General features: G+C 44.1%; 2 protein-coding genes and 1 pseudogene across 7 annotated transcripts; 1 reads left to right on the top strand and 2 right to left on the bottom strand.

Annotated features, from left to right (window-relative positions):
• The first annotated feature begins 22,535 nt into the window (after positions 1–22,535).
• Plbd1 (phospholipase B domain containing 1) lies at positions 22,536–65,575 on the top strand. Its single transcript, XM_005072888.4, has 11 exons — positions 22,536–23,189; positions 29,574–29,793; positions 39,531–39,614; positions 41,411–41,549; positions 46,117–46,257; positions 46,916–47,060; positions 57,408–57,608; positions 57,705–57,845; positions 62,118–62,303; positions 63,561–63,667; positions 65,295–65,575. Exons 1-11 carry the CDS (start codon positions 23,075–23,077, stop codon positions 65,475–65,477), a joined length of 1,662 nt encoding a protein of 553 aa, XP_005072945.1. The 5' UTR covers positions 22,536–23,074; the 3' UTR covers positions 65,478–65,575.
• Positions 65,576–70,014: 4,439 nt separating this feature from the next.
• LOC101824959 (activating transcription factor 7 interacting protein) lies at positions 70,015–147,679 on the bottom strand. 6 transcript variants are annotated; one of them, XM_013115515.3, is made up of 15 exons: positions 147,544–147,679; positions 106,723–108,293; positions 104,077–104,160; positions 102,386–102,531; positions 100,473–100,610; positions 95,681–95,746; positions 94,275–94,348; positions 93,275–93,363; positions 89,600–90,235; positions 84,810–84,874; positions 80,139–80,217; positions 77,973–78,131; positions 76,037–76,219; positions 73,616–73,728; positions 70,015–71,112 (listed from the first exon to the last, which is right to left on the bottom strand). In XM_013115515.3, the coding sequence occupies exons 2-15, from the start codon at positions 108,284–108,286 to the stop codon at positions 70,693–70,695; spliced, it is 3,816 nt and encodes a 1,271-aa protein (XP_012970969.1). In that variant the 5' UTR covers positions 108,287–108,293; positions 147,544–147,679; the 3' UTR covers positions 70,015–70,692. The 6 variants fall into 6 exon arrangements, with proteins under 6 accessions (XP_012970969.1, XP_012970970.1, XP_021084516.1 ...); XM_013115516.3 differs by having other exon boundaries at positions 147,510–147,652; XM_021228857.2 differs by lacking the exon at positions 147,544–147,679 and adding an exon at positions 134,069–134,423 and having other exon boundaries at positions 77,973–78,128.
• Positions 147,680–186,218: 38,539 nt separating this feature from the next.
• Positions 186,219–186,714, bottom strand: LOC110341394 (annotated as a pseudogene).
• Positions 186,715–247,476: the final 60,762 nt, after the last annotated feature.

Genomic DNA, 247,476 nt, shown 5'->3' with positions numbered 1-247,476 from the left:
ATTAGTGGTTGATGGGCATGTTTGTCAGGTAGGGGCTTAACGACAGAGCAAGGATGATTCCAAAACTCTTAAGTAAATTTAGCAATGGTGCATCCACCTCTTACATCTCTGAGGCCAAATTCCTAACGGGGGTAACTGAGAGGAGGAAGGATTTATTCTGACTCATGGCTCAAGAGCTGTAATCTATTACGGTGGAAAAGGCATGGTGATAGAGGATGTCCCTCTATATGCTGAGAATATGTGTTGCCTTTATTGGTTGATGAATAAAGCTGATTTGACCAATTGTCAGGCAGAAGAGAGCCAGGTAGGAAATCCAAATAAAGATACGGAGAGAAAGGAGACAAAGTCGGGGAGACACCAGTCAACTGCCCAAGGAACAACGTGTCTGCAGACCAGTAAAAGCCAGGACATATGGGGCAATACATAGATTAATAAAAAGTGGGTTAATTTAATTGTGAGAGCTAGTCAGTAATATGCCTGAACCATTGGCCAAACAATTATAATATTAAGTCTCGGGGTGTTTATTTGGGAGCTGGGGGGGGGAATAACCCTCCATTTATAACATGGGACAAGGCTCTGGCTCATGGTTCAAGGGCTGTAATCCACTATGGTGGAAAAGTCATGGCACAAAGCTCTTCCCATGATGGCATTAAGGCATGGCAGCTGCTTCTTACATGGTGCCAATCAGAAAGTAGAACTCGTCAGAACCAGAAGTGAAGAGTCCTGACTAATATACCATTCTGGATGTTTTGTATGAGCTTGTATTCTTTTCCTATGCTTATATATGAGCTTGTATTCCTCTCCTATGCTCATGCATGTAGCTATCCTATCTGGGTGAAGAAGCTGCATAAATAATGAGTTCGTGTCAATGGACCACATAGATCTCAGGGGTTCAGAGTGACCCCACCGTGGCACCTTCTGCCCTCGCTCTTTGTCAGCTCTACAGTCTCACGCCATCTTCTTTCCCTAGAGGACGTAACGTGGTCTTGGCTGCCTCAGCATCTACTATTTATATCTGTTCCAAACTACATTCTAGTCCTATGCCTCTCAGCACAAGGCCTGCTGTTGATTTCAGATGTGATCGCTCAATGAACCACAATGAGGATTTTGAAACCTCTGAGTTTGTACAGGCCGTCATTTCAAAGATTCAGAAGAGGACTATGAATGTGTGCTGCTCTGTCAGTCTGTGAAAACCAACGTTACATTTTAAGTTTTAATTACTATGTCTTAGAGAACCATGAATAAAAAAATGTCTCTGATCTTCAAAGCCCTTGCCCAAGAGAGAGTTCCTGAAATTCTGGAGGTTGTTGTTTATGGGAGAAAACAAGACACATGTTTTCACTCCCTAAACAAGTTTGTTTGACCCATCTGCACCAGATGTGCATGATCACATGTGGGCAGGAGGTACATCAGGACGTATGCTTGCCCCTGATTGGACCGGGTAGGAAATATTTAAGTCGCTGCAAAACTTGATTCAGGGCTATTTTTCTGGGGAACTAGAAATGGACTTGGCCAGAGCCCATCTACTTGGCCAGTATTTAATTAAAGCTTGTTTCAAATTTGGCCTTAAATTATGGTAGTGGTCTTATTCTCAACAGGTGGGATTAACAAGTTCCCATCAAGCAGCTACTTGCTCTTTTTCCTCTGGCATTGGGCATTTCCTATTGGGCATGCCAGTCTGTAGCATGATCTGTTTTCATCTACACGAACTCATTGTGAGTGAATGCACTCACCTTACTGCAGTTCACTCCTGTTTCCCAACGAAGCAGTACCCAGGAGGTTAACACCTGCCAATCAACTTCCTGCACATGCAAAGTTGAATTAAGATCCCAGACTGTGGGGACACCACCTAGGTGATTTTCTCACTGGCAGCACCCGATCTGGGCTCCCAGGTACTAGGTTCCTTAGAATGTGTTGTGTCACTCTGCCTACAGCAACTCCTGCTATACTCACTCCTGGTAACAAAAGCTGTGTCTCATTGTTATATCATTTTTTAATACCTTGTTCCCTACTCACCGTTCGCACGGGCCAGTAGGTGTCCAGTAACTTTGTAGGGCCATAACTTTGTTTTACTAAATAAAGCATAGGTGCCTTTGACTTGAATTGTGTGGACAGAGAAACTTCAATCTCTCTACTGGTAGCATCTTCTCTGAGAACCATCTCCTTTGACCTCACTCCGGAAGACTTCTTGTATGCCTCTCCTTGTTCTAAGCGTGTGCTTAGAACACCCTTCTTTGAACTTCCAGAACACCCTTTGCTTGTCAATTACTGAAATTACTAAACTGCCCTTGAGTGGCGTGCTAACGCCCTGCCTGTCCTGAGGCTGTGAGATCACTGAGAGGACAACTTCTAGAGCATTCTTCTCTGTGTCCTCAATGCCAAAGGAATGACAGAGTTAAAGCACTCGTCCAACTTGTAGGCCAACGCAATTGAATTACCGAGTGTTTATCTGCATTTAGTATATTTTCATATTTAGTTGAGCAAGCCTGTCGATCTAGTCACATAATTATATTACAAAAACAACAATGAGAAACTTTAAATATATGCTGGGATGCAGGACCTTTGTATCCATTAGCTTTTTGTTTGTTTGAGACTAGGTCTCACTATGGCTGGCTGGCCTTGGGCCTCCACGCCTGTATCCTTTAGCGTTTGAGACTACAAAGCAATGCTATAGCAGTAAGACAGGCAGCTATTACTCTTTCAGAATCTCAGACAAAGGGAAGAAAAACAGACCCATATCAAAGCCACATTCTTCAAGTTATACCAGTTTACCAAACAACAGTTAAAGGCATCTCATCAGCTGTGACACCCGGCCCTCTGGTCGTCTGCTACATCCTCAAGTTTCCTTTTTTAGCTTCCCCCTCCTCTCAGTATCCAGGCATTTGTGTATGTTTGTCTCTATTTGGTACCATAAACCCAGAGATCTGTGACTTGAGAAATTAGGCTATGAAGAAAAGGAAATAAACATGCCCATTGCTAGGAGGAGAGAGGTGTGTGGTAAGGACTGAACCCAAGGCCTTGCACGTACTAAGCAAGCATTCTACCCATGAGCTACATCCTCAGCCCTGCTCTGCCTTTAGTGCTACGTTGGAGCAGGATGGCCTGCTTTGCAAATGGGAAGGGTCAAGAGGGAGGCCAAAGATAGACAAGAGAGACTGGACACTTAGAGCCTAAGGTTCGGTCGTGAGTGGAAAGGGGGAGGAAGCTAGAAAGACCAGAAAACAAGTGAGGGAACGGGACCCAGATAGATGGGGGGGGGGGGGGGGGAAGAACGCATCACCGCAACAGAAAGACGGCAAGTGGAAATCTAGACAGTTGTCTTTGGTTCTTAAGGGGAAGTGTGGGGGTTCCCACACTACAGCTTCCGCTTTCTGTTTGCGGTAGGAGGTGGGCTGCCTACTCAGAACAAAAATCAGTGCTAAGGGAAGTTTGAAAAATGGAAACAGTTTGAAGTACTCAGAGGAAGTGAGAAGGTAGGCTAAGAAAGGAAATCTATCAGGATGGCTAAGATTTTTCTCCATCAGCGTTCTGCTAGTGGTGGCAGCAGAGCAGCTAGCTGGAGTCATCTGCTGTTTTGTTGACTGATGTCTTAGTGGTTTTTGTTGCTGTGATAAAAATACCATAACCACCAACAACTTAGAGACAACAGGGTTTATTTTATCTTATGCTTCCAGGTATCAGTCGAAAAGGGAGGGGAAGTCAGTAGGAACTCTAGGCAGAAACCCGGAGTTTCTGAAGCAGATGCCATGGAAGATGCTGTTGACTGGCTTGCTCCTCATGATTTGCTCAGCCTGCTTTCTTATAGAACCCAGGACCACCTGCCCAGGGGGGGCAACCTCCAAGCACTGTGGCTGGGCCCACCCACATCAATCAAAATACTGCACTACAGACTTGGTCACAGACAATCCCGATGGAAGCACGTTCTCAAATGAGGGTCCCCACTGAAATAACTAGCTCATGTCGAGGACAACCGGGCTAAGTTAACAGTTGTAAGGCTTCCACAGGTCTGTTGTGACACTCAGAAGTCTTGACCAAGTCCCACGAACTCGATAATGTCAATTCTTCTTCAAAACAAGTTATTATTTTGGTGCTAATAAATAAGTTTACAAAACATGAATGTAAAATAGAACCATAGCAAAACTTATCCAGATTCATATCACAAATAAGTGGCCTGATGACTTGACGTTTATGTTTTTACTTTAATGGAAACACAGCAGTAACGCGTGTGATGTTATTTATTTGCGCATTACATACAGATCTAGAATTACTTTACTCATTGCCCTATCTATCTCCAGTGATCAGCACAACACCTGACACATGTCCAGCATCGTCATATTGATGGATGCTATGCCATGATTTGCTTATTTAACAGAAAACACGTTCTTGGGAATTGTGCTCTGAGGTAGTAAGATTCATCGGCACAAAGATATTAGACTCGGTCTGGGTGTATTTATAGGTGGCTTTACTCCTAGCCTTCAAGAGGGTCTACAAAAGAAGTTCCAGACCAGCCAATGCTATACAATGTGACCTTGTTTTCAAATAAATAAATAAATATGTTAGGCCTTTTAAAGTAATTTATAAAATTAACATGACATCAATTGAAACACCTACCAAACTCTTCTAGAGGTAGACTAGGGTTTATTAAGGTGTAAATATGCAAGAGGAGACAGGAAAACACTAAGACAAATAAGCCAAGGAGGACAAATATTAACATATAGTATAAAGCCTTTGTCATTAAAACAACTTGGTGGACACACAGCTGGATAGAGCAGAAAAGAAATAGCATCCAAGCATAGAAGTTAATGCATTTTAAAGATGGCACCTTGAGTCACCAGGGCAACAACGCACTTTTGCAATGAGTATCCTAGGGCAACTGCTCAGCCATTTGCTTAAGAGTACATTTCAAAAGTGCATGTTGCTGTTCACTACACACCGACAAATCCCAGCGCTTGGGAGACCGAAGCAGAAGGATCTTGAATTTGAGGCCAGCCTGAGCTACATAACAAGACCACATCTCAAAAGAATAAATGAATGCATGAAATCTCCAAACGCATTGGGGATATAAAAGTAAAGAAAGAAGCTATGCAAATATTGAAATAAAAGCTCCGGCGCGGGCTTGTTCAACAGTCACATGAGGAAGAACTTTAAAATCACCAACATCTAGAGAAAATACAATTAAAGGGTTATAAATGTGTGCAAAATTCTTCCTGGCAAAGACAATTATAAAAAGCAAAGCTAAAAGGCAACTGCAAGCTTTGTATATATGAATATGTATATGTGTATGTGTGTGTTGCATCTGTATGTGTGCATGTCTGTGTATGTACATGTGTGTATGCATGTGTACATCTGTGCTTTCATGTGTTTGTTTATGTGTGTGCATCTGAGCATTCATGTGTATGCATCTGTGTGTGTGTGTGTGTGTGTGTGTGTGTGTGTGTGTGTGTGTGTGCTGGAAAATGAACCCAAAGCCTTGCTATGGCAGGATATTTGCCACACTGTGCTCCAACCACAGCCCAGTCACTGTGAACATTTAGATGTGTCACCAATGAGACCTAACATCCCTTACTCAGAAAGAGCTCTGCATTTTCAGGAGCTAATGAGCAAACAACCAGTAGAAAACTATTCAGAGAGCTGTGAACGGTTGATAGGAAGCATATATAAAATGGCTCTTAAACACATGAAAGAGTGTTCAAGTTCACTGCTAGGGAAGCAGCTGAAGCAATACTGAGATGCCCAGCTTCGCTTCTGAGATTGACATACAAGCTGAGGAAGCAGGCACTATGACACTGGTGCAGGGCACAGGGCCCAGCACAGCGCTGTGGAACGGTGGGTATATAGAGAAGCTGGCATAACTGAACTACACATTTACATTTTGAGCCTGCAGTATCACTTCTAGAGACTTACCTTGAAAATACCGTTTGATGAATATACCTGTCAATGAATAAAGAATAAAACAGAAAGTTTGAAACTGGGGCTGGAGAGATGACTCAGAGGTTAAAAGAGCACTGGCTGCTTTTCCAGAGGGCCTGAGTTCAAATCCCAGCAACCATATGATGGCTCACAACCATCCATAATGAGATCTGTGCCCTTTTCTGACCTGCAGGGATACATGCAGACCGAACAATGTATATATAATAAGTAAAAAAGATTCACCCAAGGAAATCCACACTAAAAGCTGTTGAAAGTCAAAGGCAGGAATCTCAAAGCATCAGAGGAAGATCAGAGTGTCTAACCAGAGCTGGAGGAGAGTCCTAGAGTGTTAAGTGGACTTATTCACAGAAGCCTTGCAGACTAGAGGAGAAGGAATAAAAGAGAAACTTCCGGGGCTGGAGGCATGGCTCAGCAATTATTGTGGTTTGAATGGGGAATGTCCCCGACAGACTCATGTATTTGAACATGTGGTCCACAGGCAGTGGTGCTGTTGGGGAAGTTGTGAGACCTCCAGGAAGTAGAGCCTCGCGGGAGGAAATACATCACTGGGGTGGGCTTTGAGGGTTTATAGTCCCACCCAATGTCCTATCCCCCACCCTACCCCAGGCCCTTCTTCCTGTATGTCATATGAAATGTGAGCATCTGTCTTTCTGATTCTTCCTGTTGCCATGTCTTCCCACTGGGATGGACTCTCTCACTCTGGAGGGTTAGAGGCTGTGATGGCAGAACCAAGGCAATGGGCAGTGGGCAGTGGGCTGTGGGCAGTGGGCAGTGGGCAGCGGGCTGTGGGCAGTGGGCAGCGGGCTGTGGACAGTGGGCAGCGGGCAGAGGGCTGTGGGCAGTGGGCAGTTGGCAGCGGGCTGTGGACAGCAGGCAGTGGACAGTGGGCAGCGGGCAGCAGGCTGTGGGCAGCGGGCAGCAGACAGAGGGCTGTGGGCAGTGGGCAGCGGGCAGTGGGCTGTGGACAGTGGGCAGTGGGCAGCGGGCTGTGGACAGTGGGCAGCGGGCAGCAGGCTGTGGACAGTGGGCAGCGGGCAGTGGGCAGTGGGCAGCGGGCAGTGGGCTGTGGACAGTGGGCAGTGGGCAGCGGGCTGTGGACAGTGGGCAGCGGGCAGTGGGCAGTGGGCAGCGGGCAGTGGGCTGTGGACAGTGGGCAGTGGGCAGCGGGCTGTGGACAGTGGGCAGCGGGCTGTGGACAGTGGGCAGTGGGCAGCGGGCTGTGAACAGCAGGCAGTGGACAGTGGGCAGAGGGCAGCGGGCAGAGTGCTGTGGGCAGAGGGCAGCAGGCAGCAGGCTGTGGACAGTGGGCAGCAGGCAGTGGACAGCGGGCTGTGGACAGTGGGCAGTGGACAGTGGACAGTGGGCAGCGGGCAGCAGACAGAGGGCTGTGGGCAGTGGGCAGCAGGTAGCGGACAGAGGGCTGTGGGCAGAGGGCAGCGGGCAGCAGGCTGTGGGCAGAGGGCAGCGGGTAGCGGACAGAGGGCTGTGGGCAGAGGGCAGCGGACAGAGGGCTATGGGCAGTGGGCAGCGGGTAGCGGACAGAGGGCTGTGGGCAGAGGGCAGCGGGCAGCAGGCTGTGGACAGTGGGCAGCAGGCAGCGGCAGTGGGCTGTGGGCAGGCAGTGGGCAGTGGACAGAGGGCTGTGGGCAGCGGGCAGGTGGCTAGAAGCACAGCTGGAAGCTCATCTTGAACCCCAAGCACAAAGAGAGTGTGGTTGAAATGGCCTTGGTGTCTTTTTACAACAATAGAAAAGTAAACAAGACGGACAGCAGGCCAACCTGGGTTACAGAAAGAGTTCCAGGCCCACCAGGGCTACATAGCAACACCCTGTATCAAAACAAAACAAACAAACAAAAAGCTTGACAGCATAAACCATTAGGAAAATGCAAACTAAAACAACAATGAAATGTAATTAAACAAGTATTAGTAATGGCTAAAAGTTGACATAGATCATAACAAGTGTTGGCGAATACCTAAAGGCAGTAGTGACCTTACCTGCTGGTGGAAGGGTAAATTGTGCAACCTCTTCACAGAATGAGTTGGCAGAGTCTTTAAGGGTTTCCGTATTCATCCTATAACTCATCCACTTCACTCTAGAGCAGTCTCCTAACTAATAGCCAATGTCCGTACAAAGACTTAGATGTGCATGTTCAGAGAGAACCCTTAATTATAACAGCCAAACATTGGAAACTATTCAAATGTTCATAAATAGGGCAAATGGCTTGCCAGTTATGGTGGCCCATGCCAGCAATCCCAGAGTTGGAGAGGCAGACTCGGGAAGATTGCTGCAAGTTTGAGGCCAGCAGCAACAACAAAAATGCAAATGAGTAACAAATTCCGGCACAGGGGCACGACAGTGAGACGTCGCTCGGCAATGTGCAGACATACCGCAATTGGGCTCTGCGAATGCAATCGGGTGAAAACATAAAAAGAACACACAGTGCAAGATTCTACTTACAGAAAAGTCTAGGAGCAACAAATGACACCAACAGGAAGCAGATTCGTGACTCAGGACGGAAGAGTGGGATGGAAGGATGGACAAGAGAAACCGAGTAACTCAGAAGCACAGGGCAAGCGAGGTGTGGTGATACACACTTGCAAGACCAGCACTGGAGAGGTCGAGGCAGGAGGATCACAAGTTGGAGACACGCCTCAGCTGAATACTGAGAATTGGCCCCCCAGCCCAATAAAAACAATAAAAAATCCTCATGTGTAATAGAGTCTTTATCTTGATACAACAATATTCATGACAAAACACACCAAGTTATACTTGAATGTTATACTTACATTTCTTGTAGCCCAATGACTACTCCGCAATGCAGCTTTAAACAAAACAAATCCATTCAGCAAAACTCAGGATCAAGCTTACTGGACAGCAACCTGGTGACTTCAACAAACAGTACAGCAAATTTAAAAAAAGGAAACAGAATGATAGACTAAAATGACTTAAGACACATGTTAACGAATACGAACTCTACTTGGATCCTAATCCAAAGAAATGAAGTTAAAAACTGACTAGGTAGTCAATATTAACTGCCTGCTTTTACATGTAACAATGGTATTGGATATATGTGTGCATACGCATACACATGTACAGTAAATAGATTATGTTGCAGAGATTAAATCAAACCTAGGGCTTTGTACGTGGTAGAGAAGGGCTCTGTCCCTGAGCTGACCCTTGGTCTTTTCCAACCATATTTTTAGAAAAACATAACTACTGTAAAGGGAAGAGGACATAAGGCATGTTAATAGATTAAAAAACGGCCAGGTTATTGAACTGATGTGTACAGCACAAGGCCTTTGTGCCAGTGTGGCTTAAGCCCCGCGATTTCCATGATAAACCTGGGTTTTCATAACCCGGGCCTGATGGGGGCGCAGTGGTAACCCCAGCCCGGGAAGTGGAGTAGGAAGCTGAGGTGTGTGTTCACCACCAGCCTTGCTAGGACGAAGGACAGAAGCCGACAGCAACCTAGGGAAGGAGGGGTTTGTTTGGGCTCGTGGTTCCAGCAGCAGAAAGGGTAGAGAAGGAAGCAGGACTGAGCCCAGGCCCTCATGCCCGCTAGCTAACCCTGACTGGCCATCTCCCCCAGAAAGGGCACAGCTTTTGTTTCTTAGGGCCTCCAGGGAGAGTGCAGAGCCACTTGAGGGCTGTATTTGCGTTTGTAGTTGGGCTCAGTGACCATGACTGATAGGGGAAGGACGTGCTTCGCAAGCAGGATGTGTTTAGCTCAGTCTGGGGCTTCCTGGGTATTCGGAAGCCTTTTGCAGGCTGGAGAGACCACTGACAAGGTGACTTGGACATTATGAGTCAAGGGGGGCCGAGAATCCAGAACTGGACCCTGACAAGGGAAGTGGCCGCCACGGAGGAACTTAGCAAACTGCCCACAAAGAGGAACCTTGAGAGTTTAGCTGTGACTTCAAGGCCAGGCCAAGCAGTGATGAAACATCACTCGGGCATCCTTCAAACAGGGGAGGCTGAGGCAGGAGGATTGCCAAGAGTGCGACACCAAGTCTGGGCTTCACAGTGAGTTCGTAAATAGCTTAGGCTACAGAGTGAGGCCCTGTCTCAGAAAACCAATACGGCTAAGCTGCACACAACAGAAAGACATGTGAGCTAGAGGCTGTCCTTGATAGTTACACAGAGAGAACAACCGTATGGAACTGTAAAGTTACTTAGTAGTTAGTGGCAAAATGAAATTTTGAAATGGTATGATTTTACCCCAAAGTCATGTGCCTTTACCACGTTTCCCTTGGGAAATAAAAAGGGGTGTCCGGTAGCTGGAGAGACAGGTCAGTGGTCAAATCTTATACTGCCCTTACAGGAAACCCAAGTTCATTCTGTTCATGGCAGGAGGCTCAAACCTCCTGTCCTTCCTCCTCCAGGGAAATCTGGTGCCTCCGGCTTCCCCCAGCACCTGAACTGACACGTACATAACCACACAGAGACACACGGGCATACACATAATTTAAAATAATAAAAGAATTCAATCCAAAAGAAAAATAAGAGATGCTCCAATCTTGGCACACTGCGAGACATTATTGTCCCCAAAGTTTACACCTAAGAACGAGGAAGTCAAGTTACGAAAGAAAATCTCTACCCTACCCCCACCCCTCGGCACACCACTGCCCCTCACTGCACCCCACCCCACCCCAAAATCTACTGTGTTGCGTAAATTTACCATTTGGTATTAGGCTGCATTCGGAGCTGAACGCCACACCTCTTGTGGTGGGCTGAGGATGGACACACCTGACAGTGTCACCAAGGGGTTTGTGTAGCACACAGACAGCGTCCAAAGGCAATCTCCACCTTCATGCTCCTAAGCACATCAGAATTTCCACTCCTGAAACTTGGTCCGTGGTGGAGGCTAGAGAACAAACTTGTTAGCGTCACTCCAAAAGGCAAGGGCAGGTTAAGATTTGACCACTCTTCGTGAGAGGGCAGAGAACTTAAAGCCCTTCCCTCTTCAGAGCCATTGTGAGCCCATCATCCAGAATATTGATGACCCATTTCAGCTGCGATCTGGTTACATACAGCACAGGGACCCCACTATGTTGGGGTGCTCTAGGGAAAGACAGAATTCATTTGGGTTTTACCCCAAAAGCCAAGCATGGTTTCTCTCCTGTAATCCAGGCACTTTGGGGGCTGAATCAGAAAACTCTTGAGTTAAAGGCAAACCGAGACGACGGAACAAAACTCTTAATTAAAAACCAAAACAAACAAAAACTGACAACTTGGTTTCAAGGGATGTAAAGAAGGACCGCTCTGCACCAGGCATGAACTAGATATGAACTAGATATTGGCCCACTCATGCAGGGAGGGAGTCAACCAGGCCTAAAGCAACCGAGGAAAGCTGTGTGTGCCTCTATTTCCTCGCTCTCTGAAGATCCTGGGACTGAGGATTACTATGTGTCTGTCTGTCTAGCAGGGGAGTCGTGTGTGTGTGTGTGTGTGTGTGTGTGTGTGTGAGAGAGAGAGAGAGAGAGAGAGAGAGAGAGAGAGAGAGAGAGAAAGAGAGAGACAGACAGACAGACAGACAGACAGACAGACAGAGAGAGAGAGATTTCTGAGCAAAGGTGTGCACATATCACGGCATGCGTGTGGAAGTCAGAGTACGATTTTAGGAGCTGACTCTCTCCTCCCAGCTTTATGTGGGCTCCACGGAGCAAACTCGAGTTGCTGGGCTTGCATAGCAAGCACTGCATCGGAAAGCCATCCTAGGACAAATAAGATTTATTTTAGTGGTGGTGGTGGTAGCTTTGTTTTGTTTTGTCTTTCTCTTTTTGTTACACACATTTGCACATACACTCATGCATGTAACTTTAAATCTCAGTTCTGCATGTGAGAGATAGCTTATCTTTCTCACCTTGGCTCGTAATCATTTCCAGTTCCATCCATTTTCCTGCGAAGGCCATGGTTTCCTTTTGGGCTCAAACTGTTTAGGACCCATAGCTTTCAAATGCAGTCTTAGAGGCTGACTCCCCAACTTCTGCCTTCATTATGGATTTCACTGTGGGTAAAATGATCCACTTCACCTGCTAGAAACCAGCCGAGACTCCATTCATCCAGGCCTGTCCCCAGAGTCCTCATCTTGTAGTTGTATTTCTAAGGTGAAATAAGATTCATGCTCCTATTATATGCACTAGTTTTTTTTTCAAACCAGGTGCACTTGATGAAGCTTTTCAAAACTGGCCAATCACCATGACCTCAATGACCATGGCCCAGGCTGCCTTCCAACCTATAGAAACCACCCTGCTTCCGTCTCCAGAGTGCAGGGGCTACAGGTGTGAGCCACCACATCGGGCTTTTCTTTCTTTTTTTTTTTTTTTTTTTTTTTTTTTTTGGTTTTACGAGACAGGGTTTCTCTGTATTGTTGTGGAGGCTGTCAGTCCAGCCCGGCCTCGAACTCACAGAGATCTGCCTGCCTCTGCCTCCCAAGTGCTGGGATTAAAGGCGTGTGCTACCACTGCCCGGCCCACATCGGGCTTTTCTTTATCTATTGCTGTTTGGATTTGAGACAGGGTCTTGCGGCATAGTCTAGGCTGACCTTGAAATGGTGATCACCTGCTTCAGCCTCCTTTGTGCTGGGATTACAGATGTGTGCCACCAGAACCTGCTTCTGTTGTTTTCAGGTGTTTTCTTGATTACTTACAGGACCTACTGTATTAAGTGAATAGGTGTTGTGCAAAGCAATATATACACAATGTGTGTGTGTGTGTGTGTGTGTGTGTGTGTGTGTGTGTGTACACCCAGGCACAGTGGTGTAACGATTATAATCCCAGCTTGGAAGGGAGGCAGAAGCTGTCAAGTCTCATGAGTTCTAGGTCAGCCAGGGATACACAATGAGAACTTGTCTCCATAAACTAAAGTGTGTACATGTCTAATACGGCCCCACTTTGGTTTCTCCAGTACCTACAGTTGAGTGACTCCTCAGATGCACAGCCCATGGACAGTGAGGGCCAACTGCGTAGCACCCCTTAGTCATTTGCTTTTCATAGCAGATTTTAAAAATGCACAATTCATTATTCAATAGGAGTTGTCAGGATGCGCAAAAGCATTGCTCAATTCATTTGGCAATGGAAATGGCCATTATGGTTTTTATGTAATCCTGCTTCTGTTATGTAATTCGTGTTGACTAATGATCCATCCAAGTTATTTGGTAGTGAGTGACACACAGAAAAACACTCACTAAAAGTGCCTTATAACATTGTCACCCCAAAACAGACATTGATGGGAGCCATGCAGTACAGTGCACAGCTTGTGGGACATACCCATGTCATTTGGCGAAAAGAATAGCTCAGCCTTGCTATAAATGCTGAGGGCAAGCAGCTGTGCTTGAGTGGCAGAAGCCACCTGAGAAATTCTACTTTGTCCCTGGATATGGGTTCAGAGCTTACTGAACCAGATGAATTTCCACGTAGAATGACAAAAGCTTTAAAGGAATTTTAGAAAGAGAAGAACGGAGAGAAGCACAGATTTTTGGTAGCAGCATTTTCTCAGGTGGGCTCTGTTTTGCTAGCGACTAGCAGAGACTCACGGCTGGCTTAAGTTAGGCTTCCTGACTCAACATAAAAAAACAGAACAAACAAACAAAAAAACCCAAAGCCAACAAGGTTCTTTTAAGAGGCTTTACTAACGATTTAAAAGTTGTACGTACAGCTGGAAGTGGCAGTGACCACATCTCCAAGCCGGCAGCTGGAGTCACGCTTATGCCCGCCATCTTGGAAAAACGGCAGTTTAAAACAGCCGCGGTTTTACAGATAAGACACGTGGCCAGAAAAACGTAAAGATTTACAGTAAAGTCTGCATGTTCACAGTATTTCTTTTCTTTTCTTCGGTTTTGGTTTTGGCTGTTTCAGAGAGGGTTTATCTGTGTAACAGCCCCAGCTGACCTGGAACTCACTTTGCAGACCAAACTGGCCTTGAACTCACAGAGATCCTCCTGCCTCTGCCTCCCCAGTGCTGGGAATAAAGGTGTGTACCACCACCACCTGGTTTTTACAGTATCTATTTTCTTTGAGTGGGTAATTCCAATTAAAAAAATATATGTTACTCTCTCTGTCTCTCCTTTCTCTCTCTCTCTCTCTCTCTCTCTGCGTTTGTGTGTGTGGGGGGGGGTGCGCGCACGTGCGTCCTCAGAGGCCAGACAAAAGGAGTCAGATTCCCTGAAACTGAAGGGTTTTTTTGTTGTTGTTGTTGTTTTTTGTTTTTAGAGACAGGGTTTCTCTGTATTGTTTTGGTGGCTGTCCTGGAACTCGCTCTGTAGATGTGTAGACTAGGCTGGCCTTGAACTCACAGAGATCCACCTGCCTCTGCCTCCTGGGATTAAAGGCGTGCGCCACCAACGCCCAGCGAAACTGAAGTTTTATACACAGCACTGAGCCACCCACCATGGATTCTGGGAACCAAACTCCTCTGCAAGAGCGTAGGCACTGTCAACAGCTGAGTCAGCCCTCGAGACCCCAAGCCTGCCGTTTTCTTTGTAGCTGCTACTCCACTGCCTGTAGCCATTGCCTCTAGGGAGAGACGACAGGAGAAGTGTGCAGGCTCCCAAGGGGGCCTCAGGCTTAGGTGGAGCAATGCCACGGAAAGGAAGGTTTTAGAAAAACTACCTAGGAAGCCAGTGAACAAAGGTTCATTAAAAGCTGAGCCTGTAAACAATGTGGGAAGTTGGTGAACAGTCAGCCGTAGAGCACTTGCTAGGGTATGCGAGGCTCTGGGAGAAGAGATTCCTGCGCATTGTTCTCTGTCCTCCATATATTCACACACCGCATAATAAAGTTTGATTCCCAGAATGACGGAAAATAAGGCCAGGCTGGAAAAAAAGTGGTGGTGGTGGGGGAGCTATGGGCATTTGACACAGAAATATTTTGCATCTGCAGTCAAAGCTAAATTCCACTAGGAAAGGGTCGTGTCTTGATACTTGTTTTGACTTGTCACTTGTGTTTCTGGTAAGCACCAAATATGTAGCAAAGAGAGGAAGCTGACGATAGCTTTAGGATGTAGCCATCCTACTTAGGAAAGAGACACAGGAAGACGCCTCAGGGAACATGAAGAAATAAGCCCCCCCGACTGTGTGTGTGGGGGTGAGTGTGAGTGTTGTGATGGTGTGTATGAGTGTGTGTGAGTGTGAGACAGTGTGTGATGATGTGTGAGTGTGTATTGAGACAGTGTGTGACTGTGTGTGTGAAAGAGTATGTGTGTGTGTGAAAGAGTGTGTGTGAGTGTGAGAGACAGTGGGTGACTGTGTCAGTGTGAGAGTGTGTGAGTGTGTGAGAGAGTTGTGTGTGTGCGTGCGTGAGTGTGTGTGTGGTTTAAAGCTACCTGCTTTAGACAATGCAGACATACTCTTGGCCCTAGAAGTGCTGAATGGTAAGATTTTCAGCCTCTTGGAGGTGAGGATGGGAGGAGGATTCAGAACAGCAGGGTGGGATAGCGCTGACTTTGTCTTTGACTAAAATAAATGGGCAAATCATTTGACCAACTGATAAATAAATAATCCACACACACCGTCGCCCAGCTGGTAGCCACGTTCACAAAGGCCTCCCTCTTAGCCTCTACCGTTGCGGTCAACACATTCTTGATTCTCATCTCATTGAGTTCATAGAGTAGTGGAATCCCTTCCTCTCTGTGCCCAATTTGCAAGATACCTGCAGGCTGGGCTACAATGCGAGGTAGCATACATCCAGGGTTAGCAAAGATAGCACAGACCCTAGTGTAAGTGACTGAGACTAGCACCACATCTGGATTAACCCAAACCCTGGACTTCATTCATACTTCATTTCTACAGTAAGTTGACTCCAAACCACGCTATGGTAGGTTTATCTGCTGACCCAACGTACACAGAGAGCCTAAAAGAACAGGAAAGGTAAGAAGCTCAGTGGCAGATATGAATGCATGTAAGAGTAGTTAGACATTACTCTCAACAGAGCTCTGCAAACTTTCAGTCTCAAAATATCTTGCGTTGGTGAGAGGCTCAACAAGTAGAGGCTGGACAAGTCTGATGACCTCAGGTCAATCTGTAGAACCCAGAGAGTGGTGACAGAGGTGACCCCATAAAATTACCCTCTGACCTCCAGAAAGGGACCATGGCATGTGTATTTGTTATCTCTCTCCTCTCTCTTTCTTCTTTCTCTCTCTCTCTCTTCTGTTTCTCCACCCCTCTCTCACACACACACACACACACACACACAAATTAATCCAATAAATATTCTTCCGCAAGCATCATTCTAAGAATTAATTGCTCAAGGAAGGAGAAAACAAATGCACTGGGAAGGCAGGACACACTTTGTGGCTTTTGGAGGCCCTATGTGTACAGAGACAACTGTCTTCAAAGCCACTAAATTGTAAGACTTTGAACAAGGAAAGTATTTTTGAAATATTCAAAATCGTGATTGAGGAAGTGGGACAACAGACAGAGATAAAGGGGGCAGGGAATACTGGAGAACGGCAAATTAGAGTGCTAATGCATGTAACCTGGGATCAGCTGCTAGGCCCAGAGACACCGACACATCCGAAGAGCTGCCGAGAGAAATGCAACTGTCAAGACAATGGGTGCAGCCCCATGCCAGGGTGGGGTCGCCCTCTCAAGGGTGTTGCAGGGTGTGGAGATATTTAGTAAGCAAATGCAGGACCGGTTTTGAATTCCCAGGAGACGATACTACAGCTTCCCACACAGTTGCCCATGAACTCGCAGGCCTTGTAAAGCAGCCAAGAGCCCCACGTGATGCTGGGGCTGTAGCATCGTGGCGAGCAAGGCAGACACAGTGGGAGATGAACCCACACAAGACAGAATTGATGCACACTAGGGGAGAACGTCTTTAAGTCCCTTCTGCCAGTACCGCAAGGCTCAGAGGAGTCGGAGGAAGAGCCTAAGGTCTCAGTAGGATCCAGGTTGGGTGTCAAGGTCTCCATGGATACGCCAGAGCTGTGTGTTGTTTCTGGGATGACCGGTGATGTCAGGTCAAAGCTGCACCTCACAGCCTTGTTAGCATAATCACTGTGACAGCAGGCCTAGCTCTTGTCAATCAATGAAGGTAAGCAGAAGTGATCACGGAGCAGGCACAATTTCCCACTGCCTTTTGCCTTTTCTGTGGTTGGAAAGAAATACCCCAGGGCCTTTGGACCATGCTCCTCCCCACCATCCCTCAATCACAGTTAATTTACAGAGAGTAATAGCAGCATCCTTTGGATGCTAAGGGAGGTGAGTGACTAGTATTGAACTGACAAACTGTTGGACAAAGGGGCTGGAGAGATGGCTCTGTGGCTGGGAGCACATGCTGTGTTGGGCCTAAGAAAGGATGGGAGGCCCGGAGTAAGCTCCTGAGCCTGTCTTGGGTTTAGGGCTCGGATGTGAGGCCCAGTGTAAGCTCCTGAGCCTGACTTGAGTTTGGTGACCTGCCTCTGACATGTAACCTCCACATGGGGGGTGACTCAGGCAGACCTGATGTAAGGTTGCCACCTGCCTAGCTGCCTGCCTGTTTGGTGGAATAAATACCATTGGCCCTTACTCCTCACATCACCTTACCCTATCCTAAGATTCCCATCCCCTACCTCAACCCTATATAAGTTCCTGCCTGTTGGAATAAACTGAGATCCTGCTTCGACAGACTCCCGACCCAGTGTGTTTTTCCCCTGGTAACTAATGGGGGGAGGGTCTGAGTTGTCGACACTCACCATCCCGCTCAGACCCTAGGAAGAGACACGCTGGACCGGCCCTTATCCATTCTACCTGCCGGGAAGACCCTACAATGCTGCTCTTCCTGAGGACCTAAGGTCTGTTCCCAGCATCCACATCAGGAAGTTTCCAGGGAATCTGATGCCTTCTGACCTCTATGGGTACCCAAATACAAACACATTGATAAAAAGTAAATTTTAAAACTGTTAGGTTTTTATTTGGGTCTGTTAGCCTTGGATATATAATACTGAGACTCCAAGGTCACTTATAAACAGTGACAAAAAATGTGTGGGAGTGTCTGCCTGCCTTAGGAGGATGCTATATCAAAAGGTGAAAGGATAACAGGCTCCTGAGTGCTACATGGAGGAAAGTTACTTACACACGAAGAACTCCCACACTGGAGTAGTACAGTAATAAACTTTTGTTGCATTAACTCTATGGAGTTTGTTACCACAGACGACATTACCCTAAATGGTGCCCAGAGTACGTGGGAATCTTTTCCTGAGGCCACAGGTAGTGACAGCAGATAACATATAATCCCTGACAGTAATGGGCCAAACCACATCAAGAGAAGGACTCTTTAAACACATACCCATCAAATACTCAGTCAAGGCATAGCTCCCCTCCCTCCCGAACTAAGACTGATGTCAAGGAAAAGGAGAAGGTAGACGAGGCAGAGGACGCAAAGGGCTTGCCTTGTTCTAGTTCCTTTTCTGTGTCTGTGATAAAATACCCTGGCCAAGAGCAACTTAGAGAGGAGAGGGTTTATGTAGCTTAACACTTCTAGGTCACAGTTCATCACTAGGAGAAGTCAAGGCAGGGTCTCAAAGCAAGAATCTGGAAGCAAGAACCGTGGAGGAACACTGCTTGATGGTTCACTTAAGTTCCTCCTTAGATGGCTTCCTTACATAGCCTGCAACCACATTTCCAGGGAATCATACTACTCACAGTGGCCTGAGCCTTTCTATATCAATTAACCATCAAGACAATCCCTTATAGACAGACGAGGTAAAGACAGTTGCTCAACGAAGACTCTTTTGGCAACTCTATGTCAAGTTGACAGTTAATCTAACTAGGACAGAACCAAATGGGATTATGTAATCATACATTAAAAGCAGAGGGTAAATTGGATAGGGCTAGTATTGGGATTTTTTTTTTTGAACTAGGTCCCACTATCCCAGGCTGGCCTTGAATTCATCAGCCTCCTACTCCAACCACTTGAATGCAGAAACTATTTCCCCTTCCCACTCTCCTTTGCTGGAGTGATGGTCTAGCAGACTGGGGTTGTCTGACCACTGGGTCAGGAGCCCGAGTCCCTGTGGTACTACTGAGTCGGCTACCACATGCCCATTGGCCATTCCTTAGGGCACAGGTGTTCCCATGAAAATCCGATCCTATCTTGAGCTCTTATGGGGCAGAAAGGACAGGTAAGCACACCACGCCTAATAACTTGAGTTCAATTCCCAGATCCTACATGGTGGAAGGAAAAAAAAAAAAAACTCCTGAGGGTTACCCTCTGATGTCCACAAGTGTAGCATATACATACCCCTCACAATGAACTAAATAAATACAATTTTTAAAAATTTAAAGACAAATCTAACTTCTAGCTCTAGACTTGAAAAACAAAAACAAAACCTTGAAAAATGGGCTCAGAATGAAGCTCCAGGAGTGTCTTTATTTTGTTTGTTCTTAGATTTTGAAAGAAAAGCACCAGGGCAGGACAGGCAAGCGAGGTAAATCTCAGTGGCTGCTAGGGGGAGGTAGAAGAGGTTGACTTTTTTGAAGTCCAACAAGGCCAGTGTGTGCAGCAGTCAAGGAAATGCATGAGGATTGGAGGAGGTAGAAGAGGTTGACTTTTTTGAAGTCCAACAAGGCCAGTGTGTGCAGCAGTCGAGGAAATGCATGAGGATTGGAGGAGGTAGAAGAGGTTGACTTTTTTGAAGTCCAACAAGGCCAGTGTGTGCAGCAGTCAAGGAAATGCATGAGGATTGGAGGACTCTAGACAAACAGTGACAAGACCTGAGTGTCAGGGAAAGCATGGGCCAGTGTCCACAAGGAAATAAGAAAAGGGGGGAAAAAGGTTTTATTCTGTCTTACTGAAATCCAGCAGGGGGTGTGGTGTAAGCTCTGCAGGATGGCAGGTGAGGGGTTTTGGGAAAGGACAGGTCAGGATAATTATTCCTCCCATAGCTTCAGTCCTGTGTCTAGGTTAATCAGTTTTCCAGAGGGTCACGCTCCAGGCGGGGTGGTTGACAGGCCCAGCTGCTCACAGCTAGATTCGATATTCTAATCTTTGGAGCAAAGATGAATGTCATGTCTCCACCCAGGGCCAGAGGGAGAGCTCAGATTCCATTCTTTAGGAGCAGAGGAGGCAACCGTCCCTCTGAGGGCCTCCACCGAAACCACCACTGTTTCTAAATCCTAAGAAGGGGTAGTTATGACGTTTTCCTTTCTGGTGTTACAGGGAATGGGAGACAGGGGAGGGGGGTGTCCATCGGATAGATGGGGACTTTCTTCTGCTCTGGCTCCTCTCCTGAAGCTACTTTGTGGTGGTGCTGGGGACTGAACCCAGGTCATCACTCAAACATATCCTGTTGGGCCTAAGAAAGGCTCGGGTGCGAGGCCCAGTGTAAGCTCCTGAGCCTGGCTAGAGTTTGGTGACCTGCCTCTGACCTGTAACCTCCACATGGGGGTGACTCAGCTAGACCTGATGTAAGGTTGCCACCTGCCTAGCTACCTGCCTGCTTGGTGGAATACTATTGGTTGCCCTATCCTATGATTCCCTCCTCAGCCCTATATAAGTTCCTGCCTGCTGGAATAAATTGAGATCCTGCTTCGATAGACTCCCGACTCAGTGTGTATTCCACCCCCAAGCCCCCAACCAATCCCCTCCCGCTCCCACCAGGAGGACTCGGCAACATCCTAGTCCCCTTTTCAGGGGAAACCTTTAAATGACCAAGGAGAGTTTTCAAATTCCATTTCAGTGAAACTAACAACAGTCTCCAAGGGACTGGGATTTTTCTTAGAATCTCATGCTGGAACAAGGAAAAGATTGAAGCCTGGTGCCTGTCATAAGGGTGCAGGGGGACAGAGTAGTACCCCGAGATTCCGAGTTTGTGACAGCCTACAGGAGAGGGTGGGACTAAACAGTGATGGGTCAATGACGGGTGGGACCACACTGCAGCCAGGACTGCTTGGCCTCGAGTTCCCTTTCCCTGTTTTTAAACCTAAAGCTCACGACAGGGCCCTGACAGCACACTTGGGCTGACCAGATCTCTTTGTTCGTCTTCCCAATGTGGCCAGACTGGATGAATTTCCCTCATTCTCCACTCTCCTTTGTGTCTTTCAATAGTGTGGTGGAGATGGGCTGCAATTTGCTCGCCCACCGCTTTGATAAAATACGTGGGGAGGAAAGACTGTATCTCAGAATTTAGTCCATCATTTAGGGAAGTCAGGGCGGGAACCCAGAGGCAGGAACTGAAACACAGACCATGAAGGAGCGCTGCTCACTGGCTTGCTTCCAGGCTGGAATTCCGTCACCATTCTTATGTGGCCCAGGTCCACCCTCTTAGCGATGGCAGTGACCACAGAACTGGGCCCTCTGCATCAATTGGCAGACACCCCCACACACATCCAAACATGCCTATAGTCCAACTTGATGGAGGCTGCTTCCGAGATGTGTCAGATTGGCAACTAAGATTACCCATCACAGGGTGTGTGGCTGAGGTTAGCCTGTTGGGGCTGTTGGATCCCTGGGTTTGGCCCTGTTAATTCCAGTTGCAATTTTGAACCAATATCCTTGAGTTTTTAACCTAAAGTTTGCTATCACCATCTATGTTTAAAATCTCCACAATTTAAATGTGTCAAAATGTACCACAACTTACATCAACAGAGCTCAGCCAGGGGTAGTATTTCAGCTAGAGGAACACTGGCCAACATCTGAAGGTATTTTCAAGGATCATATTCAAGGCTTTGGACAGAACACACACACACACACACACACACACACACACACACACACACACACACACACACCAAACTGGGCCAGAATTTCAATAGCATTGAAGTTGGGAAAATCTAATCCAATTAATTTGCATATATGAATAATCACTTCCTCGACTAAAATGGGGTTCTGTAAGGACAGGGCTGTCATACAGGGTTCTATTCTGGAACACTGAAGTCAATAAATATGTGGCTAGCAAATCATCAGGTGGGTGAACCCAGTTCCCATTAGGTGCCTTCGGGGAGAGTCATCTCCTCTGAACAGTTGGCTCCTTGGATCAGGAGGGTCAGTAAGGTCACAGAGGCTGGGATATGGAGACACCTGGAATACTTGGATCAACACAACTTCACTAGCTATGCACCTCAGGACCCAAATGCTCAGTTTGCCTTCGGTTTTATTTCCTCACAGTCCCTGCAATGCCCTCAGCTCCCTGCATTAAACATTACCAAATGAAACTGTGGTGTGTACTCCATACTTCACCTGTGTCATTTCTAACCATTACTAACATACTTATTCCTCTAGCAAAGGTATTCTTTCATCAGTATTATTTCTTCAATGTTTATTTATTTACCTGGTGGATTTTTGTTGTTGTTGTTTGCCGTGGTTTTTGTTTGTTTTGTTTTGAGGAAACAAAGTTTCATTCTGTAGCCCAGGTTGACCTCAGACTTTCAGTAATCCTCCTACCTCGGCTTCTGGAACGCTGGAATTACAAACCCGACTACAGGGGCTTGCTTTAACTGTCTTAACTGGATCCAGTAGCAAAAACTGCGCTCAGTCAGCATGAAGCCTGTCGCCTACTTCACAATGTCACCTAGGGCACCCTGAACCAACTCACAATGTTACTGTGAGCCCTGCCCAGAAATGGGGTCTCAATAGGGAGTCAGGGGTAGACGTGCTTCAAGCCCAGTGTGAATCAGCAAGGCCCGGAGGTATCGAGCTCCGGAGGTTAGACAGGCTGGCACAAGAGGCCCTGGTTCCTGACGGATGAGGGACCCAAGAAGACAGAAGGCTACAGAATCCGATCTGTGTGTGGACAGAGGCATGCGACTCAAAGCTGCCTGGGGTACCTCATCTGCTACCACAGGGGCCAAGGCCACCTTGAACTGATTTCATTAGCCCTGAGCCCCAACCGGCAGGAGGTGGCCAGAGAAAGCAGCGCAGCCCCTGAACTTCCCAAAAGCGCTGCTGAGAACTTTCCGGCCCGGCCCACAGGTGACTAGAGGGTCAGACCAGACGGAAAGGATCCGCCTATCCCAGCCTGGGGCTCAGAAGGGCGAAGGTTGGTTCCCAAGGCCACGCGAAGCGCCCAAGCAGGCAAGACTAATGCCGAAAGAAAGTTAAGATCGCCCGGGCCTCTGAGACGCAGAGCCCCACTGCCATCCCCGAGTGCGACTCTTGCAACAGCTGTCACCGCCGGCGCCAGCGGGACCTACTCCAGCCCGGCAGAGGTCACGGCGGAGGAGCGATGTCCCACCGCAGTCCTGGCAGGAGCCTCGGGCCGCCAGCGCCGCCGCTGCTGCTGCTGCTCTCGCTGCTGCAGCTTCCTTGGGCAGCCGCCGCCGTGCTATCTAGCCAAGCAGGTGAGCAGAACGAGCTGCCGCGGATTTAGGGGCGCCGCCCCGGGCTCCCAGCGCGCGCCCGCGGCTGGCCAGAGTCCCAGGAGGTTTGCGCCCAGGGGCTTCTTGGGTCGCATTTCTTGGTGGGGAGTCTGACGGGCTGCTCTCCAGCCCTGCCATAGATCAATCAGAGGTGGAATTTAAAGAGGGAACTAGAGGTCTGGTAACTTTTAAAGTTTTGGCCTGAATTCTTGGCACAGCCAGAGCAGATCCAAAGGAATCCGGTCAAAAAACGTCCTTTGGATAAGTATGTTTACCCAGATCTTACAGAGGTGGGATTTGAGGCGGGCCCATATTCTGCTTCTAAAGGCAGACAAGCGACTTTGGCTTAAGAGAATTGATCCCAAACTGGCAATATCAGTTGGATATGGGACAGGAACAGAACAGAAGGGAGCTAGCTCTTTCCTCCAAACGACCTCATAATTAAAAAAAAAAAAAAAAGGATAAAAATCTCCATTCCACAGCCCAACGAGCCGGGACTGGGAGGAAATCGGGAATTTGCATAAAGATAAGACAGCTGGGTTGCCAGAGGGCACTGGTGTAACCCTTCCAGTCAGTAAAGCAGGTCTCAACAGGCCTCCTCGTTCCAATCTTACCCTTGCGTCTGCAAGAAGACCAAAATGGATTGTGGGTTATGCAGACTTGGAAGACTCCAAAAGTCAAATTCGGAGAGGATTGATTTGATTTCATGATCTTCTCCACACTGACCTTGCCCAAGAATCGGGTGGGACTTGGGCAGGGTCTCCCCTTCCTAAAGTCGTTCTGATTCTTGTTACCTTCCGTCAACAAGGACCTGCACCCAGGGAGTTTGGAGGCATTTGCTTTCAAACTTGCACAAGTAAGCAGGGTGGGGGAGGGGGGGTGAGTGGGGGAGGGAGGGTGTGTGCGTGTGATCGGAGGCACCGGTTCAGAACGCCCGGTGTTTGTCCTGGTTTAGCTGTACATTCTTTGGTCTCCCCAACCACCGCCACACATTTTAGTCCTGAGCAGTTGCTGGTTCGTAACTGTGGCCAGAGGTCAGCTAAGGATACCTGCCCGGACTATTTGAAACTCGAGTGATTTCCTTTGTTCCTCTTTACCAATCTGTTAACATTAATGTTGATTCTGAACTGGAGCTTCCACAACCCTTCAGGAGACTGCCTAACATTTGAATCTCCCCGCGCTTCCTCAAGTACCTAGTTCAGTACTGTGAGCTTGGTTGGCCTAAGTTGTCCTGTGTATTCACCTCAGACAGGACATCCCCTGAGCCTTCTTACCGGCCAACCTTTTATTTTTGAATTTGGGTTTCTTTTTATTCTAGAAATTAGTGAATTATTTTACAGCCACCTCTTCATAGTTTTCGAGCTACAGCAGACAGGTGACAGTGAGACCCGTCCTTGAAGACTGAAAAGCCCATATGTATTTTTAGAACATCCTTGTGTGGTTGTACTGTATGTTCAATACTGGGAATTGAACCCAGGTCCCCGTGAATGTTAAAACATGCCCTCCACCATCAAACCACCCCACCCCAACTTTTGCCATTTGAGACTAATCCTCCTAGTGGAATGAATGAAAAAAGTCAGGTGGTCACTAGAGAGAGACGAGCCAACCTCTCTGAGACTCAGAGTGTAGCACATTCCTTCATAAAACTAGTTCTTCATCTGGCCTCCTGCCAAATGTGATCAGATCTATGGGAGCCAATTCGTCCTGATACACACACCCAAGTCTGTTCCCAGACTCATCGTTAATTATTCATCAGAAACATAACTGTCGCCGGGCGTTGGTGGCGCACGCCTTTAGTCCCAGCACTCGGGAGGCAGAGGCAGGCGGATCTCTGTGAGTTCGAGACCATGCCTGGTCTACCGAGCGAGTTCCAGGACAGCCTCCAAAACAATACAGAGAAACCCTGTCTCAAAAAAACAAAACAAAAGGAAATATAACTGTCGAGCTGACTGGGTGCTCCTGCAGCCTGCTTCAGGCATATTTCTCCTGCCACCAAGACACACAAGCAGATGTTATTGGGTTCTACGTCTGGGGGCCTAACTCATCTGGAATCAGCCAGTGGGAGCACCTGTCTGGGTAGTGCTTGTCTGATATGGGTCATCTGACCTAATGGTGGGATCTGCCTGGCCACCCATGGGAGCCTCACCAATGTGCTCTCACTATCCTGCGTGTCATTTTAGTCTCCCTAAGGTGTCATGGCTGACTTCTGGTTGAGTCCAGTTTCAATGGATGCTCTAACTCTGAATTCACTACAGTGGGAGTCATGGTTGCTCCATGGGTTTCTTTTTTAGCATGGAAATTCTTCATTACCTTTTATTCTTTTAAAGACAGGGTATCACTGTGTAGCCCTGGCTAGCCTAGAACTCATTGCGTAGACCAGGCTGACCCAGAACTCAGATCTCCCCTCCTCTGCCTCCTGAATAGCTGAATTAAAGTTGTGAGCCACCACACAAGTATGGACTTCTTGTCCTTGCACTGCTCAAATTGCTCCTGTGGGCTGCTGCGTTTTTAGCTATAAAGGGTGACTAGTGAGTTATTGCTAGAGTTATGTTGCTTCTTTGTACTAGGGCAAAAGAGGAACTTAATATTGTTATAACATAGATAGAGGTAGTGAAATTATGGGGAAATGTTTGTGTAAAACAAAACCTGGAACTCTGTGTCCGCACTGTTCTAGAAGACATGTGTCAGTCTTAATGGGGGAAGTTGCGGAAGACTTTTGATTGAGCTTCGAAGACAGAATAAACAAATCCCTGAGAGAGACTGTCCTGCTCTGACAGGCCGCCATCAGCCTGGCAGGCGCTGCGTGGGCCCAGCATGAGGGCTGAGCAGCTGCTTCAGTGTTAGTCTCTGCAAACTCAAGTGACCAGCATCCTAACTCATAATCTGAAATCATGAGTCAATACCCTCCTCTAAGCCAGAGATGTGGGCTTTGATTTCTGCACAGAGGCAAACTGAACACTGCACAACTCACACACCAGTTACTTCCTTGGTAACCCTAATGAAGACTCCAAGCAAGTCTAGAATCCAGAGAGCTCTTTCCTGGGCCCTTGTAGGAGGAGCAGGTATGAAGGATCACTACACAGAGAGCTCTTTCCTGGGCCCTTGTAGGAGGAGCAGGTATGAAGGATCACTACACAGAGAGCTCTTTCCTGGGTCCTTGTAGCAGGAGCAGGATGAGAATCACCACACATAAGCAAGGGGCACACAATAGAGTAAGGAAGTGTGAGACTCTTCAGTGGACATGGCCTCGACCCAACCCCAACAGAGTAAACCTCAAGTTATGGTTTTATTCTCTCACATAGCCCACCTGCTGGGTCCCTTTTCTTGCTCCCTTCTCGCTCTAAAAGACTGATCCAGAAGGCCAACACTGTCACCTAGGGTTAAAAGCCATTCTGTCTTTCACAAAATGAGATGCTAAAAATACGGGGGTCAGCCAGACTTGGTAGTTCACACCTCTGATGTCGGCACTCAGGGAGCTGAGGCAGGAGGACTGTCATGAGATAAAAGCCAGCCTGGGCTGCACGGTGAGTTCCAGATCAACCTGGGCTACAGAGTAAGATCCAACCTTAAAAAATAAGGGGAGAGAATTCATTTTACAAAGTTAAAGGGCTAGGGTTTGTTTTGTTTGTTTGTTTGTTTCAATTGAAAATAAGCTCATGGAGAATAGCAAAAGAAATGTAATGAGGGCATTTGATGTTTGTTTCATGAAGAATCTGGAAATCTGGAAGTCCCCCAGGTTTATTAAGAGAAGAAAAATTCTCTCCGTAAGGTAACTATGGTATTGCCTGACACATGATGCGCAACAGCCACGTTTTCAGTTTTGAGTGAGTTTATTAAACAGTAAAGGGGGTATAACACAACATCACCACGTCAGGTGCTCAAGCCACACTACAGAAACCACCTGGGACAGCCTCATGAAGGCGGCCAGCTAGAGTTCCCAGAAAAGAGTCCCAGGCAGAGAGTGCCCTCAGCTGAGGCTTCCAGACAAAAGAAGGAATAACTGACAGAGATGGCATCATCAGATTCATTGCTAGCTCGGGGAGGTCGAGGTATCACCTGGGGTTTAAACTGGGCTTTCTCTCTGTGGATGACCAAACTTCCAGCCCCCCCACCCCCCACCCCACCCCCCCACCCCCGTCTCACTGCAGGCACCATTATATCTTGGGATAAATAACAATGGCCTTGGTTGGATTTAATTTCTAAGCTGTTCTGAGGAACACTCTGTTTCTTATTCCTGCTGTTCTCTGCTCCCTTCCCTGCCTGGCCCCTGTCACAGATGGTGTAGGGAACCTATCGCCAGACCCTGGAGGACTTTTTGGTTCTGGAAAGAGGTCAAGGCAACCCCGATCCTAGGCTCAGCTCCCCAGTGAGTTCAGAGAACACCCAACAATTTGACAACATGACGTACATGCAGTAGCATTTCAGGTAGCTCAGATGTGGATCGAGTATGTTGATTTTGAGGGTGTGCGGTTAAACGTGTTTGAATCTAGTCTTTCATTCCCGTATTCTAAAGGGAACGCCAACACACCTAGCACTTGCCTCTTGGGCTAGACAGACGTGAGCCAAGTGGCTGAGCCATCCCTCAGGCCTCTGAGTTATGTTTGCAAACATAATTACAAGAGTGATGTTAGGCTAACCTCTATGAATGCTTGAATAAACTTGCTTTTCACTAGAAGACTGAGCACAGAGCTGAGATCTGTACGGCTTGGGAGGAGGAGGAGGCAGAAGAGTCAGGAGTTCAAGGTCTTCCCGAGCTTCCTGAGACCGTGTCTCAAAATACATAAGTAGGGCTGGTGAAATGGCTCAGTAGTTGAGGGCACTAGTTCCTGCAAAGGACTCGAGTTTGATTCCCAGCACCCCACATGGAGGTTCGTTGCCGTCCTTAATGCAGTTGCAGGGGATCCAACACCCTCTTCTGATCTCCAAGCTGCCAGGCACTCATAGGCACCAGACGTGCGAGTGGTGCTCGGTCATACATGTGAGCAACATAGGATAAACCTGAAAAAAAAATCACACAAGTGAGAGTCCTCAAAGAAATGTCATGTTGTGGGGGACAGCAGCCCTTCACAGAGGTGTGGGGACAGCAGCCCTTCACAGAGGCGGGCGGCTGTGATCTTCACTTCCAAAGAACTCCTGAAAATGAGGTTAGGGTTAGAAACACAGTATTTTCCCCCACCAATTCACTTTCTCCAACATCTGCCCCTGTGGAGAAGTGTTCTTCACCAGTAGAAATGTATGATGAGTTAACATGCTAAGGGAGTTGGGGAAAATTAGTACAGGCACTAGAAACAAGAAGGAATTGATAGAAACCATGGAATGAGTGACATCTATTAGGGGTGGATCAAAAACCTCAGGTTTGGGGTTAATTCCGAATGCATGGTCTGTGGGTAGCCAGCTGTTTGGGGTGAGTCCTGAGGATGGGACGTTGGAGTCTTTGTGTGGAGGTGTGCTGGTGTCAGAGCAGCTGGCTTTTGTGGTCAGGGGAGTAGGTAGCTCCAGCAAGAGTGAACTGAGTCATTGAATGCTCCCCTTGCCTGGGCTAGCCTCAGTGTGCAGCAAAGGGTTTTGGAGAAAGATTCATGTACTTGTGCTTAGAGAATCGAGCTGGAAGGGAAGAGACCTGTGGACTCGCTGGCCCTCTTTCTTTTGTGGTTCCCGTTTTGTGAACCCTTCTCTCCCAGCTTCTTTTTTTTCTTCTGTGGTAAAGTCAGCCCTGCTTCCTCATTTCCTCTGTGTGTGTGTGTGTGTGTGTGTGTGTGTGTGTGTGTGTGTGAGAGAGAGAGAGAGAGAGAGAGAGAGAGAGAGAGAGAGAGAGAGAGAGAGAGAGAGAGAGGGAGAGAGGTGTCATGGTAGGGGTCAACTATGGCTTCTGGAGTCAGAAAGAAACTTGGAGAGCAGACTTCTTATATTCGGAAAGGGATTTTTAAGTAAGCTGTGTAGAGTTGCTAGATTGTAGCTGCTCAGCTTAATGGTCTATTATTTGTTGTCAGAACTGAGTAAGAGATGTGTGTGTGTGTGTGTGTGTGTGTGTGTGTGTGTGTGTGTGTGTGTGTGTAGAGCCTGCGGTCAGTCTCGGGTCTTCCTTGGGATGCTGTCTACCTTATTTATTTATTTATTCATTTATTTATTTTCAAAGACAGGTTTCTTACTGGCCCCAGACTAGACTAGCCAGTGAGCTCCAGAGAACCAGTACTGGGATTACCACACCTGGCTTTTACTAGGGTATTAGAGATCAAATTTGGGTCCTTATGCTTGCTCAGCATAGTACTTCACTGACATGGCCCCAGCCTGTAGGACAGAAATCTTTAAAGACAAACACTGGAAGCCATAGTTGAGTGCATCCCTCATGGCTCCCTTTTCCTCCAGGAGTCTACTATGCAACCGCATACTGGATACCTGAATCGAAGACAGTGGAAGTCAAGAATGGTCTGGACAGGAGTGGGGATGCCTACGGCTTCTACAATGACTCCATTCAAAACATAGGCTGGAACATCCTGGAGATCAGAGCTGGATATGGCTCTCAGTACCTGAGCAATGAGATTACCATGTTTATGGCTGGCTACCTGGAGGGCTACCTCACGGCTCTGTAAGTATCCCATCCCTTTGCTTTGTCCAGAAGTGGCTCCCAGACCCTGGAGTGATGCGTTAGGAGTGGGAGGTGGCTGGGGTGCACGTGATAGGTTGTCAGCACCCTCCAGCAGACACAATCACATCCGCCCAGAAGACTCAAAGCACCCAGGTTGGGCATCCGCCCATTCTCATAACACTTCTTTCTTGAAACCCTTCCACTTTTGGCTTTCAAAACAGGGTTTCTCTGTGTGTAGTCCTGGCTGTCACTTTGTAGACCAGGCTGGCCTCGAACTCACAGAGATCCACCTGCCTCTGCCTCCTGAGGTGCTGGGATTAAAGGCGTGCGCCACCACCTTTGCGTGTTGTATGTGGTGAATATACTTGTCAGTATGAGTGTGCGCACGTGTATACAGGTGTGCCTGAATTGAGCATAAGCCAGAGGTTGGGACGTGATGGAATCTTCCTCGACCGCTCTCCACTTTAAAGTTTTGGGCGCAGGAGCTTCTCACTGAACCTGAAACCCTGCGCCTCAGCATGACTGGACGGCCGACGGGCTCCAGAGTGCCTCCTGTTGCCACCCCTCCAGCACTGGGGTGCACATGCTGTCAGTCACCCCAGCTTGTCACGTGTGCTCTCAGGGCCCTCCTGCTTGTGTGACGGGCACTTTACCAACAGCCGTCTTTCAGACACCTGCTCTTCATTTCCTATGAAACCATTTTGAAGCATTAAGCCGTCCTTTCTATCCAATTTTCCATTGAGTAGAAAGCAGGTAAGATGTGGAGTGACTTCCTGAGAGGACCAAGCACTGAGGGTTTATTAAAAGTAAAACGTAAGGGGCCAGTGAAGTGATTCAGTGGTAGAGGCAATTGCCGCCAAGCCTGACTGCCTGAGTTCAAGCCCAGGGACCCACACGATCAAAGGGCAACGCTGTCTCTCACCTCCTTACATACACCGTGGCACACTCACTCCCGTACCCACGCCGCAAATGAATGAAGACATGCTGGGGACTGTTTAAATCAATAAAATGGAAGCGCATGCGTTTTCCTCTAGTTTGAAACAATACTTCCCAGTGGACAGAGAGGGCTAAATTGAAATTTTCATGAAGTGTACTGTAACTATTGCTCGTAAGTCTATTTTTAACCAACCCTGGTGTCCTTGCCTAGTCTTGTATAAATAACAAGGACATAGTTGATAGTTTAATCACCACACTTAAGGTTTTATGGAATTTGTAGCAGGGTCTCGTGTATACCAGGCTTGTCTTGAACTCATTATAAAGTCAAAGATGGCCTTAAACTTCTGATCTTCCTGCCTCCACCTCCTAAGTGCTGAGATTAGAAGCATCGGCCACCAAGCCCAGCTTCCTGCCGTGCCGGGATCCTAACCAGGGCTTCCAGAATGCTGCTAACATCGTGCTACCAACAGTGGTCCCAGTCCCGTCTGATTGCTTGAAACAAGGTCTCATTCCAACTCACTACATAGCCATGACTGCCCTGGTGTGCTGGCTGGGTCTGTGTCTGCTTGACACAGACTAGAGTCACCAGAGAGGAAGGAGCCTCGCTGAGGAAACGTCTCCATGAGATCCAGCTATAAGGCATCTTCTCAACTGTTGATCAGGGCTGGAGGGCCCAGCCCATGGTGGTCCTGGGTTCTGTAAGAAAGCAGGCAGAGCAAGCCATCAGTGGTGAGCCAGTGAGCAGCGCCCCTCCATGGCCTCTGCATCAGCTCCTGCCTCCAGGATCCTGCCCTGCTTGAGTCCCTGTCCTGACTTCCTTCAGTGATAAACCACGATGTAGAAACGTAAGCTGAATAAGCCCTTTCCTTTCCAACTTTCCTTTTGGTCTTGATGTTTTGTCAAAGCAAAAGAAACCCCTATTAAGACACCTAGGATTCATTAAGCCACCCAGGGCGGCCTCAAAGTTGCAGTGATCCTCCTGCCTCAACTTCCAAGTGCTGGAGAATTGCTTTACAGAAAATTGCTTTACCATTAAATGGAGCAAAGTTGCGTCTCATTCTGTCACATCGCATTGGCTATAAAACCCTTTCCAGCTTGGCGTGCTGCTTGTATTCCCTGTGACCTAGTCAATACAGTTCGACCTAACCTTACGGGGGCTAGTGACCCTCGTTGTGATGTGAACTATGGACCTCACTCTGGTTCTGAGCCCCTGAGGCAGTACCAGTTATAGACAGCTCCTCTATTATTAGATGTAAGTGCACCGTGTGTGTGTGGTACTTTCTATTATTGGATGTAAGTGCACCGTGTGCGTGCGGTACTTAGCGGAGGCTAGACGAGGGCATCAAGGGCCCCTATAACTAGAATTACCGTGTGCATGCTGGGAACTGAACAGGTCCTCTGTGCTCTTAACCCCTGAGCCAGCTCCCCAACCCCTTGAAAATACTCTTAGAATGTGTTTAAAGCTTGAAAGTACTCTTAGAATGCGTTTAAAGCTATATCATATGTGTAAATCCAACTTCTTAGCGCTCCTAGAACTCTTTCTGCGCCTCCTTCTCCAGAGTTGTGACTGTGTTATTTAACTGAGTTGCAAGTTTGGAGAAAGAATTCAGACTAGAAATATTTGAACATAGACAGATAAGATTAAGTTGTCAATGACCCTGAGGGAAAACGAGTTTTGAGGGAGCAGCTGGGGTCTGTGGGACATGTCAAGGATAAAGGCATGTTCCTTGGGTATTTCCACCGAACCCCACTGAGGAGAGGGCACATGGGGTGTGGCAGGCTTCTGATTGGATGGTGTGATGTCATTCTCATGTTGCAACATCTCACAGAAGGCACTGGGGATGGATTAGGGGATGAGTTTTAATGCTTTTCTTTGTTTTCATGTGTGTGTGTATATGTATGTGTGTGTATGTATGTGTGTATATGTCTGTGTGCGTGTATATGTATGTGTGTGTGTGCGCGCGTGTGGAACTACAGGGCAGTCTGTGATACTCTGTTCTCTCCTTCTACTCTGTGGGTTCCGGAGATCAGACTTGGGCTGTCAGGCTCACGGGCAACTGTCTCTACTTGCTGAGCCATCTGACCAGTCCTGCCTTCAATCAAGACATAAAGCATTTATCTTTGAATATCCTCATTTATTTGACTTCCGCACCAAAATATCTAAAAGCATGTCTATAGAAAACATTATTTCTTTGTCTCTTTGGGGTTTTTGAGACAGCATCTCACTACTTGCCTCTGGCTGTCCTGGAACTCACTCTGTAGATCAGGTTGGCCTTGAACTCAGAGATCTGCCTGCCTCTGTCTCCCAAGTGAGTGCTGAGTTTAAAGGCATGAACCACTGGGCCCGGCTGCTTAGTCTTAATTTTTAAAAAGCAGCTATGATTCAATAACTATGATTTGTTTTGTTTTTAATTGGTTGGCTTTGTTTTGCTTTTGAAGTAAAATCTCATGGTTTGTCTATGTGGGTTTTGTTTTTGTTTTCTTTTTTATTAAGAAATGGTCTCACTATGTAACCCTGGCTGTTGTGGAACATTCTGTGTAACCCAGGTTAGCCTCAGACTCAAAGAGATTCGCTTGCCTCTGCCTCCCAAGTGGGACGATCTTGGCTTCGCTGCTGCAACAAACAACCTGTGAGCGTTCTGCAAGCATAGTATGCAGAGTCCCGGGGAGCAGACATGCAGGAACCGCTCACAGGCTCTGTCCTCCTGTTTACTGAAAGGCAGAGTCAGGCGGGAATCTCAGCGTGAGGGTGTGTTTAGATCATCTTTGGCCTCAGTACTGGCTGCTTTTGAGTTGGCCCAGGGCTGGGGAACCGGTGACATTTGTGTCCCTTGTCCTCTTCTGATGTGGCCCCAGAGATGAGGCTTCTGACCCAGTCCGCTGTACCAGAGCCAGAGCTGGCTGTCAAGGAATCACCTGCCCCGTGGAGTAGACAGGCTGGGCTCACAGGGCCATGCGCTCCAGCCGGAAGGCACAAAGCTCTTGGTGCTAGCAGGACTCCTAGGATTACACCTTCTAGGCTGAGGATGCCACAGTGTGATGTGTGAACTAATGGATTCCCGGGAACTCGGTGCTGCCTCCCTCATGGCCGCTAACCGAAAAATTGCTGGCCATCCAGGGCCAGCATTACAATTTGAATGTAAAATGCCCCCTCCCACCAGGTTCCTGCATTCAAACATTTGACCACCAGCTGGTGGCCCTGTTAGGGGGAACTTGTGGAAACTTTTGGACATGGGGGTCTAGCTGGCAGATACAGTGTGTAGGAGTTAAACCTAAGGGCTTTAGGCCAGCTCCATCCAGTTCCAGATGGCCATCTCTGCTTCCTCCTCACCAAAATCTGGAGTCCCAGCCACAGGCTCTTAATGACACAAAGCCACCCCACCTACGCCATGCTGGAATGCAGCCTCTCAAACCATGAGTAAAAATAAATCCTCCCTCCTTTGAGGTACGGCCTTGGGGCACCCCATCCCAGCAACAAGAAAGGTAACCCGCAGCCTGTTACACAGACTGCCTTCTACTCCTCTTCCCCTTGTCTTTGGAGATGGATTGACCCACAACTCACCATGTTGCTAAGGGCGACCTTAAATACCTGCTCCTCCTGCCTCTACTTCCCAAATCCTGGGATTATAGTCCTATGCCATCATGCCTCAGCTAAAGGCTGTCTTTCCTGTTTGTTTGTTTGTTTGTTTGTGATGAGTGTGCACCATATGCTTGTGTGTGCCCCAGAGGCCAGAAGATGGCATCGGATCCCCCAGAATTGGAGCATTAGGTGGTTGTAAGTCACCTAATGTAGGTGCTGGGAAGCAAACGTAAGCCCTTTGCAGGAGCAGGAAACTCTCTTCCCCACGGAACCGTCTCTCCGTCCTCCAGTGATGTCTTCTTGATGGTTTCTGATGACTGTGTCCCCACTGACTTGCTGCTCCATCTGCCCCTCCCCTTCTGTAGGAGCTTGAATGGAGGGTCCCTGTGTTAACCGCATCTATGCACCCAGATGCCTGGCTTGGCACCTCTGCCCCAGCTGCTAAGCACATGCTCATTAGGTTTAATTGAACCCTATTGCTGCAGCTGATGAATCAGAAAGACAGCAAGTGTTTTCATACAGCACAGCAGGGTAGCCCCAGTCACACTGGGTTTCCTTCCTTCGTTTTTGACCCTGATTGGGCAACTCCCTAAGAGTTGTAATTCAGTCTCTGATGTCTCCCTGACCACGTAAAAATTAAGTAGTCTTGGATGAGTCATTGAGAAAATGAGGCATTGAAACATTTCTGGGACGAAAGGGGGATGAGGATGTGGACCCTAGGATGCTCTCTCTAGTTGCTTAAATAAAATGGCTAAAAAAATGGGGTGTCCAAGACTGAAGCCTCTATGGCAACTGCCCCTCTGGAAGGAGTGGATTCGATGCCACACACATGTTTTGTTGCTCAGGAGGGAGGGGCAGAGATGGGCACTAGCATTCTTTGGTGGAGAATATTTAACTTGTTGATACAACCGTTGCTAAGGCTGGTAAAGTGTGCCAGCACCACGGTCGCAATAGAATAAGCAAACAGTTCATCTCTTGCGTTTGGGCTACTGCCAAGAATGTCTTGCACACACCTTTAATCCTAGCACTCGGGAGGCAAAGGCAGATGGTTCTCTATGAGTTCAAGGCCAGCCTGGTCTACAAAGTGAGTTTCAGGACAGCTAAAACTTTTACACAGAGAACCCTATCTCAACCCCCTCCCCCCCAAAAAAATGCCTCAAGAATTTCTTCCACATGCCTGGCTCTGCTGCATGAGATAGAACCACGGAGAAGTCAGAGCTCTTGCTTTTAGTCGTTAGCAAATGTCTATGCCCTTGGGGGCTGGCTTAGCCTGTAAAGTGCTTGCCTTTGCAAATGTGGGGACCTAAACTCCATCCTATAACCCGAGTAACAGAATAGCATGATGACTCAGGGAGGCAGAGACAGGGACATCGCTGGGCTCACTACCAACCAGTTCAGCCTGCTTGTTGAGTTCCAAGCCAAAGGGAAACCCTGTCTCAAAAGCAAGGTGGAAAGTGCCTGAGGAGCAAATTCTATGATTATCCTCTCACCTCATCTGAATACATACATGCATGCATGTGCCTACACACACACACACACACACACACACACACACACACACACACACACACCTGAACACCCACACACACACACTAATATGCTCAAAAAGTAAAGATAAATTTAAAATATCTACAAAATAAACAGTAGCAGCTGTCTGTCTATATTTCCGTCTGTCTCCTTATGTAGGTATCCTTAGCAGCCATCATCTCCAAGTCAAGCTTGAGGCGCCTCTGCTTCAGGTTTTGCTGTGTTGGAAATCCTGACATTTGGGGTTTGACTGCTTTTCACTGAGCACTGAAAATGCTTTAAGAGCCAACAAGTCTCCACACATGCTCCCTGGAGCAAAACCCACAGAACTTTCCTCAGTTGAGGCTGTGCTGTTGACAATGACACACCACATACTGGGTGAACTAGGCAGTGATGGGAACCGTGGTGAAATTCCCTAGCAGAGTACAGGGAGGATGGGGACCGTGGTAAAATTCCCTAGCAGGGTGCAGGAAGGATGGGGACCGTGGTAAAATATCCAATATTTTGTTTCCTTACTTAAGTGATCACTGTATATCAAAAGTCCACAGTTTATTTTTTCTAAAAAAATTAAATTTGTATATAAAGTCTACTTTCTATAGTTTTAAAATATTGTTTAATCTAGTGAGTGTATGTGGTGTGTGTGAGTATATGTGGTGTGTGAGTGAGTGTGAATGTGTGTGAGTATGTGGTATGTGTGTGTGAGTGTGTGTATGTGGTGTGTCTGTGTGTATGTGGTGTGTCTGTGAGTGTGTGAGTGTATGTGGTATGTGTGTGTGAGTGTGTGTTTATGTGGTATGTCTGTGTGTGAGTGTGTGTATATGTGGTGTGTCTGTGAGTGTGTGAGTGTGTATATGTGGTGTGTCTGTGAGTGTGTGTGTGTGTGCACTTGCACATGTACCTAGTGTGTGGTAGGGAGGGGATGCTCGCCATGACAATCTGTGGGAGTCAGAGGTTGACTCTCAGGAGTTGGTTCTCTCCTTCTGCCTTTATGTGAGCTTTGGGTATCAAACTCGGGCCATCAGCCTTGCAGGGCAATCACTGTTACAGGCTGAGTCATCTTGCCAGACTTCTATACAAAAAAACCCCACAGCCTTGTGATTTCATTGTTTTAGTAACAAAACCGGCTTAGACAGTTGGCCCTGTCTCTTAGCACCTCCCAGTTCAAAATGCTTGCATCCCTTTCTACCCAGCATTCTCGTACATCTGCAGGTGAGGCCACATACTCAAGCCTTAGCATGACCATCTTTCTAGGCTTAGCCTTTTTTCCAGAAAATAGGTTTCACCTGCCCATGGCGGCCACTTGGCTTCCTATCCTAACGCCACTCTCCCCAGGCAGAAGAGCGTACAGTGTCACTTAGAGGGCTTTGTGACTCGGGAACATTCACCAAGCTCACAGGAGTGCCTTCAGCCCAAAAGCTTATGCACTTTGGATTATATTTGCATGCTTAAATTTGTTTTTATATTTATCTTATGTGTGTGAGTGTTTTGCCTGCATGGATGTGTGTGTGCCGTGTGTGTAGCGCCCATGGAGGCCAGAAGGGGGCATCAGATCCTCTACATCAGGAGTTAATGATGGTTGTGAGCCACCTTGTGGGTGCTAAAAACCAAACAGCAAGCACTCTTAACCACTGAGCCATCTCCGCAGCCCAGTAAAAATTACGTAAGTGCGTAAGTAGTTATATGTGGAGTAAATAAGCAATAGAGTATAACACTGAAGCACAAAGACTTTGGATTTAGTATTCAAAATTCAAAGTTACACTCCATCATCCTGGGTAAGATTCTTTTTTTTTCTTTAAGATTTATTTGTTTGTTTGTTTATTACGTATATAGCATTCTGCCTTCATGTATGCCTGCATGCCAGAAGAGGGTACCAGATCCTATTACAGATGACTGTGAACCACCATGTGGTTGCTGGGAACTGAACTCAGGACCTCTGGGAGAGCAGTCAGTGCTCTTAACCTCTGAGCCATCTCTCCAGTCCCCAATTCCATCCCACCCCCTTACTTCCTCCCCCCTTCCTCCCCCCCAGAGCAGTCAGTGCTCTTAACCTCTGAGCCATCTCTCCAGCCCCCCACTCCACCCCATGGGGGTCGGGGGGCTAGATTCTACAAGCAAAATCCTGACTTCTCTGTGGTCTGAATCTCATTCCTCCAACTGAAGGTGTTAGCAGAGTCACTTCTAACTCACATGAGGTGCGATTTCCACAATCCATACATACTTCTCCCCTCCTCTGACCAGTGATCCCAAGAATGGGTCTATGTCGCTGAGGCATCTTGTGAGGAGGGTTAGCCATTCCCCAGCAGACACCACAATAGAACAAGCTCTTTTATTCCCCCCCCCTTTTTTTAATCGTCTGATATATGATAAGACTGCATTCTCTCCATGGCCTCCCGCTGTGTAATCAATCACTGCTACCTAGATTTCAATAGCCATCCCCTATGTCTGCCAGGTCTAAGGTCTCTCAGTGTCTCCTGGCTTCACCCAAGGCCACACGGAACACTTGGTTGTCTCCTGAAACTCACTGAGATGTGTAGGGACATCTTGGACTAAGAGCCCCTAAATCTGTTGCCCTAAGAAACAAATCCAAAGCATCAACAGCCCTGCTTAGGGGTCTCAGCTAGCTTTCCATCTGTGACAAGACCTTGGGGTGAGCAACTGTAAGGAGAAAGGCTATTTGGACTCCAGGCATCAGAGGGTTCAAGCCCTGGTCATCTGGGCCCATGGGAGCAATGTGTCGTGTGGGAACCTTACAGGAGGGAGCTCTGTTAGGGACTTTCCCTAAACTCTAACTCTAAAGGAGGCAAGGTTTATTGGGGGCTCATGGTTTGGGGGATACAGCCCGTCATGGCAGAATAGGAAAAGCCATAGGAGTAGCTTGTGGCTGTATCAGTGGGAGCCTGTGCAGCTGGTTACATGACGTCCAGGTTCAGAAAGCACAGGACTCCAGGAGAAGGGATGACCCTCTCGCCCCACCCCCACAGCTCCACCTCTGACTTCTAGGCTACGTGTCCAAAAGATTCCACAGTGTCCCAAAACAGCGCTGCCCGCTCAGGATAAGCTGTTCCAGTAGAAGCCACTGTGGGCACTGTCATCCTCTTCTGCATCTGCATCCCACATTACTTTAAAATTGTGTTATTATTTTATCATTATGTAGGTGTGTGGTGTGTGTGTGTGTGTGTGTGTGTGTGTGTGTGTGTACACTGGATTCCTTGCATCTGGAGTTATAGGTATTTAAAGTTTCCTCATATGAGTGCTGGGAATTGAACTCACGTCCTCTATGTGACTAATATGCTCTCTTGACCACTGAGCCGTCTCTCCAGTGCCGCCACCTTCTTTTTTAAGGCAATCTCGTTGCTGATGCCAGAACTCATCATTTCCCATAAGCTGGTCGGCCCAAGCTCCCAGCATCCACCTCTCTTCCTCATCCCATCACAGTGGTTGCAGTCACACGCCACCACACCCTGCCTTTATGTTGTATGCTGGGAACCAAACTCGGGGCCTCTGGGAGAACAGTGAGTGCTCTTAACTACTGAACCATCTCTCTAGCTCCTGGAGAGACTTCTTAATTTCAAGGTGTGCATTTAAAGAATGATGGTGGAGGTTTGTGAGTGGTGAGCATTCTAGTTAGCCAGAGTTATTGCAATCGTGAAACCCAGTAGACCCGGAATGTAATGCATTCTGCCTGTCGTTACAGACACATGTATGACCACTTCTTGAACCTGTACCCACAGCTGATCAAGGACCCTTCCATCATGGAAAAAGTGCAGGACTTCATGAAGTATGTATAAAAGCTTTCTGTTCTCATTGCCAGAACCCCTCACCTTGCCAAGCTCCTACTCTGTCTCTCCAGCAGAGCCTCCCCTATTGCTCTACTCTGTCTCTCCAGCGGAGCCTCTCCTATTGCTCCTACTCTGTCTCTCCAGCAGAGCCTCTCCTATTGCTCTACTCTGTCTCTCCAGCGGAGCCTCTCCTATTGCTCCTACTCTGTCTCTCCAGCGGAGCCTCTCCTATTGGAGCAGGAGTAAGACCTGTTGCAGTCATCCGGGCTCCTTCAGAGGTCAGGTTGAATGTCCCATTATCAATAGGTGAGATAACTGGAAGCCGTGGGCAGTGACGGAGCCCCCACGTGGGTGCCCCTCTCTTTCTTTCTAGGCCCCCCTTCTCCTCCTTCAGGTGTTTCTGTGCCGTGCACCTGGCAGTTAGTTCTGAGTGGGTGTTAGGGAACACTTAATCCCATGCTGGAAGGTGGGGAAATCTACAGGGTCTTAGCCCAGACTGACCTCAAATCCATGATCCCCTTGCCTCAGTCTCTGGGGTTCAGAGATTATCCATATGCCCAGTTCTAAAGTCAGGCTTCTAGTGCTTTCTGGGGGTATTTCCATTTTAATTAAATTTTCTGAAGAGTAAATTTTAAATCTGACTAAATCGATGGTCTGGCAGGAGAGTCATCTGGGGTCCCGAGGGTTCTTGTGTGGTCTGCTGGATCACACATTAAACATGCCCCTCGAGAAAGCCAAGCGCTTGGACCACACATCAGGCAAGACTATGATGCTGGACCTCCTGCGGTGTGCATTGGATTATCTTTAGAGACACCCCCAAACAGTAGCTTTCTGTGTGAAAAATTATGTCAGATCATTAAATCAGCCCATAGAAAGAACTAAATTAAGACATAAAAATGATAGAACTACTAAAAATAAACCATTTGAGCTGGGCAGTGCTGGCACACTTTAATCCCGGCACTTAGGAGGCAGAGACAGGAGGATCTCTGTGAGTTCGAGGCCAGCCTGGTCTTCAGAGAGAGTTCGAGGACAGCCTCCAGAGCTACACAGAGAAACCCTGTCTTGAAAAAAACAAAAACAGCAACAATAATACTAGTTTTTGGTTTTGTTTTGTTTTGTTTTAATCTAAGGCCTGGCAGGTGGCTCCACAGTTAAGAACACTTGCTGCTGCTGTAGATACCCCGGGTCTGTTCCCAGAACCCACGTGGTAGCTCTGCATCCAGGAGATCCCACGCCCTCTTCTGGCCTTTGTGGGCACTGCATGCGCATGGCCCACAGATATACGGGCAGGCAAGACACTCACAGGCAGTAAATTAGAAAACAATAATCCTTTTCTCTGAGAATGATGGAACAGAAATGCTAAGGCAGATATCAATAACAACCTGAGATGGAGAGATTTGTGAGAGACACAGAACCATGGTTAGACGGTCTTGTCCTCAGAGCGTGGTCCCCCTTTGAGCAATTTCAGCTCTTCTACATACGAAAGTCAAGTCTTTACCGCTGGAGCAGTGTGCTTTAAGGACTGCACAGTGACAGTCTGCGCTTGGCTTTCACAGGTTAGGATCACATGCCTAGTTCCCTAGATAAGACCCCAAGAAAGCTCCGAAAGAGCCAACGTCCTGGGGTAAAAGTAGAAACAGTTTGATGTCTGCTGAATCACTTGAGCGGTGACTTAATAAAACTCAGAGTTTAATTACACCACCGTGTGCGGGTGCGTGGCCTCTAGACCCTGCTTTGATTTGGCTTTGAGTGAGTCAGCATTGAGATCTGTGGTCAAATCTAATTTCTCCCCCAGGAAACAAGACCAGTGGACACGGAAAAACATCAGACAACAGAAAGACAGCCCGTTCTGGAGACACACCGGCTATGTTATGGCCCAGTTGGACGGTCTTTATATAGGAGCACTGAAAAGGGCTTCATTAGAAAATACGAAGGTAGGACTTCTCAAAGGTATCTCAGAGTTTGTATGGCCTGAGTGGTGAAAAAGAATTTTTTAATCCAAGGCTAGGGACATAGCTTTTCGGACAGTTCTATCCCTAACGCCATAAACAAAACAAAATAAAAATGTCTGAATCTATTTTTCCTTCTTACAGAAATCCATTTGAATAAATCCAACTGACAAAACAAACAAGCCAAATGTCAAGAGTACATAGCCAACCTGGGCTACTTAATTACTTCCAAGCCAGCCTGGGCTACATAGTGAGACTCTATCTCAACCAAGCAAAAACAAAACAAAAACATTCCAAGTTATTCCGAGATCAAAGTGGGACCAGGATATACATTCCTCACAGACAAGCACTGTTATAGCCATCATACTGTGACGTCTAATTGACCAACACAGAGTTTTGGTTGGCAACATAGTTTGTTTCTATTTTTTCCAGCCTTTTCTATACACAGCTCATGGTGAGGCTTAAGAGCTAGTTACAAAAGTACAGGCTTTTTAGCTAACTTGATGGGGGTTTTAGACTTCCTTCCTAGTAAGACAAAAATGTCTTAGTATATAAATTCTGATTTCCACGCCCAGCGATAATCACATAAACACACAAATGTGCAAAAGTGTGGGTTGTCACTCTGGAAAGAAATTAAGAAACCTTGAGGTACCTAAGGTACCAGCTGACATAGTCCCAAAAGTTATGGATATTTTGTTACCATGGGGTAGTGTGTGTGTGTGTGTGTGTGTGTGTGTGTGTGTGTGTGTGTGTGTGTGTGTGTGTGTGCATGTGCATATGTGCATGCACGCGCATGTATACATAGGGCAAAATATTTGAAAAAACTTAACCAAAATGTTGTTCATAATTCTTAACCATAGGGGATCACGCTTGCTCACAAATTAGAAATACAACGTAAAATTGGGCATGGTGGCACACGTCTGAAACTCAAGCCCTTGAGGTGTGTAGCTGGAAGGATCAGGAGTTCAAAGCCCTGTGCTGCTTAGTTTTAATGGCCAAAACGACTAAGAATCACCAGGGAAGACTCTTGAGGGGTAGTCTAGACCAGGTTGGCCTCTGGGCTTGCCTGGCTTGATGGCAACTGAGACGGGAAACCCATCCTGAATGTGGGCGGCCCCATCCTGAATGTGGGCGATCCCATCCTGAATGTGGGCGGCCCCATCCTGAATGTGGGCGGCCCCATCCTGAATGTGGGCGATCCCATCCTGAATGTGGGCGGCCCCATCCTGAGTGTGGGCGGCCCCATCCTGAGTGTGGGCGGCCCCATCCTGAATGTGGGCGGCCCTATCCTGAATGTGGGCGGCCCCATCCTGAATGTGGGCGATCCCATCCTGAATGTGGGCGGCCCCATCTGATGGACTGTGCCCCGGGCTGTACAGAGCAGAGAGTGACGGCTGAGTCGGAAGTACACTAGCCAGGACGCATTTGTTCTCTCTGCTCTTGGCTGTGGTTGTGTCTTGACCTCCCTGAAATGACCATGCACTTGTAAGCCAAGTAAACCCCTTCCTCCCCTGAGCTGCTTCCTATCCAGATAGTTTATCACACCAGCAGAAATGAAACTAGAACAGCCATTTTCTCAGCTGCATAGGGCATTTGAGGCCAGCCTGGGCTACATGAGATACTGTATGTGCTGGCTAGTTTTATGTGAACTTGACCCAGGCTAGAGTCATCTGAGATGAGGGAGCCTTAACTGGAAAAAAAAAAAATATGCCTCCATAGGATCTGGCTGTAGTCAAGCCTGCGGGGCATTTTTTTAAATTAGTGATGGATAGGGAAGGGTTCAGACCACTAAGGATGGGGCCATCTCTGGGTGTGTTCCTGGGTTCCATAAGAAAGCAGGCTGAGCAAGCCATGAGGAGCAAACCAGTGAGAAGCACCCTCCATGGCCTCTGCATCCGCTCCAGCCTCCAGGTTCCTGCCCTATGTGAGTGTCTTACCCTGACTTCCTTCAGTGATGGACTATGGATGTGGAAATGTAAGCCTCACGAACCCTTCCTCCCCAAGGTCATGGTGTTTCGTCGCAGCAATAGTAACCCTAACTCTAAAAGAGAGAGAGAGGAAGGAATAAGAATGGCAGGAGGGGGAAGGAAGGAAACCAGAAACCATCCTGAGAAATAGTTCCTCAGCAGTCTGGTGTTGACGGATGGATGGACAGACGGACACACACACACACACACACACACACACCTTCCAAACACAAAAATAAAAAATACAATTTAAACATTTTTAAAGAATAAAGCCCTAGGGGTCTACAGAGGTGACTCAGCAGCTAAGAGCACTGGCCGCTCTTGCACAGGACATGGGTTCAGTTACATGCACACAGTTGGGGTCACAACACGTCTAACTCCAGTTCTAGAGGATCATGTGCCCTCTTCTGGCCTCCTTGGGTACTGCATGCATATAGTGCACAGACACGCAGACAAAACATCTATGCACATAGAGTAAAAATAAATCTTTTCTAAAAGGAAAAGAATAGACTAAAACTAAAATTGCCTCTAAGGGAAGGAAGGAAAGGGTGAGAGAAGGAGCAGAGGCAGCATTTCCTTGAGTGGAACTTGCTTTGTAGGCTTGCCTTCAAAACCACGCTGGTCCTAATTACAAAGCACGATTAAACAGCAAAGAAGAGCAACCTCTCCTTTTTAAAAAGAGGGGAAGCGATGCAAATCTATCTAACCTTTAATTTTTTTGTTTTGCTTTTTTGTGATCATAGTGTAATTGAGTCATTTCCCCTTTCTTTTCCTCTCTCTAAGCCCCCTCACACATTCATTCCTCCTTGCTCTCTTTCAAACTGGTGACCTCTTTCTTTATTAACTGTTGCTACATGCGTCCGTGTGTGTGTGTGTGTGTGTGTGTGTGTGTGTGTGTGTGAGCGCGCACGCGCGAGGGCGCGTATGCATAGATATCCCTGCATACATAAGCGCTGCCTGCTCAGTCCGTTTATGCCACTTGTCTGTCTGTCTGTCTAAGGGCTGGCCATGGGGATTGGGATAAACAACTGTTGGGCTCTCCCCCGGGGAAGACTGTGTCGCCCACTCCCAAATTATCTAGTTGCCTGCAGTTCTTTAGTATGGCTGAGGCCCCGTGGTCTTTCCCATTTCCATCAGCTCTTGGCGTCCTTGTTCAACTGATGTTTGGGAAGTCACATTGGTGAGACCATGAGTGCAAGCCTCTGACATTCCTAGGAGACACAATGTCACAGAAAACTCCCTGATTTTCTGGCTTTTACAGTCTCTACATCCCTTCTCCAGAAGCCTTAGGTACAGGGGTGTGTTGTAGATGTATCCTTTGGGATTGGGCTCCACAGCTCTGTGTTTTGATTGGTTGTGGTTGCTGTAATAGCTCCATCTGTTACAAAGAGAAGTTTCCTTGATGATGGGAAACTCTTATCTGTGGTTGTAAGGACAAATACCTAAACTTTTAGCAAAAAGAAACTAACATAAGAATTTAATTGTGGGTGGTGGTTCATTCCTACAGTCTGAGCACTTGGGGTGCCGCGGCAGAGTTTCTGAGAGTTCTTTGCCAGCCTGGCTACATAGTAGAATGATGTCTGTTTTTCCAGAGAAACTGAGTTTTGTGCCCGGCACCAACTGCCTGTAACAGTCGCTTCAGGAGATCCAATGGCTCCGGCCTCCTTGGGCACCTGCATTCACATGTACATGTCCTCACTCAGACACATGATTAAAAATAATAATGTTTCAGACATGAGACACAAGGAAAACAAAGCTTATGTGGTGGTTTAAATGCCAGCCCCTCCCACCATAGGCTCATCTATTTGAATGCTCAGTCGCCAATGGCTGAAACTGTTTGGGAAGGATCAGGGGGTGTGGCTTTGTTGGAGGAGGCGTGTCACTGAGGGTGGAGGGCCATGCTCTCTGTGCTTCCCAGTTATGGATCAGATGTAAGCTCTCAGGTACTGCTCCAGTACCACGCCTTCTTGCCTGATGCCATGCTTCTTATCGTGATAATTATGGACTCTAACCCTCTGGAACCAGGAGACCCAATAAACTCTTTTATAAGTTACCCCGGTCATGGTGTCTCGTTGCAGCCGTAGAAAAGTAACCGAGACAGCTTATGAATGTTTTACACACACACACACACAGACCAACCTGTGGGTTATGGAAATGAGTCAGTGCTTGCTGTGTAATCATGAGGACCTGAGTTCGGACCCTCTCAGCAAAATAGCGCCCCCACCCCAGATAGAATACTGCTGAGATCTCAGAGAGCACCGGCCCCTCCATGAAATAGTCCCCCGCCCCAGAGAGAATACTGCTGTACCCAAGGGACTCCTGCCGAGGGACACCAACAGAAGCTCTGTTTGCTGTCTTCGCGAAGGACTTTCGCTTCCAGAATCTGCCCTGACATGACATGCTAACTTCACTTCTCGGTTGTAAAGCCTGAAAACTTGCTTGTGAATGGCTACTGCCACAAAGTGCACCTGCCGCACTGTACGGCCTCCACATAATAAATAATATAGCAGAGCCTGGACAACAGGCGAAGCCAAAGATGACGTGTCACAAATCAATGCTCACTGCTGTCGTGTGTCCTTTCACAGCCCATGACGATGTCCCAAATTCAGTTCCTGAACGCCGTTGGCGACCTGCTGGACCTCATCCCCTCTCTATCTCCCTCAAAAAATAGCAGCATGAAAGCGTTTAAGAGATGGGACATGGGCCACTGTTCTGCTCTTATTAAGGTGAGACCGGTAGCTCCTGTCTTCCTGCTCCCCACACGGACTCTATTAGTTTCCACTAGCTATGCACCATAACCAGTTTCACTAATCACATACCCAACACGCATTTTCCCTATAAGTCTGTAACCCATGCACAGCAAGCCTCTCCTCACCCCTGGCTGGAAGTTGGGTGGAGGGAATGAGACATGATACTAAGTATTTCTTCTACAATTCTGCCTATGCTGCATACGTGTACCATTCCGACCTTCCAGATGTTTCTCTTTCGTGCGTTAGAAGGACAGCCAGCACACATTGGATGTTAATGCTGGGCTCCTTTGGCCACATTCTCCAATAACAAAGAAGTGAAGGGGACCACTCGGCAGGGAAAAGGCTCTTGCTGCCAAGCCCCGACGGCCTGAGTTCAAATCTTGAGTGGCAGGGTGGAAGGAGAGGACTGACTCTCACAGAGTGTCCTCTGACCTCCACGTGTGCACCGTGGCACACGCACACCCGCAGGAATACCTGCACGTGCCCACACCGGTGAATAAGTATGTTTTTAAGAAGACCGCACCATAAATATAAGTTGGCGCAATCCCTGAGGGCCACCCACGTGTATTGCGCACACGGTTACCATAAGCCGCGCTGCTAACTGTCGCGCTGCTAATTGTGGTTGTGACTGCAGGTCCTTCCTGGGTTTGAGAACATCTATTTTGCCCACTCGAGCTGGTACACATATGCAGCCATGCTGAGGATCTATAAGCACTGGGATTTCAACATCAAGGACAGAGACACCAGCTGCAGCCGCCTCTCCTTCAGCAGCTACCCAGGTAAGTAAATTCAGTGCGAGGTCTGAGGACCTTTCCGAAGCAAAACTCTGGTGGTCTGGAAGGAGGGACAGAGTGTCCACTGCTGGGGCACACCAGAGCTTCAGAGTGTTGTCTGAAGAATTAAATAGAATGATGTAAGTGGGTTTGCAGAGCTCCCAAGTGCTTTGCAAATGTGAGTAGATGCATCTGTCCGGATTTATCTGGAATGCCAATAGGACACTCAAATGTCTGTTTCCTGGGCTGTGTGGTGCCAGCAGAGGAACTCGGCAAGTCCCGCCCTCGGTATCTCCACTCGGTCACAGTAGTGTGTATGGTGCTCCACCAGGCATGTGACCCCTAGTACATAGTTACAGATGACTGAGTGTCTAGCCCTTGTACAGCAGTCAGGAGAGGTGGGAACTACAGGAATTATGGTATCACGGGATGACATAGGTCTGTCTTAGTTACTTTTTCTGTTGGCAGTCAATCTGGCCTACATAGAGAGTTCCAGGCCACTTAGGACTACATTGGAAACCCTTTATCAAGAAGAGAGAGACAGGGAGGGGAGAGGGAGAGAGCGAGAGAGAGAGAGAGAGAGAGGAAGAGAGAGAGGAGAGACAGACAGAGACAGAGAGACAGAGACAGAGACAGAGAGAGGGAAGAGAAGAAAAGAAAGAGACAAAAATGAAGGAAGAGAGAAAGGAAAGAGGAAGAGAGAGAAGGAAGAAAAGAGAAAGAGTGAAGGAAGGAAAGAGGGAATAAAGGACAGATACACAGCTAATGAGACAGCTAGTTGGCAAAGCAGCCTGCTGCCAAACCTAAGGACCTGAGTTCGATTCCCAGGACCCTCACGGAGGAAAGAGAGAACTAACTTCTGCAAATTATCCTGTGACCTCCACACATCACATGTTATATGCGCCCACATAACGATAAGTAATTTAAAATGCAATTTGAATGGCTTTAAAAGAATACATAAGTCAATACAGATAACATAGAGACCCTTATAAGTCAACTGAAACTCCAAAGGCAACGGAAATCTTTGGGAGGCAAGGCCTTGCTGTGTGGCCAGTCTGGCCTCCATCCCCTGCCCCAACTCCCTAGCCGGGAGCCATTATCCCTTGTGGCCCCACACCCAGTATGGTGGGCATTTTCATCCTTTCATCCCGCAGGTATTTTTCCAGGAGCCCACAGAACAAGGTAACCCATGGCTCCTCTAACAGACAACTCTGCTTTCAATAGGGGCTGGAAGACTCAATGGGGACCGCTGGTTGATGAAGGGGGCGGCCATGTTGGATTCATACAGTAGATGTAGCATCTAGCTTTGCCATGGAGCTGGCGCCGTGGGGAGTGGTTTTCTCCTCCTCTATGGAGAAGTGCCATGGCAGCTGGGTGGAAGAGAAGTAGGGTGTCAGGTTGGGACTGAAGGACTGTGACCTCGAAGCTCTTATAACCTGAGTGAGGGTGTTAAGAATCCCTCGGTCAATAGTTCCGTGCTGTGTGTCACACTTTTGAAATCTACTAACAGTATATATTACATGTTCTGACCCTATACACACACGAAAAGGTGGCTGTGAGCGCTGGGGGAGGAGGCGCTGTTTGGCCTCTATACATGTGTATTCTATATAGATTGCTTAGTGGTTAGGGCACTTGTTGCTCTTGCTTGAGGACCCGGGTTCAAGTCCTAGAACCTGCATCGAGTGGCTTGAAACTGTCACTTCAGTTCTGGAAACATAGCGCCCTCTGACCTCTGCAGCGCCTGTACACAGTGCTGCATATAAACTCATGAAGGCACACACACAGAAATAAAGATCAATGTTTTAAAAAACATGTTAAGCCTTGAATATATACAGGTTTTACTTGTCAACTATGCCATAGTAAAACCGGAAGGTGGAAATTAATTAGGACATAAGCAAATGAAATAGTTCAGATATTTATATTAAAATGAGACAAAAGCAATATAACACTTTAAAAATTCCTGAGTCAGAACGCACATCAAGTCATGAAGCAAATCCTTCACCATGTGTGGAAATAACAATGACTGGATGGTCTAGGCCCCTCCTTCTGCAGCTTCAGCCATGTTGGACATTAAATACGTTCATTTCACGATGCTCTGTGCTCCTGACCCGGGGCTGAAGTGACTGTGGAGATGATTGTCATGGAGCTAGGTATGGTAACTATGCTGAGGCAGGAGGATTGCTGGGAGTTTAAGGCCAGCCTGGCTGTACAGTGAAACTCAAGATGGGGAGGGAGGTGAGAGAGGGGAAGGAAAGGGAAGAGAGGGGAAGGGAAGGGAAGGAGAAAAGACCACTGTGAGAAATAAGAGAGTCTGTCGGGTTGTAGCATGTAGTTCTCTCCTGTAATCCTGGTATGTGGGAAAATGAGGCAGAAGTGTGTGTGTGTGTGTGTGTGTGTGTGTGTGTGTGTGTGTGTGTGTGTGTGTAGGGAAGTTAGAGAAAAGGTCCCTGGCAAAGAGATAGGTTGTAAGGGCCCACATGATTTCTTCTCTACACACAGATGCCTGTGCTAGCCCAGCCAGTCGTGGCCAACAGGAGATTTAGACATTTTTTAGAAAGGTTGTTCCTACACTAGACACCAATCAAGAAAATGATATGATGTCTGGCGTGATCTACCTGGTTAGTCACAGGGTGATGGAGGGAGACTTAGATGATTTTAAGGGGGGCATTTCAAAGCCGAGTAGGTATGTGTAAGGGTGGGGTGGGTCTTCAGCCCCCAGAGCTAAGGTTAGTGTTTAGGTCAGCAGAACTCGACCGGCACACCTTGCTATACCTTCAACTTTATCAGGACATCTAATGGTAGCCACTACAGGCCATCATAACAAATTAATGAAATGACTAGTAATTACTGGAATTATTTCTTCAAGGGTTAATACTTAAAAAGATTCCATCTGAAGCTGGGTGTAGTGGTGTTTACCTAGTCTTAGCACTCGGGAGTTGGAAGCAACAGGCTTAGGGGTTCAAGGCAGCCTGGGCTACACGGGACCTTGTCACAGAATAAAACGTCAAAACGAGATCAACCAGGTTGATATACATACTGGATTCATAACAACTGACCTTCTTGACTTGAGCATATCTAGTCATTGAAATATATGGGTGATGTTTTGTAGTATTACAGAATTAATCAGTTTTCCATCACTATAATGAAATAGCTGGGAAGGCTTAGTGACACACAATTTCAACTCCAACACTCAAGAAGCCGAGATAGGCAGATCTCTGTGAGTCTCAGGCCAGCTGGGAGAGCATAGAGAGATTCTCCCCCCCTTCTCTCTCTCTCTTTTTTAAAGATTTATTTATTTATTACATGTACACCAGATTGAGTTGTAGATGGTTGTCAGCCACCATGTGGTTGCTGGGAATTGAACCCAAGACCTCTGGAAGAGCAGCCAGTGCTCTGAGCCAATTGTTTGTGTGTGTATTAGTAAGTCATAGCTACATGACCAAGAGTCCTGACACAGTGCCAGCACTGGCAAGCTTAACACAGCACTAATCACTTAGCATCTCGGGGCTTCCCTGGACCAGCAGCTCAGATAGGTACAGTGAGGAACCTGTGTCTGGGCTTCAGCTACAAGGCAAAAGAGTGAGGAGGCCCTGGGGGGCTGGAAGTGCCGGTGGCCTAACCTAAGCTGGGGGATTCCCGAGGGCACTCACGGAACCAGTGGGATGGCTGGCACTCCTTCCTCTCCACTCCACGCTCTCCTCAGCAGTGACCAAGTGTCTCCATGACAGGGTGCTGGGTTTCCACTAAATCAAGAGACACAGGAGAACAAGCTAGTCTGCCTATTGTGACTTAGTTGAGAAGTCACACACGACCACTTCTGCCACATTCTATTTATTAAAAGTGAGGGACTAGGGCCAGCTTACACTAAAAGGCAGAAAAGTAAGACCTGTCTTTTGAAACGAAAAAAGGTGTCAAAGTATTTGTGGACAATTCAAGGCCACTACTGTGCCCTGCATTCAGGTGGCTGCAGAGAGAGGATTGAGTTTGAGGCCAGCCTGGGGTAGCCCTGGCTGGCCTGACACTTGCTATGTAGACCAGGCTGGCCTCACTCACGGAGAGAGGGCTGGGGTTAAAGCACCTGCCTCAGACGGTATGTCTCGCTGTCACTTACTTCCCTGAGACCAATCGGGAGTATTGACTGGGGGCTAGGACTGCATACGCCTCTAATTCCAGCACCCAAGAGGCTGAGGCAGGCCAGTGTCTGCGATTTGAGGCCTGCCTGGTCTACAAAGAAAGTTACAGGACAGCTAGAGCTACATAGTAACACTTTGCCTATAGAGAAAGCGGAGAAGGGGGTGGGGGAGGAAACAGGAAATAAGAAAGAGGAAACAAAAGGTTTGGATGGGGCCTGTCACACTGTGAGAACTAGACCACACTCAAAGCTGAATTAATCACTATACAGCTTGTTTGTGCTCATCTGGAGTAAAAAGGAAAACAAAAAAAAAAGTTTTCTTTTTCAAATTCCCTACTGTGTGCCTGTGACTGGCATGTTGATAAACATTTGTCTCATACAGATTATCTTTTCATTTCTACCAAAACCCAAAACACTGACCAAGGGTATTTTATTCGATTCTTCAAAGACAGAAACAGGTTGAGAGAAGTTAAATAGGCCATACACAGAGATCAAAGTCACACAGCAACTTGGTTGAGTCCTGGGTTAAAACACAGTATGTCTGCCTGAAAACACCCATGCCTCTTTTTCTGAAATTGCTCAACTCACATCAAACAGAGATGACTACCAGGAAAGGAACCAGGAACTCAGCCTGCAGGCTTGAGGAGCATTTGCTTGGGGACAAAAGCTGGAACCCATTCAGAGTGTCTCTAATTGAATCCAGTAATGGTAATCCCCACGAGACCAAGGCTTCAAGCTTAATTACCTATAATGGAGGCTTTCTGGAACATTCTGAGTATGTGTCACAAATTGTGCATGTGCTCTTACATGGCATTGTGTCTGGTGAATCCTATCTCCAGCGAGAAACACACGTATACAAACCTCTTAAATGTCCTTCCTGCAGGTAGATCAGGGGAAGGGCCGGTCCAGCCAGCCTCTTCCCGGGAGCTGAGCGGGATGGTGAGTGTTGACTCAGACCCTCCTCCCATTAGTTATGGGGGGTGGGGGGCACACACACTGAGTCGGGAGTCTGTAGAAGCAGGATCTCAATTTATTCCAACAGGCAGGAAGGGATGGGAATCTTGGGATAGGGTAAGGTGAAGTGAGGCGTTAAGGGCCAATAGTATTCCACCAAGCAGGCAGGTAGCTAGGCAGGGGGCAGTCTTGCATCAGATCTGACTGAGTCACCCCCACGTGGCGGTTACAGGTTAGAGACAGATCGACAAACTCTAGCCAGGCTCAGGAGGTCATACTGGGCCTCACATCTGAGCCCAAAACTCAAGTGAGGCTCAGGAGCTGACACTGGGCCTGGCATCCAAGCCTTTCTTAGGCCCAACAATTGCCCCTAAAAATTTTGGGGGGAATGTGCTGAAAGGCCACACACAGTTCACCCAAGGGAATGCGTCTTCTCTGGGCACCACAGTGACTGAGGTCAGAGGACGACACGGTGGGAGGGGTCAGTTCTCCCTGTCGCCTTTACAGGGTCACTAAGCTTGCCTAGCATTTTCACCCACTGAGCCTTCTGGTTGGCCCCAAAAAGGTTTCTTTCTTATTCCCAGGCAAGGGTGTTTAGAATAGCTCCTGGGTGATGCTAACATGCCCGGACTAAAGCCTGTCCTTTGACGCCAGCTGCCTGTGTGGTCCCAAAGCATAAAGCTTTGCAATAGACACAGGAAAATGAAAGCCAAGGCTCCAAGCCCTGGGAGATTTTAGTCAGTCTTCAAGGTCCATAATGTGGTTACTTTCCTAGCTTATAAAGTTGTCTGTTTAATAAATGCATGCTGTGGACATTTTAAGGCACCATAATTACTTTCACTAATTTCATGTTACCTCTTTGATCTCGAAGACTCTGTCGTAAAAGTAAAATCTATACAAACGGCTCACAAGCTCACACAGGCCAAGTCCCTGCCCTCTGTTCTGAAAGGCTTGAAGCTAGAAGGAAGGCTCAAAGCAGGACACTCACTGGCTGCGGATGATGGCAGGCAGACTTTGTAGTGCTTACTTCCGGTTTCCTTAGCCTCCCTTTGTGTGTGCTTTACCCGCTTTGGCGCCATGCCAGGACAGGGTGGCTTCTGTGGTCACGCCTGTCTCCGTCAGCCTCCCCGCCTGGCTCAGAGAGCATCCTCCCTCCAGGCCTCCCAGGACCCCCCTGTGTTTTCCATCCTCTTCCTGATGAACTGGCCACTCAGCGGCTCCCCCAGCTCCATCCTGTCTAAACCGCCCCTGTGAGTGGCTCTTGTTTCTAATGTAGTCATATCGTTGTGCGGGCTCATAATCATATTGCTTTCTCTTGCATGACTACGTATCTGTGCCCATCGGGTACGTGTGGCTAGAAAAGAACTGTGTTCCAAGTCCGTCTGCAGTGACTCCTGACTTGCTGCTTACTAGCTTCAAGTAGTTTATCTACTGTGTGTGTTGTGTGTGTATTGTGTATGTGTTGTGTGTGTATTGTGTATGTGTTGTGTGTGTGTTGTGAGTGCGTGTGTGTATGTGTGTGCGTGTGTGTATTGTATGTGTGAGTGTGTATGTGTGTATGTGTGTGTGCATGTGTGTGTGTTGTGAGTGCGTGTGTGTATGTGTGTTGTGTGTGTATGTGTGTGTGCGTATGTGTATTGTATGTGTGAGTGTGTATGTGTGTATGTGTGTGTGTATGTGTGGTGTGTGTGTGTGTGCGTGTATAGAGGACAACTTTCAGGAATGGGTTCTCTTCTTCCACCATGCGGGTGCCAGGTTAGAACTCAGATCATCAAGACTTGGTGGCGAGTGCCTTTACCTGCTGAATCTCTTAAAGTCTGCTTTATTTCCTGGAGAAACTCCCTTTTATTTCTCAATCTCAGCAAGAAAGTTACCATGAGATGTTATCTGAGAGTCGACATTTATAAACTACGTCCCTAACTGCTGTCAATGTGCCCTCCAGGGCTGAAAGTGAGGCATGGCAGAACAGAAATGACACAGACAATGCTTCCCTTTAGGCCATGCATTGGGACTTTGTACCCTCTTTGAGTCTTACTTGATGTCTTTAAGCTGTGCAATACGGACTCACCCTCCCGCAAGTAGTTTTTGCAAACCAATCTGCCGTTTTGCTTTTGCTGCTCCAGAACTCTGGGTAGCCTGCATTTTTCTATCTTCTGGTTCCTTTAACAGAGATCCGTACTCTATGACGCCAGTACAGTAAGCCCTCAAGCACTCAGTCACACGAGAATGTCTGCTCTTGTGTCCAGAGAGGCAGCCACAACAGGGAAGAATTAGGTCTGTGTCAGAGTTCTGGTTCAACCACAGGAGTCTCCTCCCACAGGCTTGCTCACAGAGGCCACACAGGGTTGTGCAGTCTGAGCCAACTGTACAAAGGGAACCAGTAAATGAATGAGAAGTCTCTGAAAACTGACCCACCCTCTGTCCTATGTCCAGCCCGGGTCTTCCCAGGAATTGCATTCGAGGGTGCCATCAAGCCTGTATAGACTGGAGCACATAGCTCACTCTTGCTTCCGAGTCTTCCTGTGTGAGCTGATCCACCCTGTGGAAAAGCTCGTTAAGTCAGTTAGACATTCTCTTACTGTTTCCCACTCTTCCTCCCATACTCAGGAAATTAAACTTAGGTCGTGAGAGCCCGATGACGTCACGCACTCTCTGGCTGTCAAAGGAGAAAGGGAAATTGTCAGGTTTGGAGGGCTGTGCATGCAACTGAAATGCCGTTTTGTTCCAGGTTTGGGGTAGATAAGAGTTTCATGTGGCCCAGGTTGGCCTTGAACTTGTTGTGTAGCTGAGGATGACCTTGAACATCTACCTGATCCACTTTTCTCTACCTCTAAAGCACTGTGCTGTAGACATGACCACCACACCTGGTCATGCTTCCAAGACTTTGTCTTGGTGTAACCCATGTATTGTACCTCCCACCTTACCTAGCCCATTCCAGGCTCTTGGTAGTTGCACAATGACACATTCTGATGGCGTGGTTTTAGGTGTTCCAAGTATGTTCTTTTTGTACATAAGAAGAAAGGCATTTATTTGAATGTTTTAGGAGGGAGAACATGAAAATGGAAACTCTTGTTTCTTTAGATATTAATGTATATGAAAAGGCTATTTTTTGGTATGAAAGGTAAGTTAGTGTAAAGAAAAATATTAAGTAACATATACGTTGAAGAGTTTGAGTTAGCCAATCACAATGTGTACATTTATTTAAGTATCAGATGTACCCTATAGATGTATACACTTTTACCTCTTAGTTAACAAGACAAGGGAGCCCCCAGAAAAGGTTGAGCACTTGCTGCTCTTGCCTGGATTTGGTTCCCAGCACCTACATGGCAGCTCACAACTATCTGTAACTCCAGGTTCTGAGGTTCTGATACCCTCTTCTGGCCTCCTCGGGTACTGCACATATGTGGTATACACTCAGGCAGACTATTCATACACATTATATGTGTGTGTGTATACGCGTGTATATGTATGTGTGTATATACATTTGCTTTTCAAGACATGGTTCTCTGTGTAGTCTTGGCTGTCCTTGAACTCTGTAGACCAGGCTGCCCTTGAACTCAGACATCAGCCTGCCTATGCCTTCCAAGTGCTAGGATTAAAAAAGGCGTGCACCACCACTGCCTTGCTAAATTTAAAATATCCCAAAGCTCTAATACTAAGAGCCAGCAAGATGGCTCAGTGAGTAAAAGTGCTTGCTTTGAAATCCTAACAGTCTAAACTCCATCCTTGGAACCCATATAAAGGCAGAAAGAGAACTGTTGACTAGTGTTTCCGCTGCTACCATAAACACCATGGGCAAAAGCCTACAGGATGTCACCGAAGGAAGTCAGGGCAGGAGCTGGGGCAGAGGACACTGAGGGTGCTGCTTGCTGCCTTGTTTGGTTTGCTTTCGTATGCACACCAGAACCATGAGTCTGGAGACAGCACACCCATAGTTACCTGGGCCCTCTTGTCAATCATTGTCAAGAATATGCCCCCACGGACTTGCCTGTAGGCCACCTGATGGAGGCATTTTCTCAGATAGGATTCTTTCTTCCCAGATATGTCCAAGTTTGTGCCAAGTTGACCAAACCAAACGAACAAAACCAGGACAAGAACCAACTGCACAGAGTTGTTCTCTGATCCTCGTTTGTGTGTCCTCACACAAGTGTCCACACACACTACACATACAGACAACAGTGACAAATTGAGTACAAGTAAATAGTAAAAACAAAATATTAAGTGAGTAACTGTTACGGTAACAGAAAGCGTAGATAATACTCAGATATGCCAAAAAGAATGGGGACGTTGTAAACGGTAGACACCCGTGTTGTCTGTTCTGTCATCGCAGAAGACTTTAGGCGGGGTGATTTCCAAGCAGAAATTTGTTGCCTGGGAAGTCAAGGTGAGGGCAGCAGGGCTGCTGTCTTCTGAAATCCCTTTCCTGCACAGAGTTGTTCTCTGATCCTCATTTGTGTGTCATTTTCGTAGCTGGCACCGCTTGTGAGCCCTGACATGGCGGCGGGCGGGAACGCTCCCTCTGACATCTTTCCTCAGAGCCCTAGCCTCACCTGGAGAAATGGTCCAGAGCCTCGCCTGACTCTGGGCTCTCAGACATTCCTTTAACACTCCCAATCGTTGACCTCTGCCCGTGGGGACGTGCTCTGCCCTCCCCAGGCTCCTGCTGCGTCCCAGCTGCCCGGCCACGTTCACCCCAGCACAGACCTCAACACAACCCCACATTGTCTCCAGCATTTAAAAAACTCAGTGAACCAGGGTGTCAAAGTCCCCTTTCAAGGCCATGTTCAGGTTTATTCATGTAGATGCATCCATGTTTAAAAGTCTCAAGCAAAATTTATAAAGCACAGATTAGGGAAAAAAAAAGGATGTCTATATTCTTAACTGCCTAGCAATATACCCTACTGATACCTTCCCTAATTCACAAATTCCTCAAAGTCCTGCCAAATAGGGATCTAGTTCTGTCTGCTGTTTACACACATAACCTATTAAACACACACCACCTATCCCCTAGCATCCATATGCACGTGTGTGCGCACACACACACACACACCTCACATTGTTAAACTTTTCTAAAGAGAATCTAAGAGGGTGTATGGTCTACAAGCACCTGTGTAAAACAGCCCAGGTGTGCCAAAGCTGGGAGAGGTTGGTACAGAGAAAAGAAAACCACAGCAGCTACTTTGCCAGACCCACTGTGTATAGGAAGTGCTAATGCTGTCGTGGACCGTGTGTACATGTGTTGACCTGTGTGCTTTTCATTCCTCTAGGGTTCTTGGAGTCTCTGGATGACTTTTACATCCTTAGCAGTGGCCTGGTCCTGCTACAGACCACCAACAGTGTGTATAATAAAACCCTGCTGAAGTTAGTGGTCCCCGAGACTCTCCTGGCCTGGCAAAGAGTCCGTGTTGCCAACATGATGGCCGAGGGTGGTAGGGACTGGGCAGAGATCTTTGCAAAGCACAACTCAGGTAAGTAGTGCTGTCCAACATCCTCAGGGGTGCGCCTGTGCTAACTCGTCAGCTGAGATCATTAACCATGTCGCCCTGTGTCTCCCAACATCTCAGGCACCTACAACAACCAGTACATGGTCCTGGACTTGAAGAAGGTGAACCTCAAAAAGAGCCTTGACGAAGGCACTCTGTATATCGTGGAGCAAATCCCCACATACGTGGAGTATTCAGAACAAACCAATGTTCTAAGAAAAGGTACCGTCTTCCCAGGCGTCAGGACTGTGGCCTGTCTGTGTGTCCTGGCTTCATTTCTGCTGTTGTGCTCTCCAGAGAGAAAGCAACTTAAGGGTGGAAAGGTTTATTTTACCCACGATTCCATGTGACAGTCCATCACGGTGGAAGAGGCAGGGCAGGAACCTGAAGTAACTAATCTTCGCGTCCGTAGTCGAGAGCAGAGGGAAAAAAAACACACCTGTCCACATGCTCCCCGCTCAGCTAGCTTCCTCTGCTCTCCTATAGTCCGGGCTCCAAACCCACCCACTTTCAGGCTGTCTTCCCCGATCAGTTAAGACAATTGTCCTCCAGACAAGCACACAGGCCAAGGTGATTCTAGGTTGTGTGAAACTGAAAGTACAAACTAACCATGGCAGTGAGGATGATGAGGGATGTGCTGTGTGGGGTGAGTGACAGTGTGCTGTGTGAGCATGGGGGGATGGTCTGTGTGAGCATGGGGGGATGGGCTGTGTGAGCATGGGTGATGGGTCTGTCAGTGACAGTTATCCTGGTAGAGAATTATCATGTTCAACACAACATGTGAGAGGATGCCTCATGCTCTCCGTGCAGAGACTGGGACTCCCGGCAAGCACATGACCTCTGACCTCTAACAGCTCTAATACTACCTTCTGTCTCGAGCTCTGGAGGTTAAGTTTTAAGCTCCGCTCAGCACATATTTGTGGGCTGTTACTCTAACTCAGGCGGGAAAAGCAAAGACGCCAATTTGCTCCTCTCCACGAACTCTGGAGCGTCGTATAGCAAAGGAAGCAAGTCCAGAATGGTGAGGGCTGAAGTGGGCTCTGATTTGCCGAGCCTAGTAGAAGCTAGCTGAGGAGGGCGCCGTTAGTGTGAGGGTTAGAGGTGGTGGCTTGGCCACCAAGGGAACAGCCCAGCCAGGTGAAACCCAGGGACTGAACTTGGGCTTCCCCAAATTCTCAGGCAAATAACACATCGTCTCCAACTCTCGTCCCTTCGCATCAAGGCAGTCATGATGTAGACCAGTCACTCATTATTTTAAAAATCCAAAAGTTATTGTTTTGATACTGTAGGTTATCTGGTAGAAAAATATGATCCAAAGTCAACTAATGTAGTAGGAAAAAAAGCTCTCCCCAAATCTGCAAAACTGGAATTGAGCCTCTCCTGTCTTTATCCCCTCATAAAGACAGTGCTTATTACAACAGTCATTTTTTGTCTCTGTGACAAATCATACGGCAATAACTTAAAAGAGGCAAGATTTATTGTGAGCCACTTTCCTGTGTAACAGGTCCCAAAATCAAAATTTTAACACTTGCCACTTTCCTGCATTGACTCTTTTAAAAAGTTTTTCCATTAGTATATATTGATTGTGTATAACGATATGTTTATTATGTCATTCCTGCACAGGTGCATGTTTTATCATCCTCCCCCCTCACCTCCGCCCCGCCCCTCCCCCAACCATAAATCCCTTTCCTTTTCCTAACCAGTCCCTTCTGCTTTCATGACTTATTTTTTTCTGAGCATGGGAGAGACCTGTCTGGTTTAATTAGGGTGATTGACAATAGCTTGGGTAACTTACCATTGGCTTACGCTGCAGAGGAAAGTGTCTGTAGGTCCCCTGAGACCAGTGGCTACACCACAGGGGAAAAAACGTCTCCAGGTCCCCTTAGACCGGTGGTTCTCAACCTTCCCAATGCAGTTCTTTAACACTGTGGTGACCCCCAACCATAAAATTATTTTGTTGCTACTTCATAGCTGTAATTTTACTACTGTTAGGAATTGTAACGTAAGAATCTGATATGCCCTCAAAAGGGTCACGACCGACACACAGGTTGAGAACCACGGTTCTAGACACTTTTCTGTGCCTTTTCTTCGTGTTCTGTTGTTTGATCTTCACGGGGAAAATTCCAGATAAGCATCATGTTACACAGTCCACTGAAAGGATCAAAGGAAGGCTCAGGAAGAAATAGGAGATGCTCTCTCGAATACGATACTGTGGATCCATTCTTTACACTAAAGTACCAAAGCCCCCTAGCCTTTGAAAGCAGCTCCGGGATGGAGGCAGCAGTATCTTTGTGAGCCAAGGTAGGCTTGGTACCTTGCTTCCAAGAGGGGATGGTACTGCTTAAACACCACCTGGGTGACCTGGGAATAAATAAGCACCCGTGGTAAATGCTTTTGTGAATTGCCAAAAGACAAGGAGACAGTGGGTTTTGAGGGAGCTCTTCCTACAGTATTAATTATCAACGAGTTTAATACCGAGACTGGCACTGTGCTAAGACCTGCAGCTGCCTGAACATATTCAGTGTCTACAGCGACCTTTAAAAAGAAAGGGTTCCTTGTACACGGCTGGGTTTCTTCGTGTCATTGTGATAAACACCATGATGATCAGAAGTGACTTATACAAGAGTTTATTTTGGCTGATGGCCCCAGCGGGGGGAGTCCCCAATGGCTGGGGAGGCACGGCAGCAGGCTGCAGGGGCCAGAAATGGAGAGACCATATCCTCAGTCACAGGCAGGAAGTAGACAAAGCAAACAGGAAGTGGGGCCAGAATGTAACCCTCGAAGCCCACCCCCACTGATGTACTTCCTCCAGCAAGGCTGCTTCTCTTAAAGAGGTCCCATAGCCTCCCCAGACGCCACCAACATGAAACCCAGTGCTCAAATGTACGAACGAGCCTATGGGGGACATGGCTCATTGAAAACACCACAGATGCCGACAGTGTTGCTGCCATTAAAAAAAAAAAAAAAAAAAAAAAGATGAAGACGTTAGCCCAGAGAGGAGAACAGTTTGTCCAGTGTCACACGCCTAACCCTGCTGGAGCGAGACTCGGCGTGCAGACAGTGTTGCTTCTGCGTCTGTGTGACCTAGTGTGCCCTAGCAAGGAGGCTGCTGTCACCCGATAGCTTGTGTTGTCCGTGTCTCCATTCTTTCTGGTGGGGTCTGTGCCCCAGCAGGGTCGAGCATTTGCTTTGCCTCTCTCTCTAGCTTCTTCCTGGATCGGATTCCCACCCCATAGTAAAAAAAGACGAAGACACAGGAGGGCCAAGGCAACACAAAGGCTCCCCTTCCTATTCCTGAAGTAGAGAAACCCCTAAGGTTTAAGATTGGAACAGATTCCCTGTACGGAGGGAGTGACGGGCTTCCTAAGGCGTTTTCCCTCCAGTCCATCTGACCTCACTGGCCCACCGTACCCCTCCCTTGCCCCCTCCTTCCGCCCCTTCCTTTGTCCACGTGGTCTCAGTTCTACTTTTGAGTCATATAAATGAAGCGCACAGCAGGGAAGGTGACATTTGTCTTTCTGAGGCAGGCTCATTTCCTCTCCTGTGACCATCCCCAGATGCACCCTCTTTCTTAGTCTTCGTGGTGGAAGTCACATTGTCCCCACCTGCTCATTCGTTGATGGACAGTGGGCTAGTTCTATTGGTTAGCTACTATAAACAGCATGGCAGTACACATGGATTCACAGGACTTGAGGTCTGTGTGCCTTCCCAGGAGCTGGACTAGAGCATATGCCAGATGGTTTTGTTGTTTGTTTGTTTGTTTGTTTTTTAGGAAATCTCCATATTGCTTTCCATAGTGGCTGGAGATGCTCTTATTTTAACTGGTGGTCCTGTAGGAAATAGCCTAGGCCAGTGTAATCTAAGATGTTCCTAAAATTGTGTCATGTGTCTACTGCTTAGTGACTTGAGGTGCAGAAATGTTTTCAGTGCTGGAAGCTAACAGCCTGCTGGAGCATGAAAGACCACCACACCCACTCACCATAGGCACCCCTTCCCTTCCGTTCTATTCTAACAAAAGGAAGAAATGGGATGAAGTGCCTAAGACCTACTTATTCATCCTTGGACTTAGCTAGAACTTGCGTTTTCTGATGTCAGCCCACCAGTGTGGTGGGTATCTGCTGTCCTCTGCAGGGCGCCTCACTCACCAGATGAACTCCAGGTCGATCCCTAGTCTCATCCTTCACTTTTTTGGCCTAGAGAGAATAATGGTATTCTCTGGGTCCTGGATTGCACTCACAACTTGGGGTAAAAAATCAGACTAATTAGGCTCTTCTTCCCTTACAATACTCTAGAGGCATACCAGCCCTGGGAGTGGAGGGACCATTGTGGTTGGCAGGTTCCCGTTATGACTTCACTTCTTATGCTATTTCATTTTGTAATTACACATGCAACAATTCTCAAATATACTATCATTCAATGATGTTCTTGTCTTGTTCCCCTTCACTTCCTGTCTCCCTCTGCTCAACCCCACCTTTCTCCTCCATTCCAAATCAGGATACTGGCCTTCCTACAATATCCCTTTCCATGAAAAAATCTACAACCTGAGTGGCTACCCGATGCTGGTCAAGAAGCTGGGTTTCGACTACTCTTATGATTTAGCTCCACGAGCCAAAATCTTCAGGCGCGACCAAGGGAACGTGAATGACATGACTTCCATGAAATATATCATGCGATACAATAGTACGTAGCATATTTCTCAAGCGTCATTCTTCAAAACTCCTTTTCTTCCCAATGGAGTAAGAATCTATATATGTTTATTGTCTTGTACTCAAAGGCATTAGAAGTCTGAATTCAGTATTCGGGATACTATTAATATTGTATACATATTGCTCAACAAATAGAACATTTGCCTCCCTTATAAAATCCCAGAGAACTTTTTTGAAAGGCTGGAGGGGTGGAACCACAGATAAAGGCTCTTGCTGCCAAATCTACTGATCCGAGTTGATCCCCTAGACCCACACAATGGAAGGAGAAAACTGACTTCCACAGTTGGTCTTCTGATCACCACATGCACACCATGGCATGCTTATGGACACACACACACACACACACACACACACACACACACACACACACACACACACACACTCACACTGGATTCTTGAGCTGTCTTCACCTCCCGAATGTTGGAATTGTGGATGTATACGAGTACACTCGGTTCTACAGGTTTTTTACCCATCCCCTCTCCAGAAACCTTACATATAGAATATAGAAGAAACAATCCATGCAGATAGAGCCTTTTCACCAGCACAACTCCCAAGGACAAAAGCAGCTAAAATCCTCATAATGCTTTCTTTTGATAAAGACTCTCCAAGGAAAACGGTGATGCTCATGCATCCTGTCTCTCTCTCCTTTTTACTCTTTGGGGTATGATCCTTGAGGCAGGCTGGGCCTGGGACAGCATATCTGCAGTTACCCACTCCCTAGTCAAGCCTAGAGCAACTTCTGTATTGGGAAGTAGGCTGGGCTGGTGTCTTAGGGTCTCCACTGCCGTGGAGAAACGCCATGACCACAGTAACTCACACAAAGAAAAACATTTAGTTGAGGTGGTGGCTTACAGTTCAGAGGTTCATTATCATGGTAGGGAACACAGCAGCGTGCAGGCAGAAGTGGGGCTGGCTACATCGTGACCAGAAGGCAGCAGGAGGTCAGCTGACTGTCACACTGAGTGAAGCTTGAGCAAAAGAGGCCTCAACGCCCGCCCCAACTCTATCTAACACACGTCCTCCAACAGGGCCACACCTGTTTCAACAAGCCCACACTTTCTAATAGTGCCACTCCCTTTGGGGGCCATTCTCTTTCAATCTGCCACAGCTGGGGAGGCCTGAGGGGTATATTCTTCAATGATCCAGGCATATAGATCCAAAATCCTACTTTGAGTAAGTGTATCTCAGAAGAGCCAACACGTGTTCTTTCCCCCATCATGGTGTCTCCTAGATTACAAGGTGGATCCCTACAGTATGGGTGATCCCTGCAATGCCATCTGCTGTCGTGAGGACCTGAATGAAGCCAGCCCAAGCCCTGGAGGTTGCTATGACACAAAGGTAATTAACACACTCTTGCTTTTCAATTTCCTTCTAATGAGCAGTTAGGCTAGAGACAGGGATTTTTGTGGCATACAGCTCCGTGTCTCCAACCACATTTTAAATTCAGGAAGCAGACTGTTCCTGTAAATAACAGAATTTACCTCATATAGAGAAGAATAAATCTTCAACATCCCCACACCATCTAGAAGAACTCTTGGTTATTTATAAATGCAGCCACGGAGGGCTCAGTGGTTTAGAGTATTTATTACTCTTTCAGGGGACTGAGGTTCCATCCTCAGAACTGACATGCTAGAGAAGAACCACCTGTAACTCCAGTTCTGGGGTATCTAGTGCCCTCTTCTGGCTTCCACCGGCACTGCAAGCATGTGATGCACATACACACATGAAGACAAAATATTCATAAGCATAAATCTCTTAAAAATCAATTTTAAAATGTATATAATCATAGTGGCAGTGACATTTTATCAGAGTGCTGCGGCTGTGTATTAGGCATGAACTTAAGGAACATGTTTTAGACTAGTTGGCCAAGGCACTTTAGGTGCTTAGTGGGTTTCAAGTGAGCCAATAACAAATGCCAGCTAACAGCATGTTGATGGGCTGCCACCGTAGGACCTAAACCATCAGAGACCAATGAAGGCTACAAACTTTGTGTGCCCTGTTACTTGAGAGCAGGTTACTCCGATCTTCCTGTATACGAGCTAGCCCCTTAGGTGGTGAGCTCATCCTACGCGTATAGCTTGAAGATGGCGCCTTTCATCTCTTTGGCTAGTAAAAGAAACTATAGGGACTCCCACTTACACTCACCTTCTCTCAGTCATCCTGCTGGTGGGAGATGCTCCCAAGTCTGAATGCTAGCTCCCCCATCCAGCCAGCTGTGCGAAGGGAGCACTCCCACTCAAAGGATGCTCCATGCTATACAACCCAAGTTATAAAGTGGCACCAAGAAGCCCCAACATGTGTTGCTTCTTTTCCATGGTATTTGTACACATTCAAGAGAAAAGTGTGTGGGAAGTGTTTCATTTGTCTCAAACAACATGCAGCTCACCTCTGCTGCTGTGTGTGGAGGAACCAAGCCAAGCTTCCCTCTGCCAGATGATGCTGCCAGAATAAATTTAAAACATAACCTTCTTCCAGATACACAGTGGGCCTTTCCCCTCTAAGGCTGGATCTGCTTCTACCCCCCAGTCAGGTGTTCGGAAGAGCCCTTTGAGTGTGTGGCTCACCCTTTAGAACCTTTGTTACTGCCCTGATCACCAGCCTCCACTGAGGATTTGTTGACTCTACCTAGGCCTTTAATACTCCCAGTAATTCTTACTTTGATCTAGGAAGAACAATCATGAGTTCACTTTCTGAGGAGGAAAATCAAGTCATGGGAACACTAAAGGGATTTAAAAGTAATTTGTGGAGCTACAGTTCTGAACTAGTCACCACACTGCAGATCTTGTGTGTTTCTCTCCTAGTCAGTTGCCTTTTGCATGCCAAATGCATACAGAAGCCCACGTCATGCAAAGGATGCAGCTTCCAGGAAACTGGTCTTTTAAGGGAGGCTCGCGGTGTGCCCTTGAGAAGGGGGATGAACCAAACTTCAGATTGTCTTTTAAAATGCCGTCCTGTCTTTTTCTAGGTGGCAGACATCTTCCTTGCATCTCAGTATACAGCCCATGCCATTAGTGGCCCCACGGTACAAGATGGCCTCCCAGCTTTTAATTGGAATCGGTTCAACAAAACTCTCCATTTGGGGATGCCAGAAGTCTATAACTTTGGTTTTGTTACCATGACACCAACTTTGGCACAAGACAAAAAGTGAAGGATGGAGGAGGAAAATGAAAGCTGCAAATAAGACTCCAAAGGCACTATTTTAGCTATATTTTCCCATCTGTACTCAATAAAAAATATTAAATCCCCCTTCATTTTCCACAGATTTTTAACAGCAAACATTTCCTGCAGGGTGGAGAGCTGCAGAATAAATATCATGCATGAAATGAATACACAAAAGGATAGTACAAACCCTATCAGAATCCATTAGCCTCCTTTAGTGCCAGAAGACGCCAATCACAGCCCATGGTATAACTAAGTTCTAGCCCACTGAGCTTGAAGTAAGATGAGGGCTATTTCCAGACCCATTAAACACCTGCACTTCCTATGGTCTCTCTCCTTCCCCTGCTGGCCAATGCTGATAGTTGGGGGAGCCCAAATAGGCAGCAGTTTGTGATCCTTTCTGGTCATCAATGGGCATCAGGCTGGATATGCAGTTAGTTGGAAACACCCTAATACCCAGGCAGAGCAGATCTGCACAGCAACTTCTCTTTCAAAGCTAGGGAACAGCATGTGGGTTGAGTACCAGGGAATTGCCAAATAGGTTAAATAAGGCACACTGAACAGTGAACAAGGGTGATTCTGAGCATAGTGGGGGTTTTTAAAGAGACACACGCACAGGCTGAGAACTCTCAGAATGAATCAGAGTACCCAGAATGTTAAAAACCCAGTCATTTATTTCAAAGTATAAATTTCAGGCTTGCTGGACAAATCCCCACTACAATTAACACTTACACAGACAGCACTCTACTGTACATTTAGGAAAGAAAAAACTTTCAAAACCTAATAAAAAATAGGGCAACCTTGCTACAGCCCAGTTAGTATTAGACCTTAAGAAGGTCTTACATCATCTTACTATTTACACTTCCAATTGCAATCAACAAAAATCAGGATGCAAGCTTTCCTACAAGGGTTTATTTTTACATTTGTGTTTGAAATGGTTGATAACCCAGAAGGTGTCTGATTGCTTAGTTCCCTTATTTACAAAAGGAAAGAAAATCATTTGAATATTTAAATGATAGGTACTCAGCTGTCTACATATAAAACACAAAAAACAAAAGCTCAGACATGATAAGACCATTTGAAGAGAACAGTGTGTCTTCAGCTCCTCCCTTTCAGCTGCCTCAAGGGGATGAGTTTTAAGAATTAGGGAAGTCTCCTGCACTGACAGAGCCCTCATGGTAACTGTTCTGTGGTGATATATTATTTATGATTTATTAAAGCTTGCCTGAGGATTCAGAAAGCAAAGTCAGCCACAGGCCATAGAAGCTAGGCACACACCTTTAATCCCAGCAGCCAGAAGCTAGGAGGTGGTGGTACATACCTTTAATCCTAGGTCTCAGGATTAAGAGACAGATGGAGGCAGGGCGGTGGTGGCGCACGCCTTTAATCCCAGCACTCGGGAGGCAGAGGCAGGCGGATCTCTGTGAGTTCGAGGCCAGGCTGGACCGACAGCCTCCAAAACAATATAGAGAAACCCTGTCTCGTAAAAAAACAAAATAAAATAAAATAAATAAAAAATAAAAATAAAGATAGGTGGATCTCTTAGTTCAAGGCCACCCAGAGCTACACAAGACTGAATCAGTCTAAAAGAGAATTACAGCTCACACCTTTAATCCCAACTCTAAGGAAGTTTATAAGACAGAAGCAAGGTCTCAGAGAGGCATTCATTCTCCAGCCACGCTGAGGAGAGGCAGCAGTTTGAGACTTGGTGAAGGGGTTCCTGGCACGGATCAGTTCTTTCAGCCTAAGCTAGAGATGAGATCTAGTGGCCGGCTGCTTTGCTTTTCTGATCTTCAGCTTGAACTCCAATATCAGACTCTGAGACATTTATTTATTCATGTTACACTGTTCTAATCTTTGTGTGCATGCCCCTCAAGTATTTCTTTAAAGCCATTAGCCTGGAAAATAATTAAGGGAGGCAGAGATCACATGACTACTGTTATTATCTATGCCCAATGATGTAATTCCATGACAAACAGGTGACCCAGCCTCAGGGAAGCAGGGAGAAGAAATATCACACTGAGGACACTGAAATGGCCTAAGGTGGAGTCAGGGAGAACACCTGGGAGGTGTCTGTGGTACCTGTGGTGTGAGACCACAGCACCTGCCTGACAGACAATGCCACACACAGCATCTTACATCACATACACTACTGTGAAACAGTGACATTAAGGACATTCAAAGCAATGTCAAAAGCAACAAGAACACCCATCCAATGTGTAAAGAAAGCTCCACAGAGATGCACCTCAGATTGCCAAGGTTCGTGTTTTTAAAGGAATCCCTGATCTGGCAGATGGGTGGAGGTTTGGGGAGGGCACCTCTCTGTGAGGTAAATGGTAACCCAACAAGTATTCCCAAGGAAGAAAGCTCGTTTCTTCCAGAGTCAAACTGTATCACACAGTACAAAGTATTCTGCAGAGTTTAAAAATCAAGCCCAGAGAGACAGAGAACAGTCACCTTGTCAGGTTAACTGTCACAACAGATGCCATTAGCAAGAACATGAATGAAAGAGGCGTGTTCACACTGAAAATGGTAAAAAGTACTCTGACAAAGTGCGGAGCAGAGGGTGACAAACACTGTTGTCACCATTCATTCCCATATAAACACCTGACACTTCACGCTGAAACGTGTCACGTTTCCAGGGTCCCCAGAAAGGCGATACTCACCAGTGCTGGCAGGCTGAAACTGCAGCAAACTTCAGTTCCCAAAGACAACCGAGAGCATGTGTAATACTGTGAGAGATGCGGGGTTCAAAGAGCTATGGAATGTGAACCGCCACTAAGCATCCTGGCGGCTGGAGTCTGCAGCCACTTCTACAGGTCCTCCACTGTCCCCCAGAGACAACCCAACAAAAAGCCCAGCTGCAGAAAAAGCCTAGTGAGTCCCAGGAAACCCAACATGGCTGCTGCCCAAAGCCTCATGGCAGGTTATCTGAGTAGACTGTATCCACAAATGTATTTACCCTCAACAATTAGTCTCTCTTCATACCTTCTTTCCAATCTGGAATAAACAGTTCTCAGTAATTACTTTCTGCAGTAAATCTACATCTAGAGCCATTATTTGAATTTTTTTGTCTTCCTTTGACAAAAACACCCCTAGTAGAAATCAAAATCATGAAATATAGTAATTCTTCTGGGCTTTCTTCTGCTGATTATATAACACTATGAAAACTTAAAAAAGAACTAGAAAATAGAAAATGATTAGTGAATATAAATCAAAATATTCATCCAGAGAAACTTCCATTGGTTACTGGGCAGTCAGTAAAAGCGATTTTGAACATTTTTTTTCTATTATATAAATAGGAATGATGCTGAACAGAGTACCAAACCTGTCTCTCACAAAAAGTGAACATACCAACACGCCAGCACAGAGAGGTGCTCACACACAGAAGATAATTTCTTCCGTTCCAAATTCTCATTACCATAACATGGGCAACCCTTAGCATGATCATGAATCTATGGAGTATTTGCTATACAACTGCTTGCCAAATTTCACTTGTGGAAAATGGATTCTCATGTGGTCTCCTTTTTCTCAGAGAGGAAGGTTAGGAGCATTTACAATTTGGCAATTGTAGGCTTCCTTCGTCAACCAAAATTCACACTGAAGATGACGGAGCAACACTAGTGAGGCCTCACCAAAGACCATCTCTTCACAACTCAACAATCCCTGATGACGGAGCAACACTAGTGAGGCATCACCAAAGACCATCTCTTCACAACTCAACAATACCTGCCATTGGCTATCACAGGAACACATAAACAAAGCAAATGGAGCTCCCTGCTTTTAATGCCAGGAAAAGTGAATGACTCATGTATTTTGAGAAGGCAGAAATATGAAAATGAAGGTGACTTCAAGAACTCCACAATGCCTCGCTAACTCACCCCTAAGAGCGTACCCTCACCCTCCTCTTCGGTTCCAAAGCACCTGGCTGACTGCCCCGAAGCTGACAGTCCTTAAGGTGCAGGGGTGAGCCTGCTGGGGTAACTTTGCACTGAAGTGATGGGATCTAGGAGTTATGTGAAATGACCCAAAGGATATGCTTCTAAGTTTTATCCAAAGTTGATGAAATCAGGTGCCACTCGGCACTACCAAAACCAAGTGTAGACTACATACAGCATGAAGTGCCTCATAGAAGGAGGAGAATCTGAGCCGTCGCCCCCCCCCCCTGCTCTTTTATGAACAGGAACATTTACTGCCTTAGAAAGAACATTCTCCCACAAGGGATAAGATGAGCCAGAACTTACTTCAGGTTCTCTAACAATGCAACATGGACGTTAAAAGAAGTTTCATGAAAAATGTTCTTAAACAATATGGCTTATTTTAGGGAGAATTAGATAATGGACAAAAATAGAATTATGTCCTTAAAAGAAAACAGCGAAACTTTTAGAGTTAAATATAGTGATGTTACAGAAGATGAAGAAAGCACACAACACACCCTTACACATCTTGGTTTTAAATGCATAAAGGGTTTGGTACCCTTGGTGGCAATGAGGAACAAATGAAATGTAAAGAAAAATAAACAACAATGGGCATATTGTCTGTGTATTTCTGTAGCTTGTAAGGCACAACACAAAAGTAGAAGCCAGATTAGGAACTTGGATGCAGGTACATTTTTCACCTAGTCAGCAACTCAGAAGAAATCAAAGAAAATATGGAGAGAACATGTCCTCTGTTCAAATTCATCTATTTTAAGATAAATACTTTTCTTTTTTATTTCTTTGGGTTTTGTTTAGACTCTTTAATCTTCTAGATCCCCCTAAAGGCAGAACCACAACAGCAACATACCTCAGATTCTTTCATCTACTTACTTCCTACTGGAAGAGAGGTAAATCTGCGTGACAATGGGAGATTGCACTGTGACAACACACAACTAGAAATTTAAAAATTAAAACAACAAAGAAAGAAAGAAAGAAGAAAGAAAGGAAAAGAAAGAAGACACACAAACATCCATACATATTCTCCAGCCTCAAAACTAAAGCAAGGATCAATTTACATTTCAAAACCCTGAAACTTGACTTGTTCAGGGGAAGACTTGCTTTATGGGCTGAATTTATTATACTTCAGTTATAAACAAACGTAGTGTGTACACTCATCTGTCCAAGAGATCTTGCACAAGGTGGATTTTACATTGAATTTCATGCACAAGATTAAAAACAAGCCCAAAATGTGGAACTTTGAAAAGAGTAAGCTAAAGGCTCCAAGGTCTAACTGTTCTGGGAGGAAGAGATCACGTCCGTGGACTGAGGGTCACAGAAAGGCCCAAAACGGCCGTAAATGTCCTTGGCGCGTACCGCAAAGTAGTACTTGCTGCCAGACACAAACTGAGTGAGAGTGCAAGCCATTGGTAAAGGGAGAGCTTTGACTTCGCCAATCTTTTTCCATTGAGAGGGCACAGTGGCACTGGGTTCCTCGTGGTAAGCATAGAGATGGTAGCTGTCAACAGTGGCACAGCTTCGATCCACTTCCAGGACACTCCAGGACAGCACGATGCCATTCTGACTCTGAACTCGCGCTAACTTCAAGTGTGGTTTCTGAGGCAGGGAAGTGCTGGCCGCTTCTGGGGGCAGACGCGGTGGCTGCGGGGCTTCAGGTAAAGGTGCAGGATGCATAGGACGTGGGGGCTCCTGGCAAAAGAAAAGATACATGGATTTTTAGCCATTACAGAATCATTTCAGAAGACACCTTAGTGATCACAGAGAGCTATCATTTTACATTAAGAACTCTGAAAAACACCAATACCACAACCAATTCTACTCAGTAAAACACAACTAATCATGCCCCCAAACAATGGCGCTAAACTTATTCAACTATATTTCCTAGACTGAAAATACTACATTCTTCTTGGAAACCAAAAATCCCTTCCTAATGGAGTATCATTGAAGAGATGTTGACATAAGTGGAAAACATCTATATCTAACGAATAATTTACAATTTAATCTTCCCTACTATAGATTCTCATTTTAGGAAAGCATTTAGAAAGCATTTATGTGTAACATACAAACTGGCACATAAAACCACACTCACTTTAAACCTACACTCTTTTATTCAAAGATAGCACCACACGTATAAATAATGCTGAACATGAATTATGTTCTTGGCCAGTCAGGATGGATACATGATACAATGAAAGACAGGAGGACTTACAGACGCAGAAATGGCCAAATGCTCCCCAACCCCCAGCCTGATAACCAGGAAAGCATGAGCAGAGGAAGCAGGGAGGCTGGCAACAAGAGTGAGTGCTAACATTTCCTCTGGCATAGGGTACATTCAAAAACGAGGCAGCAAACAGATCGGGTGAGCACAAATGCAACACACTGCTTTCTAACTCTGGACTGGATCCAAATGCCACTCCTCACCAAACTTCATGGAACAGAACATTTGTCTGTATTCCGGGTAGGGACATAGCTCAGTGCAAACCCTGATGGAGGAGGCTCTACGTTGATCTCCAGCACCCAAACAGAACAAAGCAAAGCAGTACTTCAGTTTGAATAAACTAGTGGATAATATGCTACTAAAATCCAATGCTTTATTATAGGCAACTTTTAAAAGTATAAGACAAACTATTCTAAAAGCTGCATTAAAAAAAAGTGCCTAGTCACAGGGTAAATGTGATTCCCCTTAGGGATCACCACTGAGCTGGAATCCAAACTCTGCTAATTACCATGAAAGAGGGCATGTGAAGGACAGAGGAGCTGTGGGGTTAGGACTACAGGCTGAAGCCAGAAAGAGCCTGAATCATATATTGATGGTTTCAGGGATGCAGACGTTTGCTGAAATGCATTGTTCCTAGCAGTACAGAAATTATACATAACATTTGTGGAGAGACATACAAACCTCCAGTTAACAGACAAAATCAAGTGGAGAGAAGCCCCAAGTTTAAGGGAGTAACACTGAAAACTGGGATGAGGCCTGATGGAACAGCTGCTATAGGTGTTCTCCTCTACTTATCTCTTCCTGAGTGACTAATCATCTCAGTTCATTAAACCACACAGCGACCAAGAGCTAAGAGAGGCTGGCTGAAGCCACAGGCTTGGAACTTAATGGGTTTGCTTAGAGCTTCTGTGGCCTGCTGTATTCCTTCTAGTTCTTTAACTGCGTATGTTTGTTGAATCTACTCAAGTCCCCCAACTAGTTAAACTAGTCAAGTTTTGTTTTGTCGGTGCAGTTGGGGTTTCTGTTGAAGTTTTGGGAAGAACTACAGCACTAGGTATTAAGATAAGCAAGTGTGGCTGCACAGGTCAGTGGACCCTCTGCAACACCAACTCCTGGAGACTAAGGCAAGAGGACCATGAGTCTGAGGCAGTTTGAGCTACATGAAGACCTGCCTCAAAGGAAGGAAACAAACGCAGCAAGTGCTGAAGGAATACGCTTATATGTATGCAGTTACCCTGAAAAGCTTTGTAGTTGCATTAGAATAAAATAAGAAGTCAACGTCTCTAGCAAAACAATTTAAGCTACTTAGAGTTATAGATTTACAAAGCAAAAAGTTTCAAAAGCTCTGGTGGATTATGAAGTGGGAAAACTATCCTGGTTGCTATATCATAATTCCCTGCACGAAGACAAACCTTTTGTAGCTGCAACAGTAATGGCAAAACAGCCAGAACTGAAGAAGGGAAGCTCCAAGGCACATGAGGTCTGGCTGAGTTTACCTGTACCATGGATATGGACACTGAGGAAGCACTAAACACCTCCATGACATACTATACTTGCATGTTTGTTACTTGATGTGTGTGTGTGTGTGTGTGTGTGTGTGTGTGTGTGTATTTAAATGAGAGTATCTCTACTAATCCCCATAGGGTTATGAGGCTAGAGGAAACAAAGTTCTTAGAGTAGCAAGGACACAGATGCTCAATCAATGATACTATTTTTCCACAAAAACTAAGAAAAATCACATTGTTCAGCTCTAGGTTCTAGGGCTGGGAATGTGGTTCATTCACACACACACAGACGCAGATGCAGGCAGATCTGAGTGAGGCCAGCCTGGTCCACAGGGTGAGTTTTAGGAGCCAGGGCTACAGAGAGACCTATCTCAAAAAAGAAAAGAAAATCAGACAAAAGCAAAGGAGCTAGCAGTAACAAAGAGAAAGGGTGACTCGAGCGGCATGGAAGCCAAGCACCGACACTTACAGTGTGCACTTGCGGTGGCCGGTGGTGCACCGTGAGCTGAGGCCCTGCGGATCCCAGGGTCAGTCCGTTGTTTACAACATACGTGGTTGTCTGAGGCACTCGAACTGTAACACCTGCAAAAGAAAATGAAACATAATATAAGGGAAATATCAAAATCCTACTGTAAATTTGTTTGCGCATTATAAACACTGCCTTTGATCCCAGCACTCGGGAGGCAGAGGCAGGTGGATCTCTGTGAGTTTGAGACCAACCAGCCTGGTCTACAAGAGCTAGTTCCAGGACAGCCTCCAAAGCCACAGAGAAACCCTGTCTCGAAAAACAAAAAATAAATAATAAACTAACAAATACTGCTTGCTAGTAAAACAGTTTTTTACTAATTCAAGAGGACAAATGTTTCCAACTGAAAAGTCTCCAGTCAGCCAAACTGTGACTTAACCATGACTTAACACACACGCGTCTTTACGAGGATACCAGAAATAAAAACCCTACAACACAGCTGTGCACACCAAGTGTGCGCAACAGACAGACTGGAGCCAAAGACAGACAGACAGACAGACAGACAGACAGACAGCCGCTGTCATCAAAGTCCCCCTTGGGGGGAGAGAGAGAGAGAGAGAGAGAGAGAGAGAGAGAGAGAGAGAGAGAGAGAGAGAGAGAGAGAGAGAGAGAGACGAGGCTCAGCAGGAAGAACAAACTGCTCTTGCAAAGGACCTGAGTTTGGGCCCCTGCACCCATGTCAGTTAACTCCCAATCTCCTGTGACTCCAGCTCCAGGAGATCCCATGTCCTTTTCCAGCCTGTGAAGACTGACAGGCACACAGGCAGACACACATGAACAAACGAATAAAATCTTCTTTAAAAACTCCCCAGTCCTACGTTAGTAAGGTTCTCCACCTTCTCTTTATATACTGCTAATCAGCAGAAGACACACTTCACCCCAAGGAAAACTACTGTGACATTACCCAAGGTCAACACAAGTAGAGACGCAATTATGTTTCCGCCAGACATTCTTGATCTAAGCTAGTCTTGCCAGGTGCCCTGGCTGTTCCAGAACTCATTCATGCCCCAGTCAACTACCTAGAGAAAATCCTTGAGAGAGCTAAAGCCAGACTATGATCCCAAGGCTCCATTTAGTTTAATTTTTTTTCTAGAAGCAAAGACTTAATGGAATCATAGTTTTTGGAGACAGATAATTTGTGCTTATTCTATAAAGAGTAAGAACTGATCAAAGAAAGGGAGACGGTAGATGGGAAGACAGGGAGGTAATACAGACAGACAGGAGAGTGCTGCCTCCTAATGCGGTCCTGTGTGACTCACTTCATTACTTTCCTTTACACTTTATTTATGCATTTTTATGGGTCTATTTATTTGGGCTTTTTGAGATAGGGTCTCATGTAGCCCAGGCTGGCCTTGAAATCACTATGTAGTCCAGGATAACTTTGAGCTTCTGATCCACATGCCTCCACTTTCCAAGTGTGTGCACCTAATGTCCAGCTCTAAACCTTAACTTGATTTCCTACTACTAAGACATATACTCTATGCTACTAATATACAGTATTTTAATAAATAGAGACTGGTTATAATTATAGTTCAAATAAACTAAGCATCCTTTAAATTTTTCCTTCCTTGAATTTCTTTAGCTGCTTTCCATGCCTTTAAGACTACTGGCATAGACCACCTTTGCCGTGACGTTCCTTCTCTGGGTTAAGCCACAACTTACCATTCCAACTCCAATTTGACAATTATTAAGTGTAGAGATTAATGTACATGCCTTTCAACCTCAGTATGCAGGAGGGAGGCAGAGGTAGGCAGACCTCTCTGAGTTTGAGGCCATTGTGGTCAACTCAGCAAACTTTCACCCAGCCAGGGATATATACAGTGAGAGCCTGTCTCAAAACATTAATAAATATCTAAAGGGTGCTATAATATAGACCATTAACAAAGTTAAATTGAAGACAATATAAAGACTACAAATCCTACAGTGTGTACATTCAATTTTTCTCCTTTAGTCATAAGAAAGGCTGGATGTAGTGATGTACACCTTTAATCCTAGCCCTTAGGAGGTAGAGGCAGGCGGATGGATCTCTGTGAGCTCAAGGCCAGCCAGAGACCCTGTCTCTAAATAAATAAATTAGGGAAGAAAAAAAATGATAAAATATCTTCAGAATGCATTTTAATGGATTAAACTATATGCTTTTGATCAATTGCAAAATGTACACATTGTGGAATGGTGAAGTTGAACTACTCACATTCTTACAATTTTTTTCTATGAAATCACTTAAAATCTCCAGTATCAGCAATCTCCAACACACTACATTGTTACTAATGAAGTGTGGTGTTTGCCATATCCCTTAATTGATAGCCTAATGTCAGGACAGAGCAGCACGCAAAGCCATCCGGAAGAAAAGAGTCTCTCTCTTACTGTTTTGAGGGTTGACCTGGCGGACAGCAGGAGCCTGCATAACAGTCCCTCGTAGTGGAGCCTGAGCTGGTGGTGCTGGGACAGTTGTATAAACCACTTGGTGGTTTGCAGGAGCTCTTGGTACAGGGAGTCTTGTGGTCACCTGAGTTACTGGACGATGTGTTACATTCACGGTGGTTGGAGCTACGGGAGGCAACAAGAGATACAAGAATGGAGTTTTAGTTCTATGTAAAGAATGGAGTTTTAGTTCTATGTAAAGAAGACAGCATAAAGCAGCAATTACCATCACACGAAATCTAACCATGGAGGAAAGGCTGTCAGAATCTCCTGCACATCACATACCTCAAGCCCTTCCTCCAGTCCCTCGGGTCACATGAACTTCCCCACACCAGGTGTGTCTGTCTGTCTAGCTGAGCTAACTATAAGACAAGGGACAGAGGCGGAACAGGCCATTTCGTACCAATAAGGAACAAGTTCGGTGAAACCTATCATGCAGCACCTAGCCACACTCATCGACTCAACAGACACAAGAGAAACAGCCAGCAAAGCTCAAAGAACAGACCCACCCAATACCCAGTACTACATAAAGGGGGAAGGGATTTCCCAGCATCTGGTGACAACTGCCAGTGTATCTGCTTACCTAGCAACACTTCCTTCTAAACTATGAATTAGGTAACTGTCACCCTAACTTTGGGTCGAGGTAAAGAGCCACAGAACCGCTAAGGGTTGGATAAAATACTGGCTATATTTAGGTAGAAAAATGGCATTTAAATATAAAGACCAACAGCAAACATCCATACTGGAAATAGTCAAATAAGCACATGTTTTTGCTAGAAATGCTGGCAGGGTAGGCAGCAGCTTGAGCTGCAGGACATGAGATCTCATCAAGATTCTGGAAGGCAAAAGCTCCGCAGTCACCACACTCACTAGCATTCACTTACCACATCAAGAACAAGTGTAACAATCTCACGTTCAAATCACATTTAGCTAGATCTTCCTGCAGACAAATCTCTGAGGTATAACCTAACTTCCAAGAAGCCATACTGTCTTGGTTGACTTCTAAACAGCTTAGGCGAAATAGGCTACATATTCTTGAAATGTAGTAGCAGGTAAAATATTAGCATGAACTTCTTGGTAGGATGGTAGGTTGGTTAAAACTAGCTTGAGCCTCAGATCCTGCCTCAGTGGTAGACTATAGATGGAGTTTCTGTTCCGCCTGGTCCTACAGCCGCTTTGCCTTAAATAAACATACAAAGACTTATATTATATTATAAACTGTTTGACGGCTCAGGCATCTTACTGGCTAGCTCTCTCTTAATTGTTAACCCATTCCTATTAATTTAAGTATTTCCACGTGGCCTTATCTTTCCAGAGAATACCCAGCGCACCTTATCTTTCCCATAGCTACTTGGCGTCTGCTTCTCTCTGCATTCTCTCCCAAGAATTCTCTTCTCTTCTTGTAGCCCTGCCTACACTTCTTGCCTGGCTACCAGCCAATGAGTGTTTTAGTCATCAACCAATAAGAGAAGCATATATACAGAAGGACATCCCCATCAGGAGACTGTGTACCTAGCAAGCTTAAGGCCTTAGGTGAAGCCCCCAAATATATACACACTCATGCACGTGCATGCACACGCTATGTACACCAGTCACAGCAATTTCTTGGTTATATTCAGAACAAAATCATTACAAGTAGGCTATCCAGGGAGGCAAATGGTTTATTTCTGCTCTTCTGGGCAGCTAATGACAATGACATAGATAAGGTGTCAGAATTAGTCTCTACCTATGTTGCTCAGTGAGCAAAGCCAGGCCACATCACACACTCAAAACCACAAACATCCTCTTGAAAGTGTAAGAATGATTCTTCACACAATTCCACAACCACACTGTTCTATGCACAAACTAACATTCCGCTCGGTGACTCAGCAAAGCTTACCTGAGGGCAGTAAGTGGATAGTTGTCTGAGAGGGCCCACTTGTCGGCACCCCAGATGGCGGAGCAGGCGGTGCCGGCTGAATGGGCTGTAAAGGCCGAGACATGGGCTGGGAAGGGCTCATAGCTGGCGCAGAAGGGTGACTTGGCTTTTTGGGATCTGCTAATTAAACATAAGACACATGGTTGGTGACAGGCGACACAAAGGAACACAGGCCTGACCTGGACTGGGAAACGTTACTTGCACTGTACACCAAGTCCCTCGAGAGACAACTTCTTTTTCTCATTATGTAGGTTTTTGCTGACTTGAAAACCTGATTAACTACTCCAACTGACACTTTTACAGGAATAGAGTTTTATTTTTTCAATGCAAGAACCTTCTGGATTCAATATATCATACTGACTAGGATAACTTGCAAAAATACATGTGTCTGTATTTGTAAACCTGTATCACAGACATTCTTCTAGACACATACTGTAAACTGATGGTTGTCCCTGACCATAAACGTCAATTACTTGGAGTTGCTTAGATTTGTATTAAGTGCTTGCTCATCGTCACTATTTCTTAAAGTATAAAGGCTGAAAGTATCAAAAGGGTCTCTGATGGCCTACAAAATAAATGTCTACCTCTCAGACAAAGCTAACATTACAAAACACTTGGATGGTATGCTATGAAGAGCATCAGCTGACCGTGCTCTACAAAAGATGACCCTCCTGCATTCCATCCATCCTCTGGTACTTCTCATTAAAATGCAATCAAGAGCTTGGTTCACTCAGCTTGTCTCAACAGAACAATGTACTTCTGAATGGGAGAATTCACATGGCCCAGAGGTGAGGGAATGAAAGCAGCCCTAAGGGGCTAACAGGCTAGCGGGCAGGGTGCCAGGACTCATGGCCAGCTCTGCCCTCCCAGCATCCTAAGGGGCTAACAGGCTAGCAGGCAGGGTGCCTGGACGCATGGCCAGCTCTGCCCTCCCAGCATCCTAAGGAGCTAACAGGCTAGCAGGCAGGGTGCCGGGACGCATGGCCAGCTCTGCCCTCCCAGCATCCTAAGGGGCTAACACGCTAGCAGGCAGGGTGCCTGGACGCATGGCCAGCTCTGCCCTCCCAGCATCCTACTGTACTTATTTCTGCTCTTTACAAACTTCTGAGAGCCACGCCAATCTATGAAAGCAAACCGAACACAACTCCAAGTGAAATGGCAATTTCAAAGTCTTAAATCACCATCAGACAAGTGCACATCACACCCGCATGAGTCAGCCTTGATGAAGGACAGGGTAACTGTCTCAACTGAACCTCAGCTGTACACAGTTCTATAGTGATTAAAGTTAACTATATCTACTTAATTTTATTTCTCCCAAATCAACTGTTTTATATCCCAAAATATAACTTTGTTAAACCTTCGCTAAGTTTATTGACTTCAAGATAAAACAATTAGCATTTGATCCTTCCAAATGCATACATTATCATCATGGTTTTATATATGTCTGTGAACAAAGACACTGATAGCCAAAGAAGTCAGATAAACACTATACTTTGAATCACGACTGGATATTTACATTATAAATCACAGTAAAGACTACATTGGTGAACATTGATGATTATGATGATGGACCTCTGAATTTTAACTCAGGACTTTCCTAATTAGAATTAACCAAGGAACATTTATTCATGAGTCCGCAGAATATGGCTTAGTAGCTATCCAATTTAGTTTCTGAATACTGCAACTAAGAGAATTACTATTAAATTTTGATTTTTATTTACATAACACTAAAGGAAATCAATTCTAAAGATCAAAATTAAATGCACATACACTTAAAAGTCTCTACACTAGAAGAGGAAGGAGAGGGGAGGGCCAGGGCGAGGGCAAGCAAGCAAAGAGGGAGACTCGATCCCTGGGTGTCCTGCTGAGTCTGCTGCTTCCTAAGGTCCTTCAGCTCAGATGAGGGCAAGGGTTCCATAGCGAACAATGGGGTTAGCAGGCATAAGGGAAGCATCCTAACTGCTGCTTTCCTCTATAGCTTGCATCTTCATTCAGGGTTTGACTGCAGTTTCTTAACTATAATTCTACAAGGGTGAGACACATCAATTTTACCTTCCCAAAATATCACCAGATATTAAGAGAGAAGCGTCACTATAGCATTTCCTTGAAGAATTACTATTTAAGTACCTTGTGTAGTTCCACTCTCTTCATCATCCATCGTGAGGTCAATGACACCACTGGAATCATTGCCAGAAGCTTTCCCACTCTAAAAAACAAAACTTGGTTGATTCTCTAATGGAACTGGTAAATACCAAGTAACTGGTGGTAACGGTTAGGGTAAAAGGGGTAATGGCCTACTTCAAGCCAGGCCCCTAGGTGCCTTTATCTCAACAGTTTGACAAGTAAACAGCACAGCACATCTGTGAGTTCAAACTCACAGAGCTGGCAGATGCCTCAGTGGGTAAAGGCACTTGCTGCCAAGCCTGACCAGAGTTTGAGCTCTGGGATTCACATGGTGACAGAAAAGAACTCATTTCCTCCTACAAGTTGTCCTCTGACCTCCACTTGCACATTTTGGTACATGAAGACTCATACATATACAATTACCAACATATAACAAATAAAACATAAACACTAATTATTGCAATGCATCATTATTTTCCAATACCTTCTAACAAAAATTCTAACGGTTTTAAAACTAAAGCTGTCTGTTACACAGAGCTGCTGTAAGTGCTACACCATTAAATACAAACAATATCCATTTCCCAACAATGAAAGCACCAGCCAGCCTTACCCCAGGTGATCAGCTATGGATGGATCAAAACTAAGGACTACATTCACAGAGAGGCTGCAAAGAGAACTGGAAAGTGCTCCCCCAAAAACACATGGTTATATCATTAGGGGATATCCAATTTGACCAAACTCAGCACAGTGTCCAAAATCATTATAAGACAATTAGGGTTAAAAGCAAAACCACAGCAACAGTAACAGAAGAGGGTAGACCAGCTCTGGCTGCAGAGCCAGCATTTGCAGTCAGATAGACTTGCTGCAGCTTAGGTTCCAACTTGTGAGCTGTACGAATTAATCTCTAAATATAGATGTGTAACTAATTACAAAGGCTAATCCAAATTATGTACAAAATACGTAACATCACATGTGAAATATGGTATCATTTAGCAAATGATAATCATAATTTGGCATGGCATCTTGAGATGGACTCTAAACAACAAAGGTGTTCATGTGTAAAACTCAAGTGGGAACTAAAGCAGTGGAATCTGGGCCGCCCTCTGGTCTGGCTCTCCAGGCAGAGGTCCTTGCTGCAGCGCCTGACCACCTGAGTCTGATCTCCAGGCCGCACCAGATGGATGGAGGAGAGACTGACATCCACAGCCACCTCTGCCCACAGGAGCACGGTGACACATACGCACAATAGATAAATGGAGTAGGAACAATTAGAAGAAAAGAATTCCCTGACTTTAGAATCCCAACAGTTATTCTCAATCTTGTAAAAACTCTTTCTACAAAAATTTCATAGACGTTTATATAATTACAAACACCATAAACTGGTTTAATTCAAAGTTAAGTTTCTAGTCCTCAAGGAATTAGAAGTCATTTACTTGCTAGCATCATGTATTATTAACAAGGTTCAGTTTTCAAAATCTACCAAATTTTGAAGCCATGGACCAGACATTACAAGACATGGAGAGGAAAAAAAAACCAAAAACCAAAAACACACAGTACAGTGGATACATCTAAATAAATAATCAACAAAATCAGACTCCAGTCCAATACTATCCACTGGAGATTAAGAGTACAAAGTAACTATGAAAATTATGATACTAAAAACTGAATAAGTAAGAAAAACTAAGAGGGTCGGGCGGCGGTGGTGCACACCGTTAATCCCAGCACTCGGGAGGCAGAGGCAGGCGGATCTCTGTTAGTTTGAGACCAATCTGGTCTACAAGAGCTAGCTCCAGGACAGCCTCCAAAGCCCCAGAGAAACCCTGCCTCGGAAAACAAACAAAAAAACTAAAAGGAAAAAGAATAGGGCTGAAAATGATTCTCAGAGAAGAGAGTAGCTGGGCGTGCCAGAGACAGGATGGCTGAGTGGGTGAGAGAGCAGTGTATTACTCTTGCAGAAGACCGGAGTTCATTACCAGACACGGGCAGCTAGCTCACGACTGCCTGGAACTTCCCCGTCAGAGACTCTGATGCCCTCTACGTACCTCACACAGACATGCGCATGCACACAGAGCTAAATGAATTTTTAATTAGTTGGAACTCCTGATGTCCTGATGTAGTGGCACACACTCTCGGTACAAAGCAGGCCAAGGCAGGAGGGTCTCTGTGAGCTTGAAGCTAGCCTGAGCTATACAGTGAGTTCCAGGACATCCAGAGGTATATAGCGAGACCTGTCTCGAAAACAAAACAACCTTCTCTAGTAAAGTAAATAAAAACAGCTTAAATCTCTTTCTCTCTCTTTTTTTTTTTTTTTAATTAGCTGAAGTAGGTGGGTTGGGGGAGGTCAGGAAGAGAAAGGGATAAAGAGCAGGTTAAAAAAAACTAAGGAGGCTGGGCATTGGTGGTGCACCCCTTTAATTCCAGCATTTGAGAGGGAGGCAGAGGCAGAGACAGGCAGAGGGGCAGAGGCAGGATCTCTATGAGTTTGAGGACAGCCTGGTCTACAGAGTGAGTTCTAGGACAGTCTCCAAAGCTTCAGAGAAACCCTGTCTTAAAAAACCAAACCAAAACAAAACCAAAAAACCAAAACCAAAATCTAAGGATAATGAAAAAGCCTTATGGAAAATCACCACTTTTAAAATAATTAAAACATATAAAGAAAAGGGAATCTGAATGGAAGTACCCTGCAAAGGTGGGCAATGTCCCTCCCAGGAGACATGGGATGCTATTAAATAAAATTTTCTGTCATGCATGGTTAATGGTCATGGAGGCCCCCAGAACAACACAGCCTATTACTGTTGCTCTTCTCTGTCTACCATAAATAACTACATGGTAAGAGCACACTGCTGAAGATAGCACACTCTTTGGTTGCAGGACATGAAGAAATCAATCTGGAACTGACTGGAAACTTCCTCACTGTCATCTTTCATAGTGCTGGCAGGCCACCGGGAGAGGAAAGATATCACTGGTCTAACCAGTACCGGTCCCGGCATGCCACAATACTGATCTTCCAGGCAATTTGACATCCCCACTGATACAATAGTAGTAATGTAATGGGCCAAATAGTGACATTTTGCTACGGAGATAATCAAATCTGAGGCTGCCCCACAGAAGGCAATGTGTGACTGGTATTGTAAACCTGGTCAAACTATAGTGTGTGGGGGAGGGTGCGGGGTGGAGCAAACGGACACGCTACTATTATTATCATTTGCTAAACTATCAAACCGTCTTCTAAATATTTCTGTTTTAGCCATGATTTTTACTGCTCTTGATTTTGGTCAGAGAACCTTCTCTTTGCCAGACAGCTGTTAATACAAAACTAGTTAAAGGCCTCATGAGAGAGACTGCCTCCCACCACCCTAGGCCAGGAGCTGGGAATGATGATGAGAAGAGACGGGAGGAGTGCTGGGAACACTGCCTTCTGCACAGACACGGCAGTTTGGTAATGACCACACAGGCTGTGACAGCCTACAGCAAGAGACCCTAAGGTCCCGCCAGTCAAGTCAAGCAAGGGTAAAGAAGGGTTCATGAGGCCCTGCCCTAGCTAAGGCATTAGGAGCAGTTGGTGGCCACTGGAAGAGGGTGCAGCCACTGCAGGTTAACCCCACCCCCATGCACACATGGGCAGCAGTAACTGGGACTGTGGGTTATCTGGGAGGGGCATGAAATTGAGAAGAGATGTGTTGGGGGGGACCTAGGAGGAGTGGATGTGATCAGAAAACATTGTATACATGTATAGAATTCTCAAAGAATATCAACTATGTTAAAAGTCATCTGGCTGGGCTCAAAGGCAGTTTATAAGATGCAGATGAACTCCGTGAAATTGATGAGCCATCAAGAGAATTTTTCCAGCCCAAGGAAGAGAGAATAAAACAAAAGAAGTGTCAGTTCAACAAAAATCTGACTGAGGGCCAGTGCAATGCTTGAGTTGCACCCCCAGCACCTAGCTAGACTAAACTGACTCCCATTAGCTGTCCTCTACTCTCCCAGTGGACCTTGCCATACCCCCAAACAAATAACCTTTTAAGTGAGGGGAAGGAAAGCTGAGTATGTGAAGAAATAATGACACCCAAAAAAATCTGAAGAAAAGCATTTACAAATTGAAAAGTTGCAATGAACCTCAAGCAGAACACTAGGAAATGCATCCCCCCCCCCCCATGGAGGGCCTCACCTTTCCTGGGAAAAGGAGGGAGTATTGGGAGAGTTGGTGGGAGGGTGTGGGAGGAGGGGAGGGGAGGGAAAGGGAGAGGGATCTGGGATTGACATGTGAAGCAACCTTGTTTCTACTTTAAATTTAAAAAGTAAAAAAAGAAATTTACTCCCATGTAAAGCACAATGACACCACTGAAATCAACAGAGAAAAGAAAATGTTGAATACAAACAGGGAAATTACTTGCTGTAGAGTCCTTGCTGCACTGAACAGTTCATTCAAATGCTGATGACTTATTAAAGTCCACTAAACTAAAACAAAAGTACAACAAAGGCCTCCCGAAGGAAAAGGAACAGAAAACTTACATTCATGAGTTTGAAACTAGCCTGGGCTACATAAGATCCTGTCTCCAAAAAAAACAAACAACAACAATAAAACCAAAAACCTACAACCTGCAATTAAAGATATAAGAAATCATAATTTCTGTTGATCATAACAGAACTCTGAGGTAAAGGGGACAATCTTACCTGTGATGTGCTATCTGCCACTTTCTTATTAACAGAAGAATCTACTGTTTTGTTTGTCTGGGTTTCTGAGAATTAAAAAAAGGGGGGAAATTTAACACATGTATAATAATTTCCATATTCTTCTCCAACTATTTTTCTATCAGCATGTCCCAGATGGTTTCTCTCACAGATCAGAAGCTTCATATACTTTTAAATTATAACACTCATTCTCCAGCAACTTAACCTATCCTAAAGAATACCTGGGAACTGTAATTTAACATTTGTACAATGTGAATGTTCCAAGATGAGAACACACTTAAGTGAAGCATCATTCTTTCACAAGATGTGAAAATCGCTGGGGGAAGATCTTGGATCAAAAGTGTTCATGATAAATTCATTGCAGGTTACAGAAGCCATGAGGAACACATATGCACAGATTACTTTGTGCGGGTGCACACACTTGTTCACAGCTATGTCTGGGGGCCTGTGGTTGACGCCAGCTGTCTCCCTTACAGCCCACCACCTTATTTTTCTAGGCAGTCTTTCAGTGAACCTGGAGTTCACTGATTCTTAGACAAGGAACTCAAGGAATCCGCCCGTATCTGCGTCGCTCCGCTGGCTTCTGTGTAAATCCCCAGCTCTGAACTGGGGTCCTGGAGCTTGAGCAGCAGACAGCTTACTGAGTCACACCCACCCAGATTACTTCCTGTGTTCATTTGCATTTAGCTGGCATCAAGTTTCCAGGGGAAAATTGTTATATACATGAAAACAGAAAAGCAAGCATGTCCCTGCCCAGTTTCTATAGGCAGAAGAGAAACTTTAAGAGCTTATAAAATAGCTTTTCCATCCATTGAAGGGATTCACTTTCATTCTTTGATAATAATTAGTTGCATTATCAAGAGTGTTCTTATGTCAAAACATCCCATCTTCTTTCCAGAGATAAACAATTTTTTGGTCAAAGTATGGTATTCCTGTTCTTTTCAAACCCTCAGAACATATACAGATTGGACCACTTATGCCTGAAAACTGATAAAGCTGTGTATATTGCATATATAATTCTACATTTAAGGAATCAATTAAGAGAAACACCCACATGTTGGAGAAGTAACGTATTAATATAAATGCACTTTTTAAAAATTGTTAAAACTGGCAGGGTGTAGTGGTGCACATCGTTAATCCCAGCACTTGGGAAGCAGAAGCAGGCAGAGCTCTATGAGACAGAGGCCTAGCTGATCTACATAGCAAGTTCCAGGCCTGCCGGGTAGAACTATGTAAGACCCTGTCTCAAAAACAATAAATACATATATACAAAAATGTTTTCTATGTAAATTTCCTGTAAGACTTTTACCATAAAACTAATTCTAGGTTACTTGTCTTACATGCTAAAGAATTAATATACACAGGCAATATTACCAAAACATCAGACTTTTTGTTTCTTTTTTTAAAAGATTTTATTTATTTATTATGAACACAATGTTCTGCCTGCATGTACACCTGTAGGCCAGAAGAGGGCACCAGATCTCATTATAGATGGTTTGGAGCCACCATGTGGTTGCTGGGAATTGAACTCAGGACCTCTGAAAGAGCAGTCAGTGCTCTTAACTTCTGAGCCATCTCTCCAGCCCTTTTGTTTCTTTACATACACACTAAATGTATGTGTGTGTGTGTGTGTGTGTGTGTGTGTGTGTACATAATGCTGTTTTGTTAATCAGAACGATTCTATTCTTAGCATAACAAGTCAATTATTCACAAAACAGTAACAATATTCCTTTCTCTAGATTTTCAATATGCCCTACCCTTTTAACTACAGGCTAAAAGTATCCAAAACTTTTTGTTGTTGTTGTTATTTTCTTTTAAGACACGGTTTCTCTGTGTAGCCTTGGCTGTTTGTCCTGGAACTCGCTCTGTAGATCAGCCTGTCCGTGAATTCACAGAGATTCACTTGCCTCTGCCTCCCGAGTGCTGGGATTAAAGGCGTGCACCACCAACGCCTGGCTGTGAAATGAAATTTTAGCTTAAAAACCTTTCTATCATCTTGGACACAGTTATTTTATCACCTGCTTGGTGGATTACATTATTTAATACCAGCTGGTCATTTTTAAGAAGCATTTCATTTTTATGTGTAGTGTGTGTGTGTGTGTCTGTCTGTCTTGAATGTGTACCACAAATATGCAGATGCCTCTGAAGGTCATAAGAGGGTGTCAATCAATCCTCTGGAGCTAGAATTATAGGCAGTTGTTAAGTTTTGCAATGTGGGTGCTGGGAACTGAACCCAGATCCTCTGCAAGAGCAGCAAATGCTCTTAATTGCTGAGCCATCTCTCTACTGCAGTCTTAGCATTTACAGGTACGACGTGGCAGTATCCGATGGTAGGTCTGGATAATTATATGAGTAGAAATGGGAGGCAGAGAGTTTGCAGAAACTCCAAAGAAATTATGGGTGAAGAAGTAACTGCTTAGTATTATTTAAACTCTAGTTTCCTCATATTTTGGAATGAGAGATGTTCAGTAAATTCTATACAACAACATAACTCCTTTACAAATCAACCTCTTAAAAGCTATCTTACTGTGCTGGGGAGGTGGCTCAGAGGTTAAGAGCACTGGCTGTTCTTCCAGAGGTCCTGAGTTCAATTCCCAGCTACCACATGGTGGCTCACAACCATCTGTAATGAGATCTGGTGCCTCTTCTGGATTGTAGGCATACATGCAGACAGAACACTGTATACATAATAAATAAATCTTAAATGTGGAAAAAAAAGCTATCTTACTAAATGAGACTAACACTGAAAGCTTTAGAAGTCCAAACCAGGAGCACAGAGTGCCCCTGCAGAGAACCCAGAGTTCAGGCTCCAACACCCTACCAAGTAGCTCATAATGAATTAACTCCAGCTCTAAGCAAACTGACACCCTCTGTCCTCACATGTGCGTGCATGTGTGCGCGCACACACACACACACACATTTAAAAAGCAAGTCCAAACCATGTTTATAAAAAATGATTTTTTTTTGCATGGAATGTTTTATTTCAAGTATGCCTGAGCACCATGTGCAAGTGTTGGTACCCAAAGAGTCCTGAGGAAGGCACAGGATCCCTGGGACTGGAGTTAAATGATTTTGAGCTGCTTTCTGGGTGTTAGGAATCGACTTGGGGCCTCTGGAGGAGCAAGGAGTCGTAACTGCTGAGCCATCTCTGCAGCCCTTGCTGTTTGGTCTTACAGTAACAAATTATCAAGAGATCATCATCAAATGAGGCCACTTCTTCTCTTCTGCACTTTAATGCTTCCAATTCTCATCTAATGGACTGCTCCTGCCTCAGCATTTGTCATCTAATGGACTGCTCCTGCCTCAGCATTTGGTCGACCTAAATTCATTGCTATCTCTATCAAACCATTTTCCACTCAGCGGTCAATATTCATGGATGCCACACTCCCCCATACACTAAAGAATTGTGTAATGTTACCATTCCCTCGTAAGGTGTCTAGCCCATACCTTTCAAGGACTCTCATCCCCCTCTACATCTTCTTAAAGAGCCTACTTTAACATTTATTACATTTATAACTACCTATTTAATGGCAAGGCTTCATATTTAATCTATAGAGTTAGTGAGAAAAGGACTGCCTTACATGTTTCTATGTGCCTGCAGGACGTTAGAAAATTACAAGCACCAATTATTTCTTGAAGGAATAAAGTACCATTTAACCCTAAAGGATATCTACTTCATTATAAACAAGAACTATTTACTTAAAATCCATTAAGGATATGATGACCTGTAACAAAGATATACAAATGTAATCTAATTATATAGCACATATTTTATTAAGTAAATACATGTTTATAAATATAAGACATTGCAACTTTTAGTTATATGATCTACTAATTAATATGTAATAATGTTATAAGCATATATAATCTAACTTCATTTTTCATATTCAGCAAAAATTTGCCACTTGATTCCAGCTTAAACTATGGGTGGTCTAAAAGGACAAATGACTACTATAATTTATGGCATCCCTGAAATTAGGCATGGCCAAAGAATTTCTTTCTTCTTTTTTTTTTTTTTTTTTTTTTTTGAGACAGGGTTTCTCTGTGTAGCCCTGGCTATCCAGGAGCTCTCTGTAGACCAGGCTGGCCTCAACCTACAGATCTACCTGCCTCTGCCTCCCAAGTCCTGGGATTAAAGGTATGCGCCACCACTTCCTGGTGATATATGGTTTTTAACTCTCTCTTGCATTAAACTTCTGAAGTTAGATACTTAAAATATATTTACTCAATTTTCCTGGCCCACCAAATCTATCATAAAAAGAAATAAAAAATAACACAACGCTTGTTACAAAGCCTGTATAAAAACCGACCAAAATGAGATAATTACTAAAAAATGAAATAGCAATGCTAACTTCCCAATCTTTTAGACAGGGAAGGGCAGAGGGGAGAAGACGGCAAGTGTCTGGGCACTGAGAGAGTGAGGCAAGAGGAGTCGCTTCTGGTTTTTAAGACTACTGGCTAAAGTCATCTATGAAATAAAGAAAAAAACATTAAAGTTCCAACACATAAACTTTTTTTTAAAGTAGAGTTCAGCATCCTGAACTGACCATTACATGGATCAAATTGTGACAGATCCCATGAGGCTATACAAATATTACTCCTCATAAGAAAGCCCAGTGAAATAAACCTCTCTTATACTCCACTTTAGTGGTGTCATTTATCACTAGATATTCAGGAAATTACTATAAATAATCAAGCAAATTCTGTTTACCCCATTTTTCCAATGATGCTAGAAAGAGCTTTTGTTTCTGTTACTAAGCAAACCAACTTACCAGTTCTTGGGGTGGCAGAGCTATTTTGTTCTGCAGAAGATGAAGTGCTAAAAGCGGATATTGGGATTTTCATCTGTATGGGGCCACGATTGTTTGATGAGCTATACAGTCCTGATGGGCCTACTGGGGGTAAAGAAGTCCTTGTGGCCTGCACAATAGAATGTGCGGTCGGGACGGCCTGAACAGCGAGTGTTGTCCCCAAGGGCGCAGCAGTGGCAGAAGAGTTCCTCTGAATACTAGGACTGGGCACTGACGGAATGTTTGGTTTAGTGGGGTTTGGCAAGGGTGGCAAGGATACTGGATTTTTGGTAAGCCCACTCACTGTCGGTGGGCTTTGCACAGATATGAATTCAACGCTGCCAGACGGTTGATTCGTCACGATAGTTCCTGGATGGCTTTGTAGGAGCTGAGGCTGAGAGGTCACGGCAACGGGAACATGCAGAATCACTGGCAAGGGCTGCAGGGAGATTGTAGGCTGAGGGTTTCCACTAGGCACCTGAGTACTGGCAACTACTGTGGCTGTGCTGGGAGCGGGAAGAAGAGAGGCTGCCGGCAGAGAACCTGAGCTCGCTGAAGGCTGCAGTTTAGGCTGACTGCTGACGATTGCTGGAGGAGTCACAAGGCTGGCTGAAGACACTGCAGAGAAAACACAAGTCTCAGTCTCGATCGCTGCCGTAATTAGTCAGCAAAAATAAGTCACAGATATATAGTTTACATAGCAAAACCATCGCAAAATAATGTTCAGGGTTAAGTTCAAAAACACTGAAATGTTTAGAGGTGATTTTGCATGTACACTTGGTTTCTTTATAAAAATGCCACATGATTTAATGTTAATACTCAAGATTGCTATCTTAGTATCAAAACAGCTCTTGAAAATTACAACACTCACTTCAGAGGAACTAACTGGAAAAGCAACTAAAAAAAAACTGAAAACTCAGTAAAAATATGCAGGTATTTTTTAAACCTCATTCTAAACAGTGTAAATGGCTTAAACACCAACACTACCCAGCTCAGGTAGGAAATAGGGAAAGCGGTGGCCATTAGTGAGTGACGCTGAGGCTGTCTCACTGAGTTCCTAGGGAAAGAACTCATCGTGGGAGAAGGAGCCTTTAGAGGAGACGCTGTACACACTGCTGACACAGAGGAAACTAAGCAAACATGGAAATAAATTGAGAAATGGAACAAGCCAAAGAGGGAAAAGAGTAAGTGCAGACTCCAGAGAGTTACAGTAGCTTTTGACTCAACTAACTACTTAGGTTTAGTCTCACTGGAATAGGGTTAAACTATAACTTAATTGACTACTCAGATATCTAGTTTTTCCAAAATCATAGACACACCAGAGCAGTAATTCTCAGTGAGTGCAGAGAGCTACCTCTAGTTTCCTGGGAACCTTGCAAGGACTTTACAATGTCAAAGCTATTTTCATAATAGTAATGAGACATTTGACTTTTGCACTTTGTGGGCAAAAGGTAAAATGGCTGCTGGCTTAGTTCAGCAGGTCCGTATTTCTGGAAATTATATCCTAAGACAGAGAATAGAGAACTTTACACACACCACGTCTTTTCCTATGTACATGTAAACCTTAACAACATGGGAATGTTTTGAGAAATGTGTCACTAAATAATTCCAATACTATATGATCACAAGACTGTATAAATCTAGCTGGGATACATCAATCATTCAATGGGTCAAGAGACAGTAAGTAGGAAATATATGCAGCTACTACAAGCATAAAATGGCATCATCAGTTTACAGTACACTACTGGTAATACTAATAGAGTAAATAGTTGTGTTCAGTATCCCACACAACTCTATTTACTACAGTCTGTATAGCTCACAGAGCTATAGCTCTGCTCACATGAACATGGCGCACTAAGGAGTAACATGCTGAGTGACTATCTACAATAGTGAAATGGCTACGGCCTCAGCAGCTGACAAGAATTCCTTTATGATCTCACCGGATAACTGTTTTAAATGCATTCGCAACTCACTGAAACGTCATGACCATAATTAGAAATTGTACACTAATTTGGAAATTAGGCATAGTAAAGAATAATAAAGCAATTATCACAATAAAAGATATGAATTATTAGTGGAATGTTCCATGTGATATCCATAGACCATGGTGACAAACAATGGAAAATGAAGTTGTGGTCAGGAGAAAAATTACAAAATCCAAGGTAGTACAGAGACACCAAATACTCCTGTCACACTAACCTCTTCCCTAATGAATGCTTATTACAGTATTTTAAAAGTAAATTCCACTTTAAAAATGTCCATAAAGAAGTAATAAAAACTACAATTTTTATTATGTCCCATCCTCAAGTAAAATCATAGGCTGGCCTTGAACTTACCATCTGCCTGCCATAGCCTGATAAGTTCTGTAATTACAGGTCTGTACTTACAATGCCTAGCAGGACCTACTCCCCTGAAAGAGTGACTTACAAAAACAACGAGAAAAGCATACGATTTCTGACTCTAGTCTGCACTAGCTTCACAGAGCTACCACCAAAGGGGAGTCCCCAGCTATCCACCCTGTTTCCATCTGTCCGTCTATCCACCCTGTTTCCATCTGTCCAGCTATCCACCCTGTTTCCATCTGTCCAGCTATCCACCCTGTTTCCATCTGTCCAGCTATCCACCCTGTTTCCATCTGTCCATCTGAGGCTGCACTCCTTTCGTGTTAGATGTCAGCAGACTGGAAGACATTGAAAGCAGCCACTACAGACGTGAGAATCCAGCCAGCTTTAGCTGTTTAACATCTTACCCAAGATTTAAAGAAATATGTAAAAGGCAACACATCCCAGTTTTCACTGACATTTACACATGTCCACATATGCTCATGTGTGTACATGAACATGGAGGCCAGGGGACAGCTCAAGTGCCATTTCTCTTTCAGTATTTTTATTCAGTCATGGGCACCTGCACACACAGTCTTGTTCATCTTGGTGGCAGTCACTGTCCGTCTCCCTTTTTTTCCTTTGTTGGGACAGGGTCTTACCGGCCTGCAGCTCCCCACGTAGGCTGGCCGGCCAGAGCCTGGTCCCCTCCTCTACCACTGGGACAGCCATGTGTGGCAGCTGCCTTTGTTTATTTATTTAGTGTGGCTTCTAGAAATAAAACTCAGATCTCTGCCCTTTGACTGATAATTTTTTAAAACTATAGTTATTTTCTATTTTTAAAAAGTTTCTTTGTGTGCACACAGATTATCATTAATTTATTTCTGTGTGGTTTTTGGTTTACTCAAGACAAGGGCTCACTATGTAGCCCTGGCTGTCTTAGAACTCACTATGTAGACCAGGCTGGCCTCAAACTCAGAGATTCGCCTGCCTCTGGGCTTATTATTAATTTTAGGTAAACAAAAGTCCTTAATTTTTATTTTAATTCAATTGATAGTACCAATTAGTTTGTAACTCAAAAATTCTCTCCAGTTCTTACTAATGTCATGAGACTTAAAGGGCCAGAGATGAGAAAGTCTGAGAAGTACTACACTAGGAACCTCAATGTCTATCTTTTCATGTGTACCTGTCTACAGTCTGAAACTGTTTTAAAGGCATTCATGTTTACACCAAAGCATCCTGTTTTCTAACCCATTTCCAACCACAAAAGAATATAAGAGAACCAAAGATAGTAGGTCCCAAGAAAATATATTTTTGGTATTAAAAAACAAGTTACCTGCATTCCCAGGAGTTTGAAAGGATGATGGTGGACCCTCGCTAACATTTCTTTTGGACTCCAGCATCTGTCGGACTGTGCCTGCATTTCTAGGAAACAGATACATGTGCAGTCAATGGCTATGCCATCCTAGGGGAACCCACTAAAGCACAGGAAAAACAGTGGCCACTGATGGGAAAGGGTAAGATCTGGGATTTGCACCCAGTCCCTGAGGCCACAGTTGGTACACAGACTGCCATGTCAGAGAACACTGCACTAGAGTCCCTATCCGTATTCGACTGTTGTCAGTTACCTAAAGACTGAATACAAGGGAAGGCACGCTCTTTTTTTGTTGTTGTTTGTTTTGTTTTTGTTTTTTTTTTTTTTTTGAGACAGGGTTTCTCCATGGCTTTGGAGGCTGTCCTGGAACTAGCTCTTGTAGACCATGTTGGTCTCGAACTCACAGAGATCCGCCTGCCTCTGCCTCCTGAGTGCTGGGATTAAAGGAGTGAGCCACCACCACCCAGCTGGGAAGGTACATTCTTATCACTGACCAAAGCAGTTTTCAATTGTTAAAAACTATTAATGACGCCACGCGGTGGTGGTGCACGCCTTTAATCCCAGCACTCAGGAGGCAGAGGCAGGCGGATCGCTGTGAGTTCGAGGCCGGGCTGGACCAACAGCCTCCAAAACAATACAGAGAAACCCTGTCTCGTAAAAACCAAAAAAAAAAAAAAAAAAAAAAAACCCAAAAACTATTAATGACAAGTTCTTAAAGAAATATATAGGGTTTAGGGGAGGGGTGGCCTCTAGATTTAGTCCTCAACACTGCAAAAGCAAAAATAAGGTCCTAACAAAAGAAAACACTCTAATAATTAACAAAAACAATACATAAAATATATAAAGGGGAAGGAGAAAAGCAACTATGACATGACTCATTCACGACTGCACAGGCATTTACAATTACACACCAAGACTAACCTTGCTAAGTTAAGCAGGATGTACGGACCATAGTTCTTACCTGTAGGTCACATTGTTATTGCTGCTGACATCACTGGCAGGCTTTCCTGGTGATATAGGTGGGTTTGGAGGGCTCTGAAAGAGGGGGAAATACCAAAGTCAAATACAAATTTCAATATACAGGAACTGTTTTTAAAAAAGACATTCAAGTACTTGCTCAGTACATGATCCCTCACTTAACTAATACAATAGGAAAACACTGCAGAGTCAGACATCACTACTTTTGTCTTTCCCTGTTTTCTTGTGGAAGTTTTTCTTCATAAATCTCAAATTTCCCAAACTGTCAAGAAGACAGCCTTGTCTAAAGATAAAGAGTAAGTTCCAGAATAGTCAAGCTTAGGCAGTGAAAGAAACAATCAAAAACAGAAAGGTGGTGAAGATGTTACTGAATGAGAGGGACATGGTCCAGTCCTAGCATGCAACAGAATCTGGCAGCTTTGACCACGTGGTTCTTCTGGCTTTAGAGTTGAGGACATAAGAGGTGTGGAATCTCCCTCTGCAGCTAAGGAAAGCCACTGGTCCATGTGGCCCTCCATGGAGGCCCACAGAAGACATTGCATGAAGCTGTGAAGGTGAAGGCTGGATTGCCTTGGAGACCCCAACATGTTGGAGATGTCAGAATCATGGGACACCTGTCAAGGATTGCTCACAGGGAGTAGAACCAGCCCAAGAGGAAAAGTGTGCTGCAGTCAACAAAGCTCAAAGGAGCTTGAGATCTGAAAAGTACTTTGACATCAGAAGGAGATGCAGAGTTTGGAGTTTGTCCAGCTGATTTTCAGGCTTGCTTTGGTCCAGTACTTTATACTCCCTTTCCTCCCTTTTGGAATGGTAACATATATCCTGTGCCATTGCTAAGTAATGTGACTTGGTTTTTTATTTTAATTTTACAGGGATTACACTTAAGAGACTGCGTTGAGTTTTAGAAGAGACTTTGAACTTTGGACATTTAAACTGTACTGGGGCTGTTATTAGATTGAATGTATTGCATTATGAAAAGGCTACAAGCCTATGGGGACCAAGGAATGGAATGTGGTCATTTGAATAAGAATGTTCCCCACTGGCTCAAAGATTTGAATGCTTGGGCACCTGGAAGTGGCATTATTAAGAGAAATGACCTTGTTGGAAGGAGTGTATTGTTGAGGGTGGGCTCTGAGGTGTTAAAATGCTCAAATCAGGGCCAGTGTCACCCTCTCTTCCTGCTGCCTGCTCATCAAAATGTAGAACTCTCCAGCACCATGTCTGCCAATATGCTGCCATGTTTCCCACATGACAATAACAGACCAAGCCTTTGAAACTGTAGGCCAGCCCCAATTGGTTTTTCCATTGCAAGAGTTGCCATGGTCATGGAATATCTTCACAGCAATAGAACACTAAAGCAACAAACACAGCTAGAAGAGCAATCCTTACTTCTTGTCTTTTCTTAAGATCATCTTTGGCTGCTCCAAAACGTTTGGTTAATCTGGCTATTTTGGCCTAGAAAACAAACAAAAGTCAAGTTGTGTAACTCCTCATAAGTCTGCTATACACAAGAGAAATCTAGATAACAGGCTCTTTAGAACAAAGTAAGACAAGCTGATTGCAAAATACATACTTGGAAAACACAGAAAATCATAGGAAACCCACATGGCTCCTGAAATAATCGCCAGGTGTAAATACTAATAGACCAGCTTGCCCTAACCCACAACTACATGTGTTTACTTTCAACAGAATATTTTTTGAATAAATATGGTTTCATTTGCAGTTATTTTACAAAATGGTTGTAATCACACTTATTTTTCTTACTGAAAACATACAGGCATACATGTAAGTCCTAAGAGATCCCCTGACAAAACTACTTGGATATCTAAGTACTGTACTGACTCATTTGTACGTGAACTTTTCTACTTAGGTGGTGGTTCTCAATGTTCCCAACACTGCAACCCTTTAATACAGTTCTTCATGGATCTGGTGCCCTCTTATAGCATGCAGGCATACATGCAGGCAGAACACTATATAAATAATAAATAAATCTTTAAGAAAAAATACAGTTCCTCATGCTGTGGTGACCCCCCCACTATAAAATTATTTCACTGTTACTTCATAACTGTAATTTATGCTAATGTTATGAACTGTAATTTAAATGCATGATATGCAGCATATTATATGTGACACCCCCCAACAGGGTCACGGCCCACAGGTTGAGAACTGCTGTACTAGATAGAGGCTGATATATATCCACTGAATAAGGTGAATGTTTCCCAGTGCCCTGCTACTGTCATATAAGTTGTAATTGATGGCTTGATAGCTTCATTCTTTTAGAATATTTCTTTAGGGTTAGTCATTCACAGAAGTGGAATTCTGTGTGAGGAAACGTTTTTCAGAAACACTTTACTGACTACAACAGAATTATCCTTTCAAAAGCTAGAGGAGCTCAGAAAGCAAACAACCCTTTCAGGTCTAACCTGCTTGTAATTCACAGAGAAAGAGTTCAATGACAATGACACTGCCTTCTAAAGCAAGTGAACTGCCATCTGACAAGCTTGGGAGAAAACACACCAGAACAGGTCTGTCTTTTCCCTATTCCCTTTTCTATTTCTAATTAACTATGTCTTATTTAAAGTCCTGAGTTTATCATATGTGCCCTGGGCTTCTGCTCTTCTACCCAAGTATGAGAACAGATGTTTCTCTGTTGTTATTTCACTATATTTAAGGATTTTGTTGTGCAAGATTGCCCCAACCCGCAGGACATTCAGCTTGGGCACTGGAGGACACCTAGGAGAAAGACAGATGGGGGGCAGGAGATATGAGAAAATGATGGCAAGACAAGTGTCTGATCAAGGCGACAGCTTTATTTAACCCCAAAGAGATTTATACAGGGGGAGGGAGGAGGGGAAGGAATGGGGGTGTGCTGCAGCTGCAATGAGCCTCGTGGAGCAAAGGTCAGTGGGAGGGGTAGGTCATCCTGTGTCCTCTGGTAACCTAACTGCAGACTCTAACTTTATCTTTCACATTCCACCTTCTATTGTTCAAGCCTATACCCTAGTGACTAGGCAGATAAGCCACAGGTCTGTTTCCTAGGAACTTGCTTCCTATCTTGAGAAGTGGTATTTCAGCAATGTGACCTAGAGTCACGTCTTCTCAATGAAGAAGGCGTGATAATACTATGGCTGAATTGTGTCTATGGCGAAGGCCCAGACACAAGATTACTCAGCACTTGGATTCCCCAGACCCACTTAACAGAATTTACCTCTGCAAGCTGTCCTGATTCCATATGTGCACCATGTATACATGCACACAGGCATACACATATAGATAACATACACACACAACTAAATAAATAAATAAAAGCCATAAAAGTTTAAACATCGAGTTCTTTTTTAAAGAGCAATTGTTACTGTGGTATACTCTCTTCTCAGAAGAGACAGAACCCTCAAGAGAAAGCAGTCAGCTAAAACATGAAACCAGAGGTATCAATCAACAGATACATTAAAATGTAGAAACACAGAGATATGAAGAGTCCTCCAAAAGTTAATGACCCTTTAATAACTGAATCTAAGGATAATAAAATGATTGAAATGCCAAAGAATTCAAAAATCTAATTTTAAAAAGAAAAATCACCTCAATGAAAAACAAAATTAAGTTAAATGAAGCAAAGCAAATTTGGTGTTTAGATAACAAAATCAAATTTAACAAACAGAATAATACAAAGTTCATGGAAATATTAGAAATAAAAAGGTCAATAAAAATTCTAAAACTCAGGGGGATGCATCACTCAAAGACATCAATCAAAAGAAAGAATATCAGGGATTGAAAACGAGGTAAGGAAATCTTAAATTCATTTAACAATAAAGGAAAATAGTAAGAATAATAACTATAACCACAACTTACAGGAACTCAAGAGACCAAACTTAATCCCCAGGGTAAGAAGGAACTGAGATGCAAACTAAAAGCACAGAAAATCTATTCAATCACATTATAGTAGAAAATTACCCTGATTTAGAAAAAGACATGAGACTGTATGAACAAACAGGATTAGGAAGTAATAAAACAAATTCAAGTATAGGAGGTATTTAGAAAACTAATCAGGTATGACCAGAAAGAAACTCGTGTCACATTATAGTTAAAATAAATTATCAAGAGTACTCAACAGCCGGGCGTTGGTGACGCACGCCTTTAATCCCAGCACTCGGGAGGCAGAGGCAGGCAGATCTCTGTGAGTTCGAGGCCAGCCTGGTCTACAGAGTAAGTTCCAGGACAGCCTCCAAAACAATACAGAGAAACCCTGTCTCGAAAAACCAAAAAAAAAAAAAAAAAAAGAGTACTCAACAAAGAATGCAGATAGCTACAAAAGTAAAGAGCCATCTTTCAAAGGCAGATTCATTATAATTTTATTACAGTATAAAACCTAAAATCCAAACAAGCATGGGATGACATATTTCAGGTAAATTACTATTAAACAGGTTACAATATGCAGAAAAGTTATCCTCTAAATTCTAATGGAGCAGATGCATTCTAAGATGAACAAACACTAAATCAAACCATAACTACTTAAATAAAAATTTTAAAAATTAAGAAAATCTTACAAACACAAAGAAGAAAGTCACAGTCACAAAAGCTTAGAAAAAATGAGTTCCATGAGACTGTATGACAAACAGGATTAGGAATTAATAAAACAAATTCAATATAGTGGCTTAGCAAACGTCTAAGATGAGTAAGAGAGAAAGGAAAAAAAAGTACTCAAATCAACTGAAGAGCTGGGACCATGGAAAAAGACAGAATTCCAGGGATGAGAATATAATTCTTAGCAATAAATGTAAATCATTTTTACTCTCCAGTTCAAAGATGCAAACAGGCTGATTAGATTAAAACAGGAAAAAAAATCCAACTGATTACTGCCTGCAAGAAACACATCACACTGACAAAGATATAGAATTAATGTAAAAGGATGGAAAATGATATTCCAAGCAAATGATACCCGAAATCAAGCTGGAGTAGCTACATATGTTATCTGATGAAGTAGAATTTAAGCCAAAGTTAGGATAAAGAAGTTAATTATAATACTAACAAAAAAGACCAATCATTATACATCCTTTTCATTCTCCTTGAAGAATTATTAGGGAATATTCTACACAGCTTGTTTGAGGAAATGATTGAATAAAGAAGAATTTGAGCAGGGGATGGGTAGTGAGAGCTGAGTTGGTAAAGTGTTTGCCTAGCACGAACAAGGCCCTGGGTTCAACTCCTAACACCACAAAAACAGATGTGGTGGTGTATGCTTATACAGAAGTCCTAGAGCATCCTCAACTATATATAGAAGAAAGTATTCTCTTTAATATGGATTAGTAAACTAAAATCTTTTTAAAAAGCTATGTGTATAAATGTTTCTGCCAGCACATATGTACATATACCATGTATATGTCTTGTGCCCAAGAAGGCCAGTAAAAGGTATTAGATTCCCACTGGAGTTGCAGACAGTTGTGAGTCAATATGTGGTGCTAAGAACTGAACCCAAGTCCTCTGCAAGAGCAGCCAGTGCTCTTAACCACTGAGTCATCTCTCCAGCACTATAAACTAACATCATTATAATATCCACAGAGGAAGTAGACAGATACAAAAATAATCCTTCACAAATATTATTTTGTATCTATAGTATGCTGAATACCAACCTTTCTTCAGTGACAAGTATCAATCTTTTAAGTATCAATTGAGATAATTTCTGAGCCTCTCATGTGAGTTAAATTATGCCAAAACTCATATCATAAAGTCTACAACCACAGTACCTAAAGGGTCACTGCAAAAAATAATCAATCAATATGAAGTCTATTGAACTGGTGTGGTTCCCTACTAATCTAATTTATATAACTGGTACCTTCAAATACAGAGAAATTTGAATATAAAAGACACATAGAGAAAATGCCATATGAAGGCAAAGCCACGAATGGAAATGAGGCCTCTTCAGAGCTGTCAGCAACTATCTAAGAGAAGAGATATGGTGTGCATTCTTCCTCAATACTGCAGTTCAGAGAAATCACCTGCCGGCACCCTTATCTTGGGTTTCCAGTCTTCAACTGTGAAGTAATACATTTCAGTTGGCACAGCATCCAGCTATGGATTGCTCTGTTACAGCAGCCCAAGCAAGAATAAGACACCTTCACTTATATAGAATCAGAAAATAAATTACGAAAATGAAACAGTATAAAGCTAATGTCAGTGTACAAACCTGTAGTTCAGTAAGAACTGCTTTATGTCTTTTGTTGCATTCTATCTTTTCCACTCGCGTTTTCAATTCTGCCAAAGTCTTATCAAACACAGCACACTGTAGAGCACACAGCTTTTCTTCTAGTAACCACTGTATGACCTAGGGGGAAAAATTTCTTTGTTACAATGTTACAAAAGGGCAATTCAGCAAACAAAACCAGTAAACATTAAGAACTAACAACAATAATATAAACTTAATTAATGAATCAAACAAGATTAACTAATTAAAGAATAAAATCCCAAATTCAATGCTATCTACTGCCATTCACCACTATCTCAAACCAGAAGTCCACGCAAAGGATTACATTTCCAGAGTGAAATTCTGAAAACAATACAAAGCGTATTTTTCTCCTCATTCTCCTTATTATGCTGAGCACACTTTAACACAATTTGTTAAAAAGAACAGCTTCAACATTTTTTAAATGCATTAAAGACTGGTAATTTTGTGAGATGCAGTAAAAATGTCACTGGAGTATCAGAATTAATAAAAATATTTCTAAATGTTTATTCAAAATTCAACTATTGCTTCATCTGAACCACAACAAACAGGACACTTGCCTATCTATGTACTATCCCTGAGAATTCTGTTCTAGAGATGGAAACCCCCACCCACAGATGTTCATAACTCCCATAATTCTAACAGCAATATGTGCATTATTACCTCAACATGCACTCGAAAAAGGAACTAGGCAGGAACAGCATTTTCATTGCTTTATTATTTTAAAAAATTTTCTTTTTAAAGAAAGCACAGATATTTGTACTATTTGTTCTTATATCTTAGTGGAAGAACTTCGGTTTATTAACTCATGACTAAATACTAAGACCCTGAGAAACGAAACCAGACTAGGTGACTCACACCTGTAATCACATGCCCTGGAAGTGGAATTGAGGCAGGAGGACACAGGCAAGATTAAAGCCAGCCTGGGCTCCAGCCTAAGCTATCATGAACTGCTGACTCAGTGGGGAGGAACAGACGCCCATTTCACGTCTCTGTGAAAGGAACGCGTGTTGATGTGGCTATGTGTGGTGTGCACGCATGTGCAGGTGTGTGTGCCCATGGACTCCAGAGGCTAACACCAGGTGTTTTCCACGATCACTCTGCACCTTGTTTTGAGACAGGGTCTCATGGGGCTGAGATGGAGTTCACCAACTACCTAGACTGGCTGGCACTGAAGCCCGGAAGGCTGTTGCCTCAGCTTCCCAGAGTACACCACCACGCGTGGCTTTTCATGAGTGTGGTGGATGAGAACTCTGGTTCTCATGCTTGCATACAGTTTACCCTCGGAGAAGTCTGCCCTGTCTCAGATTTTGAAAATGCATGTAACTAGTTATTTTCAATATTTGTATGCTAGCATAACAGACATAGAGGGAAATTTCAGAAAATCTTTACTCTAAACATTCCATTTTTCTAGTGTGTCCAAAGCCTTGTCTCTATCATGCTTTATATTAACATTAGAAGGGTTTTAGAATGTACCAACTTATATTAAGACTATTACAGAGACTAAAGTCTACTACAAAGATTTAAAATAAATAGAGCTTGTTTCTTCTGCATTGTAAGGTAATGTTCAATACAGGAAAAAAGAGAAAAACTAAAAAACTATTCAGTTTTACTATAACAAATAGAGAAATATCGTATTTCCCTTTTATTTTAATAGCCATTACCATCTTTTAAAATAAAAAAACTGTAGCCAAATAGAGTCATTTTAAAATGAAGTTAACAAAATAATAACAGATTTCATAGCTTGTCATTGTCTTCAAGTGCTGACTAGATAAGTTCTAACTGGATATATAAACACAGAATAAATGGAACATGCTAGAAATCTTGACACACACAGACAGTGACACTCTGGTACATTGAAATTCAATGTGCAGCACCTTCTGAAGCTTCCGGTTAATGTCTCCTTTGGCTGTAATCTTTACTTGAAACTCTGCCTCGTATTCTTCCTCTATGTAGCGCCGACGCTTGGACTGCACACTGTCCATGTCTTCTGATTTAGAACGTTTCCGTCTGGAAAACTCATCTGAGAATAACAACAAAGTCCCCCATCGATCAGTCCACTGTCTGAGCTACAGGACTCACCAGCACAGTGTCAGTCGTCAGGCACTGCACGGTGTAAGCTCCCAGCAGGCACGCGAAGCCCAGCTTTAAAGCTGAGATCATGTTGACCATGCCCAGAGAACCCTTCCTAACTGCTCAGCAACGCACGCCGAAATCATGGAGCATTCTTTCCTTGAAATGCTCACATCAGAGAGAGAAGGCTCACAGATGACAGGAGCCCTCCCTCCCTCCCATGTTCTTCTCTCTGCTCAATTTCACAGCACATATGAATGCTTTAATAACATATAATGGCCACCCTATGTCACAGACTTCTATTATTTTTGCATATTCTGAATTATTTAATTCTTTTTTCTCTGTAAAAACAGGTGCATGGCAGTCATACTGACTGAGTTATTCCCTAGTCATTCAGCCCTGAGCAGTGACTCTAACAGATACCCTAAACATGTCCTAAGAGCTCAGATACACACAAATAGTAAAATGAATGTCACAAAAGTACAAATGGCACAGAATAGACATTCAAACATTTCACCTAAAAAATCATTTCAAATGTTAACATTCATGAAATCATTGAAAAAAAATTAACTGGTTTTTCAGCATTTCAAAAATTAAAACACTGCCAGGTGTCGGTGGCACACACATTTAATCCCAGGATTCAGGAGGCAGAGGCAGGAGGATCTCTGTGAGTTCCAGGCTGCCTGATCTACAAAGCAAGTTCTAGGACAGCCAAGACTAAACAGTGAAACCCTGTCTCTTTGAAAAAAAATTAAAACACTAATATTCCACACCTTTTATAGCCAAACCTACTGCCTTTGATCTGTAAAATAATGTTCAAGATGAGGGGTAGAGAGGCACTCAAAAGTTATGTTCAGTTTTCTCATAGTAGTGGAAAAAGAAATATATCCACATCTATCTATGCATTTATTCAGTGCAATTCTACATTACAGCCTTTGAATACAGACACAATAAACCAAAGTGAAGCCCGGGCTGACTAACCTTTTCTCAGTCTACGGCATCAGCTCCAGCATTCCTTCCTTCACTATGAATCTGTCACCTCTCACAAGAGCAACGTAAATCCTCCTGCCCTGAACTTAAGAAACAGCTTAATACACTTACGTGGTGCCTTCAAGTGTAAGTCTAATCCTCCCTGTGAAACCATTACTATAAACACTCTGAAATACACGAAATAATGCATCCAAAGGTCCTTGAACTGGTCATCAACAAGATTAGTGAACTGTGGTAAAAGTTAAAACAGGTGTGGGTAGCCAGGCGTTGGTGGCGCACGGCCTTTAATGCCAGCACTCGAGAGGCAGAGGCAGGCGGATCTCTGTGAGTTTGAGACCACCTGGTCTACAAGAACTAGTTCCAGAACAGCCTCCAAAGCCCCAGAGAAACCCTGTCTCAAAAAACAAAAAAACAAAAAAGGTGTGTCTATCTGTGGAGCAGAAAAGGCAGCCGATCGCAGGTGCCTACGGCCAACACCACGAGGCAGGAGCTGGGACGTGCGTACTTCTCACAGGTGGCCGCTCCTCGTCTGGCACGCGCTCCTCTTCCTCTTCCTCAGCTTTGCTGCCCTTTCCAGTCCTTTCTACCTCTGTTAGGACAAATGTGGAGAAGGGAACTCTGTTTACTTGTAGAGTTAGTAACAGCTCGTTACTCACATTTTTGGTCACCATTCAGCTACCAAACAAACATTTTGTAAAATAAAGGAGAATACTAGAGCACAAACTGAGGAGTTAAAGAGCAAGTTCACATTCAAACTATTCCTAATAAGCTCAACATGAAAAATAATACACAGATTTTAAAGCCAACAATTTTACTTAATTTTCTATCACCAGTAACAACTATCATATAGGATTCAGATTTCTTTACTTTCAACTGTTAAAACTAAGCCAGAGCTGGCAAGGTGGCTCAGAGGGTAAAAACACATGCTAGCAAGCCTGACAACCAATTCTCAGGTCTTTCATGGTTAAAGGAGAGAACTGACTCTCAAGTTACCCTCTGACAGACACCCACTCACACACCAACTTACAATAAATAAATGCAATAACTAATGCAGTAGTAAAGGATGACATACTTGTAAATTCTACACAACTCAATTATCTCCATGCTAAATGACCACTCTTCAGATCTGCCTTCTAGACACGTGGCACTTCTGACATGCATTGAGTTTTAGTATAGATCACAAGGACTGGGGTGTATGCCATTGTGTCATACAAAGAGCTCTGCTAGGAAAAAATGTCAACAGATTGTTACTAGGAAGTAGGGCCTATATTCTTCAACTTTCTGTTCAAACATTCTACGGATTGAGCAAACTGCCCTTTGGGAAGATTTAAGTAGTTTGAGGTTAGCCTGGGCTACATGAGACCCTATCTCAAACTATTAACAAAGCAAATAGAAAAAATACTACTTTTATTAAAAATTGAAGAACTAATGTGGTCCTAGTACATCTGGAGACAAACTGTTGCATATTGCTAAATGACAGATGACACTTTCCCAATGATTAGAGTCACACTCTAAGGAGACTAGGCTAGTATAATTCTTCTGAAGTTGAGACACAGCTTACCTTACTGTCTTATCTGTCTACCTCCTGTCTGACTTGAGTGTGCATCTCATCATATACAATCTTTCAATTGCTATCCCATATCCTCCCTCACTGTCAGAACTACATTTCCAGTCACACTTACAAAGCTAGCACATTGTTTCTTCTCCTATTAAGGCTTCAGCTTACTTGAATTTGGATTTCCACCTTGCTAGACTCCAACCTGGCTATTCTCAAATATCATGTGAACAGTGTTCCCAACCTTCCTAATGCTATGGCCCTTTAATACACAGCTCCTCATATTGTGGTAACCCCCAATCATGACATTTTTTTCATTGTAACTTCACAACTGTAATTTTGCTATTGTTATGAATCATAATGTAAATATTTGTGTTTTCTGATGATCTTAGGTGAACCCCATGAAAGGGTCATTAACCCCCAAAAGGGTCGAAACCTAGAGGTTGAGAACCAATGATGTGGAAGATGGAATTTGTATCTTTGTATTGCTGTCAAGCTTTGAAAATGTCTGGAGAAGTTAAATTTTCTGCAGACTACATTATCCTGGTGTATTTTGTAAGACTGAAAAATCTATGTTTATTGGCCTTTTGTATTGCTTACATATGAATTACCTGTTACATCCTGGGTTTTTTTCCCCCTTAATGGGTATATTATTTCAAGTAGCCTGAAAGACTTTGTTTTGCTTTAATTATCCTTATGGATTCAATCCAAAGCAAGACTGGTTGGCAGACTATGGCCCATCTGAGCTTTGTACCATGTAGCTAGGATAGAGGCCAGCCCGTTTGCTTACATGTTGCATACAATATTGTTTTTTCTGCACAGGGCAACAGTAAGTGTCCGTGTCAGACTGTACATTCTCTGGTCATTAAAGGTAGTATCTGTCAGGAAGATAGTAAATGCTTTATTTGCGCCCTTTCTCAAAAGTTTTGAAGTTCCCAGAACTGTAAGATCTGGTCACCTATCTTTAGTGATCTTACTGTCTGTGTTGACAGACTGGAGCCACATTCACAGAAGCTAGAACTGTGGAAACTTAGCAACTTAAAAAGAAGGCTGTACTTGAGAAGCCCAGAGGTGTCAGATCAGGCTCGCCACACATAGGGGTAGGTACTTTGTACAGCAGAGCTAGGAAGCTTTGTGTTTGGATGGATGGGCTTAGAAATCCCTGACACTGCCTGAAATGATACAGTTTATATACAATGTTTTTGTACAAGGGCCGTGGATGATTATTTTGTGTTGAAAGAAGTTTCCTTGGGGCTAGAGGGGTGATGGATGGCTTAGCGCTGAATATTCATTTGCTACTCTTGCAGAAGACCAAGGCTGGGTTTTCAGCACCCACATGGTAGGTCACAACTACCAACTCTGGAGATTCAGCACTTGTTTCTGGCTCTGTAACTGCCTACACGCATGTTCGCCTGCACGCATGTTCGCCTGCACGCACATACCTTGAACTCCTTGGTTCTCCCTCTTCTCCCCTAATGCCATCACACCTAGCTGCATTTCTATAATACGTCATTCAAGGATCACTAATATCAACATTAAGTGAGCAGGTTCTATTAAACAGTTCCCTAAAGCAAATAAAATCCTTAATCAGCTAACCTGGAGAGCTTGTCTTATCTTGTGCTACAACTTCGGACTCATCTTTTCCACATGAAATATCCTCTTCATCAGAGAGGACCAAAAAGGCTTCTTTTGGCAAATTCTCACTACTTTCTTGTTTTGATGGTGAGCCAAAAGAAGCTTCCATTTTCTCCTCCAAATCTTGACTTGTCTCAACTGGAAGGAGGGAAGTCTTTGAAAAGCAAGTGAGTTCCTCCTCTTCTGTGGGTGCCAGTTTTTCCAGAATAGGAATGATCTCATCTGTTTCCATGGAATCTGCGTTATCTAAAACAGTGTCCTTCTTGTCTTCAGTGGCATTGTTGCTGACAGCTTCTACAAGTTCTGCAGGACTTTCGTGCTCATCCTTTTCATTTTGGTCAACTTCCATACTGCTGGAGATGGCCTCTTCTCCAAGAGCAAGCTCAGCAGCGGGCTCTTCCTCTACCTTCTTCGTATTTTCTGGAGGAAGATCAGAACAAATAATTGCACTATGTGTGTCTAGACTTTCTTCCTTCTCAACAACATTACTGCTAGTTTTCTCTTCCTCATCAAATGAGTCTTTACTTTGAATTTGGTCTAAGTTTTCGTCTTCATTTTTTTCTGAACAATCATCATTGTTATTGCTACTCTGCTCTGTCTTGTCAGTTTCAGGACTTGGTTCACAAACTGGCACAGAACTTGGTTTAAAAGTATCAGTGGCTGATTCCTCAGTTAGCTCACCAGGAGCCAGCTCACCAGAAGCCAGTCTGCTGCTACAGGCAGGACCACCAGAAGACTCATCACTAGAAGGCAGGGTATCAGAAGGCAAATTACCAGAGGGGACACAATCATCAGAAGAGGGTTCCCCAGAAGCCAGTTCACAAGATGCCACCGCACCAGCAACTGATTCATCTGAAACTGTTTGACTTGAAACTACTTCGTCTGACAATGGTTCATCAGACAACGGTTCGCTTGAAACTGCTTCATCAGACATTGGTTCACCAGACAGTGGCTCACCAGAAGCAAGATCACCAGAGGCAGGTTCTTCAGAAGCAGTATCTGCAGAGGTGGGATCACTATGCGTAGGATCATGGGAGGAGGGAGCACTAGAGGGGGACGCCTCACAAGGAGAGTCACCAGTGGCTGGTACTCCAACAGCCACCTCTCCTGCGGTCAGATCACCAGAGGCTGGGGTGCCAGGGGCTTGCTCAGTGGCTGGTTTAGAAGCAAGCTCAGAAGTTACACTAGGAGACAAAGACTCACTGTTTGAGTCCTCTTCCTGCTTGTTTTTTACATTAGCACTGGGGACACAAGGTGTTTCTTTCAACTCTGTTTTACTTTCTTCAGACTCCAAACAAATCCCCTCAACGCCATTCACTTCTCTCTCTGGAAGACAGTCTCTGTTTTCCAAAGGTGACGTGGGCTCCAGATCTCCATTTTCGTGGCTCCCATTCACGAGCTTCGCGTCGGCTCTCAGCAGCTCCTCTTTCACTTTGTACACGGCCTCCAGCTGCTGCCGGTCGCTCACTCTCATTGTTTTCCGGGCCTTGAAGACTTTTTTTTGAGGTTCTTCTATACTATCCATCTTGAATCTTTAAATAAAAAGAAAAGAATTTTAACAATTGAGTTAATTACAAATTAACTGAAAATTCCAGTGAACAGTTTAGATCATAAAATCTCAACCCTTGCCATGTCTTAGTTTTCATATTTACTAGATTAAATAACAAAATTGAGAGACGACACAGTGCATATCAGAACACCAGTGCTAGGAAAATGAAGAGGAAAAGGAGCTAGTTTTTTCCATACAAGAGCTAAAATTTCAGAGAAGCAGCCGAGCGATGGTAGCATACACCTTTAATCCCAGCACTTGGGAGGCAGAGGTAGGCAGCTCTCTGTGAATTCAAGGCCAGCCTGGTCTACAGAGCGAGTTCCCCAACAGTCAGGACTACAGAGAAACCCTGTTAGTTAATTGTTTCTGTTTTGCATCTGTTTTGTAGTTTTGCTGGTTTCTTCTCTAATGTCATCTCTTTGACTTTTTGGATGAATTTAATTTGCATCTGATGAGCTATTTTTTTCAGCTGCTGTGATAAAACGGTCTTTGACACAATCAACTAGGGGAAAAAGGGTTTGTTCTGAAACACAGTTCAACAGTATAGTCCATCACGAGGGGATCGAGGCAGCAGGCGGTGGATGTGGTTAGTCACATTGCACCCACAGTCAGAAAACCATAAATTCTGGTGGACGCCTCACTTTTTCCTTTATGAGACCAGGACCCAGCCCAGGGAAGGGAAGGACTCATAGTGAGTGGGTCTTATTACCTCATTAACCTAATCACCTTAGCCCACCCACCCACGTATCCAAGACACCATACCTCAAGTCAGTCTAGCTCTCAAGTGACAATAGAGACTAACCACTGTACCATCTTTTTCCTTACAGTTCAAGTTTAATCTTGAATTTTCACTTTTCATAATGTATGCGCAGAAAACCATCAATTATTACTAGTATCTTTAACTGAATCTCATATTTTTAATAGATTTATTTTTATGTGTGTATATAATCTGACTATCTACGTGCACCCCATGCATTCAAATAACCCAGAAACAGGTGCAGGATCCCCTAGAACTGGGGTTATAGACAATACTAAGCCACCAGGTGAGTAGTGGGAACCAAACCCGGGGCCTTTGCAAGAGCAGCAACTACTCTTAACTGCTAAGCTGCAGTTCCAGTCCCTGGTTCTCACATTTTGATATGTCATAGTATCACTTTTTTCGGCTAAAACGTTTTCTAATTTGCGTAGTTTGTTCTTGTTTTCTCTACAAATGACTGAGCAGTATATTTCTTTAACAGGCAACACTAATCACCACAAGAAGACCATTATAAAATCCATATCCAAGCATGCATAGAATAAAACCACCTTAGGAGAAGAGCTATGCTGTCACAAGTCAAAGAATTAGAAGAAGCTAGGAGACATGTCTGGACAATTGTCTCCTCAGGACCTTCCAAGGAGACATGCCTTGACAACTCCCAGCCTGCAAAATTCAGACGATATATCTTGTGTGCACGTGCATGTGCGTGATTTACCACATAAACATATGGTGAGAGTAAATGAGGAATCACTTCAGTAGACATAGACTATCCATTAGACAATATTCAACATTACCTTATAAAAAATAAGACATTTTTAAAAAAGGGAATTTGCTCATATAAAGGTTTTCAAGATGTAGATGCTACATTTATTGGTGAAATGAGGAGAGAGAGAGAGAGAGAGAGAGAGAGAGAGAGAGAGAGAGAGAGAGAGAGAGAGAGAGAGAGAGAGAGAGAGAGAGAGAGAGAGAGAGAGGGAGAGAGGGAGAGAGGGAGAGAGGGAGAGAGAAAGAGATTCCATATCAGCATTTTTATGGAAACACAAGCATCTCTGCTTGGCATGTGAGGTCCTGGATATGGCCCTTGTCAACTGCAGCAAAGACAGAAGGGAGAGGGAAGAGGGAGGGAAAAGCGAGACCAACCACAATGGAATGAACAGCATGGACATGTACCCCTGCACACACGTGCATACACAGGTACACACATACACACACTTAATCAGATATTTGCTACCCAGTGTCACCCAATCAAGAATGAGGCTCTACTTCTTTAAACTCCACAAAACCACCTAAAGTACACTATACCAAACCCAATTTTAACCTGTTACTATTAGAACTTATCTACAAGAATAAGTCAACCAAAGTTGTTAGTAACAAATGTCTTTCAATAATAAATTTGACCTATTTGTCAGAGACCAATACAGCTCTAAAGGATATAGCACTTTGTCAAAGAATGTCTAGATTGTGTTGCGTTCTACATTCATTTTCTGAATTTAACTTAATAATTTAAACATTTCTTAGTTTTATTTAAGTTAAAGAACTCCTCAGAAAATTATCTTTCAACTCTATAGAAATCTTCAAACAAAATCACCACTGGCACTATTTTAAGAGTCTAGAATTTAAACAAAGATTTTTCTTCCTCATCCACTTCAAAGTCATGTTACATATATATTTTTCTGCATAGAACTTATAAAATTTTTTACCTACTTTTTTGTGCGTTAAGTGCCCAAGGCTTTCTTATGCACGCTAATCAGTGTTGTACCAATGAACTCTATCTATCCCAGACAATACAAGCCTGGTACTCACCTTGCTGACTATAAACATATTAAATGGAGTTTGGTTACTCATTAAATATGTTCAAATACTGAAGCACCATTCCTTTAGACCTTGAATTATCCATTTTCAGATATTCTATGCATAACCAAGTTAGCATTATTTACATTAAAGTTACACATCTTAAGAAGCGTCATGGTTTTTCATAAGGCAAGTAAGAAATGGACGCTGCTGAGAGTTGTGAGTGTGAGGCCCACTCCTCCCAGGGAGAAAACTGAATGTGAGGCAGGTGTGGCCCAGCCCTCCAGTCTCTTTTAAAGTGCCTTAAAAGGAAGTGTATTTACCATACAGGCTTTGCTGACAATTAATAATTTGGCTAATTAATAACATTAATTAATTAATTGTGCCAGGCAAATTGGGGTACTTTGGTAGTCCTAGCACATGGGAGGCTGAGGCAGGAGGATCACCACAAGTCTGAGGCCAGCATGAGCTACACAATCAGCTCCTCCCCAACCTTGGCTACAGACTGAGGTTCTATCACCAATGCAAAACAAAAGGCCCTTAGAATGTACCAAGTGCTCAACATCATTATCCTTGCTAGCCTAATTATTCTGGGTATTTTTAGGCATAACTTTTAGAGTCTGAGACAAATTAAATAGCATTGGTGGGGAGGATTAGAAAATTCAGTGCAAATAATAATATTAAAATGTCACCACCAAAAAAGCCACTAACTGCAGCAACACTAACCTTCCTTACCCACCAGGGAGCATGCTAAGCCATTTATGGAATTTTCATAGTTCTAAGTATAACAAAAGACAGGCAAAGCTATAAGTAGCATGAACAACCAGTTCAAACCAGTCCAGCCGTATCCGTGTAAGCCAATCAGCAATGTGTTTTGAGAGATCTACTTTGCATAAGCAAAGCTCAGTAGAAACAATACAACACCCAGAGAAAGGTGTTCAGTGCTAACAAGGCTCCGTGCTATCTATCTATTGGAGCAGGAGGCCTTTGTGAAGCCCACTGTGAGCACTGACATCTGGACAGTCTGTAAAATAAACGCTCCTCTCAGGGGCAGGCACACTAGCCACACAACATCCACACAACTGCAACTCATTTACAGAAAAACTTACTATTTTACTGTGGACAGTGTCTGCCGTATCTAAAAACAACTGCATGATGTGATGGATTAGTTTCTTTAATGAAAAAGAGTTTAAAAATAAGAATATTTTAAGTCCTTGCTTTACATATTCAGATCCAAGAACTGCTATCAACATGTTTCTATAGGAATCTGCATGTAAATAGCCAGAGAAATATGTGTCTATGGCTTGTAATTTCTTCTCAGTTTTTGATAATTTTTCAAGGAGAGAACAATGAGCCTCTTCTTTAAGTGAGAACATTTTTTTCTGTGTTCCACTCCCCTCCACCCACTCTTTCACTGTCTTCCTAATAAGAGATCACAGCCATGAAACAAAGGGAAGCTGTTTTATCTTAGTGTATAATCTTCCTGCTCAAAAACTCAAGAATGTAAATGGCTGTTCAGGAGCTACATACAAATTCAGCCAATCAGCAGCCAGCATTCTGATTTCTGCCCAGCAACAGGAGACAGACAATAAGGTCAGAGAAACATAGCTAACAAAACCCGATCTGAAATACTGCAATGTGATTCTTTGTCTGAAATAATAATCTAAAACACAGATTTTGTCTTAAATCCATGATATGTATTAAATATACAACACACATAAATAAGTGAATAAGATTTACATCTTTTATGCCACTTTTTCTTGTCCTAGTCAATGATCATAAATGATTCTAAAATATAACTTCCTATCTTAGGAATCAGTTAAACAGGAACAACACATAAAAATGTCTTGTCTACACAATGAGTTAGGACCTATAAAACTCAAATATATTTTCTTTTAGAAGATTAATAGTTTTGTATTTATAAAACACTTATATATAAAAGCCATCAAAATATTAAATCCAAATAATTAGGATGATTTCTCATACCACTACACATTTCCAAATCCAAAACTCAACAGTATTCTGGACTATGGGCAGGATAACAAAGTGGTGTGTTATCTACTGCACAGAACTGACTCAGCATAATTCACATAACCAAATCAAAATGTCTAATTCTTGGTGCTTTAACTGGTAGAAATATAATTAGACAATCAACACAATTAACTGCCTTTCACAGTAGTTACAAAAAGACCACATAAGCTCAGCTTTTGAAGCAATAAAATGTATGGATTATAAAGTAATTCTACAGGGTTTTTATTATATATTAAAAACAGAAAATCTGTGATCATCTGTTCCCTTCAAATTCACTATCTGTCAGCTAATCATCATTTCCCCTTTCCTTACGGGTGAGCCTTGCAATTTTTCAAACATACCCAAGAGGGAGCTTGCTGCAGTCATAATTTTAGTTTATATAATCTCCCCATATGAGAAATAAATCAACAGCTGCTTCAGTGCTTCAGTCCTGTGAGGGAACTGAAATTCACTCTCTGATTGGCTCAAAGCCTTAGCCACCTAAAGCCAATCAGAGAAAAGTATCCCAAACCTTACCCAGCAACAGGGAAGCAGATGTGAGCAAATGTTCTACCAAGAATTACAGACACTGTGGAAATCAAGGGAAACAATACCATTGAAGCTTATTGCAACTATAGCCTCAAATGCTTTATTTGAGTAACAGGTATCTATTTGTAGTACTGCTTGGTTTTTTAGTGTTTTTCCTCTATTTTATTTAAACTGGGATCTAGACAGTATGTATGTCTTCTAAAATCAGTCATAAATTGATTCAAAACACATACAGAATCTCCATGCTAATTCAAACTAACATTATCCAATAAAGGATACATAAAAATAAAATCCACACAAAAAAGAAAACTTAGACCATGAAGCAAAATCACATAAGTGCAACTCGTCTGTGACAAACAACTCAGTCATGCCCAAGCTGTTAAGAACATTATTAATACTTTCCCAAATCACGGGGAAATCACGGGGGTTTTAGAATTTATTCTCGTTTTTTATTTATGTGTATGTGTGTTTGCTACAAGTGAGCAGATGCTGGCAGAGGCCAGAAGAGGGCATCAGACACCTGCCCTTGAGCTTGAGTTTACATGCTCCTGGAAAGAACTGAGCCATCTCACCAGCCCCTGAAAACGTTTCCTTCAATTTTTTTCCTTAGATGGCTTAACAAAATCAACTCAACAGGCCTGACTACTAAAGGCTGACTCCTAGACATCATTTTACTCATGACCTATGATTTCTAACCTATTTGCCAGTAAAAGACTGTTTGTCTTGTCACTCGTCCCTAACTCCTTCGAAGGGCAGCCCATTTATACCCCGGATGTAAAGGCTCAGCCTGTAATCACAGCACTAGACAGAGGAGGGGACAATGCTGAGAGACTGTCTCCAAAAAAACAAAAAAACAAAAAAAAAAAAACAAATCAAGTCGGCCAATGTAGTGATACACACCTTTAATCCCAGCACTCAGGAGACAGAGCCAAGTGAGAGTCCCTGTGAATTCCACGACAGTTTGGGCTATGGAAAGCTCCAAGAACCAGGGCTACAAAACAGGGGACATCAAAATAACTCAACCTCTGGCCCCCTGGGACCCCGAGTGGAAGGTGAAAATGATTCCCACAAATTGTCCTCTGACCTCCATTCATGTGGCATGAACTCACAATCGCACACCAAATAAATAAATAAAATGAACTAGACAAAACTTCATTTCTCAGTTAAGCGCATTAAATTTTGCACTGCTTGAAAACTTGCAGTATTTATTGATGAAAACAGGACCATAAAGAAAATCAGTATTATACAATACTAATAACCCTTCTCCCTGAACATCTTTTTAATCTTAAAAACAAGTTGATGTCTTGTCGCTTTGTTTAAAATCCATTATCTTTCTGTAACTTTAGCCTAATTCTTTTTATTGGATCAACAAAACATTTAAACAAAAGGGGCTGGAAAAATGGCTCAGAGGCTAAGAACATCGGTTGGTCTTCCAAAGGACACAGGTTCAATTCCCAGCACCTACCACCATGCTGATTCACAATTTTCTGTAACTCCAAGGGAACCAACGCCCTCTGGGCACCAGGAACACATGGGGTGCAAAATACACATATACATATAATAAATAAATGTTCAAAAACTAAGAAGAAACTGGGTGTTCATACTTTTTTTAGGAAGCTTATATTAAGAATTTGCTGTGAGTTTTGCTTTTGTAAAAGAGCGCCAGCACTGCTCTCCACATACTCAAATAAGCCTGCCCCTCTTTTTCCTTATCCTAAGTAGGATAAGATCCTATAAGATATTTACCCCAGAAGACAACAGCGTTTTGCATGAAACACTAGCTAAGAACAAAGCAAGCAGCACTGAGGACTAAGGTCTAACAGTCTTTTACTCATGGAAAATGCAATTAAACTGTCTTTTACCAGGACAACCAGGAAGTCTGAAATGAAACAAATGTTCTCTGAGCCTAATCAAAACCTTACATGTAACTAAACCTGGCAAATTTCATGAGATGCATTTACTTAGCTTCCTATGGCTTTATCACATCTTACCTGTATTCATAAGCATCTTGCTACCATTTACTATCCTACCACTATTTTAAAGGCATTATTTTAAAAATAAACATTGTTCAATTCTAGTACTTACATTTATCTTGTTTAATGAAGCACTTTATTATATATCATATCTCTAGTATAAGATTTGGAGTATAAGGCATATTTTATTAATCCAAAACTTTGATATCAGAAAACATCTTAAAAACGTCAATGCTATAATGTGCTTCCGAAGCCATTCACAAAATAATGGAAAACAAAATGTAATTAATGAACACATATCATTATATGTATTTGGAATATATAATAAATACCAACTAAAGAAAAATACACACATAAAACTGACACCTACAATAATTATTAAATAAAAAATTTGTTCTCTTAGAAAGCAAAGGTAGCTGTGAGTTCGAGGCCAGTCTGGTCTATAGAGCGAGTTCCAGGACAGCCTCGAAAACAATACAGAGAAACCCTGTCTCGAAAAGCAAAAAAATAAAAAAATAAGGTGTGTATGTCCACAATAATCAACACCATCAGATTTTCTAATCTAAGAACTGTCTTTTCTACTGCAAGAAACAAACAAAAAATTTTAAAAGTATGACATGTGATCATCAGTGCTGAATGAAAATAAAAAATGGAAAAAAGGTAGTAATCTAGAACATTCTAGCAGCTAAGCTAGCATGCTCACATATTTGCACCTAAGTAATAAAATGCACCACTTACACAATGTCTGAGCATCAAAGGAAGCCACCTTCAGACTCACACCTGACAGGAAGCATTTTCGAGCCTTGAGCCTTAAGGAAGCTTGCATGGGCAGTGTGATTTCCTATTTCAAAAACAAACTCCCCTTCAAGAGAAATCTGCACTTACTACTACATGATGATGGAATTCTCTTTGAAATAATAAGCATATCCCAAAGGAGCCCCTTGCAGCCATCTTATCAGTTCTTTGACAGAAACAGAAACTGAAATACAATTTGCATAGTCACTGTGGTTGGCTAATGAAAGCAGGGCCATGTAACCAATCAGGAAGTTAGAACTTGGGCAAGCATAAGAGGAGAAAATTTAAATCCACCTGGCAACAGCCTAAAAATAGAAACAATATACAAGTATGACTCCTAGAACAGATGTGAACCTAGGAGCAAAAATCGCTAGCTGAAATGCCTTGCTTTCTTGAAGAGAGTCTTGCATTTTAACTCCTAACATTAATATGACACCTTTTCTTATTAGATACCAGTTACAGGAAAATGAATGCTACATTAAATAAGTGGATCACTGCCAAGTAACATTCCACTGTCTGTATTATTTTATTTATGTACATGAGTGCTTTCGTGTGCATGGGTGTACACTCACATTTTCCAGGAGAACAATGAGGCATTTGATTCACGGTTCCAATAAATTCTAAGCTTTCAAAAAAAATCTAAATATCTGAATAACACTGCATTTTTCTAGCATTTTTTGTGAAATTATTTGAGAATGTGATTTGTTGATTTTTAAAAGCCTGTCTGGTGTGTACTAAAAATACAAACAACTGAATAAAAGCAGACCTCTAAATAAGATAAGGATTTGCCTTTTTCATTTTTTTTAAACATTAACTTCTAATGATAGTGTACCTTACACACACTAGGCATCAATATTTTCTCAATAAAGTTAATTACTAGCAATGAGGGAAAATTTTATCTTACTGTTCATGGCAAACAGAATATATCTGAACACAAATAATCTGTACAAAAATCTCTATTTCTAATTCTTCAATTGGTTTCTAGTAGAATAGAGATGTTGTTTAAAAGTTCTCCCTTGTCCAGAAGTGAGACACATTTCTTCACTCTGCTTTTGCAACCTAATGGGTCTTAGCTGTGTGCCTTTTTCTCTGAGTACATTTATTCCAGAGACAACTCTCATTCCTAAAGGTGACAGTCTGCAGCCAAGTGTCACACTATGGAAGAAGCATCTAGAGGCCAGGGATCTGTCTCAGAATAAGGAGGGCTCACCAAGCATACATGGGGCAGGAGCACAAGAAGATAATGAGGAAAATTACAGAACCGCAAGAAAGAAAAGGCCAAATAAGGCCAAACAAAAAGCAACGAGGACACTCGAGTTACGTTTTAAGTTAGAGCTGCTGAAATAGATGGCAGGCTAACTTGTCACATACTGGTAAAACAAGCACTTGTCTTATGTGGTTTTCTTTTTTGTTTGCTTCTGATTTTGTTCTTGTGGTGGTGGGGATCAAACACGACCATTTTAAATAGTAAGAGCTCCAGTAAGCACATAATGAAGTTTAAACCCACCTTCTTATTAATAACACAATGGCTAAATTTTAAAATGGAGTTTCATTTAGCATATAATTACTCTTATTTTAAACAGTTTGCATAAACTATAAAGCTATTTTAACGTTATAATCTTATTTGCTAGATATCTTAATAAAACGATTAAAATAAAATCATGACCATTGTATCGACACTATTCTATCACAAAAGCAAGCAGTGTAAGTACAACTAATTAGAGGGTTTTTCTTCACTGATGCTAATTTTAATAAGGCACTACTGATACAGAAATTTCCTTGATAAATCTAGATCATTAATATGACTTTATATAATCCTAAATATTTTTATTTCCTTTGTGTTTAGAGGTAAGCTTGTTTTCCACCTTTTTTACTTATATTTGGTTAGTTTTACTTTGAGAAAACCAAAAAAGCATGACATCTCAAGCATTATTCAAAACAGTCAAACAATATCAACCCACATTTGTGAGGAACTAGCTGCATAATCAAGGTACCTAAAACAACACCCTAGAAAGGCTCCTGCAGCGCCAAGGGCAGCTGGGGTCATCAGCACTCTGCCTCCCTCCCCTGGAAGGCCTGGAGGATCTGAACTGTCAGCTGTGAAGCACGTGCTCCCTCAGCTAGCCTCTGTGAGCAGAGGGCTAAGGCACCCGGAGCCCACACCCTGACAACCCAGATTCTCAAAGAAAGGCAAATGCCTTCGGGCCAATGACTGCCTCCTCCTCCCCAGCACAGCGCACCACGGGTCACCTTCCTTGAAGACCTATTAGAATGGTTTACCACAACTCTTCCAGTCCTGTCTGTCACCCGGGTCTTTACTCTGCTAGAGTGATCTCAAGCACTCCCCTTCTACAGAGCACCATCTCTAGCGAGCAGAAAAAATTACCTTCACAGTCTAAAATCCCAGCAAAAAATGTAAGAATACAATCTTCCTGCTGGCAAACATTCCTTAAAAGCTGAGCATTACAGGTTGAGCACTAGAGAATGATCTTGAATTCATGGGTCATTCTGAGTCCTGCCTCCATCTCCCAGGACAGGGACTACAAGTACATACCACTATAGCTAGCTCCACTAGGTATATTATTAAACACTTTTTGTTTTGTTTTTGTTTTTTGAGACAGGGTTTCTCTGTGTAGCAGTCCTGGTTGCCATGGAAGTCACTCCGTAGACCAGGCTGGCCTCAAACTCACAGATCAGTCTGCCGAGTGCTGGGATTAAAGGCATGTGCCACCACGGCCTGGCTGCTGAACACTTTTTAAAAGATGTATTTTAAAGAAATAATGTAATTAAGCATATAAAATACAACAGGAAGTGTTGTACACGAAATACAGTAGTACAGAATACCCTGAGTCTTTTTCTACATGCACGCATGACTACCAAATGTAGGAGAAGAGAAGTACTCTAGCTTTCATGTCTTTATTACAGTCTTTAACCCTGACCATCAAATAAGACTCTAGCGGCTGGAGAGATGGTTCAATAGTTAAGAGCTCTTGCTACTGTTCAGACGACTCAGGTTCATTTCCCAGCACCCACTCAGAGCAGTATCTGTATCTCCGGCTTCCGATGCTTCAAGTGCTCCAAATGGTCTATGCTAGCTAGCTCTTGACACCGAATACTCACATACCCACAGGCACACACCCACATGGACAGACAACCACAAAACAGATGGTTTTAATCTCTTAGGAGACCAGCTTTAAGGGACTGGAGAGATGGACTGGTGATTCTTGCCAGGACCTGACTTTGGTTCCCAGCACCTACATCTCTCAGCTCACAAGTGATGCTAACTCCAGCTCCATAGGACCTAAATCCTATTCCAGGTTCCAAAAACACCCACAAGCATACACAAACACACACTGAGTGCATGCACACACACAAATACAATCCTTTTAAAAAATGACTTTAAATGTTTAACTATAGACATGAACTTACAAAACCTTTATTGTCTTCTTAAAAAGCTTAATTTTTATAAGCCAGATATCTAAAGACTACATTTTTAAAAATTCTTTAAACCCGAAAATTCAAAAAGAATATGACTTTCTTTCCAATCCCATTTTAAATTGCACTTCTGCTCATAACCCTATTTATAATTCAGTCATAGACAAAGACTTCACAAGTAGTTGCTAAGCAACAGCAGCATGCTCGGTTTGGGCCTATTGGAAATCTGGCTGTCTGCCACATGAAAGGATTTAACTGAGCCTAGAGCCTCCAGAATTTAAAAAAGCATTCAAGGAGGAGGAGGAGAAAGAGGAACAGAAAGAGACAGAAAGGGAAGAGGAAGAGGTGGAGAAATGAGGAGGAGGAGGAGGAGGAGGAGGAGGAGGAGGAGGAGGAGGAGGAGGAGGAGGAGGAATAGAGAAAGGAACAAAAGAATCTCCCAACGATATACAGTAAAATCTACAACAAGCCAAGCACCTAGCACCATATCCGGGTATTTCTGAAAACTTACAATTACAAGCTCCTCTTCTAGCAAACAAAGCAACTGCAACAGCTCGGTAGCCTCAGTGAGCACACTCGCGAGAACAATGTATGGGACTACGATTACATCAGATCTTTAAGGACTGGAGAAAACCAACTACATTGTCCTCACATTTCTTTATCTCTGTATGTCTGGCTAACAATTAAAGGATAATGCTTCCACACTATTTTTCTCTTTTAACACTGAAACAATTTAATCTTAGGAAATGTAGTACCAACCAAAAACAATTACAAACCACAGTTGCCATTTCTTAATAAAACTGAGAAGGCATTGAGTATTTCAACATTCATTCATTTATACAAATTAACACTGATAACAAATAAAACTTAGCAACATCAAGATCACTCCTTTAGCAAACAAGGATCATTTCAACCAGGAATCTTCATACTTGAGGCAGCAGGAACAGTATAATGATATATTCACTACTATAGAAACCCTAATTCATCAGTAAGAACTCAAATGCCTGAAGACACACTAAGGAAAACATCAAGGAAAAGTACATTTATATACATATAAAATATTTATAAGTTTTTTAAAAACATGTGAAAGACATGACTCAATGTGGAGAAATACATCAATCTTCCTTTTAAAAAAACTATCAAAAGAAATTCTAGTTAAAGCTTCACCTACATAATTTTTGTATCATGAAAGAAATTTTAAGATTAATTTGCAAAACAATAAAGTGCTTTATAAAAATTGGGGAGATTTTAATTAGAAATAAGTCTTCCCACCAAATACAAAAGCTTATGACTAATAATTATTGCTTTAAAATAAAAGTGCAAAAGAATAATTGTCCAAAACATAAACAAGGTCACGGCTTCTTAAATAAATGATTAAAAACAACCAAATTAGATATGAATACAATACCAAACAGGTTATATATAAAACAATGGACAATCCAATGGTATAGAATGGAAATTAAACAAAAAATTCTGAGGACAACTTGGAAAGGGGAATAGCTACAAGTGACTCAGAAAAATAAACATAAACAGAAAATTCAAATGAGAAAATATTTCAATTTTACTACTGAAAACTACTTCTGATTAGTATTAATATACAGAAGTTGTATCACACAGTGTTAGAAGAATTAATCAGTACCATTTATGAGGGCAAATAGGCATTAACCCTGACACTTATCTCAGATGCTCTGGCCTCTCTATCTTAGGATATGCCTAACTGTTAAAGAAAACGTGTAACAGAATACACAGCTACACTGTAAAAGCAAAATGGGGTGGGGAATGGGGCTGGGAACCACTAAGAAAACAGTTTTCAAAAATCATGGAGCATCTTAACTAACATTAGACATTTTTTTTAAATGTAGTTAATATTCTTAAGGGCATGGTGAAACCTCTGAGAAGTTCTGTGTCAAAAACTGCACCGCAGAGAGGGCCCAAGAGATGGCTCAGCAATTAAGAGCACTGGCTGCTCTTCTGGAGGACTAAAGTTCAATTCCCAGCACCCATAACTGTCTGTAACCCTAGATTCAGGTGATCTGAAATTCTTACACCAATGTACTTAAAATAAGATTAAATTAATTTTTAAAATGCACCACAAAAGTCAGTAATCCATCATATGACCCCTGGACCAGACTTGCCTGTGAATATGGGCACTGTCCCTTTCTGGCTGGGCCCATTGCCTGTTTATGCATGTTCATTCCTGTGTCTGGGTCCTCCTGTGTGATGCTAGTACTATAATAAAGTCTCTGCAAAATATCTGACATCACAAGCTGTCAGTATTTTCCCACTGTTATAACATTACACTGTCAAACACACACACAAAATTCTGAATACATATAGGGTCATCCAAATATTATCTCCTAAAAATCTAGAAGGATAAATGCCAACCCTGTTAGCGTTCACTTGAGAAGAGACAGAAGAATACAAATACACACTTTCACATACACCAGACGGGTCTCTGAGTCTTCAGAGGAAAACACATTGACTCATCTGTGCTTGACCGCTAATCCTATTCCACTACTGTCTTCCATGCTGGTACTAAGTAAGGCAGGAGGGGGTGTAAATGACTGTAGTTGGGGTAGTACTACATATGCTGGGACAAATTAACAGGGTATGTCGTGTGCAGTAGGCACCACTTCCCAGCTCTTATGAACAGAGGAGAAAAGGGGCTGAGGAGATGGCCCACTTCCCTACAAGCATGCAGACCAACAGCTGGAATCCTCAGAACTTACATAAAAAGCCAGGTAAAAAGCCAGGCATAGAAGCAAGCATCTATAATCCTAGTGCTGGGGCGGTACAGAGAGGAGGGTCCCCAGAGCCCACTGGCCAGTCAGCCTGGGAAACTGGTGAGATTCAGGCTAAATGAGAGACTCTATCTCAAAAAACACAGTGGAGCATGATCAAGGAAGACATCCAACATCGACCTCCAGACTACACAATAGACAAAACATTAGTGAATGAATGAATAACAGTACACTGAAGAATGCAGATGAAGGGGCCAGAGAGATGAATCAGCTGTTAAGAGTACTGGCTGCTCTTCCAGAGGATGAGGGCTCAATTCCAGTCACCCATATGGTGGTAACAACTTTGTAACTCCAACTCCAAGGGACCCCAACACCCCCTTATTGGCCTCTATGGGCATTGCACACACATGGAGCACAGACAAACAGGCAGGCACACACACCATACACATTAAAGAATTACAGAAGAGTACAGATGAATTTAGGCTGGAAGGCTGGCTCAGCAGTTGAGAGTACATACTACACTTTCAGAGGACCTGAGTTTGGTCTGCAGTTCACAACTGCATGTCACAGCAGCTCTGTGAGGATTTGATGCCCTTGGGCTCCACAGGCACCTGCTCTCAGGTGCACACAACCCAGCTAGACACATAACTAAAACTAGTAAAAGTAAATATGTTTAAGAAGAAAGTTAATCTTAAATCTTAGAAAGTAAAAATGAAAGTCAAGTGAGTACAAGTGAAATGATCTGGTTAATCACCACCCAGAATTGATGTTCTGCAAAGGACAGACAGATACTAGTAAATATCATTTTCACTCTAGAGCATTGGGAAAGTGTCCAGGAAAAAGTCAGGAGAAAAATAAAATAAGAAAACCTTTCAGAGCTAAATAAAGGACTTCTAAATACTGAAACATTGATACTAAGCATAACGTAAGATTTCATAAGCCCAGCAAGGAAAGGCAAGGGTTTGAAAGGGCAATGAAACTGACACTGGACTTGCCATCAGCAATAGTAAACCTTAGAGAAAACACCCCATCAAAGTTCAAGGGGAAAGGTTTTTTGTTTGTTTGTTTGTTTTTCCCAGTAATAGCCTAAACTAGCAATTAACAAGGATAGAGAAATAATGATACTATTTCTAAGCCAAGACTGAAAACAATCGGATCCTAGGTAAACATCAAGATATATTACAAGCATAAAATGGCAAAGATCTAAGAACAAAATCAGACAAGAAAACAGCTCATAGGCAAGATGAAACAGCTGCAGATTCCTCTTTAAAATAAATATTCAAAACTAAAATTAAATTTCAAAGTTCACACGGATGGGGTAAAAACTATGCAGAAGAGATGAAGAAATTAGAAAACATCACACACAGAGAGCTGAGTTATTAAAAACATTTCTAAATCATCATATAGGAATTCCACCTAAGAGACATGTCTTATAATAAAGCAATATAGAAGATATGAATAAAAAATCACATGCTAGTCAAATGCTGACCCAAAATTAGAGGAACATATAAGTAAATGCTATGTATAACATACTTTAGACGATTCCAAGTGAAACTCAAGCAATGCAGCTGAGAGACCCACTCTAAGGAGGGTAGGGGCCAGCCACCCCACTTGCCCATATCAGACACGCTAAATAATGCACTTCAGAGGGGGGCCAACCACAACAGGACCCGCTCAGGAGAAAACAATACATCCACAAGAAGAGACACACACTTCTTCCTAAACTCTATAGCTGCAATAAAAATAGTGAGTCTTTCTATTAGCAACTAGAGTGCTAGGGAAATACATAGATGCATATACTAATATGGCCAAAATGTAAAATTCTTATAAAAATACCCAACAAATATAAATAGTGGCTTCACATGTGGTAATACAATTTTTATAAAATCAATAACAAAAAACCCACATATAATAATATTAAAGGAAGATCATCTCTCTAAATTAAAAAGAAAAAACCTCAGGTTAAGGAGGCAATTTGTTAAAAAAAAAAAAAAGTAACAGCAAAGCACCAACAGAATACATCCTAAGTAATTCTACTAAACTAGTCCTATAAAACCTAATATTCTTGGGCACTCAGAAGGCAGAGGCAGGCAGATCTCTGAGTTCAAGATCAGCCTGCTCTACAGAGCGAGTTCCAGGACAGTCAAGGCTATGTAGAGAGACTTGGTCTCTAAGTGAATAAACAAGCAAATGAATGAATGAATGCATGTATCAGTGGACTTAATAAAGACTCTATGTCACTAGTTGACAAGATGAGTCTCTTTATAAAAAAAAAGAGTCTTAATTGCACTAATTCAAAAAAGTTAGCACATTTACTTGTACTGAAAAAAAACTAATAAAGACAGAAAGGTATACTGCCAATTCAATACAGCAGAAGCAGAAACCATGAAAGAAACTGAAACACAGCAAGATTCAGGGAAAGCACAAAAATAATAAAAATGTGAAAGAGACAAATATTAAGAAAACCTACTTGTCTCAAATATCCAAGTAAAGTATAGATCTTCAGTGGAGCACCAGAAAAGACTGAATGGCTGTAATTTATTTAATTTATTATAAACTCTGGGCTGGTTAAGACTGAGGTTTCAGTGGCCAAAGGCTTTTCCAGTCTCATGACCTGAGTTTAATCCCTAAACCCCACCTAAGTGAAAGGAAAACACTGACTCTCAAAAATCCACCTTGTACCTCCACACAAACAACTAAATAAACGTAAAAGAAAAAAAGGCTGAAACGTTGGTAGTGCACACCTTTAAGCCCGGCACTTGAGTGACAAGCCAGGCTGGTCTACAGAAATACCCTGTCTCAAAAAAAAAAAACAAAAACAAAAACAAGAAAACCACCTAAATAAATAATAAACAAGCTTAGAATCTTCAGCACAAAATGGCTATCTAAAACGAGGTTAGATCACAGAACAGAGCTAGAAAGTCACAGAAAAGGAGGTACGTTTTGAGGGTACATCAGAGACCATCTTTTATACCTATAAAATAAAACTCAGGATGCCCTCCTGCAGAATAATCTGATACAACATGTATGAGGAAAAGCCGTGGAAATACCAGGTACTTTAAGGCTTCAGGAATACAGATATGGGAAGCAACATGGCAAGGCAACCCTGTGTCTAGGAGCATTCGCCTGTGGCATGCCTGCTGCTCCTAAGGCCTGGAGTGGAACTGCTTCCTAACCCTGCTGGCCCTTAGGATGCTGATGCAGAAGCAAGTCCCGTGCAGAAAGCAATGCTCCAACTATGCCAGCGTGGCTCAGTTTGACTCCAAGATCCGTACTTCTACAGTGCGCTAAATCATCTCATCATCTAAGAAGAAATCTTGCTTTGGTTTTGTTTGGCTTTTTTAATTCAGGGTCTCACTCTATAGCCCAAGCTGGCTTAGAACTCATTTTGTAGTGCAGGCTGGCTTGAAACTGAATTTAGTAACTGTCTTCTTTTCCTACATAGAAATACCAGTCCACTGGCTACCTTCTCAGTCCAACATTCTCCTAAAATATAATGGCTCAAAATACATGGAAACATCTCCTAAATGTCTCAGATGTCTTTGTCCTCCACACCAAAACAATTATGACCTTCCATTTAACCTGAAAAAAAAATCACTAAAAATTGCTTTCTACCACCACTGTATTCACAGGGACTGAGTTATTATAACATGTACAAAAACTTTACAAAGGCTTACCATTAGAACAATATGAATGGGCAACACTGTTGAAAGGCAACCCTTGTGAAACACACCTATCCTCTATCAGAGCTAGCTCTTTAAACACGTAACCATGTAGTAATAGCGACCAGTTACCTCTCAGAAGCTAGAGAACTGGAAACCCCACCTAATAACACTCTACCGCTGCCAGGAAGCCAAGTGCTTATCTTCTAGGGAGGAAGACAAGGAAGACAATGGCCTCTGTAGCACTGCTTCCCTCCCTTCCCCTAGCTTACATCACTACTTTGTACTTTATCCTACATATACCTATTCGCCAAACATAATGACATGAATTTAAAATATCACATTTCTGGCCATGACATTAATAAACACATATATGCATTTCTTCACAAACATATGCCTATCTTTACAGTAATTATAAAAAGCCCCTATTATACATAGTTATTTTTATTTCAGTGGGATGTAGTATTTCAGGTATACAAGAGTGTAACAACACCTGTGTACCACTAGCCAACTTACAAAATGAAGTGTTAGATGTATTGGATTCTTAATTAACACATGTTAAAACTGTGATAAATTGAAGTATTTGGAAATAAAATGATTACAAAACTGGAGTGAAAAACTTGATCCTGTTATCTGTATATAACACCTACTGTCTAACACATCAGTAAGTCAAATGTGACCGCACAGCAGTCTGATCTGCAATGCTGAGTTCTGTTAGTTAAACAGACACTAAAACTTCCCAGTGATTAAGGTAGAGAATGCTCTTTCTCCTCATACACCAGTTGGTGTTGGTTTAACTGAGAACATGGTACCTGGCTATAATGAAAAAAGATCTAAAACCGATGCATACGTAGTATGAATGTATTACATACATGAGTCATATCCACATGAAGTTCACTTCACTTATTAGTTCATCTCAATTTAAATGTGAAGGAAGTTTTAAGGATGAAAATTACATCTTTTTAAAAGAACAAATCCAAACATGTCTCTCAAAAACCTCTTGAATATTAACATCAATAACCTACCAATCCTGATATTACTAGAGCTGAAAACAATAAAAATCTGCCTAAAGGCAAAGAGACAGATACAGTACCTGGGGTAGGGAGGTGGCTCAGAAAATGGACCTGAGTCCCTTACCTGAGGGCAGCTTGATACTGTAAAGACTTCCCTTCTTCTAAGCCAGTGTAGACTTCAAAATCTAATGAGACTTCCAGGTTAGCTTTAAGGCTAAATGTATTTGATTCCAACTCATGAAAAACAAACAACAGGACTACAATACAGTAGTTGGCTACATGTTATATTCCTTTCCATGTTCCACATCTGTTGTGCAGTTTGTGCAGCAAACATCCCATTAACCATAAAGCCAAAACCTGTCATCCAACCTATCAGTGACGCTCACAGAACACAAGAGTTTATCTGCTTCCAGTGACAATGCCTAGCATCCAAATTCTTTGTGCAGATTTTCCATGCTGTCAACTGTGGGTCTGCAGCAACTGCAGACACTTAAGTAGCTCCCACCTATCCCCGATGGTGTCAGTGGGCACAGTCTCTAAGACCAGAACTTAGTTTAAAAAGCTAATACCTGATCTTGTACCCATGCACACTGTCAACTTTGGAGGTGTCATTGCTGTAACACTAATGCTTCAACTCTGTTCTATCAATCAGCCTAAAGGCTGAATTCTCACACATTCCAAAGAGTAAGTCCATGACACATATTATTTGCTGCCACTGCACAGCCAGACTGCAGTTCCAGCTAGCTGGCGCCAGTAAGAGCAATTTACATAAAGCAGCCCTTTCTTCAAGAGCAAACTAAAGGAGAGTCCTGGTGAGAAAACCAGCCCCATTCCTTCTCCAAAAGTCACTGACTGGTTCTAGAAGACAGCTAGCTAGCTGTTCACAAAAATAATTCACTTCCAAGAAATAAAACAAAAGCATCTTCTAACTTTTGTGTAACTGAAATTCAACTCCTGCCACATGAAACAATTTAAATCCCCAAAGATTTATTTAAATCCTTAGCTTAATTGTTTCACAGACTAAAAAGTAAAATTTAGTATTTGCTAATTTAACAATCATTAAAACCATAAATTATAACTCATTAAATACAAGCTATTTTTACTCTAATATATGAGTAAATATAAATTTTCTTAAGCAAACTTGATCTTAGAAACACTGACAATTCACCAAACACAATGCACATACTCAGGTACCATTATTATGACAATCAACTAATTCAACATATTTACTAACACCAATTAACATTACCAAACCACTGTTCTTCCTATCAAAATGTGGACACATTAAGTTACAAATGCCAACACCACATTCCTGTCAAAATTATATCATAAGACCGGTTGATGGAGGCAGGCGGATCTCTGTGAGTTTGAGCTGGAGGCCAGCCTGATCTACAAACCAAGTCCAAGGACAGCCAGGTCTGTTACACAGAGAAACCCTGTCTCCAAAAACCAAACAATTAAGTCACTAATCATTTCAATTAGCAAAGTCCTCATGGGCAAGCATCAAGTCACAACCTACAGATGTGGATGCCTTGCTTAAATTGTTTTTAGCTACTTTATGATTTACTGATACAAACTCCACTTTTTATCCCCACTTACTTTAAAAATACAGACTACCTAAACTATAGTCAAATCCACAAACTAGTGCCACGTTTAAAATAATAAATACAAAGGATTCTCTCAAAATGTTATTTTTTAGATTTTATTATTTTAGATTGTATGTATGTATGTACGTACATATGTATGCATGCATATAGGCTATGTCCACATAAATGCTAGACACACACACACAACAACAACAAAACAAACAAAAACCCACAGCAGGCTGAGGTGTCACATATCTGGAACTGAAGCTGAAGACTGCTGAGAGCCACTTGAGGATGACACTGGGAACTGAACTCCTGTCCTCTTTAAGAGCTGTAAGCACTCAACCACTGAGCCATCTTCTGAGCCCATGTACTGCACTTTTAATCTCACTTTTAACTTAGTTAAGTTATCCTTTATATAATAATGAGACTAAGTAAAAAGAAGTTGTTATTGTATAAACAGTAAATGGCGGCCTCCTGACATGCAGGTATGCTATCTGGGAGAGAGAATCACTGAAAGGAAATGATAAATTCTGAGATAACTGCACTGCCCTCTCAAGATCTGTCCACCTCAGCAGATGAATGACAGCAGAACAAGGCGACATCAGAATTAACCACACACTCAATACTGGGTGAGAGTGGGGAGGTCCAGGTCTGAATGCCAAGAACTTGTTAAGTATCACATTCATCATAAAGCCTCAAGAACTGAAAGGGGCTGGGCATTGGTGGCGCACGCCTTTAATCCCAGCACTCAGGAGGAAGAGGCAGGCAGATCTCTGAGTTTAAAGCCAGCCTGGTCTACAGACGGAGTTCCGGGACAGACTCCAAAGCAATACAGAGAAACCCTGTCTCAGAAAACCAAAAATCTCCTCTGTGAATCCAAAACTATTCACTTAAGCTCAAGCAGATTTTTCAGACAAGGGCAGAAAGCAGCCACATTCTTTGCCAAAATATCATAAGAATAGTCTCTAGGCCACTTACAAATATTCTTCCCCTCTGACACTTCTGGAGCCAGCCATCATATTCTAGACTGCTCTCAGCGCCAGTCTTCCGTGTTCCTACTAGTAAGGTCCATAAAGCACCATTTAAAGCATTCAACCACTTTCCTAACCTAAAGGCCCAAAGTCTTCCATATTCCTCAAAGAAGGAGCATGGTCAGGCCTGTTACAGCAATACTCCCCTCCTGGTACTAGCTTCTGTCTTACTCACTGTTCTATTGCTATGAAGACACAATGACCAAAGCAACTCTTATACAAGAAGGCATTTAATTGGGGGCTTGGTTAGGCCACAATGGTAACTTACTAGTTTATGCACCATCAAACAATTTTCAAGCTGACATGGTGCTGTCAACAATGTAGAGAGGAATTTTCAAAGCTAAGATATTGGCTTCCAATATTAACTATCAGAAATTATTTTCAAGTAAGGAAACTTCCTATTAGAAAACTCACTAAGTTGTTAAAACTGTGTTCACTTTGGTAGAAACCATGGATAACAAAATGTTGCTTCACTTAACTGTAGCAAGGTGTACATCTGGAAAGCAGTTTAATGTTTTCTTATTCTACACCACCATCAAGACTGGTTGAAGTCAATGATGTCTGTAACAGTGATACCATTAACAGAAGAAACTCTCAAGGTCCCTTTACATATTTCTAATTGAGTACTTTAATCTTCTCACTTTAAATCTTAGACTGATGTCACTAAATCTTTTAGGCCCCACAGTACTCTAACATTGGGGAAAAAAAATACAACAGAGATAGGAAAGATGGCTCAGCAGTTAAGAGCACTGACTACTACTCATTCAGAGGACCCAGGTTCAATTCCTAGCAACTACATGGCAGCTTACAACTGTCTGTAACCCAGATCCAGGGGAAACATTGTCCTCTTCTGGCATCTGTGGGCACTGCACACATATGGTGTATAGACATGCATGCAACCAAAACCCCATAAACATAAAAATAAACCTCCAGAAAAATTTTAATTAGAAAAAATGCTATCAAAGTTACCATATCTTCTAAAGAATACACTTCCTTTACATCTGTTAGGTCTCCCTAGGTTAGGTAGAGTAGACTAGATTTTATTTATGTTTATTTTCTTTGGGTTAGAAACTGTATTTTAGGTATCTAAGGCTGTCAACGCTTCCATTAATTGAGTTCACAAGGGTTTATAAGGGAACTGCCCTGGAGAAGAAACTAGTGAAGAGGATGTCACGCCTAAGGGACCTATCTACTCAGAGTATACTACTGGAAAGACACAGGTACTCCATCGCCCCATCCAACATTAAGAGGCAAGATGTGAATCGTTAGTAAAAATTGATGTTAGATGTTAAGTAGAAAAATGGGCAGTAGTTAGAGGATAAAATAAATCCAACAGCTGTTTGTGGCCACTAAAAGAGAACTGCTCCTAAGGTCCTCATTTATACCTGAAGCACAAGTAACACTTGGCCCTGAATTCAAGTCATCTCTTACATGTTTTTCTTACAATATATTTGGACAACTCACCCAGACCACAACTGAAGCATTTATCCTACACTTGCGATTCTGTAATAACAACATTCAATTCAGGTTTTACTTAATTCTTCATCCTTTCCCAAGATACTCTGATCTAGTCACACATGGCTAAGTATATGACATTTGAGAATAAACTGAAGAAATGAAACAATCCAGTTAGTATCAGAAAAAGGTAAGAAAAGGGAATTCAAATTTAAGTGTAGTCTTGAGTCAATGAACTGTCCACAATCCCCATATTTCCTTTTGAGACTTATACTAATTTATTTTTGAGTAGTTTATGAAAAGGGGTAAACAATAGGGAGGAGAAAAAAGAATGGACAATATATGGCCTCAAGAATTCAGTTCCCAGCCAGGCAGTGGTGATATATGCCGTCAGACCCAGCACTTGGGAGGCTCTGTAAGTTCAAGGCCAGCCTGGTCTACAGAGTAAGTTCTAGGACAGTCAGGACTACATACACCCAAAGGGTCAGAGCTACACACAGAGAAACTCTCTCAAAAAAATAAAAATTAATAATAATAATAATTAAGTAATTCATTACAGAAATTTTGAAAACTGCCACCAACACAAAATTCAAGATCTAATTCATGCTTATAAGCTATAAAGATGGAAAATGGCAATGAAAAAGTTAGCAATGACAGCCTAAGTAACCAGAGTTTAGATTTCCCCATGCATATAAGTGGTTAAGCCTGAGTATAAACTCTACACTCAGCAACAGAAGGCAAAAAAAAAAAAAACACGTGAATGACAACATAAACTATTCACTAATGTCAACCTAATCCATTTTCCTCCACATCAAAGACCAAGTGGGTTAAAGACCAAGTGGCTATCTTCTGTAATGTTCTTCAGATCTACATATAAACCTCATAATCTCCCCTCCATCCTTCCACCAAGACACTGAACTCCTCAGACAGGAGAAGGGAGACTGAGGCTGGGGCAGTTCTCTCTCCTGTCATGCAGGACCTTACAGAAAGGAAAGCAGACTCGCTCACTTGCTCACACATAGCAAGTTTTCCTGAACATGCCCAAATGATTTACAAATTATCATTCAAATTATGATGAATCATCATTTTACTTGTGATTAAATGACAAAAAACCTATCTTATTAAACATGTGTGCATATATATATACACACATATAATCATACATACATATATCAAGAGCAAGTATAAATTTAAGTTTATGACAAGGTAGCAATTTTCAACTGTTAAGTAGCAGACCTAATGTTCTAGTCTACACCTTTAAGAAAACAAAGAAAGGAAAAAAAAAGTAGATGCATTCAAGGATAAATTTCAAACAGAATTCCATAGTGCATTCGAGGCTAAGTTCTACAAATAAGTGAACTACATCTGCACACTAATGTAAACTTCTAAAGTCATATGTGATCTCATTTCAAAGTTTTGTTATAATAGCTTATATTAAATACAATTACAACAAGTAAATTTAATAAATCCATACTATAAAATAAGTACAAAATAAAATTCCATGTGTTGGAATTTTAATATGTTTAATATGTTGGAGCCTTCCCTAAGAATTTAAGAATTTGCAAAAAATTTAATTTTCTGTTTGAAAAGTTGCTTTTACAGCCAGGCATGGTAGTACTTGTCTATAATTCTGGGAGGCTGAAACAAGAGGATTGCAAATTCAAGGCCAGCTCAAGCCACAGAACAAATGTTCAAAAGGCCAGTTTATACCTCGAGGCCCTACTTTTAAAAAAGTAAAAACAGAGGAGGGGTAAAAACTTACAAAAAATAGAAGATAAAAGCTCTATACAGAATGTTCAGAACTGTTCTCTATTGTATTAGTCAAGAATATGTTTATAATATTCTATTGACACAGTTACAGGAGTGTACTATATCATTTAGAAAATAATTTAGTAATTACTACAACTTAAGCGCTGCTTAAAATGTTACTGTTCTGCCCAAATTATGTGACTAAATGCCATTCACTCTTTTGGGAATACATGGCAGCATGTACGCCTGTGATCCCAGCACTGGAGAGACAGAGGTTAAAGGTCAGGGGCCCAAGACAAGCCTAGGCTACTTAGCAAACTAGAGCCAACATGAACCACACTGAGACCATGTCTAAAGAAAGAAAAGAGAAGGAAGAAAAATTTATTCTCCCAGCTTGCTAGGTAACCATGAAATTGTATATTACAATAGTTCAGCAAACATTTCTGCTTTACAATGCTAAAAAAAAACCTTTAAATTTATAATCCTTTTGAATGTTAAGTTTTAAATATACATAATTATGTCACTTAGTTAACTAAAACAATATTTATTCCAGCTCTCTAGTTATCAGACTACTTTAGATTTTAAAAATAAAAAGTATGAGGTCAATATGTAAAATTAATCTGAAATTTAAAATCTGAATTCAAATGTCAATTCAAACAAAAAAATAAAGAATGTGAGACACTATAAATATATTAATTATAAAATAAAAAGGCAGCATATGAGAAAGCATTGAAATATATAATAAAAAATGAAAAAAGATACTATTTTTTCATTTATATAGCAAATTAGCACTTTTTATAAACCTACCAAACAATAACTCATTTTGAAAAATAGAAAATCATATTCTTTTCAAACAAGGCTCATTTATGGCTTCTTTAAAAATATGCTCAATTTATATATTGTTTGAATTTCTACAGATATCTAATGAATTAACTATCCAATACACAATAAGTATTAAGTCACTCGTGTTTGAAAAGCACTACTGTGGTGATCAAATGTTCTGGCAATGACAACAAAATGGTGAGAAATCACAGGAATTTAACCTTTGACCTCACCATCCCAATACATTATTTCTCTAATATAGGTTTACAGCTCTTAGAAAACATTGCAACTTCTTCACAGGCAAATTCTCTTTCCTATACAAAGCTGGTTATGTTCAAATGTTTTCTAATTGTAGTGTTTAAAGATAAAAGCTTACTGGTTCTTACCTCAGATCCTGATGCATGTGACAAGTCTCTTCACTGGCAGATCTGCTGCCTAAGCAGCCTCAGAGATTGGGTTAGCAGCCATTTTGAGACAGCTGCACAGTCTCAGTTGCACAAAAGTGTAATTAAGATGGCTGCAATGTGCACTCCAGAACTCACACAGTGAAAACTCAGCCATGTATCAAAGAAAGCCCCGCCCACTTTGTCAGCCTGCAGGAAACTGAACACAGATAGCTAATGCATATACTGCAACAAACAATGCAGCTACTTAGCACACAGAAAAAGAAAACAGAAGGCAACAAGCCAGTTTTGCAACAAAATGCCTGTGAATCCGGACTTGCAACAGACTTTGGGCACATTCCGATCCCAAACAACTTGAAATCCAGGCCACATATTAGCAGTTACAGAGATAGAGCCAGATCACACAGAGCAAACACTAGGGAATTCGCCTGAAAGAAAGCCTCCATTTCAGTCCAGAAAAAAAGGGGAGGAAAAAAGTCAAACCCCTCAAACCCAGATCAAGACCCTTTTTTATTTTCTTTCACTTTTTCTTCTTTACCTTTAATATAGTACATCCATCAAATGAAGAGTGTCAAATTTGCTTAGATCTTATGTTCATTAGATCAAGTTAATTTTAATTTTAAAAAGCTAATTAAAAATTTCCCCACAGAATCTTAGCTTCAGAAGTGCTCAATCCAAGTTTACAATCTCATTTTTCAATTTTAACAGTAATCTTAAAACTAGGATGGCAACAAAGCTTAATTTAGCAATTTCTCATAAAAATCAAACATTTCTTCTCTTTGAAGTCCAAATGTCACAAACACATTCTCAGGTCACACAGAACTCCCAACATATTAGTCCTAGGAAAAAGTGAAGAGTGTAGACTCTCTGGGAAGGAAGAGTAGGAAGGACAAAAGGGTCCAAGCCAGTCTGGAAGTGGGGCTCTTGGCAATCTGAGAACTGCCGGCAAAGCAGGCCCGGCAGAGACACAGGCGGCAGCAGACAAAGAACCTCTTCTGCTTCCTTTGCCATGAGCTGCGGAGGGAGCCCAGTTTCCTCCCTTCTTCTTTGGTACACAGTCCTCAAGTTTAGTTACCCTGTGTTATGTCCATGGAAATGCTGGTATTTATTGCAACTTCTAAGGGTAGAAGAGAGATCACAAAAATGCAATTCAAAGACAATGGCCTCATGAGATGATAAATCATGTGGTTCATTATCTCATTCTATGTCTGTATATTTTTGAAATATTCCATAAAATTTGTCTAACACTCAGCCTTGAAAGAGACCTTTATTCAATTTTCCATGAGATGGACTAGATAACACCTTTGAAAACTGCCTTAAGTATAGAAAACAAGACACATTACACATGATCCAAGCCATATCAAATTACAGTATGGGGACCAAAGCTTGGGCCTTGAACATGCTAAGGAAGCGCTCTCTCCACACCACTCATGTATAACACCAATGCTTTTTTGTTTTTTGAGATGGTGTTTCATCATTGTAACCAAACCCTGAATTTACTGTATGCTCAAGCTGCCCTCAAACTTGCAATCCTCCTGCATCCACCCCTTGAATGCTAGCTAGGATTTCGGGTAGTTCTTAGAACTATGGCTGAGGGCAGCTTTGTCTATTCAGTGAAAACAGGAGGTTGGTAAACTAGGAATGTTTGGAATAGATATGATTACTGTAAAACTGGGATGTTAAGTTCAATGGGATGAGGTATTACAAATAACCAAACTGTAGCTATCTGGCAGATTTTAGATGCTATCTCAATTGTTACTCTGATCCTAATGGCAGGTTTTATCACCAATTCGTGATAGCCAAAACAGGCTCAGAGATTAAATAGCAGTTAAAAATTAATAAACGCTGAAATATAACCCAGACTACATTCAGCTTCAATGAGTGCAGCTTCATCCAACCCTTCAGACACTGGCTCTCTTGGTCAGATAAAAACAAGGAAAAATGGAAGACAGTTACAGCAACGGGTGTCACTGCTCACATCTCTTCATTCTGTATCCCCAAAGCCAGCCTAGCTCACCAGATAAACTCTATTCTGTGACCAATGTCTACTGTTTGCTTGAGAAGGAGTCCCACTCATTAGGCCTACACTACTAGCATTACATTTATAGCATTCCTCCTGCCTCAGTCTTCCAAGGTCCTGGAATAGCAGGCATGGGCCAGAACACACACCACTCCTAACTATCCTAACAGCCCTCCTCCTTGACCCCCTTCCTTCTTACTACGTCCATCACCTAACGCTGGAACGACTTGCTCTCACGATCTTAACTCCTAGCTTTGCTGCATTGACCACACTTCAATACTTCTCTCTTCATAGATCATGTAAGATTAGAAACTGTGTCTTGTTTGTCTCCCATTTGAATGTCATTTTTCTGTCCAATAGTACAGAACTATCTCAACTGACAGTAAGTTGAGATTCTCACCATCTCACACAAAAAGCAAACCTTCACTGGCAGGGTCTCTTTTCTTCCTAATTCCTCCTACAAGACTGCAGTTCAGAATCCAATGTGGTAGAGATGCCTTTTGTGGAATACATTCCAGTTTTTAGGGTTTGACAGGAACTGTACAGTATCTACTGTTGGCACAGCATAGCTAAGCTTTGAAACAGCTATAGAAGTAGATGGTCAGCTTTTGTTTCAAGATTTATTTTTATTATTACTACTACTAATAGATGTGTGGGCACACAGATGGAACACATCACATGCTCGTGGCCTGTGTGCAGGCACAGACAGCAGAGGACAACTCCTGGGAGCTGGTTCTCTTTTCCACAGTGGGTTTCAGGGACAGAACTCAGGTCAGACTTGTGCAGCATCCGGAGCCATCTTCCAGGTGGGTTTTGTTTATTATATAGTTTAATAGATTTCACTAAGATATTTTCACATATAACTTAATTATTTGTTTTAAAATTCTATTAATATTTCTAAGTCCAGCATAGCTTGACTTTAATGACATAAATTATCTTTTCGGAAATTTTAAATAAGTGCCATTTTTTCAAATAAATGATTTGGAAGAAAATTTTAATATTAGCTAAACAGTTCTATGACAATCTCACATTTAATCTCTTCCAATGAGAAACAAGCATGCCTTGGCACATTATTCTCATTTCATTATTACAATGATGCAGGCATGTCCTACAGTCCCAGGATGTCTCAGAACTAATCTGTAAATGACAAGGTCATGCCGCAATGTCAAGAGTCTAGACATTCCTGAGAGTGTTACACTACCAACTTTTATGTCCAGAGAATATAATCATTTGCCAGGAATTACACAAGTAGTAATGAAGGGGGGAATTGAAAACTATATTTTTTATTTACCACATTAATGTAATAACAATGCATGTATAAATTACTGAAAATTACCAGACTTTAAGTAGTAAGACTTTTACTATGCTTTGGTAGACTGTCCACTTACTTAGTTGTGGCACACTACACGTTGTTAACGTCATGTCTTAGGGAAAAGGGACATAAAAGAGTGCTAACATACACACTAGATCTTCACCAACTTCCTTTTCCCTGCTCGTCCACCTTTCTGGAGACCCTGCCCTCCCTTACAACAATTTCAGACCTGCACAGCCCAACCTGCTTGCTTTCTTCAACTGCAACTCCAAAGGCACGCATCCCCTTTCTCCCTGGAGGGGGTGGAACACAACAGACACAAGGACTAGGTGGAGAATCAACTCCCTCAAGCATTTCTATGACCTCCACACACATGCAAAGAAACACATAATCCACCCCACAAGACAGAATAACCCTGAAAACACCTCATTTCTCCACATCTCACTAATTCTACATGCCCTTACCAAACACAGTCCAGTGAACAGGAAGGAGCTTTCAGTAAACTTAAAGTCTGAAAATAAGATTCCCCAATTAACATGATAGCTCACAGGTCAGAGATGTAGGTTTGTAAGAGGGTTGGTGTAGCATTTACAAGGTGCTGGATTCCAACTCCAGCAACAACAACAAAAGTTTAAATCTATCTAAATGTAGGTATTTTGGGGGCTGGAGAGATAGATGGCTCAGTGGTTAAGAGCACTGTCTCCTCTTCCAGAGGACCTGGGTTCAGTTCCCAGCACCCACATGGCAGCTCACAACTGTCTGTAACTCCAGTTCTAGGGAATCTGACACCCTCACACCAGTGCACATTAAATAAATTTTTTTAAAAACTTAGGTATTTCAATTGACTTTTTCCTACCACATCGTATTATATAAGTAAGCCCAGAAAAAGGAACCCAACTAAGTCTTTAACAAGGAAGACAGAGAGCAAAGCCAACAATACTAAGCAATTCACTATACATCAAGAAGAAAACTTCAAAGCCTATTATTATATGAAGAAAAAAAATTGCACTTTTAAGTCCAGAACAGAATTGCACTTTAAGTCCAAGATATAGCTCATTAGTGAGCACTTGCTTCCTGTACAATCTTCAATTGCAAAACAAAGGAAAATGACTTCAAATTAGAGTTCTATACCCAGCCAAACTATCAAACATTCAAATACTGAATAAGATTTTTCTGACATAGATGACCTTAAAAAAAATCTCATAAATCCTATCTAAAAAGAAAATAAAAATTACTACATAATAGCTTCCTCCTCCTCAGAAACAAAGCCAATCAAATAATGGTATATGAAAAGCAAGGGTTTTAAAGAAAAGGAAACCTCCTTAATAGTGAACATTAGGATTACAATTGCATACAAGAGAGGTCAAAGAGACTTCTTGTGACATAAAGGAGGCATTGTCCTCATGAATTAACATATGTATCAGGGCATTAAGTCAAGATTTTCATGGTAGTATTAATACAAAGCAGTATTTAATGTTGATAAATATATTCAGAAAGACCTTACTGGTAAGCTAAATTATCCAAAACATTTTAAGAATAGTTCTATAGAAAAATACTGCTCAAAGTGATTAAACACTGTATAAGGTTTGACTCTGCTTTATTTTTTTTTACATGTATTTATTTGGGATGGGGCAGAAGCCAACCCATGCCACAGATTGTGTGTGGAGGTCAGAGGGCACCCTTCAGGAGTTAATTCTTTCCTTCTACTTTGTGGGTCCCAGGAATAGAATTCAGGTGATAAGCCTTCCCAGCAAGCAGCTTTACCCATTGGGCTATATCACAGACCCTCTCCTACTTTTTATAAATCAGTGTATATGTTGTCAGCCAGAGGCTTACACTGGTGGCAGGCACAGCAATGAACACAGTTACCTTCAATGAGAATATGCTTTCTGAACCAGCAAGACAGCTTAGCAAGTGAAAGTACTTGCCATGAAAGCCAAGACCTGAGTTCAATCCCCTGGATTCATAACAAAAGGAGGGAACCACCTCTGTATGCTTTGTCATGCCATGCCCATGACTGACCACACACACACACACACACACACACACAAAGTTTTTTACTTTTTAAACAATCACAGTTGTAATCATGACCACACTAGAAGTGTGACATCTAAAAACAAAACTTACATTTAGTATGGCAGCAAACAAGGAAAGTATATCAAGTGAAGCAATGACTCCTCCGAAGAAACCAATTCAGTTTCCCTTCTGCAAGTTATGTATTCCAAGTTTAAATAAGATAAAGAATCAGTTCCTCACACTGATGCAGGAGAATGTTAGGGAACTACATAATACACTACCATGATGGTACAGCAGCTCATTCAGACCAATCAGATGGCTGTTGATTCTCAGCCATCTACTTATCAAAAGCTGCTAAAGCCTAACGCTTCATAAAGTTATCTAAAACTAAGAAAATTACTAAGTGTCTGGCACAGCAGCACATGCCTGTAAACCTAGGATGGAGGAGATAAAGATGGGCGAATCTGGAGTTCAAGATCACCTTCCATTCTCCTTCAAGGAGTGTGGGTCAGCTTAGCCTATATGAGAACTCATTTCAAATCATCAAAAATTAAAAAGAATCAGACAAATCAGTAAACACACAATAGTTAAATCTATGCTTCATGGTAAGAGCCTGCTTAGAAGTGTGGGATATGGAAGAAACAGAATTACTTTCTTTTGCCTTAAGAATCACTTTCTAGGCTGGGCAGTGGTGGCACATGCCTTTAATCCCAGCACTTGGGAATCAGAGGCAGGCGGATCTCTGTGAGTTTGAGGCCCGCCTGGTCTACAAGAGCTAGTTCCAGGATAGCCTACAAAGCCACAGAGAAACCCTGTCTCGAAACCCCACCCACCAAAAAAAAAAATAAAAGAATCACTTTCTAGCCTGGTATGATGGTATTATGGCTCTCAGCATGGAAGGCTGAGGCAGGAAGACTGCTGAATTACAGTCAGGAGCTCCTACCACAAAACAAACCAAATGCACCTTTGCACTCAGTGGGCTAGGGATCATAATCTTTTATCTCAGCCTCCCGGTTAATGACCAAGACTAGAAGGGATTGAGTTACCATGCTAAACCTGCCTTAATTTTGGTGGATCATGTCTGCCAGCAAGTTGCAAAACTGGGAGGAAAGGTTGAGTGGAAAGAGCTTTGCACCCTGAGCTTGTATAAACGGTGGAAAAGATGGGGTAGTCCCGAGTGGATCTAGTCCCTAAATTACAATACTTCATCCCTAACTTTGGCAATGATGACTAAGTGACATTTAAAGAAATATGAACATTTCTACAAATAAGATCACTATTGGGAAAAAAATCTGCTTTTTCATCATGAAGGGGTTCACTGTAAATCTAGGGACCTTAATAATTGGGTGTGGCTTATTTAGTTTTTATTTAATGAGTCAGCCCTAAAAACCAGATTCTAACACAAAAATTTGCAAATAACTTTTTCTAAATGTTTAAATTTGTTATTAGAGTATATTATCAAAATTTTTTCTAAATTACTTTCCAAATGCATTTATATTCTAGCTGTAGTATCAAGATTATTGTCCAAAAAGATTTTTAAATTTTACTATATGTGTCTAGACATGTGTGAGGAGTGACTATGTGTCACAGCACACATACATAGTCAGATAACATCTTGGAGTCAGTTAACTCCTTCTAATTTTAAGAGTGTTTTAGGGATAGAACTTAGGTTGCCAAGCTTATACAGCAAGCACCTTAACTAACTAAGCCACCCTACCAGCCCTAAAGATTTTATTTTGAATTATTTGTATGTGTATACATGTATGTATGTGCAGGAACCCAAAGAAACCAGAAGAGGGTACCAAATCCCCTGGAGCTAAAGCTACAGACATAAACCACCTGATGTGGGTTCTAGGAACCAAACTTAGGTACTCTACAAGAGCAAGACACTCTCTAACCACTAAGCCATCTTTCCAGCCCTATGATGTTATTAAGAGAAAGGAGGGCTGATGATACAACTCAGTGTTAGAAAGCTTGCCTTTAATGTATGAGACCCTAGGTTTAACACCCAATACTGCAAAAACAATTAACTAACATAAAAACCAAAGAAAGGAATACTACAAAACCAGTTGCCCAAACCACAGTACAAAACCACAATAGTTCTTTACTGTATTCTAACTTGTTTTAAGAAAATTCTTTGCCTTTAGTGCTTTTTGTCTGTCATTTATTTACTTGGCTTTTATCTTTCAACTTTTTTTGTTTTTGTTTTTGAGAGTTTCCTTGATTGCTATGTAGCTGAAGATGACCTAGAATTTCTGCTACTTCGGAGTGCTGAGATTACAGGTGTTCAAAATTATGTCCAGTTTTATGCAGTGTTGGGGATCAAATCCCAGACATCAAGGACACTAAGCAAGCACTCTGCCATTCTGCTACATCTCAGCTCTATTTCCAACTTTTTCAATCTGACAGAGGAAGGAGAGAATTACACCAATAATTAACTGCTTCATTCCATCTTTTCCTTAAATATTTACTCGTGTGTGTGTGTGTGTGTGTGTGTGTGTGTGTGTGTGTGTGTACATATATTCTCCAGAGTTGTATTTTAGGATCTTAGGTGGGCAAAAGCAGAGAAGATGAGACATGAGGGCGATGAACTTGCAGCCAGCCTGTGCTATAGGCCATGACCTTATCTCAAGAAAATAAACAAAGCCTGCCCTTTAATCCCAGCCCTTGGGAGGCAGGGAGAATGGCCCTCTGTGAATCTGAAGTCAACCTGGGCTGCACATAAAAAGTTCCAGGCTAGCCAGGGCTACAAAACAGCAACAACAACAAACCAAAAGAAAGAAAGGCAATAATCAAGAGATGGGGGGGGGATTAACTGGCAGAGTGCTGGCCTAGTGTGCAAGCAGCCCTGTGTTCAAGCCCCAGGACATGAAGGCACATGTCTGAAATACTAGCACTCAGGGCAGGGAGGGAGGGGAAGAGCAGAACAAAGAGGAAAAAAGAAGGGAGGAAAAATGAACAGAACAAAGAAAAGAAAAATAAAGAAAAAAATGACCATCTTTTGTTTCTAACACTTGAAATACCACTCCCCTACTGTGTCATGTGCTGCTCCTACTCACAAGCAATTCTTTAGGGGATCCTGCCACAGGTCACAGAAACAAAATACAATTCATTACAAGTTGAAAAGTTCTCAACCAAGATCAAAGGTAACATTAAAAAAAAAAAACTAAATTTGCTTGAAAAAGACCCACAGGCAGGCGGGATTAAACCTACTAACAAAAGCCAGCGTCTTGATGGTTAATATCTGTCTCCTGGGTTCATCTTCACAAAGCCAGAAGATCTTACTATTTGAGTTCTCTTTATTTCTTTTCTTTTCATGCCTACAAACGTACAATTTAAATAACCAAATTCCTTTCAACACAGAAAATAAAAAGTATAACTATTTCATTAAGAAGTATAATTCTGTCATTATTAAGTAATAAAATATGAGCCAAGACTGGTGGCGCATGCCTTTGATCCCAGCAATTGGGAGGCAAAAGCAGGAAGATCTCTGAGTTTGAGTCCAGCAGAAACAAACAAACAAAAGAATTAATAATATGTCACTGAAATCATCATCATAAATTTAATGAATGAATGGTATACAAAGTAGGGAAAGTATAACAATTTAAAACTACCAAGGAAAGTAAAATTGTGTTTATATTTATTATGGGATAAGATTGGTTCCATCCTGGCCAAACACTGAGCTACATAACTTTTCAAAATTCCACCAATCAAAATAATAATAATAATAATGGTTTCAAGTACTATAAAATACTTTCTCTTGAAACCTACTTCCCAGCCCAGCTGACTTACTTTCTTATCAACATGTCGAAATCACAGAAACTTAGCCTTATGCCCTCTCATAATTCATCTCTCTTACCAGCACCACACAGAAAAGAGTGAAATGAAGTCTTATTGAGAGATTATAGGGATCGTAAGTTTTCCCAACATTTCCTAAAAACAGTGCATTTCAGGAGTCTAAAAGTATGCCCTATTCATGATTTTTTTCAAGCATATGACTAAAAAATTCCTCAAATTTAAACCTAGTGTATATAATTTTAGACAAAGACAATAGTTTCAATTTAACCAAAAGAATCTAATGTTCACCTACAAAACCACACATTAGCTAACACAACTGTGAAAACAAGTTGTGGGTACTGCAATTAAATAGTATACAACATTATCAAATACATTCATATAATAGTTTATACATCATCTGGCCCTACAACGACGACCTTTGCTCCAATCCCAGTACCCACATGAAAACATTGAGTGTAGCTGTCACACTTGTAAGCCCAGTACGGGAAAGTTGAAACAGGAGTATCCACCTCCAGGGTTCACTAGCCAGATGGCCTAGTATAATTGGTGGGCTCCAGGCTAATGAAAGACCCTCTCTCCAGGAGGTAGATACACTCCAGTGTCTGTGAGCATGCAAACGCTGGTGCACACACATCGAACTAAACACAAGTAATCTATGGAATTATAGAAGCATATTTAGAAAGGCCTTAAAAATCAGTTGATTCCAGCAGATGAGCCACAATTTTCTGTTCAAACCTAATACCTAAATAATGATTTAAAAAAAAAAAAAGCAACTACAGATGTAAATGTAGGTCAATGGTAAACACTTATCTAACATGTGCAAATCCCTGGGTTCAATCCCCAGTAATAAATGAATCAACATAGTGAGTTCCTAGACAGTCAGGGCTGCACAGTGAGACCCTTACTTAAATTAAATAAACAAGGCACTACATTTCACTAAATAGGAACAAAAATTCTCAAGACACAAAACCAAAAGCAAACTGAAAGATTAAAAAAAAAGACTTTTAAGGAAAACCAGCAACATTAAGTTGCCATAGCTGTTGCTGACAAGCAGAATGGAACATTAGCACCCATGAACACACATCCATAACCTAGCACCCATCACACAAACACATGCCTGAAAATACTTCATTTCACAGAAAAAAATCAACCTCACCCCTTACAGTTCTGAATACCCTGCTTTTATCCCATCTGGTTGGTGGCAGTATGAGAAATCTTTGTGTGTGGGGGGGGGGGGGAGGACCAAAGAAACAAAATCCCTACACTGGTCTATTTTGTAAATTATTGTACTGTCAAAGTCCTTAAAAACAGCAATTTTTGTTTTGTTCTGTTTTCGAGAAAGGATTTCTCTGTGTAGCCCTGGCTGTCCTGAAACTCCTGGAACTCACTTTGTAGATAAGGCTAGCCTCAACTCAAAGATCACCTACCTCGGCCTGCCAGATACCGGGCGTGCACCACCACTGACTGCCTGGCCTAGAAATAACTGTTGCAATAGACTATGGCTTGTGTTGATCGTTCACCATAACACAATTTCAATAGAAAAATAAGCAACAAGCTAACTTGACTACCAATACCAGTTACTACCATCACTTGGGTAGTAACTCGGCAGGAGAGTCTCAGGTCCTAGGCCAGCCTGAGCTAAATCCCAGAAGCTGAGGGGAGGAGGGGAGGACAAAACCAAACAGGAGCTTAGGAAGTGACAGTGCACTTGTTAGATACAAGTAATCTTCAGATGCTTAGAAACATATGTGAGCCAGGCACGCACAGGAGAGAGCAAATTTAATCCCAGCAGAACCATATCTATGATTTAGAGGCTGCCTGGTATGCAAGTTCTAGTTTGACCTGGGCTAGGTAAGGAGACTTTCTCTCAATAAATGAATAAATAAATAAATCGATTAATAAAATAACTAATTTGAGCATGTCTGATAACTGAGATTTTCATGATACAGTATTCTGTAATTATTTAAAAAATAAAATTTAGGATACTAAAATGAGAAGGTATTCATAATATAATACTAAGTTAAAAGCAGGAAACAGTGCTGGCTGATGTAGCTGAGTAATATTATAGTGGCTGAGGCACCAGTTTGATCCACAGCACCAAAGGGGGAAAAAACTAGGAGTTCAATTAAAGATTAAATTATAAGTATTTACAGACTGATACACCAGGGCAAAAGTGAAGTCACCAAAAAATAAATAAATAAATAAATATCACCAGAAGTTATTCCTACCAATTAACTGAATACTTTCTAAATCTTATATAATGTGTATGTTTAAAATATTTAATTATTTAGCACAAATTCAAATAACTAAAATTTTAATTTTATGGCTTAATCATTTCAGTCTGCTTTTCTAAACTATATACTTAAAAGTTACAAAACTGCAGTGATTTTAAATAACTTTAGTAACTTCATACTTTGAGTAGCCTAGTTCTTATATTGTATATATACCACATACATACGCAGAACATATGTCAAAGCTTTGTTCTATCATCAGCCAACTGGAATTTCAAAACACCAAAGAATAGGCCATTGACATTCAGACGACCCATTAATTTCAGTAAATTTAAAATCACATTTACCTTCTAAGAAATGATAGTAAATCTGCTCCTCAATATTGACATTTTACATTATATTCTATCAGCACCTCTTATGATCTTCAATATCAACGCAAGACACAATCATGTGTATTCAAACAAAAGTATAAATTTAAATATATAAACCAAAATAGCAGGAATACAAATACTGGGTGAGGGGGGATCAGGGCAGAAGCATTAAAGTCTCAAGAATGCAAAACTGCCTTCATCCAGTGCACAACACAACAGAGGTCTGATCACATCCATCAATCCTTTGGGGAGAAGAGGCACTCTTCACCATCCCTCCAGTCCATGCCATATTGCAACATCATTTCAAAGAACAAAAAACAAGAACAAACAGTCACCCAAAAATGCTCCTTTCAATGATATCTTATTGTTTCGAAGAGTACGTGTCAGGTAGTAAAGATATCCCAAAACCAATATTATATGCAATTGCACCTCTTTGACAACAGACTGATTCAAGCTTGGGTTACATAATCAACCAAGAAAGCAACTGTACACATGAATGGTGGATGAAACTCATAAAACCACCTACAAGTTTTTAGACTAGTAAGAAACAAGTGGCAGAATAAGAAAATCATACCAAACCATATGTTATCTTGACCTGTTTGTGTCATATAAAATTTAAATTTAGTGGCATTAGTAGGTTCTCCATCATTAATTCAAGAAACTAAAACCAGCTTTTAAAAGACTGTTTTCAACAAGTGTATATCATACACATATACCACAGTGCGCATATTTCTTTTAAAAACTCAACTCATAAAGGCCTCATTGTAATTTCAAATATTTTGAATTATTACATATAATAACTTACACGTTATCATAAAATGTTGAGAAGTTACTTCACTTATTATCTAACTTAAGAAATAACAGAATTAAAAACATGCAAGATTGAAGTGTTTTGGCAAACTGTTCAAGATTAAAACTTCATTGATTTGGACAAAATATTTCCTAAAAAATAATAATAATAAGAGCTGAGGAAACTGAGATTTCAACTTAACTAGCTTAAACATTCTTTTCTTGTCCTCCCAAACAAACATTTCACAAGTAAAATCGTTCCTTCATTTGCAAGCCGTTGCACATCCAAAAGCGAACTGGTAAAAACAGGGTTAAAAATTATTTACAAAAGTGCAGCGGAAGCACATGCACTTCCCCTGAGAACACCACTAGGTGCCGATCTTATCTGCCGAACAGCGCACGAATCCAGAAATACCTCTCCAAGAGCGAAATGATAATCGAGAACCACAAGGGGCAATTTGTACACAAATTGAGGTCTGCAGCCTGCAAGAATCAGAGAATTGCAGGGGTTTAAGGTGGGCGGGGGTGTGAGACGCGAGGGGAACGTTCTCCTCGGAAAATGTGAGACGAGAAAGGGGAGCGAGCTGAAACCCCCTCGAGAATGAGAAAAATTAAATCTAGAACCCAAATGGCGTCCAACAAGAACATTAGATCTCGAAAATGAATATTGCGCTTGCGCAGCCACCGCCCGGCCAGCTGCTCAACTGCAGCTTGGAGCCCGACCCCCGACGATCACGTGCTCCCATGCAGCGCCCGCCCGCAGCTTCGCAACCGCGCAGGCGCAAACTCCACTCCCGCAGCCGCCATAATGCGGTCTTGACTCTTCCGAAATACAATAGTCATGTCGCCGACTGGAGTTACCACAGCCCCGGGCACACGCATATACCTTCGGGGGCGGGAGGTGAGGGACGGGGACCCACCCGAGTTCCTTCCTACACAGCCGTCCCGCGCAGCCGTCCCGGACGCTGCCGCCTCAGCCGTGCGCTCCACTCCGCCGCCTCCGCAGATTCAAAAACAAACCCGCTTCTCCCCTGCACGCGCCGGGGCCGTTATGCAAATAGGTGGGGGCGGAGCTCCGCGAGCGCACCAGGTACTCCGCCCACTGTGCCGCCGGCCAATGAGCGCACGCGGTGCCTATTCGCCATGCAAATCCCCTGGTTTTTTATTTGAATGAGGGACTTTGGCCACGCCTCCTGCCTTGAAAATGAGAACCGAGCGTGCGGTGGTGGCGCTGCCGCCTTTTCAATCGCACCCAGAGGCAATTTTTTTTTCCGGTTGGCTTCTCCCCCACCAACTCCGAGGTGTTTCGTGAGTGAAGATTCCTCGGTGAACACCCTCCATGGAACTTGAGAAAGGAAGTAGGTGAGTGTTTAAAAAAGCGGAAAGATTTTCCACAGAGTCTAAAATCCCAGAGTAGAATTTATTCAACATTTATATCTCATTTTAATTTTTACCACTTTTGTTTTGCTGAGACGGATTCATACAGTTTATCGCAGTCTAGCCTTTCATGTAGCCCGCACTGGTCTAGAATTTGAAATCATTCTGCCTGGATCTCAGTGTTACAAGTATCATTTATTTTTAAGTTCAAATGAGTTGTATTATCAATCAGTTTATGGAGAAAAACCTCCTTTTTCAGGTAATATATAACAGAGCAAGCACTACCAACCATACCTTCACACTTCATATCATAAACTCACTTATCTCTGAAATAGTAATAGTAACTGCTCAAACAAATTGAGAGAACTGGAATGTAGAAAAGAATCTAGATGTGTATTTAACAAAAAAAGTAAGAGCCAGAAAAATATTAGGTAAAAAGTTTACTCACTTAAAATGTAATTTCTCTCTACAGAGCGAGTTCCAGGACAGCCTCCAAAACAATACAGATACAGAGAAACCCTGTCTCGAAAACCAAAAAAAAAAAAAAAAAAACAGTAATTTCTCAGCCAGGCGGTGGTGGCGCACGCCTTTAATTCCAGCACTCAGGAGGCAGAAGCAAGAGGATCTCTGAGTTCAAGATCAACCTGGTCTACAAGAGCTAGTTCCAGGACAGCCTCCAAAACCAGAAAGAAACCCTGCCTCGAAAAACACAAAAACAACATGTAATTTCTCCCTCAAAGTATTTGCATAAGAGTAACTTAAGCAATCACTGTGTTCCAAAACTATGTTGTCACTCTCAGTGCTGAGGAAAGCTACATTGTCATAGCCAGCTATAATAGCTCCTGGGTGGAGTCCCAGCACACTCAGAGGGTGGGGCAGCACCTTTAGGAGGACAACCTGTGACCTGCTTCCAGATCATCCTGGGCTTGAGACTCCAAAAACTCTCACAGCTTTCAATATTGTCATGTACTTACCGGTTCAACGTGGAAGTTAGACAAGTGAACTGGAGGGGTGTTAAATTCAAGAAACAACTCCTGAGGCCAAAAATGTGGTGCCACACCCAGACCAACCACGTCCTAGGCCAGTGCTTTACTACTGAGTGATGGCAGCAACCCAAAATGGCCAAAATCATGGGATGAACCAGGTCCCTCACCACCAGGGTTAGTCTATGCCCTGTGGTCCTTGTGTCTTGAATGAGGGTAGAATTTGTGATCATCTTTTTGAGTATATCAAAGGTAAATGTTGGCACATGCCTTTAATCCCAACAGTAGAGGCAACAGACAAGCTGATCGCTGATTTGGAGGGCAGTCTGATTTACTAGAGAGTTCCAGGAAGGGTAAAAACCTTCCTGTTTGCAGGGGGGGTGGTGGATTAAGATCCTAAATTGATTTTGAGTTGAGTGACAGATTATCTTGAGTAACCTGATTTAATCTAGTAGAGTTTGTCCTTAATCTTAGCGCTCCAAAGGCAGAGGCAGTTGGATGTCTTGAGTTCAAGGCCAGTCTGGTATACAGTGAGTTCCAGGACAGCTAGGACTACACACAGAGAAACCCTGTCTTGAAACACCAAAAAGGACAGAAAGAGATAAGACCCAACTGGGTGTGGTGGTACACACCTTTAATACCAATACTTGGGAGGCAAAGGCTGGTCAATCTCTGAGTCCAAGGCCAGCCTGGTCTACAGCATGAGTTCCAGGACAGCCAGCACTACACAGAGAACATTGTCTCAAAAAACAAAAAAGAGGAAATGAAAAAAAGGAGAAAAGAAAATGTGAGCTTCCATCTTCCTACTCCAGCATCCATGCTATGTCAGGGGAGCAGGGAGGTTATTATTGCATGTTTGGAGGATTGTGGAACAGCTTTTGATTAAAGTCATTGAATGTTGAGAGTTCAGGGAGCTGTTCTGTAGGAGTTTGGAAGATAAGAATGGTAAGAGTGTTGTGCTCAAGTTGCAAAGTCCCCAGAGACCACCAGGAAAACAGACCCACTAAACTGTAAAAGGAAGGTTTAATGATTGTTCATCCACCCACGACAGGGACCCTGTCTAGCAAGCTGAGGCAGCAACCCCCAGAGGGAGTGAAGTTCCCTGTCTACTGCTAGGTTTTACAGACAAAAATTACAGGATTACATTCTTTCATGTTGCATTTGTTTAACTCTGTGAAGCTTTGTTACTTTGCCTGTCTTAAAACACCTGATTGGTCTAATAAAGAGAAGAGCAGCTACTAGCAAAGCAGGAGATATGATAGACAGGGTTAACAGGCAGAATCAATGGAAGAAGAATCTGGGCAAAGAAAGAGCAAGATAGAATAAGAAGAGGAGGACATCTGGGGACAGCCACCCAGCTATACAGCAAGACACAGAGTAAGAAGTAAAGAAGAAGTATACAGAAATAAAGAGAAAAGCCCAGAGACAAACATAGATGGGATAATTTGAGTTAAGAAAAGCTGGCAAGAAACAAGCCAAAATAAGGCCAGGTGTTCATAAGAGTAAGAGTGTGTGTGTGTGTGTGTGTGTGTGTGTGTGTGTGTGTGTGTGTGTGTGTTTTATTATTTGGGAGCTGGGAGGCAGGCCCCCAAAAGACAAAGAACAAAAGAGGGAAAAACCAACAACAGGAGTCCAAACTTTGAAGAAGTATGTTGCCTACTTTACTTCTGCATGGTGATATCGATCTTCTGAGACCAGATAGAGCACACTCTCCTTTGTAACATCAAAATCCATGGCGTCTGCAGCATTTCATTCGTGGACCCTAAGCAGCACCACTCGTCCCTGGCTCTGCAGACACAGGACAGCCGCAGGCCAGGAGGTCCCTGTAAGGCTGACTGACTTCAGTAGGCCACAGGAGGACAGCCAGCCCTGATCCCAGTGAATGCAAAAAGACTAAAGGCAGCTGTATGGAAAACTCAACAGCCTCAGCACCTTCAACTGCTTATATCCGGAACATTTCTGGGCATGAGCGGAAGTTGCCGAAGTTCCGTGTTCAAAATACCGATCTGCAGGAATGGGGGGGGGCGGGGGTCTCTGTGTTCTACTTCTGGGCTTCTGCAGGACTATAGGCTACTGAGCCGGTTTTGGCTGTTTCACTGGGCGATTGTACAAAAAGAGGAAGCGACCAAAAAAAAAAAAAGTCTCCTACAGGGGATTTGTAGGTTTAGTGGTTTTGTTTGGGGGGGGGAGGGTTAAAGTTTAAATATTAAATAGATGTGCTGAGCCTGGAGCATGCACAAATGCCCTCAGCACTTGTGGTAGAGTGGAAGGGGCTTAGTTTTTAGTTTTTAAAGTTTGTGTCATGACCAATTTTGTGAAGGAAGCCCTATGTTACTTCTTTGTTGTTATAGTTTCAAGGCTTGTGTCCGTAATCCCTTTGTGCTGCTTTGTATTGTACAGTTAAGGCATGTGCCCAACTCTGTCTTACTTTGTATTATTTTTGTTTGTTTGATCTTTGTTTTTTTCTCCTAATTTTTGCAACAAGTCCTACCAAGTTGTCTGAGCTGGCTTGACCTCAATGAGGCCCAGACAAGCCTTGAACTTGAAACCCTCCTGTCTCAGACTCCCAGGTACCTGGGATTACAAGCATGTGCCACCAGTCCTGGTGAGTTGAATTTTTGGTATATAGTGTCAGGAGTCTCAACTTTATAGTGTGCTTCTAGATCATAGTTTTCTATGGGTTAAAATGAACTATGTTGCTATTTATTTAATGAGCAGCCATTTTATTACTGATAGATAGCAGTGTCACTATTCATTTATAGGTTTAGGCAAATCAGAGAACCAAATTGAAAGTTTTGCCATCATGCTTCAGTTTCCCTGGACCCACTTCCTGTACCAGTAATGCACCACCGGGGGTCTGGTAAAACAGTTGGATACCCTCACGAGTTCTGGGGTTAAGAAATTTACTTAAGCCCATATACCTGCAGGACAATAGCAGTCCATGAGGGTTTGCCGGAACAGAAGAGAAGAAGTCACCAGCTAATTAATAAGAAGCATCAAGTACATGCATTGCTTGGGTGGGATTGCAAAGGACAGTCCGTTCAATATTGCCTCTATTCAGTGGCCGCCACTCCTTGTGCACAGTAATGTTTCTGCTGCTGGCTTAGTGTCATTATTAGTCCAACGGATTTGGCAGCAAAGAAGCTAAAGATGCCGTGAAGGAGAAAGCATGATCCAGAAAGTGCCAACCTCTCTGTTACTACAGCTGAGAGGAACTGCCAGGGCTTTGCTTCTACCTTCCAAGTTTCAGCAGATCCTCTCTAGCCACCCTAGCACTGAAAATATAGGGAAAGAAATTATGAATTCATAACTCTAAATAGGATCTAACCACAAGTACTTATGCCTAACCTGATTTCTTCGCCCAGACATTAGGCCTTAACTTGGGAATCAGGTCAATCTGATCATAGTCACACTGCCTCATTCAGGAGAGATATAGCATAACCCTTAACATTGTACTTTAAATTCTTAAGGAATTCTTTGTTGGAGGTTCTACTGTGTAGGCACTTAGAAAAATAATCAGCAAAAGTACCTGTGCTTACAAGGACTTCATAGTTGTTGTCATGATTTGAATGAGAATACACCATAGGCTCATTTGTTTTAATGCTTCGTCCGTAGCTAGTAGAAGTGTTTAGGAAGGATTGGGAGGTGTGGCTTTGTTAGAAGATGTGTGTCATGGGGGCTGGAATTTGAGGCTTTAAAGCCCTGCAGCCATCCCCAGTACACTCTCTGCTTGTTTGTTGACTGGAATGTGAGCTCTCAGCTGCTACACTAGCTCCATCATCTTGCCTATCTGATGCCGTGTTCCCTACCATGATAGCTATGGACTCCTAGCCCTCTGAATCCATAAGCCCAATTATATGATTTGTTTTATTAATTGTCTTGCTCATGGTATTTTGTCTTTTTGTTTTTTTGTTTTTTTAATTTTCCGAGACAAGTTTTCTCTGTATTGTTTTGGAGGCTGTCCTGGAACTTGTTCTGTAGACCAGGTTGGCCTCAAACTCACAGAGATCCGCCTGCCTCTGCCTCCCCAGTGCTGGGATTAAAGGCGTGTGCCACCAACGCCCGGCTTGCTCATGGTGTTTTATCACAGCAATTTAAAAGTACCTAAGACAGTTGCTGTTGTGTTTAGAATGAAAATGGCCTCCAAAAGCTCATAGGAAGTGGCACTATTAGGCAGTATGGCCTTATTGGAGTAGATATGGCCTTGTTAGAGGGAGTGTGTCACTGGGGGTAGGCTTTGAGGTTTCATAACTCAAGCCAGGCCTAATGTCTCACTGTTTCTTCCTGCTGCCTGCAGATCCAGAGCTAAAACTCTCAGCTACTCCTCCATATCTGCCTATGTGCCACCATGCTTCCTGCTGTGACATTAATAGACTAAACCTCTTAAACTGTAAGCCAGCCCCAATTAATGTTTTCCTTTATAAGAGATGCTTTGGTCATGGTGTCTTTTCATAGCAATAGAAACCCTAAAACAGTTGCCAAGAATATTTTTTAATGACATAAAAAAGGAAGAAAAGGGAGCATTTGAAGAAATGTATTAGTTTTTCTGTTACCTGATGAAATACCATGATTAGAAGTAACTTAAGGAAGAGTTTATTTTTTGCTTGCAGTTGTGGAGGGTCAGATGCCCATAATCACAGAGGAGGAAGGAGTAAAAAGCTGAGAGGTCACATCTCAATTACACACAGGACGCAGAGAGCAAGCAGGACTTGGGGCAAAGCTATAAACCCTCAAAGCATGTCCAGTGTTGTATTTCTCCCCCTTCTATAGATTCTACCACAGTACCACCAAGAGTCACCAAACAGCACCCCCAGCTTCAGAGCAAGGATTCAGATACATAGGGTTATATGAGACATTTTTCATTCAAACTATAACAGAAAGTCTGATGAACACCAGGATTCATTTTCTATGTTTCCCAACTGTGGTAGTTTAAATGAGAATGACCCCCATAGGCTTATAAATTTGAACACTTGATCCCTAATTGGTGGAACTGTTTTGGGAAAGATTAGGAGGCATGACCTTGTTGAAGGAGGTGTGTCACTGCAGGGAGACTTGGAGGTCTGAAAAACCCATACCAGAGCCGATTTCTTTCTTTCTGCCTCCAACTCGCAGAGCAAATGTAAGCTCTCAGCTATTGCTCCAGTGCCATATTTGTCTGTCCCTTGCCAGGCTCCCCAAAATGATGGCTGTGTCATGCACTCACCGTCTGTCTTAGTTACTGTTCTATTGCTGTAAAGAGACACAATGACCAACTCAACTCTTATTTTAAAAAAGCACTTAATTGGGGACTTGCTTACAGCTCTAGAAGGTTAGTCCATGATCATTATGTTCTACATCATAATCACAAATAGCAGTAGAAGAGTGAGAGAGAGGCTGGCCCTGGCATAGACTTTTTTTTTCTTTTTTTTAATTTTTTTTATTTTTAAGTTTAAATTTAGATTAGAAACAAGGTTGCTTCACAAGTCAGTTCCAGGTCCCTCTCCCTTTCCCTCCCCTCCTCCCATGCCTTCCCCTCAACCCCCCCATTACCCCCTCATTTTCCCAGGGAGGGTGAGGCCCTCCATGGGGGTGTCCATAGTCTGTCATTTCATCCAGGGCAGGGCCTAGACCCTCCCCCAAGAGTTCAGGGTGAAAGTGCATCTCACATTGTTGGATGGGAGTCCAAAGTCCATGTGTATACTCGGGATGAAAACTGATCTACTGCCCAAGGCTCAATAGATTACCTAGGCCTCCTCACTGACACCCACATTCAGGGAGGGGGTCTTGATCAGTCCCATGCTGGATTCACAGGCATCAGCCTGGGATTCAAGCATAGACTTCTGAAAACTCAAAGCCCATCACCATTGGCACACCTCCTCTAACAAGGCCACACCTACTGATCCTTCCCAAGCAGTTTCACAAATTGGGAACCAAGCATTCAAACATAGAGCCCAGGAGGTGTGGCATTCTCACTGAAACTGCCATACCCTCTGAAACTGTAAGCAAGCCCCTAATTAAATGCTTTCCTTATAGGTCGCTTCAGTCATGGCGTCTCTTCACAGAACTGCAGATAAAATGTGACTAGCCACCCCACATTCGTGCTGCTCTGCCTTCTCTATGTACTGTGGTTTCTCAAACTATGAGCCAAGCTCTTCATAGTTGGAATTACCTCTTGTCAGACAGTTTGTTACAGCAAGAAGAAAGTAACAAATACATATATCACCTAACTGAACTACTTTCAAACTTTAATGTGTTGGGGATATATGTATAAACTCATTTCTATGGTACTTGTCTAGCGTTCCTAGGACCCAAGTCCATAACCAAGTAGTTGATTACTTAATAAATAAAAGTTTAAGCCGGGCGTTGGTGGTGCACGCCTTTAATCCTAGCACTCGGGAGGCAGAAGCAGGTGGATCTCTATGAGTTCGAGACCAAGCCTGGTCTACCAAGCAAGTTCCAGGACAGGCTCCAAAACAATACAGAAAAACCCTGTCTTGAAAAAAACCTAAATAAATAAATAAAAGTTTAACTGTAAAATAAGCTACAGTAAGGTAATCTGGCTATGTTCAAAGTATCTCTAGTTTAAATTTCCTCCTTTTATGAAAGACAGTAAATGCACAAAGAACTCAATTAGAAATATAGTAGTTTACAGCATAGATGAACTCAGAAACCACTATTATCCTTTGATGATAATAAATAATAAAATAGAAGTCAGGGCAGACTTTGGGAAATACCATATTTATGAGCTTGAAAGAAGAAAAGAGTAGTTAATTTCATTTATTTGCTTTATTTAGTTGTTGCCATTGCTAAAAGTTTTAAGAGGATTGTCTCATTTGATCTTCACAACATCCTTATGAGAGAGAAACTACTGCTACTCTCAGTTTATATCTTGCCCAAGGCTAAGCAGTTATTTAACGATAGAATTAAGGTTTAAAAAAAAAAGTCTGGCTCCAGACTACTGCATCATTCAAATTAAATATGTGCATTGGGAATTCTACATGCAGTCATATAACAGATGTCATTTTTGTACGGTCCTTAGAGTACCTTTGTGTTTTAAATTAAAAAGTAAGTGGTACTTTTTAATTTTTTTCTTTTTGAGAATTTCATACATGTATACAGTGAAATAAGGTCATATCCACACATACTCAATTTCCCTTCTCCCCCAAAATGTTCACCTCCCAACTCGATGTCTTCTTTCTTATTTTTTCAGGAACCTACTGAGTCCAGCTAGTGCTGCCCATACGTACACGGGTATAGGGCTATGCACTGGAGCATGGAAAACCGACCAGTAGGAACACCCACACAAAAAAAGGAAAGGACTATTTTCCCTCCGCCAGCAACTGTCACGCCAACCACCAACAGCTCTACAGTAAGCGGTGGGGCCTGGAGACAACTTTCTCCATTGCTCGCATTCACTCAGTGCTGTGGTGAAACACAACCAAATGCACCCTTGAGGAAGAAAGGAAGGACCTGGCTTCATTTCCGGGTTATGCTCAACTAGCTTTCTTATACACCCAGGATGACCTGTCCAGAGAATGGTGCCTCCCACAAGGGGCTGTTCCCTCCTCTATCAAGTAACAGTCTAGATACTTCCTCAGGGACATGCCCACAGACCAACCTGGTAAAGGCAATACTCAATTGGAAGTCATTTTTTCTGGTGATTCTAAGGTGTGTCAAATTGACAGTTAATGCTGACTAGAACACCCTAGGTTGGGATTGTGGCTGGCTCAATCTCCACAGGTCTTATGGAGGTAACCACCACTGCAGTGAATTTAGGAGTATAATAGCCATGTTATGTGTAAGCATTTCCTCTCAGATGGAATAGGATCCTGGCAGTCTGGAGCTGAGGAATACCACAGTGGTGCTTCAGGAAAACGTTTCCCCCATGGAACTACTCTGCTCAGGCAGGGGAGGGCTTCCCCAGTGAAGGTGTTACAGATCTCCTCAGCTCTTCACTCTAGACAAAGAAGGTCTCACCCAAACTTCATTCAGGAGACTTGCTGAAAGGGAAGAAAGCAGGAGGGTGACTGCTTCTGTGATGGCAGGAGAAGCAGCAAACTGATCAGACACGGAGCGTATATTGGGCTTCTTAGGAGACGGAGTTTTTCCAAGGTGAGGATTTTCAGGGTGGGAATTGGTTGGATTTCAATCCCTGAGCTTTGATGAACTCAGAGATTGGCTGGGTTTCATGCTCAGGGACTAGCTGGTTTTTGTGCTCAGGGATTGGTTGACTTTTGTATTGAGTTGGTCAGGGACAGAGTGTGTTTCTTTGGCCCTGGTTTCAGGGACAGGATATGTTTCTTTCACTGGCTCTGTTTTCAGGATCAAATTATCGTATTTGGCTCTGGTTTCAGGGTTAAGGTGTGTTTCTTTGGCTCTGGTTTCAGGGCCAAAGAGCGTTTCTTTGGCTGGCCCTTTTACCCTACATTTATGCCCAAAGACAGCATTTCAAAGCACTTGTCCCCACCTCTGGCTCTATATTCTTTCTGCCTCTTCTGCATTATTCCATGTGTCTTGGGTTGAAAATGGTTACTAAAGTTGTCCTGTTTTGGGCTGAACACTCAGTCTCATTCATATGGGTCTGGGTATTTGGGAGGAGGGTTTTATTTTTGTTTTTATTTATATCTTAGACTGAGAACTCTTCACTATCATTCCACATGCTGAGACTTTGAGAATATAACGTGGTAGTTGTGGTGACACATGCCTGTAGTCCCAACTCTAGGGAAGGAAGCAGAGCCAGGGTATCTTCATAAAAGTTAAGTGAGTTTAGTTGCATAGCAAACTCTCTAGACACATACGCACAGAGAATTAGTATAAGATAACAGGAGGATTATTTGCTCAAGGCTTAGGACCAGGCAAGCATGATCCTTACTGTACAAAATTTATATATGAACTCACTCTCAGAACAGGCATTTTGGGACCAGCAATGAAAATTATTATCTTCATAAATCTTCCCTCTTGGACTTACTCTTAGTCATATAGACAAAGCAGAACATTTTGTTAAGTGTTTAAATTTGGTGGTAGGAAACGATGTTTCTTACCTTGAAGGTTTCTGTCTTCTCTATGGAATAGACATTAATTTGGCAGACACAGAGGAGAGTGGTAAAATATGAAGCTTGAGGAGATGTGAGACTATTTGAAATATATTTTCCAATTCTGGTGTGCTTAAAAAAATATTTTTTGCATTTAGTTTTTTTGAGATAAGGCCCAACTAGGTAACCCAGGCTAGAGTCCTAAATCCCTGTTTTAGCTGATCCTGTTGGTTCAGTCCTCCCAAAAGTTGGGGCTATGGGTATTTTCCACTTAGAGGTGCTTTGTTTGGATGCTTGCTTTTACATTATTTATTTTAAATAAATATATGTGATATATGTGTGTTGTGGTGGATATTCTTCATTGTCAGTTTGACTACATCTGGAATTAACTAAATCCAAAGCATCTCAATACATCTGTAAGGGATTTTTCTTTTGAGTCATTTGAAATGGGAAGACTCATCTTTAACCTGGATTTTTGTTTGTTTATTTTTTGTTTTTCAAGACAGGATTTCTCTGTGGCTTTGGAAGCTATCCTGGAACTAGTTCTTGTAGACCAGGCTGGTCTCAAAATCACAGAGATTCACCTGCCTCTGCCTCCCGAGAGCTGGGATTAAAGGCGTGCACCACCAGCGCCTGACTTAATCTGTATCTTTTGAGGTGGGAAGATCCGCCTTAATTCTGGACCACTCCTCCTGCTAGAAACCTATATACATGACTGGGAAGAAAAAGTTCTTGCTCTTTGTCTCACTCTCACTGGAAAGTCCATTCATTCACTACTACCTCTTCAGGATTCCAACATATATTAAAGACCAGCAGAGATACCCAGCCTTGTGGACTGAACAAGTAGTGGATTCTCAGACTCTCAATTGATAGACAGCCATTGTTGGACTAGCTGCCTCACAACCTGTAAATCACTCTAACAAATCCCCTCTATTTACACATGTGTGTGTTTATCTATAGAGAGAACCCCAACTAACAGATACATGTGTATCAGTCAGAGAACTAATTGTACCAATGAGTTCATTCCTTCTGCAGTGTGTGTTTGGTCTTCTTGAAGCTTGGCTTGTCTGACACTGACTCTCAACAATCGTTTCTGTTTATCTACTCTTGTGGGGGAGGGAGTGAATCTAGTCAATTACAAGGACTTCCTGAAATTATTTGAGTTGTTTAGCTCCAGTCTTAAGAGTTTCCTTGAAAGATGCTATGTCCAACTAGCAAACAGCAAGAAGGAGACCCTATTTCAGGCCCATGACCCCCAACTCATGGACTTTTGACGAAATTTACAATGTCAGAAATAGATCCCCTACTGTGGAGCAGGCCTCAATCTAGTAAGAAAGGGTTTCCACTACTGTTTCTTTTATTCATTAGCACACAAAGGCCTCACTGTGATATACTTATACAGTATTGTTATGGTTCCCATTCTATTACTCTGATAAGATACTATGACAAAAGGCAACTTGGGGGAGGAAAGGATTTATTTGGCTTACACTTCCAAGCCACACTCCATCACTGAGGATGCACAGGCCAGAACCTGAAGCAAGAGCTTCAAGTGGAAATCATGTTGGAACTGGCTACTCTGGCTGGTCCTTAGGTGGCATGCTTATACAGCTAAGGTCTACCTGTCCATGGAATATCACCACCCACAGTGGACTGAGCCTCTTACATCAATTAAAAATCAAGACAATCCCACAAAAACATGACCACAGACCAACCTGATAAAGATGATTTACTCAAGTGAGACTTTTCCCAGGTGATTCTAGGCCTTGTCAGTTGACAGTTAATGTTAACAAGGACACAAATACACTGTCACACCCCCACTCTTCCTCTCAGGACTTCCTGCTCTCTTCTTGCTAGTCCCCATGTGACCCTGAAATAGTCCCTTCTACTTTCATGCCACGTATTTTCTCAGAACTTTTAGCTCTTTTGAAGGGTTAAAAAAATAAGTAAAGAAATTTTTTGCCAAACGACTTTGGCAGTTAAAAAGGAGACCAAAATTTACCTCTTACAATCAAACTGTGCTCTTGTTTTAAGAGATATATGAACCCTAAGTGGTCAAACCTCTGCTAGCTGTTCAAATCTATGCTAAGTTTAGAGGGCTTTTTGTTTTGTTTTGTTTTTGTTGTTGTTGTTTTTCCAAAGAGGCAGGGGCAGGGGGAATCTTGGGGTTCAAGGCCAGCCTGGTCTGTATAGTGAGTTCCAGAGAAACTTTGGGGGAGGGGAATCCTAGGTGCTTTCCAGAATCACCTGACAATCAACAGGATTTGATATTTTATCTTACTAACATTCAAATTTAGATTAGGTAAGTTCCATAGTTTGTAAGTTTCTCAATACTATTTTAAGAGACGTATACCTAGGACTTTGAGATGACTTAGCAGGTAGGCACTTTCTGCAGTGTTTGATCTCTGGGACCTTCGGGAGTGGAAGGAAATAACCAACTCCTGTAAACTGCCCTTTGACCTCAACATATATATACTCACACACAGAGAGCACACACAAACATACACCGTAAATCAATAAATGTGAGCCAGGCATAGTAACACATACCTTTAATCCAAACACACAGGAAGCAGAGGCTGGATTAAGTTTGGGTTTGAAACCAGCCTGGTCTACATGCCAAATTCCAGAATAGCCAGCATTATAAAGGCTCTGTATCAATATAAATAAATAAATAATAAATGCACATCCTATGAACTGTGAGATCAAAAAAGAAGAGTGTTTGAGGCAGGATAGCATGTAGCCCAGAATGGCCTCAGACTCACTTTGTAGGAGAAGCTGGCCATGAATCCTTGGCCCTACTGTCTCTACCACCTGGATCCTGGGATTACAGGTTATGTGTTACTACACCTAATGTAACCAGGGCCTCCTATGTACTAGGTGAGCACTTTACCACTAAGTTACATCACCAGTCTCCTTAGTTAACTGTGGACTGGTAAAAAAAAAAAAAGAAAAAAGAAAAAAATCAACATTGACTACATATTATGTACACAGTTTTAGGAAAAGAGTTTTTCTAATTCTCTTAACCCCCCCCCCCCAATATATTCTTTCTTCAGGAAAACTGATAAACCTTTAATGCAATTTTGATAATGTTTTCTCTATAACATTTTGGTTTTGAGACAGGCTCTCTCAATGTAGTCTTGCCTGACTTAGAACTTACTATATAGACCAAGCTGGCCTTTAGATCACAGAGATCTGCCTGCCTTTGCCTCTCAAGAGCTGAGATTAAATGTGTATCACCAGGCCCATCCCCCTTTTATAAGTTTTTTTTGTTCTTTCTACTGACATATTATTGGCTGTTAATAATCAGAGTCTGATGGGGGAAGTCCTTCTGTGTATATGTTTGTCTGATTGGTTAATAAATAAAGCACTGTTGGCCAATAGAGAAGCAAAATAGGTAGGAATAGGAGACGAGGAGGATTCTGGGAAATGTAGTAAGAGTAGAGAGTTGCCATGTGATCCTGGGAAGAGAGGGCACAAGTCTGTCATTCCCAGTAAGATAAGACCTTATAAAAATATATATTAGTAATTATGGGTTGATAATTAAGTCAGAGCTAGCCATTAAGAAACCATAGCAAACGACCAATGACTTCATAATAAAGATATCTCGTGTGTTATTTTGGGGAAAGGATGCATGTTATAAGAGCCATCAACATCTGTTCTACTGGTCTGTCATATTTGCTGTGATAAAGCACTATGGCCAAAGCCAGCTTGGAGAAGGGAAGGGTTAATTTAAGCTTATCACTCCACATTAGCCCATCAATGAAGGAAATCAGGGCAGGAACCTGGATGAAGAGCCAATGGCCAGGCTATAAAGAAATGCTGCTTGCTTATTTACCCAGTCTCCCTGCTTTCTTACAGTAACCAGGACTACCAGGCCAGAGGTGGCGCCATGCATATTGAGCGGGGCCCTCCCATATCAATCATCAATCAAGAAAATGCACCATAGGCCAATATGGTGGGGCATTTCCTCACATGAAATTCCGTCTTCACAAGTGACTCTAGCTTGTGTCAAGTTGACATAAAACTAGCCAGTGCACTCACCTGTGGGCTCTGGCATACCACATATAAAAATTGGGTTTTTGCCTGGTGTGGCCACACATCTGTAATCCCAGCACTTGGGAGGCCACAGCAGGAGGAGGACAAGTTCAGAAGCAAGACTAAGATCCTGCCTAAATAATTAATTTAATTTAATGGGTCTTTGACAAAGGATATCTAGCTGCAGAATGTCCGTGCTCTGTCATCCTCCACCCAGCCTATGTCACCCTAAGTCCCCTGAGCAGCTGAGGACACCGGCATGCACCAGCCTATGTCACCCTTAGTCCCCTGAGCAGCTGAGGACACCGGCATGCACCAGCCTATGTCACCCTAAGTCCCCTGAGCAGCTGAGGACACCGGCACGCACCATCACACCACATCACACTGCATCCTTCCCAGATGTTAGTACCTGAACAGCAGGCCCATGAATACGAGCTCCACCGACAGCTTCCCTTCCACTCTGTCTTACTGCACCAGGGAACTCGATTATGATTCTCATACTATTTCTCAGTCACTTCGTACCCTTCCAGTGTTGAAGAATATCTTCTGAGTGTGTCACCTTGTGTAACAATATTTACCATTGATTGGGCCCTATTGTGTGAGGTTACAGACTAAACTAAGTTTTTGCCAGAGAAGGAGACAAATTATTTCTTGCCTGTAGAAAGATAGAATGCCTCCTAAACGTTGTCTCAAACCCAGCAGGGATGTTACTGTCTGGAAACAAGGACTTGTGTAGCCCTGGTCAGCCTCCAACTTGCCATGGCAGTACACCCCTGATTGTCCCGAAGGTGCTTTGGATTGCAGGTGTACACCGCCATGCTCCCTGCAGACGTGTTTCTATGTGCCTTTCCAGCACGATTGAACTGAACACTTGCCACTGGCACGTGTTCACTCTGTATTTGTAGGAAAGCTGTGCTTTTAAAAATTACATATTTATGGGACTGGAGAGATGGCTTAGCAGTTAAGAGTACTGACAGCTCCTCCGAAGAAGCCAGGTTCCATTCCCAGCACCCACATGGCAGCTCGCAAGTGTCCATGAATCCCTTTCCAGGAGATTCTGCAGTCTCCTCTGGAGCCAGGAACATGCTCTATGCAAACGAAACCCATACACTGCAGCTAATTAAATTTAAAACACTACTGTGGCCCATCTCACCAGTTCCTCGGCTTGCACTAGTCCGTTCAGTGGCCAATGTAGGCTTCCTAAAACACTGCTTCTGCCATGTGTTCCCTTCTGTGCTGAAACTTCTAGTGAAGACAAGTTTCCACAAGTCATTCACACCGCCTCCCTGTGATGGGAACAGCCTTCACACCACCTTATCCGAAAACGGTCACTTTCTTTTAAACAATTTGTTCTTTTAATGTAAGTCTTATCAGAATTGCTTTCCTTGTCCTTCTCTTATTTAAGAATATCTTTTCCCCAGGCAAGCATTACATTTTGACTGTAATCCTAGAATTTAGGTGAGTGAAAGAGAAGAATGTCATAAATTCAAGGTCAGCCTACACTATAGAGTAAGAACCTGTCTCAAAGCAGTAAGCCTGCTCATTTTATCTCATCCAAGGTGCCAGATTCTTTAAAAAATTGGTATGACATGAAGTTATAATATGTACAATAAAAAAACCATAGTATTTTCCCTTAGCTCCTGGCACAGAACTTCAAAAGCCCTTTGAACTTCCAGGGAGATACATCTGTCTTATGATGCTAGAGTGACTCATCTTGGACCCCACGATAACCTCAGAAAGAAAAACCATGTGATTATTGGATTAGGTGGCTGGAATTCTGAGTCACCCTAACCACTAAAGAAGGCAGCAAGGGAGAAGGAGACTGGATTTAGTCATATGAACCATGGTTTTTACCAATCATGACCATGGAGTGATGTACCAATCAAAACTAGACACCAAAGCTCAGTGGGGCTGGGAAGCTCGAAGTTCCCTCCAGTTCTCTGTTCTGCTCACCTCTTCCAGTAACTTCCTGCCTTTTGTCCACAACAAGAAAACTGACCAAAAAGAAAAAAAAACCAAACTGACTGCAGGGATAGCGTTTTCTGTGACTGTAATGGCTATCAGAATTGATGCAGTGATGAGAACTCCGAATCCTAGTCATGCTGGTCAGATGAGGGGTGGCAAAAGGGATATGAGAAACGAGGCCCTCTGTACCACATTCAACAGACTAGAGAAGGAAAGCAGAAAGGGATGCCAGCATAGAGAAAAGGCAAGACTGTGGTTCTCAAATCCCCGACCCTGAGAAATTCCTGCTCTCTTTCTCCCATCCACTGGGTTTCCAGAGACTTAATCTTCAGGCTCTTCTAGCCCAGCCCTCTTCCCAAACCCCACCCACTGCTTCAGTAAGCAAAGCCTTACCTGATTACCATCCCAGAGTATGTAAATCAGGTTGGCCTCAAACCTGCCTCAGGCCTCTGCCTCAACCTCCAGAACTCTGGGATTATAGATACACTCTATGTATAGGCTGGGTTTCTTGCTGCTGCTCTTGCTACTTGAGACAGAATTGCCTGTTGCCCGAATTAGCCTCAAACTTAACAGAGACTGACTTAACTCCTGCCTTTCTTGCCTCTAACTTCCCAAGTGGAGATTGTAGGTATCATTTATACCACCACACCAAGAACTGAACCTCTCCTTATCCTATTTACCAACTCATTTTCAAGCACTAAAGCAAATGCCTGCGATAGACCAACTCTCAAGAGAACGCTAAAGCCAGACATGGTGGCCCATGCCTGTAATCCCAGCACTCAGCAAGCCAATGTGAGCTAGTGAGCTCCAGGCCAGACTGGACAACTGAGTGAGATGTCTCAGAAGAAAAACAGAAGTGGGAATTTGCTTGTGCCAGATGCCTGGGAGGGAAAAAGTAGGTCAGCCTCAGGAAGCTGTTGTTAACATGATAGGCTAAACAGTAGCTGTTAGTGTTGGAGATATGGCTCCATTGGCCGTATGTGCCAGGGCCTGATTTGATCCCCAGCACCCCATAAACTGGGTGTGGCAGTACATACCTGTATTCCTAGCTCTTGGGAGGTAGATGTGAGAGGGTCAGAAGTTCAAGGTCATTCTCAGCAGCAGAATGAGTCTTCTTTCAAAACTGAAAAACAAACCAACAGAATCCAGCACTGCCAACTGCAAAAGCTTGTTTATGTAGCTAATCATGAGGCCTTGAAAAACGAGGGTGGAGTTCTTCCGGGACACCTGCTGTCGGAGCAGGAAAGCATGTCCTCCTCAGAGATTAGCTGACCTACTTTGAGTGAGAAGGCCCACGCTGACCTTGGTTCCCACACCTTCAGCTGAGTGAATGTTGACTCATGCTTGAGAAAATAAACTTAAGTCATAGGACACAGACCATCAATTTAGAATGTTTACGACCATGTGGTAATACCAGCATTTGGAGGCTGAGGCAGGAGAAGTCTGTGGTTTTGAGTCCAGTATGTGTGACAAAGTGAGACGTGTCTCAAAAACAAAGCTCCAGCATATTTTGAGAGCTGAAAACCATGCTTTCGCCCACACTCCCTATACAATGCCAGGTGGCTTTTCACTTTGGGGGTCAAACCTGTCTCCCTGCAGAAAACTAAGAACACAGTGTTCAAAATCTGCTTCTGAGCAAGAAGTGATGGTAGACGCCTTAATCCCTGCACTTGGGTGGTAAAAGCAGATGTGGGCAGATCTGAGTTCTAGGCCACCCTAGTCTACACAGTGAGTTCCAGGACAGCCAGTGCTACATAGAGCAGCAGTTTCTCACCCTGTGGGGCAAGATTCCTTTATGTTGGATTAACCCTTTCACAGGGGCTGCATAGCAGATATCCTGCGTATCAGTAGTTACATTATAGTTCATAACAGTAGCAGAATTACAGTTATGAAATAGCAGCAAAACTAATTTTACAGTTGGAGGTCACCAGAAAAAAAATCTAAGAATACTGAAATGAGCTAAATGCTTGACTGTAACTGTTTTAACTCAGTTCTCCTTTGTTGATTTCTTCGAGGTCCTGACTTCACTGTGTATCTGGTGAGAACTTTCTAAACCCTCCAGACATTTGCAACACATTTGAGATTGTCTTTGACTCTGTTCATGGCCCAGATGTATTAACAAAATAATTTGTGTATGTACAAACTAAAAATAAAGTTAAATACCTGAAAAGGGTATAAATCAAATTTGTCACGTTGTGACTAAAATAACTACTATGTTCTGTTCAAACAATGTTGCAAGATTACTCTGACACCATGTAAGATTGACATATGTAGTGGGATTTTTCTTTGAACCGCCCAGCTCACAAATATTGCCAGAGAGACTTATTATTTATGAAAGCTCAGCCTATTGCTTAGGCTTGTTCCTAACTTGCTCTTAAAACTTAAATTAACCTGTTTGTATTAATCTACTTTCCATCTTGCACCTCCTGTTTCTTCTCCATGTCTCCTGCCTTCTCCTGCCCTCAATTCCTCTTCCTTCCTCTCCCTAGAAGTCCTGCCTATACTGGTGGCCAAGCTATTGGTCATTCGGTTTCTTCTTACACCAATCACAGCAAATACATCTTCATGCAGTGTACAGAGATCCCACAACAGATGTAATTGTAATCTGTATGGTCTTTTACCTTTAAAAGCTCTGTACCCTGAGTTTTGGGCATCAACAGTCTTTCTGAGGCACTAGCCCACTCTTGGTCACTGTAGTTTTGCTGCAGCTTCTACAGGTGATGAAACAGAACCACAAAACTCAACAAACCCATCAACAAACCCACGTGGAGTTTATTGGGAAAGGGAGCAAAGGGAGGGGTAGGTGTTGGTCAACCAGGAACAGAGATGGAAGGGGAAAGGGAAGGGAAAAGCGGTAAAGAGACACAGAGACAGAGAGAGAGGATAGGAGAGAAGGGGGAGACAGGAAAAGTCCGGTCTACTCCAGGGGAAGAGCAGGAAACAGAGAGTGGAAAGAGAGGAGCAGGAAAGAGAAGTGAGCAGAAAGAGATGAATGGGCAGAAAGACCGTTAAGTGGGTGGGGTCTTTCTCTTAAAGGGGTCCTCTGCACCTCCATGGAACCCTGAGCTGACCAAGGTACTGCCTGAGTGCATTCTGCCAGGTGACAGGGGGAGGCCAGAATAATGCCTGAATCCTTATAGTCACTGATCAAAAATAAAAGATATTTATGCTTTTAAGTGACTTAATAATTACGGCACTCTGTAACTTTCTTGAGTCGATTATTTCATCTTGAAGTAGTCATGTGTTTAATGTCTCAGTCATTGCATGTTGACAGAAGCTACAATGCAGAATCCACAGATATGGAACATATGTATCCATATGGTGCATACACTAAGAGAAATGCTATTTGTAAAGGTCACAGCTCTGAGGAGGAAGGTAGCCTGGCAGTCAGGAGCCAACAGACACAGCAAAGTCACACTGTACAACAAACCTCACATCAGACATTTATTGGGAGGGACTTGAGAAGGTGGCTGCCTGTGCTCACGAGAGAAGCAGAGAACTGAGCAGGAAGCAGAATGTCAGGGGGAGAGTTTTCCAGGGTGACCTGAGACCGGTGGGATTCTGGGGCCTGGTCTTCTTGGGTAATTTTTTTCTCTGTATAGGGCAGAGCTTGGCCACCGGCATGTCAAGGAGTTGGAAATGGCAGTTAAGTCAGTTAGAGTAGTCTTGGGGGAGGGGCCTGGCCACTGGTGCCTCAGGGAATTAAACTATTGATTTATGCTTACCTAGTATCATTCAAAGGTTTTTTGTTGTTTGATTTTCTTGGAGGTGTTTGTTTGTTTATTTGTTTTTGAGAAATATTCTCTCTCTTAGCCCTGGCTGTGCCAGAACTTATAATGTAGACCAGGCTGGCCTTGAACTCATAGTCTTGCCTGCCTCTGTCTCCCAAGTGCTGGCATGAAAGGTGTACCCCATCACACCTGGTTGTTTAAATAAATTCATCATATAATCATAGGAAAAGGTACAGAGTGTTGGTTTTTGTCTTAGCTTTGTTAGCTTGAAACAGTCTAGAGTCCTCTAAGTGGATATCTTCACCTGGATCAGATTAGCCTATGTCTTTAAGGAATTATTTGGGTTATTGCTGGAAGAGGGTCCACACCATTGTGGGTGACACCATTCCCTTGGAAGCTATATAAGAAAGCTAACTAGGCATGAGCCAAAGCAACTAGTGTTCTTCCAACGTTTCTGCTTCAGTTACTGCTTGGATTCCTGCCCCGACTGCTTTCAATGATGGACTGTGCCCCAAATATAAGCCAAATAAATCCTTTCCTTCCCAAGTTGTTTTTGGTTGGCATGTTTTGTCATAACAACAGAAACAAAACTAGAACAACTTTATTCCTTAAAAATTCCACTGCACAGCAGGGTGTGTGGGATAAAGCCATGGTCCCAGTTCTCAGGAGGCTAAGACAAGAAGAGGGTCCAAACTTCATGGCCAACTTGAGCTATATATTTCAAGTCCCTGTCTCAAGCACCACAGAAAACAATGACCACTAAAATGGCTCAGTGAATGAAAGAGCTTACTGTTCAAGCCTGGCAGCCAGAGTCGCATCCCCAGAACCCTTATATGGGCAGGAGAGAATCCACTTCTGAAGTAGTGGACATGCAGTCTAGAGGCAGACAGATCGCTATGAATTTGAGGCTAGCCTGGTCTACAGAGTAAGTTCCAGGACATCTAGGGCTGTTACACAGAGAAAGAAACCCTGTCTGGAAAAACCAATAATAATAGTAATAGTATAAATAAATACTTTTTTAGGTGTGTGCACTGTGGTGGTCTGAATGAAAATGCCCCTGTAGATTCATAGGGAGTGGCATTATTAGACGTGTGGCCTTGTTGGAGGAAGTGTGTCACTGGGGGGAGGGCTTGGAGATTTCAGAAACTCAAACTAAGTCTTGTGACTCATTGTCTCTTCCTGCTGCCTGGGGCTCTCTTAACTCCTTCTCCAGCACATGTCTGCCTACATGCTGCCATGTTTCCTGCTGTGATGATAATGGACTTGACAGCTGCACTATAAGTCAGGCCCCAATTAAATGTTTTCTTTATAAGAGTTGCCATACTCAGCTGGGTGGAGGGAGTGGGGGGGGGGGGTGGAGGGCGGGGCCCGCTGGTGCACGCCTTTAGTCCCAGCACTCGGGAGGCAGAGGCAGGCAGATCTCTGAGTTTGAGACCAGCCTGGTCTACAAGAGCTATTTCCAGGACAGCCTCCAAAGCCACAGAGAAACCCTGCCTTGAAAAAGAAAAAGAAAAAAAAAAAGTTGCCATACTCATGGTGTCTCACAGCAATAGAAACCCCTAACTAAAACATGCACTAAGGGACAGCTGTAGTGATTTACACCTTTTATTTCAGTATTTGGGACAGAGACAGGCTCATGTGTTGAGGCAAAAGTCTAAGTCTAGTCTACATAGCAAGTTCTAAGCCAGCCAGCAGTACATAATAAGACTCTGGAGAGAAAGAATTCTTTATGTCATAGTGAACTGGTTTTGTATACAGATAAGTTTCATTTCACTAATGATGACAACAAGACTATTAAGAAAGAGGTTGTCCCCCCCCCAAAAAAAAGAAAGAAAAGCTGGGAGATGGTGGCACACACCTTTAATCCCAGCACTCAGGAGACAGAGGCAGACGGATCTCTGTGAGTTCTAGGCTTGCCTGGTCTACAAGAGGTAGTTTCAAAACAGGCTCCAAAGCTACACAGAGAAACACTGTCTCAAAAAACCAAAAACAAACAAAAAAATGCAACTTCAATATATATCATGAACTCATAGTCCTCTTGATTCAACCTCCTAACTCTGGAGATTATAGGCGTGTGTCACCATGCCCACCTAATTCCTCAGGCTTGAGTCAGGCATTTGTTGTCCCAGTATGAATATCTTCTCTTTCCAGCCACTCTTACAGAAGATGCAGTGGTGACTAAACTCTGTCACTGGAATAGACCATAACTGGAATGGATGAGATTCTTCCTAGGCATGACAGAGAAAGAGTATGTTAGTGAATCTCTGTAGGAAAAAGGGATCAGCCAAAGAAACACACCCTGAGCAGAGCCAAAGAAACACACTTTGGCCCTGCAACCAGTACCAAACCAGAAACCAGAGCCAAATCTGACCCTAACCCTGTGCAGAAAATTAACCAATCCCTGAGCAGGAGATCTAGCCATCCTAAACTCAGGGATTGAAATCTGACCAATCCTCACCCGGGAAACCTTCTCCTGCTGGAGCAAAACTGCTACACTAGGCAAACATCCCCAGCTGAAAGACCCTCTCCTGCCAAAGCAGAGCCAATACATTGGGAAAGCCTTTCCCTGAGGCAGGGCTCTAAACTGCTATTCTTACTGTGGCCTGTGGTAGTCCTTGGCATCCGAGCTCCAGGTTGCCTTCCCATCTGAGCTGTAACACTCAGTATTCTGTGACTCCCGAGTGCCAGAATACCTGTCCCATCCTGATCTGCCCGAAATGCCTACAGTCATCCTTTGAGCGAGGGGTCCAGAAGGAGGAAAAATTAGAAAGTGAGCTGAACACTAGCATTCATTTCTCTCTATTTCCTGATTGCAAACAGATGACCAGCTGTCTCACACTCCTACAACCCAAGTGTTCCCTGAGAGTATTATCCTAAGCAAATTCTTCCTCCCTTAATTTTGTTTTGTTTTGTTTTCTGAGACAGGATTTCTCTGTAGCTTTGGAGCCTATCCTGGAACTCACTCTGTAGACCAAGCTGGTCTTGAACACACAGTGACCCTCCTGCCTTTGCCTCCTGGGTGCAGGGATTAAAAGATTGTGCCAATACCACCCGCCCCTTAAATTATTTTTGTCAAGTATTTTTTCATACCCACAACAAAAATAAAGTATTATTTTTTCATTCTTCTTTCTTTTAGTTTGGTAATTAGCCTTTATTGTCAAACCATTTGAAATTATCCCTTTAAGCTAGATCTTGCCAAACTGAGTGCTAAGCAGTATTTGTGTGCACTTCTGGAAAACAGTCTTTAAAAGAGTTTGAATAGTCTGCAGACCCTCCATCTTGTTATTAGCTAGAAACTTCAGCAGATGTTAAAGATTCCTCTTTTGTTGTGCTTTATTGATGTTGACTGAATTTATGGCCCTTGCTATTTTGAGCTCCATACCCAGTTCCTGAATGAATTCATAATGGCTATAAGGTTTAAGTACTATAGCTGGGAGGTAGTGACACTCACCTTTAACCCCAGCACTCAGGAGGCAGAGACAGGAAGATCTCTGTGAGTTCAGGGTCAACCTGGTGTACAGAGCGAGTTCCTGGACAGCTTCAGCTATTACACAGAGAAGCCCTGTCTCAAAAATAAAAACAAACAAAAAAAGGTTTGAAGCACTGTTGATAACAGTTCCCCAGGATTGAAACAGTCTCTCCAGGGAGTGAGGAGGGCAGCTTGCAAGAGACAGCAAGAGTAAACAAACATCACAAAGTCTGGGGAAGAGAGAATTTACAAGACTTACTAGGACTAACCCTAACCCTAACCCTAACCAACCCTAAACCCTAAACCCTAAACCCTAACCCTAAACCCTAACCCTAACCCTAACCCTAACCCTAACCCTAACCCTAACCCTAACCCTAACCAGTAAACATCTGCTGCCTAGGGGAGGAAACACACAAGCTACAGCTTGAGAAAAGAAAATTTGGTGAGCTGAGCTGTGGAGAAGCTGCTCCAACTTGACAAACTACCTGCAAGTTGTGCAAAGAGCCTCAGGATTATAGCTCCAGGGCTATAGCTCTGCAAGTCCCTTGTCTGTGTTTGGGGTGGGGTTTTTGATGATCTAGCTGCTTTCCATGCATCCTTGAGGTAATCCCCCAAATCACTGGTTCACTAAGTTGGACTTTTGGTCTATTATTATTTTGGTCTGTTGTGGGTCCTATTTTGGGTATGTACATGTGTGTTGTGGAATGTTATTTTAGGATGTGTTACATTTGTTTATGCTGTGGAACATTTGTTTAATGATGCAAAGATGTGTTGCATTATTTTATGCTGCATTTGTTTGACTCTGTGAAGCTGTGCTACTTTGCCTGTCTAAAACACCTGATTAGTGCAATACAGATCTGAACAGCCAATTACTAGGCAGGAGAAAGGATAGGCGGAGCTGCCAGGCAGGGAGAGTAAATAGAAAAAGAGAAGAAGAGAAGAGAAAAGGGGAGAATGTCAGGGGCCCAGCAACCCAGCCACACAGGTAGACACGGAATAAGAAGGAAAGAAAAGATATACAGAAATAGAAAAAGGTAAAAGCCCAGTGGCAAAAGATAAATGGAATAATTTAAGTAAGAAAAGCTGGCTAGACATAAGCCAGCTAAGGCCTGGCATTCATAGACAATAATAAGTCTCAGAGTATTTATTTGGAAGCTGGGTGTCAAGCCCCACAGAGAACAAAGAGCAAAACAAAAACAAAAATAAAAACCTACCACAGCCGTGTGTGTGTGTGTGTGTGTGTATTTTGCCTTCCCTTTAAACAAGTACTTCAAAGTGGGGTACTGCACCTGACAAACAGGTAAATGGTGGTAAATGTCGTGGAGGATGGTAAGTATCAGAATCAGTGAGCTGGTGACATGGTGGGAAACGTTTGCCCACTTCAGGGTGCACAGGAAACCCTGTGCTGATTGAGGTGTGTGTTCAGAGGAGGTAGAAAATACCAGCGTTTAGTGCAGCAGCCGCCTACATCAGGGATAAAAGATGGACCCATTTTGGCCAGGTGCGCTTGCTAACTGCTTTGGGTCTTGGAGATCCTTGGTAGCAGAGGGAATTTCCTTGTCAAGCTACCTCACTTTGTTCCTGTTGCGTGGCGCTGAAAGTATTCTTTAACACTACGATAAGTAAAATATCAATTTTCAGTCTTAAAAATTATTACCTTTAGCTCTGAAAAGAAGGATGCAGAATTAACTGAAAGTATGTAAAAATAAAAAGTAACTCTACTTGACATAATTATATTGAATACAAAAATCTATGAGTGTATTCATATTCAAAGCTTAAAGCAATCAATCCCCAAGTCTGCATAGGTAGGAAGTGAAAGTGTTTTGTGGCTGGAGTACCTTGATGGATCAGGGCTAAGGGACACAGCAGCAACACACCATGCGGCAGAGCTTACCCAAGAGTTTAGGAGGACAAGCAAAAGACCACCTCTGAGTGGGGACAACTGAGAGAGAGACTGTAATGGCAGGTAGCTGTTAAAGCAGACACATGCCATGTTTGGTGGCTGGTGATGACATGGCTGTGGACCTGAGCTGATAAACATCTGGTTCTTGATGTCCCTCCCTTTTGAAATAGGGAGGGGTGATGGTAAGACAGGAACGTGGTACTATAGCACAAAGAATAAAAACCCAGAAACAGACACTGTGGTTAAAGCTGAAGATAAGAAAAGCAAAGCAGCCAGCCACTAGAGGGTTCTCACCTCTGCCTGTGCTCAGACCAAAGGGGTGAGTCTGTCCAGATTGCATCTCCAGACTGCCCTGCTTGCCACTAAACCCCAGACTACACTGAGCTCCTGTCTCCTCCTGCCATACATGTTCCTTTCTAGAGCTGGGATTAAAGGCATGTCATCCCAAGTGCTGAAACCGAAGGTGTGAGCTCTGTTACTCTTTTAGACTGATAGTCTCCTGTAGCCTCTATCTCAGGAGTGCTGGGATTAAAGGTGTGGCCTGCCACCACTGCCAATCCTCTGGATGGCTTAGTGTGTGTGGCTAACTAGTGGCTTAGCTCTACGCTCTGATGCTTTATTAGATCATAAACAAAATATCACAAACAGGGTACCGAGCGCTTTAGACTGCTTCCTGTTGTCTGGTGGCAGAAGCATCTTTGGGGTCCCAATGAAGCCGGGATGCTGGCCAAGTGCTGAAAGAGCAGTCCAGGCTACGCAGGACCATCTGGGGCTATAGAAGTATAGGAAACTTCTGCCTGGCGGTGGTGGCGCACACCTTTAATCCCAGCACTCGGGAGGCAGAGGCAGGCAGATCTCTGTGAGTTTGAGGCCAGCCTGATCTACAGAGCGAGTTCCAGGACAGCCTCCAAAACAATACAGAGAAACCCTCTCTCGAAAAACCAAAAAAAAAAAAAAAAAAAAAAAAGTATAGGAAACTTTTGTGAGGCTGGACCACCCGGGCTAGCTGCTTTGAAACTGTTTGGGATGAAGATTTTTATGGAACACCTGGAGCTGGCAGGTTGCTGGAACAGATGTGTGTGTGTGTGTTAGGGAAAGGGTAAACTTAAGGAGTTTAGGAGGAATTTTTTCTTAGATATATTTGAAACTTCTAGGCTCATGGTCCTGGTAGCTAGGGAAGGGGAGGCCCAAGACAGGGGCTGGGAATCCCACCCTCAGGAATAAGCAGAATAGACTGGTGAGGAAACAGGCTGTTGTTTGACAGTACTTATCTGGAATCATCTGAACCGTGAGAAGTGGTGTCAAGTCAATTCCCTGAAGCTGACAAGATTGGTTGGGTTTTTTTTTTTGTTGTTGTTGTTGTTGTTTGGTTGTTTGGTTGGTTTCGTTTTTTAAATTTATAAAAGAGGAAAAAATTTTAGATATGTTAGTATTACCACTGTTTGTTTTGTTTTGTTGGTTTTCTGAGACAGGCTTTCTCTGTGTAGCTTTGGAGCCTGTCCTGGAACTCACTCTGTAAGTCAGACCTGCCTCTGCTTCTCAAGTGCTGGGATTGAAGGCATGTGGATGGAAACCCTCTGCCCATTTCCACTGTTCATAACCCGTAGTGTAACCTTCACTGAAGAAAAGGCAGTTGACTCACAGCTTTGAGTCACAGTAGAGACCCAAAATGATCCTGGGTAAAAGCATGAGCATTGTTCCCTCTAGACATCCTCTGAATGTATACACACTAGACTGATGTTAGCACTTTAAGTCTATACTCAGCTTTGTAGACCAGGCTAGCCTTGAACTCACAGAGATCCGCCTGCCTCTGCCTCCCAAGTGCTGGGATTAAAGGCGTGTGCCACCAACGCCCGTCTTAAAACACTTTCTTATACTTTACAAGTCTCATTTACAAACCTTCTTAGAAGGCCTGGAGGGATGGTTCAGTGGTTAAGAACACTAGCTGCTCTTCCAGAAGACTTGGGTTCAATTCCCAGCACCCATGTGTCAGCTCACAACTATAACCCCTTTTCCAGGGGGATCCAACACACTCATACAGACATACACGGAAGCAAAACACCAATGTATGTAAAACAAAACAAATTATTTTAAAAATTATAAAAAACAAAACAAAAACCCACCTTCTTAGACCCTCACAACTTAAGCTCTCATGTGCTTAGACCTTTATAACTTTCATCTACACATCTTAAAACACCCTCAGACCTTTATACCTTGTATCCATATACCTTAGAACACCTTCTTAGGCCACCAGAACTTACAATTTATTTAAGCTTTCATACCCTCAGACCTTAAATAAACGTGACACCTTTGTCCATTCATTCACTGAAATAAACGTGACACCTTTATCCATTCATTCACTGAGACTCGGATGGTTGGCTGCTGAGAGCTATCATTGTTTTACCAGCCCAGTCTTAACCCCTTTGCTCATCACTCCTTCCTCTCTGCAACTGGGTTCCAGGAGTTCAGTTTAGTGTTTAGCTGTGGGTCTCTGCTTCTGCTCCCATCAGCTACTGGATGAAGGCTCTAGGATGACATATAAGGTAGTCATCAATCTCATTATTAGAGAAGGGCATTTAAGGTAAACTCTCCACTATTGCTTAGATTCTTAGCTGGGGTCATCCTTGTGGATCCCTGGAGATTTCCCTAGTGCCAGATTTCTCTTTAAACCTATAATGGCTCCCTCTATCAAGGTATCTCTTTTCTTGCTCTCCTCAATCTTCCTGCTCCTTCATGTCCTCCTCTCCCCTCCCCCATGCTCCCAATTTGTTCAGGAGAGCTTGTCCCTTTCCCCTTCTCCAGAGGACCATGTGTGTCTCTCTTAGGGTCCTCCTTGTTTCCTAGCTTCTCTGGCGGTGTGGGTTGTAGGCTGATAATCATTTGCTCTATCTCTAACAAACATATGTTGTTACCTATCTGAATATTCTAGACCCTTGATGCTGAACAATTAGCAAAGACCTAAGTAGTTAGGTTATAAATCTCTAAAGCAGCTTTAGTTAATCTGAGTAGACCTTCATAATCTTAAAATTGTATCATCATATACATACAGTATGTTCTAAACCAGAGTTGAGTATATATACATGTAATATATATATATATAACGTTGTAGCAAATATAGCCTTAAATTTTTATCATCATACAAAAATCCATACCAATCCAGAATATTTGAGACTTGTTCTGCCTCCATAGTCTAAAAGGAGATACAGTGGTAAACAGAGAGCTCATTGGGACTAAGAAGTTTTTGATTGTTGTTTTATGTCATGTGTGTAGGAAGAAACAGCGTTCCGCCATTAACCATGTGACTTACTAGAGGTGCATACAGATGAGGTAAGAGCAGTTTACCGCACCACTAACCACACCCACTTTAGGCATGACTAAAGACGTATACGGACGTAGGTGGTGAACTACATCACTAGCCAGGCCCACTTTTGGGCACAGCTAGGGGCGTTACGGAGGAAGGTATAAAAGACTGAACAGCGGAAGTCTAGCTCTCTTTTTCCGGCTTTCCGGCTTCCAGTTTGGCAGTGGAAAACTATTAGGCTCATCTGGGTTACTTGTTTGTCTCTTGTGAGTAATTTCTACAATAAATACTTATTTTTACTTTCAGTAAGTGTGCCGTTTATCGTTGCAGCATCACATGTGGTTATCTGAAGATGGTGGTTATGTCAAATGGCATGTACTTTTTAATCTTAGTAAAGATGGCTACCAGCCATGTGGCTGATTACATCGTGATGAGTTTATCAGCCAACACAGACGAGAGCCACATGGTTGCTACTTCTAAACATTTGTTTTCCTTGTAGCTCTATTTTTTTAAATGGGAGTTGCATACAAGTTACATATATATATACACAGAATTCAATGCAAGCTATGTACGCTATATATTCACAGTTTAATTCATGTTACATATACATATAAGCACGAATATAGAGATGAATCACATATACATACACCCATGTATATATTTTTAGTTATAGGCCCTCTATGTTTAAAGCTAACCTTTGTCACAGATTTTATAGATTTTAAACCATACCCAATGCATTTACAAGTCCTGAGATAGTTTACAGCATAATCTTAAGAGATTTTTAAGAGCAGAGTACAAAGAAATAATAGAAATGTTTAAGAGTAGAAAGTAGAGAAAGTGCAGAGCAGAGAAAGCTTAGATATATTTGGGGATTCCTCGTGCAGTAGCAGATTTATATTTGTGAGAATTTGGAAATCAAGTTCACCAACCTTTTTGGCCATTGATCTGTACTGAGGCCAAGCTATTTTAATGAAATCTGAGTATGGAGGAAAGGAGAGAGCAGCAAACCAGAAAGACTCACTGCAGGGGGGAGGCATTTTCCTGTAAGTTCCAAGAGGGAGCTGAGAGCTGAGTCTGCTTCCGAAACAACCAGGAACTCCACCCCAGGGAGGGGTCCGATATCATAGATGCCACGAAGTGGCAGGGCTTAGTAGGGAGCTAGGGATGGGAGGAGGCATGGAAATTCACAAAGTAGAGGCCCTGGAAGGCAGGGGGGAGGGCAGAGAGAGGAGAGGGAGAGGGGAGAGAGAGAGAGAGAGAGAGAGAGAGAGAGAGAGAGAGAGAGAGAGAGAGAGAGAGAGAGAGAGAGAGAGAGAGAGAGAGAGAGAGAGAGAGAGAGAGAGAGAGAGAGAGAGAGACCGACCCAGTGGGGGGGAAGCAAAGAAAAGAGTCAGAGCCCCAGGCTGTAAGTGAAGGGGAGTGGAGAGAGCAGGAGAGCCGGGAGACGTCCCTGCAGCAGGCTCCATGCTGAGCAGGCTGCTGGAGCCAGAGCAGCACATAGGTGCCCGCATGGAGGGCACAGCAGGTCAGAGGAAAGCTGCAGCTGAGGAATCAGGCTCGAGTTTGGGATCAAATTCACAAGCAAATGATTCGTGTATGCCTTAGGAGAGTTAGATCTGCAGCTTGCTTGGGACCAGTTGCTGCAGGGGAAAATGGGTGTGCGCACGCCTCCCTGCTAGGTATCTCTCAAGGCTCCCGCTTTGCAACAAACTTACAGATCCATCAACCCTAACTTAAGAGAATAAATTTGGAGCCTTTCAGGTCAGGTGCCAGGAGAGGCTGGAGGGTTTCTATGGTTGACACAGTTCCCACAGGTGAGGAGGAGGGGAAGTCCCAAGGTCTGGAGTCCAAGGCATCCCTAGGCTTCAGGGGCAGAAGGAGGACACGAGCTGTTCAGTGGAGTCCCACAGCGCTGGCAGGGCTTCTAAGGATTCAGGCAGTACGCTGGCCTGCCCCTGTCGCCTGGCAGAATGCACTCAGGCAGTTCTCTGGTCAGCCCAGGGCTTCATGAGAACCAGTCTGCACGCAGTGCAAAGGACCCCTTAGGCTTCCTTTCCAGCTCCTCTGTCTCTCTGATCTCCTCTCTTTCTGATCTTTTCCAGCTCTCTTCCCACTGTTCCCCTGGGGCAGACAAGACTCTTCCTGTCTCCCTCTTCTCTTCTGTCTTCTCTCTGTCTCTGTGTCTGTTTACCTCTTTTCTCTTTCCTTCCCCCTCCCCCTCTTTAATAAAACTTCTCACTTAAACTTTGTCTGGTGTGTTTGTCCCTCCACCTGAGTCACCCTCGCCTGCCATGGAATCCACCATGGTCCCCCACCTAAGGTCCCCTTCAAGCTTTATCATAACAAGGGTCAGGGTTAAAGCCTGAGGAAACAGTGCCTGGTACCAGGACTCTTGGATGAAGCCAGAAGGTGAAAAGAGAGCTCAAAAAAAATGAAGCCTCACCCAACAGGAAGGGTCAGAGGTGCCTCCAGTATCAGAGACTCAGGGAATCATTTACGCCAACTGAGAGGGACCACTCACCAATCGCCAGGGATGGATGGAGGGCCAAGCGTTTGGTGGCCAGATTTGGATCTGTTGTGGGTGGACTGGAGATAAGGGATTGGGGGTCCTAATGCTGCTTAGACCTCAGACGGGGAGTACAAGCACCAGGGTATCCTATCCGAGTCCGTGGCACCAATGTTAGGGTTTAGCAGTCAAAGAAGTAACTTGGTAGATTGGGGCCAAGGAATGCTTCAGAGATCACACCATGCAACAGATCACACAGATTTTTTTGGGGGGGTCTGCCTCTGAGTAGGGACAAAAGAGAGGTAGCGAGGCTCCTGGTTCCTAACAGTGGTGACAGTGGGAAGGCTTCACATTGGTTGTCGGTGCTGAGTCTCTGAAGACATGGTGGAGAATGTGGTTCACCTAGTTCTGGAATGTGGGCGGTTCTTAGTTGACTAGCAGGAAGTAGACTAGATAAACAGTGCATTCCCCAAATGCACAATTCTTCAAAATTAGTCCCAGATATGGTCATGGAAGATGTTGCTCACCTTTCTGCTCTCATTTAGCCTGAAGCCCTCCTCCCTAAAGCTCCTGTCTCAGAAAGCACTCATCTTGGAGCTTAGGGATTCAACACCACAGTTTGTTCATTTGTTCTTTCTGACTGTCTGTCTGTCTTCCCTCCTGTCTGTCACTCTTCATGCAGTACCTCGTGTAGCACAATGTAGCTGGCTGGTGTCCAGCTCACTGTGGCACCTTGGCTGACCTTTAATTCTTGTCTCTCCACTTCCCAGGCACTGGGGTTACAGGCAAGCACCACCACATCCTGCTTCAACACGGGAATATTGTGCAGGAGAGATGACTCACCAAATCAAAACGATTGATGCCCAAGCCTGAAGACCTAAATGGAGACTAGTGGAGTCCTGCAGAAAGCCAGGTGCTATGGCGTGTATTTGCAATCTCAGGTCTCCAAGGGTGAGACGGAAGGAGAAGTCTGCAGGAGAGTTGCCGGGAAGCTCGCAGTAGAACAGTAGAACGAGAGACCCTGCTTCAAACACAGATGGAGGTTATGCTGGCCCGCCTCCTACTGACTCCTGAAGGGTGTCTTCACTCTTCCATTCTCATGCTTCAGCATGTGCGCACCTGTGCACGCATACACAGATACACACAGGGAATTTTGAGTGGACATGGTTTAGTCACCAACAAGGACAATAAATGAAGGGCTCTCTAACATGGCAAACACGGTGCCGGCACCTCCTGCCATCCTCTGCCCCGTCTTTTCTGCTAATCCACTGGACTTCCTACTAGGCTCCTTATTTGGTCACTTCCTCAAGCCTGACTCTTTCCTTCCTGAGGCTGGCCACCAGGGACCAGCTCCTTATTTGGCTACTTCCTCATGTCTGACTCATTCCTGAGGCTGACCAGCATGGCCCAGCTGTCAAAATTCCTTATTTGGCTACACTGAGTAATGTCCAATTGGGACTTACCAACTTGTCCTAGCATGGGCTTCCCCTTTGGTCTCCTTAAAAGCCACCCTGCAGAGCTACCCACTACAGTTTCTGCAGGATTCATAGTCAGCCACCCTGCCAGTCTATCTGGCTTAATAAAGGGTCCCTTTGTGTTAGCAATTGGTGTTTGGGTGTGATCTGTGCCTAATCCAAGGTCCAGAAGGGAGCAGCCTGAGATTCGAGATGTGAGGATCTCTTTAATAAATGAGTTAATTCCATACAGAGTGAAAGAACCATGGGCAGTCTAACAGGTTAGTCGAGCCAGGAAGTAGCTACAGCTGCTGCTAAGAAGGGTGTGGCAATTTCTAAGGCCTATGGTTAGTAAATATTAGTGTTTTCTCTTTTTCTTTTATCTAACTGAAGTTCTTGTGGTTTTTCTCTCTTTCTTTTCTTCTTTCTCTTCTATCTTTCTATTTATTTATTCGTTGTTTGTTTGTCAAGACAAGGTTTCTCCATGTGGCGCTGTGTGACCTCGAACTCAAATGTCTGGCAGCCTGTGCCTCCCTAATGCTGGGATTGAAGGTGTGTTCTACTACACCTGCCCCTCCACCTCTTGAGCACAGATTTATTGCCTAGCATGTACAAGACTGAGTGCCATCTCCAGCATTGCAAAATAGAACAAACAAATATTAAGCACGTGAAAACTGAAACAGATCAAGTTTTGTTTTTCTTTTATTTTTTTTTATTTTTTTGGTTTTTACGAGACAGGGTTTCTCTGTATTGTTTTGGAGGCTGTCGGTCCAGCCCGGCCTCGAACTCACAGAGATCCACCTGCCTCTGCCTCCCGAGTGCTGGGATTAAAGGCGTGTGCCACCACCGCCCGGCAAGTTTTGTTTTTCAGGTAAGGCAGTGCTAATATATTTTGTATGTAGTGTGTATTTCATATTGTTCTCATTGCTCTGACCAAATATCTGACAGACAGAACTCGCTTGACTCACGGTTAGAGGTGTGACTGAAGTTCATCTGTCTACTGAGGAGGGGAGACATGCTGGTGCGGTGGCCCCTCCCCCGCCTCACTCCCCATCTCAGCAGAACAGGAAAGAGGGTGTCTGTTTGTTTTGTCTTCACATCCAAGAACTTTCAGTGAACACAGCTGGGAGCCAACCCTGGCGAGCAGTCCAGCATACCCTCCACCCCTCCACAATGGCTGTCCATGGCTGAGGGAAGGGTGGCTCTACCCAGCGAATCTCAAGAATGGGAAGCCCACAGGCATTGTTCTGCTAATGGTTACCCTACAGATGGGAGACGGGGCTGCTCCACTGACACATGAATAGGTCAAAACGTTTCCAGCATCCAGTGAAGAGAAACAACGATAACTCTTAGTCCATCCTTACACACAGAGCACTCCCTCTAGGGTGATGGGTAGGGCAGCCAGGGGCTGGCATCCTCACTGGTCAGGGTCTTGCATGGGAGATGAGTGAGTCCAGGTGAACACTGTCCCATGCTACCGTCTCGCCAGCAAGAACGACGCGGCACACTTAGGATCCTTCTGCAGAACAGCTTTAATGCGTCTTGAGAGGGAGAGCATAAGCTTACAGAGCAGAGACCCCGGGGAGCGAAAAACCCAACCCTTATATAGCCCAGCAGTCCCCTCCTCGGACGTGTCATCTCCTGACTGGCTCCTGCTCGTCAGCCCATATGACGCCACTAGAGAAGCAGAGAGTAAGGGATGGAAAAGTAGCAGGCACGTGCGCACCAAGGTTGTTTACTCCAACTGACAACGGATGTCGGCGCCATCTTGTAACGGAGAATGTTGGGGCGGCTCCCCACAGAACACAGCAAGGGGCAGCAGGGGACAGGCAGGGGCAACAGACAATGGGCACTAAGACACTGTTCATTTACCAGACCCACTGCTGAGGTGGTAGCTACCCATGCTTATATGCTAGATAGACTGTTGGTTCTAACAGGAAGTGGGGTGTTCTTTGCATCCTATCCTGTGTGGCAAAGAGCTACTTTGTGGTGATGGTGAGAGCCACGCTGAGATTATAGAGGCTGAGCCCCTCCACAGAGAAGATCAGGATCATGTCCAAGAACGGCTGTGGCTGCTGGGCAGTGTCCTGGACACCAGCACAACGCCAACGACAAAGCCAAACTGCTGATTACGTAGAACTCCACTCCAGGATCTGCTTTCTTGTTATTTATTTATTTATACTTTAAAAATGAAGGTAAACAAACAAAAAAACCCAAAGCTTGGCCTGGTGGGTGGTGCACACCTTTAATGCCAGCACTCAGGGAGCAGAGGTAGGCAGATCTCTGTGAGTTTGAGGCCAGCTGGTCTACAGAATGAGTTCCAGGACAGTCTTGAAATGCCCCCCCCCAAACCACAAACAAACAAACAAACACTGAAGGCAGGCTCAAACCACAGTCTTAGCATGTTGCTTTCTAAAGCAGAGCTTCAGGGTCTGCTACCAAGTCTGCAGGGTCTGCAGAATAAGGATGAATGCCCAAGATCTAGGGAATCCCAATGAAAAAGGTTAGTCACCCTTCCCAGACACTCAAAGAGAGACATGGCAAAGACAGGAAGGAAGCTTGTTTCTGTTTCTTTTCTATCTTTCTTTTTTCTTTTTTTTGTAGGCAGGGTCTCATGTAGCTCAGACTAGCCTCAAGCTCTCTTTGTATACAGGGATGGCCTTGTACTCCTAACCCTCATACCTCTGTCTCCTAAATGCTAGGAATATAGGTGTGATCACACCAGGAAAAGCAGAGGTCTCATCATCTAAAACCTGTCTTCGCCGGGCGTTGGTGGTGCACGCCTTTAATCCCAGCACTCGGGAGGCAGAGGCAGGCGGATCTCTGTGAGTTCGAGACCAGCCTGGACTACCAAGCGAGTTCCAGGACAGCCTCCAAAGCCACAGAGAAACCCTGTCTCGAAAAACCAAAAAAATAAAATAAAATAAAACCTGTCTTCAAGACTTTGCTCATGGGCCAGAAAGATGTTAAAGGTACTTGCTTGTCCCTGGGACCCAAATGGTTAAAGGAGAGAGCTGACTCCAGTTTGCCCTCTGATCTCCATATAGACATACACACACACCACACTACATACACTTTTTTAAAAAAGGAATGCTTTTTTAAAACACTGTGTTGGTTTGAATGAGAACGGCTCCCATAGGCTCATAAATTTGAATGCCTAGTCACCTGGGAGTAGAACTTTTTTAGGAGAATTAGAAACTGTGGCCTTGTAGGAGGAACTGTGTCCTTGTTGGAGGAAATATGTTGATGGGGGTAGGTTTTGAGATTTCAAAAACCCAAACCAGTCTCAGTAATTCCAGACCTATAGCCACAGTTGGATGCCCCGGTGTACTGGGTGACAGTCCAAGCAGCCAGCTATTTCTGTCATTCCTTGTATCTTTCAGAAGTTGCTTGTTTTCACTTCCTGCTTACTTGGGTAATAACTGTTTTCCTTCTCAGGTCTTTCATGGGGTTGAAGACTAGATAGTCACAGTTACTATCCTCTCATATCTTAGGTAGGGCATATTAGGTACAAGACTTAGACTCTCCAGGATAGAACCGCTATTGGAATAATCTCTGTAATTTGCCAATTACCTATGGCCTGGACATTTAGTATGTGTTTCTTGCTTGATGTTGTTCTTGTTGGTTGTAGTTCCATTTTTGTTTATGTTGTTACCTTTTCTTTCTTCTACACAATACTTGATAGTTGTTCTTATTGTATATAGTTTTGTGTTAGGATTAGAATCTTCTTAATTTTTAAAAAAGGGGGGGAAATGTTGTGGGAGCTCGATCTGTTTTTAGCCAGTGACATTTAGGAATGACTTGCCGTGGTGTGGCTTTCTCTGAACGTGTGACTTGATAAACGGGGGTAGAAGCTTGCACTTGCTCTCTTGGGTGGTCAGAGTAGCGCGTGCGGTGGAGAGCTGGCTTGGGGGTGGTGCCCTTCACTCTTGGATAAAGCAGCTGGATGAAGGCATGTGGATCAATGGTGATGTCTGCCTCATTCTGTATTTGTGAGTTTGTCTTTTTAGTGCACCCCTTAATAAATTTGTTAATAGTCTTTTGTGGATTCTTGATTCACCGGTGTCTCTGCGTGCTGTCCATGGATCAAAGTATAAAGCTCTCAGCTACTGCCCCAGCATGCTACCTGTCTGCTTCCTGCTGTAGTGATCATGGACTAACCCTTTGAAACTGTAAGCCACCTCCCCAAGTAAATGCATCATTTAATAAAAGTTGTCTTGGTCACGTTGTCTCTTCACAGAATGATGACCAAGACAACCATACTAAAGAGATGGTTGGGGATGCCCCAGTATTATATAAGTTAAACATGGGGCAGGAATGTCAGAAGTTCAAAGTCATTCATGCTCTACATAGTGGGTTAGAGACCAGCCTGGGCTACCTGAGACTCTATCTCAAAAACCAAAGGAAACACCAACAGGGTCTGGAGAAGTGACTAAGCTGTTCCCAGCACTGGCCTCTCCTCCCACACCCACATGACAGCTAACAACCATATGCAACTCTAGTCCCAGAGGATTCAATACCCAAGCCTGGCCTCATGAGCTCCAGACAAGCGTGAGATACACATATATACATGCGGGGGTAACTCATATACATAAAACAAAACAAAATCCCACAGCAAACAAACAAACCTCCAAAAAAGTTGCTGCCACTCTTAGTAACTGTGCCTTTGTATCCCAAGGTGAGTGTCCTGCAGTGATTGGCTCCTCTGCAATGGAAACCCTGAGGAAACACTTTAATTTGTCCACATTTGGTTGGCATTAGCAGGAATTTGAAAAAGAATATGAGGACATAGGCTCATATGTTTGAATGCTTAGTCACCAGGGAGTGACACCATTTGAAAGGATTAGAAGGATTAAGAGAAATGGCCTTGCTAGGAGGTTGTGGCACACACCTTTAGTCCTAGCCCTTGGAAGGCAGAGGGAGGTGGGTCTCTATGAGTTCTAGGCCAGCCTAGTCTACAGAGTGAGTTCCAGGGCAGACTCCAAAGGTACAGAGAAGCCCTGTCTGGGAAAAAAAAAACAGAACAAAACAAACAAGATACTTGGGAGGCAGAGGCAGGCAGATCTCTGTGAGTTTAAGGCCATCCTGGTCTACAAAGCGAGTTCCAGGACAGCCTCCAAAACAATACAGAGAAACCCTGTCTCGAAAAACCAAAAAAAAAAAAAAAAAAAAAAAAAACAAACCAAGATAGCCTTGGTTCATTTCCTGTTAACTGTGGGAAAGGACTTGAAATGCACCTTATTTCATAAGTGCTCCCTTGTAATACTAATGACAATTATGAACGCACTAATATGAAGACTATGATGCATTTCTTGTTGTGATCAAACACCACAGACAAGGGAGGAAGGGCGTATTCTGATTTACAGTCCATCATGGCAAGGAAGGAGTAGAGAGTATGGAGGCAGTACCATGAGATGTGGTCACTTTGTATCCACAGTCAGGAGATAAAAGCCCATACTCAGCTCCCTTCCTCTTCCTTCTTATTCAACCCCTGGAATGGTGCCACTCACATTTAGGGTAGGTCTTCCCACCTTGATTAACCCATTCTAGACAACCCATTACATGCACATCCACAGATCCTGTTGACAATATTACCAGTCATTGTAACCTGTATTCTGCTCAGAAGGCTGGCAGTGGACGTGGCTAATAGCCTGGTGATCTTGTCTATCACTATGTAGCTCAGGCTGGCCTGGAATTCATTACATAGAGCAGGCTGGCCTGGAACTCACAGAGACCCACCTGCCTCTCCTTCTCAAGTGCTGGAATTAAAGGCTAAAGATATGTACCACCACACCTGGCAACACTATTTTTTTAAGTCAAAATCTCAGTCTATAACGCCCTCCCCCCCAATCTTTTAGTTTATTCAACAGAAAACTCTCCTCTGACATGTCTGGAGTGGTTCATCATGTCCAAGACTATAGCCTCCTCTTAACTGAAATTCAATTGCTGAGCCAAACCCGGCCTCAGCTCTCTTATCAGCCTAGGGGACACAGTGCTCCTTCTGTAGGTATCTCTATCCGTCCCCTTCCCCCTCCTCTGTGACTCTTGTAGGTCTCTCACCCTCTGGACCTTTGGGCAGAGGCCTGTCAGTCTCAGGAAACTGCAGTATAGAGTGGCAGTTATGATCTCCGGTGGTAGGTGCAGGGGCCAGACACCCCTGTTGGGAAGGTGCCAGTAGAAATGTCTCCAGGCAAACTGTTCCTTCAGGTAGCCTCTCAAGTCTTGGTAGACTATGTGGCCTTCATTACATGAAGGTTGAACGTATTCTTGTCCAGCAGCTAATGGTATTTGGGCACCATCACTCCCTCCTTAAGAAAGAGTTTATTGATGGCAACCCACATATTCTTAGGCATTACCATTGTGGGGCTGTAGGGTCTGAAGCAGAGGCTAGAAAGTCACTTTGTAGCTTAGAGTAGCCTCCAATTTGCTATGTAGGCAAAGATTGATCTTGGCAAATGCCATGGCCAAAAGTAATGATCCATAGAGGATTAGAAGCCAGTTCAGTTCAATTCAACTCAGTAGCCGGTATTGGTTCAAACTTCAGGAGTCTCAACCTGGAAAGTATTTTAGGCATGTTTAAACACAGCCCAATTTGGTGAAAAAAAATTCTGGTGATAAATAACTGCATTCCATGTGCACAATAGAGCTTAAGGCATGATGATATTGAAACTTTATAAAGTACATGTGACATCTTCCATAAATGTAGGTTCTGTACATTGACTACTTGTGACACCTTCATAAAGATGGGTTCTATAGACTGCTAAACTCTTGATAGGGTCGAGGATACAGTTGTCTGGGCTATGCAGATAGTACAAGGTTACCAGGCTATTAACCACGTATTGATCCTGCCTTCTGGGCAGAAAACAGGTTGTGCATCTTTCGCTTGGAAGAGACAACACTATGTTTGGCATTCCCAGTTCTCCTAGTGCTTATCTGTGAGCACAAGGACCTCTGTGCCTCCCACAGATGACCTTGAAAGCACCTCCACCTCTCAAATGCTGAGATTACAGTTGTATACCACTGTAGTACTGGGAATCAAACCTTAGGCATATTTATTTTGTTTTTTTGGTATTTTGAGATGGAATCTCATCTAACCTAGGCCTCATATTATGAGTATAGAGGAAAGTAACCTTGAACTTCATATCTTCCTGACTCCAACTCCCAAATGAGTAGGCTAAGCTTATTGTGAAGTCTTTATTTTTATTTTTTTATTAATATTTTTTTATTTTCCATTTTAAATTTAGATAAGAAACAAGGTTGCTTCACAAGTCAGTACGAGGTCCCTCTCCCTTTCCCTCCCCTCCTCCCGTGCCCTCCCCCCAGTGAAGTCTTTATTTAAATAACCAGAGTAGTATTTGTGTAGAAGAAAGAGAATCTGGTGTGGTTTGCATATCTCATTTGCTCTCCCTTAGAGCAGAAATGCAAACAGTCTAAGGAAATGAGGGTACGTGTGCTCCTAGAATAACACCCTTTTCTCAGTCACTGTTCTACTGTGAGGAGACTCCATGTCCGAGAACATTCTAAGGGAGGGCACGTGTGCTCCTGGAATAATACCCTTGTCTCAGTCACTGTTCTACTACTGGGAGTTGACTCCATGACCAAGGCAACCCTTAGAAAGCATTTAACTGGGGAATTGCTTGCAGCTTTATCAGTTAGTACATGATCATCATGGAGGGAAGCAGACAGGCATGGCACTGCAGCACTAGCTGAGAGCTTTGCATCCTGATCTACAGGCAGCAGGCAGAGGGGATGACACTGGGCTTTTGAAAACTCAAAGCCCATCCCTAGGGCCATAACTACTTTAATAAGGCCACACCTTCTAATCCTTCCTAAATAGTTCTACTAACTGAAGACCAAGCGTTCAAACATATGAGCCTTATTGGAGGGATTAGAATTCAAACCACCCAACTCCGAAGCCCAGGCACTGCAGCGCTCGGCTATATAGGGAGGTTGAGGCCAGTTTGAGCTACATGAAATACCTTCTCTAAAAAAAAAAAAGCCGGGCGTTGGTGGCGCACGCCTTTAATCCCAGCACTCGGGAGGCAGAGGCAGGCAGATCTCTGTGAGTTCGAGGCCACCATGGTCTACCGAGCGAGTTCCAGGAGAGCCTCCAAAACAATGCAGAGAAACCCTGTCTTGAAAAAAACCAAAAATAAATAAATAAATAAATAAATAAAAATTAAAAAAAAAGAGAGAGAAAAAAAGAAAAGTGAGCCAGGCATGGTAGCACACACCTTTAATATCATCACACAAAGGTGAGGAGGTAGATCTCTGAGTTCAAGGCCAGCCTGGTCTACAGAGTGAGTTCCAAGATAGCCAGGGCTACACAGAGAAACCCCATTTTGGGGAGGGTGTATGATGGGAGGGATGACTCTTCCCCATTTTTAATGAGGCAGGGTGTCTCAATAGGTAGCCCTGGCTATAGTTTTAGAACTTGCTATTTAGAACCAGGTGGCTTCAAACTCACAGACATCTGCTGGCCTATGCTTCCTTAAAAGGACGTACCACCACACCCAGCAAGAGATCCTTTCTTCAAAAAAACAAGCAACTTGCATCATGAATAACAGTGGTATATTAAGACAAACTAAAAAGTTATTTAGTGTAAACTACCTAATGACTGTCATTTTGATAGGCAGCTAGACAAGAATAAGCAGGTTTGATGGCCATTTGCGATGGGCACCTTCCTCACAATGAGTTTTAATTCACACTTCCTGTTTCCCTGGTTGTTACAAGCATTCTTCCCAGCAGCCTAGTCCCAGAGCCGCGCCAGTCCCAAATGAACACATAGGACACTAAATTAATAATGAAGCTGTTGGCCATTTGCTATGGTTTCTTATCAGCTAGCTCTGACTTAATTATTAACCCATAACTGCTAATCTGAGTATTTCCACGTGGTCTTCTCTTACCAGAGAAAGGGTGAGGACCTCTTACTCCTCTTGCGTACTACATGGTGACTGACTGTGCCTCTGTTTTCCAGATTCCTCCAACTCTCCTAGTCCCACCTATTTTGCTTCCCTGTTGGCCAACAGTGCTTTATTTATCAACCAATAGGATGAACATACACACAGAAGGACTTCCCCCATCACCTGGTAGCACTAGAAAGAGAACCTTCACAACTGTCCCCCTTAAGATTTAAAATACCACATGAAAAAGTGGGGGTTTCAAGGCTTCATTAAGGCTAATTAATGGAAAACTATTCTTCCTGGTCAAACAAATAGAATCTGAGTTCAGCCTCAGGCATTCTGATCTGATCCAAAAATTAGATATACTGTCTTCATTATCTAAGAGTTAAGGCATCTGGGCTGGTAAATCACATGACTGGGAGACGCCCATCAGGAAGGCTGATTCAACTTGAAGGCATGCTAAGACAGGAGGAATAATTATCCCTTTATTAAGATAGTGTATCCTCCCGAAAGATCCTCCCTGGTGTAGGTGTTACAGATCTTCCCTGATAAGTCTTTTTCTATCATGTTCTAACTCAAGGAATACCACTTTTCCTTCTCTCTATCTTTCAGATCAGACTTTCATGCCTAACTTAAAAAACTTGACTCACCAGGTGTGGTCGAGTACACCTTTAATACTGGCACTCAGACAGGAGGATTTCTGTGAGTTTGAGTATATCCTGGTCTACACAGCAAGTTCCAGGCCAACCAGAGCTACAGAGTGAAACCCTGTCTCCAAAAAGGAGGTATGATTATTTAAAAGAAAATGACTCCCAAGAAAGTGGCTCTAGTAGGAGGTGTGGCCTTGTTGGAAGAAATGTGTCTCTGTGGGGGTGGCCTTGAGGCCTCTTTAGCTCAAGCTTCACTCAGGATGACAGAGATCACTTCCTGTTGCCTGCAAGATCACTCTCAGGCCCAGCTGTCTGCCTGTCCTCTGGCAGGCTCCTGGCCATGATGACAATGGAGTAAACCTCTGAACTGTAAGCAAGACACCCCAACTAAACGTTTTCCTTTGTGAGAGCTGCTGTGGTCATGGTGTCTCTTCACAGCAATAGAAACCCTAACTAAGACATGGGATAAGGATGACCCTTCCATCTTTTCTCTACCTTCTTCCTCCCAGCAACTATGGAGATTTTCAGTTTTGGTTTGTTTTTGTCCTGTAGTTTTTCTCTGAAATACTATGAAGGTCTGCTGAGATGGCTCACTGAGTAAAGGTGCCTGCTGTCAGGCCTCACAGCTTAAGTTTAATCATCAGGGGCCTGCTGGTGGGGTAGAGCATTCTGGACTCTACATGCGCACTGGTCACTGGGAAGAAGAAGGGTAGAGAGGCGAGGTCATGGGGGTGTCTTCTGTACATATGTTTCTCTTACTCGTTAATGAATAAAGCAGTCTTCCACTAGTGGCCAGGCAGGAAGGATAAGTGGGGCTACCAGACGAAGAGAATTCTGGGAAGTACAGGCAGAAAGGAGTCGTCATGTGAGCCCGGGAGGAGAAGACTCGAGTCAGGCGTTCTCCAGTAAGATAAGACCATGTACAAATACATACATCAGTAGTTATGGGTTAATAATTAAGGCAGAGCGAGCCAATAAGAAACCCAAGCCGTTGACCAACAGTTTTGTAGTTAATAGAGTGTCTGCGTGCTTATTTGGGGCCCACAGCAGTGGGACCTGACTGACCAGAAAACTCATGCTTACCAAGAGGAGACTCAGAAGAAGCAGGAAAGCAGGACGGACAGCACATAGATGAGGAAAGCAAGTAATGGGCAGTCCATTGATTAATAGAAATGGGTTAAATTCAGTTATAAGAAAATGGGCATAAACAGTCATCAAAAAGATAAATATTTTAAAATAATAATGTAAAATCTTTAAAAAGAGAGTAAAGTAGAATTTTTGAAAAAGCCAATTAAAGATGGAAAATGTGATTGCCCAGGGAGTTTGGACCTTACATGGTACTTTGTTAATTTTGAATTTTTTTTAATGCTAATGAACAGAAAATGACAGCTGCTGACAGAGATTGAATTGTGGAAGGGAATTCTGAATTAAACCAGCCTAGATACTTTAGGAATGCCTTAACTGTAAAATGAAAGCCAGAAATTTTATTGCTTTGGGGAAGAGGTTATGTTTTTGTTTCCACAGAAAACAAAAGGCCTTGGATTTGCTCAAGGTTAAAAAAGAGGATCAGGTTTGACTGGGGGAGACCCCCTGAAAATCTTGGCTACAGACACAAAAAAATAAACCTAGAAAAACTACAAGACAGATGGCATCTACTTTGCCTGCTTAAAGATAAAACAAAAAGTCATCTTTGACTGGCTTGTGTATGACACACAGTTCACACTTGAGTTAATGCATACATATTCTTTGAAGTTTGTATGTTTTCAGAACAAGGGGACCAGATACCAATGAACAAAAGTGTCCGAGGTGACTCGGTCTCTCATGGTGCCTCTGTTGCAATTTCCTCAAAGTTCTGCATCCAGAACTGTTGGGGCCTAGCCCCCACAGGGTCTCTGAGTTGTTTGTCAGTTAATGGCCACAGGTGCATCCTCTTTTCTAATCCTGGCTTACTGGCCCCGCATTGTCCCACTGACATCAACATCTAGCACAAGGAAAACACGCTCTCTTCCACCTGGGGTTTTTCTGCTGTGTTGTAAGACTCCCTCCTACAAGGGAGAAACCTCTTAGCACTTGCAAAATAAAGACACTTTTTAGTACAAACAGCTGGACATCTGGTCTTTCTCACAGAGATATGCCTGCCTCTGCCTACCAAGTGCTGGAATTAAGGGTGTGTCCCACCACTGCCCAGCTTTTAGCATTTAACGTTTTCTTTGACTAATATATCATTTCTTTTATGATGTCTTCAATGCCAGAGATTATTTCTTCCATCTCTTGTACTCTCTTGTTGAGGCTTGCCTCTGAGATTCCTAAGGAAGTTCCCAATTTTTTCATTTCCAGATTTCCCTCAGTTTGGGTTTTCTTTATTGATTTTTATTTCCACTTGCATTTCCTTCCACTGTTTGGTTGCGTGTAGCTTTCTTTAAGGAATTTATTTATTTCCTGTTTAAGCACCTTTATACTACTCATCAAGGCCATTTTGTCTTGTCTTCATCTATGTTGTGATCCTCAGGGTCTGCTGTGGTAAGGTCTCTGGGATTTAGTGGAGACATATTGATTGTTTTGGGGGGTATGCTGAGGGGTACATAAGAGGGAAGAAAGCAGTGTTCTACCAGGATCTGCTTAGTCCCCTAAGAATGAGGGCAGAGAGTGAGGAGAGCTCACAACTCTAGTCTACTATAGAGCCAGGAATAGGATTAGTGGATTGGGTTTAATGAAAGGAGGGAGAGTGTAGAGCGATGCCTTCCCACCAGCCTGGTTCCAGAGCCGCATCAGTCCCAAATAACACACAGGAGGCTATATTAATTATGAAGCTGTTGGCCTTGCTTGTTTCTTACTGGCTAGCTCTGACTTAAGTATTTATCCCATAATTGTTTTTTGTTTGTTTGTTTTTTTGTTTTTCGAGACAGGGTTTCTCTGTGGCTTTGGAAGCTGTCCTGGAACTCACTTGGTAGTCCAGGCTGGTCTCGAACTCACAGAGATCTGCCTGCCTCTGCCTCCCGAGTGCTGGAATTAAAGGCGTGCGCCACCAACGCCCGTCTTATCCCATAATTGTTAATCTAAGTATTTCTCTTACCGGAGAAGTTTCCGGGCTTCTTATCCCTATGTCGGTTACATCTTGACTCCCTGTGTTTCTCCTACCCAGAGTCCTCCTCGACTCCTAGTCCCACCTATCTTGCTTCCCTATTGGCCAACAGTACTTTATTGACATATACACAGGACTTTCCTGTTATGAGAAGCTTTTTCTTTGAGAGAAGCCTTCCCGCCCGCCTGGTTCTAGATCCGCATCAGTCCCAAATAAACACACAGGAGGCTATATTAATTATGAAGCTGTTGGCCTTGCTTGTTTCTTCCTGGCTAGCTCTGACTTAAGCAATTACTCCATAATTGTCAATCTATGTATTTCTCTTACTGGAGATGTTCCGGGCTTCCTACCCCATGGAGGTTACATCTTGAATTCCTGTGTTTCTCCTTCCCAGAATCCTCCTGGACTCCTAGTCCCACCTATCTAGATTCCTATTGGCTCAACAGTACTTTATTGACAAATGTGCAGGACTTTCCCCCAACACTTCCCCAACAGGAGAGTAAGAGTTTAAGCTAGCCTACCTGCTTTGCTGGCCTACTTGTACCCTTGGCAGGCCTGGCTGTTGGGTTCCCAGGGAATGAATGTCTCCTGGAGTTGGGGTTGGGTAACAGTATAAGTGTGGAAGAAGGTTGTTGAAGATCTGTGATCCACCGCAGAGAGGAGTGGGAGGCTCGAGCACGTGGTCTGTTGGGAATGAGACTCTGGGGCTGGCTTTGAAGGACAGGAGGGAGAGGTAAAGATCTGCAGTTAGCCTACCTGCTTTCCTGGATGGAATAGCCTGCTTTTCTTAGCAACCTTCTCATTTCTTGCATTTCATCAGGCAGATGTGGGTCCTGTTGCAATTAAGGAAACATGGAAACCAGGGATTGGTAGTGATTGACTTATGTTGAACACCCCACACACACACACTTAGGGATGGAGCTGGGATCAGATCCTGCTGAAGCTAAGAGCATGTAGGACAGTGGCTTCCATTAGGAAGGAAGTCTCCTTGGGAGTGGATATTAGATGACTTCAAGGCATTGAGTTGCTTTGCATAAGGAATACCTGTCAGTTTTCAAATATTTAAGACATGAAAACTTCAGTTTTTTTTACTGTATGCCCATTGTATCTTCAAAAGCACACCCTGGAAAGAGGTGTCTAATCACACTGGCTTTACGAACCTCCACAAATGACCAGAACAGAAGAGCTGAAAGTTGCTTATTGGTTTCAAGCTTCTTTGAAATGACCCTGTTTGTATCTAAATTCAAAGAGGAGCTGGATAGTGGTGGAGCACATCTTTAATCCTAGTACTCAGGGAGGCAGAGGCAGGCATATCTCTGAGTTCGAGTCCAAACTGATCTACAAAATGAGTCCCAGAACAGCCAGGGCTGCTACACAGAAACCGTGTCTCAAGACAAAACAAAACACAGCAAAAGAAATTCAAAGAGGTCAGGCAGTGAAATGGTACAATATTATGTTGTGACTTCAAACTGGAAACTCAAAAAAATGTTTGGTGAACATCACTGATTAGGTCTAAGCCAGGAAGGAGGGCTGAGGCTTGAACCCTTCATAAGTTCACTCTGTGAATCTGATCCATGACATTGCTTCAGTGGGGTATGCCCTAGTGAGGGCTTACTATTGCTGTGACGAGACACCATGACCACAGCAGCTCTTATAAAGGAAACCTTGAATTGTATTGGTTCGCTTACAGTTCAGAGGGTCAGTTCATCATGGCAAGGATCCTGGTGACATGTAGGCAGACATGGTGCTGGAGCTGAGAGTCCTTACACCTTGACTCAGAGGCAACAGGAAGTCGATTGGCTGTCACAGTGAGTGAAGCTTGAGAAAAAGACCTCAAAGCCTGTCCCCACAGTGACACATGTCCAATAGAAGGTGTGTTCCAGTTAAAGGTGAGCCCTCTAGCCTCACAATCTGGATTAAAGGTGTGAGCCAGCCAGTCTTCTCTAGCAAGACCACACCTCATAATAGTGTCACTCCCTATGAGCTTATGGGGGCCAAATACATTCAGACTAGCACAGGGTAATAGAGTCATTAGGATGTGGGACCCAGTGAAAGGTAATTAGATTAGATCATGGGGCTCTAGCCTCATAAGGGGATCAATAGCACTGGTTTTGAAGAGTGGGGAGTTGCCAGGTATGATGTGCTAGACTGTGATCCTAGCCCCTGGGAATCAGAAGCAAATGGACTAGTGAAAACACAAGGCCAGCTTGGTTTGCACCCCTGTTAGGGGTCCAGAATGACACCCTGTGGTTAAAGGTCAAAGTAGAGTGGTCTGGGTCTTACATGAGGCCGTGTGCTGATCTAAAGCAAGGGAAACCTGCATGGCTGCCTCCTTGGGTAGGCGAACAGTTCCCAGTTCCCCTCCAGTCTCTACTTTGTTGTTGTGCACATTAAAATGGTGTCTGGTCTCCATGAGGAAGTTACTACAGGAGAGCTAAGTGGTGGTTTACTCAGGACTGAATTGATAGCTCAGTTAAGAGCACTTGTTGAACCGGGCAGTGATGGTGGTGCACGCCTTTAATCCCAGCACTTGGGAGGCAGAGGCAGGCAGATCTCTGTGAGTTCGAGGCCGGCCTGGTCTACGGAGCCAGTTCCAGGACAGCCTCCAAAGAGCACTTGCTGCTCTTCCAGAGGACCACATCAGGCACCTACCAACCCTCAACAGCTCTGGGGTCTGATGCCTCCTCAGCGACTTGCACTCTCCTGCACGTACCCATGGTGTAGGCACACACCTCTACATAGTTCAAAATAAATCTAGAAAAAAAGAGGTGTGCAGGACAGGGTGGGGAGACTGACTTGGTCTATTTGAGAGTTGGCACCTTGAAAAACAAGGACTTTGGCACAAAGGAATGGGAGGAACAATGGGAAAGTTGGGGGACGGTTATGAATTGACAGGTTTGTTTGTCATGTTTGATATGGGCATCCCAATGGACCCCCACCTCCCTGGGGCTAGTCCCTGTAACTCCTTAGACAAACACATCAGTTTTACCAAGTTCATAGCAAGGGTCAAGCCTTGTGCGAGAGGATATATAGAACTAAAGAGGACTTTCATGCTGTTTGAAGGGCACCAGAGATTCTGGGCTTATAAACCCAAAGAAACATTACTTAGCAGTTAACATTTTAATCACTTGGGCACAGGTTTTCTTTAGAACTGAAAACACGGAGCCAATGGCACAGAAACAAATGAACTGTGCAAAGGACAGTTTGCCAAGGATCTGCCTTAGTCCCCGCTAGGACAAGACCTGACAGTTGCCTGAATCCTTGTATCCCAGGCTGGTCTCAGACTGACAAGGATGACACTGAACTCCTGAGTTCCTTCTGCAGGACTGTAGGCCTGCACCACCGTGTCCACTGAAACATGATCCACTTTACTTGTGGTTGTTAAATCCCTGAGTCCAGCCCAGAAACTCGGCCCCTGGTGTCAGGAATTGCCAGTGACTGCTGACTACACGCAGGATGTTAGAGGGATCCAACCTGGGGGACAGTGATGTCCCTTTGTTGTAAGAGCTACCCATGCGACAACAGTCTTCAGAGCTTCACTATAAAGATCCATTTCTGGGCTGGGGTTGAAGCTCAACTTATCAGAGTCTCGTGGGGTCCTTGCCCAGCAGTCTCCCCTCCCCCATCCCCATGGGGGAAAGTGCATTGCCTCTATCAAATAATGCTTGAAAGCTGACGTCTTCCCCTGGCTAAGTTCTTTGAACTTAAGGAAGAATAAAGGTTACCCCTAAGCACGCACATGCAAACACAAAGCTAGGTAAACCATCTATTGAAATGTAACTGTGGGAAGCACAGATATCCAGGGCTTAGCCATTTAGTGCAGGCTGCTCTCTAACTGGCTGTGTGGGCTCAGGCTGGCCTTAACTAACCCCTCCCCCCCCTCTTCCCTCCTCCTCTTGTGTGTGTGTTTCAGCCTGTAAATAGCAGAATGCAAGTGTGGGTCGCTGTCCTTGGGTGTGACGGTTTAATTTATTATCAACACTTCATCCAATGAAAGCCTTTTGAGGGCTCTCAGGGAGTGGTTCTCGATTGTTCCTGTGTGGCTGGGTGGGGACATTTCTTACCAATAGGTTACCTTAGAGCAAGGAAATCTCTCAGGACTGGATGGAAAATATCAAGTGTCATTTGAAGCCTTTTTAAGTGTTCCTGGGGGAACGGCCGTATTTTCCTTAAATGTTTTTCTGTAAGGCAAAGGTGTGTTCTTTGAGACATGGTCTTACTGTGTGTGTAGCCCAGGCTGGCCCGGATCTTTTGACAACCCTTCCGCCTCCACATCTGAGTGTGCTGGGATTACATGTGTGAACTACCAAGTATTCTGAGGGCAAGATTTTCACTACTTTATTGGAAGTCTCATTCATTCTGGACCCCATAACAAATACTTACACTATTTGTAAATGTAGACATCTCTGGATAACTATGACTCAGAGCTGCCGGTGTTCCTGGTCTTAGGAGTGGAAGTAGGGCCCTGTGCTCGGATTCAGGGAGGCCACACCCTGGCTCAGCAGAGGTGGTGACAACCTTCAGTGCACAGGATGTAGTCATTGGGGGCCTGGAGGAGTACAGGCGCCAGCAGGCTGTCTTTTTTCAGGCTGTGAGCCAGAGTGTCTCAACCAGCTGGCTCTGGGGCCCGCAGGGCGGGCGGGGTGGGCGAGCCTTCCGCATTCCTCTTCCGGCTGTGGCTGCAGCTGCAGCGTGGGGGAGGGGCGCGCTGCGGCGTGGGGGAGGGGCGAGCTGCAGGCTGCAGAGAGCCGGTCTGGGACAGACCAGGGGCAGCCACCGAGTCCCGGACTCCCCGAGAACGTGGACAGGACCTCTCTTCACCAGGCCTGGAAAGCCCTGTCACAAAGCAGGCAAAAGCAGGGCCCACCTTTTCGTGCCCTGAAGTCTCTGGATTTTTAAGCACTTTTAAAGACGTTAGGCTCCTCCACGTTTGTTGCTCTTGCCATCTGTAAAATGGGGCTAAACCACAATCAGAATAAACATGACATAAAAGAAAGAGGCCTCGGAAAGAAAGGAAGCCATTGCGCTTTGTGGGTGTTGTTCCAGTACAATGACAAGGCCCAGACAACAAACGCCTGCCTTTGTTCTAGCCTCGTGTGGTGAGCCACGACAGAACGAAGCCCTTTGTGCTCTGCAGATTACACAGAGGGCGGCTCGGGGAGCTGTTTTCCTGGTTGGAGACATTGTTCTGGAAACAGGCTGGGTTGCCATGGCTACAGCTCCCCAGGGACTGGTCCCGCCCATTCCCAGGCAGCCAGCCCGTCAGCCTGTTCTGCCTGCAGTTACCGGGTCACTTAGGGTTTCCCGGGCTCCTCCCCACCCAGCCCGGCACAAGAAAGCTACGCAAATTCAATTCCCCAGATGGCCTTTGAGTCAGAAAATATCACCCCGCGCTTGGCAGGCCTGACTTTCTCCTGAAACAAAAGTCACTAGACTGAAAGCTTGTTGAAGGCAGGGACCATCTTTGCATCGGCATCCGGACACCACGACCACGTCCTCTGCCCAGACTAGACTGTCACACAGTAGGCACTTTAGAAGGTTGACAAGCATTTGGCATCAAGTGGCGGCGATATGGTGTCGGGTTAAAAGCACGGACTTTGGAGCCAGCAGTATCTTTCTGCGCAAGGTTAGAGATCGGTGACGCCACATGAGCCTTTCGAACGGACTTTAGTATTCTCACCTCTAAAAGGGGAACCGCAGTGACCTTCTCAAGGATGTTCAGCGGCTAGGCGAAATTAGGACATGAAGTGCATGGCTCTACGTGGGGCTTATAATTATGTCTGCTGCTAACCTCATTTTAGCATAGTACATGCTCACATAAAAACAGCCATCCCTTACCAGACAACAAGCGCACTTCCAAGTGGGGTCCACACCAGCTCATGTGTCATAGATAATGGCATTTCTGCATGAAAGTTCTCGATCAGTTATTTGTGTATGAAGCATCAATAGAACATGCCTGCCAGTAACAAGTTTCCCGTACTTCAAATGTCACATAAATAATGCAAAGTGGGCTGAGTTCCAACAGTCTCCCAGTGTGTCTAAGATTAGCAGGGTGAAATGGCATTTCAACGTTTTAGCACCGAAGGAAGGCTCCCCCTCTTTTCCCTCAACACACATCCCAGGGTACTTCTGGTCCCACAGGCCCAACAAAGGAGCTCCAGGGCGCCCCTCCCCCGCCCCACAGCAGAATGGCTTCTAAGTCTCCAGATACTCAGACTCTGGAAGATTCTAGCCATTCGGGGAATCCAATCCCCCTCCTCCTTCCCAAACGAGGCTGGCCTGGACTTCCTCTAGGTTCTGAAACTCCTGAAAGCCCTTGGAGATTTCTATGGGGGATGGGGTGCTAGCTGCCTGGGGGGGGGGGGGCCTCTGAACAGAACTTGGCCGCAGGATGTGCACACCCTACACAGCTGTGGACCACAGCTCAACTAGGTGACAGATTGTTCCAGGAGCCGCTCTGGGTGGGGCTGCTGGACAGCCGGCTGGGGAAGCAGACACAGGCAAGGACTTAGTTGTCCAGTGTTGCATAAGCGTGCTGTTGCCTAGCTGACAAGGTGTGTACGGCTCCTATGCATTTTTGGAACACAGAAGGAGGGCATGTTGGCCGAACGGGGCACAGGCGTCGTTTCTGAGTGCCCGGGGCAGAAGACAGTGCGATGTCCAATGGTAAGCTGGGCGCTCCACAGGCGTGGGTGCCTTGCACGTCGTGCTTGTAAAGACACACGCAAACCAAGGTGTAGAAAAACGGTGTGAACTGCAGGGTGTGAAGTGCTCCGGGCCCTCCTACATCCCTCCCCACCCCCCACTCCCCAGCACCAGCAAGTAAACTAACTAGGCCACGAGATCCTCCCCTCCCCCCAAGGCCTCGGCCAACTCTCTGAAAACTGATACCCTGAGGCCCTTTTTCCCTCACCGGCCACACTAAGGAGCGAGAGGGAAAATGCGGACCGGATCTCCACACAGACTCCCGACTCTGCGCGTCCCCTGCTCTGGTCGGACACTGATCCGGCCCCAGGCCTGGTATTTCAGCTGACTTTGTCACTCCAGGAACCGGCTTTAGCTTCCAGCAAGTGCCCTCCCAGTTCCGTTCCGCATGTAAAATCCACGCTACATTTTCCAGCTCACCCAGAGAGGTCTCAGCCTGTGGCTGTTGTTCTCAATCCAGCTCTGAAACTGGCTCAAACCGCCCTGAACCGGATTTGGTGGCCGTTGAGACACAGTTTCTGCTCTTTGTTAGGGCGGAACCCGCCTCTTTCTGAGCGTTTCCCTCCCTCCCTTTAGCCCAGTGCCTTACAGCAATTTCCCATCACCCCCCACACACCCCTAAACCCCCTTTGCCTTTTTTCTCTTATTAAAAAAAACATTAAGTGGATTAAATTCTTTTATAAAAATGGATGTAGGTTTGTAAGCCTTCTGGCTTTATGGTATTAGTTATTTCTGAGTTGTTATCTAACCAGTTAACATGGTGCCCTTCAAATGGTGCTCAGGCAAACCCAGAAATAACTAACGTTTCCCATCACCAACTTAAGGCTTTGGGTAGAGTGCATTGCTCATTTCCCTTTCGTTAACTCTAAAGTAAAATAATGTGTTAACTTTTATCAGCTCACAGGGTTTGTGAACAGCCAGCCATGCCTGCAGGAACTGAAGGACCCAGATGGGCTTGGTGTCCAGCTGTGATTTCAGCCCTGGATCAGATGGTGTGAACTGTAGGGTGAGGGGGGCTGGGAGGGTGTGGAGGGGGCGGGCACCATTCACCACAGAATTCCAGGGAGACAAGTGAGGGTGTGATGGCGTCAGGGCAAAGCAGTACTGCGATTTCTGTAAAATTTAAAAACTCAAATGTAAGCATTTCCTCCAACTGGAGACTAGACAGGAGGAGTCGCAGGACATGGAGGTGGACGTCCTCCCGGTTGTCCTCTTGAAAATGCCCAGTTGCATGTTTATGCGATTATCTCAATAAAAAAGATCGCCTCGTTTTCTCTCACTCCTTTGTCTTTGATAAGCATTTCTCATTTTGAGATTTTTTTGAGAACTCAGGAAAGAGACAGGAATAAGCAACCATGATCTGGGTGTGGCTCCATGTGCTGCTTCCCGGCTCCCCGTCCGCCCTCTGCTGGCCAGTTCAGGTAACGTGGGAAGGCCTGCTGAGCAGCCTCGATTTTCTGGCCAAGCCGGGTACCCAGCCGCCTGGCTAAGGGGCCAGCACTCTGATGGTCTCACGTGCATCTCTTCTTTCTCCTGTGCTTGGCACTGAAAGGGGATCAGCCGTGTTTTGCTTCTATAATATCTCATGGGATTAACTATAAATAAATTATTTAAAATTCAGCCCTAAATCTCAAGACAAAGATTGGAGCACGGCCATTTTCTCCGCAGCTAAAACTCAATTTAAAGGTTAAAGGTGACGAGGTCACGTAGATGGTCAGGGGATCAAGGCCATGTCCTTTATGTAGCAAATTTGAGGCCAGCCCGGGATACCCCAAACCCTGTGTTTTAGAAAACGACCCCGAGTTGTTCATATTAACCATCTCAGTGGAGCACCCGGCAACAGCAGGGGAGCCAGGGGAAAGAAGGGGAACCCTGAGCCCCTGCCTCTCCCCCTTCCTCTCCGTCTGAGAGATGCTGGTGTTCCTATGTTCGCATCCCAGTCATCTTGAAAATGGATGTGAGAGAGAAGGCACAAAATATGGAATTTTCCAGGTTGTGGAACACTAGGGGGGATTCTGGAGAGGCAGAAATTAAGACGTTGACTCTGGCCTTCTCGTGGTCAAACTAGCTCTTCGGGACCATCTCATCCCGTGTTCTTAGGGCCGGGAATTCTCGTGGGTCCCGGTGCCTACACTCTCTGGGGTGAAGCCTCTCCCAGGGAAGCCTCGCTCAATGTTTGGTCTCTCCTCTCCTTTCTACTCCGTTACATTACCCTACACAGTGTGTTTGTTTTCCTGTAGGTGCACTGTCTTCCTCCTTCAAGCTCCTTAAACCCCAAAGCCAGGTCTAGCTGATGGGAATTGTACAACCGGCTTAGAAGCATGGGACAAATATGTGTTGCACAGACGGATTAAATTAAATGGCATCCCCTTGGCCCAAGTCCATTACTTCCTGGACTCTCCTTTTCCTCTTTGAACACTTGGCTTGCTCCTTGTGGACTCTCAGCACTGGCTGCTCCCAGGGTTCCTTTCACGCGTGAGCTGCTGGGTGCCCTCCCCCATGCTAGCCTCTAAAATAACGGTGAGCAAGCCTGTAATCCCGGCAGTCTGTGGAACTTGATTCATTCTGAGATGGGATTGGATTCCAGCTGCGATGTGTGGGCAGGGAGCTGTCCACGTGGTGCCCCCACCCCCACCCCAACAATACCTCCTTTGTCCCTGTGGAGAAAGGCTCCACCACGCTCTCTTCTGAAAAGTCTCCCCCTGCTGGCCGCAGGCAGCCAGGCTGTCTGTGCTAGATTTGGACGCCCTAGAATCTCGAGTGGCAATTTGCAAGGCCCTGAGCCTGTGTATCAGATGTCACTCATTCTCTGGACTTCAGCCAAACTCAGGGCTGATTGCTGAGGATATATCTTCTTTCTCATCCTGGATTTTTCTTTCTCCCCTTTCTGAGGCATACTCTTTTAGCCCAGACTGGCCTCGTGCCTCCAGTTTTACATTCATGTGCCGCCACGTCCAGTTTATCTGGTGACGATGACTGAGCTCAGGGCTTTGTGGGCGACACCGAAGCACCCTCCCAGCTGAATTACAGCTCCACCCGGTGAAAGGTTCAGGCAGTACGCTGGCCTGCCCTGCCACCTGGCAGAATGCACTCAGGCAGCACTCTGGCCAGCCCAGGGCTCCATGAGAACCAGTCTGCGCATGTGCAGCCCAGGGCTCCATGAGAACCAGTCTGTGCGTGTGCAAAGGACCCTTTTAAAGGACACATCCGGCCCACTTCCGCTCTTATCTCACTCTTACCTTGCTCTCTCGTTCTGCTCACTCTCTCTCATCTCACTCTTCTTACCTGTCTTCTGTCTTCTGCTCTTTCCCTTTATCTCTCTCTCTTCCGCTCTCTCCCTTTATCTCTCTCTTCCGCTCTCTTTCTCTCTCTTCCGCTCTCTCCCTTTCTCTCTTCCGCTCTCCCTTTATATCTCTCTCTTCTCTCTTCCGCTCTCTCTCCCTTTCTCTCTCTCCTCTGCTCTCTCCCTTTCTCTCTTCCGCTCTCCCTTTATCTCTCTCTCTTCCGCTCTCTCCCTTTCTCTCTCTCTTCCGCTCTCTCCCTTTATCTCTCTCTTCTCTCTTCCGCTCTCTCTCTTTATCTCTCTCTCTTCCGCTCTCTCCCTGTCTCTCTCTCCTCCCCCTCTCGCTCTCCTGCCACTATAACAAGCCATGATCAATGAGCTCTCTGTGGCTCCGCTCTCCATGGCTTGAGCTCGTCTATCGTGCTGGTCCCGGTTCCGAGTTCGCGCTCATGTTTCACCTCCTGCCCCTTCTCGTTTCTAATCTTAAGCAAAATAACAACACCCGACCGTGGCGGATTCACTCTATAGTTCCAAACACTTTTGAGGAGACTTTGAAGATATGGCTCTACTCTGTATTCTCTGAGTTACTGTTGAATTTAAAATTTTAAGCGTGTGTGTGTTTAGGTACAAGTAGATGGCAGAGGAAGGTTCTAGTGTCCCTTTGAGCTCTCAGTCTTACTCGTTTGAGGCAGTGTCTCTTTGAACCAGGAGCTCTAGTTATTTCAGCTAGGCTGGGAAGCCAGCGAGTCCCAACAATCCTCCTGTCTACCCCTCTCAATGCTGGGTCTACAGATTGGGCATGCTCTCTGCTGGCTTGTTACGTAGGTGCTAGAATTTGAACTCTGGCCCTCATTTTTTTTAAGTACTCTTATCAGCTGAGCCATCTCTCCAGGACTGCTCGTTTGTATTTTGACTCACACTGTTGCTATGCAATCATGGCTAGGCTGGTATAACCATGCTGACTTCAAACTCGTGATCCTCCTGCCTGAGCCTCCTGAGGACTGGGATTATAGGCGTGTGCCAACACTCCCAACTCACCAAATGGCTCTGCCTAACAGTTTTATAACTGTTTGAATTTCCCTAGTTGCCTATATATTGTTGTAACTTTCGCTTCATTTTAATAAGTGAAATTTTGAGACATGGTTCACTCCTAGATTAGGCTGGTGTCAAACTCTTTATGTCGAACTCCAAGCAATCCTCCAGCTTCAGCTGGGGTTGAGGCCTAATTGGATTGGAGTAGTCACTGAGCCCTGTTCTCGGGCGCTGACTTTTTATTTATTTATTTATTTATTTATTTGGGCTGTTCTGGAATTCTCTTAAGTAGACCAGGCTGGTCATGAACACCCAACAATTTGCTTGCCTGCCTACGGATGCTTGGGCTTGCCCCCACAACCATCCTCTGGGACTCTTGCTTCGGGACGGTTGGCACAAACTGAGAAACCACATCCTCCCTCAGAGACCTTTGACCTCACCTCAACCAGCTGACCCGCACACACCAAACCCAGACCAAAGCCTCCAAAACACAGAGCTAAGTTAAATCTCCTTCCTCTAGCGGGTTTGCTTGGGGGCATTTGTCCCACTGACAAAAGCTGCCTCACCCTGCTCTGCATGCGTGCACGTGACAGCAACATTGCCCACAGAAGCGTGCTTAACCCTCGCAGTGACTGTTAACGCTAAGTACCGGCTTCCCTACTGCAGACCCAGGAAGGTTAGGCGATTTGCCCAGGATCACACAGCTGCAGGCCGCAGAGCACTGACAAACCCAGGCTGTGTGAGTCTGCTTGCCTGGCACATGCTCGGTGTTGTTAGATGGTATTCTTATTATTTCCTCTCTTGCTTTCATAAAAGTGAGTCATCACTTCCTCAGGAAATCTTAATATAAAACCATGCAAATAGCGCCGGCCCAACCCCCAGCTTTTTCAGAGGATGAAAGGGAAATCCAAAGGACGGGAACCACAGCAGACACTTGCGCCTGCCTGTAGTCCCGGCGACTGGGAGGAGGAGGCAGCAGGATTGCTCAAGTTCCAGGCCAGCCTGCGCTAACTTCACAGGGAAAGAACCCAGGTCTAAAACAACAAGACAAGACAAAAGAAGCCTGGGGGGGGGGGGGGGGGGGTTAGGACGCACTACAGGGACAGCTCTGCCTCGATCCTGCTGGCTCCTTTCTGTGTTTTTCTAACCATTTTGAAAAAGAATGGAAAGGAAAATTTTCTTTGATGGCACTCATTCCTTATCCTGCACCCTTGCTTTTGACAGAGACTTAACTGGAATGAGCTACTTCTCCCTCTCTTTATTGTGAGCAAAGGGCCTGGGGAGCTGCCATGCCAGAGACTAGAGGCGGCAAAGCGCCCCTGCGTTTCTTCCTTGTTGTAATGGAGGTGGTTGTGTTTTGTTTTATTTTGTTTTGTTTTCTTCTTCTTCTTTTTTTTTCTGCAACAACTGCTGCTTTTGTGACCATTTCATGTAGCCTGGGCTGGCCTGAAACATCCGTGGTAGTCAAGAATAACCTTGAATCTGATCTTTCTCCCAGCTTCTAATGAGATAGGATTATAGACTCCTACCACATGCCTGCAATATGTGTTTCTATTGTTTGTTCAAATGGGGATGGGAATCTAACCTGGGGTTTCCTATGACCCAGGAGCGTGTCACACAGGAGTGCACCCTCCCCCATTCCCTCACTTCCTGTTCCATCTTGCTGCCTAACCTGTTTGCTTCTGGGACTGTTTGAATAGTGCTACTTTGGGTGTCAACCTAGCAAAAATTCAACTCTGCCCAGAGAAGGAGTATGAGCTAAGACTACCAACAGCTACCTAGTCTTGCCCCTATGAATATAGAAAAGCCCAAATTCCTGTCTTTATTATACCACGATCTCAATATATTCCTCTGTGCAGTTTTACTTAGGTGATTTTTAATTTAACAATTATTATTATATTTCCTGATACAATCCTGATACAATCTTATGGATGCTTTGTCGCTGGGGATGACCTGGGACTTGTAATTCTCCTGCCTCCATCTCCTGAGTGTATGTGTGACCTCACAGGTGTATAAACTGATGATGTGACCAATCCATGGTATGGTTAACGGGAAGGTTTTATTGTAATATGAAACGGTGTGCAGCCAGAGGCATCTGGAAGAGTCCAGAGCATAGAAAAAAAGAACAAGTAGACTGAAGTCGACCAGCAGACTGGACACGGCCAGGGCAGTCTGTGTGAGAGGGGGAGAACACCAGGGCATAGAGAACAGCAAAATCACAGTGAGCCATGCGTGACAGAGCCAACATAGCAAAGACAGCAGGGTTGTAAAGATAATGGGCAGCTTCGGCGAGGTAGGCTTGTGAGCGGGAGGGGATGGAGGGCAGGGAAAGAGGTGAGAAGGACTTGGACTTTGCTAACGTGGACTTTGAGACCGGTAACAAGTGGTTGTGTTATAGCATTTGCTTTGTGATACCAGTATGCACTTTGATACGCTAGTATGTGTCACAGGTAGCCATGTGCCCTTCCGCCAGAGGCAAAGGAAAGGCTCCTTTGGATTGGTGGGGACGGTTTCACAGGTTCCTGAGGCTTTTATCTAACCTGGAGAAAGTCTCCTGAAGTGCAGGCTGAGCTCCTTTCTGGGTATTTAGATTGCCTTTTGGAGGGTGGGGAATTGGAGTTTCCTTCTGATTTGACAACAGTCATGTGTCACTATTCCTGATTTTACATAGTGTTGGAGCATCAACCCATGGGCTGCATGCATGCTGCCCTGCTGGGACTGTGCCTCTAGCCCTAATTAACGTGTACCATGTGCATAATATAGACTATATTATATATACACACATGTATTTCTATATATAAAATTGTCGAGTCTGCTGTGCGGCCTGTGTCCGAGAACGTGCGGAGGGTGTCGGGGATTGACAACACAGAGACTTGTTCAACGATGTAAAGAAAACTTTAAGCAGGCCCCAAAAAGGTTCAAGAAAACTTCCTAAGAAAAGCTCCCACCAGAGAAGCTTCTGCTCTCTCCTCTACCCTGGCTGGTTCTGCTCTGACCCCAAAAACTGATCTGGGCGTGGCAGAAGAGGCGGTTAGTCTTTGGACAAGGTCGAGGTCAGGGTGGTTTCTGTGGGCAGGCCTTTTCCAGGAACGTATTGCCCCGGGCATTGTATTGTTTTTAGTAAACATGTTTTTAGTAAACATTGTCTTACAGCTGCCTACTCCCAGGCAGAAGGGGAAGTGGGTCTCTGCTCAAGGTCTGGTGTTCCCACATAAAATATGTGTATATAATACAGACTACATTATACATACACATATATTTCTATGTATAAAATGTGTGTATATAATATAGACTACATTATACATTAACATGTATTTCTATGTATAAAATGTGTGTATATAATATAGACTACATTATACATTAACATGTATTTTTATGTATAAAATGTGTGTATATAATATAGACTATATTATATACACATGTATTTCTATGTATAAAATGTGTGTATATAATATAGACTACATTATATATACATGTATTTCTATGTATAAAATGTGTGTATATAATATAGACTACATTATACATTAACATGTATTTCTATGTATAAAATGTGTGTATATAATATAGACTACATTATACATTAACATGTATTTCTATGTATAAAATGTGTGTATATAATATAGACTATATTATATATACACATGTATTTCTATGTATAAAATGTGTGTATATAATAGACTACATTATACATTAACATGTATTTCTATGTATAAAATGTGTGTATATAATATAGACTACATTATATGTACACATGTATTTGTATGTATAAAATGTGTGCCATGTGTGTAATATAGACTATATTGTATATACACATGGATTTCTATGTATAAAATGTGAGTGTTTTGCCTGCACATGTGTCTGTATGTGTACCACCCCCCCCTGCCTGGTACAGGTAGAGGTCAGAGGGCATCAGAGTTGGAGCTGTGGATGGCTGGGAGCTGCCACATGGGTGCTCGAACTTCACCCGGCTCCTCTGCAGACAGTGCTCTTAACTGCTGACCATCTCTCCAGGCCTCTTTTCTTTCCTCTTCATTTTTCTTTTGAGATGAGGTCTCTCCTGGATCTCACGGAGATCAGTCTTCATCTGCCTCCCAAGTGCTGGGATTAAAGGCATGCACCATCTTGCTCAGCTTTTCTTTTGGAGACACTGTCTTGCTATGTAGTCCTGAAACTCATGAACTCATGATAATCGCCTGGCTTCAGCCTCCTTGGTGTTGAGATTTCAGGCCCCAGGCTTGGTGCTGCCTTTTTAAATTTTAGTTAACTTATCCTGGACACAATCTCCTGACCTTTATCAGGCTCTACAAAAGAGGGTTTGTCAGTACAGATTGGGTTGGCCTACAAGAGTAGAGGCTGAGAACTCTTGCTGCTCGGTTCAAGAGGCTGGAGGCCTCAACAGTGCCAGTTTGAAAACATATGATGACATAACTAGATTGTGATCTTTTCCTTTATTTAGTTTGGCTTAAGGCAGGAAGCCAGAAAGCATACGAACATGTCTGAAAGTGCTTACACAGCACTGCATTTCCATCTTGACGCAGGGCTGTTTTGAAAGGTCATGGTGTGTAGTCTTAGGCTGTAAACACAGAATATCAGTTCAAGGGAAATGTAAGCTTATATTATCCCAGAGGATGAAATGCATTTTTTTCTTTTTCAATGTGTGTAACCTGTCATGGCTGTTGAGACAGGCAGATCACAGGGCTTTCTGGCCAGCCACTCTAGTCAAACGGCAAGCTCTAAGTTTAGTGACAAACCCGGTCTCAAAGAAATAAGATGGCAAGTGGCATAGACAGATGTCTGAAGATGACTTCTGGCTCCCAATATGTACACAAATACATACACAATGGTAGTGTGCATGATACTTGTGTGTGTGTGTGTGTGTGTGTGTGTGTGTGTAAGAGAGAGAGAGAGGGAGAGAGAGGGAGGGAGGGAGAGGGTCTTACTATGAAGCTTTGACTTAGAGGAAGGAATTCTACAGAGTGTGTTTAGGAATGGGAAGAGAAAAAGAAGCCATAGTCAGTGTGAAATAAGGAGAGGAGTGAGGAGGAATGGAAAAGAGAAAAATCAGCAAAGTGTGGTCAAATCACAGAAAATGGTGCAGCAGCGATTTAAAGGGAATGGTCGCTAGTGGCAGCTGAGGACAGTGAGGAAATTTCTCGGTGATCCCTGGGAGATCACCAGTGAGTCACGTCTAGAGGAAGCTGCACATGGCAGGGAATCGTGCTGGCTTTTTGGTGGCGTCAGCCTGCTGGGGCTCAACTCTCCCTCAGAGCGGTTGCTGGGACTATAAGTGTCTTAGTTGCATTTCTGCTGCCGTGACAAATGACCAGGACAAAAGCGACTTAGGGGAGAAGGTTTTATTTGATTCACAATTCCATCATTGTGGAATCAGGTCAGCAGGAACTTGAAGCAGTTGATTGCATCCACAGTGAAGAGCAGAGAGCAATGAGTTAATGCACGAATGAATGCCATGCTCAGGACCCTCTGTTTCTGTCTCCCAAGTGCTGGGTTTATAGGAGTGCTCCAACCTGTCCAGCTTCCACCTTATTTGTTGAGACAAATCCCCTCATTCATTTGTTGAGGCAGACTGATCAATGAGATCCAGGGAGCATACCTCCCCCAAGCACTGGGGCTACAGATGCTTGCCCTTGCACCGGGGTTACAGATGCTCGCCTCTGCACTGGGGTTACAGAGTGTGCCCCTGCACCGGGGTTACAGATGCTCGCCTCTGCACTGGGGTTACAGAGCATGCCCCTGCACTGGGGTTACAGATGATTGCCTCTGCACTGGAGTTACAGATGAGCGCCCCTGCATTGGAGTAAAAGAGCATGCACCTTCACTGGGGTTACAGACACCCCTGCCCAGCTTCTTACTTTGGTGCTGGGCATCTGAACTTAGGTTCTTATGCTCACAGCACTCTCCAACTAAGCCATCTCCATAGTGCTTATTTTCTTTTATAATACCCCAAAAGATGGGCACTTGTGATTTTGTAGCCTCAACCCATCACTGCATTGGAGTGCTGGCCAGGCTTGTCAGTGTTGTGCCTTCTTTGCCACCCTGGGTCAAGTGTGTGTTTATGTTTGCAAACATAACCAGCTGTTCCTGTGTGGACATGCCTAGGCTTGGCGTGGTGACAGGGGTGTCAGCTGGCACTTCCTCGATTTCAAGTCCACCCTCTGTCCAGTTGCCTGACCTGTTATCAAGCAGCAGTGTCAGATGGTCATGACCCCAGAGACACTGTTCATGAAGATCTCATGATTACATAGATTAAGTTGCTATAAAATAAACAACCCACACCATATTGTAATATTGCATATTTCTTATTTTGTACACACACACACACAAATGCTATATGCCTGTCACCGATCTCAGTCACAGTGGTTCTATTTCTTTATGAGAACTCTTGACAGTGAAAAGATGTGATATATTACTTGCAAGAATAAATTACATATTTAGTAGCCTCTGTTTCATGCCTGTGCTTGATTTTACAGAATATTGTAATGAACACCATATGGGTTAGAAATCTAGAAATGGACACAAACAACTAAATATTAACAATCAACACATATTACTGGTAATGTGAATGCTTTGAGTAAAACTGAAACCAGGGTTGGAGAGATGGGTGAGAAAGTAAAGGTGCTTTCTGCCAAGCCTGAAGACCCGAGTTCGATTCCTGGAACCCACATGGTGGAGGAGAGAACTGACTTCTGCAAGTTGTTCATGCTGTGTGTGTCTGTGTGTGTGTGTGAGAGAGAGAGACAGAGACAGAGACTTACAAAACAGTAATAGCAAAATTAAACAAAATGAGCTGATGCTAACCAAGATCAGCAGCAAGGGACACACTGCTGTTGTGGGGGTCAGGCGCGCGCGCACACACACACACACACACACACACACACACACACACACACACACACACACCATGAGGTTTAAGCTGAAATCTGAAGGCTAAGTATCGAAGGTCAAGGCTGTTCCCGGAGTGAGATAGTATAGTGGCGAGCCCTGGGTGGCTGTAGAGAGATAAGACAGAGAAGGGTCTGAGTGAGGATGGAGAAGAAAGCTTTGTGATTGGTCAAGTCTTCTGTGCTTCTCCCTGAAGTAAATGACAACACACTGTGATGGGATTTCTGCCTGGGTCCCGTTGCTGCTTTAGCCCCCAAAATAACACGCAGAGACTCTATTTGTTACAATGCTGTCGGCCAGTGTCCAGGGCTTATCACTGGCTAGTTCTGCCCTAACTATTTACCCATGACTGCTAATATATATTTCTATAAGGTCTTATCTTACTGAGAATGCCAGGCTTGTGCATCCTCTCCTCCTGGGATCACATGGTGACTGCCCACTCTTGACTACATTTCTCAGAATCCTTCTCGACTCCTAGTCCCACCTATCTTGCTTTCATATTGGCCAACAGTGCTTTATTTATCAACCAATGAGACAAACATATACACAGAAGGGCTTTCCCTATCAACACATGGAACATAATTAAAATGCTTCAAGGGGCACTAAGTAGCAGCTTGAGGGGAAACTGTTAGTATTCAGGCATCTGCACTGGCCTGTCTTTGGAGTTCTGACAAGATACACCCTCAGCTGCTGTCACTAAGCCACCCCTTGTGCCTATTCATTAAAACGGGTCCTACCTGCTGGGCGGTAGCCTTTAATCTCAGCACTTGGGAGGCAGAGGCAGGCTGATCTCTGTGAGTTCAAGACCAGCCTGGTTTACAAGAGCAAGTCCCAGGACAGCCTCCAAAACCACAGAGAAACCCTGTCTGAAAAAAAAAGGGGGCCCTGCCCTCTTGTTCTCCCCTGTCTCTGTCAGTTCCTCTCTCTTTCTTCACTCTCTCTGCTTCCCCCAGGTACCTGTTCCCTTAAAACCCTGGAAATGCTCCCCCAACCCCCATTGCTTCTCTCCGCTCTCCCGAGAGACAGTCTCGGGGGTTGAGAATAAACTTTTTCCTTTCCACTCCAGACAGAGCGAGACAGCTATTTGGTTTCTTTGCTGCACATGTGTCATTCACCCTGGAGCTGGTGACACAGGCAGCTGACAGCCACCCGATGTGGGTGCTGGGAACTGCACGTGTGTCCTCTGGAGAGAACTGCTCATTGCTCAGCCCCTGCATGTCTGCTTCTCTGAAGCTGCTTTCTGTTGTGGGGTTGAGTAGTTACTGATCCTTATTTGCCAAACTTGGGACATATATGGCTTTTTAACTTCTGTGTAAACTCAGAAGACGTTTGATGTATTTGATTCTCAGAAAGGCCCTGGTCCAGTCATCAGTGTCAGGAGTAATGATTAGTTAGAATGTTCAAATCCAGATCCTTCCATCGCACTCTGCTTAGTAGTGCTCTGACAGTCCCTTCACCTCCAGCTTTAAGAATTTCCTTCTTGACTTTGGGCATGTTGACCTGAGTCTATGTGCTCAGGTCCTCAACTGCCATTGGGTGGTCACAACTAAAGGTTTACAAGATAGTTTTGCCCTGGGTGGTAGCTTTACCTAAAGGGCTGCATTCATTAAATCTCTTGACTTATGTGTATCAGAAATGGCACAAACTGGCTTGGTGGGGGGGGGTGGAGAGATAGCTTGGTAAAGAACATGGGCTTCTGTGTTAGGGCTTCTATTGCTTTGAAGAGACACCATTGATGGGGGGACGTCCTTCTGTATATGTTTGTCTGATTGGTTGATGAATAAAGCACTGTTGGCCAACAGGGAAGCAAGATAGGTGGGACTAGGAGTCAGGGAGGATTCTGGGACATGCAGTCAAGAAGAAAGAGTCACTATGTGATCCCAGGAGGAGAGGGTGCAAGTCTGGCATTCTTGGTAAGATAAGACCTTATGAAAATATATATTAGTAATTATGGGTTAATAATTAAGTCACAGCTAGCCAATTAAGAAACCACAGAAAACAGCCAACAGCTTAATAATTAATATAGTGTCCTGTGTGTTCATTTGGGACTCATGCAGCTCTGGGACCAGGCTGGTGGGAGGAGTACATATTACACATGGCACCCACAATGTGTGGCAAGAATTCCCATGTAGAATGACAAAAGCTTAAAAGGGATTTTAGCAACAGAAGAATAGAGAGAAGCATGGCTTCTTGGCAACAGCATTTTCTCGGGTGGGCTTAGTTTTGCTAGCAACAAGCAAAGACTTGTGCAACAAACCTATGCCTGCCATCTTGGAAAGACAGCAGTTAAAACAGCCACTGTGGCTTTGATTTTAGCAATGTTGTTTTGCAGATAACAGATACGTGGCCAGAAAAACATAAAGATTTACAGTAAAGTCAGACTCAGATGAAGTAAAACAGCTAAAAAGTTTACAGTGTGTTTAAAAATATACGTAGGCTTGGGAGAGAAAAAGAAAGAGGATAATGGCTGGGTGTGATGGCACAAGCCTTTAATCCCAGCACTGCAGAGGCAGAGGCAGGCAGATTTCCACAGAGAAACCCTGTCTCAGAGAAAACATAAATAAATAAAAGGAAAAAAATAGAGTAATAATAATAAATAGATAAATAAAAAAGTCATGTAAAGATGGAAAATACACAGAGAGTCTAGATACTGTAAGCTATTGTGTTGTTGTTCAGTTTTTCAATTGCTAAAGAAGGAACAACTGCCGAAATACACTTGATTATAAATGCTGCTGAATTAACACAACTTAAATATTTTTAAAACGCTTTAGCTTCTAAATTTAAATATAAGGACAGGTTACTTGGGAAAAGAATTTCTACTTGTGTTTCCACAGAAAATGAAAAGCTGTGGATTCCTTCCAGACTTCTATGATTAGATGAAGCAAGAATCCCTGAAACGGTGTCCCAGATGATCCAATATCTAAAACAACTGAGATGATGCAGCCTTGCAGACTACAAAAAGCAAGGACTTAGCAAGGTTTCTGTATTTTGTCATGATCCCCATGATATGGACAGTGCCCCCAACCATCAGGAAGCAGCTTAGAATGAACAACGTCCAAATTCCCAAATATTGTTTATAAATTTTTGTTTTTATTTAAATGGGGTTGGTTATAAATGGTTAATGATCACAACCAATCTCTTCTTAAAGGTAAAAGGGAGATTATGGTATAGAAATGAATACTTTCTGTTGGCATGGATTATCATTTATTGGTACAAAGGTCAATTTTGTGATATATATTTCTCTTAATGTTTAGGTATTGTGTTTGTATAATGTATTTAAAAATGTAATGTATAATCAAATATACATTATAGATCGTTGCCTATAATAGTCAAAACCTTTAGGTAGGTTAGTTAGGTTTTTTAGATATACAGAGATGTATTTGAAATGGATAGAAATTATTCTTCAGACCTGTCAAAGACCTATAGAATATATGGTGTTATATTAAATGGTTTAAGGTTTTTCATGATAATGAGACACAACTACTCCTGGCACATCAATTACATCCGAGAGGAAGATGGACATCGAAGAAACTTGTTATGGAGTTTGCTTTCAACATGTCAAGATTAGCCATTTGGGCAAGAAACTGCTCTTGCTTGGACTGACTGTTGCTGTATAAACTGGACATGCAGTACCCACAGGAAAATGACTGCTGAACTTAGACAGTCCTAGGGGTTTCATGCTTCATGGAAGAGTCTGCCAGACATTCTACAGGACAGAGAAAAACGACAGACAACCTGCCAATATAGATGGACAGTTTAAAATTTCCTGATTTTCTGAGAAGTCTGCCAGACAACTGTGGCCTATAAGCTGAAGATGGATGCCCCAATGTTACAGAGGAACTTCAGTGACTGTCCAGGTAGCGTAATGTCTCTGTCAATTCTAGTGTTTATATATTATCCTTCTGTGGTCTTTGATGGAGTTGAAGACAGGTAGTTATAGTTTTCCTTAGTTATGAGAAAAGATAAGCTACATATAAGAATTTAGAGTCACACAGATAGGATAGATGATATTTTCTTTAAATCTTGCTAAATATTTTTTTTTGAGACAGGGTTTCTCTGTATTGTTTTGGAGATTGTCCTGGAACTTGAGGCTGGCCTCAAATTCACAGAGAGCTGCCTGCCTCTGCCTCCTGTGTGCTGGGATTAAAGGCACAAGCCACCACCGCCCAGCTAAATCTTGCTAAATGTTAATGGACTAAATATTGTATCTATAGTTCTTGCTTAATAACTGCTTATTATATATTTTACTATGTTAAAGTTAAAACCTTTCTTTATACTTAGACAGAAAAGAGGAGATGATGGGTAAATCCTTCTGTGTATATGTTGTCATGATAAAGCACTGTTGGCCAATAGGGAAGCAAGATAGGTAGGACTAGGAGTCAAGAAGGATTCTGGGAAATGTAGTCAAGAGGCGAGAGTTACCATGTGATCCCAGGAGGAGAGGGTGCAAGTCTGGCATTCTCGGTATGATAAGACCTTATAAAAATATATATTAGTACTTATGGGTTAATATTTAAGTCAGAGCTAGCCATTAAGAAACCATAGCAAATGGCCAGCAGCTTAATAATTAATATGGTGTCCTGTGTGCTCATTTGGGACTGATGCGTCTCAGGAACCAGGCTGGAGGGAAGAATACATGTTACACACCATGACCACAGCAACTTTTATAATGGAAAACATTCAATTGAGGTGACTCACTTACAGTCCAGTCCATTATCATGGCGGCATGCAGGCAGACATGGTGCTGGCTACATTGTTATCAGAAGGCAACAGGAATCAGACTGCGATACTGGGCAGGAAACTCAAAGTCTGCCCCCACATTGACCTACTTCCTCCAACAAGGCCACGCCCACTTCAACAAAGCCACACCTCCTAACACTGCCACTGCCTACGAGCTTATAGGGGCCAATGACATTCAAACCGGCACATTGCTGCTCTTGCAGAAGCCTGGGATCTGATTCCCAGTGTCCAATGGAAGCATACAGTACTCTGTGACTCTAACTCCAGTAGACATGATGCCTTCTTCTTGCCTCTCTGGGCACCAGGCATGAGTGTGACATACAAACATACATGTGAGCGAAAGTGCTAACACACAAAATGTAAGATAAAATTTACTTGTTCAGTTGGAACCTCCAGCTCACCCCAGCACAATCTGGAAAGCTCTCTCCCTCGCTCTCTCCCTCGCTGTCTTCCTCTCTGTCTCTCCAAACCCTGAGTGCTCAGAGAGCCTCTGAACAAAGAAAAGATTCCAAAAATCCAAGTTCTGAATTCCTGGTGGCTACTGTAGCTTCCTCCCCTGTTGCCCACAGCAGCCTAAGCTCCTGCCTAAGCTCTCAGCTTCTCCTCAAACTCGCTCTTGTAGACCAGGCAGGTCTTGAACCCAGAGTTCTGCCTGCCTCTGCCTCCCGAGTGCTGGGATTACAGGCTTGCACCACCACTGCCGGTTGGTTTCAGGTTTTTTTTTTTTTAAGAGCAAACAAGTTGGTTTTCTTTTTTTCCCAACAAAGGGCCATTATTTAACATGGCCCCTGACAACAGAGATGAGGAGGAAACCTCATAGGAAGCCTGAGGCAGCCCCCACAGTATCACGAGACTGACCAATAAAGAACAACCCCTTGAAACAGGCCTGGACTTGTAGCAGTGTGCCCAAAGACAGAAAAACTAAAACCTCAGCCGTCAAGAATATATTAATGTAACTGCCACTTGTTTAACCAACTGTCACCATCTAGACTCACCCAGCCCCTTCCCTTGGGGTCCTGGCAGAGTGTGGCACCCCTGCACGCATGGCATGCACTACCCTGGCTCTGTATGTAGCCGCAAAAGGTCCCTTTAAGATACAAGCTCTGGCCGGGCGTTGGTGGCGCATGCCTTTAATCCCAGCACTCGGGAGGCAGAGGCAGGCTGATCTCTGTGAGTTCGAGGCCAGGCTGGACCGACAGCCTCCAAAACAATACAGAGAAACCCTGTCTCGTAAAAACCAAAAAAAAAAAAAAAAAAAGAGAGAGAGAGACAAGCTCTGGCCGGGCGTTGGTGGAGCACACCTTTAATCCCAGCACTCAGGAGGCAGAGGCAGGCGGATCTCTGTGAGTTCGAGACCAGCCTGGTCTACCGCACAAGTTCCAGGACAGGGTCCAAAACAATACAGAGAAATCCTGTTTCGAAAAACCAAAAAAAAAAAAAAAAAAAGTCAAGCTCTTTCTTTATCCACTCTCTCCCTTCCCTTTCCCCAACAAAACTTTCTTCTTTTTTTAAATATTTTATTTATTGTGTATACAGTCTTCTGCCTGCATGCCAGCGGGGGCACCACATCTCATTCAAGGTGGCTATGAGCCACCATGTGGTTGCTGGGAATTGAACTTGGGACTTCTGGAAGAGCAGTCAGTGCTCTTAATCACTGAGCCATCTCTCCAGCCCCCCAACAGAACATTCTACATAAACTCTTTCTGCATGGTGTGGTTTTTCCTGTGGGGCTTCCCACCAAGGCCCCTGTCGAGCCATACCATAACACTAACTGTTCCTGAAATTCCCCTACCTGTGGGCCTTTCTCCTGGGTCGTCACCACTTTGTACAGGTAAATGACCCTGCATATGCTGGTAAATAAACGCTCTTTGCTCTCGCATACTGTTTAGTCTGGGGTCTTCCTTCAGTGTTTTCTTGGACCCCTACAGTTACCCTTTTCCAATTTGGCTTGATCTGGTTTACTGCATCGGGGAAGAAACATCATCGGGGGAGCCGAATATCTATCAAAAACTGAAAAAGAAAAGATCCCCCACCAAAAAAAAAAAAAAAAAAAAGGAAGAAAAAGAAAGAAAAAAGAAAGCCTCATGTGTTGGCACATACAGCGGTCCCTTCCCCTTGGAAGGCAGAGACAGGAGGATTGCTGCAAGTTTGGGGCCACCCTGGTCTAAACAGCAAATTCTAAAGCAGCCTGGCCCTCTAAAGACAACCCTGCCCTCAAAACAAACACACTTTGTTTGACGTAAAACAAACACACTTTGTTTGACGTGGCCAGGAATTTGCTTCAAGTGCAGCTGGGTTCGTCAGCTGTATGATTTCATTAGTAGCTTTCTTTCCCGCCTATGGCTCTGGCCCCGGCTTTAAGTGAAGCACTTTCTACTTCCGGCCTCCCAGCAGCACACACTTCCATTCCAATAACGAGACCCCAGAGCAGAAGGGGCACAGTGCTCTCCTTGACCAGGCAAAAGCTGGGGTCAGGCCTTATTTCCAACCGGAAGGGCTTTATGGGAGGATGGAAGATGTGGTTGGTTGGACTCAGGTCAGGCATTTGCTGTGGATCTAAGGCGCCCAACCACATCCCTCCTCCACATCTGGCTCCATCCCAGGACTGCTCTCTGCAATTAGAACAGTCGCCCTCCTTGTCAGCGAGGGAATGAAAACAGGAAGTGAGTGGGTGTGATCTGTGGGTATCAGGATCCTGGCTTTGTTGACTTTGGCTTCTGCTGGGGGTGGGGGTTCGGGTTTGGGAGTGTGAGGAGGTGGGCGTGGTCTCTGATGAAGAATGAAGACTGTCTCTCAGCCATCTTGCTTTATTAGCTACATTTTTTCCCATTTTTAGACGAGCCAGATTCGAAAACAATTTGCTTCTCCTTAGTTGAACCTTATCACAAGAAAAACAGGCGTCCCAACTGAAGAATTTTTTACCATCAATCAAATCTCCAAACATCTAGCCTTGGGTTTTTGTTTGTTTTTATGTCACCAATCCCCCACATGCCCAGTCCTGGGCCTTATTGACATGTGGAGAATCCTAAATAAAATAGCAATTTAACTAGGTGCAAGTCCTACATTTTAGGGGCTGTTAGAGAGAGAGGGGGGGGGGAAGGAGGAAGGGAAAGAGAGAGGGAGAGGGAGGGAGGGAGAAAGAGAGGGAGGGAGAGCACACATGTGCATATACATGTACTTGTCTGTGGAGTACCATGCTTCCAGCACTACAGATGTCATTCACTACTTTTTAGTTTAATTTTCTTAAATTATTATTTATTTGGTTTTTCGAGACAGGGATACTCATTGTAGCCCTCTGACTGTCCTGGAACTTATTCTGTAGGCCAGGCTAGCCTCAACTCAGAGATCTGCCTGCCTCTGCCTCTGCCTCCTAAGTACTAAGATTAAAGTTATGAATCACTACTGTCCAGCCATTCATTATTTCTATTTTTTTGGCCTGGGACTCACAGCAGTAAGCCAGGCTGACTGGGCAACATACCTCACGGATCCACCTTTCTTCTCCTCCCCGGCATTAAAAATGTGGGTTCTGGGATGGAATGCAGGGTCTTGGACTTGCAAGGTAAGCACTTTTCGACTGAGCTATCTTTCCAGGCCCTAGTGTTATGAGGATTCCACCAGAGATGACTACTCAGACAGAGTTTATAGCCAATTGAAAGCCTTTATTCCAGTCAGCTGGGACTACATCATGTATTTGGGACCTATGTGTAACCTTGAGCATTTGGAGCAAGAGGCTTTTAAAGGCAGAAGTCCCATCCCGGTATCTCACTCTGCAGCTGGAAGGGGGTGGGGTTGTGCTGAAAGACCCTGGCCCAGTCTAAACAGGCAGCTGAGGCTTATGGAAAATTCTGCTTCCCCCACAGCTGAATAGTCATTGCTATCAGAAGGGAGCTCAGCCCAAGGTCCCCACAGCTACATAGTCATTGCCTATCAGAAGGGAGCTCAGTCCCAAGGACACAGGTTGTCGGGTATCTGCAGGTGGCCGGATGGCCAGCTCAGCAGGATTGAGCAAACACAGAGACCAATTGTTCCTCAGATAGGGCCAAGGCCTAGACTTGAGTTCCAAGAAAAACCTCAATTACCTCAATTGCCCGCGCTCTGAGCCCTAGCCTCATTTAAATTGCCCAATCAGGGTCCTGTTACTAGGCTTCTCGCTTCTGTACTGCGCTTTTTGCTATAAAAGAACCCCTGAGTCCCCAGCTCGGGGCGCTCAGTTCCCCGAGACTGAGACGCCCGGGTACCCGTATGTCACCAATAAAGCCTCTTGCTGTTGCAGCCAAGTTCGTGGTCTCGCTGTTCCTTGGGTACGGGTCTCACTTCCGTGAAAGTATCCCTATTGGGGTCTTTCAGTGCAAGCAATCAGTTTAACAGAAGCTGAAACAAGCAGTTAGCTGCAGGGTATGGGGCAGTTGCACAAGCAGGCAGTTTAACAAGCTAAGTTAGCTGCAGATACTTAACTTTGGGTATCTAGAATATAGTTGGATAACTTTCCATGGGATTCCACATCAAGGAGATCAAATTCTAGCTAAACCTGGAATGGCCTTGGCAATAATACAAGACAGGCTGTGCGGTGATGGCACATGCCTTTAGTTCCAGCACTTAGTAGGCAGAGACAGATGGATCTCTGAGTTCAAGTTTAGCCTGGTCTACAGAGCAAGTTCCAGGACAGCCAGGACTATGCATAGAACACTTGTCTCAAAAAACAACAACAACAAAAAACCCAAAAAACAAACAAACAAAAAAACAAGCAAGATGGAGGAACCTTTGGACTATTTGCTTTGTCACAATCCCCAGTGGTTCTATGCCCAATCAAATTAAGAATCAACAGTCCAGCTAATGTTGACAGTAAGGTGGTCAGCGTGGGGACCAGATAAACAGAGACTGATACCAATTCCCTGATATGTGCCTCTGTCTTCCCTTTCTTTGACGTTTTCTCTGATCACAGTAAGGTCACTGATTGGTTGTCACAGAACAGGAAGTTTCTTCTAAGGCATGCAAAGTCCTTCCTATTTATAAAAAGGAGGTTTAAGCTGTAAGTGTTTCGGGATTGGTTGGGACAGGATGGAACAGGAGTGAGTCAGGTATTCTGGCACTCAGGAGTCACAGAATACTGAGTGTTACACAGCTCAGGTGGAAAGGTATCCTGGAGCTCGGGAGCCAAGGATACTGAGTGTTACACAGCTCAGGTGGAAAGGTATCCTGGAGCTCGGGAGCCAAGGATACTGAGTGTTACACAGCTCAGATGGAAAGGTATCCTGGAGCTCGGGAGCCAAGGACCACCACAGGTTGCAGTAAGCTTACAGCCTTGCCTCAGAGAAAGGCTTCTTCGGTGTATCAGCTCCGCTCCGGCAGGACAGGGTCTTCCAGCTGGGGATGTTCGCCTAGTGTAGCAGTTTTGCTAGGCAGGAGGTTTCTCGGGCGAAGTTGCTACAGTTCAGCTCTGCTCCTGGAGAGCAGAGAGCAGGGAGCCGGGAGCAGAGTGTAACAACTCTGCTCTGTACACTCTGCTCTGCCAAGGAAGGTTTCCCGGGCAAGTGTTACAGCGCTGCTTGTTCTGCCCTGCCCTGCCCCGCCCCGCCCCGCCCCGCCCCGCCCCGCCCTGCCCCTGTTCTATCGCTGCCACAAAAGAAGATCTTCACCCGAAGCTCATCCAAAGGGGTTTATTGGAAGGCAGCTGGACCAGCCAAGCTGAACATACACAGGGTTTATATAGGGATTCTTGTGGTTGGGGAGGTTTTTCCAGAGTAGGGATTGGTCCGATTTCAGTGCTGAGCTCAGATTGGCTAGAGCTCTGCTCCGGGATTGGTTACTTTTTTTTACACAGGATTAGGGTCAGATTTGGCTCTGGTTTCAGGGCCAAAGTGTGTTTCTTTCTCTGGTCCTTTTTAGCCTTTTGGCTCCAATTTTAGGGCCAGGGTACATTTCTTTCACTGACTCTGATTCCAGGGACAAAGTGTGTTCCTTTGGCACTGGTTTTAGGGTCAGGGTACATTTCTTTGGTTCTGGTTGCAGGGCCAAAGTGTGTTTCTTTGGCTCTGCTCAGAGTGTGTTTCTTTGACTGGTCCCTTTTCCCTACATAAGCTCCTTCACTTCTGCAGGACTACCTCTGAAGGGAATCAGCTTGGCTCTTCAGCCTGGAAATAGAATTCTCCAAATGACCTGGGTCTAAGTTTATCTGGGAACTGAGTTCCTCCAACGTTTTGTTTCCCAACCATCAAGTCTGCGGACCTATGTGTGGCAGTTGCACTGACTATTCCTGCGCCAACTAGGGTCAGCGTCAGAATCCGGGCATGTTTGACCTTTCTTAACATTGAATGATCTAGGCCAACATGAGCTCTCCCCTCTTCTCTATTACAGGCACATACCTGGTGTTAGCATTTGGGCATTATGCTAGCCTGCCCCCTGTCACCTGGCAGAATGCACTTGTCAGTACTCAGGCAAATACTTAGACCAGGGTCCTACAGTCATATGTCACTACCTCACTACATAATCTACATACATGTGCTTCATGGCTGTGTGAGGCTCTGTGTGCATGCTCAAAATACCCCTTTAAGAGACAAGCCCCTCCCATTCCCTCTCTCCTTCTCACTGCTCCTCTGAAGAGGCAGGCAGGCCTTTGTGCCTCTGTGTGTGTGTGTGCGTGCCTATCTCTTTGTCTCTCTCTGCCTCTTCTCTTCTACCGATCCTGTCTCCAGAGGCTAGTCCCTGTAGAGGGAAGCCTTCCTGCCAGCCTGGTTCCAGAGCCACATCAGTCCCAAATGCACACACAGGAGGCTATATTAATTATGAAGATGTTGGCTGTTTGCTTGGTTTCTTACTGGCTATCTCTGACTTAAGTATTTGCCCCATAATTGTTAATCTAAGTATTTCCTCTTACCGGAGAAAGGGGTCCGGACCTCTTATTCCTATGGCGGCTACATCATGACTCTCTGTGTCTCTCTTTCCCAGAATCCTTCTCAACTCCTGGTCCCACCTATCTTGCTTCCCTATCGGCCAACAGTGCTTTATTGACATATACACAGGGCTTCCCCATCAACTCCCCCTCTCTCTCTTCCTTCCTTTTCCCATTCCTTTCCCCCAATAAAAACGCCTGTCTACATGGCGTGTCTGTCTTTCACCTACTGTGGGGCTCCGTGTCTACAACCCACCGAGGTCTCTCCTGCCATATCACAACGCCTGGGAGACAACACAGACCAGGATACATAATTCCTTCTCACTTTGGGGCTGACCTGAGCACAGGTGGCTAGTTTAGATGTGGTGTCTTTAATCAGGCTTTCCAAATTTGGGCCATAATACCTTGGTCTGAGGCCACCCTCTTGACTAACCAGACAGCTTCAAATAGAGCCAGGATGTTTTTCTTTATTTTTGATTTCTTTTCCTGCTGAGGGTTAGCAATCCCCTTCCCCTGTATGATGCCCCATGGACAAGGGCTGTGGGGAAAGCATATCAGTTATTGGAGTATATGGTGATAACCCTGCCTTTCCCCCAGCAGAGTGTTTGCGTCAAAGCTAAAAAGTTCAGCTCATTGAGCTGAGCTTCCCTGCTTTCGGATTGTGCCCAGATAGCTTCGTTTCATCCTGGGTCACTACTGCTACCCTTGCATCCTGATCTATCCTTGACAAAACTGCTCCCATCTGTAACCAATACTTGTCTAATGTCACCTACCGGAGGTCAGTCAGATCAGGTTTGTTAGACTGAATCAGGTCAGTCACCTCAAGTTATGCAGGGGACTCATAAGGTCCTTGTCTGGCAAGGGGCCTGGCAGGGTTGGAGACTAACATCTTGTGGAACGGAATGTGTGGTTGATTCAGAAGCAGGGCTTGGTATGGGATCACCTGGGTGTTAGACATCCATCTCTCAGGTGTTCCTGTCAAGAGAACTTCAACAGAGCATGGGACTGTCAGGGATAGTTGTTCTAAAGTTAACTTGGCAGCTTCTTTTACCAGCAGGGCAGTGGCAACTATGGCCCTTATACTTGCCAGCCATCTGGCTGCAACTGAGTCGTCTCTTGGACAGCTATTCCAAGCTGGGGACCTGTTCTGGCGAGGGTTCAGGTCCCAAAAAGAATGTAGGGAGGAGTAGACAGATATGATTACCCACAGCTTGTTGTTGTTATCAAAAAGAAGAATACCCCTTTTATAAGCCATAGTTGCAAACAGGATTGAATGGGAGAAAGGGAGCACGTGAGCTGGATGTGGCTGGAGACCAAGAAGGATTGAGAAAGCTAGCATTGACCTTGACAGTAGGTGCCAGTCATTGTTAACGGAAGGGCCACACTATCCTCGTGCCAGAGATAGGAATGCCTCCCTTTTTAGCAAGCCCTTGCGGATTGTCTACATACATGACCTTGGGAAAAGGACTTTTTTTGAGTTCAGACACTCCATTGTAAAATATTGCAGTTTTTTTGTATGGCTTAGTGTATCCAAATAGCTAAACCTTAAAAGTGAGCAAATATATGCGGCTTGACCTAAATTTTCTAACAGCTTGGTTTTAACTTGTATGGGAGTAGGCAGAGTTACTTGGTTTTATAAGAGTCAAAGTTACATTTTAAGTGTTAATTCCTGTGCCTAAGAGAGCCATGAAACAAAAATGCCTCTGATCTGCAAGCCCCTTGCCCAAGGACAGACAGTTCCTGAAATTCTGGAGGCTGTTGTTTATGGGAGATAACAGGACACATGTTCTCACTCCTCGTTTGTTTGACACATCTGCACCAGATGTGCTTGATCACATGTGGGCAGGAGGTTCACAGGCAGGAAATACGTAAGGATGGCCACTGATTGGGCCTGATGGGAAATACTTGAACTGATGCAAACTGTGATTTGGTGCCATTTTTTCTAGGAAATCAGGTATGGACTTCATCAGAGCCCATCCACCTGGCCAGTATTCAATTAAAGCTTCCTTCAAATTTAGTTTCAAATTGCAGTAGTGGTCTTACTCTCCACCGATGGGATTAACAGTTTCACGGTGGCAGGGATTTTGTTTTCAAAGAATTATTTTGTTTAGAGAGGCTACCATTGTACACATTTTTATCCTTCACCAAAGCCTGCACAAAATTATGCAGAGGGAAATAATAGTGAGAGTCATCAAAAATGAAAGTAAAAGGTGCTGGAGAAGTGTGGTCCACCAAGTGGAAATGCTGGAACTTTGCCAAACAGCAATGGTCACCATCTGGTCCGTGCCAATACCACTAGTCTTTTCCAGGGTCCCAGGGTTTGCACGAGGACCCACTAGGCAATGCGTCTGGTCTCCTCCTCCTATGTAAGAGTGGGAGCAGAATGGCTTAGTATAGTTTGGGGGGCCCAGGCTGGAGCAGACACTTTTCTTGGCCTTGAAGGGTCTCTGCTCAGTCTCAGTCTGTCCCAAGGGCTGCATACCTCTGGTGTTGGCAGAGAGGGCTTGTTTGTCTCAGCAAATCATAATATTCATGGCCACCAGCCCCCAGCGGCCCCTGGGAATTCCCATATTTGTGTTTGGTTTAGCTTTGTTTTGTTTTCAGTGTGGGAGCAGGCGTTTGCAGGATGGCTGAAATGTGATCCTGGCAAAGCAGCTGTAGCCTTGGTATGCCACCCGAGGGGCACACAGCTGAACCCTGAACCTTTTTGGCTGAGCCTCTACCCCAGAGCTTGGGCTCACAATGGTTCTCAACCTGTGGGTCGTGACCCCTTTGTGGATTGAATGGCTCTTTCACAGGGGTTGCCTAAGACCATCGGAAAACATAGATATTCCCATTATGATTCATAATAGTAACAAACCCTTGTTTGTGCAACAGCTCTGGCTGTCCTGGAACTCTCTCTGTAATCCAGGCTGGCCTGGAACTCACCGAGATCCACTTGCCTCTGCCTCCAGAGTGCTGGGATTAAAGACATTTGCCACTACTGCCCGGCGAATAGCAAACGCTTACGTTATGAGGTAGCAATGAAAATAATTTAATGGTTGGGGGTCACCACAACATGAGGGACTGTATATAAAAGGTTGGGAAAACCAGCAAGGTTAAGAACCTTGGAGGGTTTCGCGGTCTTTCTACATTTGTCTCCTGAGTGGTGGAAGCTATCAGGCGGTCATCTTCGTAAGGGAGCAGAGCAGATACTTTTGTCGAAATTCCAACTGCTCTGCCTACAGGGCTTCATCAAACCCCGTTGGCTTTTGTTTTGGTTTAAAACCCTTTTTACTGGTCTGTTTTCCCATGAGCAGCGATCATTGGTTCGTTCCCGTTTGTCTTCAGCTGGATCTCCATTAATGTAAACTTTCTGGGCTGCTTCTAACAGCTGAGAGCTGTTCGTCCCTTCCAACTCCTCTTATTTCCGGGGCTGTCTCCTTAGGTCTGCGGCCGACTGCATGACAAAGGCAATGTTAGTGCCTCGCCGCTTTGGGGGCGCATCTGGGATTGTGGGGTATATGTCTCACAGACCCTTTCCACCGCTTGACTGAAGTTAGCTGGCACGTTTTCTGACTGCTGGTTTTAATCCTTCCGGTAGCGTTTGGTGAAAGAGTCCCACAGTTAGACGCCCTCTTAAGACAGTTCCCAACAGGCTGATAAGCGCCTGGGGCTTCTCTGAGTATGGGGGGGGGGTCTTCCAGTTGTAGAGTCAGTGGTAGAGGAGGGAGGCATAAACCATGAACGAGGAAGGATTGAACTTTCACCCCCACCCCCAACCCCCCACCACTGGGGGAATTACTGCCCTTTCCCCTGCTGCAGGCCAGGAAAGGAGCGGAGCTGCTCAGGCAACTTTCCCTCCTCCCTGCGTGTACTCTGAGGCCTCCCCACCGCCACACAGAGCAGGACCAGGCAGGACCCACGACCAAAGGAACCCAAGTGAGTGCTCCAGGTGGGGCTGGCAGAGGCTTGGGGTTTCTCTGGCCGAGCCCAAAGAGGCAACACCCACAGAGAGAACAGACAAGACAAAGCTTTGGGATAGGCAATCAGCATCCTGCCTGGTGAGATGCCCCAGAGGCGGGAGCCAGACCTTCTATTGGCTCCCCGGGGCACCGCCCCTTCTCTCTCACTGGTTCTTAAAGGGCCAGTCCCTGTTTTCCAGATGGGCCACACGCCCATGATTTCCGTCACTTGGCAGGAGAGGCAACATGCCTCAGTTACACAGTGAGATTGAAGGGACCCACGTACTGTGGGGTGTTGCCTCCTGAACCCCATTGGGCACAGACCACACCCAAATACCAGTTTCTAAGTAAGAAACATAAACACAAAGAGATCCTTTCTTAAGCTTGACAAAGAGTCTGGTGGCTGAATGGGGCAGAGATAGCAGAATTACTTTGCAAGTGTTCACGTTAACAGGGAAACGGGGTGGGGAGGGCCCGTGCTAGAATGAGCTAGGACGTGTTAGTAAATTCTGATTGGGTATTTTCATTAGGTTAGTCAAAACAATGAATTCTGATTGCTAGACCTTGATGTTTTGATAGCTGGATCTTGGTAATCAGCCTGAGGAATGAGTCAGTGGCCAAATAAGGGAACAGACCTTGGTGGCTAGCTTTAGGAATGTAATCTAAGGGTTTAACGGGGGTGGGGAGGGGTGGGTAGAGGGGGGAGGGCAAACCCTGCTGGTGCCATGTTTGCCATGCTTGGGCTTGCTAGAGTCCTTCAGAGACTTTGCCACATAATACCCAAAATACTAGAGGTGAGAGTGACCTGGAAAGTTAGTAGAGTTTCACGTGGGAGGAAGGGAGGGAGGCAGGCCGGCCAGCCTGATCTATATAGTGAGTTCCAGGACAGGCAGGGCTACATAGTGAGACCCTATCTCAAAAAAAAAAAACAACAAAAAAAAAACAGCAAACTCCCTCAATTCTAAACCTTTTAGGGGGTGGGAGTGTAGCTCAGTGGTATAGTGCATGCTAATCTCACATAAGACCCTGGGTTCCATCTGTTAGTATTCAGGCATTATCCTGGCCTGCCCTTGGGGTCTTTAACTGAAACCACTAAGAACACTTGTTGTGTGCATGTGCTGGTTAGTACTCAGGCACCTACAGTGGCCAGCTCTAAGGGTCCTGACAGAAAAAAAAAGTCATCAAGCCACGTTTGCATTTGACATAGGCTGTCAGTTTCCCACAGCTGCTTATACAGTAACATTCCGAGGCAAAAATATCAATTCAAATTGTTTGGCCAATGGCTCAGACATATTACTGGCTAGCTCTCTCTTATAACTTAACCCGTTTCTATTAATCTGTGTATCGCCACAAGGTGTGGCTTACAGGTCATATTCTAGCACGGTACTCCTTTGGTGATCACATGGCCTCTCCCTCACTCTGCCTTCTTTTCTCCGTAACTCTGTTTGGATTTCCTGCCTGGCTATACTCTGCCTGGCCATTGGTCAAAGCAGTTTTATTCATCAAACAATAAAAGCAACACATTCACGGCATACAGAAGGACGTTCCATATCAATATCCCCTTATAAAAAAACCCAGGCTTCTCCTGTGTTCCCTCTCTCTTCCTCTGCTCCCATCTTCAAAGACCAGTCTCCTCTCCCTCCTCCCTTCCTCCCTTCCATTCCCCTCCCTCAGTAACCCTCCCAGGTGAGTTCTGTAGTATGGTGCAGCTCTGCTTTCTCACTGCTGCACTGGGCCCCAAAAAGTACTACCACCAACCCCAGAAACAACAACAACAACAATAATCAATCTAATTTTAAAAGTGTGTTAGTTTTTGTCAGCTTGACACAAGCCGGGCCATCTAGAAGAAGCATCAGTTAAGATGCCCTCATCAGACTGACGTGTGGAAGCATTTTCTTGATTGATGATTGATGCTGGAGGGCCCAGCCCTCTGCGGGTGGTGTCAGCCCTGGGCAGGTGGTCCTGGGGTATGGTAAAGCAGGCACGTGGGACAAGCCCCCTGCAGCATCCTCCCGGGCTCCGCTCAGCTCCTGCCTCCAGCTTCCTGCCTTGAGTGCCTTCCTGACTGACTTCCCTAACCGTGACGGTAAGTCACAAACCCTTTCCTTTCCAGGCTGCGTTTGGTTAGGGCTTTATGCAGAAAGTGTAATTTAGATTAAGAAAAGTACATATATTTAAAATGGATACCGAAATCATTTCTATAAATTCTCACAAGGGAACATTACCCCTGACTACTCTAAACAGGAAATAGTACATCGACAGCGCTTCCTGCTCCCCAAACTCAGCCCCCAAGACGGCCTCTCCTGGCTGAAGATGGTAAATGCAAGCCTCAGGTTGTTTAACTTACACTTCTGACAGGCTACGAACTCGGCTTTACATCCCCTTCCTTGGGTTTGATCATTGTGCCTGAGAGTCTCACAGTATACAAGGAGATACTTAGCCTTACTGAATTTTTTTTTTTTTTTTTGGCTTTCTGTGTAGCCTTGGCTGTCCTGGCACTCGCTCTATAAACCAGGCTGGCCTCAGATTCACAGAGATCCACTTGCCTCTGCCTTCTGAATGCTGGGATTAAAGGTGTGTGCCGCCACCACCCAGCTGCCTCCGCCTCCCCCTTTTTGAGACGGTGTCCACCGTGTAGCTCTGTCTGGCCTGAAACTCACTGTGTAGACCAAGCTAGCCTCAACCTGGCACAGATCTGCTTGCTACGGCTGGGAATAAAGGTGTGTGCCACTGCGCCTGGCTTTTTACTGGCTTTATAAAAGATGCTATTACACAGGATATAGATAAATCTGTACATAGGGCGACATATGGGAAGGCCACAGAGCTGCCACGCTTTAGAGCTGCAGGCTCCAGGCAGGGACTCGCACATGTCTTTTTTTTTTTTTTAGCTCATTGTTTTATACATATTTTTTATTTAACTTTTTACAGGTCACTCTCCTCCCACCCCCAGTCCTCCAGACCCCTCACTCCCATCCCATCCCCCATCCTCCCTCTGCTCCCCAGGGAGGGCAAGGGCTTCCATGAGGGTTTTTCAGAGTCTGTCATATCATCCTGGGACTGGCACATGTCTAGCTGTTGGGATATCCTGTGAATCCTGTCTCTAGAGTCTCAAGGGGTTGCAGTCATAACAGAAGCATGGACAACCATGTTGAAATGTGATTAACAAAAAAGGCATGGTAAGTGGTGAAACTGTGGAACAAATGTCTGTTTTTGAAAAGGTATCATCTAACTGGGTGGGAGCTCCAGCCAGACCTGTCTGTGCTAGCAGTTTGACCTCTCCAGCCTGTGAACTTCCCTCCAGGGTATGAGGCGAGATTCCTCTAGAACTGAATAGGTCATATATGCGACCTCTTAGCAAACAGAGGTGGGTCCAATGAACTCTCCCTAGTTAGTCCCAACACAGAAAGGCAGGTATTCCTAGATTTCTGTGGCCTTCTGTGGCGGATTGATATTCTAGTTCCTATGACTTGCCTTGAGGAGGAAGAAGTAAAATCAGAACCACGAATGAAAGCCCCCAAAGTATATATCATAATTTCACAATATTTGAACAGCCTCACCTAATTAGGGGAGGTAGCAAGGGAGAAAATGACTGGTGACTGTAGGGAAAAGGGACCAGTCAAAGAAACACACTCTGAGCAGAGCCAAAGAAACACACTTTGGCCCTGCAACCAGAACCAAAGAAATGTACCCTGACCCTAAAACCAGTGCCAAAGGAACACACTTTGTCCCTGGAATCAGAGTCAGTGAAAGAAATGTACCCTGGCCCTAAAATTGGAGCCAAAAGGCTAAAAAGGACCAGAGAAAGAAACACACTTTGGCCCTGAAACCAGAGCCAAATCTGACCCTAATCCTGTGTAAAAAGGTAACCAATCCCGGAGCAGAGCTCTAGCCAATCTGAGCTCAGCACTGAAATCGGACCAATCCCTACTCTGGAAAAACTTCCCCAACCCCAGGAATCCCTATATAAACCCTGTGTATGTTCAGCTTGGCTGGTCCAGCTGTCTTCCAATAAACCCCTTTGGATGAGCTTCGGGTGAAGATCTTCTTTTGCGGCTGCGACAGAGCAAAGGCGACCCTGGGCAGAGCAGAGCAGAGCGAGCAGAGGCGACCCTGGGCAGAGCAGAGCAGAGCAGAGCCAGCAGCGCTGTAACACTTGCCCGGGAAACCTTCCTTGGCAGAGCGGAGTTGTTACACTCTGCTCCCGGCTCCCTGCTCTCGGCTCTCCGCTCTCCAGGAGCAGAGCTGAACTGTAGCAACTTCGCCCGAGAAACCTCCTGCGGAGCAAAACTGCTACACTAGGCGAACATCCCCAGCTGGAAGACCCTGTCCTGCCGGAGCGGAGCTGACACACCGGAGAAGCCTTTCTCTGAGGCAAGGCTGTAAGCTTACTGCAACCTGTGGTGGTCCTTGGCTCCCGAGCTCCAGGATACCTTTCCACCTGAGCTGTGTAACACTGGGTATTCTGTGACTCCCGAGTGCCAGAATACCTGACCCACTCCTGTTCCATCCTGTCCTGACCCATCCGGACGAAACGCTTACAGTGACTAATATGTTCAAAATTATTCTGAAGAAAATCAATGGACTGTGGGGGTACTATCAGCTTGGCTGGTCCCAGGTGCTGAATGGAAATATGGAAAAATTGAGAAAGGCCGTGGACAGCATAGGTAGGGTGGTGGTAGAGACACTCAGGAAAACACTCTGTTGATATCTGTTGATATCCAAGTCCAGACCTGGCTCTCCTAGACCTTCAATATCACTTAATCTTTCTTAAGTCCTCCCAGACCTGTCATGGCTAATAGACAGGGAAGAATCTTGGTTATTGGTGTCCTTGAGTCAGATGTCACTGACTAAGCTCTGACTGTGGTCATTTCCTCCCCATTCTATGTTCAATGACACACCATCAGCATGTGAAGTCCACTAAGAAGTCTCGTTGGCAAATGCTGTAAACCATGCCTTGGGTTTGCGTTGGAGGGTCAGTGAAACATAGACATGCTTCCCTACACACATTACAGTTGCAGGGATGTTTTCCTATTGGCAAGAGAAATACTACAAAACCTTCAAGTGCGTCCTGGGCAGTGTTTTCTGGGGCTGAAGGAAATGGATGAGAAGGAAGGACATATAGAGAAAATGGGCAGACTTCTTAGTAGGTGGTTCTGCGTAGTTAAATTTAGTTAAGACCTTTGACATCAGTCAGACAGGAAAAACCAGACATCTCTTCCTCCTCTTCTTGTTTTAAAGACGTTTTTGTTTTTTATCTTATGTGTGTAGGCCTTTCGCCTGAACATTCCCGTGTACCACAGGCAAGCAGTGTAGCAAGGACATTGCATCATCTGGAGTTGGATGATGACAGCCACCATGTGAGTGCTGAGAATCAGCCCTCAGGTCTTCTTCAAGATCAGCCCATGCTCTTAAATCCTGAAACAACTCTTCAGTCTCGTGCTGTTTCAGATTTTAGTTAAATTAACTATCAATCCAAATAAAGACACTGCAAAAATAAACTCCAGGGAATGTGACCACTTACTAATTTAGGTGTGAAAAACTGAATAAATTACTAAATATCAACAAGTAATTATAAACAAGTAATTCATAATTAGGTATCCACAATAAAGAATATCCATTTAAGATTTGATATAGGGGGTCTGGAAAGATGGCTCAGATGTTAAGAGCACTGGCTGTTCTTCCAGAGGTCCTGAGTTCAGTTCCCAGAAACCACATGGTGGCTCACAATCATCTATAATGAGATCTAGTGCCCTCTTCTGGCATGTAGGCATATGTGCTGACAGAATACTATATACATAATAAGTAAATAAATCTGAAAAAATATTTGGGATAGGAATTCAAGGATAGTTTAATATCAGGACAGCTATCAAGATAGTCATTAGCAATTTTTTTAAAAAATCAGTTATTTTGAAGAAATAATTGACAGATTTTAGTAGCCAATAGACAGATTTTAGTTCCCAATAAAACACTGGAGCAATTGAGATTTTTGACTGTATTAGAATTAACATATAATCTAGGGACAAAGAAGAAAGTTTGTGATGTGAAAAGTTGAAAATATGAAAAATATTTATTTTTCATACTTAGAGAATTTAAAGCACATACATAAATTAGTACATAAAAGAAAAGAAAAAGAATATTTGAACTAGCTATAGGGGTGTGACAGTCATCCCTGACCTGATGGCACTGTGTTATTGTCTGCTCTATCCCAGTGGATGAGTAAGTGCTCAGACCTGTGTGATAATTTATACATAGCCCCCCATCCCATCCCCACCCCCGTGGTGGCTAAAGAAACTCATTGTGGTACCAGGATCCCTTAGGGGCCTTGACTTTTGCCCTGGAATGCCAGTGAGATCCTAGTGGCCTGCAGGTGAGCTCAGAAGAGGATAATGGGGTTCCTGCTGTGAGGTATTCAACCATTTCTTTCCTGCTTCTGTGAACTCCCTTATCACCGTGGGAATGGGATGAAGCGGTCTTTTTATTCTATACAACCAGGAAGAGGAACAACTGAGGGGAGTAAAACAATTTTCCCGCTATACCATGGAGTTCATAGATAACGTAATGCACACCTTGATATCTGCCTTTATAGACTCTCCTTTAGCCTCTTTGGCACGGCATGCTGTTTGGCTCTAAGGTCCTGCGATGAATTAATTCATTTAACCTAAATTTGAATTGAGACTAAATTCCCCGTGGATTCCAATGCCACAATAAGGTAATTAATTCAGTGAAGGAAAAGATAGTTTCATTGATAATACATTGAATAATGCCAATGAAAATAATTTTAATGCTTATCACACATCACTAAGTGTTCACAGAAATATGGAACAGTGGCTGGGGAGATGGCTCAGAGGTTCTGAGCACTGACCACTCTTTCAGAGGACCTGGGTTCAGTTCCCAGGACCCAGGTGGCTGCTCACAACCAGCTATAACTCTAACTCTAGGGGAATCACCATTCTAAGACACACGTGTGGTGCAGAATCAACATTCTAAAACACACGTGTGGTGCAAAATTAACATTCTAAGACGCACGACGCACGTGTGGTGCACACCAGTGTTTTCTTAGTGCTGACTGTCCCAGGCTTCTCAGCGGTAGTCAGTAACTCCATCCTGGCTCTGGGCTCTGTTTTCTAGATGATTCACAATAAAATAGTTACAATTTTGCCATAGAGAGAACTTACACTCATGAAAAAGAAACAGTCTATGAGAATGTTTATTGTAGCCTTTTGTGTAAGAGTGAAGAATTATAAACAGTTAGACATGATTGTGGTGGTCTTTATAAACAGATAGTGTATGTCATCGAAGACATGGAAGACAGGGCCTGGAACCGAACATATGACACAGAAAACAAGTTTAAAAAAGTAAAAGTTGAAGTGGCAGAAAAATCCATATTGCATAGAATCACTTAAAGTTTTATTTAGTTATTTATTTAAGATAAAGTTTTTTTTGTTTATTTTTTATTTAAATTAGAAACAAGCTTGCTTCACATGTTAATCCCAGCCTCCTCTCCCGGGAATCCTCCTCTGCCCCCTACCAGGTCCCCCAGCCCCCCACCCAGTCCCCACTCCGTTCCCCAGAGAGGTTTGTTTGTTTTTTTTTAAGATTTGCTTTACTTAGGTGTGTGTCTGCACGCTGTCTGATGTGGTTGCTTGGAATGGGACTCCTGATTCTTGGGCACCCATTTGCACCAAGTTTATAAACATAACGGTAACATCATGTGAATTGCCAGATGTGTAAAATAGGAGTGTTTTTCATGGAAATGTAAGTCAGTTTGAGGGGAAGCACATACTACAAGATAGGTGGACCTGGGCCTGGGCCTGGGATCTGAATTTTCAGCTACTCAGCTGACCGAGGCAGAAGAGACACAAACTGGAGGCTTTTGTGGGTTACAGGGTGAGTTCAAGGCCAGTCTGCTTGGTGACTTAGGAAGGCTTTGTCTCAAGACAGGGGCTAGGGATGAACTTCACTGCTAGAGTGATTGCATAGCATGTGGGAGGCCCTCTCTCTCTCTCTCTCTCTCTCTCTCTCTCTCTCTCTCTCTCTCTCTCTCTCTCTCTCTCTCGCCCTCTCTCTCGCCCTCTCTCTCTCTCTCTCTCTCTCTCTCTCTCTCTCTCTCTCTCTCTCTCTCTCTCTCTCTCTCTCTCTCTCTCTCCCTCTCCCTCTCCCTCTCTCTCTCTCCCTTCCTCCTTCCCCCCTCCAGAGTCTCACATAGCCCAGGCTAGTCTCAAACTTGTTATGTCCGGGAGGATAACCTTAAACTCTTGACCCTCCTGCCTCTACTTTCCTAGTGCTGGGGTTACAGGTGTGAGTCCGCATGTCCAGTTCATGCAGTGCTGGGGTTGAACCCAGGACCTCGTGCTGGCTAGACAAACACTTTACCTACTGAGCTATACCCACAAACAAACAGTTGTCTTTAGTGAGAGCAGGGGCGGGGGCACAGGAGGTTTCCCATGAGCCTTGAGAATGTCCGTGATGCTTTACTCTCTAAGCTGAATAGGGGAGCTGTATGGTCCATAGAAAGATCTGTGACTGCTACATTTTTGGTTTTGATCAAGGGAGTTTGGTACATATGTAGCAAGCTAAAGAAAAAAGGATAAATGGGAAGCATTAGACAGATAAACAGTAAAACATCATCAAATCAGGTGCCCAAAATATACAGGAGAAATCGACTGGGGAAACCCCTCTAAGGTAGCCTGCTGGAGTTCTTGACGGGAACAGTCTTGGCCAAGCAGTGTTGCCACGTTAGGTGTCCCAGAAAAAGAACACATAACTGCAGAAAGATGATGTTATTTGTTCCAAAAGAAACTGACTGGGAAAGTTGAGGCAAAAGTGAGCTTTCTCTCCAAGGACCAACTTACATGGCTGCATTTTGAGCTTCCCCTCCCCCTGCAGGCATCTTTATGTAACGGGATAAATAACAGCGACCTCTGTTGGAAATGGTTCATCTTTAGCTGTTCACAAGGACACTGTTTTCACTTTGGGGTACTTTGCTGTTCTCTGCCCTCCGTGTTATAGAGTTACTAGAACCAGCTCATGCCCAACCAAAGGACCTTGAACCCGATTCTGAGACAAACGTACCCTGAAAACCCCACGTAAGAGTCAGCCTCACAGCGGACAGCGCATGGCAACTTACCATAAAGTGTCTCACAGCGATGGAGGCAGGCAAAGGGATTTACAGCCTTCTCTCCCTTTCCAGACAGACTCTTGATGAGAGAGGCAGAGGCTGGCCGATTTCGATGCATCTGTGGGCTTGTTTGCGGTCTGCATTCTGACTGGACCAGCTGGCTGGAGCATCCAAAAGACACAGGGTGGGCATGGGGGTGGGGTGGGCATGGGGGTGGGGTGGGCATGGGGGTAGGGTGGGCATGGGGGTGGGGTGGGCATGGGGGTGGGGTGGGCATGGGGGTGGGGTGGGCTGAAGGAGAAGAAAACTGGGGCAGCATCCTTAAGTTTTGGTTTTGCCTAGTATTGTGTTATTTCCTCTGTCTACATAAGTCTGGAGAAGACACCACAGACACACGCCAGGTGGTTGGCCTAGAATGTGATGTGTGGATGTAGGTGCTGACAAGAGTGAAGAGAGGAGGGAGAGAGAATCTGCTCAGGAGGGAAGACAGAACTCAGCTTTCGCAAAAAAGATGAAGTAATTTCCAAACCTTGCCTTCTCCTCTCACTGTCTTTTTGTTTCCTTGTTTCGTCCTTTCCTTCCTTCCTTCCTTCCTTCCTTCCTTCCTTCCTTCCTTCCTTCCTTCTTTGTTTCCTTCCCTCCCTCCCTCCCTTCCTTTCTTTTTTTGAGACAGGGTTTCTCTGTGTAACAGTCCTGGCTGTCCTGGAACTCACTTTGGAGACTCACTGAGATCCACCTGCCTCTGCCCTCCCAAGAGCTGGAACTAAAGGCGTGCACCACCACTGCCTGGATGTTCATTTGCTTTCAAAGTAAACATTTGTTTTATTTTTCTTTATGGGTGTGTGTGTGTGTGTGTGTGTGAGAGAGAGAGAGAGAGAGAGAGAGAGAGAGAGAGAGAGAGAGAGAGAGAGAGAGAGAGAGAGAGAGAGAGACTGTTCTCAGGTGTCTAAGGAAGCCAGATGAAGGCATCAGATCTCTGGAGCTGAAGTTATAGGCAGTTGTGAACCACTGGTGCTGGGATTTGAACTCAGGTCCTACGCAAGTGCATTTACTTCCTCTTAACTGAAAAGCCATCTCTTGGGTCCTGTTGCTCATGTTTTGAAGCAGGGTTTCATCTAGCCCAGGCTGGCCTCAAACCTGATATGTAACCTGAGGATGACCTTGAATACCTAACACTCCTGCCTTCACTTACAGAAGTATGCTATCTTGGTGTTGGAGACCAAACTCGAGCTTCATGAATACTAAACAAGCCAGCACTCTGCTGACCAAACTACATGAGTGCCCATCGCCCAATCTTTAAGGAGTTAGCATGCTGGAGGCTAAGCAGTTAGGTGGTTCCTCCACCCTCCCCACCCCCACCCCCAATCTTTAAGGAGTTAGCAGCTGGAAGCTTAGAAGTGGGGTAGTTCCTCAGGGGTACAAAGGGAGGGAGGGGAATTTCAAAGACAAAACTGGAAGAGCAGGTCAAACTGGGTGCCATGCTATCGGGCAAGTTAGGACCTGGAGCTGAGGTGTGTGTGTGCGCGTGTGTGTGTGTGTGTGTGTGTGTGTGTGTGTGTGTGTGTGTGCGCGCGTGTGTGTGTCAGAGTGAGCAGGGTACCCAGTGGGAGGGAGGGATTCCGAAGGCAGGCAGGGGCAGATGGGGGCAGTTCATTTGTCTTGGTCAAGACTCTTGAAGCCATTAGACCGTCCATCTGTCCCCACACTTTCAATTTTGCCTGTGATCTTGGGATTCAATTCCCCAAAGACATTCCCCGTGATAAAGAAAACAAGTGAACTGTTAAAACAACATTTTCTTCCTCAAGCCAGTCACCTCCAATTTGCTTTCTGTAGCCATTTTGTGTGTGTGTGTGTGTGTGTGTGTAGCCATTTTTTTTTTAATCCTGCTCTGCAAACCTGATCACGGTCAGCCCTTCCTCACATCTGGGAGAAAATCTCAACTCTTCTCTTCACTCAGGTGTCTTTAAATAAGCTCCGCCTATCTCTGTGGCTCCACCCTCTTCTGTCCTCTCCCTCTCCCTAACCTAAGAGATGCAATTTCTGTTAGAGCAGTTTCTCACAGAGGCGCTGTTCCGGTCAGATCACTTGTTTGTTGAGGGAGGCTTTCTGTGTATCAAGGGTGTTTCCTGCCTTACTGGTCCCAACTACTAGCTGCCATTAACAGCACTGCAGCTGTGACAATCAAAGGTTTTTTTAGACTCCAAAATCTTTCCTAGGGTTCAAAATTGTCCTTGGTTAACCACCACTGAGGTAGTGAGTGCTATTCCATATCTTCTCTTTTCTCCCCCCCCATTCCCCTTCCTCTGTGGAGTGTGCTACAACTTGCATTCAAGAGTGTGTGTGTGTGTGTGTGTGTGTGTGTGTGTGTAGGTTAAAGGTCAAGCTTGGATATGGTTCCTTGCCTTCTTCATTGTTTGCAACAGGATCCCTTGTTCACTATTAATGTGTGCCAAGCTAGCTGACTGGAAATCTTCCAGGAATTCCAGGAATTTGTTTTGCTTTCACAGATGGATGGGTAACCCTGCAACTGCTTTACCTGAGTTCAAGCCTTTGATTTATCTACTGTAGCCATCTCTTTAGCCAACCCCCCTTTTTTTTACAGAATGATTCTTCTCAGGGTGGTGAACCATGCAAACATCGTCTCCACTCAGTCCTCTGTGACTCTGTGGAGGTGGCAAGGTAGCTATCATGGGAACATAACACGTTGCCTAATTGCTTCCTATTCCGCACTATTCTAACAAATTACTTGTTCCAGGTTAAGACAGAGAGACCAGACCCTCACACGGTCTGGGGTTGGTGTTCCCTTCTTACATGCGATTCTCTGTGCTGGCCTAGAGTGTTGACAGTATATATGCACATTCTAAAAACTTTATGGTTTTGGATTTTGCATAGTATTAAACTAGTTTAAAAATGATGTCTAAAGGTTGGCGGGATGGCTTAGCAGGTAAAGGTGCTTGCTGCCAACTCGAGTAGTATCCTAGGATCCCACATGGTGGAAGGAGAGAACCAATTCCTGCAGGCTGTCCTCTGACCTCTACAAGAGCACACATGCACTTCATGCACACGTGCGAGTGAGCGCGCACACACACACCACAGAGTAAAAAAAGTAACATTTAAAAAACAATTAATTTTTTTCTTTCTTTCTTTCTTTTTTTTTTTGGTTTTACGAGATAGGGTTTCTCTGTATTGTTTTGGAGGCTGTCGGTCCAGCCCAGCCTCGAACTCACAAAGATCCGCCTGCCTCTGCCTCCCGAGTGCTGGGATTAAAGGCGTGCGCCACCACCGCCTGGCCTAATTAATTTTTTTCAATAGTTTCAATGCAATGCCTTCGATATGCAGGTTTAATTGTGTGTGTGTGTGTGTGTGTGTGTGTGTGTGTGTGTGTGTTCGTGCACCCATGGGTACAGGGTACATTTGGAGATCCAGTTGTCAACCTCAAGTGCTGTTCCTCAGGTGCTGCCAACCTTGTTTTGTTGAGAACGGTGTCTTCACTTTCTGAACTAACCAGGTGTACCAGGCTGGCTGGCCAGTGGCCCTGCGTCTGCCTCTCCTCCCTCACTATTGCTGGACTTACAACAAGCCCGGCCACCCGCAACTTTTAGATGTGGGTGCTGAGGACTAAACTCGGGTCCTCAGGCTTGTTGGGCAAGCACTCTTCTGACTGAGTTAATCTCTCCAGTTGCCAAACCTGCTGTTTTATACTTGGCTTACGAACGTTGCTTCTACTTATTCAACCTGGTGTTTATTTCATCTTATCATGGAGCCCAGGATGGCTTCAAACTCATCATGATACTAAGGCTGCACTTGAACTCCCGATCTTCCTGCCTCCACCTCCCAACTGCTGGGATTTCAAGTGTTTGCCAATACATTTGCTTCAATGTTAGAATGCAGTTATGGATTATTTGTATGTATCTACAATGGAAAATTTTGTATAACATGTAAATTTTATAGGCATTTTAATGTTATCCATATTTATAGAGTTATGCACCATTTGCATTTGATGATATCATCAGGTAAGCATGGGGTGTATACATATATATATATATGTATATATTCCTTAAAATTCACAGAACCACATAGTTACTTGACAATAAGTCTGTACTTCATTTAGTTATTTAGGACCAACCATGACTTAAAATCTATTCTTATGGCTGGAAACATAGCTCAGTGGTTAAGAGCAATTGCTACTCATCCAGAAGACCCAGGTTCAGTTCCCAGCACCCATGTCCAGCAGCTCATTGCCTTCTGTAACTCCAGCTCCAGGGGATCCAGGTCTCTGCAGGCCTACCTGTACTCTGTAGGCTCACACACACCTACCTGCACACAGACACAACTGTATGTACAGAACTAACAGATAATGATACAAATGGAATCTCAGAAAGTTATTCTGTTTAGGAAGCTTATTATCTACCATTGATAATTGTGAAGCGTATTCTTGAACATTGGAGTTCTAAGTGGTGTATGGTTTGCCAATGCCGCCATCTTCTGGATACCATTACACACTGCACCATCCAAAGAAGACTAGAGTTCTTCAGGAAGACTATGAGAATTTCACTTTCTTTTGACAAAGGCCTGGATACTCTTTTCCTATTTGCCCCATTAAATTATCGACTAATTCATACCATTCCAGCCACCTGCTGGAGTGAGGATGGTGTGGCACCATCACAGCCTAAGCTCTCTTCACTTCCCCCTCTGGATTCGTGTTCTCCTTTCCCTGTTCTGCTTCATGTCTTTGGAACATACCCTCACCTTTAGGACGTGCATCAAGAAGCCCCCTGGACTTTAGCCCCCAGGTAGCAGGGCAATGGGAAGCATTTAAAACAAGATCAAAGGGAGAGGAGGGAACCGACCTAGCATATCCATTCCGTTAGCATCATTCCTACGAGGAATGAAGGTCCTTACTAAAAGACCTTTACTAAAATCGTCTTTAGTAAAATAGCTTGTTCTCTAGAAAAGTGGTAATGACTTCCTACTTACATGGCTAAGAGCCAAATGTGACAACAGTCCCGTGTGGATGAGAAATGCCCCCATAGACTTCTGTAGCTGAGCATATGGTTCCCAGCTGGTGGTGCTGTTTGGGGTGGGCTATGAACTCTTTATGATTTATATATATCTTTACTGGAGGACATGTGTCACTGCGGGAAGGCTTTGACGAGGTGTAGCCTTTCCCCACTTCCTGCTCTGTCTCTAAGCTTCCTGCACCTTCTGTCATGACCTCCTTCCCCGCGGTCTTCACCCCCCCCCCCCGAACCCGAAGCCAAAATAACTCTGACTCCTTAAGCTGCTTCTGGTCCTGAGGTTTTATTGCAGCAACAAACAGAAAAGTAGCGGATGCAAGTACCTGCCTGTGAAGGTTAGAGTACTGCCCCTTATGACCACCTTTTATAATGACCCTTCTATTAAACGTTCCTTAAGCCCATTGTGACAAAGTGCCCAGAAGTGACAGAAGGGAGAACGGTTTATTTTGGCTTGCAGATTTGGGGGATGCGGTTCACTGTGGTGAGGAAGGCTCTGCCCATGGCAGTGGGAAAGCTTGGTTACATCTTGGTCAAATCGCAAGCATCAGTCTGGACTAGACACACCAGTCTAGACTGAGAGGTGGGTATAGGCTTCAGGGGCTGCCCCTAGTGACCTCCACCTGATAGTCATGCCCCCCCTATCCAGAAGTTCTCATAACTTATCAGAACAGTACGAGTAACAGCTGGGGACCAAGTGTTCACGCACACAAGCTTGTGGAAGACAGGTCACATTCAGATCCCCACACCGACCACAGTGATGGCACTGATGACAACTGGTATCTCACAGTGCTACAGTTTGGTTAGAGTGTCCCTGACAGGCCGCTGTGCTGAAGGTTTGGGCCCCAGGGTTGTGCTGTTGGAAGGAGATAGAACCTTGAAGAGAAGGGACCTAATGTTGTGATTTAAGAGAAAGACGCCATGCAACAGGGTTCAAGCAGAGGGGATTTTTATTAGGGAAAGGGGAGGGGGGGGAGACCGACCTCTGGGGACAGGAGCAGCAGGAGAGAGGAAAGAGAAGCAGGGGGGAGGAGAGGGAGAGAGGAAGAGGGAGAGAGGAAGAGGGAGAGAGGAAGAGGGAGAGAGGAAGAGGGAGAGAGGGAGCGGGAGCTGGAGAGGAGGTGGGGAGGGCCCCTTTAAAAAGAAACAGTAAATGAGCACAGGTGGTGCTCTTAGTGGCTGCAGCTGAGAGTGTATCCCGTCAGAATCCTAGGGACAGGGCAGTAGAGATTCCTGAATACTAACACCTAGGGGAAGCAAGTGAAATCACAGGGACTATCCTAGATGGAGACTGACCTGGCTAGTTGTATGTCAACTCTACACAAGCTGACATCATCAGAGAGGAGGGAGCCTCGATTGAGAAAATGCCTCCATGAGGGCAAGCCTGCAGGGCATTTTCTTAATTAGTGATTGACAGGGGAGGGCCCAGCCCATGGTAGGTGGTGCCATCCTGGGGCTGGTGGTTCTGGGTTCTTTAAGAAAGCGAACTGAGCGAGTCAGGGGGAGCAAAGCCGGTAAGCAGCACCCTCCATGGCCTCTGCCTGGGCTCCTGCCTCCAGGTTCCTGCCCTGCTTGAGTTCCTGTCCTCAGTGCTCTTGATGATGAACTTGTCATATGGAACTGTGAGTGACATAAACCATTTCCTCCCCAAGTTGTTTGATCATGGAGTTTCATCACAGCACTGGTAACCCTCGCTAAGATGGGTTATTAGGATCCTGTCCTTTCTCCTCTGTCCTTGCTCTCTGACAGACCTTGCCACAGGTCCAAAGGCAGCACAGCCAAGCAGTAACTGAGCCGAAACCCCAGAAACTCGGAACCAAAAATAAGCCTTTCTTCTCTATGGTTGACTTTTCTCAAGCATTTTGTCATAGTGATGGGAAGCTGCCTAACAAGCTTGCTATAAGCTCATTAAACGTCTCTAGTACCAAATAATGGCTGAGAAAAGAGATTAAAATAAAAGTGGTTAGAACAAAATATGGCTGTGATGGGAGGCAGAGATGACCTGTACTGAAACAGTTTCTGAATAGAGGTCCCCACTGAAGACACGTGCTCAGATTCCTTGGGTGTTAAGAGAAGCTTTTTCCTTGCTAGCCGCTTTGGTTTATCCCCTGCCAGCCGCCTGGGCTCTGCTGCATTGTAGTCCCCAAATAAACACACAGGAGGCTATAATAATTATGAAGCTGTTGGCCTTGCTTGTTTTTTATTGGCTAGCTCTGACTTAAGTATTTACCCCATAATTGTTAATCTAAGTATTTCTCTTACCTGAGACGTTCCGGGCTTCCTACCCCATGGCGGTTACATCTTGAATTTTCGTGTTTCTCCTTCCCAGAATCCTCCTGGACTCCTAGTCCCTCCTATCTAGATTCCTATAGGCTCAACAGTACTTTATTGACAAATAACAGGCAAATAACAGGACTTCCCCAACACTTGGGCCTTTTTTTTTTTCTTAGAAATGTGTGTGGATTAAATGTTCTAGAATTATTATTTTAAAAAATCCAGATCATGTTTATTTCTGAATGACAGATAAGCACATAGAATTATGCATATGAATGGAAGGCCGTGTGATTTTACTTTTTATACTTTTTTGAAACAGGGTCTCATGTAGCCCTTGAACTTACTCTGTAGCTGACATATGGATGACTTTTCAGCCTTAAAAAATGCTTTTTAGACTTGGTTTATTTTGTGCATATCTGTGTTTTGCCTGAGTGTACACATACGCACCAGTGTGTTCTTTTTGTCCTGGGAAGTCAGAAGAAGGTGTCAGATCCCTTGGAACTGAAGTTGTGGATGGTTGTGAGCCTCAGTATGGGCGATGGGAACTGAACCTGGGTCCTCTGCAAGAGTCACAGCACTCTCAACACAAGTGCTGAGCCATCTCTCCAGCCCCCTGAAACTCCTTCTTAAGTTATTATTTTATTGCTTTATGTGTATGAGTGTTTTGCCCATGCCTGAGGAGGCTGGAAGGCAGTGCTGGATTCCCTGGAAATGAAGTTGCAGATGTTAACTGCCATGTGGATGCCTGCAGCTGAACTTTGGGCCCCCAGGAGAGCCGATAGCTCTCTTAATTGCTGGGCTATCTCTCCAGGCCCCTTCCTTTCCTCCCTTTTTCTTTTCTTTTTTTTTTTTTTTAAATGTATACATCCGTACTTCACTTTTTTAATTGTTGTTGAGTATCGTGAACAATGACGTAATGCATGTGGTGTGCCCTGACAAACTGATTTCATTTCTTTTGGATATAGTAGCGGGATTGCTGGATCATGTGGTCATTCTGTTTTCCCCTTTGGGAACCCCCATGCTGCTTTCCACAATAGGTACAGGCACTCTTACCCGAAGAGTTTGAGAATCCCTTTGACCCCACGCCTTACCGGCTCTTGTTATCACCCCTTTGACATAGCTGTTCTTTCTGGGCTTGTGGCAGGGACAGAGTGGCCGCTTGTGCTGAGAAAGCTGACCTTTCCCATGTGCCAGCCGGTCTCCAGAGCGTAACTAGAAGCATAACAAAACTTTGCACCTCTGCCTTGCTTTTGTATTTGTTTCCTCTGCCTTAAACTTGGGAGCATTCCTGCTCAACTCTAGAGTTAATCATATAGGTAGTGTTCGTCCTGTAGTCCTCTGCTTCAAGGGTCAATGCACTGAGAGGAAAGCGGGGGGGGGGGGGGCACTGAAGACTATCTGGAACATTCCAAGCATCCTGCCCCAGAATTCCTGAGAGGGACACCTAGAGTCTACATCTGTGCCCTTGCACCTCTCAGGAACAGGATTCTCACGGGCAGCTCACTCACCCCGTGTCCGTATTGTCCACTGAAACTGCAGCTGCCTTGTCATGGGAACTGACCTGTGCCTGCCTCCCAGGATGACTGGTCAGATGGAAAGCCAACACACAAGGCAAATGGAGATTGCACCCTCAGTGCCAGCAACTTCCTCAGCACCGAAAGGAGCCCCCCCTTCCAGCAGCTATGCTCACACCCATGAGACTGGGTATGTCCCCTCCCCCACCTTTGGTTACTTTTTTTTTCTTGCCCCAAACAAGCTCAAGCTATTCCAGCTGCCCAGGAGGCAACCCTTGGACCTGTTCTCTTCCTGTGGCTACAGTGAATTTCTTGTTGGTTTTTGAGGTAGGAACTGATGTAGCGGAGCCTGGCCTGGAGATCATTTATGAAGCTGAGGACGGCCTTGAACTTCCGATATTTCTGCCTCCACCTCCCCATTGCAGGGCCCCACAGGCACAAGTGCATGGCCTGCCCTGTTTATACAGTGCTAAGAAGGAACCCGAGGTCTGTGCCTGTTACACCAGCATCTGTCAGGAGAACTAGATCTCTAGCTGAGGCCTTATATCCCCGACAGGCAGATAGGAAGAGGGGCCACAAATAGATGAAAAAAAAGATGGGGGTCTCCAGTTCCGTTGCATGCCTCTGACCTGAGATAAAGATAAAGATCTAAAGGTCTGGGGGGGTTTCTCTCCCGTCACCAGGATGGGAGATCCGAGGACTTGAAATGAATACCTGTTTTATCATGAGGCAGAGGCCCAGGTGGACTTCTGTGGTTCAGATGATCGTCCCTCAAAGGCATATGTGTTTTAAAGTGTCTTGGCTCCTGGCAATGGTTTTGGACAATGGTGGACCCCGTGGGAGAAAGGTCATTAGGTCACTGGGGGCATGCTCTCGAGGAAGACTGTGGGAGCCCGTCACTTCCTGCCTCACACGATGACTGGCTTCCACTGCCACCACCTTCCCACATAATGTGCCTGGTTGAGTGAAAGGGGGAGCACATGACTGCTCCAGTGTATCCTGAAGAGAATGCCAGCGAGAGAACAGCCAGACATTTGGAAGAGTCCAGACTGGACCTGGTCACCATGGAGGGGGGTGGAGAGGAAGAGGACACAGAGAGAGAGAGAGACAGAGAGAGAGACAGAGAGAGAGACAGAGAGAGAGACAGAGAGAGAGACAGAGAGAGAGAGACAGAGAGAGAGAGACAGAGAGAGAGAGACAGAGAGAGACAGAGAGAGAGAGAGAGACACAGAGAGAGACAGAGAGAGAGACAGAGAGAGAGACAGAGAGAGACAGAGAGACAGAGAGAGAGACAGAGAGACAGAGAGAGAGACAGAGACAGAGAGAGACAGAGACAGAGAGACAGAGAGAGAGACAGAGAGACAGAGAGAGAGAGACAGAGACAGAGAGAGACAGAGACAGAGACAGAGAGACAGAGAGAAGGCAAGCAGTAGAGGAGCATAGGACCAAGAGAGCTCAGAACCAATAGACCACATGACTGAAATGGCAGGCGGCTTGGATAGGAAGGAGAAGGCAGGGGAAGGGAATGGGCTGGAGAGGTTTAGAGTAGGGTTGGGGGGAGAAGGGCAGGTACTGAGGGAGCCTTGTCCCAGGTTTCTTTTGGACCTGAGATTTGGAGGCCCCAAACAGTAGGACACTCAATTCTGCACTGAATCTCCAAAACTATGATTCAAAATACACTTTCTCTTTTGAATTTTAATAGTATTTATTTTTCTCTTTATTATTTTCGTTTCTGTGTATGTATGTGAGCCTACATGAGTACATATGCCAAAGAGGGCATTCACTCTCCCAGAACTGGAGTCATGGGCAGTTTTGAGCCACTATGTAGGTGCTGGGAATTGAACTTAGGTCTTCTGCAAGAGCAGCAGCTCATGTCCTTAAGCATTGACCAATCTCTCCAGCACCCCCCCACTCTCCCCCCACTCTCTTTTTATTGTTAGTTTTCTTTAGTGTACAAATAATGCTTCTTTTGGAGGACTTTTGTTTTCTTTTTGAGGGAGGGTCTCAGATAGTCCAGGCTATCCCAAGTCTTACTGTGTAGCCACAGTTGGCAAACCCTTGGTCCTCACATGCCATCTCTCTTGTTGTGGTGTTACAGACATGTGCCACTATTCCGTATTTCATTATAGTATCTTCATACCTATATATCATATATACCTTAATCATGGTTTTCTTTTGTTTTGTTTTGTTTTTATGAGACAGGGTTTCTCTGTATTGTTTCAGAGGCTATCGGTCCAGCCCGGCCTCGAACTCACAGAGATCCGCCTGCCTCTGCCTCCCGAGTGCTGGGATTAAAGGCGTGCGCCACCACCGCTCGGCTCATGGTTCTTATATATGATTGTGATATAAATGATATATATCTAGACCCTGCATTTGTTTCAGGTATTTTAGTATAGGATACATATATATATAGTATTTTCATACCTATATATCATACATACCTTAATCATGGTTCTTATATATGATTGTGATATAAATGATATATATCTAGACCCTGCATTTGTTTCAGGTATTTTAGTATAGGATACATATATATATATATATATAGTATTTTCATACCTATATATCATACATACCTTAATCATGGTTCTTATATATGATTGTGATATAAATGATATATATCTAGACCCTGCATTTGTTTCAGGTATTTTACTATAGGATACTATATATAGTATTTTCATCCCTATATATTATACATACTTTAACATGGTTCTTATATATGTTTATATATCTAGACCCTGCATTTGCTTCAGGTATTTTACTATAGGATACATATAGGCTAGATGCCCATACAGAAACCTATTGGTAAAACCTTTCAAACCAGCGTTAATAATGTCTGAAATATGTCTTCACTAGACAATCCAGAAGTACTGTGTTCAGCCATGCGTGTGAAGGGAGAGTCTGTGACATGCTTGATAAGTTAAGCAGTGTATGGTAAATACTCGCTGCCAGTACTGAGAACCTTGAAGGTCTCTCGGCACTGCCAGTCTTTAGAGTTTATTGAAGGAACAAGATCATGAACGTTTGCTTTCCCTGTTAAACTTTTCCTAACGTGTGACTTCCAGTTCTTAA

This window comes from Mesocricetus auratus, unplaced genomic scaffold (genome assembly GCF_017639785.1).
Source record: "Mesocricetus auratus isolate SY011 unplaced genomic scaffold, BCM_Maur_2.0 Super-Scaffold_100001, whole genome shotgun sequence".
Lineage (NCBI taxonomy): Eukaryota > Metazoa > Chordata > Mammalia > Rodentia > Cricetidae > Mesocricetus > Mesocricetus auratus.
Note: the sequence above shows the minus strand (reverse complement) of the source record. Positions and strands in the feature narration are given on the sequence as shown.

Bases quoted from the DNA above. Each gene is read 5' to 3' on its own strand.
- Plbd1 (XM_005072888.4), top strand. From the start codon at position 23,075: ATGTCCCACCGCAGTCCTGGCAGGAGCCTCGGGCCGCCAGCGCCGCCG. The intron at 57,609-57,704 runs GTAAGTAGTGCT...CCAACATCTCAG, and splicing joins CTTTGCAAAGCACAACTCAG to GCACCTACAACAACCAGTAC. The intron at 62,304-63,560 runs GTACGTAGCATA...GGTGTCTCCTAG, and splicing joins ATATATCATGCGATACAATA to ATTACAAGGTGGATCCCTAC.
- LOC101824959 (XM_021228856.2), bottom strand. The intron at 76,220-77,972 runs GTAAGCTTTGCT...TGCCTCCCGTAG, and splicing joins TATCCACTTACTGCCCTCAG to CTCCAACCACCGTGAATGTA. The intron at 71,113-73,615 runs GTAAGTGTCGGT...TTCTTTTGCCAG, and splicing joins GGCCACCGCAAGTGCACACT to GAGCCCCCACGTCCTATGCA.